The sequence below is a fragment of the Saccostrea echinata genome, unplaced genomic scaffold (genome assembly GCF_033153115.1).
Source record: "Saccostrea echinata isolate AGI-Se365-2 ecotype Australia unplaced genomic scaffold, CSIRO_AGI_Sech_v1 ptg000033l, whole genome shotgun sequence".
Lineage (NCBI taxonomy): Eukaryota > Metazoa > Mollusca > Bivalvia > Ostreida > Ostreidae > Saccostrea > Saccostrea echinata.
Window position 1 is genome coordinate 19,520,076 of NW_026889782.1, and position 288,358 is coordinate 19,808,433.

At 33.9% G+C, this 288,358-nt stretch overlaps 1 protein-coding gene and 4 long non-coding RNA genes across 6 annotated transcripts; 3 read left to right on the plus strand and 2 right to left on the minus strand.

The window, feature by feature from the left end:
* Positions 1-33,443: 33,443 nt before the first annotated feature.
* On the plus strand, positions 33,444-229,713 carry LOC133199037 (uncharacterized). The gene is made up of 3 exons (XR_009722726.1): positions 33,444-33,458; positions 229,024-229,286; positions 229,532-229,713. It is a non-coding gene; the product is annotated as an uncharacterized LOC133199037 (long non-coding RNA).
* LOC133198726 (uncharacterized) lies at positions 154,164-155,027 on the minus strand. The gene is made up of 2 exons (XR_009722565.1): positions 154,924-155,027; positions 154,164-154,232 (listed from the first exon to the last, which is right to left on the minus strand). It is a non-coding gene; the product is annotated as an uncharacterized LOC133198726 (long non-coding RNA).
* Positions 157,388-159,145, minus strand: LOC133198725 (uncharacterized). Of its 2 annotated transcripts, none has more exons than XR_009722563.1 (3): positions 159,054-159,145; positions 157,808-157,929; positions 157,388-157,437 (listed from the first exon to the last, which is right to left on the minus strand). It is a non-coding gene; the product is annotated as an uncharacterized LOC133198725 (long non-coding RNA). The 2 variants fall into 2 exon arrangements; XR_009722564.1 differs by lacking the exon at positions 159,054-159,145 and adding an exon at positions 158,597-158,615.
* Positions 201,418-202,269, plus strand: LOC133198727 (uncharacterized). Its single transcript, XR_009722567.1, has 3 exons — positions 201,418-201,461; positions 201,631-201,858; positions 202,224-202,269. It is a non-coding gene; the product is annotated as an uncharacterized LOC133198727 (long non-coding RNA).
* Positions 229,714-282,458: 52,745 nt separating the features above from the next.
* On the plus strand, positions 282,459-284,964 carry LOC133198238 (fibroleukin-like). Its single transcript, XM_061334362.1, has 4 exons — positions 282,459-282,781; positions 284,011-284,147; positions 284,326-284,422; positions 284,783-284,964. The coding sequence occupies exons 1-4, from the start codon at positions 282,493-282,495 to the stop codon at positions 284,962-284,964; spliced, it is 705 nt and encodes a 234-aa protein (XP_061190346.1). The 5' UTR covers positions 282,459-282,492.
* Positions 284,965-288,358: the final 3,394 nt, after the last annotated feature.

The following is a 288,358-nucleotide window of genomic DNA, read 5'->3' on the forward strand; positions in this document are numbered from 1 at the left end:
TTCTCAGGAAAGAGAGCACGGAAAGAGTGCCATGATTGTGCTCTTGAAGTGATACACTTCGAACGACACCTTCAAGTTACCCATAACTACTACATAGAAGGGACCAAAATAATTGTCAAGGCTTCAAAAAAGAAGTAAGCAATTTATGATCATTAATGTATCAATATCTAGATTTTTTATTGGTTTCAAAATAAAATGTCCAAACCACTTGAATATAATAATTTATATATCAGGCTGAAGTAGTGTCCAATGCCTAACCGCAAAGCATTGGTGACAAGATTGGATTCCTATGGGATAGTAAAAAGTTGTTTGTTTGGAATTGCCGCCTGGGAGGTTTCAGACCCAGGAGGGAGGGAGGGAAATTATTTTTTTTTTCAAAATTAAGGACCCTCTATACACTAAAGGAAAAGTTTTTCTGGACATTGAAAAAATTATAGTGTGTAAAGGTGTAAATATTGAGCTTATCTATTACATTTTCATCATAGGGTACCTCGCATTTACTCCCAGGAAAAATGTTCAAAGACATGAAATACTGATGAATAGAAATCACTGTTGTTTACTTAAGTGGGCAAAATACCTGCAAATGAAGTGTTCAATCTATTCACTCTTGGCCTTTTAAAATGTTATGAATGCTTGATTTGATCACAAATCAAGAAATAAACTGTAAATTTCAATTTATTTTATTCTAGATCAAAGGGTAGATTACTCTATCTGCATAAAATATACCACAAAATCAGAACTCTTTAGTGTGCAGTGTTTAGAGGGCTCTTAAATTAAAAATTGATGATCAAAATCTCAATAAGGAATGAACACATTATTTCTGCCTTTTTGTAAAAGGGTATCTCCCATCAACCAGGAACCCAGTTTTGCTTGGATCCTACACTTATTAAGTGATTGGGTGGCACATGTGGTAACACACCAAGAATTGATTGAATGAAAAAAAAAATCTTATTTTTGGTCAGTAAAATTTTTCCAGGAGGGGCCATTTCAATGAGGCGGGAGGCTATTCCAAACAAACAATAATTTTATTTTGGCTTTCCAGTTCACAAGAAGCAGATTTTTAAGGACATTTCCTATATATTCCTATGTTAAACTCCCCGCCTCCCCTTCTTGTGGCCCCGCCCTGCACCCGGGGGTTATGATATGAACATACTTTAATCAATAGTGTGTAATGAAGCTTTCACATAACTTTCATCTTTTATTGCCCAGTTAATCTTGGGAAGAAGAATTTTAAAAGATGTCACCTAATTTTTCTCGAATTCTTAATTCTCTCCCATTGAAAGAGGGCGTGGCACTTCCTGTAAACAAACTTAAATCTCCTTCTCCAGGATGCTTTGTGCAAGTCTGGGTGAAATTGGCCCAGTGGTTCTTGAGAAGTCGAAAATATGAAAAGTTTACAGACGACAGACATACTCTTATCAGAAAAGCTCACTTGAGCCTTCGACTCAGGTGAGCTTTAAAAAACTGATTCTTCTAAAAAATATGCCACACAGCAACATCAAAGCAAAATCTAAGTTTACTGCCAGTCCTATGGTATGCCTACCAATTACCCATGGTCTTGGTAAGCTATACTAAATATTTTAACCCTTTCGAAGACGACACGTTAAAATCAAGTAGATTTTGTGACCTTTTTCATAAGGAGATGCCAAAAAATAGAACAGCAAAAGGTCATAAAGAGATTTTTTTTTTTTACATAAAACAAAAGGTACTCTTGTATCTTTATATATAGCTAATGTCATTAATGTTTTAAATTGTTACTGAAGTCATTGTGTCACACAGAGCTTTGCATAAGCAAATGACAGTCTCGTCAGTTAAAATGTCGAAGTGTTATAACAAACGATCATTTTACACTTTGAGTTGGCGACTCATAGGTAATTAAGACATCTCGTGTTCATTAAGTCTCTTTAGCAAAATATAAATGAGTTATTCTGAAGCTTCGGTGATTATTTAAAGTTTGTTTTATAAGAAAGTACATCTTCACATCTATAAATATATATAATGGAATGATTTTCTTTTAAATGCTTGCTTATTTCTAATTTAGTTTGTTTAATGTCCCTAAATATAATGGTATTATTTTTTTAAGTGCTTGCTTGTTTAACGTCCCTTCAAGAATTTTTTACTCATTCAGAGGCCACCACTTGACAGTGGGGGTTCTGCAAATTTACTTGCGCAATGAGGGATATTTTTCGTGTCAGCAGCTTCTGCGATAATTTAATTTTCCATTTTAAAGTGTTGAATATGTTAATTCTTCTTTCAAAAGTACCTGCAAATTAATAATTTTATAAGCAACTTCAAGCAACTAGGGTTCGCCGACGACCGTCTTCGGTTCTAAATTTTACTATAAAGCTATAAAATACGTCCGAGACTCCTATCGCGAAGACGTCTTCTGAAAAAGCCCTTTCACTGACGAAAAACGCGAATGGTTCGATATTGCTGTAATCCAGGCTATGACAGGTTTGAAGGGGACATGTTTCCAAAGAACAAAGATCTTCTTAAATGGAGAATTGCCATCCGTTGTGTTGACCAAAGAACTAAAATCTTGTGGAGTCCAGACAAAGAGGACGTTGTCTGCCCTTTTCACTTTAAATAATCAGATTGCAGGATGTCACAATTAACGTCCAAACATGGTTCCATATATTTTACCATACAATTTTTCGCTATGTAAATAACTAATATAAATGTCATAACTGTGTTCCATAACATTTTATTCGTTCAGTAGAATTTACTTGGCGGGTTTAAATCCCGTGCGATTTTGTAGTCAGTTTGGGTGTAGCAATTGAGTAGAGCAGACGCACTTGACTTGCTCGAGTATTGACAATAGTATTCTTCATAAAGGTTTGACCAGATTTCACATCTCTTTTGAGGTAAGTTTGTTTTATTAATTTAAAGGTTTTATCTTATACAGTTTCCTGAAATGGCCAAGGACCTTAGTTCTTAATTTTGATGTAAATTATGTGATTGAGTAATTTGTGCATTGATACCATTTCAAGTATTATTCTAATAGTATACAAGTATATTAAAGTTTGTAGTAGCTACAATGTATGGTGTAAAGTACGTGTGTATAGTACGCAAATATTTCGTATATTGTGTGAAGTATGCAGTAAAATGCTAGAGTATATGCAGTAAAATGCAGTATGCAGTAAAATGTAAAGTATACAGTAAATGTTATGATATACACGAGCACGAATCCAGTTAGTATATTTTAGATACAAATGTTATAATGTATGTAAATTACAATAATTTTGTAGATCCCATATGGTCCAGGAAGCCATTCAGCCCAAACAACGAACCATCTTGAAATTTTTAAATTTTGTACAAAGCCAATAAATGTAATATAGTCAAAGAACATTCCTTGTATTCCTTTTATGAGGCGACCATTCGGCCTGCCTGCGAAACAGGAAAACCGAGTCAGGTACCTTTTACGATTCATTTACTTAGTTTTAAGTAAACTTTTTTGTCATATTTATTGTTGAGAATAATTTTTAAGAGTTGTTTTATTTGTGTTTTTGTAATAGGAGTAAACTTTAGAACACCATTTTCATTAGTGGTTCTAGAATATTTTTTGTACACTCTCCTATAATTTCATGTTTATTATTTCCCAGGTTCTTATTTTGATTTGAGATTCTGCTTGGTCTTATTTCCGAGCTTATTTGTACCTTAATTCAACACCTCATGTCAGTCGTAATGAAAACGCCAGTTCCAACAAACAACAAAATTTATTAACCTTTGTATAGACAAACAAAAAAATATAGTATATAAAAAAAAATAACAACTGTACATTCCTGCCTTGTCAAAAAAAAAAAATCCCAACAACCGTATAAAAATCACCCCCCAACCTAGCGTACGGAAACGCTAGCCCAACCTAGCCGGGGGAAAAGGCCTAGGGTAATTTAGAAAACCCCCTTATTTATTTAAGAATACCTTAAAACCTATCTCCTAGCTTTTAGAATTATGGCCTAATAAATTTAACAGGGGCAATAGACGACGACAATTTAGTCAAAATGCCTAATATCTTAACATAATTTCTAAGGGTGCAACCTGTTAAATACCTAATATACCTTTATTAAAGTGAGAGAACTTACAGCAAGTTAATGCTTTCCAAGATTCCCCACGTGTCTAACAGTTACACGGGTTTATATACTCTTTGGAAACAATAGAATCTTTAACTTGAAATCTAGTGAATACACCCCAAGGGTATGAACTTTGACTGAAATTAGTAACACCCAAAAGGTTAACTTCCGTATTGATAGCCAATAAGAATTTAGATCATCAAACATAAACATTTACCCGTAAGATTTGATGGAAGCAACACGTGCTATTATCTGAGAAGGTTTGTAAATATAAACAAAATGATATGGGGGCATTCGGCAAACCTCGGCTGATTCCGTCATCTTCATCAAACCTCGGCTGTACGAGGAAACTTGATATGCGTCTCCGCTTAACATTTGTGATAAGGCTGCCTGTTTACTGCTTAGGGAAAACGTAACGCTTTGAAAACGAAAATAAACATGCATCTGATATACGACAAAAATTTTCAAAAGCATTTAGGTAACACTAAGAAAAACACTTACCAAGAAAATGCACTTAGTATCTTTACATAATCACGTTTGTTAACGGTTCGAATTCAGCACACTGTGCACGTGTATATGTAGGGCGCAGCCATATTGCGTATAAAGTGGCTCCGGTTCAATGGAGGTTTACGTGATACAGCCGAGGTTTGATGAGGTACGAATCGGCCGAGGTGTGCCGAGTGGATATGGGGGATAAGGCAGTATACCAATATATGCATGAAAACATAAATAACGACATTACATTTAAAATACAAGGCATAAATGCATATAACAAAATTCATTCCTGCTACCCCCCCCCCCCTTCTTAAGATATAAATGATTTTATTATATACCCAACTGTTTGTCACTCAGTTTTACTGTTGAATTTACGCAATCACGAGACGAAGTGATCCGACGTTCCGGATCACCACACTGTGGTTTTCTGAATCCATATCACCCCTCTCTGAAACTGATGACGTAGTACACAGATAAATGACGTTTTTATTCTCGCGCATCAAAAAGTTCCTTGACAAAATGATTTGTTTAATGGATAAAAGTTATGTAATTGATCCAAAAAGTTTTCTTTTATCATATTTTGCTAGTTGTTAAGGGGTATATAATAAATTTATCATTGGCTCTTCGGATCAAGTTACTGTTATAATAATATATATATATCATTTATTCAAAACAAATAAAAAAAATATAGCAGGAATAAAAAAAAATAAGGTAGAAGCTAAATATCTTTTAACTTCTCAATAAAATAAAATTATAAGGACAATTAAACTAGTAATCATAAATTCTAAGAGTTCTTTAGTCTCTATTCTAAACTGTATGGCTCAACTTGGGGTAGAGAGGACTTCTCCCAAAGTCTGCTGGTAGTTAGGATGTTGCCTTCTTCAGAGGGTCTAACCTCTTGATCACATGACACAGTCTGTTCTCTTACAAGCGGACCACACTGGTTTTTTATTCCCTTCCTCCTTCGTTCAGCTTCTTTTACTCGGAACAACTCCCTAGCTCGACTCACTGGGGCCAGAGGCATCATCCCCCTACCCGGATCAATGTATCTGATGTTCCTGACCCATTTTTCCTATGGCACTGATTGGTTTTGGTTGGGATCTTTTAGTCGGATATGTCTAGTTGTCTGGTTTTTCTTGGAGCTTCCGAACCTGCAGATGGGGCAGTTGAAAAGGCACACATCTGGACTGTGAACTAAGTTCCAATGCGACCTTGTATCCTTCATAGTCCTCAGGAAGCGGTTGCATCCCTCTGCGGTACAGATCATCCCACCCTCCTGCCACAAGTGGCGAATGTCTCTATCTAACTTCTCCATTTCTTCCTCAGTGACGAAAACGTCCAATATGTCCATAAAGGCTATCTATCAAAATAATTGTATAACAAATATTAGATTTTATTTTTAAAACAAATCAATTATGCCAAGGTAATACCAGAGTATAGGAATAGGGCGCCAACAGTCCAGCTGTTTTATAAATATTCCAACTCTTTTATATTACAATGAAATAATAGATAAAACAAATTTCCAAATGTAAATTACACAAATTTTGAAATTACAATTATGACAGATAATATTTTGAAAAATATGTAACTTTCAAATAACAGATAATTTTGAAAAATTCACTTATCTGAAATAACTTTGAATAATGTTATGGTGCGTAGATCTCTCTGGGTTTAATGTTCTCCCAGCTCTTGTTTTTACAGGAGATCTTTGATCAGGTTGCACCAAAGGACTATTTGGAAGTGGTTCTGCTATTTCGCTCAAAGTTCCATCAGAAGTTTGGTTTTCATGATCTTCCAACCAATTGACTGGAGGTTGTCTCCCTTGGAATGGTTTCAAATGATCCACATGGACAGTTATTGGGGTACTTTCAGAGTTTAACTGGATTTCATACGTAACATCCGAAATTTTCTGAATAATGAGATATGGACCCGTCCAACCCTGACCTAATTTATTTGACATTGCTGGTAAATACCATCTCCAAACCCATTCACCTGGTTCAAATTCTCTAGGTTTTAACCCTTTATCATTATAATGTGTCCGTCTCTGAGCAGCTATACCTAAATTCTGAAATGCAAACTCAAACGCATTGTTCATTGACACTTCTAACCATTTTACATACATTGAAGGACACAATTTCCCTGGATTTGCAGGTGGTATCCCGACCATGATATCTAAAGGGCATGAAATTTCCCGACCCAACATAAGCAAGTTTGGAGTACACTTTGTACTTATATTAGGGGTTGCACGATATGCCATCATGAGGTAAGGTAAATGGTCATCCCAGTCATCTTTATTTTCATTGACAAAAGCAGACAACATGGCAATCAGAGTTCTATTAAAACGCTCAACAAGGCCATCAGATTGTGGTCTATATGGAGTGGTTCTAGTTTTCTCTATACCTAGAAGTTTACAAAGTTCAGAAAATAATTCACTCTCAAATTCTCTCCCCTGATCAATATGAATTTGATTTGGAACGGCAAAACGTGAAATAAATTCAGTAGCAAGTTTGTCAGCAACTGTAAGGGCAGTATGATCAGATCAAGCGTATGCTTCTTTCCATTTTGAAAAATAGTCACCTACAACAATGATATACTCATTTCCATTACTGGTTATAGGTAAACCACCTAAAATATCTATTGTAATTCTGTCTAATGGTTTTGTAGATTGAAGGAGAGAAGATTGAATTGGGGATCTTCCAAACCCTGGACCTGGTTTTCTACGTGCACAAAGATCACATGATTGACACCATAATTTAACATCATTTGACAAGCCAGGCCAATAGAACCTTCTCTTGACAGATTCGTATGTTTTATCTCTCCCTAAATGACCTGAAACTAGTTGGTATTGTTTTTTTTTATTAAAAAACACGTCCCCCCGTCTTTACCAACATTAATGAGTGCAAATATATGATGAGGGTCAAAAATAATAATGCAGTGCATCTCAACTCAAATTCTGTGTACAAAATTTCAAGTCTTCATGTCAAACGGATCTCAAGTAATGGTCTGGTCATGTTTTTCTTAATTTGACCTTGAAGAAAGTGGTCAAGGTCAAATATTTTGATGCAGTGCATTTAGTCTCAATGTTGTCTTTTCTTGTTCCAAGTTTGAAATCCTAATGTCAAAAAGTTCTCAAGTTATGACCTAAACTATATTTTCATGTAAGCGATTGACCTTGACTTTATTAATAGGTCAAGGTGAAAAAAATGTTGCCATTCACCCTTCCTCTATACCACCTCTCCATGTTCCAAGTTTGAAGTCTTAATGTCAGGGTTCTCAAGTAATGGCCTATTCATGTTTTCTCTATTTGACCTTTAACAAAGGGGTCAAGGTCAAAATTTTGAAGCGTTGCATCTTGTAACAATGTCTTCTTTCTATGTTACAAGTTTGAAGTCCTAATATCAAAGGGTACTCAAGCTATGGCTTGGACTCTATTTTGATGTAAAAGATTGACCTTGACCTTATAATAATTGAATCAAGGTCAAAAATTATGGTGGCATGCATCCCTCCTTCATACCACTTCTGCATGTTCCATGCCTGAAATCTTTATAACAAAGGATTCTTCAGTAATGGTCTAATCAAATTTTTTCCCTATTTGACCTTGAGGAAGAAAAGAGGTCAAGGTCAAAAAATTTGGTGTGTTGCATCTTGTATCAATGTCTTCTTTCTCTGTTACAAGTTTGAAGTCCTAATATCAAAGGGTACTCAAGCTATGGCTTGGACTCTATTTTGATGTAAAAGATTGACCTTGACCTTATAATAATTGAATCAAGGTCAAAAATTTTGGTGGCATGGATCCCTCCTTTATATCACTTCTGTATGTTCCATGCCTGAAGTCTTTATAACAAAGGATTCTTCAGTAATGGTCTAATCAAGTTTTTTCCCTATTTGACCTTGAGGAAGAAAAGAGGTCAAGGTCAAAAAAGAGCAAAATCCACGAACCATCAAAAATGGCCTCATTCCAAAAATTAACGTGGTTTTTATATTAGATAGTGTAGACTTTTAGCTTTTCAAAACCGTTTTTCTTTTTTCGGTATCTTTTATACTTTTTTAAAAGGAGATCTTGCAGTATGGCAGTGTTTTGATGGAAAAATGCAATAGGAACGTCATTTTTTGTAATGTAACGTCACGTCAAAAGGCGATAGAAATGACTATCGGATTATAATGTACCGATATATGAATACAGGACTTGAAATTAAATAATTGGGAATAGACATAAACAAATCAGTTAATTTATGATTATATTAAAAAGCAGATAAAGATTGTTCACTTTATATACATATCTACATGTACCAGTCAATTCCCCACCTAAGAATAAACAGAGTATATCAGAAGTATTGCCTGATATGTTGTTTAAAATATGTCTTTACTGCAAGAAATTAATAAAGACAGAAATTTGTGCTTATACTCATTTTGAATGTCTTTATACACAGAGAGTACATGTGACATTTAGATAAATTCTTATCTATATTGCTAACGCGTGCGGGAGATTCGGCCGCAACTCAACCTCACGGATAGTGTATTTATTTATTAAAAAAAAATTGGTGATTCGTGCCGGGTTGTAGAGATAAGTGATGTTTCCTTTTTTTCAAAACATATCATTATCGATAGATCTATAAATATAATTAATTTAATATGCTTTCTTATATGTTACTATAACATTCACTACTTTCTATTTCATTTTCACGTCATGATTTTTATGTGTACAAATAGAGCAGTGCTGCGTACGTAAACCAAAGCTTATAAATATACATGTCAAGATAGTAATTGAAATACATGTACAGGCAAGAACATTTTACTTACTCGGCGCAAGATTGAAAATTTTACATGAACAAGGCCCTACCACAGGCAGAATAAGAGAAGAGGATAAAACAATCTCTATTGTTCCTGTAATAGGGAATATTTCTGTGGTGAACAGTGGCAGATTTAAGGTGTGATGGGGAGGTGTAATATAAAACACAAACACACACACTATAACTTCTATCTCGTTGCAGCAAAAATAGCTGTAAATAACTTGCAGAGATGTATTCAGGAACATATTTCAGGGGTTGCGTTGTACATATTCTACATTGCACTGACTATACATTTGAGTTGACAAACACAGACTCTCTCCCGGTGCCTAGTTCATCATATAGTCATGAATTGTAGCTTTAAATAAATCCCATACTTCAAATCAATGCTGATAAAATTGCATGCATATGTAATGCACTTATGATTTAATGTCAAGCAAAGTAAACCCCCACCACACCCCTTCTCATTGTGTGGTGAGAAACAACCAATCTCGGTAGCGGATCCAGTGAGAGTTAAGATTTCAGAGTAATTAAATGTAAAGTAAGAAAAAAAATTAACTTGCCACCCCTCCCCCATCCCCCCCCCCCACCCCAAAGGATCTGCATTTGGTCAGAAGAAATGTGTACATAAAGACTGCTTGCCAATGAAAAGTGTCCAACCCCAACCCCCCCCCCCCCAACCCCCGATTAGGTTTTTCGCGTTGAAACTGTTTTTCCCTTGTCAAAAAAAGTTGTCGGATTTTTTTGGAGTGAGTATAGTTCCTCCACACCTTCCAACCCCCTTTGAAAAAATCCATGGACCCATCGTTGACTCTAACATTTTTTTTATTTTACTGAAATGCCTCAATCATAAACGAAACAAATAAATAGATAAGAAATAGGATTTCGAATGAAAGACTCTTCTCAGAAAAACGCCCCCTTTCGAATACTACGTGCCTGGAAATTAAGCCATCCTATGTATATCAGGCACGTAGGAAGCAATTTCAGTTGGGGGGGGGGGCACTATCAACTACCAAAATTTCCTTGAAGAGCCAAAAAAAAAAATATATAAATAAAAAAAAATTCATCAGATGTTTTTATTAAGGGGGCACAAACATATAGTAGCTAGGTTTTTCTATAGTAATCTATGTATGGGGGGGGGGGGGAGCATGTTCCCCCGGTTCCTAACTTCCTACGGGCTACGGCCATGTATATTGTGTTTAAATGTTAATCAGTGTACAGTCATTTATAACGAGGGTTGTACTGGTCAATAAAACTTGACAAGAACAATTAATACACAAGACTGTGGTCATTACCACAGATCTACAGATTTTACTCGTTATTGACAATTGAATAATTATGAATTTTTTAAAACATACATGTATCAATTCCCTTTTCCTATGACATTTTTTTTTTGCTCGTCATCTCATTTTTCTTGATGACACCCACCCTCACCTCTTTAAAAAAAACCGATGCCCCGTATACCTGAATATTTTTAGAAATTTCCATAGGGACACATATTTAAAATATGCATTTTGCTTCTGGAAACACATTTAAAGTATGTCGCATGAACGAAAATACATGTATCAAAACAAATACTGTCGACGTAAAGATATACGAGCAAATATACTTTGAATATTTTATTTAGTCAGAAACCAGCAGACAAGTATCCTTCCTTTAAAAAAGGATGAAAATTACTTTTCACGCTTTTATATGCATGTGCATAAGAATTATTTGATTAGCTTGTAGGTACAAAAATAAAGATTGATTGCGACTTCATGTTTATACAAATTTTGTATGTTTGTATCCACATGGGGATTCGTCAAAGACATGTGCGTTTTACGCACCCGCATATGAGTTCTATTTTGGATCCAGTTTACAGAAAATCTAAATGTTAAAATTTGTAATGATTTTTTTTTAAGATATTTTTTTTCCTCTTTCTAATTAATACATTTAACAAAACAACAGCTAGCTAGGTCCAAAAAAGAATTAGAAAACTTTTTTAATTTAGCAAAACCACAATGACTACATCCTTTATGACGTCACAAATGACGTATATAATGAGTAACGTCACGTACAACATACATGATAATAATATAAGTTTTTTTCCAATTTCGATTTCAGAAAATGTAATTTATAGATTCTGTTTTCACTTTATCGTCTGCACATGAAACAAACAATCGAGTGCTTCTCTATCACCTTGTGTGTTATCTGTAGATCTTAAGTGTAATATGAAGCACCCATAAAGGATTGATTATCAACAATTATTGATTCTTGAAGGCATCAAAATAAACTGATATAAGTCAAATTTCGTATTTGCCACAAGCAGGACCAACGATAATAATGGGCATGTACATTTGTATTTGTGGTATTTATACAGATTGTATTTATGACAATTGTTCTTGCTTGTGGCCTCGTCTTTGAAAAAAAATCTGTCGAAAAATCGACATTTTTTATCGCATTTTAGAAACCATCACATGTTCTAATCGTCAGATGTGCCTATCGGCGTATCATAGAACATTTTTTTTTACATGTGGGATAGAAGTGTGTTGTCCACTTACCCAATAAGTATAATACCCCTCTGGAATCGATGCTTTAAACTTGTGTAAAACACGAGGAAATACATGTTTATGATAGTTTGTGGCCATGATAGTTCTTTCAAATGAAATGATTTTTTTTCTTTTTTCAACAAGAGCACACTCGTTACGGGTAAATATTTTCATTGGAAAACATTTCTCGAATAGTGATTGTTACTTTTCTGTTTTAATATTTTGCCGTAACGAATGCGCCCTATGTGTAAATCACGATTAACTATGCAATTTTCGGCATTTTCCCGGAAAACCTCGAACCATGGTGAGGTTTAGAATTTAGTTTGACATCATTAACATCCGGTTTCGACGAAATTGTTACACGTGTGAGATTTGTCAATGTTCTAGGGTGCGAATTACCAAAAACATTTATTCTAAAGCCCTCTTTAATTTTTTCATATTTGCTAGGCCATATAAGGCATATTGTGGGTCGAGTTCTTTGGTGTGTTGCATCTTGTATCAATGTCTTCTTTCTTTGTTACAAGTTTGAAGTCCTAATATCAAAGGGTACTCAAGCTATGGCTTGGACTCTATTTTGATGTAAAAGATTGACCTTGACCTTATAATAATTGAATCAAGGTCAAAAATTTTGGTGGCATGCATCCCTCCTTTATACCACCTCTGCATGTTCCAAGTTTGAAGTCTTAATGTCAAAAGGTTCTCAAGTTATGGGCAGATTGTGTTTTTCCCTATTTGACCTTGAAAGCAGAAAGGGGTCCAGGTCAAAATTCTAATGCAGTGTAAGTCCTTATATCAAAGGGATCTCAAGTTATGGGCTGAACTCTATTTTGATGTAAAAGATTGACCTTGACCTTATAAATAGGTCAAGGTCAAAAGTGTTGGTGGCATGCACTCCTTCTCAATGTCATCTATCTATCTTCCAAGTTTGAAGTCTTAATGTCAAAGGGTATTAAAGTTACGGCCTGGACAAAATTTGGATGAAGAAGAAGAAGAATAAGAAAATCGACAAAAACGATATGTCTCCCCTAGAAGGGGAGACATAATTCTGGAATTATGTAGGGATTCCAAAATCTGTTCTCTCATAATTTGAGGGGCAACAATCTGAAAAATAGTATGACCTTGTGGATTTTTTTCACTCACTCTGTATAAAATTTCATCAGAACCAATTTCAAACTCTTCCAACATTTGACATAAAGTTCGAATTTCATGGGAAAATGAACCAATAGTTTGTCTGTTTGGTTTACTGACTTGTTCAGTTTTGAGTTGTTTGAATTTACCAATGTTTGTGTCTTCATTTTGCCATTCTTTTATTTGAGCAGGACCCCAACTTTCAACCCAATTTGATACTTCAGGAGTATTGTCATCGGCTTGGACAGGATATATTCCCTGATCAGAATACTTAGATTCTTCTTTAAGGAATTCTCCTTTTTCCGCCTCAACCTCCGAAGTCAAATTTTCACTACCTAACATAGATTTTTGAAATTTTGAATCACAATCAGGGCAATTTTCTCTTGTACATTTACGCTTGACTGGAATTCTGGACAACCCATTAGCATTTCTATGCTGAGTGCCTTGACGATGCTCTATGTCAAAATCAAACATATCAATAATGCTTATCCATCGAGCAATCATTCCCTCAGGATTTTTGAAATTTTTAAGCCATTTGAGTGAAGCATGGTCGGTTCGAATCAAAAATTTCTGACCAAACAAGTAATTTCTGAAATGTTTCAAAAACACTACAATAGCCAAAAGTTCTTTGTGGGTAGTACAGTATTTTCTTTGAGATTTTTGTAATGACACACTGGCATATGCTATAAATCTTTCTTCTCCATCTTGTATTTGAGATAACACACCACCCAACCCAGTATCACTGGCATCTGTGTCAAGTACGAATTTACCATTTGCAGTAGGGTAGGCCAAAATTGGGGCAGAGGTCAATAATGTCTTTAGCTCATTAAAAGCTTTTTGACAATTATCATCCCATTTAAACCTTTTGTTTTTCCTAGTGAGTTGACTCAATGGAGATGCTATGGTTGAAAAATTTGGAATAAATTTCCGATAATAACCAGCTGTACCTAAAAATGATCTGATTTCAGTGACATTGGTTGGAATAGGCCAATTTTGAACTGCATTTATTTTCTTTGGATCACAGCTGATTCCAGCTTTTGAACCTCTGTGGCCTAAATATGAAACTTCAGTTTGAAACAGAGAACACTTTTTGGGTTTGAGTTTCAAGTTTGCTTTTCGAAAACACTCAAAAACTTCTCTAAGATTTCTCAATGCAATTTCAAATGTATTGCCAAAAACTATGACATCATCTAAATAACATAAGCATCTTGTCCAATTGAGTCCCCCTAACACCAAATTCATAAGGCGTGAAAAAGTCGCAGGGGCATTGCATAACCCAAAAGGCATAACATTGAAATGATACAATCCCCTGTGAGTAGTAAAAGCAGTTTTGTTCTTATCTGACTCTTTCAATGGACATTGCCAATACCCACTAGCCAAATCTAATGTAGAAAACCATTGTGCACCTGATAATGCATCAAGCGCATCATCTATTCTGTTCAAGGGATAGGCATCCTTCTTCGTAATGGAATTTAATTTGCGAAAATCTATGCAAAATCTGGTAGACCCATCTGATTTTGTAACCAAAACAACAGGAGCAGACCATGGACTATGACTTGGCTCTATTATTTCTTGTTCAAGCATTTTGTCAAGTTCTTGTTCTAAAATTTCTTTCTGTTTTGGGGATAATCTCCGAGGAGGTATTTTAATGGGACCTTCACACCCGGTATCTATGCTATGTTCTACCAAATCAGTCTGACCCAGTTTTCCATCAGGTTTCATAAAAATGTCTTCAAACTCAAGCAACAAACTCTCAATTTTCTTTTTCTCTTTCCCATTTAATTGATTGGAGCTTTTGTCTAATAAAATAGCCAAATGTTCGGGAAGTTTTGAACTTTTTGTTTGAGTTTTAGAATGAAGCTCTACTTGATGCACACTCTCAACTGGTTCTAGATCAGCTATGCAAGTATTCCTGTTGATTTTTACTGACCTGTTTGTTAGATTGAGAAGGGAGATAACTATTTTCTCCTTCTTAGGATCAACTAATGTTTTTGCCATTAACAGACCATTGACATTGACAATTTGTTTAGGTTCAACCAACCCATAATTGGTACCAAGTTTCCCTTGAATATACCCTGTACAACAAAATTCTGTGTCAGGAGGTATTTTAATGGTATCACTTAGTCTTATTCTGGCACATCTAAACAAAGTTTAAGGGTTTTCAGAAAGAGGGAAATTTTGTTTACCTATTTTCAAGGTCTCATTTTGGAAGTTGACAACTCCTTTATATTTCTTTAGGAAATCCACTCCCAATATACTAATATCACCCTCCAACTTCCCTACAAGCATTTGTTGTTCAAAAACAGTATCTGAGTCACACAAACTAAATGAAAAATTTGACATTCCTAGTATTGGGATAGATTCACCTTTCGCACACAACAGTGTTTTATTTACACTTTTCAGCTGCTTAGGTTTTATCTTCCCAGATAACATGTCAAATATGTCTTCATCCAGGATAGTAACTGCAGAACAAGTATCAACCAGAAAACTCATTTGAACATCACCTATCTTAGCTTCAATAAACAAGCAACTTGGTTTAATGGTGTTCAATGTCATCATTGGCCTATTGGTAAATTTGTCAATTTCACCAGTATTAAGGGCTGAATTGTCGGCCTCGAATCCAACCCGACCTAGTTTCCCGAATTTTTATTTGCATTGACTGAGTTAGAAGGAGCATTTTGATTCCGTTGATAGGGTTTTGATGGACATTTCCAATGAGGATGATCCACTTTCTGACAATATTTGCATTTGAATTTTCTTTCATTTTTCAGGGATCTAATTTCAGATGCGATTTGATTTATCATTTTTCCCATTTCTTCAGATATAATTGTAGCCAAATCTTTTTCAGAAATTTCAGGAGATTTCTTATTTTCAGAAACTACATGAACATTTTCCAGAAGTCTCTCATCACTTGCATCAGGCTTCCTGAGAATTGTCTTAGGCCCATCAAAAGCCTCATACTCAACAGCCAAAGTGATTGCATCATCGACACTTCTTGGATGTCTAAACTGAACATGTTTCTTGATTTCTGTGTTATTCAAACCTGAAATAAACTGATCAATTACATAAGTTTCCCTAGCAACTCGATCCAACTGAGGGTAGGCTTTTGCAATAAGGTGTTTTAATGCATAACCAAATTCTGGTATTGTTTCAGTGTCTACGCGTTTGCGATTTTTAAATTAACATCTATATGCAGCTTCGCGTCCCGGAGGATTAAACCTTTGCATGAGGACACGCTTAATGTCATCAAATTCTCTGATATTTCCAGGGTCTAAATCTCTAAACACTTGTTGAGCATCCCCCTTTAAACTAATAGCTAGCTGCTGTGCTTTTTCAGCACTGGTCCAGCCATTGTACATAGAAACCCATTCAAAATGTTGTAAATAAATTTCTAGATCTGATGTACCATCATAAGTTTGTGGTTCTTTTTCTTTTCTTGCAAGTCTGGATGATCTAGAAAAATTACAATGATCAGATAACTCTTGGGGCATTGTTTGCATATGTAAGCGCGTAGGAGTTACTCCCCTTGATTGCGTTTCATACGTGTTGAACTGGCGCGCACGCTGCGGCAATACGTTTTCCTGATTTATTTCACCCCTTACTTGGGAACCCCCATGTAAATGTGATGAATGTAGGGACCTCTGTGTAGGCAGATATGTAACAGAGTGTCCTTGATCACTAGGTTGTAAAAACCTTTCGTTACCCAAGGTATCTCTTAAACTCTGCGGGGTATGTGTGCGTGGTATGTCTCTGGAGTGATCTGAGTCAAAGTGCACCCGTGCAGGGATTTTTGGCAAAGTATTTTGACTGTCCGAAATGAGTGGAGTGCTGGTAAAAATATTTGGTTTTTGTTTCTGAATTCCACTTGTAACTGGATTTTCATTTGCATTTCCAACACCAAAGTTCCGAAATTCTGTTTCTGAAATTGATTGATCTTGTTGTTGTAAATTTTCATTGTCATGTTCCGAACATTCCGAAAGTTAGGAAACATTTCTCTAAGTTCTTTTCTAACATCTTCTCTAAACTTTTCTGTATCGGGAACACTCAAACCACTCTTTGTTTTAATTGTAGCGCAAGTTGGTTTTGGTTCAGGGGAATCTAAGTCATATTGTAACAAACAACTTTCATTGACAAGGTCACCTGTGAATGGACTATGGCTATCTTTAAATGACATTGACCGAGTTTCGTCTATTGTTTGATGCATTGTGTGAACAGTTGCGATGTGACTCTCGCCAGCTTGAGAAGCGCATGCTGCACGACCTTGATACGACTCAGCACTTTTACCTGTACGACTAGAAACACGTGGACTTTTCCATAACATGTCTAAATCAGCAAAATACTGTTTAGATTGACCCTCGGGTTCTCTACAAAAATCTTCGGGTTTTGCTAAACCGTTTGAATACGGAAAATGAGACATTTTAACTCCGAAAACGAGTAGTTTGTTGAAACAGATTATAACAAAACAGCTGACACGGAATGTGCGTGGGCGTGAAATACACAAATGGTTTTACTAATAACCCAAAAATGAAAATTTTCTGTAATAGCTCTTTATGTACATGTAAGAGTTCGAAAAGCCAATACAGTGGGCTCAAATCCTAGGTAGACGGCACCATTTTTCTGTAATAGGAGTAAACTTTAGAACACCATTTTCATTAGTGGTTCTAGAATATTTTTTGTACACTCTCCTATAATTTCATGTTTATTATTTCCCAGGTTCTTATTTTGATTTGAGATTCTGCTTGGTCTTATTTCCGAGTTTATTTGTACCTTAATTCAACACCTCATGTCAGTCGTAATGGAAACACCAGTTCCAACAAACAACAAAATTTATTAACCTTTGTATAGACAAACAAAAAAATATAGTATAAAAAAAAAATAACAACTGTACATTCCTGCCTTGTCAAAAAAAAAAAAATCCCAACAACCGTATAAAAATCACCCCCCAACCTAGCGTACGGAAACGCTAGCCCAACCTAGCCGGGGGAAAAGGCCTAGGGTAATTTAGAAAACCCCCTTATTTATTTAAGAATACCTTAAAACCTATCTCCTAGCTTTTAGAATTATGGCCTAATAAATTTAACAGGAGCAATAGACGACGACAATTTAGTCAAAATGCCTAATATCTTAACATAATTTCAAAGGGTGCAACCTGTTAAATACCTAATAAGCCTTTATTAAAGTGAGAGAACTTACAGCAAGTTAATACTTTCCAAGATTCCCCACGTGTCTAACAGTTACACGGGTTTATATACTCTTCGGAAACAATAGAATCTTTAACTTGAAATCTAGTGAATACACCCCAAGGGTATGAACTTTGACTGAAATTAGTAACACCCAAAAGGTTAACTTCCGTATTGATAGCCAATGAGAATTTAGATCATCAAACATAAACATTTACCCGTAAGATTTGATGGAAGCAACACGTGCTATTATCTGAGAAGGTTTGTAAATATAAACAAAATGATAAGGGGGATAAGGCAGTATACCAATATATGCATGAAAACATAAATAACGACATTACATTTAAAATACAAGGCATAAATGCATATAACAAAATTCATTCCTGCTACATTTTTATGTCCATTAAGATGAAAGTTGTTTTGTTGTTTGTTCAATTTCGTTTGCGTTGCTTTGTGTTTTTTTTTTATCTCCTTTTAGAATTTCAGTAGAAAAGTGAGTATTTTATGTATTATTGAAATTGTAATAATTCAATCAAATAAAGAAATGGTTTTCTTTATTATATAAAAAGAAAGAATATATTCTGTGGTGTTGTTTTAATAAAGTGTTTACAAATATTTCTGATAGGACAACGGTGTCTGTTGATCCCAACAGCTGCACCATCCATTTTTGAGTTTTGATAAAGTAAGTCACGAAAAATGAGGATAATTTGAATTACCATCTTATATTAAAAAAAAATGAAAGTTTTAACATTCTTGTATACATTAACAAATTATAAAAAAAAAAAAAAAAAAGAAAAAGATTGATCCACTCCTGTTTCCCTTAACTGCGCGTCCAACAAGTTCATGACGTAATCCACGATCTGTTAGTACAGCAAGATTATAATCAATGAAAACAGGGGCGGTAAAAAAAAAGGCCATAATCAGTACATGATGAAATATTTTGAGAAAAAAGGAACACAAAAATTGTTTTGCATGTCTGATAACGGAAATCTCATGTAGATATATCTTTTTTCGCTTGTGTGTGATGTCATAGTTGGTTTTTCCCGTACTCGAGAAATGTAAACAGGACACGTTTTTGTCATACTTATGTCTTCTTTAACGTTGCCCTGTGCAACATTGAGGCTAGCTTCACCATTCGAAATTTGTCCAGTTAATCAATAATATGAAGGACTTGCATTTCAACGTAAATTTAAAAAATAATGAATGATTGAATTATTTGCTATTTGAGTATTTTGTTGTTTAAGTTGTCTTTAAAAGTATGTAATTTTCCCTATTTGCTTTTTCAAATTTTAAACCCTTTTCATACTCTGAAATGACAGTAAACTTGAATTATTGAAATTGCAGCATTATATTTTTTTTATAGCACATCATTCATTATTTATTTTGTATTCAAAGATTAATTTATAAGTTGATTAAACATTTTTGTTGCTATTTATGTATATACGCTCCAGCCATCTTTAAAAAAAAAAATTGTCATAATTATACCCCACGCAACAAGTTGCGTGAGGTATAATGTTTTTGACCCCTCGGTCAGTCGGTGTGTCAGTCAGTCAGTCCGTCAGTCCTGTTTTTTTGTCAGCGCAACTCCTCATAAACTGCTACACAGAATTTGGTCAAACTTCGCAGATATTTAGTACACAGTGTATAGATGTGCATATTACCAGGAAATTCCGATTCCATTATTTTTGCCTTAAGAGTTTTGCCTATTATTAAAGAAACTTTCTAGCTAGGTAATAAGAAACTCCACTGGAATCAGCTTTTTATAATGAAATTCTATGTGAAATATTTGATGACCTTAAAAGACCCCTATTGATTTTGAGATCAAAATATTAAAGATTTAACGCACACACACACACATACAAAATCTTCGATAGTTCCCCCCCTTCAAATTGGTGCTTTGCCTTAAATAATTTCATAAGTACTGTATATAAACAAATTCATATGACTACATCATAATTTTGTTTCCATCAATTATTTAAATGTGTAAATTGTCATGTGTTGGACATGGACTTACACTCATCAACAAATCGAAATCACTGAGGAATTTAAATAACAGTTTGTCAGCATAACTCCGGCACTGAATTTCCTGAAACTTTGTAGGTATTTCAGACATAATGTATAGATATGTATATTACCAAGAAATTTTGATTCCATTATTTATCTAGAAACTTCGGCCTAATTAAATTTGTAACATACAAATATTTGAATGTCCTTATATGCAAGAAGTTTTGATGTGATGATTTTTTGCAAGTAATGCCCCTTTTTGAATTATACTGTGTTTTTAAAATGCACTGTACCATTCATTACGTGTTGCATTGTCGAGTTTTGGGGGAGCGTGGGGTATGTGAGCTTGATCACCTTTTCTTTCATTTCATTTAAGAAATAATTAATATACATGTTTTATGTCAAAGACATTACCTCATATTTTCGGTGAAATAAATGTTATATCTTTTAGTTGAGAAGATAAGCAGAAATAAATGGTGGTCCATGTCGTATGATTTAAAACATTCCCCCAAGTGACATAGAAGTGACATAGATGGTGTTCATGCATCTTTGGGAAAGTGGTTGGCGAAAGTCCGGAGAAATATCCTGTCCGGAATTAAATGTTGCACTGTTATACATCTATTTACTAGGGCCAGAGGTGGATTCGTCATTCTTGATACTTATCTAATTATTTTGTTAATAATTTAAATCTTCTTAAATACTTCTTATCAAATTTTTGTTTAAATCATGCCAGGCGGGCAGATATATTTTTACCTTCACCTTTTTCATCAAAATGTAAAAGCCCCAATTTTAGTATTTCAGTATACAGCTGTATTGAACGCCTACGCGCAGACATCGGGATTTACTTCAGCCTTTCATACCAATACTCTGTTGAATACTTTGGATTCAGGGGTGCAACCACTTCATCTCGTTTAAGATTAAAGTGAATGTGTGCGAAGAACGCAAATCAAAGTATTTGTCCATGTTGGCGGCAAGGACACCCCACCGACCTTGTCATCTGTGGATGTAATTCAGGGGATTCGGGAAGTTCTCAACATAACCTTGGCGTTTGATATCCTTGGAAGCGTTTTCCATTGGACCAAATCTAGAGGAATGACAGCTGACTACAACGTACAAGTTGACAAAGTGAAAAAAAAATTATCCATAAGTTTTCCGACCAAGATTCAAGAGATGTTTTGGAAATATTAATGAACTAAAAAAGATACACATATGTACATTTGAACAGATGATGCACATCATGATGCAACAAAGAAGTACGCTCTGTAAATTAGAATGACACTTAAGTTTGAATTTTACAGGTGACAGGTGAGACATCGACTGCGTGTTATCTTTAATCTATCCTTATTAATCAGGTGCCAGTCGAATATATACACGATTTATAAATTCTAACTCTGTCCACGGACGTGTAAGGGGGAGCGTTTCATAGGAAATTTTTTGTTATTGTTTGAATATATGTATATCGGACAAGTTAAAGGAATAACGATATCAAATTGCAAATGTTCAACATCCTAACAGCACGCTTAAGCTTAAAGAACAATCAAAACACTTGAATTAAACAACGCTAAAAAATCTTTACGTGTCATGTGAAAGGAATGTAAAGTTATGTCACTTTCCCCGTCATGTCAGCTCAAGTATGCAGTGACTTGACGTCATATGCTTTTATGACGTCATATCTAGGTAGTTCAGAGAAGTTACTACAGTTTGAACAGTTTGATATTTTACGGACAGCCTTATCCTAGCCGCGTTGCTCCCGAAAACAAATTTACAATTGACTAGAGAGTGATTGTGTAAAGGTGACATGGAGTGTAAAAAAATAATTTTCGCTTTATAAAAATAATTATTAAAAAGCCCAAATAAAATATTTATATACATTTACATGTATGTCACACTGTGAATCTACTAAAGCAGTATGTCCTCTAACTGAATTTTGCTGGGGGGGTCGTATGTAATTTATCCTATTTTGTATAAATTGCGACAAATAATGGAAAATGCCCCCTTGTATATGGGTAAGTTGAATTTCTCGTGGAATATTTTCTCAAGAAATAAAATTCAGACTTGCCCCCAGCACTTTATATGTACCAAAGATCACTATGAATTAACTTGTGTTACAAATTTTTCTCAATAATGTTGTTTTGCATTTTGTGCAACATTTAGGAATTTATAAGCTTATTACACTCTCATCATAAATTGACTGCAAATTCATACATAGAATACATATTGAAATTAAAATCTAGCACAAATTAAAATGTACATTTTAATGCATATTAAGCATTCGGACAGTCTTAACATAGCCGAAAGGACACTACTTCCCTCATTTTAACCCCTTCGAAACAAAAGTGTGTCTTTAAAAACAAGTTTTTACCAAATTAAAAAAAAATGAAGCTGAAATTAAATATTAAGTAATTTAGTTTCTATTCAAATACCATTGCTAAATCCCTATGACGAAAAATTAAAGTTTTTAAATTGTATATGATATTTTTGCCTGAATTAAATTAATACTTAATAAATGAAACATTTGCAGGAATCATTTGAAAAAAAAAATATTTCGAAAATGAAAAAAACTAAGTTTAAACAAATATATATTTCAGAAGTATTGGACTATCCTTGGACATCATCTCCCCTCAGAAATAAGCTTTTTTTTCCAAAAAAAAATAAGTTGTTTAAATGATCAAAAGATACTCAGTATTTTCATCTTCCAATGAACTTAAAAAAATCATCATCCATAAAGGCTTGACCCGGTTGTGCGAATTTAACAGCATTAAGTGCAAGGGGGAAGTCAGAACTTAACCTTTAATTAAAAAAAATTGTTGCTACGAAAGCAGAGATGCCTGTTCATTGCCTTCGAATAATCACCCGCATATACGAGAACCAAAATGAAAGGCTGAGACACTTGCGAATTAACAGAACCCTTGCCTGTTTGATTCGAATTATGTTTGAATTCAATGCGAACATACCTAAAGATATAACTTTGATTTTCATTTAGTTACACAATCGCTCTATTGTCAATTACAAATTGAATTTGTTCAGCAAGATATTCAAAATGATGTGAGAAATTGGCTTTCCGAAAACTAGATGCATGAACATACGACCCTTTTTTTTCAAACTTCGTACCTAATGAAGAATTTCACCAGCAAGAACGCATTCATTATCCCAATAGGTTCCGTGTCGAACCCCAGTCAGTATACAGATGCAGATGGCCGGTGCCCCACATGTTTCCCCAGAAATGTTGTAGGTTATCCCCATGGGTTTCTGGCCAAATATTTTCTTCTTTGGCACATGGCCAAAGATGAAGATATCGAACAGAGATCGATCGCAAAAAAAAAAAAAATCTAAAAACAATACAAATCTGTAAACAGGGCATAAAACAGAGACCCTTGGAAATTCCCGACGTGAAATCTGTACCTAGGATGAGTAAGCATCCCTTGGCGAGCTATCACTCCCGCCGGGAGCCCTTGTAACTCAGGTAGACAGAATATACCCTAGTCAAAATAAGTTTTAAAACAAAGGCCTAACAATTGGTATGAAACGCTTCAGCAAAAATACGATGCAATGATAATTTATACTTGCGAGCAAGATCATTATTTACATAATGCTGACTTTAATATAGGTTGTTGAAATCTCTGTAATATTAACTTATCTGTCAGTAGCCTGACTCGCTTCATTAATTTATCGTACCCAAATCATCCTCTCGAGTACAGAATACGTTGTGAAAAGTAAAAACACTCTAGGTAGGAAATGATACATGAAAATAACTATATAAATAAGGAAATTTGACAATGAAAAAGTTGAAATCATCTTGTTTGTCATACTCTTTAGTTGTTAGTTGGCCCCTATCGTGTATAGTCAGTAAAATTTACTAATGTGAAACAGATGTCGCTTTTCCCCGCTTTAAACATAGTATCCCTTAGTTGACTATATATTTTACTCCTATTCCTAATACTTTATTCCCAATATATTTCTGTCATACCTGTTTAAAACTCGTTTCTCAAAGAGATTGACGTCCAGTGTGGCATCAAAGGGAGGTAACTCAAAGGGAGAATACGACATTTGAAATTTATTTTAATGGCTGTTCAATCAGTTTGATCAAAAGATCAAAATAGGGCTGCTTGCAATATGACGACGTCGGATTATATCACTGTGAGAAAAGTGCATACATGTACCGGTAAACACATTTTCCATGGCGCTATAGTACACCCGATAGTATGTTTACACTTTATTGACTTAATCGTTTCACTGTTCATTTTGTATAGTTGATGAAGTAATCAAAGCAACAAAGAAGAAGCACCCAACTTTTTTTTATTTCAACTTATTACCAAACAAAGTCTAAGATAAACAGAAGAACACGTGGTCGTGGAAATAATTTTCATACATATCTGCAATTTGTCATTTGTACACATAAAAAGTTTTTTTTTTATCAATTTAAAGAAAAAAACATTACATGATATATTTTGAAGGATGAAAGTTCAAAATAAAATAGCATGAGATGGTTTTAAGCTGCTTTGGGTGCCAGGTATTACGATTAATCCGTATTTGTAATCTGTAATGGAGTGATTTTCTTTGGAACTATCCAATGCGAGGAGGACCCTAAAAAGAAGAAAAAGAGCCCATTTATTTCTATCTCATTTTCTTTAAGAAAGTCATATATAAAAATTTCCCTAAGGGAAAATCTGGAATTGAAAGAAAAAGGGGGAGGGGAAGTCTTTGGTCCTTTAAAACATCAAAAAGAAAAGATTAATCCCCCCAAAATAAATAAATAAAAGATAAAGGATTGATAATACATTAAAATTTAATTAAATTTCCCACACCAAAATTCATTATCATTTTAGAAATGCCACATATAATATTTTCTTAGATCTAAATATGAAAAAAAATACTGTACTAAAGAGAAGAAATCTTTTCATTATAAAGTGGGAAGTAATTCCAAGGCAAGGCATTAAATAAATTATTAGAATGTTTGAACAATTCCATTCTTTTGAAATGTAAAAACTAACCTATTTCGCTTTATGGTATGACGTGAATACTACTATAACAGTATTTTCAATGGTTATTGAAATGTAAAAAATGTAATTTGTAATTTTCTTCTCTTTTTGTTCATGTGTTGGCTAGGTCAAAGCAATCAGGCGATATTTAAATGATTGTTTTAAATACCGTTCAGAGTTGTCGTCCTTTACATTAAGTTAATACAAAATCATATTATATTTGTTTCGTATTAAAGACCTACCACAAAAATAACATTGCACTTCACGCGACTTGTAAGTCATTCCATTTTGTTTAGTGGACTTGTCAACTCGCATTTTCTAGGTTCAATTTTTGTGATAAGTGTAGTGTGGCTTGGCCTTTTAACCATTTTTATGACGTTTGTGATGCCCTTCGATGCCGACTTCGTAATTTATGCAATGTGTTAAGGTAGGAATATCAATTTTGATATATACGTGCTGGTAGTTGAGTGCAATATAGCTTTATATCTTAAATCTTGTGGGCAACTCGGCCACTCGAATAAAAAGAAAATATCAGCATGTTTCTCGAATGATCTCCCTTTGATTATGTAGTGACCATGGCGACGAAGAGCCACAAGTTAAGGGAGAAGAGTACACCTTCGTTTTAGAACTTTTTGAACATTTCTTGTTACAATGATTTGAAAATAGATAGATACTTCAATGGAAAGTCCTGAGTCTTCACTGAGGCATGTAGTATACAAGTACATTAATGCATGCGCTAAAGTTTTATCGAGATTTTTTTCTTTTTGTAACACCACAACGCTTTTTCATGTTTTGATTAGGATACTTGAACTTCAAAAGGTTTGTCTTTGTTTAATGGACTTTAGAATCGTATGTTCCATTTTATTAATGCAGGATTTGCGTAATTTTCCCTGTGCGGAGGCGGTCCCAAACGACACGTCTTGGAAGGAGACATAAATATTTAAATATTGCCACACCCCTCGTAAAACATTAAAAAAACGCTTTAAATTAAAAAAAAATCTCTTTGTATTTATTTTTTATTAGCTCACCTCAACGAAGTTGGGGGAGCTTATGTAATACCCTCGGCGTCGGCGTCCCAGGTTAAGGTTTTTGGAGCAGTTTTCTTTTCAAGTACTTCTATGGTCTATATTAGTCAGAGATGCATGGAGGATGCTTCTAGTGTGTTTCATTGTACCAATCAAGGTTTCAGATGCTGCAATTTCAGCTAAAGAATGACCAGGTTAATGTTTTTGGAGCAGGTTAAAGTTTTTGGAGCAGGTCTCATTTCCAAGTAACTATACGGCCTATCTGAACCAAACTTGCATGGATGATGCATCAAGGGACGAACAATCTCAAAACTTGCTTCGGATGCTGGATTTGACTTACATTTTCTGAATGAATGACTAGTTTTAAGTTTTCAGATAAGTCTATTCCCAAGTAACTGCAAGCCCTATCAGACCAAAATTGCATAAATGTTGCATCTAGGGATGCACACTCCTAGATTATTAGTTTAGTGTGGGACTTTGCCTTACTTAAAGACAACATTCGTTGAGGCGAGCTCTGTAATCTCTGATTACCTATGTTTCCTTTTTTTTATTGGTTGAAAGTTAATTTTGTTTGTAGGATGTAGCAACGGCAAAAATTTGAAAAAGTAAAAAAAAGTTATTTTAAAGTTGAATATAAAGAAAACACATACCATCCCGTACCACCGACAATCGGACGGGATGGTTGAACGATTCAACAAAACACACTTACAATGTTATCAGCGTATGCCAATTAGCGCCATACGGACTGGAAGGAACATCTCCCATACGTAATGATGGCATACAGAGCTGCGGTCCAGGAATCAAATGGTGCAACCCCAAACAAAATGATGTTAGGTAGAGAGGTCGCTACACCTCTGGATATTGTTTATGAGGTCCATTCTGACATTAAAAGAATACCACAGAATAGATGGGTTTGGGATTTACAAGAAAAATTAGAAGAAGCCTATGCACTTGTCAGGGAAATGACAAAGGCTAGTATAGAACGACAAAAGTGGTACCATGATAGAAAATTAAACTGGCAGTCATTTAAGCCAGGTGATAAAGTTTACGTTTACTTCCCAAAACGTAAGACTGGTACACCTCCCAAATTCTCATCATATTGGCAAGGACAATTTGAAATTATTCAGAAATGTTCAAATGTTATAATAATTACTAACAATTATAATATCATCAGTAGTCTGGACACTGCATACTTGATCCGACACTAATATAATTTTTACATTCCTTTCATGTTTTATGTTCAATTCATGTGTCTTGATTGTTGTGGTATGGCTTTAATGTGCTGTTGTTAGAGGGACTGTTGCAATTTTATCATGTCTGATACGAAGTGTATCAAAAAAAGTATAAAAAAGTAGAATGTGAAGCGCTTCCGTCACGCCTCCTTGGATAGTAAATGATTCTGTGAATCGACTGGAACAAGATGCTAATAGGATAATGAGGAAATTCTGTCAGAATCTATAAGAGAAAAATGTTTTTTTTACCAAATCTTGCTGGAGGAGCGTACGTTTGAGATTCCATTAGAAAAACATGATAAATTCTTTTCTGTCCGTTAAGAATCTATCTGTTTTTAGTCTATAACTATATATGTCTACCTTTAATTCAGAACATCCTCGGATATTCATTTCAATGTTAAGCTTTATACATGTATCAGATTTCATCATCATCCTAGGTATCTACAGCTTTTCTTCACACCAAAAAATCATAAATATTGCAGCATTAGCAAAGTACCACTTGTTCAATAATGTAAAAAAATTAACCATTCACCTGTCCCTTTGTGTATAACGACTAACCAATAATCTGTTCTGTAGTGTATAAAGGTTATAACGACTAACCAATAAATTGTTCTGTGGTGCATAAAGTTACTAACATTTATACTTGGTAACTGATATATCAATTCTAGATTCTTATGGAAACACAGTAGTTGATGTATAACAAAATGTACAATATGAACCGTCTTTGTGTTATCTGTTTTATCATCTTTCCGCTGTGTCAAGCTAAGGATATATCTCTGCAATATAATGCAAAACTGGAATTTGATCATAAAAAATCAAGTAACGAACTTTTGGGAGAATACGACGCACAATCATTGTGTTTGTGTTCTACTATGTGTAAAAATGACTGTGGCTTTTATGGATACAATCCTTCATTAAAGAAATGCCGTGTTCACAAGAAGACCTTCAACTCTGGAATTTCTGATGAAGTTGGATGGAGATACTATTCTCAATACTATTCTGATAATGGTATTCATTGCCGTAATTTTTTTTCTCGTTCTCTTCACACACATATTCAATAAATTGCATGAAAATTTGTAAATATTTTTGTCAATTTCGGCGTAACAAGAGGATGTCATTATTCATAAGTTCTTTGTATCGACCACAGAAAATGAGAAATCTTCATGTTCAATTATACTTATTAATTCAGTTATATTTTGAAAATACAGCGGTATGCTTATTGCTTGTATACATCAATTTATTTAATGAATATTATGTAAGTAACTATCGTATTTATTATCGTGCCAATGAAATCTCTTATTATTACTAGTATTGATGTTGTTATTATTATTATTATGTGACATCCATTTTTACAGTTATAAAACTAAATAGGGATTGTAAGGACCACTATCTACAAGGACAAACACAATCTGGAGTTTATACAATTAGTCCCTTCGGTAACGAGAACCAGGTCAACGTGTACTGTGACATGGTGACAGAAGGCGGAGGGTGGACAGTAAGATCTCTTTCTCCCTTTCTCTCTCTCTCAACACTATAAAATAAGCAACTTTTTTTCAGTGAAACCGAATAGAAAGAAAACAAAACGATCTTCAACCTTCAAAATATTTCCTTTTTCTGTTGATAACCCCTAGGCAATCCAGAAACGCGTAAGCGGTGCAGCGACATTTAATAAAACATGGAGTGAGTACAAGAATGGATTTGGGGATCCTAATGTTTCTCACTGGATCGGTAATTACTTATTTACATTTCTTAAATATCTACGGCTGTGTCAACATTTGTTGAAATTTTAAGGGATTGCAATTTAAGGTAGATCGCGGATGTGCTTTTTTCATCAATTTCGGTACACAATTCCGACGGTTCAAGCGGTTCTTTTGTGCACATTTGATTATGATGTTAGTTACTTCACAAAGGCGACGTTGCATTGTTTCCCGTTTAATTATCTGTAAATGACTTTATTTTATACTCTGTGCGAACCAAGTAGATATATACAAAGTACATGTTATTGTACGCAAACCTCGAAGACGTATGAACTAAGATTGAGTATCATTTAATAAGTCTGAATTCTATTTTGATTATGTGTAATGTCTTTGAACAAAATAATAAAACATACATGTAATAAATACGATACCCAAATGAAAGGAAAAATTTATATCCTAAGTGATACTAAACTGCTAAAGTTCAATCAAAATGAGTCAGTGTTAAAGTAATGATATTCAAAAAGAAAGTTACCATGAACTGCTTAGCCGAAAACTTGAACATAGGTTGGATGTGCGCACGTTAATTTGCATTACAAAGGGAACGTACGCTTTACACCTTGTTTGCCAATTAAAGCCTCGAAAAAAATACCCCAAAATATTTGTAATTCTCGACACTAAAACGAGGGATATTTAATTACTTGTATTTTCCTGTTATTTTTTTCTTTTTTTTCTTTTGTACGTGAATCTTGCGGAGTCGCTAGGTTTATGCAAGCTAGCAAGTAATCGGTTTATTATAGTGAAATGCATGGTACCAAATGCATTATAATAAATTTATACAAACACCCGGCCTATCGGACCTTCATGTATATGACAGTGTAAACAAAATCATATACTATTACGTAGTGCAAGTATTAAGTACAATCTGTTTTCTATATAACAAAAGCTGTACGTGTATAAGCTGAATGCAAGTATTTAACATTTTGGCAATGAAAATTTGATAAGGAAAAATTAGCAATTGTTTAAGAGTTAGGGCGATATACTGGCTTGCGATTGATATTAAAAGAACATTCCCGGTAACCCCCCCCTCCCCTTTCATCAGTAGTGGGTGTGTGTGTGTTTTTTTTTTCTTCACCGTTTTCGAATGAAGTGATAAAATGTGTAATCGTTGAAATCGTAATGTAATGAACATGACCATCCAAAAAATACACGAATTAATATATATATTATCACTCGCGGTGTTGTCCCTGCGTATTAATTCTAATGCACGAGGAATGTTTATTGTCATCTCCCTCGGGAGATGACACATTAAGTTCGTTTTCCGGAAGTGAAGTCCTAGTGTAAGCTGCCATCGATAAGCTGGTGGTCTGGCAAATGACCTGACGATGACACGATTTCTAAATATAGAGATGTAAACAAAATTGAGCGTTCTGCCTTATTATTACAAAATGGTCCATCTTAAAGTAAAACTACACAGGGTTCATTAGGATAATAGAGGTTGGATTGCTGGGGTGGTGGTCTTCAAAATACACATAAACATTGTATCTAGGTTATTGCGTAAAAAGTTTTCCTATTTCCCTTGGACCATCAAAGAGTGGAATGATAGTCTCGGCGAATACACCTGACACCTTTAGGTCTCAGGTGATCATCTTCTAACCATAAGTAAGAAATATTATTAATATTAACCTTTTAAAGTTTTAATTTTTGGTCATATCATGCGCACCAAATTTGCCATAATAATCAGCTTGTTGATTGTGGACAATACTTGGCAGAAGCAGAAACGATGGTCAGCGCGCGGGGATCAAAATACACAAAACATGGCATATTGAATGTATCAGCTAAGGCGTGGATCCAAGATTTACTGACGAAAGAAAACAGTGAAAACATTCACGTTAAATGCATATATATAATGGCAAAAACTTAACTTTATATGTACTTACTGCCGTATATGAAAAATAAAACAGAACTTATTCAAAAAAATAAATTTCGAAGAAAAGAAATATTACCTAAAAGCACAATTTAAGCAGAAACATAAATTAATGTCTCTGATTTAAGTAGCTCAGTGCTGCAGGCATTGGAATAAAAATAGTAAAGAATCATTATGAGTATTTTCTCGGATGTCTTCACTATTCTTTTTTTTCTTTAAAATTACTCCTGCGGAAAAGTTTTAGGAAAAACACAATTTTCTTGACCTGGCTCAGGTTTTTTAAGGATTAATAAATAAAGCAACTTATCAATTTAATTCTTTATGCAATTCTAATTTGCATTTTTTTTGTCAATGGAAAAAAGTAAAAAAAAAAAAAAAATCACTCCTCGTATTCTTGAAATAAAGCCAAAATTGTAAAATGTGTGTCTCGTGAAACAGCGTATAAAATCGATGTTGGTAGATTGAGGTTCTTTTCAGTGTGCCAATACTTAATTTTAAATGGTAACTTTTCAATTTTATAACCTTTCTATGCATGCTATTTTCCCACAAGCGTATACGTGTACATGTACTTATATTATATAAACATAATATAGCGTTAACACATGAATCTGCATATTGGCAGCAGAAGGATATGATGCAGGAGTGTCTCAATGTTTTCCTTGATATTCCCAGTGGCTCGATAGCCAAGTCACTTCGGAGGATACGTTTAAAATAAGGAAAATCTTTGGAAATTATAATTGAGGTTCGGATTAATTTAAGTTAGCGCTTTAAAACTGCTTTGCTGTTGTAGTAGGCGACTACAAACTAAAGTCAAAAGAAACGCTAAGGTTTTATCCATCTTCATACGGAACAATTGTTTTATATCTAATTTTTACGAATATTTCTCAGTGGTTAGATTTTTTTTACAGACATTGTACAAAAAATATTCAAAATGAATAAAGCATATTTACAACAAGTAAAATAATATAGGCATGTAGCAACAGGAGGGTCGTCCCCCTTCCATGTTTTTCCCAAACATTAAAAATATTCATTCAAAGGCGCGTCCTTGCCCCATCTTCCATCTTTTGTTGCAGTATGGTACGTCAAATCATCCCATGGGAATGTACTATAATATAAAATATGTTTGTTGGAAAAGTTTTAATCCTCCTTTCAAGAAATGAAAATGTGGAGTTTGGACAACCCCTTTTCCCCCTTGTCAAAGATTGTTCAGATAAGTTGTCGATTCCCCCCCCCCCTTTTTTTTTCAAAAGTGATACTACTGCATGTAATAGCTGAAAAAAATAATGTAACATTCCACTGTTTATTCTGTGACATTCATGAAGCCAAAGAGATGACATTTATGGCTTTCTGGAAAGCCAAACTTGTATCAATATACCGTTCATTCTGACTTCTTGGGCAGTTTTATGAGTGTAGACAAGTTTCCGCAATAAGCTAATGATGAATACAATAACAGTGTGGATCTATGTCACCTTTTTGATCCTGCATATTCCAAATAAAAAGATATCCATGTAAACGCGAGTACGTTCAGCATGACGTTGTAGTAATAAATAATGCTATAAACGCAGCATTTTGGCAATATAACAGCAAACTTTGAAATTTTATAGCAAAAATACTAACGAGAAGACATGTTGATTTTTTCATCTCAACAGTTTGTATTTTACCTCATCTTGATATTTTGAAATTCCTGATTAATTCGTCTACGTCTTTAAAAAAATATGCGACCTTTTCTAAAGAAACTCTCCGTAAAATTGGTTTAAAAACGCTATTTTTCTAAATATTTCATTAGGAAAGCGTAAAAATAGTACCAAAAACTTTGCTGCGTTTACAGTAATATAGCATTAAAACCACGTAGGCAAATTTGATAAAAATTACAGATAATATGCTGTAAATTCTAAGGAACATAATATCAAAATTCAGGATATATTTTACGCAGTAAACCCGCGACCTACCATAATCTATTAATTAAACCTCTTTCAATTGATATCTTGATAATTTAGAAAGTATTTACAATATCACAGTTTTTGTTATATATCAAAGTATCTATCCCCTATGAATCAATAATCTAACATATTAATTTAAACTCTGTTATAACTTATCTGTGTAAATGTTTGGGTTCTATAACACTACAAGTTCAACACTCTTCAAAGACATATATTTACCTAATGAATGCCTAATATACACCTACAGTCTCATATGTTTACGTTATTAATACTTGATACGCCCTTACAATAACCTTTTGAAGGAAATGACTTGATTCATCAGCTTACAAAAGAAATAACACATCCCTCTACGTCTCTGTTACATTACAAAATGGCGATACTTTGTATGAACATTATCATCAATTCTCTATAACTGATGAGGCAGACAACTACAAACTCTTTCTTGGAGGACCCGCTACCGGAACCTTGGGTAAGTAACAGCTAAAATGTGTGAACTATCAATGCAATTAAGGAGAAAAGAGAAACTAGAAGGAGAGAAAGGGGGAGAGAAATAGTAAAAAATAAGACAACAGAGAACGTAAGAGAAAGTTTTCCATTTCTGACGAGACAGACAGCTACCTAAGGTAGGTATTGGGTAGTTTGTATGACAATAAATGCAAAGAATGAAAGTGTTTGTTTGTTTGTATGTTGTTTAACGTCCCTCTCGAGAATTTTTCACTCATATGGAGACGCCACCACTTGCTGGTGGAGAGCTGCAAATTTTGTCCTATACCACCAGGCTTTTTGATATTTTATGTGCCAGGAAAACGTCAGAACCAGCGCCATTACGAAAACTGGAAATTTCGCCGTCTCCAGTCAGAGTTGATTTTCCATACCTGGGAACCGAATTAAATGCCGTTGTCACAATTTATCAATGGCATAATGCTTCTAGTACTCGACAATATCGATGAAAAGAAAACATCACTTATCATTTCGATACAGGACTTGAATTTTTTTTTTTTTAAATGTGTATATGCACGAAATGAAAACAAATCTCGACAGTCAGATAAAATGTTTCCGTCGGATTATATATTCTATAAACAACCAATAAAAACGATGTTGATGAGTACTAGAAGCATTGTACTATTGATAAATTGTGTGACTGACATTTCATTCGCTTTGCAAGTATCGAAAATCAACCCGAGAATGCCGCCTCTGGTTGGAGGCGGCGAATTCCCAGTTTTCGTAAAGGCGCCGGTTCGGATGTTTTCCTTGCACGTAAAATATAACAAGAGGCCCAAGGGCCTTAACGGTCACCTGAGTATAATACAGCAATTTAGAAGTTAAATACACTGATAGATGAAGCTTTGTTGCCCTAAAGCAAGAGAAGTAGGAAGATCAGGATCAACAAAATAATTAGTCTAGTATTCAGTATCAACCTATAAATTAAGTTCAATCTGTCCCCCACTTAACACTATCACCATGCAGACTATTAACAAACTATTAGTGCTTCTGTACTATTTTCAAACCCATATTAAAACCTCTAGCATTGACCTCTCTTATGGTTTTTGAAGAACTTTTAATAAGATAAGTTATTTTTGTCTCATTTTTATTTATCTATTACTTACAGGTCTACCTGATTATTAAAACTAAGAAAGTACTTTTTGAATTATACAATAAACATTCTTGCATAATTATCTTATTCTATTAACCTTTCAAATACATTATTTACAGTGATTAATTATCAAAGGTGAATGGAAAAGGGGAATAACTTCTCTCAGTAGAATACAAATTAATAGAGCCCTGCCCAGGACCAGAATGCTTAGACAAATGGTCCAGATGTTCAAAAATCTGGTAGGAATACGCTTACATATATCATTTAAACTTTTACTCAGTTTGCTTCCGATATGCCCAGAAGCAGAGAAGAATTTCACAGGTACAATGCATTTTCACTACAGATTCAACAAAGCCTTACCCTAACACCAGAACCCAAGACCAAGGGTCAAGAAATTTACAAATTTTGAAGAGTTACCCTCATCATCATAACTATGGATTTTAAAGAATTAAAACTTTTCTACTATATAATCAAAAGCACCCCCCCCCCTCGTTATGCCAGAACCCCTGACCCTAGGATCACAAGATTTAAAAATTCTGTTCGAAGCTCCCATTTTCATCATAGCTAAGCAATTTATTTATCAGCTCAACACTAAGGAGCAGACAGGATTAATCAATGATTAATTTATAGAATTAATGATTTTTCAGTATATAATCAATAGAGCCCCCCCCCCTCCTCATGAACCCCCAAAACTGAAGCCAAATATTTAAAAATTTTAAGAGGCATCTTTGCCTATCATAATCATGCACTTACATGTAGTTTGTTTAAATAATCTCCAGTAGCAGAGAAGATTTTCAAAGAATCAATGCATTTTCACTATATAATCAAAAGAGCCCCGCCCTAACACCAGAACCCCTGACCCTGGGGCCATGAATTTCACAATTTTGGAAAAGGCACTCTTGCTCATCATAACTATGTACTTAGTTACTTTATTTAATATCCAGGAGCAGAGAAGAAGATTTTCAAAGAATCAATGCATTTTCACTATATAATCAAAAGAGCCCCGCCCTAACACCAGAACCCCTGACCCTGGGGCCATGAAATTCACAATTTTGGAAGAGGCACTCTTGCTCATCATAACTATGTACTTGGTTACTTTATTTAATATCCAGGAGCAGAGAAGAAGATTTTCAAAGAATTAATGCATTTTCACTATATAATCAATAGAGCCCCGTCCTTACACCAGAACCCCTGACCCTGGGGCCATGAATTTCACAATTTTGGAAGAGGCACTCTTGCTCTTCATAACTATGTACTTAGTTACTTTATTTAATACCCAGGAGTAGAGAAGAAGATTTTCAAAGAATTAATGCATTTTCACTATATAATCTATAGAGCCCGCCCTAAAACCAGAACCCCTGACCCAGTGACTCAGGTGACCTAAAAATAGTAAAAAAACCAGGAAAACGACAGATATTTCGGACTAACGGCCATTGAGCAGTGAGGAATGTTTTTCGTGCCAGCACCTACTGCGACACGGGACCTCGGTTTACACGGTCTCATCCGAAGGACCGGTCTCCACGTCCCACAGTTGGATTCGAACCCGCGACGTAAGGATCAACTCCTTACTTCGCGACTCTAGAGCAAACGCTCTAACCACTGCGCCACGCGGGCGACCAAAAAAAATGAAAGAAAGAGAGAGAAGGATAGAGCCAGAGTGAGGTAATAAGTCATGTTAAATGTTTAATACACCTTAAACAATTTTAACTCAATGTCAGCTCTTCGAAAAGCAAAATATTTGTTACCTCTGTGTCTTCTTCTTAAAAGGTTTTTTTGGTTCCCCTCAGTTAATAACAAAATAAAAATTATTACATTTTCAACAGTGAAATACGTAATTTACTTATTGAATAAAAGTGCAAAAGGATATCAAAATGGTATTTTCACAACGTGAGAATATTTATTGATTGGTTGTATGCTGTTGTACGTCCCATTCGAGAATTTTCCGCTCATATAGAGACGTCACCATATACCAGTGGAAGGCTTCAAATTTTGACCTTTGCTCGGCACACAGGGCCATTGAGCAGTGAGGGATCTTTATCGTGCCAACGCCTGCCGTGACACCGTGGGCCTCAGTTTTAAAGATCTCATCCGGGGGACCCGCAACTTTCACTTCAAAGTGCCGAGCGCATGGCGAAGGGACAGTTGCTACCTATTTTTTATCGACTTAGGTCAGTTGCGGCCGAGATTCCAACTCACGACCTTCCGATCACGGGTGTTACGTATGTGTAATTCATTTAAATTATTTTAAGTATTAATAATTAAAAGGCCTGAACAGAATTAAATTTTCTGTTTTTTTTTTAAATATATAGATGACAGTATGCTGAACACAGGAGCTACTTCCAAAGACCTGTCTGGGATGTACTTCACTACCCCGGACAGGGATCACGACATGTGGAGTCAAGGTAACTGTGCTGCTCTCAGTAGGACTCGTGGAGGCTGGTGGTTTAACTCCTGTCACCGGGCCTTCCTGAACGGTCCCTGGTCCCCGGCAGTCTGGCTCAAACCTTGGCATCCGAAAGTCAGCGATGGAAAAACTGTAACAGAAACAAGAATGTTGATCAAGCGTCACTAGGTAAACAATTGTCATTCTTTACATACGTTGTTTATTTTTTGATAATTTAATGTTTAGTTTGTTTTTATAAAATTATAATCTAAAATCGCGGGTATGAGAATGATACAGTTTTGTGGTTGACATTTTTTTGGATTTATTCTCTACAGATGCAGATTAGCAAGGAGAAGAAATGGATGATTCATTTGAATGTTAGTGAAACACACAACACAGATGAAGCAATGTTAATTAAAGAGACATGCCATTTTTATTAATTTTCGTATTCCATTAATTCTGTTTTTAAATAAATGTTTCTGAATACAGTTAGCACATTTGACAATGAAATTTTTAAAGGGGGGGGGGGTGAGAGTTAAAATGTTTAAATGTTGACTTCTTCTAAACAGTCGTTTATTTGTGAATAGTTATCTCTTTGAGGGTTCCTATTAAACATTATTTCCATTTTCTATTCTGGACGTAGTCTCCAAAAGTAAAAATTAAATAAACATAGAAATAGAAAAACTGTGTTCTTATTTACATATTCTGAGCGGATGGGTAAAATGAAACTGATGAATTGTAAGCTTAAAAAACTTTTTCAGGTTTTATTTTATTTTTTTTTAATCTGATGTCTTTCACTCGACGCAATTAGTGATACTGGTAAAACTGGCAGTGCCATTAGGTGTGTTAGTGACTTCAGAGCCGAGCGCCTGAGAAGCAGTTTTATTTATACTGTTAATGCTTGATTCTTTATTCTGCCTCTGATGAAAATCCTATTTTTCACTGATCTAGAAGAAAACTTATAAAATCCTACATGCTGTTGAACACTGACATGGTATTGTCCAAATTCCACATGCTTGTGACCTACTGACCAGATATAGATTATACATACCGTTACACTTCGCCTCGGAGGGAGTCTAATTTACGCCAAATGTGCATCAGAGGACGTCAGAATATAAATTTCCGCCTCGGAAAAGTCTGGTCATTCAGGAAAAATGAGTTCTTGAAAAAAAAAAAATCTTCGTCCAGATAAATTCATTATACAGACACTTAGAGGGATAGTGTGAAAATACATTGTGTCCTTACGCCTGATCCAGTCTGCAATTTTAAAAGGACAACATATATTTCCGAATTACTCCTGTAAATACATACCTCGAACATTTTACAATTGCCTTAGTCGCGGGGAATAGTGTATAAAAACTACTGAAATAATAAAGTAAACAATCTCAAAAGTACATTGGATAAATAAACTTTAAGAGTAGATCAAATAAGGACCTTTTAAAAGATCAGAGGTGGGATCAGGTACCATGGAGGAAAAAGTAACTCTTGTCAACTGTCTAAACGGGACTGCTGATATCCATGTATCATGAAATATGACGAAAACGAACAGTAATCAATCTTGAGGTCAATTTGTTTGTAAATAGTTTGCTTCGTTTTAGAAAGTTAGCAGTAAAAAGGTCATCCGTTTAGGAGTTCCCAGTCCCCAGTCATCAAAACAGGATATCTCAGTCCCCACACCTCACAACAGGATATCCCAGTCTCCACATATCACATCAGAATATCTCAGTCTCCAAATATCACAACAGGATATCTCAGTCCCCACACGTCACAACAGGAAGTCACAGTCCTCACACATCAAAACAAGATATCTCAGTCCCCCACACCTCACAACAGGATATCTCAGTCTCCACAATTCACATCAGGATATCTCAGTCTCCACATATCACAACAGGATATCTCAGTCCCCACACATCACAACTGGATACCTCTGTCCCCACTCATCAACACAAGATATCTCAGTCCCCCACACCTCACAACAGGATATCTCAGTCTCCACATATCACATCAGGATACCTCAGTCTACACATATCACATCAGGATACCTCAGTCTCCACATATCACATCAGGATATCTCAGTCTCCACATATCACAACTGGATATCTCTGTCCCCACACATCAAAACAAGATATCTCAGTCCCCCACACCTCACAACAGGATATCTCAATCCCCACACGTCACAACAGGATATCTCAGACCCCACACATCACAACAGGATATCTCTGTCCCCACACAATCACACAAGGATATCTCTGTCCCCACACAATCACAGCTGGATATCTCAGTTTCCACACATCACAGCTGGATATCTCAGTCCCCACAATTCACAACTGGATATCTCAGTCCCCACAAATCACAACTGGATATCTCAGTCCCCCCACACCGCAAATGGATATCTCAGTCCCCATATATCACAACAAAAGTAATCAGTCCCCACACATCGCAACTGGAGTTCTAAGTGTCTTACTTAGTAGGGGTTCTTTATCAGAATTTTAGTGTCAAATGTGTAAGACGTTTACCAGAATTGTTACTAGTAGCCTAAACAGCTTATTTGGTCCAAAATACTGTGTGGCCGAACTTTGGGCTTAACTCATTATATACTGTAAAAAAAGCAAGGTCTGTCATGACAAGGTAAAGATAAACGGTGATCGTCCTCATAAAAATCCACAAATACAAATTTGTGAGTAAGGCATAAAATACAGACCCTTGGAAATTCCAGAGGTGGGATCAGGTGCCTAGGAGAAGTAAACTTCCCCTATTGACTAGTCACACCCACCGTCAGCCCCATGTATTGATCAGCTAGATGGAACATTTTGTAGTCAAATTTATTATAACAAAGGCCTTACACTAGGTATGGAACGCGTCAACTAAAATACGACCAATAATATGCTATAATTCCTAACAAGGTTATTAAACGACAATAGAATTTACGAAATGGTGACTTAAGACGAGGATGGTCGGTTGGTTGGTTGATTGTTGTTTAACGTCCCTCTCAAGAATTTTTTCACTCATATGGAGACACAACCACTTGCCGGTGGAGGGCTACAAATTCTGACATATACTCGGCACTTACGGCCATTGAGCAGTGAGGGCTCTTTTTCGTGCCAGCACCTATTGCGACACGGGACCTCGGTTTATACGGTCTCATCCGAAGGACCGGTCTCCACGTCCCGCAGTTGGATTCGAACCCGCGACGTTAGGATCAACTCCTTACTTCGCGACTCTAGAGCAGACACTCTAACCACTGCGCCACTCCGGCGTAGACGAGGATGGTGAAATCCCTGTAACATCAACTCATCTGTCAGAAGCCTGCCTCGGGTTACAAATTAATAGAACTCAGAGCATGCTCTGGGAGACGTATACACCATAAGTAGTATAAGCAGCCTAGCTAGGCGGGTCAACTGAGTGCACTTTTGGGCCCTGGGGGATGGGGGGGTCAACTCAGTGCACCCCCGGGGTCAAGGTCAGAGATCTGGAAAAACCTGCACGTGCTCAGCACTCACCTGGAAAAACCTAGCCATTATGACGTCATACACTGTATAAGTATTGCATGTGTCTGACTTGAAGCTCATTCTGTTGTCAGTTCCATCAGCTGTCGACATGGATTCTGCTATGAAAAAACTGTTACATGCCCAGCAACTGATGAGATGGAGAAGACGGGCCAAAGAGTTAGAAAGAATTATTTACAACAATAAACACAGAGAATTAGCGCTCAGAAAAAGAAATGCGAGAATATTAGAGAGAATGCAGAGAGCCCAAGTCCAACAAGAACAACAACAAAGGACTCTGTCGGATGAAGAACCACACTCACCAGCCCATTCACCACCCCAGAAGCCAAAGGCCATTTCCCAATATTATCAAGTGAGACTGAATCAAGCCAAGCATTCCAGAAAATTTAAAGCTAAAGAAGACGTCTACACTGTGAATTTTAAGGAATTTCCAGAGGAGGAAAACAGAGGCTTTGTTCGGCGATTATTTAGAGACATGCTACAAAATGTCAAATATCAACTGCAGTGTAATCCTAACGATTACGTACGCCTGAACATACGCCATCCTTCTCTGGATTCCGACATTTGGTACGAGTTTACGCAATGTAAACATTTAAACGAGGACGTCATTTTAGACAAAATAGAAGCCGTGCAACAATCCAAGAAAGATTTTAAACTGGGAGACGGGGCCATGGAATTCGACATGTTTCGGGTCAAATATCCGGAAGGGAGTGGTGGAGACAAAACCAAACATCTGATGGTGAACAAGGAGAGTTTTAAGAAGAGGAAACAATCCGTCGTTCAGATCGACAATCCTTGGGATAAATTTTGTTTAGCTCGAGCCATCGTAGTCACCCGGTTACACAGTCAAAAACCGGAACATTCAGAGAGTTTAGTTGAATGGGAAAAAAGATGGATACGTATGCGGAAAGGAGATGTAAGAGCTAATGACCAGAAAAACGAAGCTATAGCTCTCATGGAACAAGCCGGGTGTAATATCCATCAGCCTTGTGGACCCGAAGAATGGGGAAAATTACAACAAGTGTTAGCCCCATGCTATCGACTGAAAATATATCAGTTCAAGTCCACCTCCTCTAAAAAACTCAGTTTAGAGCCCCTTTACAAAGGCTACGGAGAGGGAACTTGTTTAAATGTCCTGTTAGACGATCATCATTACGATGCCATCATATCTATGCCTGGTGTGACGGGCAATCAATACTATTGTGATCATTGCGACGTGGGGTACAGGAACATCACAGAGCATCGTACCCAGTGTCCTCACCGATGTTCCTTTTGTTTAACCGACTCGCCCTGCCCTCCAGACGGGAGCCGCATTCAATGTAGCCAGTGCCAGGGATTTTTTCAGAGTAGGACTTGCTACGAAAATCATCTGCAACCTCACAGTAACAATACGGCCACCACCGTATGCAGTTTAATGGGGCGATGCCACCACTGTCAGAAATGGATGCCTAAAAAATTACTCCCTCATCATCATTGCGGAGGACAGAAACAATGTAAGATCTGTAAGAAAACCGTAGACACGGATCATCAGTGCTACGTTCAACTCAAGCCCGAGAAAAAGAAAAACAAGGGCAAAGAGACCTTACAGTTCTTCATCTATTTCGATTTCGAATGTACGCAGGAAACCGGCATCCACGTCCCTAACCTGTGTGTGGCACACCGCGTATGTCAACATTGCGGTCACTTACCCATAGAAGATCCCTGTCCTCACTGTCGACACATGGGACCCCGTCAACACGTGTTCCGAGGGCCAGAGACCTTAAGGCAGTTCATGGACTGGTTATTACAACCCACTACAGGAAATAAGAATTCCGCCTTATTACACGACGAGGCCATCATCATCGCCCACAATTTCAAAGGATACGACGGACAGTTCATTTTAAATTACCTGGTTCATTCCGCCTGCCTGAAACCTACCGTCATCATGAACGGCAGTAAAATCTTATCCATGCAAATCTGCGGACTGAAATTCATCGATTCCTATAATTTTTTACCTTTTGCCCTGTCCAAGATGCCCTCTGCTTTCGGATTCACCGAACTGAAGAAAGGATATTTTCCACACTTTTTTAATACGGAACACAACCAGAATTACGTGGGGCCTTATCCACCGGCAGCTTACTACAATCCCGACGACATGTCTATAAGTGGACGACAGGCTTTTTACCGATGGTACGAACAACAGGCCGGAAAAGTGTTTGACTTCCAGAAGGAATTTTTAGAGTACTGTGTCTCGGACGTCGATATTTTACGACGATGCTGTGCTCAGTTTAGAGCCACCCTCAAGAGCTTGGTCCATGTAGACCCCTTCCAGGAATCCATTACTTTTGCCAGTGCGGCCAATTTAGCCTACCGTCGAGGATTCATGCCCAAAGAGACCATTGCTATCATTCCCAACCTGGGGTATCAGCCTGCGCGTCGATATTCCGCCAAAGCCTGTCGGTGGTTAAGCTGGATGAGTCACCAGACCGGATCTCACATCCAACATGCTAGAAACGGGGGAGAAGTCAAGATCGGAAGTTATACCGTCGACGGATACCAGGAAGCCACTCGCACCGTCTACGAATTTTACGGATGCTATTGGCACGGATGCCCCACCTGCTACCCGAATTTACAGACCGAAAGTCGTCCTCACCGGACCCAATTTACCTATGAACAATTACACGAGGAAACTTTAAGACGGAGTTCTGTTTTAGAGGAAATGGGGTACTCCCTCCGTAGCATCTGGGAGCACGAATTCGATCAACAGGTACAAAGAGAGGTAACTCTACAGAATTATGTACGAGACCTGGACATTCCAGATCCTTTGAACCCCCGAGACGCCCTGTACGGAGGTCGGACCAATGCCACTAAATTATATTGTGAGGAGGGGGACATGAGATACGTGGACGTCTGTTCCTTATACCCTTACGTATTAAAACACAGACCTTTCCCCCTAGGCCATCCTCAGATCATAACAGACCAATTCCAGGACGTGAGAACTTATTTCGGCCTCATTCACTGTCGGGTCCTACCCCCCCCGAGGCCTCTATCACCCCGTTTTACCTTATCGCACGGGAGGCAAGTTATTGTTTCCCTTATGTCGAACGTGTGCGGAACGACAGGACTCTACCTCTAAACATCGATGTCAACACGCAGACCAGGAACGCAGTCTTACGGGTACCTGGGTGACTACAGAATTACATAAAGCCCTGGACATGGGATATACCTTAGAGCGGATTTACGAAGTTTGGCATTTTTCACAAAGCAGTCGAGATTTATTCAGATCTTACATCGATACCTTCTTAAAGATCAAACAGGAAGCTTCTGGATTCCCACCTGATTGTCAGACGGAGGAACAGAAACTAGATTACATTCGTAAAGTCTTAGACAGAGAAGGGATCAGGATGGACCTGTTAAGTATAGAAAAAAATCCGGTGCTAAGAACGATAGCCAAACTCTTTTTAAATTGCTTGTGGGGAAAATTCGCTCAACGCCTGTTATTACCTAAAACTCGATACTTGACCGAAGAAGAGGAACTACAGCAACTCTTACAAGATTCGACCATTGACATCAAAGGGATAGAACTCTTAGAAAATAAAGAGCAGGCCGAATCCGACATGATGCTGGTCAATTATCAAGAGAAACAGGAATTCGTGGAAGAGTGTCCCTTCGGAAACGTGGTACTGGCCTGTTTCACTACCGCCCATGCCCGATTACACCTCTACGAGACTTTACAACCTTTGGGAGATCGGGTCCTTTATTTCGACACGGACAGTATCATATACCAACATGAGGAGGGACAATTTAATCCTACCCTTGGCAACAGTTTAGGAGAATGGACAGACGAATTAGACGGGGACCACATTATCAAATTCATGTCAGGAGGCCCCAAAAATTATGCTTACCTCACCGCCAAGGGAAAATCCATGTGTAAAGTCAAAGGATTGACTCTCAATTATCGGGCCTCTCAGATCGTGTCACCAGAGACTTTAGAAAAAATGCTCCAGAAAGAAATTGACGAAATCCAAGTCTCGTATCCCTACAAAATACAGAGGACTCGTCAACATGAAGTCAAGACAATACCTTTAGAAAAACAATATAGAATTGTCTATGATAAGAGACAATTGATGGAAGATTATAACACTTTACCTTATGGTTATTAAAAACAAAACTGTATTTTAAATGTTGTTGTTATTTTATGGGGAAAACCCCCTAAAAATGAGGGGTTATAAAAAGGGGGGAAAATAATATTACACTTCAGTCATGGCTGGTGTTGATAAGGAGCCAGACTACCTTCCTGTTTACCCTAAATATGCTCTGCTCTTAAAGAGAGAAGCTACCTTTGATGATCGATGGCCCGATTCTTTAAAAGGATTAATACCCGACCTAGCCAAAGCCGGATTTTATTACAGAGGAGTGAGTGATAAGACCATCTGTTTTCATTGTGGTATGACTTTAAACCTCTGGGAACCTACAGACGATCCTTATGTAGAACATGCTTATTGGAACCCTAATTGTCCCTACATCAATACCTATAAAGGACGTGAGTGGGTGATGATCGTATTCATTAACCATTTACTCCGGGTGGGATACAAACCTTCACCTGAAATCAAACCTCTACTAGACCAAACTTCTACAGAGATCCAGGCCACAGGAAAATGTCACATTTGTTTAGAGAGAGAATTACAAATGGCTTTACTCCCTTGCGGACACGTATGTTGCTGTTATTTATGTGCTCCCACCTTCCGGTATTGCCCCATCTGTCGAGCCGATGTGAAGAGAACCCAGCGTATATTTCTGTGTTGAATAAAAAGGATTGAAACCCTATTTTTCTCTTCATTTGTCATCATGCAACCTGAGGAGACACTCCCGTCTTTTCAATTGAAACACGAATTTACCATGGTGGTAGCAGGACCTTCTAAATCTGGAAAAACGGAATTTGTCAAGAAATTGGTGGAAAATTTACATTGGATTACCCCCATGCCACAAAAAATTGTCTGGTGTTATCGGGAATGGCAACCTGCTTACACTTCTTTAACAGATCGGGTCTCCTTCATTCGAAATATTCCAGAAGACGATGAGAAATTAGTGGGCAATATAACTATTCCTCACTTACTCATTTTTGACGACATGATGGGAGGAAAAGCCATCGAATCGATCGTGGATTGGTTTACCCGTAAAGCGCATCATCGGAATACCAGTGTGATTTACATCACTCAGAACTTATTTGATCGAGCACCACAGCATCGCACCATTAGTTTGAATGCTCATTATTTAGTGTTGTTTAAAAATCCCAGAGACAAATCTCAAATCAGTGTCTTGAGTCGACAGTTAGCCTTACCTCATTTGATGTCGGCCTATCAAGAAGCCACCAGTGTTCCTCACGGGTATCTCCTGGTGGACTTGAATCCACAGACCCCAGACGAATACAGATTGAGAAGTCGATTGTTTGAATGGTTAACTATACACATGCCACAAGAGTATAAATAAAAATGTATCAACATTACACTTGTCATTCATCATTATACAGTCGTCATGGGTCGACCTCTCTCGGCCAAGAGTAAATTAGTGAAAACCTTACGACGTTTACAGCGGGAACGAGATCCTGCCAAGCGAGCCCATTTAATCGAATTAGGGCGTAAAGCCTTATTGAATTGGTTTGCTATGGGAGCTCGAAATTTGATACGTGGGGTCTTACCCATCAATAAACAGACTCAAAAGTTTATTGATAATCATCGTCAAGATTTAAGCATCATAGCCGATAAGTCGGCGAGTGATCAAGACAGAAAAAATGCCATTTTAAAACGCGGAGGAGCCGGATTTCTAGGCGGAGTCATCATTCGTCATTTATTTAAATGGAATGCACCTAAGAAACGACGTGTCCGTCGTTTGAAAAGTGTGGTAGTGCGAGTCGATAATAAGAAACAAAGAGTGTTTCCCGACTGGATGGTGCGAGTAGGAGGAGCAGCTCAAAAGACTAGAAAGAAGAGAAAACCTCCTAAGAGAAAACCTACTCAAAGAAAAGCCCCTGGTGGTAGAAAGAAAAGAAAAAAAAAACGACTCCCAAGACTCCAGCTCAACGAAAAGCCATGCCCGAAAGTCTAAAAAACGAAATCAATCAGTATTATAAGGAACAAAGACAAAAAACTATTGGATAGTTATTAAAGAAACAAGCTGAAATGAGAATGGATCGTCCTATTGGGCCCATAGGCAGTCAAAGAGCTACCGATTTAGAAGTGTTTCCTCGAGTCAATGTGGGAATTCCCTCTCCTAGAATTAAAGTCCCCATTCACACTCCTAAAATAGCACGCTTTCAACCTCTGACCGCTTCTACACCTACACTTCCTAAAGGAATGAGATATAAATGTCGATATTGTTCCAAAATCTACGTCACCCAGAAAAATAGAGACAAACACGAGAAGGACAAACACGACATGTATGCTCCTCCTCCTTGAGAGTATAAAAAGGAGAGAAACCTGGGACATGTCCTCATTTTAACCCCAGGATGACTAAGAAGAAGAAGAAGAAAAGAAGGACTTGCTGTTCTACACGATTAAAACCTCACTGGCCTCTTTTAAGAGTGTTATCTGACCCTCACTATTCCTCTCCATTAAAGACGGGTATTTTAAAACATTGTTCTGGAGATTGTATTCTCAAAATCTGCGAGATCGTGTATAATCTATTAAAAGGAGTGTTACCTCTCAGTTCGGCTCATAAAAGAAAACTAGCTCCTAAGAAACACATCTTCAGGAGACTGGTCAAACCTCAATCTATCCGTAGACGACGAGCTTTGTTAGTCCAGCAAAAAGGAGGCTTCTTCCCTCTCTTAGCAGCAGCCGCTCCTTTACTTTTGGGAGCAGCTTCTTCCCTCCTAGGAAAATGAGTCGTAAAATGGTGTTAGTTCCCGAGGTCTTATTGAACGATCTCAAGGCAAAATTACCCAAACCTCCGGAATTTCAATCCACCATCAGTTTAGGTCAGGAATTGGACGAGATTACAAGACGTGAAGATTTAACCCCAGAAGAAAAAGTCGCTTTATATGGCCAGGAACTTCATCGATATAGGAATTATTTACAACAAGCTAGACAGGAACCTATTTCTAAACCCCCAGCAGCAGCAGCTCCAGCAGCAGGAGCAGCTCCAGCCCCAGCAGCAGCAGCAGCAGCAGCAGCACCAGCAGCCCCAGGTGAAATTGAAGATGAAATCCTTGAAACAGTGAATAAAAACATGAAAAGAAAAGCTGGATTATTATTAAATCATTTAAAGAAAACCAAGGTGTTGAGTTGGAATAAGGAAGGTGAAATTAGTTATCGAGGTCAAAAAGTTCCCGATTCTAACATTGTGGATTTAATGGCTGATAGTATGAGATCTCGTTCTCGTAAAAACCATCCCCTTCCTAAAGGATTAGATGAATTTGCTCAAGCTTTAAAAGAGACGCGTACTCCTCTGGAATACCTGAGCAATGGAAACCTTATAAAAGCCATGCAGAGACCTGGAAAAATCAGTACTCCTAAAAGTATCTTCAGTGATAGTGAGGACGAGGGCGATAGTGGATTTAAAGATGCTTCTTCATTTTTGACCCCTGTTAGTAGACCTGTAGGAGATAGAGGAATAAAAAAATCCACTCCTAGACCTCTGTTAAATTTAGCGAAGGCCATCAAAAAATCTAAATTCAGTCCAAGTTTACCGAAAAAGAGATTAGAACAGATCGACGAAAATTGGCTTTCATTACCTAAGATATGAAAAAGAAACCAGTGGAAGACATTTTAAAAGAGATTTATTATGATCCTAAAAGAGGGTACGGAGGAATACAAGCTTTGTATCGTCAGGTCAGAAGTCTGGGACATAAGATTTCCTTGAAAAAGATACGAGAATGGTTAAAAGAGCAAGATGCGTATACCTTACATAAACCCATTCACAGAAAATTCCGGAGACAACAGACTAGAGTGACGGATATAGACGAACAATGGCAATTAGATTTAGCAGATGTGTCCAGTTTAAAGAAACACAATGACGGTTATACTTTTTTATTGTGTGCCATTGACGTCTTATCTAAATATGCCTGGGTGGTGCCTTTAAAACAGAAAACGGGAAAAGAAATGATTCGAGGATTACGAGAGATTTTTCAACAAGACGGTCGACGTCCCGTCCGCATTCAATCGGATCAAGGAAAAGAATTTACCAATCGAGAATTCTTACAGGCTTTTAAATCCATTCATTTTTTTACCACTCGTAATACGGACACCAAAGCCAGTATCGTGGAACGATTTCAGAGAACTCTCAAAGCACGCATGTGGCGCTATTTCACCCGTCATAAAACCAGACGGTATTTAGAGATCTTACCGGATTTAGTGTATGCTTACAATCACACTTATCATCGCAGTATCCAAAGAGCACCAGCTCAAGTGAATGCTTCTAATGTGTTAAAAGTCTGGAAAACTTTATATGGGAAATCCAATCGGAAACAGTTTCCTAAACCTCAGTTTAAGGAAGGAGATCGGATACGCATCAGTAAAGCCAAACGCACATTTGAAAAAGGATATTTACCTAACTGGACCACAGAACTGTTTACCATTTCTAAAAGAGTTCCTGGAAGGTATCCTTACGTGTATAGAGTGCAAGATTATAACGGAGAGGAATTAGAAGGGACTTTTTACGAGAAAGAATTACAAAAGATCATTAAAAAAGACGACGTGTACGAAGTGGAGGAAATCTTGGGGTATAAAAAGCGACGCGTAGGGAAAAAAATCATTCAAGAAGTCAAAGTTCGGTGGAAAGGATATCCCCCTAGTTTCGATTCATGGATTCCCCAAACGGATCTCATCCAATAACTCCTCATTGGAAATTTTGTGGAGAGAATGTTCCTCGAGAAGAAATCGTTTATTTCGCACAATTATTGATCTGTGTATCTCTCATCGTCACCAGTGTGGTCATGTTAGCTTTACACGATCCTAATCGAGAATATTGGATGGTATGTGTCAGTTCCTCAGTGGGTTATATCATGCCTAGTCCTACGATGATGCATCATACACCTACCCCTAAGAAGACCACGAATGCACAGAGTTAATGTCTTTTTTAAAAAAAAATAGATACACCACAGAGTGTATATAAAATGGGGAAACAACAAAGATTTTTTTCATTTCTGATCTGACTGAGGACAGAGCACAACATGGAATTTTTAAGCTCCGAGTATCGTTGGAAAATGCAAGAGCATACAGGTTCCACTAAAAAAGGAGAATGGATGAAAAACAAAGAGGAATGCATCCAAGATTTCATGGATAAGAATCCGGGAGAAACAGGACTCAATGATGTGTACCTGTATAAGAGATTCAAATTACCTGACCATGAATGTGCACCACTCATAGTATTATTATTAGGGTCATGGCGACCCCAGTATCAGGAATTCAAATGGAAAGTCAAATACGTCTTGGCTCACAAAACAGAGGCACCAGCAAGGACCTGGATTCAAGGAAAATGGATGGAAGAAGTCCGAGATTGTATCAAAGATTATGTAAACAAAGTGCTCAGAGAAGGATACGACATCATGGACTGTGCTTGTGAAACAGAATATTTGTACATGAGGAGAACTTTTCCTATTCAAAAAGAACTATGCAAAAGTATTCCATGTCTGTTAATTTAATGTTGTTGTTGTGAATTAAAAACCTAAGAAAAAAAAAAAAATTCTGGTGTTGTTGGTTTTTCCGCTTCGACTAAAAATAGATATCCCAAGGTATATATATATATAAATCTTAGCTTTGAGTTCACTGTGCTCATTTTTTTTTTCAATCATGCCTTCTGTGTGGAGAATGTCGTATTTTCTTCACCAAGAAAATAGTGCCTGTCCTCATTGCCATAGCCAGTTGAGAGAGATCAGTAAATTACCTGAGTATGACAGTGAAGACGACGACGTTATTGGTTGGTATTGGGGATGTAATGAATGTGGAGAACGTATACCTCACTGGGAAGTAGACGATCCCCCTAGTTTGCGGTATTGTCGCTGTGATTGGTGCCTGAAATATTACCTGTGGAAATATGGGGTTGATTTTATGATGCCACGTTGGGCTAAGCGCATGAGAAGAAATACCAAGATCGAGAGATGCCCCTCCTGCTGGGAAGAAAACACCCAAGGAAAATGGAAATGTCAACAGTGTATGAAATATCCCTGCTGTGAAAAGTGTTACAAGTCCATTATACGGCTTTCTTACAGAAATTGTCCCTTGTGTCGATTTGAACAATAATAATAAAAAAAAAAAAAACTATAAAACCAAACCAGGTCTTATTTTTCTCAGCTGAATACATGTGATGACGTCACAATAGGCAGCTTGATGACTTGAATCGGTGCCAAGTTTATGCCCTAGGTAAAAAACCTGAGGTTTTTTTTTTTTTTTTAAATCTATTTTTAGACTTTGGAAAAACCAATAGACTTAAAAAAAATTATTTTTTGACTTTGGAAAAACCAATAGACTTTTAAAAAATCTATTTTTTGACTTTGGAAAAACCAATAGACTTAAAAAAATTTATTTTTTGACTTTGGAAAAACCAATAGACTTAAAAAAAATTATTTTTTGACTTTGGAAAAACCAATAGACTTAAATAGAGTAAGAACGTGTGAAGCACGTGTGGGTTTTTTCAAAGCGACTATAAATAGTCAGATCCAAAGGTATTTAAAGCTGAGCTTTTTTAAAAAAAATTTCACAAAGCGACTGTAAATAGTCAGATCCAGAGGTATTTTTTAAAGCTGAGCTTTTTTTGTGAAAAAAAAAAAAATTCACCACCACCACCACCACATTTCATCATGATTTTTATGTGGAGACTGAAGTATTTCTTTGAGGTAGAAAAGTATTACTGTCATTACTGTGATAGGGAGATGATCCATGAGCGTACATTTACGGTGTATGGTCATCCAGGATGGCATCACAGAACTTATCAATTTTGCGAGCATTGTGAAATGGCTTTTCCTCACTGGTTTGTGGATGATCCCCCTTCCATGGAGACCTGTGGATGTAGATGGTGTGTGAAATATTTCACATGGAAGTACGGGGCAGAGAATATGGTGCCCCTATGGGTCAAAGTGACCAGGAAGAGAGCCTTAAAGAAATGCCTGACCTGCTGGGAGGAAAATACGGAGGGGAGATGGAAGTGCCAACAATGCCGACAGTATCCATGCTGTGTGAAATGTGTCGAGAACTTCGTCAAGATTTGCTACAGACTTTGTCCATTATGTAGATATGAAGGAAATAAATCATAAAATCAAAAAAAAAACTGTTGTTGGGTTTTTCCTGAGATGCTAAAAATAGATTGGATAAGGTTATATAAAGAGGTATGACCCCCAAAAAAAATCATTCATTCTGAAAAAGTTCAGTGTCCAAGTCAGACGTGTTTTTAAAAAAGATGCAGTATCGTTGGTATTGTGAGAGCCCCATCACTCGGTTTATTTACATGGAAGGAGGGTGGATGAAAACTAAACTAGGAGCGATCCTGGATTTCTTTGAAAATCATCCAGGACATTCCCTGGAAAACGTGTGGCTGGAAAAAAAGAGTCAAAATCCCGCATCCTAAAGGAACTAGAGTGAGGGTGAAATTCAACCAGCATTACGAGCAATATAAATGGGTCAGCTGCACTCATCCTATGAATCGTTCGACACCGATGACCCTGGTTCTGAACGAAAGTCTCTGGTACTCCGACATAGCAGAGTGTGTGAGACATTTTTTCAAGATGAAGAAAAAAGAACTGACCTTTTCAGATTATCACGACGTTAAACAGTACCTGTATTGTCGCATCCCCTTTTCCCAGATGAAAGACAATATGGAAAAGGAAGGACCTGGTGTTTTAGACAGAGTGATTGATTACAGATCAGAAGAAGAAGAAGAAGAAGAAGTGTAAAAAAAAAAAAAAAAAAAAATAGACTCAATAAAATTTTTTAAAAAACAAAAAACAAAAAGTGTTGTTATAAATAGAAGGGTCCTAAGTTATTTTGTTTCAGTATCTCACTGAACATGGCCGAGAGCAGTGGTTTTTACATGACTTTACCCAGTGATGGGTCCATGCAATCTTTTCCGAGTAATACGACGGCTCAATTTAAAACCTTATTACCACAAACAGTAGATTTAACAGATGGACAATGGGAAGTGGCTTTAACAGAATTGATGTATCCCATTTCATTGAAAAACATCACAGAAGAGGAAGCTTATTTTGACATCCTGCTTCCTCAGTTTTATGCTAGAAAAGTCGAAGAACCTAATGCGTTTAGATGGGACAGATTTAAAATGAAAACCATAGAGGCGATGCCATTAAGCCAATGTCCTGTACTGTTAGATTGGGCCCATACCGAATTTGGTGATCAAATAACGAAAGACCAGAAGATGGAAATTAAGCGAATTCACTTTAGACCGGGGCCTTACATTCATCCCATGGCTTTAACAAGTGAAATCAGTCTTGGACTGGAAAGAACTTTGAAAAAATTATGGAAGTTTTTGGGTGATTCTGTTGATTCTAAAAAAAAGAGTGAAATGAAATTAGCCTATCATGACAAATATGATAAAGTGATGTATCACTTTAACGGGAGAGAACTTAGAAAATATCTCTTTTGCATTCGTTTTCCCACAGCCTTAGCTTATAAGTTAGGAATAGAAAGTAAGAAGGTGATGCTTCAGAACGATACAGAAACCAAATGGATCAACGTGAGTTACATGGGTAACAATACCGTAGATTTATATGAAAATCTGAAATCCATGTACGTGTATTGTGACTTGATTGAACCCCAGACGGTAGGATCCAATGCCTTGAAATTGTTAAGAGTGGTTCCTTGTACACTCAATCTGGAAGATAAAAAACAAGCTAAATGGGAACCCGTTAGAGCGGAATATTTGAAACTGAGTAAAAAACATTTCGATAGCATTGAGATTCATATCATGACTCCCTTAGGGACTCCCATGCCTTTTTTAGTGGAAAATCGGTCGTGAAACTTCATTTCAGAAAAGTGTACTGAGATGAGTGTACATCTTTTTTGTTACATCCTATTGGGAGTGATGACTTGTCTGATATGCTGTCTGTATTGTATTCAACCCTAAGACAGGGAGGGGTATAAAAAGGAGTCCCCGGAGTGCATTTAGGTCAGTCTGACACGAGTCATGAAAACATGCAGTATCATCCCGGATTATTGAGACAAAGAGGACACGGACAGTTTGTCTATCATAGAGGTCTATTACGTCAAAAAGGACACGGTATTTTAGGATCCTTGTTTAAAGTAGCAGCTCCCTTAATAGGAGGATTATTTGGAGGAGGCCAACAGCAACCACCCCCACCCTATTATTATCCACCCCAAAACTATCAAAGAGGGGAAGGATTTTTTACTGATTTACTGAAATCGGGGGCCAAACACGCCTTGACCGCTGCTGCTAGAACGGGGTTAGACGTGTTAGAAAATAAGAGATCTTTAAAAGACGCTGTCAAAACTCACGGAGTACAAGCCCTGAAAAACACTTCGGGAATGGTGAAACAAAGAATGAATCTAGGAGGTACTAAGAAAAGAAGAAGAAAGAGAATGAAAAAACAGAGGGGATCGGGAATGGTGATTAAAATAATAAGAAGAAAAAGACGACAGAGAGGCAGAGGATTTTTTACGGATTTACTGAAAACGGGAGCCAAACACGCCTTGACCGCTGCTGCTAGAACGGGGTTAGACGTGTTAGAAAATAAGAGATCTTTAAAAGACGCTGTCAAAACTCACGGAGTACAAGCCCTGAAAAATACTTCGGGAATGGTGAAACAAAGAATGAATCTAGGAGGTACTAAGAAAAGAAGAAAAAAGACACCTGTGTTAGCCCGAGGAGGTCCTAAGAGAAAAAGAAAAAAACAAGGAGGAATTCAGACTAAGAAAACACGTCCTTTAGATATCTTTGATTGAGAGACACTATAAATAGGGAAGTCGAGTGAGATTGACCTTCATTTCTGAAAAATCCATCCTAGTAGACAGACATTATGTTGCAACCAGATTCCTGTGCGTGTGGGATGAACAATTTACAATTGTTCCAAGTCCCCCCGACTAATATTGCTTTAGAAGACTCCAAATGGGAAGAATATTACCCCATTTCTAGTACTTTAGATTCGGATACGGCTCCCATTGAATTTGAAATTAAAGGACAAGGAGATCAATATCTGGATTTATCTCAAACTTATGTTCAAATGGTGTGTAAATTTACCAAAGACGATGGTACTGATCTGACTGGAGCTGGCACCACTTGCGCCCCGGTGAATAATATCTTTCATTCCTTGTTTACGGAAATCGATCTCAGTGTCAATGGAAAAATAGTGTCTCCGGGAACCGATACTTATCCTTACAAAGCTTATCTGGAGAAATTACTTTCTTACAAACCCAGAACTTTAATGACCCAGATGAGAGCCTGTAGTCTGTGGGAAAAAGATACGGCAGGACACATGGACGAAGTGGGGGTAGCAGACCTTGGAGTGGCTCAAAATAAGACATTTGATGTAACCAAAGGTGGAAGTGGTGCTGCCGATACTGTGGTCATTGACGAACCCATCGTCCCAGAGTTACCGGCCAATTCTAGAAACGAAGGATTTAGAAAACGTCACCAGGCCATCAAAGATAGTAAGAAAATAGCCTTGTTTGATCGTTTACATCTGGATCTATTTCAACAAGACCGATTTCTACCCAATGGAGTAGACGTCCGTTTGAGATTTAATAGAGCTAGACCTCAGTTCTATATGATGATCAAAGCACTAAGTACGGGAAAAGTGAAAATATTGAACATGGTCTTGTGGGTGAGAAAAGTCAAACCCACGGCCGTCATGATGAATGGCATTAATCAAAGTTTGAACACTCATAGCGCCAAATATCCTTTGAGAAGAGTCGAAGTGAAAACCTTTACCATACTGACAGGAACTCAATCTAAGATCACGGATCATCTGTTTCAAGGCCAGATGCCTAAACGTCTCATTTTAGGCTTTGTGGAAAATGCGGCTTTTAACGGAGATAAAACTAAAAATCCGTTTCATTTTCAAAACTTTGGAATTAAGAAATTAGATGTCAGTATCAACGGAGAGACCATGAGTACTCGTTGTTTCGAGCCCAATTTCAATGAAGATTTATATCTGAGATCTTATCTGAGTCTATATCAAGCCTTGGGAAAATTAGGAGAAGATTGGGCTCCGGACATCACCCTAGAAGAGTATAAAAACGGATACACTCTGTGGGGCTGGGATTTCACCAAAGATCAAGAAGCGCAATCGGACAAATTCCACATCATAGAAACCGGAAATCTGAGAATAGAAGTCCAATTTACGAACAATACGGTGAACACCTTAAATTGTGTGGTGTATGCAGAATTCGATAACCTGTTAGAAATTAACAAACAGAGAGAAGTCAGTATTGATTACTAATGGATACGGGACAGTTGAGAGAAGTCTTATCCAGAGAATTAAAGAGCTCTTTTGGTGGAGTGTACCCTTTGGATATATTACCGGATCAATTAAGACTTGGAGAAAAAGCCATCGTGGTGAATACGGATCCTCAAGATCAACCTGGAGAACACTGGGTGTGTCTGTACGTGAGCAGTCCAGTGGTGGAATATTTTGACTCTTATGGATTTCCTCCCTTACAGAAAGAAATTCAAGACTTTATCCAGCGTCATGCTCACCAATGGATTTATAATCCGTATCGATATCAAGATTGGAAGACCGATGTGTGTGGACAATATTGCGTGTATTATTTACATCAAAGACACAAGTTGAGAAAGAAAGCAGACGAGTGGTTATTTCCCTTTGACCATAGTACAGCTTTACAAAGAGATCATTATGTAGCTCAATGGTTTAAAGACACTTATCATAAAAGACCTACGGGTCATGGACAAACTTGTCAATGTTTCTATCAAAATGTCATGTAATTAATTGTTATCAATAAAAAGAGAATTTGGAAAAAAAAAAAAAATCTGTGTTCTTGTTTTTTTTTTAAAAAAAAGGGGGGTTTTCCCCATGATACTAAATATAGAAAAAAAGGTATATATATAAAAAAAAGAGAAAAAGAAAATAGCCTCATTTGATCATGAGTCTCCAGGAGATACAGGGTGATTTATTAAACATTCCTGTAGAAGCTATCGTACATCAATGTAACTGTTTAACAGTCAGAGCTCATGGATTGAGTCAAAGTATAGCAGATAAATATCCTCATGCGAATTTGTATGCCACCCGCAGACCTTTAGGGTCTAGAAATTTAGCCTTAGAAGAGGACAGGGATAAGCCAGGAACCATTAGGGTGTTTTCCTCACAAACACCTGTGGTCATTTGTTTATTAGCTCAATGGGATTATGGCAGAGCAAGTCACAGACCTAAAAGAATCTCCACTTATCAGGACACCCCACAAAATAGAGAGCAATGGTTTCAAGCCTGTTTACAAGAATTGGGAAATTTACCTTATAAAACTCTTGCTTTTCCTTACAAGATTGGATGTGGCTTAGCTGGAGGAAATTGGACTCATTATAGACATTATATTGAACAATTTGTACACACTTATGACAAACATGTGTACATTCTTCATAAACATTAACTGTGTGTGTTTGTTTTTTATGTGATATAAAATAAATCTTTTTTTTTTTTTTTTTGAAAAAGTACCTTTTTTTAAGGAATATGAAGTGCCATGCTTACAGCCTCCACCGCAGTCTGATGCACTCATAAGCAGATCCTTGTGGGTGGGTGGGGAGCCCAGTAGAAAACACTAGGAATTTGTTATAATTCCATGAGATCATCCAGTTTTGGCTCACAGTACAGTTTTTTTCCCCCCTGTAATATATTGTCAATATTTAAAAAAAAAAATTCAGAAAAATCATCAGCACTTGGAGATATAAAAAACCATTGCTATCTTTTTTACCCAACTATGGTATTATAATTTACATTATCAATTATCTTTGACTTATCCATTTTATCAATTTTAAAATATATAAACATGTATAGTAAAAACAGAATTAAAAATTTTGTATCTCATTGAAAAAAACTTAAAAAGTTTTGTTTTGTTTTCTATATGTTGGATGATTAACTGTGTTTTTTTGTCAAAGGAAGAGTACAGCCCAGGCTTCACTTCATAGAGACTGGATTATATAGATGGTTAGGAACCCTAAAAAAAAACATATCTTCCAATGTTGAGGACTGTAGAAATAAAACCATGTTGTTATGATGACAAAAAATACTACATGAAACAATGCATGTTTTTAAAATGTAATGCAATAAAAAAAAAAAAGAGTAATATATATATATATATATCAAGACTTAACTTATACTGGAATCAATGAAATTTCATTCATAAAAATATATATTTAAAAGATACAGACTTTTATTTACTATGGACCATGAATGATGACATGAATAGCAGGCCATACTTTAAAGCACATGACAAACCATTATCTCAAAAATCATGCAGAACTGGGTTCATTAGCTGACATTAAAAACATATAGGTGAGGGATAACATAATCACAACAATAAACAATGTGTTAAAAAACTTTAAAAACGACTTACAGTGTGGATTACACGCCTTGAACAGGAGAGAGGAATTAAAAAAACCTTGCCTGGAGAGTATCATGGCGGCATAAACACAGAAAATTAAGTCGTACTTAAACACATTCCCTAATGATTTGAGAAAAATCACTGTCTTTCATGTGTGTATTTTTTTTTTTTTTTTTTTTTTTTTTTTTTTTTAATTGGACATGGGGGGAGAAAGTCTATAGATTTTTTGTTGTTGTTGTTAGGATCGAATAAATAATATGAGTTGACAAGGAAAAAAAAAGTGTTTATGAGTTTAGCAAAAAAAAAACAAAAAAAAAAAACAGTGACCTCTGGTGTTTATTATACGTTTCTTTTTATAACCGTGTATCAAAAAAGGTATCTTTTCGTAAAATTTGGGTTGGCCCTTAAAAGGGCCGTTGTTGATTTTTTTTCTTCAGGGTTTACTCCCTGGGACTTGGTCCTTAAAAGGACCGTTGTTGTTTTTTTTTCTTCAGGGTTTACTCCCTGGGACGTCGCCCTCGTCCACGGCCTGTTGAAATTCCATTGTCTGGTGTTGTTCCTTCGATCGTCACTCCACGGCCTCGGCCCACCCTGGGTGTCGAGGGACGACGGGTAGGAGGGGTGGTGCGAACAACGGGCTCCGGGGTCCCATAGCGACAGAGGGGGCAGCCCTCTCCTCTGTCGATCAGGCGGGCCGCACAGAGAAAGCAAGCCGGCCTCTGGCGGCACCGACCGCACAGGAAGTTTGATAACTCATCCTCGCAAAGGCAGAGACAGCAGTAACCTTGTGCCACGGAAGCCTGGATTCCCCACAGCGGAATGCACCCCTGGAATACGGCTCGATCCTGGGGAGGTGATGCTGGCTGTGTCCCGTCGAGGAGGCGGTGGACTGCTGCTCCGGCCGGAGACGAAGGGGGGGACTCCGGACTGTCAGGCAGGCCGAAGTTCCTGCCCTCCTCCTCCGGCCGCGGATGGTAGACGGGGCGTGGTGGCTCCTCTCCTCTCCTTGCTGGCGAAGGCCTGTCATAGGGGGTGGCTCTGGCGGCTCTTCGGGCGATGTTACTTGCCACGAAAGTCCTGAGGTCTCCGACTCTGATCCTCCCCATGTTGAAGATGGCATACTCCTCCCCGGTGTCTTGGTTGCGCACCACCATCTGAAGGATAACCTCCACTCCCGGCTGAATGGCCACGTTCTCGGTAAAAATAGACATGTCGAGTTGTAGTGTAGCTTGAACAGCTGGCTAACGAATGACAGTTAACAGCTGATCAGCGTCGGTATTTATACACACAGCGCGAGCCGAAAAGAGAGCACCCTAAAAGCCCGGATGACGAAGAGCTCAGAAAATCATGGAAACATCAAAATTGTGTTATTTGTGTTTTGTGAATACCTCTATTGGAGTAAATAACATATTATGGGATCATATATACATTCAAACCTTCTAGTAAAAGAATGAAGGTAAGTTTCGAGAATGATTTCACAGTATTTTTCATACATGACATTGTTCCCTTGTTTAGAACAGGCTCATTAATGCCGAAGGGAAGGGCTAACCTTGACTGACCTGAATACATAAAATAAGTCGTTTTAGACTTTTGAGAGTGTAACACAAAAAAATTTATGGCAGGCAATAAGATTGAACTTAGGGAAGAGTGTCTATATAGTTTTCAGATCAAAAGAATCGTTAGGAGTGTAAAAATAAACTTAGCGTCGGTTTCGGGATAAACACAAGGGAGGTCAAAGGTCAGCCATTTTCAGAAAATCAATGTATGAGACTTTTGTATAGGGAATATAAGAATCTTTTCGATCCCGACCTTTTCAGATGAAAATTTTGAGATGAATAGAATCAGATTGGTCTAAAAACAAATTGTATACACTTTATTTGCAGTGGGAAAGTTTAGATTTTTATAAATAAGAACAAAACATCCCAGCGTCTAAATGTATAGACTTGTATAGGGAATATAAGAATCTTTTCGATCCAGACCTTTTCAGATGAAAATTTTGAGATGAATAGAATCAGATTGGTCTAAAAACAAATTGTATACACTTTATTTGCAGTGGGAAAGTTTAGATTTTTAAATAAACCAGGATTTTATAGACTCAGCGTCTAACGGATACATGATGACGTCATTACTAAACAACAACAATAACAAACTAAAAAACTTAGTGTCTTTTTCATTCTTTTATTTTTCTTTTTGGTTTAACAATTGTTCCAAATGTTGAATTCTGCGTTGAAATCTCATTCGATCGGTTACTAGAGCCATCCATTCACTTTTCCGATCTTCGGGTGGTAAATAATGAATTTCATTCAAGTCTGTATTAAAAGTCACACATTTCTTAGTCTCTCTGAAATTTCCAGATATTTCATCCCGTATTGAATGCATATTTTCTCCATCGATTCTATTTCCTGGTAGAGTAAAATCACTTTCCTTGCTTGGGGATGGCATAAAAAAGTGTAAGGCTTTCCGAGATAGTGGGTCAGGCTTAACCCATACCATTTTTGGGGCAGAGTTTCTTTCATGCGTTGACATAGAAAATGCAGTGTAGCTAGTCTCCCCAGGTTGGGAGGATGTAACAGGGCCAGGCATTGTAACCATAAGTCTTGAATGGTTTCTATGATGGTAGTGGCTCTCTGAAACACTTGTTCTGCCTCGGGAGGAAGAGGTTGTTGGTGTTGTTCTATCCATTGCATTAACAAATCATAGCCTTCTAAAATCAAAGAGTGGTATTGCTTGGACATGACAATTGATTATGAACAGAAGACATGATATTTTGTCTTATTTATACCCCAGTTATTTTAATTTATTTTTAGACTTTGGAAAAACCAATAGACTTAATTTTTTAAAAAATTTTTTTTTTTTAAATCTATTTTTAGACTTTGGAAAAACCAATAGACTTAAATTTTTTTAAAAATCTATTTTTAGACTTTGGAAAAACCAATCTCACATCTCACATCTCAGGAATTTCCAGATCTCAGAACGTGCTGAGCGCGTGTGGGTTTTTCCAGGACCCCTTCCTTTTTAAAAAAAAAGTATAAAAACCAGCGCAGAGAGTGTATAGGTCATCATTTTCAGTCAGAAGTCAGAGGTGTATACCATGGCACAAGCAATGATGAATACCAAAGACAACCCCAATTATGCGACACCTGAAGGCTATGTCATAGCCCCCATGCCAGAGACTCAGGATCCTGTAGGACTGGACTTGGGATTGTATAATTTCCCAGAGCCCATGACCAAAGAGGACTTTGGTATTTTAACCACCACGTTAGAGGGGATCGTCAACATGCTAAACCAGATGCAAGTGAATGCAAATAAGTTTGAAGAGAAAGTCATGAGTGAATTCGTTGACCTGAGAGAAATAATGGCTCAACTGGAGGATAAAGTGTGGAAAATAGAAGAAGAAAAAGGTAGAGAACCCACAGACACAGAAGCTCCAAAGAAAACCAGAGAGACCAACCCCTGTTTCATCTGCAAAGAGTTAGGACACTGGGCCCCTGAATGTCCCAACACAGACACAGAAGCTCCAAAGAAAACCAGAGAGACCAACCCCTGTTTCATCTGCAAAGAGTTAGGACACTGGGCCCCTGAATGTCCCAAGAAAGACCTATGCTACAAATGTGGAAAATTTGGACATTGGGCCGATAAGTGTGACCAAAACAAACTGTCTGAGAAGAAGAAGAAACCATCCAAGCCCAAGGAAAAAAAAAAGACGCAGGAAAACATGAGTCTCGGGGACAAACAGGGTGATTTATTAAACATTCCAGTAGAAGCTATTATACATCAGGAGAACAAAGAAAATCTGATTCCACTGGACCAGCCTAAGAAAAGAAAACACAAGGAAGAGGTCAAGAAGTCCCTGAAACTTCAAAAGAAGAATTGACTTTGTATCATACTTAAATAAAAAGAGCTTTTAAACTTTAACATTGACTTGTTTTTCTTTTTTTAAAGAATAACAGCTGGAGATCAGCTGTGTTTTTAAAGTGTCAAAATTAAAGCAGCCAGAGAGGCGATGAAGGACTAGAATGACGTCATAATCAAGATTTGAATCACTGCCAAGTTTAGGGCTAGGTAGGATCTCACATGGATTTTTTTTTTTTTTTCAGGCACTTTAAGGGCCTAAAAGTGCACTCCGTTGATCCGGCCATCCCCCCAGGGGCCCCAAAAGTGCACTCCGTTGACCCCCCGATCCCCCCAGGGGCCCCAAAAGTGCACTCAGTTGACCCCCCCATCCCCCCAGGGCCCAAAAGTGCACTCAGTTGACCCGCCTAGCTAGGCTGCTTATACTACTACCATATGAAGGTGATAGTGGAATATTTCTGCATAAATAAGGAGAGTTGATTATATAAATGCTAAAGTCATATCGTTTGTCATACACTTTCTTTGTTACTTGGCAATTATCGTCTATCGTCAGTAAAACTTCCGAGTATGAAACAGATGTGGCGGACTCTGTGGTATCTTTTATTTCAAGTTCACTAGCTGGTCTTTGAAGACTACATAAATATTGTCAATGAAGAACTCCAGCATTCTTTTAATGTCAACTTCAGAGTACTTTTCTGAATAATCTAAGTAATTCACATGAGAAAAAGAAAATACTTTTTATGGCCTTCAACTCGACATAAGATATATCGACGACATATTATCAGTTAACAATAGTTACGTCCATTCATATGTCGACTCGAGTGAGGTTGAAATAAAAGATACCACAGAATCCGACACATATGCTGTATTTGGATAATTTACTCGAAAAAGACATTAATGGTAACCTAACAACAAAGCTTAACGAAAACGTGATGACTTCACTTTCCAATCGTCGACACTCCTTACTTATATTGCAATACGCCCTTATCACCTGCATGAGTTTTATGTCTCTCAGTTCATTCAATACGCAAGAATATGCTCTACATATGAAGAATTTCTCAAACGAGGCAAGTTATTGATAAACAAGGTGATGAAACAAGGATATCAACAGCATCGTTTGAAGTCATCTTTCGCAGGTTTTTTTTTTGGCCGATACAATGACCTTGTTAGCAATTAAAAAGTACATGTATCATAAAGTCGAATGCTGACTGACGTGTTAGTCCATTATTTACACACATAATTGTCTACGGTTATGTTCCGTTATTTCCCGATCATGACAAGGAGCACAGGGCGGGTGTGTCCGGTTGGCAGGGGGTGCTCACTCCTCTATGACACCTGATTCCACCTCTGATGTTTCAGAAGTCATTGTTTGCTATGCTCCGCATTTGTATTGTTTGAATGGAGTTTTGAGCTTGAATGCTGTTTGTTGTCTCCATATATTTCATTTTATACTTATGTTTGATTCTACGTATTCCACTGAACATGAAGTAAAACACACCATGGAGTCTGACACATCTGGTTCAATTATCACATTTTTACGAGACTAGAGAGAAATGAATTGCAAGACTAATTTTTATAATAATCTTGCTTTTTAGCTCTTCTGAGCCAAAGGCTCAAATAACTAATGCTAGGGCCACTTGTGCGGTGTACGTAAACTTTTTCAGAATATGGGCCATAACTCAAGAACCCCCTGGCCAATTATTGTCAATTTTGTCACAGGGTATCCTTGGCCAAAGGGCTCCCCTTTATACTAAAACTAGGGTTGTGACCCTTAAACAATCGGAGATAATTAGGGAGGAAATAGAAACAAAAGTACTGGTTGCTAAAAAATCTTCTCAAGAACCACTGGCAGACTATCACCAAAATTTGCGTACAAATATACGGCAGTATCAATTAAATAGGAAATGTACAGAAGATGTATGAATATAATTATAAAGAAGACATTGAATCCAAGTAAATAGTTTCTGCATACAAACTGCGTTAAGTTTTACTAAATAACGTCACATCGACAAGTTCATTGCGATCGGTGACTTGTTTTTACCTTGCTGTGTGGGATTTAACTAACGACATAAAAGCATGTTATAGTAAGTGTTGACGTAGTTTAATGCTCTGGAACAGTTTAAAATCACAGATCATTTCATTTTGTGGTATATTAAAGAATCGGTAGTTTTGTGTGATGTCATAGTTAATATTTCCCGTACAAATTAATTTCCCGTACAAATTAGGCTCCGCCTCCTTTTTGTAGCCTTAACTGTGCTGCGGAGTGATTCAAGGCCCTTTGACCTCTTGTTTACCGTATATATCGTCACCTTCCCTAATCTGTTTTCTGGTCGATACACTGACCTTGTCAGCAAATACTACCTCTCTTTAAGTTGAATGCTGACTGGTGTTTTTCATACTTATTGTTACGCCATTATTTACACACTGAATTGTCAACGGATTTTCCCGATCATGACAAGGGCACACGACGGGTATGACCGGTCGGTTGGGGATGCTTACTCTTCCATGGCATCTGATCCAACCTCTGATGTTTTAAAAGTTCATGTTTGCTCTGCTCCTGATTTGTATTGTTTGAATGGACTTTTGAGCTAAGTACTGTTCCTTGTCTCTATAGATTTCACGAATTATTTAATCAATGCGGAAAAGAATTTAAGAATGGCAAGGTCATTAAGAGGTCTTGGAGCACAAAACTGTTCCAAAATTATGCATGCAGGCAGGAAAATGTTCAAAAAGACAACTTTTTTTTACATGCTACTGAGGATTGCCCACTCATATTTAGGACCAAAGTGTTAAATTTTTAGCAACTTTCAAAGGATATACATTTTGACATTTTTGATAATCTACTCCTACGATACCCCACCTTTTGCCAACGGATGTTGCTCCTAAGGATTTGGCATTGTTTTCATACATGGACGCTAAACTTGGTAGACAGCAATTAAGAACCACGCTGACATCAGATACACCACAAAAGACATACTTAACTACTTTGAATTATGTCTCTTTCTTTGGCAGGGATAAACAATAATGTTTTTGACTTATATGTACTTGTTGGATAAAAATTTTATAAAAGCTTTTAAATTCTACATAATCAGAAAAAAACACTGCTTGACACAATTATAAGCACTGTAATCTTTATTTCATTATCCATTTTGTTTATTTGCTTATTTCGCCAATAATTGTCTATGCCATTAGGATTTCAGTCTATTGCCTTTTTGAATTTAATATTTATGAAAACTACTTTCTCATGGGGACGTTTATTACAACAATACAGAAATGGATGCTTACATCGGATGTTTTCATTCCTTTACACTGCGTTTTGAAGAGAACATCATAATTGAACTTAAGTTAAAAAGTATGAAAGATAATTTTTTTAAACACACTTTGTTTTACATTTTATTTTAACTATAAACATTTGTATTATTTTTGCCATAAGAATATCGTTATATTGCCTTTCTAATTCCAATATTAATGATAACTTTTTTCTCACAATTACATTTGTTACACTTGTAGAGGAATAAGATCTAACATCAGAAGAACTCATTTTCTTTGAGAATTGCAAATAAGACACAAAGATTAAAGACAGAGATTTTTTTTTCATAATTTAAACGAATGAAATCTGTGTGTCTTTTGTTTCTGGGTTCTTTTTGAATATATTTTCTTAAGTTGATCCCTAGTATCCCTGAAGTAAAAATATGTAATTCAATATAGATTTTGTGTATCATTTGAAAACAGAATGTCTTCAACTTGCAGAACCCAGCTGTTTAAAAGTCATACGTGTTTGCAGAAAAATGCACAAAACTAGAAAGCATCCGTAAAGCTAATGGGCATTGCCTATGGGACTAAAGTGTTCAATTTTTAGCAACTTTCCAAGGATATACGGATTGACATTTTTGATAATCAGCTCCTGCGATACCCCGCCTATTAATCGCGGACGTTGCTCCTTTGGATTTTGCATTGCCATTGGTTCCGTACATGAACGCTAAACTGGGTAGACGGTGATTTTAGGGCCTCACTGACATCAGATACGACAGAAAAGACATACTGAACTACTAAAAATTGTGTCTCTTTCTTGGGCAATGATAAATAATAATGTTATTGACTAAAAAGATCATAATTTATAATTACTCTTAAATTCTATACCATCAGAAAAAATGGCACTGTTGTGCAGTATTATGAGCACTGAAGCTTTTTCATTATCTATTCTGTTTAATTCCTTATTTTGTTAATAATCGATTCTTGTATATGCCATTAGGATTTCATTATATTGCCTTTTTAATACAATATTTATGAAAACTATTATCTAAGGATGACGTTTATTGCATTTGTAGATGCTCACATCGGATGAACTGCTGTGTGAAGAGGAGACACAATGATTTAATTAGGTTGGATGTTAAAGGGAATTCTTCAAACTACACACTTAGTTTTACATTAAATTTTTACCATATACATTTGTATTGTACTTTCCATTTGATTATCATTATACGGCTTTTCCAAATCCAATATTAATGATAACATTACTTACAATTACATTTGTTACACTTCTGGGGAAATAAATGTTTACTTCAGACAAAAACATTCTCTTTTAGGATTGCAAATAAGACATTAAGATTAAAAACAGAGAATTTTCTTTTTATGTTCTAAAATAATTAATTCTGAGTGTCTTAAGTTTCTGGCTTGTCTTTTAATACATTTCTTTAAGTTGTATCCTGGTCACTACAATGTACATATCGCGACATGCGAGTTGTATTAGTGGAAAAATACTCTTAATTATATTTAATTTTTTTTTATTGTTAACATTAAATTACAAAATATTATTGGAGAGATATGAATGATCTCAAGATTCTACATGTACCTTGTATCCAGTCATTGTTTTAATTAAAGTGGTGAGGGAAATTATATACATTGAAAAAAAAAAAGAAATTGTGTAATATGAGACATCGAACTAATGTTGGGCTATCTTTGTTAATCCAACTTTTATACTTATGCAGTCAATATTAAATGGACGATTATACGCAATATGGTTCCATGGACTAACGTTGGGCCAGTCTAAAATGCACTTTACGCATTGTACTGAACTAATATATTCGCCGTTTTCCCAATGTAATTATTGTAATAATCAACCCTGTAAAATAAGATTGACTTTTCAAAGAACTTAATTAATCACACTTTACTTTAAACACAACAAAAAATTAATTACATAAGATTGCATGGTACATTGCATCCCAGAGGGCCAACATCGACCCAACATTATTAAACCAAAGACCTAAATTAATGAAATCAAGGACAATATAATTCACGAACTTTGTCCCAGTAATATTGGTACCATTGACACATATGCTGAACCAACACGTAACAAACATTGTTGCATTATCATTTACTGGGCAATAGGCCAACGTTGGCTCAATCATGTTGTAATACTAGTATCATCCACTGAGCAATGGACCAACGTAGGCTCAACCATACAAAACCAATAACTATTTTGGTAAAACTGAACGATGGGCTAACTTTGGTCCAACTACTGTAAATAAGGAACTGTTTGTTCATCTCTTAAACTATTCAACATATGGTCAACGTAAATGCAATATGCACAAGTACATTGATTTTCTAATTACACCATATATGTAAAAATACTGTGTTATCGACTAACATTTGCCCAACCATATAGGACCAATTAACCTTCATTACTATACTTATGTGACAATAAAACACACTGGGCCAACTTTAGGCCAACCACATGAGGCCAGTGTATCCCGATATTACCAATAATTGTACGTTATCAAACATTGGTCCAACGTTGGCCTATTTATGTTTTGCCAATATCAACGTACAACCAACATGCCAATTAATAACCAACGTTGGGCCAATATATGTATGCTGACTGGGTACACAAATGGAAGAGTATTCGTTTACGTGAGATTGTTTCTTTCTTGAGCAATTATCAACAAATAATGTTGTTATATGAATTTCTTCAAAAGATAAAAAATAAATATTCTATAAAATGCTTTAATGCCCGAAAAATATAATAATGTGTTGCAAAATTGTAAACATTCTGATTGGATTTTTTTCTTCTTTTCTTTCTTATACAGAATGGAATGCTTAGAACAAAAAAATGTGCAAAATTTCTAGTTGATAGAATGGTTATAAAAGTCCCAGAAAATTTTTTAATTTTCATATGTCCATTGAAAGGTATTTTTTTTCTCATGTTGAAACGATCGGGAAGAGTTAACTCTCCTTTAACTGTCATCACAAATTGAACATTCTAGAAATCAAACGCTCCCTTTTCTTAAACGATTTTTATCAAAAAATAAAATCTGTATTGCTGCTACTCCAGTGTAAAATTGAAGCAGTGCGTGATATACAGGTAGACTACCAACACGCAGTTTTTCCACTGACTTTTGCACCGCAGGTCCACGTTATTAGTTCGTAATAACATGATCGTCCGGCGCCTTTGTTTTTACCCCAGCGGAATGATTTATTAGGAAAACAAAATGTGTTTGTGAAACACTGATGCCTCCGTATGGCAAATTATAGCAAAGGTTAAACTTTCTCAAATGCAAGTCAAATATGTTGGTACCCAAAGTAAGGTCTTGTCTCGAGGAATATATCTGCGAAATATGAAAGCTCTAGCAGCAACCATTGAGTAGATGTGGAAAAGGTTAAAGTTTTCCAAAAGTAAGTCAATTTTACAAAACCTGGTCAAACTCCAAGGTCAAGATCAATATGGCGGTACCCAAAGAAAGGTCTTGTCACAAGGAATACATATGTGAAATATGAAAGCCAAAGCTCCAACCAATCAAAGGTTATGGGCAATGTTAAAGTTTTTGCGGACAAACAGACAGACAGACAGACGGAAGGACAGGGCAAAAACTATATACCCCCGAATCTTCGATACGGGGGCATAATAATTCCAATGAAAAAACAACCCCCTGGACTTATATTTTTCGCATTGTATTTTTTTTTATTTTCAGGTTCCAGCGCAACACAAAAGTTTAGATATGATCGCTGCCCTTTACGTCACGAAATTCATTTACTGTGTTATCAGATTTCTATGCCGTGATGAACATTATTTATGATCTCCGTATTTCTGGTCTAAATTCTATCAAACCTGCAGAAAATGAAGTCGAAATAAAATTTAAAAATCACACATATAAGTTGAATAATTTTCCATTTTACAATGGGTCCACCTGAACTTAGTTTGTAGAAGTTGCTGATTTTCATAATCTGCATAATTCTTAACTGTGCCTGGTAATACTATTAATATACCACAGAAAAGAAAAAAAAAAGAATTTTCTTTAGAATTATTCCCTTCTTTTAATCTTAGTATTTGTAAAACGTATATTCCAATTTTCATCAAAAGACATTCATTAGAATGGAGAATAAACACAATGTCACAATAATTTCTGAACAGCCCTCATACTCATTCTCTGTGCGGATTGCAAATTAAACACTACTATTTAAGATAAGAAGAATGTGTTCATACACAACACTTCATAATTCTAATAATTATGATTAAGCTTTTATGGATTCTATTCATTTCAGATATCATTTTTTTTCTACCGTTGTATACTTCATTATTTTATTTTTTTACAATCACGGTAGCTCTGTCAGTAGAGCGCTCGCTCCGTGATCGGAAGGTCGTGGGTTCGAACCTCGGTCGCGACTGACCTGAGTCGATAAACAATAGGTAGCAACTGTTCCTTCGCCAAGCGCTCGGCACTTTGAGGTGAAAGTTGCGGGTCCTTAGGATGAGACCTTAAAAACCTAGGCCCCGTGTCATTGCAGGCGTTGGCACGATGAAGATCCGTATATAAATATTTCATGAAGTGTGAAGATAACGAACAGTTGTTTGGATGTTAAAAGTCCCTTCAAGATTAATTAAATCTTACCGATGCGCCAGCAATTTCCGGTGGAGGGCTGTACTCGGCACTTATAAATTTAAAGCCTTTTTTGAGCAGAGATGAATCTTTTACTGCGACACTGGACCTTGGTGCACTAGTGTAATGTCTTTTTCAAAAGACCGTAATCATTAAAGTTAGTTTACTTACAAGTTCTAAGAGTAAAACTATAGGGAAAACTGTCTGTACTATAGTCATTACATGATATATTACTAAAAAAAAAATGAAGGCTGAACTTCATATTAATCGATTTCAAGAAAAAGACAATTTTCATTGTATGAACAAAGCAGACCAATTTTCAAAATGTTTCAAACTAATATCTTGTAAATTTATTACATTAATTTATCCTTACATTAATTAATTACACTCTTTCCTCCAATACATTCGCTGTCGCTGCAACACAAAATATTTTCTGGATTACATTCACATGTTGTAATTTCATTTGACTCTGGAAAATTTTACCGGCTTCGATTCACCTGAAGGTTGTTGAATGTACAGCGCAAAAGCCTGTAAAAGGGTCAACAATTACAAAAAATGATAATAAAAACTACCTAGAAGCTCATTAAAAACAAAAACTGTATCTTATAACTTTAATGATGTTTATTTTCATTTTCTTTTTTTTTTTTTAGGAAATAGCTTTGTTTAAAAAATGACATGCATTTAATTGTCATTGACTTGATGAATAAAGTTAACACTCATGATAAAATTAATAGATACTAAATTAAGTGTGGTTAAATTTTGGCAATATTCATTCTTACTAGTTATTTTTTTCTATGTTACTTAAACAGGCTAATGAAAGGAGTATAATAGCTGTTCACTGCATTCTGTATATAACGGCAGACTACAAATGCGTGCACTTTTATATTCAGATTGGACAAATTAATAATATTTATTTTCTACGTCATTCAATCTTATCAGTAGACATTTTTCGAAAAGAGAAATATTGTTTTGTTTTTAATATATAACAATAAATCTACCAATAATCCTGTTTACTGCCACAGGCTTGACTTGATTAATTATTACTCATTATATTGGTCGTGTTCACCAGCTGTGTTGGAATGCATTAAACAAAACAACAAACTTGGGCTCTATAAGCCTTCTAAAGCCCTTTATCGTACAATTTTATATGAAAACAATTTATTGTTATACGAGACTGATTATTTTTTATTCTACATGTAGTTTAAAGAAAACTACTATTATGGTTGTGCTAATCTATAACCTGATCTTAAAATTAGGAGGAAAAACCTTTAGGCCGTTATTACTAGTAAATGTTTTTTTTTTCAACTCCATGTTTTGTCCACGACGAACCATACGACATGCATGTATATGAAGAGCAATATTACCGTTCTCACCATTCAAATAATAAATCCAAAAATATTGCCACTAGAAACGTAATCTCTGCACCTGCTACTGTTTTATTTGACATTTTAATTAAAAATACTTTTCATGTTAATCACAGATGTACGGAATATAGCCTTGTAGAATGAAAAGAATTCAACAACAATCGCTTCTCATTTTTTAAAAAATCACGCAAATGCCTGGAAGCATAGCTTACAGAATTTAGGAAAAATGGGGGAAAAAATTCTGAGAGTCAAAGGACCTTGACTCTGATGAAAGTGAGCTAAGTTAATAAGGTTAATAAAACTTGAGTTTGGTGTGTATGTCATATGACTGTGCAGCTACAAATTCCATAGACCTATTTACTTTCACAATGCTATGTTTAAATTATTATATTTAAATTTTTTTTTTTGATTTTTAAAACCCTTTTAAAATTGATCTTTCATTAGATGAATTGATTAGAAGCTTTTTTTTCACAAAATACCCTGATCTAATTTAAAATGTTTAATACATCATGTATTCATATAATTTTCTAAACAACAAGATGTGTTTGTGAAACACTATGCACCCGGCGGCAACAAAGTTCGAAAAAGCTATTTTTAGCGTATAGGTCACAGTCAAGGTCACAATGTCATTGACCTTGGTGTCATTTGAAAGAACTTAATTAGTGGAGTATGCATACCAAATATGAAGTCTCTATCTCCTTTGGTTCAAAAGTTATGGCGAAGGTTAAAGTTGACAACAGACAGACAAACAGACAGACAGGACAAAAACAATATGCGCCCCCGATCTATCGATCCGGGCGCATAAAAATAAACTTATTATTCTCAGATATTTTTTAAAATTAGTTTTATCATTTTTGGAAATGTTCGCATTTAAAAATACTGTTCAGTGAAAACAGAGTAGAGAAAAAAAAATTAAACTTTAAAATAAAATGTATGTTTTTTTTCTGTTTATTATCCTAATGCTAAATGCAATGGAAAAAAATGACCTATTTTTGCTTTTTAGCTGGATTAAAAAATCCGTAAGAAAAAAATGCAACATATTGTCTAATTCGGCTAAGGTTTTCTATATTAATTATTATTTGCTGTGAAAAATGTTAAATATACTTCCTATAACTCCATTACTGAAAGTCAACTGAAGCAAAATTTACATTAATTGATAAGATTAAAGCCCCCTTTGTTATGGTTTTCATTTTCTAAAGACTTTTTACATACATGTGAAAATTTACAAAACAATTTCCATTTCAACTTACCGGTACTTTCATTTCATTTTTTATTTATTTGATTTAACAAGGAATTACAGGAATTAGATATAATATACATGTTGATTGGAGATAGGCTTCGTCTTAGAAAACATTTGAACATTATATACATTTTTTTTTCCTCCAGATTTCGTTCGCATCATCAGTAAGTTTTGGTAACTGAAAAGCTTGATTTTGTTTTCAAGTGTGCGCCATCTCCATCGATTTACAACGCCGGGTAAGTGCACTTCTCTTAATTTGTGTTGCTAAAAGACCAAAGTCAAAATGATGAATAATTTAACAGTTTTTAATTTGTCTAGAGAGCATCGTTAAATCAATTTCGGGATCAAACTAATATTTTATCAGTTTGAATCATGAATGCCTTTGTTTTAAGGGGGTTGCTAAAGGAGTTGATCTATTAGTGATGCTTTTAAGTCTTATTCTTTGTCATGCATGTAAAGCTACGATTACAGAGTAAAATATGAAGATGTTCAATATGTATGCTTTGAATGTTGCATTTATCTAAGTTTATTAATTATTCACTGGTTTAAAACTTCTGTTTCTGTTTATTAACAAATGCTTAACAAAAACAATTCTATCATAAAGTGAATTAGTTAGGAAGTCCCATTAAATTCCCTCGAATCACGCATTTTCGAGGCATTAATGTTTATATACACATTTTATATAATGTTTCAATATCGTTATTGTTTAGAACATATTTTATTAGCAATTTTCTACAAAAATGCTGAATTTCTTGGATTTGTTTCTTTGGAAGGTGATTTTCTGAAGCATATTTTTTAATTTAACACATTTTAAAGCATAAAACGTACACTGCATAACTCCATATATTCTTAAACAAATTAATGAAATATGTAGGTAGGGAACACTAATCAAACTCAAATGTCCATTAAAAGAGCACAAATTTTTAGCAGAGCAAACATGGAACCTCTAAACGCAGAGGTAGATCAGGTACATTGGAGGAGTTAGCATCTCCTGTCGACCGATCATGACATCGTATGATTCTCGTCATGATCGGGAAAACGGAAAAATCCTTAGACATTTCAGTTTGAAAATAATGGTCGTACACTTTAAATGAAAAAAAAATTGTCAGTCAGCATTTGACTAAATGATAGATTTATTGTCCTTAGAATTTGCGAAATGTTGACCTTAAGGATATCCGATCCTCAGCCAGGAAGGTTAACTCTTAAAATCATTATTTAAATCAAAAATCTCAAGAGGAAGCTTGAAATTGAAATCTTTTCGTGCAACAATTTTCATCTTATCCATCTCAATATGATTAAAGGTTCTTTGAAGTCTTAGAAACAGTATTGTAAAAAGTTAACATTTTTACCCCATAAAAGAACAAAAATACATACATTTTTAGAGAGATCGAATTTCCTGTAATCATGCCTTAGATACAACATGTATTATGTAACAATCAAAGCAAATAGAACTAAAATACGGCATTAAAAACATGTAATTTTCTCTGAATGTCTGGATACCTTTTCTAATTTATCCTAAAATATATGTGTTGATCAATTTTAAATTAGAAAATGCATAGCTGGTGATTTTCATTGCGTATCCTGAAAATTTATATGAGATTTGATAATTTTCTCTTTATAATATGATTAACTTCAATGATGAACTTTGAAGAGACACCGTGGATAAATACCCATTATTTTGTCAATTTAGAGATATTTTTTGAACATTTTAATTGCTCAACTGCTGATTTTCAGAACCTGAGGATCGGACTACCTTAAACGAGATTGTTGATATTCTTTTTTCATCAACTTATTTGGCTTGCCCTGTTTTAGAAATTGTTTGCACGTAATGCATCCCTTGCATATCGAATCAACTTGGATACATAAACTCCAAATGCAGGTGACAATCGTATACTGCTGCATAAATAAAAAAATATCCAAATAGGAAACCAATGTATCAGACTGTGGTATCTTTTTTAAAGGGATATAGTACATGTATAAACAAACTTAGGGATAAAACTGAATAATGTTAATTGGTTAAACGTCGTCGATTTATCTAAATGTTGAATTAACTGACGGTCACGACGAGTGACCTTTTTATGTAAAGTTTCTAAATAATTTCTGTCTCATATAAATACAAAAATAGTTCTGCTTCTGTAATCTGTAATAACGGGTCGAAATTGGTAGTCATGGAAATTCCGACGGATTGTTTGAAGACAATCTCAAAAACTAAAAATTTATTGTCAATCAGAACCAGAAGTCTCTGGTGAGACTGTAGCTCTACTGGTTTGGAAGAGAAGAGAGATAAGTAGCACTAGCTCAAGCCTCATGTAACTTTGCAAAGCAATATATAGAATTATGTATCTCAGTGTAGTCTACTTGTGTGCCAAGTTATGTTGAAATCAGATCAAATCTGTAGGAGGAGTAGCAATTTGACCATTTCACCAGTATTTCACCAAATTTTCTATTTTTAATACATGTTACCCTGACAATACGGTTCATCGAAATCAAAAATTGATATATACAATTATGACATGTACCTCAGTGTAGTTTTCTTGTGTGCCAAGTCATACTGAAATCAGACAAAAACTGTAGGAAGAGGAGTATTTCACAGAAATTGTATGGTAACACCGTTAATCAAAAATCCATAAACAGAATTATGTATCTCAGTGGAGTCTACTTGTGTGCCAAGTTATATTGTAATCAGACCAAAACTGTCTGAGAAATAGCACTTTGAGTGTATTTCAAAAGAAATTTCTATTTTTAGTAACCATGGCAACACCCGTTCATCGAAATCAAAAATTGATTCACAAAGTTATGTAACTCCGTGTAGTCTACTTTGGTGCCAAGTTATAGTACTGTAGGAGGAGTAGCGTCTTGAAAGTAATAGTATTTCACATTTTTTTTAAATTTTTAGTTGCCATGGCAACACCATTCATCGAAATAACGGAATTATGTATCATAGTGTTCTCTACTTGTGTGCCAAGTTATACGAAAATCAGACCAAAACTGTATGAGGAGTAGCGTTATGAAAAATTGTTTTCAGACACACAGACAGACGGACGGACGACGGACACCTAACTATCGCATAAGCTCTTCTGGTCTCAGACCAGTAGAGCTAAAGACAAACATCTTTTTAAAATTAACTGCAGAATACTTGTTTGCACAATCAGAATGCTTTTAACAAAATAATTTTGCTAATGATTTGTAAATTCTGTAGAACTATTAACTAAAATAGGAATAAAATTTTAAGAAGAGTCACATTTAGTACTGAAGGATTTTTTGAACAGACGAAGGAAGAGACAGACACAAGGGGTGGACTGTGATCGGCGTAGAATAGCACATACTTTACTGTTTCATTTTTCAAGTAGAAATTGAACTTATGAATTCTTTAGTGTTAAGCTTTTGAGTAATACATTAAAAGTAATGCGCTAATTAAGTTTCTTTTTAATGCTTAATTGTTTTAGTGCGCGGTAAAACAAACGAAATTGCTGAGATGGAAAGAATAATATATGAAGAGGCAGCCTCCGCAATGCTCTCAATGTTCAATCCTTATCTTCATGTTAGATTTCATCATTTGGCTAAAGGTCTAGGGATATTTAAGCAAAAGTATAATACCTATATTATTTAACTAATCGCTTTTACGAAAAGACAAAGTCTTTAATATTTAATTATACTTGGCAGCCTAAAGATTAATTTTCAGATTTTTATAACGTAGGCAATCGCTTGAAATAAAAACAAAGTACGATATTGCCAATCAATGGGTTCTTTTTTTTATACCCCCGCTCCGAAGGAGAGGGGGGTATACTGTTTTACCCTTGTGTGTCTGTCTGTCTGTGTTTCCGTGTGTCTGTCCGTAACAATTTTCGTCGCAGTTTTTCAGCAACTACTCATCACAGATGCCTGAAATTTTAGCACATTGTTTGTCTAGGCATGTTATATGGTGGGATCCATTTTCATACAAATCCGATGTCAACCTCCTGTTGATCCGTGATCCATAACAAATTTTCGTCACAGTTTTCCCAGCAACTAATCATTGCTGATGCTTGAAATTTTAGCACACGCTAGGCATGTCATATGGTAAGATTTATTATTTTTTTTTTTACAAATCTGATGTCAACTTCCTGTTTTTTCTTGCGTCTGTCTGTACTAAATGTTCGTCGCAGTTTTCTCAGCATCTACTCATTGCAGGTGCTTGACATTTTGGCACAAATCTTTGTTTAGGGATGCCATATTGTAGAATTCATGAGAGCATATATTCACATCAGAGCGGGGGTATTACAAATGAGCACTGGCTCACAGAGTTCTTGTTATTTTTGTCTTGGTAAGAGTGTACCAGGCTACATGTATTTCTGTGAGATACATGGCGAAAATTGGATATGATAATCAAAAGACGGATAGAGAACTAGAAAAATATGAAGCTCACTCCTTGACCGAGTGTGCCGCTATGTGTCAAGAGAACGATGCTTTGAATAAGTGTCGAGTCCACAAGAGGATCTTCACGATTGAAACATATGAGGAGACCGGCTGGAGATATTTTTCAGTTTGTATATAGGGCAAGCTTCATTTAGCTTAACTTGGTGTACACCAGTGTAAAAAGTTGTGTTGAATAATCAAGTGCATTTTACGAGGTGTAGTGTATATGATGTAGTATGTGTTTTGCATCTCGCCAGTGTGGCTTAATTTTTTGTTGTTGTTTAAAGTGGGAAAAAATTAAAATTCATGAAGAATTGACTAAGTTATTTAAAATTGTTAAAAAAATAATTTCAGAATCATCACTTACACACAGAAGAGAACTTGAATGTGATTTCCTATCTCTTATATTACATAAAACCAATCCTTAAATTTTCAATCGTTCTATTCTCCGCCATATTGGATTCAGTGCTACACCTTTCAACACATGCCTTAAATTTGGTGTAAGAAAGTGTACACCAAATGTCTACACCCCTGTACTTGATTAATAAAGATGTACACGGCGTGAAAGGTGTTAGTAAATCAACTTCGCCCATATTGTTGTTACTTTTACTTTTTCTATCAAACAAATATCACACATAACATGTATTATTACCGTCTCCCATGGAAAACGTATAAAAAGTTGAAGTATTTTTAAATCTCTCTGCACTTCCTCTCTTCATGATTGGTAGAAATTGCATGATGTGTAAATTTTCAATTATTTCAATGGTTGACATGCTGTTCAAGGCAAGGGAGATAATTTTCGTACGACTTAACAATTTTTCAAAGGGTTTCAGTCGTAAAAAAATATTGGACAAAACAAACCGAGGAAAATGGCAATAAATAAATATTAAACACACTTTATTAGGGCCCCGCAAGGATTTGCGGGTGCCCTATAGTAATCACTCTGTCTGTCTGTCTGTCCGTCTGTCTGTCTGTCATTCTTATTGCATATTCTTCTTCATATATTTTAAATTTTTCTAATCATTTAAAATTCTCATTCTTTTAGCTGCACCCTTATATTTCTACCCCTCGCGGGGCCCTTGCTGACTGGTCAGTTTTCTAGTTTTCTATAGCAAATAGTAAAAAGCGTTTCTATATTTTCATTGTAAACAGAAATGATCTTTATTGCATGCAAGCTTTACAGCTTCTACTTATTCCTTTTTATGCCCCCGTAATCGAAGATTCGGGGGTAAAACTATATAGTTTTTGCCCTGTTCGGCCGTCTATCTCTGTTTCTCCACAAAAACTTTAACCTTGCTCATAACCTTTGATTGGTTAGAGCTATGGCTTTCATATTTCACATGTGTATTCCTTGTGACAAGACTTTCCTTTTGGTACCAACATATTTGACCTCTTGACCTTGGAGTTTGACCCACTTTTGCAAAAATTTAATCACCTTTAACCTTAGCCATAACTTTTGAACACTTTGTGCTAAGGCTTCCATATTTTAAATGTGTATTCACCGTGACGAGACCTTTCAATGGGTATAAATATTTTAGACCTTCTTACCTTGACCTTAGAGTTCGACCACTTTCAAAAAATTAACCTTGGCCATAACTTCTAAACAATTAGTACTAGGGCTTTCAAATTTAACAGGTATATTCCTTGTAAGACCTTCCTTTGAATAAGAACAATTTTGACCTCTTAACCTTGACCTTGGAGTTTGACCTACTTTTGAAAATCTTAACCTTTGGCATAACTTTTGAACAGTTGGTGCTAGGGCTTTAGTATCTTGCATGTTTATTTCTTATGACAATGTCTTGCCCTGCGTATCATTAATTTTGACCTTGACCTTGGAGTTTGACCAACTTTTAGAAACATTAATCTTGACCATAACTTTTGAATGGTTAGTGGTCGGGCTTTTATATTTACAAGGTATATCCATTGACATAAGTCCTTTCTTTGAGTAACACCATTTTTGATCTCTTGACCTTGGAGTTTGACTTGCATTGGAGAATCATTAGCCTTCACCATGAGCTGCCATATGGGGGCATCAGTGTTTCACAAACACATCTTGTTTTGCACTTTCTCTCTCGTTCAACCAGACGCTCGGCTTTCTCCGTAATCTCCGACCAGCAGAGTCGGAGTTTACGGAGACAACCGAGCATCTGGTTGAAGTTCCACATGGTAGGGTTAATGTCAGTAAAAATACGGCCTGATAGGTGTAAGTTAGTTTTCTGTTTAAAATTGTTGCTAAATTTAAGACGGCAAAGCTTTTTGAAAAATAAAGTTTTATTTGTTATTTTCAGTTTTTCTTTCAAACAAATATCACAAATAACATGACTGTGGTCACTTTTACTTTCTCTTTCAACAAATATCATACATAATATGTATTGTTGTTACTTTTACTTTTTCTTCAAACAAACATGTATTTTTTTAAAGTTTCTCTTTGAAACAAATATCACACATATCATGCATTGTTGTTACTTTTACTGTTTCTTTCAAACAAATATCACATATAACATGTATTGCTGTTATTTTTAGTTTCTCTTTCAAATAAATATTACACACATCACGTGCATACATACAAACACAACTCTCTTTTTTGTCTCTCTGTCGCTCTATCTTTGGAATAGTGTTTATGATTGTACTTGTAGGAAGTTGAAAATATTTTTAATATTAATTGTGCATGATTTTTAAGAGAAACTTCTCGAGCACCGTGTTGTCTTGATTTCTGATTTTTTGTATCATATGCACAATTCAAACTGCTATTTGGTTAGGCTATAGTATATTTTTGTGTTTCTAACATTTTCCTTCTTCTCTGAATGTAGTGTTGGTATAACATTTCTTTCAAATTAATATAGCGTTTCCTCTCTATATTTTTACTTTAATACCTAATTTCGGTGATTGCGGAACAGAGAAAACACTATGGTAAAATTAATCCGCAGTTTATTAGTGCCCGCTATAAACTATATATATGTACAAATATAATAATGACGGAGCTCACAGAGACACGTCTGTTCTCTGCAGCAGATAACAGAAAAAGAGAGCGAGGATAGGTACACGTCACAGCAGGTGCGTGTCGTATACCACGTGGTCGGAGGTAGCAGGACAATCCGTGCCCAGCACCTCCGAGACCACTACTCTCCTCCCCATTTTGAGAAAGGGTGCCCCAGCCCGTTACAATGGGACAAACTATAATGTACAAAAAATTAAATCCTAGCAGGGCCTAACACATTAAAAACAATTACACGTAATCAATTACGTATTGATGTCCATAATAAAACTATAACATTAATAAAAATCAACAGTTTATAATATCACAGTTCACAGGATACATCACGTCAGTCTGGTCCTGGGCATCCCTCTTCCGAGTCCGCTCGGGTCTACCACTGGGTCCATCGCTGTCTCCCTCATCAGGTGGTCCTCCGGTGACATCTTCGGTCGGCACTTCCGGATCCGGACATCCGAGCCCAGGACAGACATGATATCTAGCGTGACATCATGTCCGCGACTCCGTCGCGAACGACCTATCCTGGAACTGGCTCCAATATATCGTCCCTGGAACATCGGGGTAAATAAATCGTCAGGAACATCACGATAAGTGGGTCTATCATAAGATCAGGGTAATACCCCTGTATAATTAAAAAGATCTGCTTCCCTAACAGTAAGAACAAACATATATACAATCACGCTATCAAACAGCTACACATGCTTCCGCATCCTTGCGGGATCCTAACCTAGGGACTGCTAACACTGACGGGACTACATTCGGGGCAAGTATATTGAGGTACTGATTTAGCATAATTCTCACTTATATCCACACACTCGGGTTGAAACCAGTCCAGGCAGCTGTCGCACTGGACCATCGATCATTTAGGGTTAGACTGAAGGCACACACAATATTGTCTAGATTTAGTCCCCTTAGTATTTTTAGGTCTCTTGGGCGTATTGGGCCTATTTGGTTGATTTGACCTTTCCCGTTTCCGGGTACCCATGTAAGAACCTACTTGTTCCGCTGGCTGCGGATCTACTCTAGTTTTTTCCTGGCTCCCCGGGTCCCCAGGACTTACCCCCTGAACCCGTGGCCCCCACCGGCTGAGCTACATAACTCGTAGGAGAACTCGGTCTCGGACTGCGGATTCTCCAGAAAACGTACTTTTAAATGATACTAGCCATTTCGGGAGTTGTCTAGACTCGCACATTTTCAACTTGTCATGGTGCATGACCTTGACTTCTCTCCGAGACTTGACAACAAATACTGTGTCGGATTTGGCTTCGGTTATGATATCTGGACCCTTCCACATAGATTCGACTTTCTTTCCCGCAGTACGGCGCCAATACACAAAATCTCCGACCTTGAACTTGTGGGTACGGATCTGAATGTCTGCGACCTTTTCATTGCCTTTAGCGCGACCTTCAGTTTCTTGCGGGCAACGTCATGCGCGCTCTGCACGTTCTGTTACGGACCACGTACATACCCGTCAACCTCACACTCCTCCCCATTTTGAAAAGACTCCGAAGGGGGTTGGGAAAACATGAAGGTTGCTGGTATGTTAACTTCCCTACCCAACATTAGACGATTTGGAGTATATCCGGTGTGGCGATTCACCACCGACCGCAATGCCCCAGCCAGTGGACCCAAAAACCTATCCCATGTCTTGGGGCTGACCATCAATGTAGCAACGGGCCGCGTCCATTAAGGTGCGGTTGTATCGTTCTACTTATTTTATCCTATTCCCTGAAGGTCTGTATGGCGTGGTCCGGGCCTTATCAATACCTGATATTGTACAGATTTTACAGAAAAGCCCACTTTCAAAATTACGGTCCTGATCTGTAAAAATTTCATGGGATAGCCAAATCGCGAAATGAAATCATTCATGGCTGACCTGGCCGTGACCTCCGCTGTTTGAGACGGGAGCGGAATGCACTTGGAAAAGTTATCTACCATCATGAGTATATACTCATTTCCGCTATCTGTTCGGGGTAGCGGCCCAAGAAAGTCCAAGTGCACTCTCTCCATCGGGCTTCCGGCCTGGTAGCTTTTTATTTCCGATTTATTCGGCAAAGAACCCCTCTTATTCCGGGCACAAATGTCGCATGTCCTAACATATAACTTATGTTCTTGACCATCCGCCACAGTTGAACTGCTGTTTAAGTCTCTCTTTATTTCTTTGTATCCCTTGGTAACCGGATGACGGAATGTCATGACATAAGTGCATGACCTCGGACCTAAGACTCCTCGGAAATAACAGTCTACGAGGCATGTCCGAGTCTTCCGGTTCTCGCCAAATAAATGTCTCGTCCAATTTAAAACAGTTTCTCTCCAGAAGGTAACATTTCTCTTCCGGACTACAGATTACCATTTCACTTTCGGTAGGTAAACTCCCAGACTCTAAGTATTGTCTCAGGTAAACTATGGCCTCATCTAATTTCTGCTTAAGAACCATATCTGCAGGACTGTAAGATGATAGGGAAATTCCCGCAGTGTCACCCTGAGATACCAGACAATCTTGAGGCTTCACTTCCTCTATCTCGGGACTTAAACTCGACACCTCATTGACAGCGATTTCAAAATTTGGAAGTCAGGGGTACCTGCTGTCAACGGAACATCTTCTCATGTGCTTGTCGCAATACCCTGACGGAGAGTAGGATCTAACACCTCCCAATTACCCCCCTCAGCGGACTGACTATTCGCTGTCACAGGCGATTCTTCAAAGAGCTGGGATAGTGGGGTTACATCGCCAATTTCGGTATTAAAGTCATGCCAGCGCTCATGTGCTAGGCGGCAATACCTGCATCTGGCAAATCTTCGACTCTGATTTTAGTCGAGTTACTCTTGGCATATGTTTGGTATGTCCCTAGACAGCGCATCGACATTCACACGTTTCTGTCCTGGGCGATGGACTAACCGCATATTGTACTGGCTCAGCTCTTCCAGCCAGCAAGCAATCTGATTCTGCGGATGCTTAAAGTTCATCAGCCAGACCAGGCTATGGTGGTCTGTCCGCACTGTGAACTCCCTGCCTAGCAGGTAATGGCGGAATTGTCTGGTAAACTTGATTACCGCCAATAACTCCTTTCTAGTAGTACAATACCTGAGCTGTTCAGATGACAGCATTGCGCTACCATACCCAATGGTTCTCTCTCTTTCATACCGGACTTGGATAAGTTCCCCGCCTACGGCATGATCCGAGGCGTCAGTATCCAGAATGACGTGTCCTGTACTGTTCGGAATAGCAAGTACTGGGGGTTTAGTCATTAATTGGATGAGTTCTTTGAAGGCACTTTGTTGTTCTGCCCCCCACGGGAAACCTCATTTTCCGGTAACCGAATACAGTGGAGCCGCAATTCTCGAGAAATGAGGGATGAAACTGCGGTGATAGTTGGCGAAGCCTAAGAAACGCTCAACGCCCTTCACGTCGCAAGGAACGTCCTGCCTCAATGTACTGGTCCCCCATCTCGACAGGGGTACATGTCCTTGATTGTCACCTTATTAAGGGCTCTGTAGTCCACGCACCAGCGGACACTACCATCCTTCCTGACTAGGACCGGGGCATACGCCCAGTCTGAAGAAGATGGCTGGATAACTCCGGCCTCTAATATTTTGTCTAGATGACCGTCTTCCTCCCCCTGGAACACAGCAGGATTGCGGCGCATCCGCTGTTTAACGGGAAGTGCATCGCCAGTATCTATCCGACGCTCTATCTCGGAAAAATTTCCGAGGTCAAGGTCATCTACAGCAAAGACATCAGCAAATTCTTCAACTAGCTCTACAGCCTGAGTCTTCACTTCCACAGGCGCACTCTTCCCCAATTGATCTCGGAGTGGGGCTATATGTTTATAACTAGACTCCCCCTCCGCTGACATGCGGCGCACTGTGGGATCGGTACTCTTAACTGACATAGCACGGGCAGCCTCCCCTATTTAAGTCTTGATTATATGACTTCTGTCAGTCAGGTTTAGTAAACACAGTTTGGCCTCATTTCCTGCGGCATTATTTGTCCGCGAAGCGACTATACCAGGCGGAAAAATACTGGCAGGTTCCAGCATAAACTCTGGTATGTCCGCACTTGATAACTTGGGCAGTGTGCGGAGGAACCTGCACTCTGCGGACTGAAACCGCATTGAGCACTCCCTAACAAAATTTTTCCCTAACAAAAATTTACTATAGTGAAAACTTTAATACTTTGATTTACTATGAAACTTTACTCTGGAACTTTTTTGAGATTTCAAAGCTAAAAATCTCTAAAATTCGAAAACAGTTATGTAAAATTTGGAAATAATGTGTGAATATATAATTAATATTTCAATTTAATATAAAAAAAAAATGTGCTTGTATGAATTGAAAAACAAAAAAATGTAACGATCTGAAATCCATAGTAAAATACTTTGATTTACTCTAGTGAAAAAAACTTTGATACTATAGTAAACTATAGTTAACTATAGTTAACTAAAGTAAACTATAGTACTTTTTTGTTGGGGCTGGCACTGTTTCTTCAGCACTCAGGGCAAAAGTCGTGTCTATGCCCTTGACCCTTAGCGTTCTTGCTTCGCTTGAACCTTCTGCACCATGTGCGCGCAGGAAATCGATTACCAGAAGCATTTCATCTTGTAAATGGGCCAACATAAATCGGGTGAACAAAATCATTATCCACGATACGAAATTTCAAACGTCCGAGGTACTGGGCGGTCATCCCAGCCCCCTCGCCGAAAATTAGTGTCCCTAACAATCTCGGGCCGGGGCCTCAGTGACTTGTATACCTACCTCAAGATTATCGTGATGTCAGCTACAGTATCAATAGTCGCCTTAATTTGCTTGTCTCCTATCTGTACAGAGATGCACCACGCACCAGAGCCTATACTTTGACTACCTGTCCTTACAGAGGGAATAACATAAGTGGCCTTGACATTTGGAGTATCAGAAAAGGTCACCCTATTTGCACTAGACGAACGCTCCCTCGACCTTGTCTCGGCAGATTTTTTCAGACACGAGCACAGGGACTCTGGGTTGCTCCGGACAATTCCGTCGTAGGTGTCCCGGTTCTTTGCATTCGTAACAAACTACTGTCCCTGAGCTCTTTGAGCGCCCTTGACTCGCTGATTTCCCCCTCATAGGTTTACGAGTTGGGCTACAGCCCCTACTTCTTTCCCTAGAGTCGCGAGTGGAACCAGTTTTCCGTTTCTCTGACTTATCTCGGCACTCGGAGTCCGAGAGCTTACGTCGGTGAGCAGGAGGCGAGCGAGAATCTTTCCGCCCTTCACGGTCCCGCTTTGAGGAAACGGACCTAACCACACGTGGACGACGAACCACAGATCGGCGGCATAACTGGTAAGTTTCTACGCTTTTATTGCTTCCGCCAGAGTACATGGGGGATTGTTGATCAACTGTTGACCCGCCTCACCATCACTACAGCCAAGAACAAATCTAACAATGAGCTGCTCCTGGAATATTTCTGGCGAAGTTCCGCCACCAAAGGCCTTCTGGGCAGTGTCCATGACTCTATCTGCTCACTGTTCCATTGTTTCTTCTGGCTTTTGGGCTACCGAGCTGAATTCCAGCTGTGAGGCTGCCCTTAAGGAACTTTCCCCAAACCTCTCCTCCATCCGGAGGACAACTTCTCGGAAACTTAACAGGGCCCCCTGCGTCGCAGGATATCGAGGTACTTGAGCGCTGCCCCCTCTAATGTCAAACTTAGGACAAACAGACGATCGGGGTCACCCCACTGATGGTATTCAGCGATTGTAGAGAACTTTGAATAGAATGATCCTCACTCTACATCCCCATTTAACTTCATCCACTTTATTTCAGCTGGAACATTTCTGCTTACGCTACTCCGAGTACCAGCAGGCATTAAGCTCGGAAATATGATGTAACTGAAGTAGTCATTAAAGTGTGACCTTGAGGTACCCAAGACCAACCCCCTATTCCAGGTACAAATGACTGTCCTCCCCCTAGTACCGCCGACTGCCCAACCAACCCACCATAAAAGCCAGAGCCCTGACTACCCAAGTTAGCTGCACTAGAATACACAGATGTAATGGGTGCTGTAACTGGCATGCCCATACCCCCAGCAACATGACCGGGACGGGTGGGTCCCCTGCTGGGATACCCCGCCACTCATTGTGTCCCCTGATAAGAACGAGCCAAATGTAATAATACTCGGTAAGGTCGAGCCATGACTACTGTAGCCTCTTGAAGAAAGTGGCTGAACTTGAGATGCGGAAGGCAGACGTGACCTCCGAATTATGGATAGAAACGGGTCCGGTACTCGACAAACTAGCTACGGGCTGCTCAATGGGAAGGCACTGCTCTGGCAATGAGCAAGGAACCAAGGGACTCCCCTGGCTACTAGTCACTACAGACGGACTGGCAGTGACCTTGAGCTTCTGCGGTTTAGTTACTGACTGCGATTTGTCAGACTTCATCATTCCCGCAAGTATTTGAGTTATTTCACTTAACTGAATCCCCATGTTTGATTCCATAAAACCCATTTGAGACGTCACGTCGGTTTTCGGGGTCCCATCTGAGATGTCACATCGGTTGTAAGAGTCCCCATCTGAGAAGTAACATTGGCTTCTAATGAGCCTATCTCGCCACACAGAGCTCCTACATCCTGACCAAGGCCATCTACTCTGCTATTAACCGCACCAAGGTCACCCTGAACTTGGGTAATATTTCCTTGATTCTGGCTTATTTCCCTTCGAAATTGACCCATTTCCCCTTGAATTCGGTCAACGACCCCCTCCAGAATAGTCTGTCGTTCCTGGAGCAGGGAATAAAACTGCTGGAAACCAGGCGTCTTTAAAGACCCATCAGAATCAGCCCCCTTTGTAAGCGACAAATCTCCGCCCCCATACCGGGTGACATTATCCGGGGCACCCTCCCCCTGGGGCATCGGTGTGCTACACACCTGGAGTAAACCTCACGCTTCCAGAAGGCGGGACTTCCCGCGGACTGCGCCCTCCCGGGGTACTCCCCAGACCCTCTTGGTCATTTCCCAAAACACGAGCGTCCCAGTCCCCACTAGGCCTCAAAGTCCCCCTCCCCAAACTAAAGGAACTGAAATCACGGTCCATTATCCCCGGCAACCACTAACACTGCAAAATATAAATTTACATTTTCCTCTCTATATTATTACTATAATACCTAATTTCGGTGATGGCGGAACAGAGAAAACACTATGGTAAAATTAATCCGCAGCTTATTAGTGCCCGCTATATACTATATATATGCACAAGTATAATAATGACGGAGCTCACAGAGACACGTCTGTACTCTGCAGCACATAACAGAAAAGGTACGCGTCACAGCAGGTGCATGTCGTATACCACGTGGTCGGAGGTAGCAGGGCAATCCGTGCCCAGCACCTCCGAGATCACTACAATATCGGTTGAGACCTTAAAAATCAAGGTCCTTTGTCACGGTAGGGCCAAAGTTTTTTTTTCGTTTGGTTTACGATTCCGCCGACCCTAATTTTCACCAATCATGAAAATAAAAATAATGTCTTTTTCCGACATATTTTTCCGAATTTTTCTCAGCTGAACTGGTGGGTTTTAAATTTTAGAATGCATCTTAGTCGAATAAGCGCTTATAAATATATGAGACCTTTACAAACATTTATGTGACCGTAAATAAACACATGTGCAGACCAAAAATGGCGGTTCTGTCATGTAACAGCTGTGTAACAAGGTAATTCTTCGCTGAAAGCAATGACATACACTTAAAGAACTTTTTCTGCATGGAAAAGTGAATAAAATCTTGGATGCATGATCCCTTTCTCCAATTGCAATGTCTCAATTGGCTTAATCCATACCGTAATATTGGAGAGTGTATGCCCAACCCTGATCGACCTAGCAGACACGGTTACACCTATAGATAATAGGGATTTATCAGTGCCTACTCATGTACAATTGCCCAATTGAAAATGAGTTCAGTTTTTCCCAATTTGGCAGTATTTTTTGCCAGTTGGTGAACAATGCTTTTATTTTTAATTATCTTGAAAAAACACAAAGTAAAATTGTCAGACTGTCTGTAATTTTCATCTATTTAACTCATTTAGCAAAGCTACAGTCATAACACATGTTTAAAAACACTGTAAAAACAACGCCAACTTTTAATCCGAATTTCCTCCGTTTTTCTAAAAATGATGATATTGTGTAATTATATAGATTTATTAAGTTATTTCCACATATTCAATTGATCTTTGAGTGAATGGTAAGGACTTTGGGCATTATTTCAAATAGAAAAATATATTTTCAATGCATTTATACATATTAAAAGAGGACTTTTAGAAAATGTGTACTTAGTATTTATGCAGGAGGTTTATAATCTCCAGAAACAGATACTATATGATCTAAATTGAAATCTCATACACACATGTACAACCCTACGTTGTATAACTGCTTTACACTCATTGAAGTCCAATTTACTTTCATTAGTCTATTATTCATAATTGATCTTGTATGATGAAGATGGATCATATTTAATTGTCGTTTGGTTGCCCAAATTAGAGTTCATGCTGAAATGTTAAATGAATTACCCCTGAATACAGGATTTAAGTAACATTTTAAAATTTTTTCCAATTTCATCAAATAGCCGATAATTTATTCCCAATTCCCCAAAAATGGTGTTTCCCAAAATAGGCTGATAAATCCATGGATAATAGTTAGACCAGTTTAGTGTTGAGAGATACATCTTAGTTGAAGTAACGCTGACCGGTATTTCACTGGATAAGTTCAAATGTGTATAAAACATTTGTTAATTTATAGAAGTAAATTCAATATACAAATCTTTGCAAATTTCATACTCAATTGAGATCAAAGCCCTTTGAATTACTAAGAAAATAATGAGCATTGCCTACTGTGCAGGTACATAACAAAAATATAAAGAAGGACTTGATTGAGAAATTATTAGGCTTTTGTGCCGCAGGTTGAACATTAAATTTGATAGCTGCATGATCAAATTATTATAACCTTTATTTCAATGTCAATTACTTTTGATATTGTTAAACAATTAAATTGTATTTTTCTTCAATCTAAATTAATTTAATTTAGATTCCTTAATAATTTTTAGTTTGTGGGCATACCGAGGTTTATAACACATCACTTATCACTGAAGAGCACAAAAAGAAGTTGAGCATCATGAACCATGCACTGATTGACAAACAAAAATCAGAACTATATGTAAATGAAAATGACATTCAGTCTAAAGTTAGAAATGAATCAAAATTAAATAAAAAGAGTTATGTGATCTAGACAATAAAACTTAAAAGTACTATTGACGTGTATTATGTTTATTAAAATAAACATTGCTGTTATTTTAAAATGAATTTGTTGAATCCTAAATTATTTTTATTTTTATTTTTCGACCACCCAATGCATTTTTTTGAGACAGAAAATCGTAAAGCAAAAAAAATAAAAACTTTGGCCTAGGGACGATAAATAACCCTCAATGCTCAAGGGCCCTGGGTGCATTCCGTCCTCAAAATAAGATTTTGCATATGGAGAAATGGTGTTCATTCTATTCATTTACATATCGGCCATATTGGAGGTATAATGGCGACAGATTCCATAAAGATTTATACAGAAAACGTACAATAAACCGCAGATTTGTATGTACTAACTTTTTCGGATAAAGTTCTTCCGCCGATGTTTAGATTTTTCTTAATATCTTCTACCGGAAAAGACAATATTGTTGATGCCAAAGTGAAAGTTGCGACCGCCTTTTTGATTTGAAATTTCGAAGCGAGAGTATAATGTTTTAATGAAGTAAAGAGCACAGATTTGTGTCTTTATCATTTTTGGTGATTATATGTAAGTGTTTATTCCAAGTTGACAGAGTTCTTCCGCCGATTAATAGGTGCAGACGAATGCCTATTTTTATAAAATACAGATGATTTATCATTTCATGAAGAGTTACGACCGCCTTTTTAATTTGAAAACGGCAATTTCTTTCATCAGTATGACCTACTTATTACCAGAAAAGATGGTATCATGAGTTGTCGATTGTTAATAACTCAAAATTCTGCCCAAATAACTATGACGGAGGCTTAAAGAAAAAACAAAACAAACTGTGTTTGCAGGTTTTAATATAAAGATTTTAAGAAATGGAATATTTCGAGTTTATGCAGGATCTTATGAATATTAATGAGAAGTAAATCACGTGGGAGCAATCTCATTAATAAATTGTACATCATTTCTCCATATGGTTCACTCAATTGTTCAGCATCAGTAAACGACTAAAGTCTAAAGCTTTCAGGACTGATACTCAGTCATCAGATTCTTTGCATCATGTGAAAGTCATATGTGCTCTCACTTCCGGTCGGATTTTTAATAAAGTGATTTTTTCATTGTTTTTTTTTCTTTTTACAGAAATATTTAGCTTGTACGAATGTTAAATAGACCATGCCCACGCAAATTTTGTTCACCAGATTTGCTGGCTGACAAAATAGAAGGTGTCTCAAAGATGAGTAGTTTTTTAATGGAAACTTTAAGTAATGATTATGATGTAAACTTTTTATTCGTTTGGAGCACTTCTGGTCATGGCAAGAAGTAAATAAAGAAAACAGACAATTTGAAAATGAAGACATTTTATTTGTTTTTAACTGTATCTACATATCTTTGGAAGCTTTGATATAACCTTTTTTAATCATTGAGTTAGCTTATTGATAATTTTTTGTTCTCAATGGAATCCAGAAAAAAGAATAGTTAATCGGACTGAAGGCCTTTCGTTGCTCGCAACGAGTATCTAGTTTATTTCTGCAGTTGTGGGTGTTGGTCGTCGGGACATTAAAAACAATATAGAAAACATGTTAAATTTCAGTAACTAGTACCGTATTATTTTGTATCTTTTAAAGGTTATCACAAAGAGAGTTGACGGATCCGAAATTTTACAGGAATTGGACAGAATATAAGAATGGCATTAATTCTTTAGAAAATATAATGCCGAGATCGGTAAATATAATATGGATTAAAAATGGATCTATGCTTACCTCTTCCAATTTGAAAAAAAATATCTTTGTACAACAAATCAATTTTGGAAGCAAATCAAAATTAAGTAACACAGGTCCTGCAATTTTTTGTTACTGCGTTCATAAATACGCAAAAACGTAAATTTAAAAGAAAGGAAAAACTGAGAGGGATAAAACAATTTTCAAATAGTCTTCCATGATGACAATGACAATGAAATAAATATATGTTTGATGATCGTTTACAGAATAAAAAGATTGATTGTAATTTAAGTAATCGATCAATTATCACTGTAAATAAAACTTTCGGTCATTTAATTTAAGGTCAAAACAACACTAGTCTGTGAATGTTTGGGATATGTACTGTTTGTTTGTTTGTTTTTAATTGTTTGACGTCCCTCTCGAGAATTTCATATGGAGACGCCACTACTTGCCGTTGGAGAGCTGCAAATTTTGACCTTTACTCGGCATTTAGGGCCATTGAGCAGTGAGGGATCTTTTTCGTGCCAGCACCTACTGTGACACGGGATCTCGGTTTATACGGTCTCATCCGAATGACCGGTCTCCACGTCCCACAGTGGGATTCGAGAACCCACGACGTAAGGATTAACTCCTTTCTCCGCAACTCTACACTGCGCCACGCGGGATATGTACTGTAACAATAATAATACAATATAATATGCATTTTGATCAAGGTCTATTACATTTGAATTACCGATAAATTCATCAGCTGATATTTTTTAATACAGGAAATGACTTAAATAATCAACTAACAAAGGGAAATAACTCATTCCTCTATGTTTCCATCACGCTAGTGGATGGTAGAAGGCTATAGTTTCTGTGCTGCCAGTGAAGCAGAAAAATACAAACTTTTTCTGGCGGGACCTGCTACAGGGACCTTAGGTACATGACGAGTTAACATCACTGAACAAATGAATATTTGCAATGTGGAGATTCACAGTAGTTGATATGCATGAAGTATAAACTTGTCAACGACTTGATATATGGACTAGTTCTAACTGAATGCCCTCCCCCTACTCCTTTTGAAGCCCCATTTTCTTTACTAAAGTAAGGAAAATCTTGGAACTATGGACCTGACAACTTACTTTCCAACGTATACGGGGGGAATAGCAATGCACATATAACGTATTCAGATCAGATTTATGTACACGTGCATGCACATGATTTCGAAAATTACCATATACATGTGCATCATCACATAAAATGTCAATGCGAGGTCGAAACCGGTCCTGCGGATACACTTATAAACCGAGGTCTCGTGTCGCAGTAGGTGCTAGGACAAAAAGATCCCTCACAACCAAATGGCCCTGGATGTCGAATACAAGTCCAAACTTATACTCAGCACACTGAGCCATTGAGCAAAAGGGGCTAGGTAGAGTATTTGCTGGTCCCGGTAATGTATATTTGTAAGAATAATATAAATAAACAAGAGGCCCAAGGGCCTTAACGGTCACCTGAGTACAATACAACAATTAAGAGGATCCATAAACTTATAAATGAAGCTTTTTTGCCCAAAAGCAAGAAAAATAGTATGATTAGCATAAACAAAATAATTGATCTAGTATCTATCTGTCCCCCATTTATCACTATTACCATGCAGACTATTAACAAAATGTCTATTTTTAACCCCATATTATTACTTCTCATATTTGCCTCTCTTGGCCTTTGAAGAACATTTAAAAAGATAAGTTATTTTTTTCTTTTTGTTTTTATTCATCTATTATTTCCAAGTCTACCTGATCATTAAAACTATGAAAGTACTTTTTGTATAAATTTTCTTGCATAATTCTTTTATTCTATTAACCTTTCAAATACATTGTTAACAGTGATTAATTATGAAAGGTGAATGGCAAAGGGGAATAACTTTGCTCAGCAGAATACAAGTTAATAGAGCCCTGGCCAGGACCAGAACACCTGACTAAATGGTCCAGGTGTTCAAAATTCTGGTAAATATACCTTTGCATATTAAAACTTTTACTATGTTTGCCTCGAATATGCCCAGAAGCATAGAAGATTTTCAAAGAAATACCTTTTCATTATATTATTAAATAAATAAAGCCCCACCCATATACCAGAACATCTGACCCAGGGGCCATAAACTCACAATTCTGGAAGAACCCTTGCTCATCATAACTATATACTTTTTTCTTTGCTTTATAAGCAGTAGTAGAAAAAATATTTTGAAAGAAATTATGCATTTTCACTATATAATCAATTAGAGCCCCCCACCCCACCCCTCTTCACCAGAACCCCTGACCCAGTGGCCATGAATTTCACAATTTCGGAAGAGGTATTCTTCCTTATCATAACCATGCACTTCCTTTGTTTGAATAATACCCAGGAGCAGAGAAAAAGATTTGGAAAGAAATTATGCATTTTCCCTATATAATCAATACAGCCCCGGCCTAACACCAGAACCCCTGACCCTGGGGCCAGGAAATTCACAATTTTGGGAGCGGCAATCATGCCCATCATAACTATGAACTTAGTTTATTTAATATCCAGGAGCAGAAAAGAAGATTTTCAAAGAATTAATGCAATTTTACTATATAATCAATAGAGCCCAACCCTAACACCTGAACCCATGACCCAGGGGCCATAAAATTCACAATTTCTGAAAAAGCAGTCATGCTCATCATAACTATGTTCTTAGTTTATTCAATACCCAGGAGCAGAGAAGAAGATTTTCAATGAATTAATGCATTTTCACTATATAGTCAATAGAGCCCTACCCTAACATCAGAACCCCTGACCTAGGGGCCATGAATTTTCCATTTTGGAAGAGGCACTCTTGCTCATCATAACTATGTACTTAGTTACTTTATTTAATACCCAGGAGCAGAGAAGAAGATTTTCAAAGAATTAATGCATTTTCACTATATAATCAATAGAGCCCCACCCTAACACCAGAACCCCTGACCCTGTGGCCATGAAATTCACAATTCTGGAAGAGGCATTCTTGCTCAGCATAACTATGTTCTTAGTTACTTTATTTAATACCCAGGAGCAGAGAAGAAGATTTTCAAAGAATTAATGCATTTTCACTACATAATCAATAGAGCCCCGCCCTAACACCAGAACCCCTGACCCTAGTGCCAGGAAAGTCACAATTCTGGAAGAGGCACTCTTGCTCATCATAACTGTGTACTTAGCTACTTTATTTAATACCCAGGAGCAAAGAAGAAGATTTTCAATGAATTAATCCAGTTTCACTGTATGATCAATAGAGCCCCACCCTAACACCAGAACCCCTGACCCTCGGGTCATGAAATTCACAATTTTCGAAGAGGCACTCTTGCTCATCATAACTATGTACTTAGTTACTTTATTTAATACCCAGGAGCAGAGAAGAAGATTTTCAAAAGAATAATGCACTTTCACTATATGATCTATATAGCCCCACCCTAGCACCAGAACCCCTGACCCTGGGGCCATGAATTTCACAATTTTGGTGGAGGGCTCAATGCTTACTACAATCTTGCCAACAGTTTGACTGCTTGATGTCCAGGAGTAAAGAAGAAGATTTTTAAAGACTGCATTAATTTTGGTGGTTTTAGCCCCAGCCCTCAGGCTTCGGGGGGGGGGGGGGGGGGCAGGGACCATGAAATTCACAATTTTTGTTCCCTTTCACCCATAGATGCTATATGCCAAATTTGGTTGAAATTGGTTCAGTGGTTCAAGAGAAGAAGCTGAAAATGTTCAAAAGTTTACTACCGACGGACGACGGACGCCGACAGACGAAAACAGATAGCAATAGGTCACCTGAGTGACTCAGGTGACCTAAAACAAAAAACAACAGAAGATGGCGGAATGGTCAGTCGGCACAACGATCGTTCTGGTCATCATCATATTATTCTGCAGACTGAAATCAACAGATGACACGTATACACTTGTAAAGCGATCAACCTGTCCTGCTGATGACGACTGTGAGTTTATTAGCTTAAACTTTACGACACATCTAGATGATTATGTGTTGAGTATTATCCACCCAGCGAGAATTCCTTTGTTTACTACCCGCCATGATAGTCGAGTGGTCAAAGAAGAATGTCTATACAAATATATTTTCATACTCAGACTTTTGCTAGCAGGGGATGTACCACTCAATCCCGGCCCGATCAAGTTTCCATGCTCAATTTGCAATAAGCAAACAAGGCGAAATCAGCAACTTTTCACATGTGTAGATTGTAAACAAAGATGCCATATGAAGTATATTGAAATCGAAGATATGATAAAGATAAAACGAAAATCATCTCACATGGTCATGTAATAAATGCATTTCAGAGATCAATTCAAACACTTCTTCTGCACCAGATGACCTAGAAAGTGATAACGGCGAAGCATATAATATATTTGATCGACTATTAGAAACTACGTCACGAAATCCAAACAAGTTTGCCTACCTGAACATAAACAGTCTCCGATTTAAGTTACATACATAAAAGAACTGCTTACAAACAAAACCGTCGACTTATTATTCCTTAGTGAAACGAAATTAGATTCCTCTTTTCCCGATGCACTTTTCTCCGTGGACAATTATCACATGTGGCGTGCAGACCGAACGTCCTCTGGAGGAGGTGTCATAGCTTATCTCAGATCCGATGTCGCCGGAACCCGCAGACACGAATTGGGGGCGGATGAAATAGAATCCATTGGAGTTGAAATTTCAATAAACTCTACTAAAGCATTTTTTCTAGGTTGTTACAAACCGCCACGCATGAAAGATAACAAATTTGTAAATGATTTTTTATCAACATTGGACAAAATTTCTGTCAAATATGATACTTTTTAATGCTAGGAGATTTGAATTTTGATTTAGCAGATAGTAACAAATGTAAACCTTTACTAGATTTCTGTGATATATTTGATTTAGAAAATGTTATAAAAGGTAAAACATTTTACAAAACAAGGCAATGCGTCCCAGATTGATGTTGTTTTAACGAATAATACCAACATTATAGCAAATCATTGTAATTTCAATTGTGGAATAAGTGATGTTCACAACATTATTGCAATACAGTTAAAAATGGAAACCATGTTAACAACTCCTGAATACAGAAATTACAGAGGCTTCGAGAGCTTAAATTTAGATTCATATATGCAAGATTTAGGATCTAGTGAAGAATCTTACTCTGGTGTTACAAGGTGACCCAAACATTGTTTTTAATAATTTTCATAATGATTTAACTCGAGTAATCGACAAGCACATTCCAACGAAAAAGAGAAAAATACTGGGAAAACCAGCTCCCTTCATGAATAAAAGGTTGAAAGGCGCAATTTTTGAGAAACGACAACTGCATAATTTATATATTTTTAACAAATCTCAGCAAAATTGGGAAAAATTTTAGAAACCAAAGAAATTATGTCAACAAAATTAAACGTCAATCTGTCAACCAATACTTTATTGAACGATGTGCAGGTGGACCAAAAAGTAAAGATTTTTGACCAACAAAGGTGCAGATGTCAGAAAAAATATTATACTGTCTGAAAATGAAAGTCTTGTGTCTGATCAAGTTGAAGTATGCAATATCTTCAACAACTTTTTTGTTAATGTTGCAAGGAATATTGGAATAGACTGTGTTGATGTAAATGGTGAACATCCTAACATTGTTAAAATCTGTGAGAGTATCAGAGATAAGGATGATGTTAAATCATTTTCCTCTCATCCTGTAGACAACGATTTTGTAAGTAAGTGCATCAATAAATTGGGCCTGAAAAAGGCTACTGAAATTGATGGTATTTCGGCTAAGATTGTTAAACTAAGCCATGAACATATTTTGAACCCTGTAACTAATATTGTAAATTTTTGTTTATCTCATATTATTTTTTATAGATCATATGAAAATAGCACAAGTGGTTCCTCTTCATAACAAAAACAGTATTTTGGAGAAGGGAAACTACACACCCTTTAGTATCTTACCTACATTGTAAGAAAATTTTGAAATGGTCATTCACAGTCAATTTTCTGATTTTTTTAATTGCCATTTAAATGATATGTTATCAGCTTTTAGACGAGGTTATGGCTGTCAGAGTGTATTGCTAAAAATTGTTGAAGATTGGAAGTTTGCTCTTGGTCATAAAAAATATACTGCAGCAATTATGATGGATTTATCTAAAGCCTTAGATTGAATTTCACATGATCTAGTTTTAGCAAAATTAAATGCATATGGTTTTACAAATGCGGCTACAAGTCTAATTTCAAGCTATTTAAGCAATCATGAAACAATGTGTGAAACTGGGAAATGTTCAATACTTAGTCCTGTTATTTTAAATATTTTTTTCAATGATATTTTTTATTTTGTATCTGATTGCGACCTCTACAACTATGCCGATGACAACACTCTCAAACTCAAGCGACAGTATTATCTCACTAAAAAATACATTAGAAGCTAATTGTTCAACCCTAGTTAAGTGGTTTGAAGATAGGCAAATGCAAGCCAATCCTGATAAATTCCAAGCTATATGTCTCGGAAAGAAAACAAAACAGGAAAACATTTGTTTTGAAATTGATGGTAATATGATTAATCCGGAAAACGAAGTAAAATTACTTGGCGTGACTATAGATTTTGAACTTAAGTTTAGCTCTCATATTTCAGACATTAGTAAGAAAGCTTCACAACAACTGAATGTACTTAAAAGAATAGGGTTCACCTGACTAAATTAAGAAACTAACAATCTATCATACATTTATGATGTCAAAATTCAATTATTGCCTATTAGTTTGGGATTTTTGTGGTGAACGAGAGACAAGAAAAATGGAAAAAAATACAGGAAAGAGCATTGCGTTTCGTCTATGACGAGTACAAAAACTCCTATAGTTACCTTCTGGATAAATCAAAATTGCCATGCCTCAAACTCCAGCGTATTAGAAGAATGGCCATAGAATGTTTTAAGATTTTTAATTAAACAAAGCCCATCTTTTCTGCACGATTTTATCCATATTAAAGAAACGCCATATTCTTTTAGATATACGAAAACTGCTGTTTTACCAAAAACAAAATCAACAACATACGGTTTGAAGTCTTTTAGATATGAATCCGCAAAACTCTGGAACTCTTTACCAAAATCGTTCAGAAATATTACTTCTTTTAACCAATTCAAACAAACATAAATAGTTGGTACGGAAATAGTTGTAATTGCTGTGCTTGTCGCTAAATTTTATTTTTAGATAATAGTAAACAGGGTTTATTTCAGTTTGTTGGTCTTACTGTGATGAATACTATGTCATATGTTATTGTAATGCATCACGGGGTATATTGATATTTTAGTAGTGTGATTTTACTGTTTCTTGTTTATTCGTATTGTTGTATTATGTGTAATATTATTTTGTAGTCGGAAAATAGCTCTTCAGAGCTAAGTTTTCTGTTTGAATTACCCGATTTTAAATAAATATTATTTTATCTTATCTTATCTTAAATATCTAACCTCATCCATTTTTCTGAAGAAAGTGAAAATCAAATTAATATTTAGATAGATCGGGCTTGGTGTTCTATAAATATATTATTTTGTTTAACAGTCCACGTGTGGTTAACACAAATGGTAGACAAGGTTAGCTTTTTTAAAAAAAGCTGAGAGTCAGCCACTGGAATACAGAATGTTTCTTTCTTGTTTTGTGATGGTATATGATTTGTTTTATCCATCATGTGTTCATTAAAAGTCATTGTCGTCTAAGTTAAAATTCGCCCAGTCGTTTTCTTATTTGTAACATAATGCTGTACATAATAAATAATAAAGCATAGAATAAATTTTAGTTAGACTACATCGTGATCTTTATGATGACCTCCAATTAATTCCTCTTGGGCGCGGACATCAGATACAGGCTTGTGTGAAGCAATAAAATCAGTTTGGGGGGGGGGGGGGCACAGCCATATATTTTCAGTTGGAGGAACACTATTAACTACCAAAAATTCCTTGACAAGCAAAAAAAAATTAATTAATTAATAAAAAAAAAAAGGTCATCAGACGTTTTTATTGAGGGGGCACAAGCATGTAGTAGCTATGTTTTCTATAGTAGTCTATATATCGGGAAAATTATTGGGGGGGGGGGGCACGCCCCCCCGTGCCCCCCCCCCCCGGTTCCTACAGCCATGAGATAAAGTTCGTCTCAGAAATGAACAAAGGCACTATGATCCCAATCATTGAATGTTGAAGAATGTATACATTTTCAATTTTACTGTTAAATTTTATAAATGATATAGATTATGATGCTTAAAAGGAAGGTAGACCTTGGGTTAGATTGTGTTAATTATTATTAGATAAAAGTTTTTAATCGTACATGTTCGAGGCAATGCATGATATGGGAAGGGGGAGGGGTGCATACTGTATGTATATTTAATTCAATTTCTAAATTTAAGCATTCATTTTAATGTTATTAGGAAAGAAAAGAATTGCTTCCAAAATAAAGTAATAAACTGGAAAATTCAAAATATTTTATACCTACAGTACGTATACCCTAAAATGATACTGGATTCCATCTCGCTCACTCTCTCTAATTGGGGGGGGGGGGGGGGGCTGTCTATAAATATGCGCAGTTTCTCTCAACTATCGCAGTTTTACTGTGGTCAGTTTCTCACCTGTGGGCGCGGTTCACGTGCACAAGCGGTACTTACATGTCTATCATCGTGTAAATTATAAGACTTTACACATCCTAAGTGATCTTCTGAAGTTTTCATAACTTTCATCATTGAAGTGAAAAGAGATTCTTTTTTTCACTGTTTTGGAACCTTTGTGCAAGTGGATTATTGTGTGAATCTGACGCGTACATGTCTTATGCAAGGTACTGATCGAGGGAGTCTTGCATCAGGCATTCAGAGGAATACACACAAATTCGTGAACTTGCAACGGCGATTGACTTTTTCTGGGTATATATATCAAGTGTTAAATGTGCTCTGCATATAAACTTCTCATCTTCTATAAGAAGCACTGAAATATTTTCATAGTATCATATTTCCCACTTAGAACAATCTCTTCTTTAATTTTTCGTCGAGAACGACGAAGAACAATGCAGTGTATAAATAGATCGAGGTCGCGTCTTTGTTTAGAGGGTGTTTGTGAAGAATCACGCCCTTTGGTTGGAGCAAATAGCACGAGATTCTTTAGAACAAGTCGTGTACATCTTTTTCCCAGAATTCCAAATTACGCAAGCGCATTTGCAGTTTCATCCCACCGTAACTAGTCAGCCCGCGGGCTGACTAATAATTTGATTTACTCAAATTTAAGTCATTATCTCACTGATATCCATGGACGGTCTTGTTCGATTTATCTTGATATGCCCTACATCAGTTGTCACTATTTGCCAATTTTTGATTACAATAAATAAATATGAAAGGCCGTGCATTCTTATTTTTGTGGGTCATAAGTTGGGTTTTTTGTATTATTGAATTCACAACCATTATCATTGATTTATTATTTTTGTGACATCAAAAATAACTATAATCAGGGCCTTGGTAATACTGTTCAGTTCAGTGCTGTTTCAAACCTTGATCCAGGAAAGGGTGACCGGGCGGGGGGGGGGGGGGGGGAGAGAGAGGTCCGGAGAATTTTCATGCATACTCCTTCCATATTATTAATAGATTCTTTTTCTTTTGATGAGATAGTATGTTAGATACAAGTAGAAGAATCGCTGGAATGCCCTTAACTACTCTGGACAAAGACAACGACAATAATGGGGCTTTAAACTGTGCTTCTAAAATAGAAGGCTGGTGGTTTAATGGCTGTCACCGGGCCTTCCTGAACGGACCCTGGGCCCCAGCGAATTTGGTGGAACCCTGGGCTCCTCTTCTTATGAGAGGAAAGTATATAACTAAAACACGAATGATGATAAGATCTTGTTAAGTACGTGTACATCGATCCGATCTTAAATCTTCTGAATGCTTTAATGATTGTTTTTATTATTAAAATCATAATACTTTTTTTTATAATATGTTGACGGTGCGACCATTTGGGCGAGCGCATTGTTCACTTCATTCATTAAGATCCGCCTCTTCAAACCGCACGAGACATTTGCAACGTCTAGACTGTGACGTCACATGATGTCGTATGTTAGTTGCATTTCCATAAACAAAGTTTAAAAAGTGCAATGATTTTAACAAAGAACGTTTAATCTACTATCTGTATGCAATTAAATTAAGGTGAGTTTATTTTGTGTGAATTTTTAGTTGTTGTTACCGCGCGAACGAAGTTAGCAGCGAGAACAAGAAGCGATGCATTGTGGGTTCAGAATTACTGCGGAAAAAAATTCTATTGAATGAATGTGCAATAGTCCGAATTTTCTCTTCGCCCAGGCGTTGTCGTTAGAGCTCGCAGTGATTCGCGCCGCTCGCCAACATAGTCTCCTATGTAAAGCTATAAACTACATAAATGCCTATATTAAATATACATAAAGGTTGTATTGGCTTGTAAAGTTATAAATTCTTTTCTCACATGGACAAAACCGATATGCTCTTATGCTGCACACCGGCTTCTGTGTACAAGGTAAAAACTTACTCACCAGGTCTAGTTAAGGCTTAAATGAATACGGTTAATTTATACATGAATACAGATATATGCAAGATTTATGTATTCACATATATTTAAATAGAAAATAAAACACTTCTTTATATGTTTATCATAATATTCTTGCCATTCAAGAAAAAAGTGCTAAGTAAAAAAAATTGTTTTTTCTTAAATTAATCTTGTGTTATTATGTTATTCTAACCAGAAAACTTCATTTAAAATATGTTTCGTTTAACGTACTTTCGAGAATTTTTCAATCATATTGAGATGCGACTATTGGACATTTGCGGAATAGCGGACAATGGACTATAGACTTCAGACTTCGGACTTTAAATAAGGGGAACAGTTCAAAGTGTAGAAATTATTAATCACCATTTTATTTCATCAATGGCAATTTCAAATCACGATTATCGAATAAACTGTAAATTTCTGTGACATCTATAAATAGGAATAAAAGCGGAATATTAAGTTTACTTTTATAATTCAGTCACAGAAGTCACACTGAAAGCCTAAAATAGTACGGAACTTTCTTGCTTAGAAAAGCATTGTATGCCCCACTAATTTACACGCACAGTGTAAGAATCTGAGTTGCTAGTAGTTAAACTTCTTGTTTATTTATTTATCTAATTTACTTTATTATTCTTTACTTTATTTTTTAAAATGTAATTAGTATATATTATTTGGTATTATTTATTTTGCCTGTAGGCCTATATTTTACATGCCCCGGAAAAAGTGCTATGTGCCCTAATCAGGCCCGTAGGAAGCAATTTCACTTTGAGGGGGCACAACCATACATTTTCAGTTGGGGGGGGCTATCAACTATCAAAATTCCTTGACAAGCAAAAAAAAAAAAAAAAGGTCATCAGACATTATTACTGAGGGGGCACAAGCATTTAGCAGCTATGCTTTCTATAGTATTCTATATATCGGCAAAATTATTGGGGGGGGGGGCACGCCCCCCCCCCCCCCCCCGTTTCTACCGGTTCCTAGCTACGACCATGCTAATGTATATAGAATTTGAACTGAATAGAGATATACATTTGCCTTTGTAGGAAACATGGGTGCAGATAGTGAATTGTTTGTTAATAGATGTGAGACGCCCTTTGTATACAGAATATCCGAACATAACTTTACTATTTATTTAATATTAAAATGATCATTTTAAAGCCAGTACATATAAAATGAAATCCTCCTGAGCAGATGTATTGAAATTTTTTAGTACCATTGGAACCTACAACCCCCCCCCCCTCCCGATGGGATTTTCGGGTTTAGACATTTCTCTGTTTGTTGCAAAAGATTTAAGTTACACACACCTCCACCCACCACTCAAACACACAGACGCACACTTTCATAATCGATGCTACGGTGCTGAAACCATTACATGCACGGATTTTATTAAATATCGTGAGAAGATTTTGGTATTTACAACATTCTTTTTCATTAATAATTGAGAAAAATGAGCCAAAATCGTAACAAGGCATATTTTGTCTCCGAGAAAAAGCTTTTATTTATTTTCATTAAATTTGTTTTCGAAATGTTCCATCGTGTTTATATGAAATAAGACATTTTTCTTATCAGTGCTTCTACAGAGAGTTTTAAATTGACAAATGCATTCCACACAGTTCACAATATTATAAGTAAATAAATAAAACTAGCCAATTGTAAAGAAAAATGGAGAGGCATGATGCAACTAGGGCCCAAAACGTGCAGTACCCGCAATTGATGGAACGTCCTAGTTTGTAACAGATATTCCTCATTGAACCTCAACGGTTATTTTATTAGGGACTTCGAATCTAACATGCCATACACGTTGAAATAATAACTGATAATTAAGGGAGAATACATCATATAGACTGTGTTTTTCCTGGCTAAATGATGCGCAAGGGTACATTCGATGGCAAATAAATAAATAAATAAATAAAATAAACTGGCCAAGATCTGGATGATTTGTAATTTTCACCTTTAGATTAAAACCCATATTTTTACCATTGACTTTTTTTTCAAATTATCAACAAACCATGCGGGAAATGCATGAACTTTGATAAAGTTTTGTCATCATCGGAAGTTGTACGTTCAATTTGTAAATTAAAAAAAACGTACAGAATGTGTTTCAATCATTGCTGAGATTGTAGCAGGACTTGTTTGTACCTGTTAATTGATGCTTTTCAGATTAACTGCCAAATATTGTTGTTATTCTGAGAATTTAATTTAGACTTGACTTAAAGGCACAATTATAGTTATTTCGAAACATTTCAAAATGTTTGAAGTTATATACATCTACATATAAATAAATTTTCTGCAAAATGCTTAATCATACCAATCAAATTAATAATTTCAACACTACACTTCGATTAAAATTTATTAATAGTTTACATTTTTAGATGATTTGTTATAACTTGATCTTTCTCAATTTTTTATACCGGTCCCCATGAAAAGTCTGCTTTTAAAGTCTGAAGTCCGATGTACGCTATTTCGCAAATGTCCATTTGCCGGTGATGGGCAGTAAAATTTAGACCTGAACTCGACACACAGGTCCTTTGAACAGTGAGGAATCTTTTTGATGCCAGCACCTACTGTGACAGAGGACCTCGGTTTATACGGTCTCATCTGAACGACCTTTCTCCATGTTCCGCAGTGGAATTCGAACCTGCGACGTCAGCATCAACTCCTTACTCTGGAACTCTTGAGCAAGATCTCTAACCACTGTACCATGCGGGCTGTTAAATTCAAGAAAAGATTACGGGATAAATATTCCCTCCTAGTGAAAGGATTGATTGAATGGGAATTGCGTTGATTTGAAATCAAAAAATAATTAACAACTTAATAGTGGAGAGTTCAATTAAGAGTTGTCCAGACAATGGTATGTGTGGATGTAATAATTTTTTATTTACACAAAGAAACTGTTTACATAAAAAAGTATATTTTGTGCGGGAAAGATGTCCATATCCATTTCATTCTGGTACAATTATCATGTCAGAAGTGCATGCAATTTTGTTCTATTATTTGTTAGCTTAGTTTAGTATTGAGGCAGACTCCATAACCCATAATTTACCTTCCCATTGATATGTTTTGTCTTTTAAAAATATATTTTGGTCCCGGAGATATAATCTTATGATATGCTAAGGCATTTGTTTAATTAATTGCTACAGTTAAGAAGATATGATACAAGAGCTTCCTCTTATATTTCTTCTTGTACTGAATAAAAATGATAATAATAACTAGATGAGATCTCGTTGCGAGCAACGAGTAGGTCTTCTGTCCGATTTTTGATGAGATGTAGATGTGATTTTGACTAAGATGTTCGTTTAAAGATAATGATATTAAGACTTCCCTCATTAGATTTCATTCTTTTGATTTATATAACATTGTCTTGAACATCTTTTGTTCAATATTGCTTATAAAAATATTTACCCTTTTTCGAGATATAAAGCGTGAAGGGTTCAGCATTCTGTACCTCTATGGCTCCCAATTACGTAACAGAGGATCAAAATTGTACAATATTCTGTTGCATATTGTAACTAAAGCATTTTTGCTTCAGTTATTTATAACAAAATACTGATCTTTCAAGAGTTACAGATTAGAATCTTTTGGCCCCTCTGAGCCCCTAATTTAAAAATTTAGTCCTTTTAAACATGTAAATAGTTTATATCTTTAATTTTCACATATTGTAGTAACATAGCAAGGGTAAACAGCCTTGGACAATAGAAGGTTCCTCCGTTTTCGTAATCTTCAATGGAATGATCTTCTATGCATTTGGATTACGGCGGGGACGGCGAGGAAGGTCTGGAATTAAAAGAAGCTTATATACCCAGCGTTCTATTTTTTTGCGTTTTTTTATTAAGTATACCTATTAAAAAGTTTAAGAACTTGCTTTAAGTCAACTGCATTATCAAAACAAAATAATCAGATTTATAATATGATTCAATTAATCCTATCTCTCAGATTGGCTGAGATCTAACATTGTAAAAGAAATAAATCCTTGTAATCACCTGCACGTGACCTTCCAGTTGAACATTAGGATTTATTTTTTCTACATTGGGCTAAGAAAAGAATTGGAAATTCCATATTGATACAGAAAGTACTGGAAAGTTATTTCAATTGCATCCAACTCTTACTCAGCTGACTATAACATTCAGGGACATAGAATCTGGGGTGATCGAGAAGAAGTGAGGGGTGCCGGGGGGCCTGCCTCCTCCCCCACTTTTTATTGAACGTAAATTTTACTTTAAATTTAGTACACAAGGTAAATTGAAAGGACGTGGTCCTCCCTGTTTATTAACGGACCTTATCAATCTTTCAAACGTGCCTGATATTTAGTTTTTCCTACATCGCACCTAAAATAAATTTAAAAAATAAATTAATACATTTGGTTAATATGTATATTTTAACCCAGTATATTTACAGTTGCTGTGTTTTTCTACTTAACCAACAATGAAATTGATTTGAATGCCAATTTTGTATATACGCAGTACAGTTAAGGTGCGCAATGGAAATATTGGCGATTTTTCATGTTACAAAATATATTCTTTTTCAGGATGGCGATTCTTCTTTGTACTTTACTAATATCGGACAAATGTAATTATGGTTATTAACTACATATTGAGGACGATTAGATTCTCTATTTAGACTTGTCACGTGATGTGGCAGTCACGTGATTTTTGCACATATACTTGGAGTATTGAGGTCACCTATAAATTTCAATAGTGCAAGGGCATAACCAAGTTAAAATTCGAAGTTTAATTTTTAAATAGTTTCAACACCCATTGTAGTTTGTGAAAAGTGCTGCGATCCTATATAGATTGTACTATTTCATTGTTAAAATCATATTTGTATGAACGCATACTGAATTTTTTGCTGGTCAGCTTCATTAAATATAGAAATAATTCAGTTTCAAGATTTCAACAGGATCGCAGCACTTTTCAAATAGCTGAATACTTCTAGAGTTTATCATTAAAATCTTGTCATGATCCATTGAGGGTATGCCCTTGCACTAGATCGATTTAATAAGACCCTTAGGTTATCATCCAATGTACCTGCAAACAAATATACGGCAGTATCCGTTAAATAGGAAATGTACGGAAAATATATGAACAAAATCATAAAAAGGACATTGTATCTAAATTTATGGCCTATTAAAAATATGCAAATAATATTTTATTAGTCCCCTACCGGTGAAACCGGAGGGGACTATAGGTTTCCTCTGAGTCTGTCCGTCTGTCCCTCTGTCAGTCTGTCCCACTTGGTTTTCCGCACTTTATTCCTAAATGCTTGCAGATATTGAGCAGATTTTTGGTACGTGAGTGTATCTTGATGAGATACAGATCAAGTTTGCATTTCGTTCCGCTTCATTGATTTTTGACGGAATTACGGCCTTTTCAATTTTTATGGGGTTTCCGCAATTTTCTTCTAAACGCTTTCAGATATTGAGCTGATTTTTGGTATGTGACTTTACCTTGATAAGTTATGGATCAAGTTTGCATTTCGTCCCGCTTTGTTGATTTTTTGTGGAATTATGGCATTTTCAATTCTTAACGGGAACCAGATAACACTTGCCGGTAGGGGACTAGTATTGCTAATGCAATACTCTCAGAATGCTTGTTTAATTATAAAATACATTTCTTCGTTGTGAAAATATTACTTGATCCGCCTCTCACTGCATACAAACTGCGTCAATTTTTACAGAATGACGTCATATCTACAAGTGCAGTGCGATCAGTGACTTGTTTAAATCTTGCTATGTGGGAAGTACCTAACGACAAAAACGCATGTTATAGTAAGTTTTGATGTAGTTTAATTATCTCATACAGTTTAAAATCGCAAATCACTTCATTTTTCCGGTATTTTTAAGGATTGATAGTTTCGTGTGATGTCATAGTTAATATTTCCCGTAAAATGTAGGCCCCGCTTTTTGTAGCCTTAACTGTGCTGCGTACTCGCGCGTAGAAATATACACGGAGAAATTCGTTCTAAAATGACGTCACAATGAGGCTACAGAGACGTTAATAAAAATATAACGATATATGCAACGAGAAATTCAGAATTTGAGTTTGTTTTGGTGATTTTAAACATGTAAAATGTAAATATTTAATTTTACTTTAAATATTTTTATACAGATATAAATATCAACAATAAATTGTCTTCCTTTCTTTGTTGGTACGTCGCAGCTATTGCAGAAAAAAAATTACATAACCCGCTTACGCGGATTTTGTATTTTTTATGCAACAGCTGCGATATTAATTCGCGTACTAACAACCAAAGAAAGCATTTTTTGTTTAAGTAAATCACACAGACTTGCACGTAGGCATATTTTTTCATGAAGCGCGCTGAATACGCCTACGTGACAAGTCTGTGTGGTTTACACACCAATAACTCACAAGAAACTTAAAAACATTCCTTAAGTCTCTCAAAATGTTTGGCTAGGACTTCAGCTAGTGTAAACAAGCTAATAAGCATTAATTGTTTAATGAGTTTATATTATTTTATCATTGAATGATATAATAAACATTTTTGCTGTTCTTTCGGTCAATACGATGATTTAGCCACAGGGCTCGGTGAATATTGTAGCCCTTAGGTGGCTAAATCATCGTATTGACCTCAAAAACAGCAAAAAATTGTTCACTATGGCCCATGGATAGTGAAAAATCTATCTCTGAAGTCAAAAAGTGTATTCTGAATTTAAATTAAGATAATTTCAGTTTAATTCAGAAAACGGATAATAATTAATGTTGGAAAGCGATGTTAAAATATTCAACATTTTGACCTTAAGTCCATTTATGATCCTGACGCCAGAGTTCTACAAAAGAGAATATTTCCTTTTCACACACAATTCTTAAAAGAAACTTGGATATATTTCTTAATCTTTATAACACAATATGCTCCCGTTTCCTTGACTATAACTTGCATGCTCCATTTCTACATCGACTCTCACATTCCCTCCTTGACTCAAAATTATTTTCGTTTCCTTGACTATAACTTACATACTCCATTTCTACATCGACTCTCACATTCCCTCTTTGATTCAAAATTATTTTCGTTTCCTTGACATCCTCCATAGATAAATCTTTCACAATTATTCGTTCTTCTATTGTACCACCATCGTCTGAACGCTGCTCGGCAAGGACCAACAACTCGTGGTTGGGAACAGACGCCCTCTACAACTACAAAGCTTTTACATTACTCGTGTGATTTCTTTTGGACATAAAGGGTAAATTTTACTGTTTTGAAAAACACTACTTATTTAAATTTACCTACCAACTGGAATACTTAATACTAAGATGCTGAAAATATTCAAAGATAATTTTTAAAGCCTTTCCCACATCGAGGTATAAAGGTTTTCAAAGAGCAGTCTAAATTCAACAACTGTTCAATGCATATGTGGATATTTTGTGAAATTATGAAAATTTTGAACAAAGATAAAGAATAAAAATAGAATTCTTTCTACACAGAAGTATAAAAATCAAAATAGTATAAAGGAAACTTTGTACTTTTAACTTAAAGAATTATTCTTCTTTGCTGAGAAAAATACGTTCAAGATTAAATGCTCACTACATCCTATGATTTACTTTCAAAAGAAGCTACAAATGCTATTACTTATAATCATCCAAGCTACTTTACTTCCTGAATTTATTTTACACATTCATAACAGATACCTAGTGTTTTACTTAATAAGTTTAGTATGTAATCATTAAAATAAGTACGATCAAATCAAGGTAACCACCTTATGTTCATAACAGGCTACTTATGGCCAACACAAGCTCTTAAAGTGCACGAGACTTGTCCGTTTGAATTACAAGAGCACGTGTTACACCCATCATCAGCAGTAAAACTTTCTCCTACTCTGTACTTTCTACCATTGTATACCATAGGCGTCGGAAGCAAATTGAAAGTGGGGTGGCTAATTGGAAGTGGGAGGGGGGGGGGCTAAACCAACGAAAAAAGGTAAGCCCCAATTTTCGATGCCTATATTATGCCTATCTTTGCAAAAAAAGTGGCGGGCTAAGGCCCCCCTCCCCCCGGTTCCGACGTCTATGTATACACATATTATAAATAGAGAGATAAACAAAATACGACAGGGGTAAGTAATACACTACAAATAGAAGGAGATATCATACTACAAATAGAGATAAGTACATGTAGTATAAAATCACAATTTTTGTTGGTTTAAATTGTTCATGGTTTGTGGAAAAACTATGTCGCGGAGTCTTAATTTTTATGGATAAAGAATTTTTGAAGTAGTTAGGTATACATTTTTATTTCGGGATGGACATGAATCTGTGGGTCTCTTAATACCTCGAAAACAGCGAAATTAAAATTAAGCACGTGGTTTCGAAATTTCGTAATAAAAAAAGATATATAACATTACTAAGGGATAAATCAGAATATGTCAAAAGTCACTTGTTTGTCAGTTACTTTGCCAATGCTTTATGTTTGAGTGAAGTTAAAAGCATCATTTGAGGAAGTTCTGTTTTACTCTGCACAGAAGTTATGATCATGTTTTGGGTTCCTTAATAGGTACATACCTTTTCCTACAGGATTTACACAACGTGCTCTACAGCCACAGCCAAAGGAACAGCACTTCTGTACTAAAAACAAACAAAAGAAGTAACAAGTTAAATTGATGCAAAGCATCAAATCGGCAGCAAAAATATATCTAGAATTTGAAAGTAGGCCAATTGCCGCAAGAAAGAAAGCAAATTTTTTTTCAGTAATCAATTGTTAAATATTAATCAAGACAAATAAATTCGGACTGAGGATAAGAATATTATCATCAAATTATTTGATTCAAAGACAATTGCAACACTCTAAAATTAATGATTACGAATGTTTGTATGCTGACCCCCCGAAAAAGACGTACAATATTCACGTGCTGTTCATGCTGATACCCTGGATCTTTGTCAAGTAACGCCGATGATATGTAGCACAATAAATGTGAAGTTCAGAAAAAAAAAATAATGGTGTAATTTGCAACTGTAGAGTATTCAAAACAAAATTCACTTCTTAAAACTTTACAATTTATTATTTATTTAAGGCACTGGTATGCATATCCGGAAACTTATCACGTTTTCTTTTATATCTTACGCACGCCCATGTTGGGGAGTAGTTAATGTAACAACTTTTAACAAAATCTTCAATTAATAAATACTGATGAGAAATGAAAAACAAATTGAAACATTATTGCAAACATTAAGACTTAGTATTAAGCATTTTTAATACCTTTTACTGATCTTTTATGTAGGTTATCAATAAGGAATTATTCCATCGAAGCAATGAAAAAATAACGTCTCATTTCCCCATGTGCACATTCTAACACAACCACAAATAGATCGGCCGCTCCTGCGGCCGATAATTACTCAAACTGTGGCCGTCACGGTAGCACATTCCTTAAGAGCGCTCGCTCTGTGATCAGAAGGTCGTGGGATCAAACTACGCCTGCGACCGACCTAAGTCGATTAAGAAAGGTAACAACTTTCCTTACAAAGCGCTCTCGGCACTTTGATGAATTGATTGTATGTTGTTTTACTTCCCGTTCGAGAATTTTTCACTCATATAGAAACGTCACCATATACCGGTGAAGGGCTTCAAATTTCGACCTTTACTCGGCACTCAGGGCCATTGAGCAGTGAGGGTTCTTTATCATGCTAACGCCTACCGTGCCATGGGGCCTCGGTTTTTAAAGTCTCATCCGAAACTCAAATCTTAAAAACCGCAACTTTCACTTCAAAGTGCGGAGCGCTTTGCGAAGGAACAGTTGCTACCTATTTTTTATCGGCTTAGGTCAGTCGCGGCCGAAATTCGAACTCACGACCTTCCGAATACGGAGCGAGCGCACTACCGACTTAACTACCTTGACGGTTCGGCACTCTAATGGGAAAGTTGCGGGTCTTTTGATTAAACGTTCTTCGAGATATACTTAACTCATAATGAGACGTGACCACTTGCAAGAAAAAGGCTGTGCGGCTAGGATAAGGCTGTCCGTAAAATATCGGACTGTTCCAACTGTAGTAACTTCTCTGAACTACCTAGATATGACGTCATAATAGCATATGACGTCAAGTCACTGCATACTTGAGGTGACATGACGGAAAAGTGTCATAACTTTTACATTCCTTTCACATAACATGTAGAAATTTTTAGCTCTACTGGTCAGAGACCAGAAGAGCTTATGCGATAGTAAGGTGTCCGTCCGTCTGTCTTGCTGTCCGTTCGTCTGTTACAATTTTTCAAAACGCTACTTCTCCTACAGTTTTAGTCTGATTCGGATTCCAATGTAACTTGGCACATAAGTAGACTACATTAAGATACATAATTCTGTATATCGGTTTTTGTTTTCATTGAAAGGTGTTGCCATGGTTACTAAAAATAGAGATTTCTGTGAAATACTTTCAAAATTCTACTCCTCCTACAGTTTTTGTCTGATATCAATATAACTTAGCACACAAGTAGACTATTCTAAGATACATAATTCTGTATATCGGTTTTTGATTTCAATGAACGGTGTTGCAATGGTTACTAAAAATAGAGATTTCTGTGAAATACTTTCAAAACGCTAGTCCTCCTACAGTTTTGATCTGATTTCAATGTAACTTAGCACACAAGTAGACTATACTAAGATACATAATTCTGTGTATCGGGTTTTGATTTCAAAGAACGGTGTTGCCATGAGTACTAAAAATAGAATATTTCTGTGGAATACATTGAAAACGCTACTCCTCCTACAGTTTTGGTTCGATTTCAGTATATCTTGGCAAACAAGTAGACTACACTAAGATACATAATTCTTTATATCGATTTTTGATTTCGATGGACATTGTTGCCATGGTTTCTAAAAATAGAAATTTCCTTGAAATACCTTCAAAATCTACTCCTCCTACAGTTTTGGTGATTTTAGTATAACTTAGCACACAGGTAGAGTACACTAAGATACATAATTCCGTATACCAGTTTTTAATTTCGATGAACATTGTTGCCATGGTTACTAAAAATAGAAATTTTCTTGAAATACTTTCAAAACGCTACTCCTCCTACAGTTTTAGTCTGATTGCAATAAATCTTGCCACAAAAAGAGACTAAACCAAGGATCATTATTCTATTTATTGCTATTGCAAAGTTTCAAGTCCAAGTGCTACTTTATCTTCCTTTATAAGTACAACCAGTAAAGTTACAGTCTCGTTAGAGACTTCTGGTTTGCGTTGTTGTTTAATCCAAGTGCCGGGATTGTTTTTAAGCTCCAATGTGCTGTTATGATTTGAACATTTGCAATTTAATTTCGTGTTTCTTTTCGCTTGTCCGATATGCACATATAAAAAAAATTACAAAAAATTGAATGTGAAACGCTCCCTCTTACACGTCCGTTGACTGAGTTAGAATTTATGAATCGTGTATATATTTGACTGGCACAAGTGATTAATAAGGATTAACTGAAGTTATTCTGTGTGAATCTACTAGAAAAGAATGTCCTCTAAATGAGTTTTGTAAGGGGATTGTATGTAATTTTATTTTCTTAATAAATAAAAATCAGACTTGCCCCCAGCAATATGTATATGTACCAAAGATCACGATGAATTGACTTGTGTAACAAAAATTTCACAATAATTTTGTTTTGCACTTGTGCCGATGCGATTTTTGTGCAACATTTAGGAATTCATAAGTGTCCGTCACATGATCGACAAAGTCATGTGACAACACACTAATGCTAAAAATAAAATGTATATTTTTAATGCATATTAAGCCGCCGGACAACCTTAACATAGCTGCGTGCATTCTTTATCTTTTTTAAAGGATTTTTTTTTGTACATTGGAACATTTTTAGAGAAAATGTATAAAAATTTCAAGATTATATAGGAAATATCTTTAAAAATCTTCTTCTCAACAACAACAAAGCCATGATCAGTAATATATATTTGGAATCATCCTCAGGTAATGTAGATTCAAATTTGTTTAAATCATGACCTCAGGGTATAGAGTAGGATAAAAATGTTGTCCCCTCTACACAGTATATTAGCTTTATTACATTACCCTACCTCGTTTAAATTCGTTGTCCTCTTTACACAATGTATTAGCTTCATTACATTTCCCTACTTCCTTAATATTTGTTGTTCCCTGTACACAGTTTATTAGCTGCATTACATTACACAACCTCTTTTACATCCGTTGTCCCCTCTACACAGTATGTTAGTTTCATTTCATTACCCTACCTCCAGGACATTCGTTGTCCCCTCTACATCGTTCAATAGCTTCATTGCATTCACATGTGGTTATAATATCAGACACAGGGCACGTTCCTGGCCTTTCTCGAGAAGGCAGATCTATCGGGCGCTGTGGTAGGTACTGCGCAAAAGCCTGTTAAAAGATTAAACAAAAAAGAAAATAACTATAGGTTAGAGGTGTTCAGCTTATTTACTGTGTTGAGTATGTTAAATTTGGCAATGACTAGGATAAATTGTTCTATGTACAATTTTTAACATCTATACATAAATGATTTATATGACATTTTGTTTTCTCGTCAAAGGGGTATAACTCTATATACAGAATGTTTCTGAGAGAAGAACAAAGGACACTCTATCGAAGGAAATAAGCAGTGATTTCCCTGAAATTGTCTGAATCCTACCTCTTCATTGTTTAAACATTTTTACGACCCCCTCTTCCTTTCTTACTCTTCATATTATCTATATATACATGCGATCTTCCATGGTCTGTGGTTTGATATTTATTTGTATCCAACGAGTTGTGTGTTTTTATTCCCAAGCCTTGGTGAAGGGATTGAAATACACAGCGAGTTGGACTAAAAATCATATTAATCAAACCACGGGTATTTTTATACCCATGCTCCAAAGGAGTGGGGGTATTCTGTTTTACCCTTGTGTTTCTGTCTGTCTGTCCGTATCAAATTTTTCGCAGTTTTCTCAGCAACTACTTATCGCATATGCTTGAAATATAAGCATACTCTTTGCTTAGGCTTGCCATAAGGTGGGATTCATTTTTAGCTCTACTGGTCAGAGACCAGAAGAGCTTATGCGATAGTAAGGTGTCCGGCGTGCGTCCGTCTGCCTGTCTGTCTGTACGTCTGTCTGTAAACAATTTTTCAAAATGCTACTCCTCCTACAGTTTTGGTCTGATTTCAATATAACTTGGCACACAGGTAGACTACACTAAGATACATAATTTAGTGCATAGGTTTTTGATTTGGATGAGAGGTGTTGTCATGGTTACTAAAAATAGAAATTTCTGTGAAATTCCTTTAAAACCCTACTCCTCATACAGTTTTAGTCTGATTTCAATATAACTTGGCACACAAGTAGACTACACTAAGATACATAATCTAGTGCATCGGTTTTTGATTTGGATGAGTGGTGTTGCCATGGTTACTAAAAATAGAAATTGCTGTGAAATTCCTTTAAAACACTACTCCTCCTACAGTTTTGGTCTGATTTCAATATGATTTGGCATACAAGTAGACTTTATTAAGATTCATAATTTAGTGCATCGGTTTTTGATTTCGATGAACGGTGTTGCCATGGTTACTAAAAATAGAAATTTCTGTGAAATTCTTTTAAAATGCTACTCCTCCTACAGTTTTCGTCTGGTTTCAATATAACTTGGCACACGAGTAGACTACACTAAGATACATAATTTAGTGCATTGGTTTTTGACTTCTATGAACGATGTTGCCATGGTTACTAAAAGTAGAAATTGCTGTGAAATTCCTTCAAAATGAAATTCCTCCTACAGTTTTGGTCTGGTTTCAGTATAGCTTGGCACACAAGTAGACTACACTTTGGTACATAATTCAGAGCATCAGTTTTTTGATTTCGATGAACGATGTTGCCATGGTTACTAAAAATAGAAATTTCTGTGAATTTCTTTTAAAACGCTACTCCACCTACAGTTTTTATTTGATTTCAATTTAACTTGGCACACAAGTAGACTATATTAAGATACATAATTCTATTTATTGCTGCATGTTGCAAAGTTTCAAATCCAAGTGCTACTTTTTCTTTGTTACATGTATATGTACAGACCAGTAGAGCTACAGTCTCATCAGAGACTTCTGGTTGTTCAAATGCGATCCAAATTTTCTGTTTATCCGTGCGTCCGTCTGTATCAAATTTTCATCAGTTTTCTCAGCAACTGCTGATCGCAGATGCTTGAAATTTTAGCACACTCTTTGTTTAGGCATGCCAAATGGTGAGATTTATTTTTGTACAAATTCCATGTAAACTTCCCCTTATCCGTGCGTCTGTCTAAACCAAACTTCTGTCTCAGTTTTTTCAGCAAATACTCCGCGTAGATGCTTTATAATTTAGCTCACTATTTGTTTTGGATTGCTATACGGTAGGATTCATTCTTGTACAAATCTAATGTCAACTTCCTGTTTATCCGTGCGTCTGTCTGTACCAAATCTCTGTCGCAGTTACTTGTGACAAGACCTTTCGGATTTTATTATGATATTTGCCCTCATCATCTTGATCTTGAAGTTTGATATAGTTTTGAGAAGCTCTAATCTTTGCCATAACTATTATTAATTCAATAATTTATATCTTTTTTGTATAATGCACAGATACGACAGGACACACAAATAAGACAGTTACAATATGCCATAAATAATGACATCCCAGCCACTAAACCACCGAAAGCGGGGGACCACAATTCTTTGAAGTTGCTTGTTAATCACATGTTTTACAAAAAGCAATTTCATGTTATACAGTTTTTATAAATCCACATTATTTGACTGATCACATCCACACAAAAAAAAAATCAATATCCATTGTATATATAAGGCTTTATGAAAAAAAATATACGATACGAGGGAAATGTAATGGCAATGTAAATTAAAAAAATAAGGTATCATTTGAAAACTTCATTGGGATATAAATACGGGTTGGACATGTGATCAAATTTCTTAAAACCGCAAAACTTATTACTTATATTTACATTGTGACTAATCTATTACAGATATTTTCATACAGTTTTAAACCTATGAATGAAATTTTTAAACCTCAGTGGTTTAAACTGAATGTGTTTAACACCTCGACCACGTAGGACTTCATTGTTAAAATAAGTCCATCATTTTTTACTTTAATCATGTGACGAACCTGTTTATACACAAGCAGAAATACGCAATGTACGAAATGGGAAAACATTTCTGTTTACGGCCAGAAAAATATTTTTATTTCCGTCTTATTTTTCAGTAAAGCTGTTCAATTCAGTGAAGACAAATGATTATCTTTTAAAAATACTTAACAAATTGTAAAGTAGGAATAATCTGTTTTTAAAAATAGTAACTGATGAGTTAAGTCACTTGGTCTAATTTTTATGGTAATTTTGTTTTATTTTTAGTGGAGTAATAATTCTCTATTAAAGTTTCAACCTTTGTCAAATTGTATCCTCAAATTGTTTCTCTGTTAAGATATTAAAAAAAATATTCTAAAAATGTTTAAATTCAAATAAAAATTAAACAGAATGCTAAGATTGCGCATGCTCAGCAGAAAAGTTAAAAAATAGCATAATACTCATATACATACTCATAGCACATAATCTCACCTGCGCAATCCTATATACATGTAAGCCAATGTTCTTGTCCTAAGTAACATTAAAGTGTCATGTATCATATCTGGTTTTTCAACATAGATTTTGACCAAGGTTTACCTCATAAATATCGTTGTATTGACCAAAAATAAATAAACAAACAAATAAACAAAAATTCAATACATTCGCGTATTAATTTTTCGCATATTCTATGTTGTAAGCGACAAATATGGATCTAAAACGAACCAAGCGACTTTAAAAGAAATTAAACATATCTTACTTACACAGACTGATGAAAGTAGTATTATAACTGTTCCCTGCATTCTGTAGGATAGTTTTTACAATGGTGTCAGATTTGTACAAATAGGTCTACTTATATACCTTTTCTGTCCATTATTAACGTCATTCAGTCTGCAAAATAAATTATTTCCCCCCAAAACAAAAACATATTGCTTTTTTTTTTAAATTTTATTAACTGCGTCCTAGAAACAACCCAGTGGCCGATTACTAGCTTAATTCGCCCCGTGTTCCTGCTGTCTCGTGATTTCATTATTCACACCAACAAGCGTAGACAGCATTTACAATTTAAAAGTCATACATATAAACGAAAACTTAAGATGTACATAAAGACTTTTTATCCACGTTAATCATCTGAATTTACTCTTAAGGAGGTTGGATCCTGCTATAGAAAGATTCCAGAATATTTTAATGTCTTCACAAATAGCTTAATTAAAAATCAAAACACAAAATTGGGGGTTAATACGCTTCTTTTTGGCGCTATGGTACATTTAATATGACCTTAATATGACATTTTTTGCACTGAAATTGTGTATCATACAAATCACCTCTCTTCAAGGTATTTTCTCCAATATTTTACCCAAATAAATCATGAGACCAAAGATACTCGTATTCTATCTTCAAAAGACACATTAAAAATTGTAACAAAGAAGTTGTTAATTTCCTCGCATAATCAATTATTTAACTTTTTTAAACTCACAAAATGTCATTTTCCTGGCATTAAAAAATGAAAACTTTGCTAACTTTTAGCAGTATGATCAAAGTTATATACTCAAAAAAGAAATCAGATAAGGGGGTCTTTGTTGTAAATTATATTGCTAAAAAGTATTAATTTTAGTAAAATTTGGCCCTATTTCTTCTTGGACTTTCAGAAAATATTTGCTATATTTGTCACAATCTGAGAATATAGTTCAAAAAAGTTAATTTCATAAATATATCAGAACCAGCATAAAACATATCGCTGCACAAGATAACCTCATGTGCACTTTGCATGGGAAAAAAGATTCCAAATTTATCAGTATTTTTTTATAAGTACGGTATATGCTTCGAGAGAGAAAAATTGATCATTTTCTTCTTCAAATCCTTCCTCCATAAAATATATTTCCTCACAAAGCTTTTTGTGAGGTTTTAATTGAATATTGTTAAATTTGCATTGTAGAATTAAAATTTAATGTAGAACTAAAATACGATGCAGAATTTTAGAAATAAAAGTCCTGACAAAAATATGCCTAAAAGATTAGAATCGAACCTCTTTAAACAATTTGTTTTGAGCTAACCCCTTTATAATTGAGACCTACATATTTTCCTTTATAAAACCGAGGATTATATTTAACTTTACTTTTAGTAAAAACTACAGGTTTACACTTCAAAGTCTTGAATAAGTCATGCAGCCAGTTTTTTTTTTTTATTTATCTGTACGAGTATACGGAATGCAATTATCGTGCCTTACAGATACTAACAAAAATTGCGATTAGTTTATTCTTTTAAAAGAAAAATTATCAAGTGCTCGATTTAATTTACTCTTTCCGGGGTAAATGAAAAAATCACTATATAAGAATATTAGAAAATACTCGTACTAGAAAAATATAATCATAAAAACATTGTTAAAACTAATTATAATTCCAATCTTAATTTTATTTATTGATGTCCTGTGTTTTGACTGGGCAAGAAAATTAAAGAAAAAGTTTACACATCGATAAATCTCTCAATCAGAACTACTTTCTTGACCTAGCTTTCATTGTAAAAAATTGAAACAAATCATTTCTTCTATTCTGTTTTTGCTAAACGTTTACAGGAAACTTGAAATTAAATAAAACAGAAAAAAAGACATACAGGACTGACAGACGGAAATACATGTGTTTTATGTTTATATGTCGCTGTCAGATCTCGAGTGTGAATTTTTATTTAAATCTCTGATGTCATACATGTATTATCGTCATTCCTAATGCTAAACAAATCAGTTCAGTTCTCGGTAGCGCCGATAGGAAAGAGAAATGTACCTCTTGCCTCAGTTGCATGAAATTCTTTTTCTACATCCTATATACTGTCCCGTCTTTGAACAAACCAGAGCAAATCAAGGGGTCGTCGGTACGCTACTTTCGTTTTAAAGCTTTTGTCGTTCATGACAAGGAAGAAGTCTTCTTGTATTTACGATGTTTGTTGACTTAAACAGTATTCGAGGATTTTTTTTTAAAAGAAGTTTATTTAATTAAATGTTTTGACAATTAAAGTTGAACTTTATGTACATTCATCTCGATTACGTTTCATTTCCACATCGCGGCATAAAGTATTCCTACGCTGTATAGAAATAACGGATCGTATGGAGGCTTCAATGAGAAATCATTTTAAAATTCATAATATTATAAGAACTAAAAATACCTTTTTTCAGAATTTATCGATGTGTAAACTCATGCCTTTGTACTCATAAAATTAACATAAAAGTGTTTCTTTTGTCGGACCCAAGAACCAAACTCTTTGCCTGAGGCCGTTAGGCCGAAGGCAAACAGTTTGTTTCGAGAGGTCGACAAAAGACGTACAAAGAAGAACTTTTATTCAGTTTGTGAGTACAAAGGCATGTATTTCCACATCGTTAAAATCTGAAAAAGAAGTTTAATCTTATAATAATAATCATGAAAATGATAGAGAGAATGCACAGTCGTAAATGTGAAGAAAAAATAACGAACAGTAATCGATGTCGGAAGAAGACAAACACTACAGCTATGCCAAACAGGGCATAAATCATGGAGCCCCAAGGTATTCCAGAGGTGGGATTAAGTGTTTAGGAGTAGTGAATAAGACCGACCAAAATTGCCAAGTAAATTAAAAATAATCTAAGCCTTAATTTGAAGAGCTTTTTAAGTGTTGTTTAAATACTGTATAAAACAGTCTAGGTATTGATTGATTGAATGTATGTTGTTTTTCGTCCCATTCGAGAATTTTTCACGCATACAGAGACCTCACCATATACCGGTGAAGGGCTTCAAATTTAGACCTTCACTTGGCACTCAGGGCCATTGTGCAATGAGGGTTCTTTATCGTGCCGTGAAAAGGGGCCTCAGTTTTTAAGGTCTCAACCGAAGGACCCGCAATTTTCACTTCATACATGTAGTGCCGAGCGCTTGGCGAAGGAACAGTTGCTACCTATTATTTTTTATCGACTTGGATCAGTCGCGGCCGAGCTTCGAACCCAGGACATTCCGATCACGGAGCGAGCGCTCTACCGACTGAGCTACCGTGACGGCAAGTCAAGGTAAAGCATTATCAAAGGGTTCTTTTATTGCAATTTTATAAAAAGAGTAAAACTGCACTGTTTTCAGAATGATTGTCCATACGAGTTGCTGACAGGTATATCATCTGTGTCACATGTTACAGCTTAATTTGTCAATTTAAAACATAAGCAATGTTACATAGTTGTCAATTTCTAGAGGATCCCCTGAAGGAATGAAAACTTTTGCAACATTTGTCAGTCTCAAAATGTTAAACGTCAAAGTGATTTACCAGTCTCTCGAAATAGTCAACGATTTAACCTGGTCACAGTGTCAATTATATGTATAAACATCACATAATTATACCTTAATACACATCAAATACTTTTACTCTTTCCTCGATCTTTGTATTAATTTTATTATATTGAGAAATATAGAACTTAGACTTTTCTGTTTTATATCATCAGGTCAAAATGACCCTCTGATATATTTTATAATAATTTTCATTTTAACTTTTAAATTAAGTCATACATTTTCTTTTATAAAATAATTCATTTTTGGTCTGACAATTTAAAGAACATGTGTCATTTTGGCATTCTTTTATCTTAGAAAAACAAGTAACACTTAGCTTAGCTTAAAGCCATAAAGTTAAGAAGTTTTGTACATATTCACACATTTCCGGGCGATGTGAAATTCTATTTTATTTACTAGCAAATAACATTTACGCAAAGCCACGCAACTTGATTAAGAATATCTTTTGAAGTCTACTTCACTCAATTAGTGTCAGACCATCGGATTAAGGTCCTTTGTTAAGATTGGTATTTTTCTATCTTTCGGGTATGAGGCCCCCGACAGGTAAATAATTGTGTTCGCCTTTGATATGTTTACATATTACCCTGTTTGAGCCTTACCTTGACCAAGTGATTTTTTGTGTCGAAGCTCAGCGCGTCACTTTTGCTGGACACTTCGAAAATAAAAGACGTATATTTTATTTCAACGACTTGGTCATATTTTACAGGTAGGCAATATTTTATAAACTTTTTAATTATGATTTTATTGTACATTTGTTTTATACTTTATGATCTCAGGGTTAATGTGTTCAAATTTAATATGTATATTTTTGTAGCAAATTGATGTAGGCTAGTACTTTGTTATTTGAATTTCTTTGTTCTTGTAAGATTTAGTCATTTACATAGATTTACATGAATGTTGTCGACATGTTTAGTTAAATGAAGCGAGATCTACTAAAGTTAACATGTAACGATAGAAATTTATCTTAATATTTTAATATCTAAAATTATTTTTCTAAATTTCTCGGTAAAGCTTATTTATCAATTTTACAAAGTTATGTATACAGCACTTTTCCGGAAGTTTCCATGTCACATGATCAGTTCTAAATTTACTCTCAGCTTTGTTTACATGAGTTCGCTTCCGCCCAAAGTGAAAATGTCTCGACATAAGAAAAACATTGTTAAACTCACTCAGTAACTTTGATAACTTTAATGGAATGAAGATGTAAGTTTATAACTTTGCATATTTTGATTATAACTAATACAGGAATTATTATTATTGCACACTTTCTTATTTTTGATATACCTTTTTATGTCAATACATGTGCAGTGATGTTGTGTATGTTTTTATTAGGCATTTGTATACCCTTTTGTTTGTTTCAATTTCATAAGTAAAAGTCCAGATTAAATTCCAATTATATCTTTATTAAAGCTAGTATCTTTTGAATGAAATTATGAAAATAAATTAACTATATATAATTTGAGATTATGCAAATAAGACCCTATGTTTATGTCTGCTCCTTCATAACTTGTGTACCTCATCATGGCTAAGTAAAGTTCTCTACCATGCAAGTTAATTTTCCCCATCTTATTTGTAATTATTCAAACAAATTTCCCTTTTTATTTGTTCATTAATTGTGTAATATTTGTGCACATGTAAATCATAAGGTTGTTTTTATAATGTGGTCATTGAATAATTTTTATTATCTGTTGCATTATTTCCAATTGTGCAAAGACTCATTGTTTATAATCTTTTGTTTTATTATGTCATGTTATATTATGCAATGCTACACTTTTGCTGGACACTTCGAAAATAAAAGACGTATATTTTATTTCAACGACTTGGTCATATTTTACAGGTTTTAACATCACCCCAAATTCCATTATGATAAGTTGGTGGATGAAACCCCAAAGATCCCAATGAAGAGCAGACCAGTCAACTATATGTACTACTTAAGAGATAGACAAAACAAAAACGAAACAACGTCAGAAAACAGTGTAAGTGATCCTGAACAAACCAGCACAAGTCAAGAAATCTACAATCAAATGAGCAGCTCTGAACAAATCGTTACAGAAGAAGCACATCAAGAAACAACTGAAGAAACAAACAACAGTGTTAATTCTGTCAACACAACAGAAACCCACACGGAAGATAGTGAAAACGTCACACAAAACACCGTCCAGAACAACACTGAAAGTGCCACCGAAAACACCCTGAAAATAGTGAGGAAATCAGTGAAATTACTGTGAGTAATACACATATTGAGTGCAGGAAAGAAGACAACAACTTCAATCTCATAGCCCTTGCCGCTCAACTGAAAGAGTCCCTGAAGGAAGAAATCAGTGCTTTGGCGCCTAGGAATCCACAGACACCGAAAAACATTGGGTGGAAAAACAAAAAACAAACATTCGGACAATTCCAGCACGTTCAAGCCAACCCGCAGTGGCAGCCTTCTGTGAACTTTGTGCCCCCTGTGCCAAACAATCCATGGACCAATCCAACATATGCTGTGCCGCCACAAACCTACCAACAGCAAGCGCCAATGCAGCAGATGCAGACAGCACCGGCGAGACAGAATGGTCAGGCAATGCACAGAGGATGCAAAGGATGTGGTAAGTCTTGCTATCCCAGAACTAATTGTCCTGCTTATAATGTACAATGTTATAATTGTGGTAAATGGCGTCACTTTGCGTCTGTCTGTCAGTCTTCAAGAACACAACCACACTTCACTGGCACCACTCACCCACAAAATCCAACAAACAATCAAACATGCTAGGGAAGCGCGCCTATCCTTGTCAAGGATAGGCACCAAACTAACAGTAACAATGCATCCTCACTAACAACTCATCCTAGGCATAAATCAACTAATACTTGCTGTCAAACTAACAAACCCAAAACCCCAATCTCCCCATCAACATCTGTCCACAAAAGCAAATCAAATAGGGGAAAGAAACCACACAGTTCTGTTAACTTGATTATGCCTATCATGAAAAATACTGTTAGTGTAGATATTTATGGAACCCCCATACGTGCATTGGTTGATACAGGTGCATCTATTTCTTGTATATCCGCATCCCTTGTTTCTAGGTTACAGATAGACAAGAGCACATTTCGGTCAGCAAATGCAACTGATGCTGTCGCCGTTGGTAGCGAAGTTCACTGTAGTCTTGGTGTAGTGTCCTTACCAGTTTCTTTTGATGGTCTTGTGTTCACACATGATTTCCAAATATTTGAAAAGTTCCATCAACCTCTTATTTTGGGTTTAGATTTTCTCAGAGAAAATGAGGCTGTTCTTAGTGTTGCACAAAACATTCTCTCTCTTAGGGACCCTGTTTCCAATCAAGTCTATGCAATTGACAATAATTCAGGTGTTGCTAGAGTTTCTAAATCAGTCACTGTCAATCCTGGTTGTTTCATGGCAATTGAGGTGTTCATTTCAACTACATTAAAGGGCACTCATGTTTTATTGGAACCATCACAAAATCTCCCTGAGTTAGGTCTGGCAGGAGCTAAATGCTTAGTTGATACCCTAAACAATGATGTTCACTTTATGCAAGTTATCAATCCTTCAAACAACCCGATAACTCTGTCTGCAAGTACATGCATTGCTTCCGCATCATTAGTAAGCCCTGATCCTGTGCTATCTCTAGACAGCTCAACACCATCTAGTGCACACTCTGACAAACCATCCCCAGTGAACACCATCAATTTTGACCTATCTGACTCTGATCTAACTCTCAAACAAAAACAGATCCTTCTTGTTTTTCTACACAAACACAGATCTGTTTTTGCAACAGAATTATCAGAATTAGGCAGTTGTGGTCTACAATCTCATCGTATAGAAACTGGTGAAGCTTTCCCTGTTCGTCAAAGATTCTATCGACAGTCCCCGGAAGTAAATGCTGAGATGAACAAACAACTAGAAGAAATGTTACAGGCCAATATCATCGAAGAGTCAACATCTATGTGGCAAAGTCCAGTAGTCATGGTTAAGAAGAAAAATGGCCAACTCCGTTTTGCTGTTGACTATAGAAAGCTGAACTCTGTCACTAAACAATAAACATTTCCTTTACCTCGGTTAGAAGATGTTTTTGACACAATTGGCATTTCTAAGGCACAAATCTTCTCCACTTTAGACTTAGCTTCTGGTTTTTGGCAAATACCCATGGACCCTGAAACAGCCCACAAATCTGCATTCGTTACTCCGACTGGAGTGTATCAGTGGAAACGTATGCCCTTTAGCCTTGTCAATGCCCCGGCTAGCTTTCAGGCACTTATGACCCAAGTTCTAAGAGGTCTCAATTGGAAAACTTGTCTTGTCTATGTGGACGATATTCTTGTTTTTTCTAGCTCCTTTGAGCAACACATCCAACATTTGGACCAAATCTTTTCTCGCCTCAGTTCTGCAGATCTTACATTAAAACCATAAATGTTCTTTTGCCCAACGACAAGTTCAGTACCTTGGTTATGTCATTACCAAAGATGGAGTCCAAGTTGATGTCTCTAAAACAGATGCTGTAAGATCTTTTCCAACACCAAAATGTACAAAAGATGTCAGGTCTTTTCTTGGCCTATGTAATTACTATCGAAAATTCATTCATGACTACAGTACCATCATAGGACCATTAACAGCTCTCCTTAGAAAAGACAACAAATTCAAATGGTGTGATGAATGTCAAATAGCTTTTGATCAACTGAAGACAGCCCTCACATCGCCACCAGTCCTAGCATATCCAGACAACTCCAGACCCTTCATTCTAACTACCGACGCATCTGGTACAGCACTAGGATTTATCCTAGGACAGTTAGATGACAATGGAAAGGAACGTGTTTTAGCATTTGGTGGACGATCTCTCAACAAACATGAGCGTAACTACACTATATCTGAACGAGAGTGCCTAGCTATTATTGAAGGTATTAAGAAGTACCATGTTTACCTTGCTGGAAAACCATTTACTGTGTACACAGACCATTCAGCTCTAAAATGGCTACAAACTGTCAAGCACGATACAGGTCGACTTGCCCGTTGGTCCATCCTACTTCAAGGTTACAACTTCAACGTCATTCACAAGAAAGGCAAGAAAAATGGTGTAGCAGATGCTCTGTCTAGGAGAACATATCCTCAGCAATCTCAAACTGCCTTAGAACCAGAAGATGCTATACCCAGCACCAACACAGTCTCCTCAATATCCACTTCAGAGGAACACAATCAGGTTACCTTCTTCTACACCGTCAATTTCACAGCGAACTCAACCCACAGTATGTCTTGTCGACAAACCTGATGAAATTGGTCATCTTCAAAGTCAATGCCCAGATTTTGGTGCCCTACATGCATACTTCACATATGGAACCGTGCCGTCATTAAAGCAAGAACGAGACAAACTTATTTCAGAAAGCAACCAATATATCTTCTTAGACGGTACCCTCTACCATTTTTACCAACCTCGGTCAAAGAAAATTGCCCAGTGCCAACCAATTCTTAAACAGCTAGCAGTACCACGTTGTCTACGAGAAGACGTGTTACGTTCCTACCATGACAGTCTCGCTGGTGGTGCACATCTTGGACTGGACAGAACATACAGGGTAATTCAACTGAAGTACTACTGGCCAAAGATGTACCAGAACGTTGCTGACTATATCCGCTCCTGTGATGCATGTCAACATGCCAAGAAACAAACTAACCATCCACGTGCTCCCCTCGTAAATATGCCAGTGGAAGACACTTTCTCACGCCTGCATATGGACATCTTGGGACCACTACCTACCACCAAAGAAGGATTCAAGTATATACTGCTGATTGTAGATTCCTTCAGCAAATATCCAGAAGCATTTCCTCTGAAAACTCAAGAGTCTAAAGAAATAGCCGAAGTACTTTTTGCTGAAATATTCTCTAGATATGGAGCACCCCGTGTCATTGTCAGTGATATAGGCCAAAACTTCCTAAGCAAACTCGTAACAGCTGTATGTGAAATTTTCCAAGTCACGAGACATTTCACCAGTGCCTACCATCCACAAACAAATGCAACATGTGAGAGGATGAATAGTACTATTGCACAGTGCTTGCGTACCTATATCAACCCAGAGCAAACAAACTGGAACAAACTCCTCCCAGGTGTTATGATGGCTTTGCGGATGAGCCCATCAACTCAAGCGTCAGACTTATCACCATACCATCTTGTATTTGGAAAAGAAATGAACTTACCATTCGACACTTCATTGATACCAAAACAAGGCCTATGTAAAGATGCAAAAACTCATGTGAATGATCTGATGTCACATCTTAAAATTGTGCAAACCATTGCCAAAAAGAACATTAAGAAAGCTCAAGACAAGCAAAAACAGCAATATGACAAAAAGTCCAAAGTACAAGAATTCCGTGTTTGACAATTTGTGTTACTTCACTCCACAAAAGTTCCGCAAGGATTGTCACCAAAATTACACAACCCATGGGAAGGACCCTTCTACGTGTCTAGAATTGGACCAAACAATACTTACAAGATACGCAGATTTTCAAACAATAAGGAACTCAAGTCCTTCATCCATGTAAACAGATTGAAATCATACAACATTCCAGATCACCGTCCTAGCTTAGATCCACCAAATCCTGATGAACCAATCAGCGACACCCATCTACCCCCAGACAATGATCCCGATGTACAAGATCCCAATCAACTGGAGCCAACTTTGCCTCCGTCTCAATCAAATGACAATCCAACTTTGGATTTGCCTTCAACGCCATCTCAAAACTTGTCAGATTCCTCTCAGCAAGCCACAGAGGACGTCTCCAATAACACTTACTTTGTTGAAAAACTACTACGCTACAAGTTTGTCAACGGCAAGAAACATTTCCGAGTCAAATGGCTAGGATACAGCGAACGCACATGGGAACCCGAGGAAACTCTTCCTCATTCTATGGTTCGCGAGTTTCACATTACCAAAACACAAACTGGTTCAGCCCGCAAGAAGAAAACAAAACTGACTTGCTTCAAGTAGATGAATGATTTGGTCTAAGTCTTATTCTGTACCTGCCCTTTCCTACATTCCTATTTCTATCATTGCTCCCTGAGCCACTCGTTATGTTCATTGTTAATATTTTCACATATTGCTCAAAGATTGTTTATTGTTATTTTGGCTTTATTTGTTATTAACAGTGTTTTCATGACCATTACCCTGATCTTTCTCACTTCCTTCCTTAGGTAACCCAGGACTTCCAACCACTCTCCTCATCGTTTGTATTGTTTCCCTTCTTGGCATTGTGTCTACGGGTAATGCTACCACTATTCAGAGGTTAAATTATGGCGTTCTGTTTCAACAACACCAGCAGCTTTATCTTGGACAAGAATATTGGTCCCACACCTTCGAAATCCCTCTGCTCAAGAAAGTGTATTTACACAGAGAGCTCTATTGCAACAACGCCCCACAGTGCAAGTATGGCAAGTACATCATCAAAACACTAAACACGTTGAGGACACAAACCATGGCAAGTGTTAATTCAACTGTACATGAAATTCACTCACTACTTCCACAGACTCATATTCAACGTCCACAACCTTTTGTTGGCTCATCTCGATCCAAGCGTGGTCTTTTTGATTTTGTTGGACAAATCTCCGAGTCTCTTTTTGGCACTGCTACATCTGATGACATTGCAACTTTACAACGTCATATGCAAGTTCTTAATCGGAACAATGTCAAAATTGCTAAAGCAATGACTGTTCAGGAAAAACACTTGTCTTCTTTTATCTCGACTGTTGATGCTCGATTCAATAATGTTATGAATGCAATTGAAAGAAATCATAATGATTCTTTAGCTTTAACTGACCTACTACATCGAACAGTTGATTCAGTTGAACGTGAGTTCGTGTTACTACAGCAGTTGATCTTGAAACAAACCAATGCCTCAGCCACCTTAAACCTGGCCCTAGAACATATCAAAATTAGCATCCATGAGTTGATCAAAGGAAAATTGTCCCCATTTTTGATAACACCTCATGTTATTAAATCATCACTTAATCAAATCCAGAATATTATTGACCAGAAATACCCCCAGTTTCATATTATCCACAAAAATCCTTTGTATTATTTTTCATTTGGTGACTTCCTGTATACAAGAACACACTCAACATTATTTTTGACCTTGAAAATTCCTATTTCACCCTTCAAACAACCACTTTTGTTGTATAGAATCTACTCATTTCCTGTACCCATCAACTCATCAACATCACATGCCACACAACTTTCAGATGTTCCAACATACTTTGCACACACACATGACAACCAGCACTTCACAACTGTAACATCTGACCAAATTTCTAACTGCATAGGTACATCAATAAAATTTTGTCCTTTTCACATTGCACTTACTTCATCTGCATCACCATCCTGTATGTCAGCATTATTCTACAATCAAAAATCTTTTGTACATGAATTATGTGACTTTCGTTTCTTTCAAAACAAAATTAAGCCTTCCATTATTGAGTTATCTCCCTCTAACACCCCTTTCTACCAAACCTCAATGATCGCACTTGATTGCAAATCTGGTCAAAGGATAATCAAAGGTTGCCCTTTTTGTGTTATGCAGTTACCATGCTTGTGTTCTGTAACTTCAGGAGATTTATTCTTGCCCCCAAGAATTGGTCAGTGTAAAAACAACTCTGATTCGATAACAGTTCTGCATCCTGTTAACCTTGCACTTATTCAAGAATTTTTTGATCCTGAATTTCATTCCACCATATTTGGCGACACAACTTTTCAACAGTATTTAGACCTTAAAGTTCCAAAATTCAAAATTTTTAACCATTCATTTTCTCAATTTTTGGCTGCAGATCGTAAACATCATTTAAGTCTCAAGAAAATGGCTAAGAAAGATGAAACTGTATTCCAATCTTTGGCAGAATCTATGATAGATGGTCAAATTGACTTTGCGGTGGACTCTTTTCCCGACACTAGTGGTACCATTGCTATTGTTGCCTATGCATTAACAGCACTTTGCATGCTCTACTGTATATGGTTATTTTTCAAAATTAGAAAACTAACAACTATTCTTGCTGTAACTCACATCTCGAACCCTACTAAAGCCTTCCCAACCCCACACCCTAACCTCCTATCATACTATACTAATGAACCAAGCACTGAACCAACACCTATACTTCAACATATTTACACCTCATTCACAACACCCTGGCCATACATAATACTCTCGGTTTTCACTACATTACTTGTCTGCTTCTACGCTCATAAGCTATGGAGCAAATTTAAAAGAACCCACAAAACCACCATTCACTTGGAACTAACAACTGGTACTGACTGCATGCTAATCCCACTCCTAACACTTCCACTTTGTCCAGACAGCTGGAATATTCAGCCTCCACAAGATATTCACAACATCATCATTCACAGAACACACCTCATTTGGGCAAACCTTTCCACTGAAGCACCAGACTTTATTATTGAAAATATACATACAAAGAAACGTATCAACATACCAACCAACATTTGCATTACACCACTCAAGGCTTACAGACTTGGCAATTTGTTGAAACAACCCTATACAGCTTATTTCTTGGTATCCCATCATCAGTATTTTCGGCTTCTCCAGTAAATTTTACTCCATCAATCTGGGATAGCAAACTTGCCTTGTGTGAAAGGTGTGTGAAAGGATTATTGACATTGTTTCCTAATGTACTTTTTATATGGTATTTTCTCTCTTTTTGTAACATTTTCATTTATTGTATGTCAATTTTGAATTCCATACCATGCATTTTACTGTTTTGTCATAATGTGTACATAATTTGTTTGCCTTGATGTACTACCTACAGTACAATGCATTGAATTTTGTTCTGATCTTTTTGTGAATTTTTTTCTTGCATCATATTTTTGTCATGTATATACTCAGTAGATTTTTTTTAGTGCATAGTCCAAATAGTTATATTCATTGAATTTTTTATTTTTCATATACAAATTTTTTTTAACATTTCTATCTTTGGGGACAAAGATTTTTGAACCAGGAGGGATTTATCATCAGGTCAAAATGACCCTCTGATATATTTCATAATAATTTTCATTTTAACTTTTAAATTAAGTCATACATTTTCTTTTATAAAATAATTCATTTTTGGTCTGACAATTTGAAGAACATGTGTCATTTTGGCATTCTTTTATCTTAGAAAAACAAGTAACACTTAGCTTAGCTTAAAGCCATAAAGTTAAGAAGTTTTGTACATATTCACACATTTCCGGGCGATGTGAAATTCTATTTTATTTACTAGCAAATAACATTTACGCAAAGCCACGCAACTTGATTAAGAATATCTTTTGAAGTCTACTTCACTCAATTAGTGTCAGACCATCGGATTAAGGTCCTTTGTTAAGATTGGTATTTTTCTATCTTTCGGGTATGAGGCCCCCGACAGGTAAATAATTGTGTTCGCCTTTGATATGTTTACATATTACCCTGTTTGAGCCTTACCTTGACCAAGTGATTTTTTGTGTCGAAGCTCAGCGCGTCACTTTTGCTGGACACTTCGAAAATAAAAGACGTATATTTTATTTCAACGACTTGGTCATATTTTACAGGTAGGCAATATTTTATAAACTTTTTAATTATGATTTTATTGTACATTTGTTTTATACTTTATGATCTCAGGGTTAATGTGTTCAAATTTAATATGTATATTTTTGTAGCAAATTGATGTAGGCTAGTACTTTGTTATTTGAATTTCTTTGTTCTTGTAAGATTTAGTCATTTACATAGATTTACATGAATGTTGTCGACATGTTTAGTTAAATGAAGCGAGATCTACTAAAGTTAACATGTAACGATAGAAATTTATCTTAATATTTTTATATCTAAAATTATTTTTCTAAATTTCTCGGTAAAGCTTATTTATCAATTTTACAAAGTTATGTATACAGCACTTTTCCGGAAGTTTCCATGTCACATGATCAGTTCTAAATTTACTCTCAGCTTTGTTTACATGAGTTCGCTTCCGCCCAAAGTGAAAATGTCTCGACATAAGAAAAACATTGTTAAACTCACTCAGTAACTTTGATAACTTTAATGGAATGAAGATGTAAGTTTATAACTTTGCATATTTTGATTATAATTAATACAGGAATTATTATTATTGCACACTTTCTTATTTTTAATATACCTTTTTATGTCAATACATGTGCAGTGATGTTGTGTATGTTTTTATTAGGCATTTGTATACCCTTTTGTTTGTTTCAATTTCATAAGTAAAAGTCCAGATTAAATTCCAATTATATCTTTATTAAAGCTAGTATCTTTTGAATGAAATTATGAAAATAAATTAACTATATATAATTTGAGATTATGCAAATAAGACCCTATGTTTATGTCTGCTCCTTCATAACTTGTGTACCTCATCATGGCTAAGTAAAGTTCTCTACCATGCAAGTTAATTTTCCCCATCTTATTTGTAATTATTCAAACAAATTTCCCTTTTTATTTGTTCATTAATTGTGTAATATTTGTGCACATGTAAATCATAAGGTTGTTTTTATAATGTGGTCATTGAATAATTTTTATTATCTGTTGCATTATTTCCAATTGTGCAAAGACTCATTGTTTATAATCTTTTGTTTTATTATGTCATGTTATATTATGCAATGCTACACTTTTGCTGGACACTTCGAAAATAAAAGACGTATATTTTATTTCAACGACTTGGTCATATTTTACAGGTTTTAACATCACCCCAAATTCCATTATGATATTTATCTGAAGTAAAAATTGATAATCCAAAAATGAAATTTTAAATAAAAAACAAACTTCTATCTGAAGGATGTTAATGTGAAATCGATATTTTCTCTCATTCAAAGATACTTGCCCAAGTTTGGTAGACAGAAAAGTAGTTTTTATAAAAAAAAATAATAATGCTTTAAGTGTGTCTTTTATGCATAGATTTATTTTCCAGCATCAAGAATAAAAAACAAATACATTTAAGGCATTTATTATAAAATAATAAGCATGATATAAAAAATATATATCGATATTAACAGAACTGATCGAAAATACAGTGCTATCATCTACACAAAGGATCTACGGGATAACAGGACAATAGGATGATAGGTACAGAGGTATATAAGTCACGGATATGTATTAGGATGATAGTTTCAAAGGGATACAAGTCACTGTTGGACAATAAGATAATATTAACAGAGGTTTATAAGTCACTGATAGATATTAGGATGATAGTAATAGAGGTATACAAGCCATCGGTATACAAAAGAATGATAATTACAGAGGTATACAAGTCACGGGTCGACTAGTATGACATAGTAAGACGCCATCTTTTGTCGGTGGAGGGTGCAAATTTAAACTTGAACTCGGCATTAACGGCCTTTGAGCACTTGGGGGTATTTTTGTGAAAGCACCCACTCCGACACAGGACCTCGGCCTCTATGGTCTCATCCGAATGACCAGTCTCCGCGTCTCGATGTGGGATTATAACCCGCGACGTAAAATTTCAATTCTTACTCAGTGAATCCAGAGCAAATGCTCTAACCACTGTACCACGTGGGCGACCACTTGCTGAATATGAAATTGAATATTCTTTATCAGAAAGGTTTTGTAAAGTTTTCATAGATCGCTTCATATATTCAAATTTTGAAGAAAAAAAATGTACGGTGTAACGACGAAAAGTGACCCCCGTAGAATATTGACCGGGGGTGATTTTTCTACGCAGAAATTTGACCCCCTGGTCAATATTCTACGTAGAAAAATGACCCCCTTTTTCGTAGAAATTATGGCCGGGGGGGGGGGGTCACTTTTCTCCGTGTGGGTTGTAGAAAAATGACCCCGTAGAATAATGACCCTGTGTCTTTTTTTTTTTAATACAAAAAACTGGTTTTGGTAGGAATATTCTTGTTAGGCAAATACGTAGAGGTAAAATCACGCAGCCTAAAAGCTTTAAAGTTTAAGTAACAAAAGATTACACTATACTTTACATGTACATCAATAATACAAGATGTTTTATTCCATTAAAGGAAAACAAATAATTATAGGTTATTATGCTGTTCGATGACTATAAGAGCAAAAATACACGTGTTCTTAAATTTGTTTTATCAAATTTTATTTAAAAAAAAAGTTTCCACAGTCGTCATTTAAAAAAACCCCCAAGATTATTTACTTAGCTGGTGTCATAGAGAGAAACTTTTATATTAATGAAAATACATGGTTTGTGTGTATAATCGTAACGATCCTCTTTAAATTTTACTCTGGGTAAATAATGTAAAAAGAAAAGAATGAAAATAAAGTCTCAGGCGTTTTTTTCTTCAGAAGTTACAAAAAAAGATTAATGTTTCCGAACCCTACCCAAATCAATCTGCGTGAAAAAAATGGACAATTCTTAAGAAAATTAGATCTCGTATATATTTTTGATTTTCTGTAAAAAAAACCCCCAAAACTTCTCATCAAAATATAAGGAAGACTAAGTTTGTGTAAAAATAACAGACAGGACTAAATCAAAATTCCTCTGATATTCGATCTCAGAGACACAAAAAATGGTTAGCTCAAGATCTTTACCAATGTCTTTTGTCGTTTGCTAGTGTCAACAAAGCCTAAACAGAATGAGGCTTTTACATTAAAAAAAAATTGATTAATTAATAAAAGTGGTGTATGGTATACTAAGAATTGACACAAGTTTATACAAAGTAGTACGTATTTCGCCTTTCTAGTTAGTACATGTAATAATTTTTACCAATAGAAAAAACCGAATGTTGTATTATGAAAAAGCTTCTCTGCCTAATTTACATATTATTTTTTCCTTAAGTATGATTGACAATAGTAGCACAATTGAAGTTGCGTTTGCAAGACTACATAGAACTGTGCCAAAAAATATTGTAACACATATTGTGTTCGAATCAAGTACGTGATTCGTGTCAGCGTATCTATAGTGGTAAGTTTTGAGGGAGTGGTTAACAAGGATGTAACCCACTCTTTAAATTGCTAGCCTATGGAAAAAAATCTGGCCATGTCTTTCCTATACACAAATTAAGCGATCTTGCTGTGTGATACGAGGTTTTAAAAATATAAAAGTTTTAGGATAAAAGTAAACAAAAATCTTTTTTTCTTACATCAAAAATCCTATTTATAAGGAGTTACATAATGCATATGTGCATGATGATGTACATTATACATGCATCTATATAATGATCAAGGAAGGGGAGTATACTGCCAGTATTTCTATCACAATCGAAGGGCACTCCTAACAAAAATTTACTGTAGTAAACTATAGTTAACTATATAGTTTACTAATAATAACTATAGTAAATACTTTGATAATTTGATTAACAATGAAACTTTGTTTGGAACTTTTTTGAGATTTCAATGCTGAAACTTTCTTAAATTGATATCAGTAATGTAAAATTTTGAGATGATATGTTAATGAACAAGAAATACAAGGGGTAATAAAAAAATTCGCGAACTAATTGAATAACTTCCATAAAAGAAATAAAATCAGATTTCGATGTTTATTATTTTTTAAAGTGGTCCTCTCCGATTTGAATGCACGTCTGCCATCGTTCTTCCCATGCGCAAATCACGTGATCCAGGCGGTCACGTGACAGGTTCCGTAGCTTTCTGTTCACAGAAATTAAAAGATATTTCCGAGTCTTATATTTCTTACCATGCAAGTTATTTTTTAAAACAAGAATAGCCCATTTGTCACAAAAAGGATTGGTGGATTAGGATATCTTTTCCCAGAATGAGCATAGAGACCATCACAACTTGAGTCTTTTGTATTGGAGTGCGTCGTTTATCCATTGTGGATAAAGTATGGGCGCCTTCTTTTTATCATATATGATATGTTTAAAATCTAAGGTAAACGATATTTTAGGGATTTAATAATTATATTATTGTTAAGATATTCAACTATTTTTCTAACTGTAATTTGGTGATCTTTTGTTACAGATTGCTCAACAAAGGACACATCTCGTGCCAAGCTTGCTTTCACTGGGCACCATAACAAACATCATTTTAACCACCTCCCTTCCTTCACTAAATAATCAATCCAATTGATGATTGAACTTCTGCCATGTCTTTTTGTCTTCATTAATCGTGTGCAAATTATTATATGCTACTGAAAAGGAATTTCTAAGATAAACGTTAAACTTTAAAGCCGTTCGTTGCTCAAGTACAACTGAGTCAACCATTTTTTGTCACGTCATCTACATATTGAGTCATTTTTATATTGTGACGTCCAAACGTGGAGCAAATATCTGCTATTTATAGAACATGTTTATGACTAAATGTGTGCCAAATTTCATTTTGATCTGAACTGTGGTTTTGTAAATAACAAGATAGTTCACGAACTTTTTGATCACCCCTCGTAGTTCCCTAAAATATAAAAAATGTGCAGATATAAATTTAAGAACATAAAATATCACAATCATATATCCAAAACAATACTTTGATTTACCATGGTAAAAACTTTGATACTTCATTAAACTATGGTTAACTGGTAAACTATAGGGTTTTTTTTGTTAGAGACTATCAGTGTTTTTCATATAGCGATCCTGATACAAACAATATATATAGTGTTTCATAGTTAACGTTATTTAGATACATTCGTTTTTTCCCTACAATAGAGATAATATAATTATACAGACAATAATTGTACGTACACAAATTACAGGGGAAACAAGAAATCTATGGTCCAGTGCTCTCTTGTTATACCCACCCGCACAGACAGACGGGCAAGATTAGTACATCACTGTATAGCATGCCGAACCAAAGAGTGTGTTTCAAGCATATGCGATGAGTTGTTGCAGAGAAACCTGCAACGAAAATAATTGTTTCGGACAGACAGACACAAACACTCACCCCGCACACATAACAGAGAGATTCGCAGGGTACAAGGTATATACCTCCATTTCCTTCGAAGCGGGGATATTAATATTCATGTAATAAATAAGGATAAATGAACCTAAAAGAGGGAAAAAGATATTACATGATATTAAAAATGAAGCAGTAACTACAGTTAATGATAGCGACTCCATATTGGACGCTTCATATGCCGTGCTTTCTCTAAGTTTTTCCTTGTCTAAAAATAATAATACAATACGTTTTTTGTTTCAATGCAATGGTGTATCCAGAAACTGATACATGTAAAAGCTGGGGTGGAGGCAGGTTGAAAGCGGGCACAAATTTTAAGCTAGAAATATGGGGCCACAAACTTGTCCTTTAAGTAGTTTCCGATAACATCCATTCCAAATAGGTATATCGTTGTCAGAAACATTTCATGTCATTTTTGGAACAAAACCTGTGAGAACAAGCAATTCAGAGAATTTGTGTCCCCCGCTTGGGGAAAAAAGAAGATCATGCGCAGTTCGGGGGGGGGGGGTCACACTGCCCCCCTGTATTTGTAGAATTATTTAATGTATACATGTTTATTGAAGCAAATTTAAAAAATGCTTATATGGATAGAAAGATTTGATTGCTTATTCTTTAATATGTGTATAGAAAATTCTTTTTTAATATACAGAATATTTATCACACTGTAATAATGATTTTATGAGTTTGTACACGCCAGACATCATAACTTTTTCATTTCACATATTGAATAGTATCATTTAATAAATCAAAAAAAAAAAAAAAAATAAAAAAATAAAAAAAATAAAAATAAAAAAAAAAAAAAAGAATCCTCCGGGGATTGAACCCAGGCCTCTCGATTGCGAAGCGAGCAACATACCACTAGACCACGGAGGCATTTGATTATACAAACATTAGGTCACACACAAATGTCAGTAATGATAATGTCGTAAGAGTTATGCTTCTTTGACTATGTAACAAGAAGTTGATCTACTCATTTCCATAATATGACTCATATTGAGTTAAGACTGATTGAATGCAAACATTAGGTCACATATAATGTTTATATTCACGTTCGATATTGTCAAAATTTTACACATTACATATTGTCTAATTTAGCCTTTACTAAACAGTTCTAATAGATGTAAATTAGAATATAAAGTCAGCCGACAACCTGTATTATATGTAATAACTCCCCACATGCCCCTGTGCTAAAAATAGATACAATCGCCTTTTAAATATACAATAAATTTAAAAAAAAACGGTGCGGGACACTTTGAGAGGGGCGAGAGATGATGCCATAGGGAGTTATGGTATAAAATTTCTTTGCAAAAGCTCAAAAGCTTTTTGAGATATCGCCCGGAAATGAAATTGTTACAGACGGAATTTGTGAATTTACGACCTTGAACTTTGACCTTTTGACCTCAAAATCAATAGAGGTCTTCCTAAGGCCACAGGGAGTTGTTTTGTAAAATTTCATTGCAAAAGCTTAAAGAATTCGCAAGATATCGCTCGGAAACGAAAGTGTTAAAACAGACAGAATTTATGACCTTGACCTTTGACCTCAAAATTAATAGGGTTCTTCTTTAGTCCATAGGAAGTTGCTATGCAAAATTTCATTGCGAAAGCTCTAAGGGTTCTCGAGAAATCGCGTGGAAACGAAAGCGTTACAGACAGACAGAAATACAGACGGACGAACGGACAGACAGACCCAAATTAATATCCCCCACTTTCAGTGAAAGCGGGGGACAAAAAAACTCAACAAAAACCAAGAAAAAACAAAACGGATTATATATATATATATATATATATATATATATATATATATATATATATATATATATGTAAAATATATATATATATATATATATATATATATATATATATATATATATATATATATATATATATATATATATGAATTATGAATTCATGCTCCTCAATAATGTATACTCAATGGGATGCAAGCAAAAAAAAAAACCATACAACGTACATTGTATATCATGCTAGTATTGAGAAGTGGCGTTAAGGAGGGGAAGGTACTTTGTTCCTCCCCCAATATACATTTGAAAGAAAAAAATCAGGAGACTCTAGGCCTTCACCGACCCTCCCCAACATCGGATTAACGCATAACACATCTCATTTCTAAAGGTTTAATTAAAAATATAATGAAAAAGTAGGGGGTCAGATTTCTATGGGGGTCATTTTTCAACGTGTGTGGAGTCGTAGATTTATCGGCCTGGAAGGGTTTTCTACGGTCGAAAAATGACCCTACTTGCCGTAGAAAATTGACCGGGGGTCATTTTTCTACGGAGAAATTTGACCCTCCGGTCAATATTCTACGGGGGTCACTTTTCGTCGTTACGCCGGAACCTGAAAATTTCTACTTTGAATTCCCAATTTTCCGTTTACTCACCGTTCGTGCAGCGTGTGCTCATAGCTCACAGTTTTGCGTTCAGCGTTTACCAACCGCTCCCGTTCATTGTTCACAAAGCGGCCAGTTCGCTCATTGTTCGTTCTCTTTGTGTTCACTTTGCTTTTAGCGTTCACTCTTCATTGTTTTTTGGGAACACCGAAGTAAAGAACAGATCTACTTAAAGGGAAAAATAACGTCTTTGCCAGAGTTTGCAGGTTTAAAAATTTAATAGTAAACACATCGTGTTTAAAAAATCATTACCATTAAAACATTATCTTCAATATTTATAATTATTTTTTTAAGAACTTAATTGTTATGTCATTTATTAACTTAATCTTCAAAATAAATGTTATTTTAAGCATTTTCATATGTTTAGAACGATGCTGAAAGATAACATTTCAATAACGAAATATACAGATACTTCAAGCGCTGCATTATTTTGTTGTTTTATTAAGGACGAAAAATCATTGATCGAGAGATGATAATTCAAGTCGATTCATTCGCCACCTGCAGCATAATTACGAATATGTTTTTTCTAACTCGTTTTTAGTTACTGTAGAAATGCATTTAATATATACAATGCGATGTACGTTGTATGGGGTCCCGATGGGTAGAATACATACGGTTGCCATGAAAGTATGGTACCGTACTAAGATTATTTCTTTTAGGTTAATCACATTTATTTCCTTGGATACAAAAACTTTCAGGAAAATGTGGCATATCTTTTTGTGGCACTTTATAGATCAGTAAACCACTTGAAAAATTCCACCTTGTACTTAGGTTCAGTCTAAATTGAAGAATAAATAAATTTTCCTAGTTTAACTTCTTAGTAACCATGGAAACCAAGATGTTTTTAATGGTTTTAACCAGATATTATATCAGAATCTGAAAAAGGCATAATTTTTGTACATTTTAAATCAAAATTATAGAGGAAATGTAGTTTCTATGAGTAAACTTTATGATTGTTTATATTAATGAATCATTATCTCCGCAGTAACACACAGAGAAACATTTCCCCTATGTAGCCTTTTGATATATTGTTAAACAACTCATTATATGCCTAATTATATCCAAAAAATTGATTCAGGTAATATTAGCATTTGTTATAAATTGGGAGACACTTCCTTTTCTTCCGATAATTCATAATTTGCGATTCTTTTGCAAGAACTTGGAGCCGTTACCATGGCAACAAGAACGTGATGAGTTAAATTATTAGGCATGGGTTTAAAAGACTCACAATAATGTTTTTATTAATTTTACCAAAACGCTGCATATAATGATAGGATTTTTAAGAAATTTTGATTATTGTTAACTGTGGGAGGATTGTCATATTTGAAATGGTTCTATAAGATTGAAATATTGCATAATATCATTGGCACAAAAAAAAGAAAGAAAGAAAAAAACAAAAAAACCTTGTGCTAAAAGCAAAACGAATTGTTGATTCTGTGAAACCATTATGGTAACGATATTTATTTAAGTTTATATGTTAAGGAACAAAATGCAATGCTATTTGCATTTCTTTAAGGGCGATGTCAATTGTATAGAAAAAAAAGACCAAGGAATTTACAGTATAATGAATCTTGAAAATCTTTGGAAAATTGGAAATAATTTAAAATTGCAATGAGGTTTAACAAAGAGGTACTTGAATAATTAGATAGCAACAACAATTGATTCAGACAATGCTAAGAAATCGTTTCAGCAATGTTTTGTTTAGAATATGCGATTCTCGGCTAACGCCATGTAGGCAATCGACTTCTATAATATGTATCAATATTCGACTCCATCGAAACACCTCTTTTAAGAGGCCAGATTCGAAAGATGGCGATTTTGACACCATTTCATGCCTGATGGGTGTAAGGAAATTCTTTTATGGGTTTTGCATGTTAGCTATTTGACTAAAGTCGATTCTGCACTGTTATGTTTGGAAAGCAACGATGTGGATATGACACCCTTTTTGTACCTGAATAATTGCAAAACGTTTCTTTCTGAATATATGTTTCCCTTTAAAAGGTGTTCATAGTGATCTTGGTGTGTTCAACTATATACCAGCTTTTGTCAAAAATATAGGTTTACATGTATATGCACAACTCTACTAATCATTGTATGATGATCAACTAAATGGGCATTTTTTCTCAATACTAACTTACCTCATTCCACTTATGTCATCAAATTACATTGGCGATTTCGTAGAGCACACACGTAATTTCAGTTTGCAAAAAAGTAAATCCTTGTACGCATATGGTATAGTTAAAATTATATATCAAATTCTGTTTGAATTTCGAATTGTAGTTGCAAGGGTGATTCTCGGCGGACAGAGTCGACCTAGACGACAGGTGAATACAGACGTATTGTAAAGAAAGGAACATATTAATTGCCATTATTAATTCGTAATAATTTCCCTGTTTTTCAAGAATCTTCCAAAGAAATAACTTTGAGCAGAAAAATGTCAGTGAGCATTTCACTTTATGATAGATTGTATTTGCTGACAAGGACATTGTGTAGACCACAGAACTTGCAAAATGATGAATTTAAGCGAAACTGTTGAAATCCTTGTCTCATCAACTTGTTTGTCAGTAAAATGCCTCGTTTTAGAAATTGTTCATACGTGGAGCATGCTCTTGCCTATCGAATCAGCTGGTAGATGTAAGCCCCATATGCAAGTGATAAGGGTATATTGGAACATATGTAAGGGAAGTTGACGATAGAAAAGTTGAATCACGTTTATCATAATAATTTGTTCTTAGGTTACAATTAACGTCTTTTTCTAGTAAAGTATACAAATATGAAACGATTGTGTCAGACTCTGTGGTATCATTTATTTCACGTTCACTTGGATATATCGAGTCGACATATGAATCGAAGTAATTATTGTTCATGGATAAAACGACGCCAATATATCTAAATCTCTTGTTGAAAGACTACATAGATATTGTCAATCAGAAACACAAGCATCTTTTTAACATTTGTTTTAATAATATATGAACAGACCTAGATTTGTAAAAGCTTAATATTATGTCCTAACTTTATAATTGATGTCCCACATTCTACCCATTTAAAATTAAGTATTGCAAAATAATATGAATGACAGGAACTCTAAATTATTTATAACCTCAATTTCCTTATATTGCCTAATTTCTGCCGCTATTGAAATTATCTGGGTCAATGTTGAGATTCTTTTGATAAACTAGATGGAAGGCTTTTGTTTATAGTTTTGATTTTCTATGTTGTATGCCATTTAATAATTCGAAATATTAATGAATTTTTAATATAATATATGCAAAATGATATTTAGAAAACCACAGAATCTTAACTTTCAGAACATTATCTTAATGGGAAAAAGAAATGAAAACATTAAAATCCGTATTTCCTCTCCATCATCATAGATTTACCTTTCTTATTAAACACTTTCTTAAAATAGTAATCATTTATTTTGATAATGTTATTCTTTTAAATACATAATAAATAATCCATCTTCGTCAACTAAAAACTTTAGTAAACGTCATCCTTAAGCTTGTTTCCAAACAAAACAATTAAAAATGACCATTGAAAATCGACATTTCTTTTTTTTTTAAACGACGAAAAGAATTTGTTTATTTCACTGCATGATCTTTGAAAACCTACTGACATGTATCAAAACTGAAACAGTGGCATACATCTGGAATAACTCTTCTGCTTGTAGGATTCATGTAGTCTTGATAGTGCCAGTATTAGCACAGAACAAATTTTCATACAAATGGGACTTGACTTAAATTCGACATTTTATTAGAACAAGGACGTAAATACTTAATAATATATGCCAGGATAAGAAAGACGTAGTGGCGAAAAAACAAACAAAAACAAATATCAGTAGATAAAAAAAGACAAAACATTTGAAAAAAGATTCAATTCTCCATGACTACAGAAAATTGGTTCGGGTGCTTGTTTCCTGGGAGACATTGTTAATGAAGAGTTAAATTTTATTTTTTGTAAATTCACCATTACTTAGGAAACACGTTAGAATTCCCGAAAAATATATATAATGTACAGGAAAAAAACTCCTGTGCAGAGGTATCAAATTATACTGTTCATGTGATGTAATCTCCGACTGAGTTTATTTAGCACGATAAATGCGATTAAAAAAACCAAAAAATGAGTTCAACACATGGTAAACTGTGTAAGTTTTGCAAGCACTTGAAACAAAACAAAACAAAATGAAACAAGTTCAACATGTCAGTAAATGATTCAGAAATGTTCGCTTCTCTTTCTCTTTAATTTTTTTTAGTGTAGTGATTTCGAACATTCAGTCCCCAGAGGTCGGTGCATATTACAGCTTTGCGTAACTTTGCACCATAATAATCTTAAACTATGGAGAACTCTGTTGTTCCAGTCCCCCTTGCACACCTTTTAACTTAGAATATGGGTATATATATATTTCTAGAAAGGTTTTAAACCACTAATTTTAAGGGGTCCAATATTTAGAAAAAACCAATGTTCAAATGTGAAAAAAACTTCTATAGACATAAACTCGTCATAACAAGAAGAAGAAAAATGGTAGCTCACTAACCCGTCCGGTTCTTTTTTTGAGATTTTATAGAATTCGGTAGGCGGTCATGTCATGTTGATAGAATTTAAACAACCTTTCAATGCACATAACTTTATCTGTTTATTGGAAATAATTACCCAAAAACGTCAGATTCAAAAGAAATTTTAAAATTTATGAAAGTGTCTTGTATTTGAATTAAATTTGAATTAAATATAACTGTTATTCTCTTGTCATCTGCTGTCATTTTCAATGAAAGTATATAAGAATTATACCTTTTCATTAAATTAACACTTATGTACATGGAAAAGAGCATTTGATAATTACTCATATTATACTTGATATTATTGTTTTAAAAATAAACATAAGGTTGTAAATTGGAGCACACGGAAAAAATTACTTCAATTTAAAGTTTCCAATGAAGGCAAAATAGTAAAGAAAACAATTGATCTCTTTGCTTTCGATATTTATCTTGGGTGGAATATTTGAGCTGATGACAAACTTGATGGCTAACCTTTTAAAAAAACAAGCTTCAGGATCGACATGTTAAACAAATGTGCTTTAGATTTAATAATTGTGAAAACTATAAAAGAATGTAAATATATTAAAATTAAATGATTGTTCATATTTTAAAATGTGCCCTTTATTGTATCAAAAGCATACAAGATACATTCATACTCGGATAATATCTTAAAAAATGTGCCGTTTATTTTCATTGCTATGCTTTTTGACTTTTGTCTTCTTATACAAGACAGCAAGGCCAGAGGCCACACTCGGCAGCTTTGGGATTAGAATTAATGCCAACCCATCATCCTCTTGCGTAGCGTTCCAAAGTGTCAGAAATACTTTGCATTGTTTTTCAACTTGCTTGATAAATCTGCAGTCTCTCAACATGTTCAGTTATAACGACTTTGATCTGCGGTGTATGTGCTGTAACGATGGTCACGGGAATGGAAGTTCTATAAATAATAATACAGAGTGGAACACATATGTCCCCGGTAGGTGTTATCTGTCTAAAATCTAATTAATTCCTCGCAGTTGTTATGTGAAATAATTTGATGTTTAAGATGAATTAAGGTTTAATTTAGAAATACGATTCTATATATGTAAGAAAAATATTCATATTTAACTAAATGTATCATATAACACCCTGTGTGTCTTTGTTATACATGTGGCACCGTTTGAAAACGACTAGAAGCGTTGTCAAGACTGAGCTCACAAAATGACACTTCAACTCACATATGAGTATAATGACAAACTCAATGTTTTGCTAGCATAAAAACCAAATAAAAAAAGGATGCGCAGAATGACATCACATAGGGTGAGTTAACCATGGATCGGACACATACCTTGCTTCGGACAACTTTAAGCAATAAACTTTCATTGAACCCGAGTCTCCCCGTGTTTTTACTTGTTTCTGTCTTAAAGGTGAAGAATTAAACTTTTTAATGATGCCGATTTTTATTTCATGTTGTGATAAAAAAACCACAAGAATGGCCTTGAAATTAGGTCATATTTTGCATCATCAAACGGGAGTAACCAGAATTTTACGATTTTGCAATTTTTAGAGTTGTCGTTCTTTTGAATAGACTTCAACGGAACGGGTCGGACCTAAGTAAAATTTATCAATGATTGATAATTTAACAGAAATTTTTCAAAATTTTACTTCAATGTTTGTATAATATTTTTTAGAGTTGTTTTTGACTAGTATGTTCATTCACCGTACATCGGACACAAATTAACCTGCATCGAACACTTTCCGATGCATGGGTAATCACTTCCATTATCATATAAAACCCAAATGACAGCTGTTTTTTTTACGGAAATAGAAAATAGAAACTCTAAATTTTCAGTGAAGATACAAATAATCGATATATGACGACTAGAAGTGGACTAAATTTATTTCTTGAAACTAGATGATGATTACCCGCGAGACAAAGGCGCGAGTTGCCATATTTCTAGTACTGTAAAGCCTTTCTAAGGCGATGTGATGCAGCTAAAATCTCTTCACATTTGTGGATCGAAATAGTCATTCAAATTTAATTAGAAGGCTAATTTTTAAATAGAAGATGCAAATGATTCGATATCACTACTTTTAAAGCACCGAGATCAAGGTATGATATTTTTCTGGTTTCAATATCGTATGCCCGAAGCATGGTGAATATTGTCCGATCCATGGTGAATTCTGACTTATTTCGAAAAAATCGGTTTTTAATGAAATTTTCTCAATAAATAGGACACGGTTGTGTCAAAAATTTATATTTCAACCACATACTACATGTTAAGTTCCATTTTGATAATATTCGGTCGGTAGCGATATCGCTAGAACTTGTTGAAGTACGAGGGTGTCCGACGCATGGGGAATTCACCCTATACATGTATAGTAACGATTCTGTAAAAAGGTCTCATTGGTATGGGAGGAGTTGAGGATAAGAGATGGCTACATATAAATGAAACGGACATACTGACGTACATGTACAAACACATGGACATAGGGACTACTATTGTTGCATGTACTACTCATGCTACTTCTACTACTATTGCTACTATTACTGCTTCTTCTTCGAACACTGTCATTGCTACTACTATACGTACTACTAACTTATGCTTTTATTACTACTATAACTTTAACTACTTCTACTACTACTACTACTGTCGTCTGCATGGCGCAGTGGCTAGATCGTTTGCTCTAGAGTCGCAAAGTAAGGAATTGATCAATACGCCGCGGGTTTGCATCCCGCTGCGGGACGTGGATACCGGTCCTTCGGATGAGACTTTATAAACCGAAGTCCCATGTCGCAGTAGGTGCTGGCACAAAAAATCTCTCACTGTTGAATGTCATAGAGTGGCGAGTATACGTCTAAAATTTGCAGTCCTCCATTGGAAATTGATAGCGCCTCAATGTGAGTGAAAAATTCTCGAAAGGGGTGTTAAACAAAAAGAAACAAACAAACAAACAAACAAACAATCAATCAATCAATCAATCAATCAAACAAACAAGCAAAGAAACATATAAACAAATAAATATTTAAACTTCTGCTACTATTACTACTACTAAATCTCTACATTGTTTTATAAACAGCATTCTGCCCATCTGGATATGTTCAGTTTCAATATCATCACTTAAAACTCTGCCTGAAATATGTATCAATTTCTACGTCGTATCCGGATGCTGTTGCCGACTGCAGAAAAGACGGAGGAGATCTCATCAAAATTGACACAACGATTAAGTACAACATATTCAAAAATTATGCAGGTATAAAGAAATATGTAAATTATTAATTATTTTGATAATTACCTATGAAAGGATGCAGTACTGCTGGTTATTTTTAAATTTTATGTGACATTGATATCTCCCAAATTTTACATCCAGAATTGTGCCTTCGGAATGTAGTAACATATAGATTTGATAGTAAAATTCAATTAAAAAATTGTTTTTAAAAAAGAATTATTTCAAATGAAAAAATTATCATTATTTAAATCGTTTACTTTTATTCATTGTCTCGTTTCATTTAAGGAAATTATGCAATCAATGACACAATTCAGGTCTGGGTACAAGGAGTAAAAGAAAATGGTCAGTGGAGATTCCATGATGGTACATTGATACCAGATATCTGTCCCCTCTCTGAATCCAACACGGCACCAGAAATTCACCTGAGAAGCAAAAGCGAATTAGATTTCGGCTGTGTAGATGACGCTCCTGTTACAAAATATTTTTACATGTGTGAAAAAATCCATTTCTAAAGATGTTTGTATAATTAAGATTTCAGTCAGATCACGTTAACTTTTTTATTTTGGTAGAATGTCTTTTTTACCCTTGTTGAGATTTCAGCGACCATCAACACAGAGATACGTGTGCTTCAAAAAGTATTGTAAGAATATTGTCCGATCTATGGTGAATTAATGTAAGGTATTTTCTATGGTCAACATTTTTGAGGTTTGATAGAATAATAATGGTTTGCGGGCTACTTCGATGTTGCAGAATTGTACGACTATATTAAAATTTTTCTATTAAGTTTAGGACATGAAATTATGAAGCTTTTCATTGCACGAAAACAACAAAAAACTACAACAGTAGTTACTGAAATCCAAGTTTTCATGAAGTATATTGGCAGTAGCTTAGATGTCTTTCATTGAAGCTTTAGGGAAAATAAAACTAAGACTTGCCTTGCATCATCTTTAAGGAATAGAAGTCCTTGTTCAGTTTTCTAAAAACCACTTTTTTTCCTGAAAAGTTTTTCTGAATCATATTTTTAATGTTAATAAATCACTCCAAGTTTGAAGTGAAGACTTGACGTTTAATGCAAATGAATGAGTGAAATTTGAATGTTGGGATGAAAAAGAAATAATGAATTTATAAAGTTTAGTACAGGATTTATACATACAGCTTCATTTATTAACATTAAAATTACATAGTTCTCTCTTTCGAAGTTTTCAAACATTTGCATGGTTAGGACATGTATGTAAAATTAAATCAGTAGCTTTCATTTGATATACGATTTCTTATTCTGTTACGGTTCTGTACTTTTTTTTGCACAATAAAAGAAAAAAATTGCATGTAAAAAACCCTGAGTTTTATCACAAGACCTCGTTCAGTGCTCCCCATACTACAGCTGTAAATATCTAAAAAGTCAATACAATTTTATAATCTTGAGGAATCCGAATTTAATTGAAAAGAGTATATAAAATTGAGTGCAACCTCCTCCTACCCACTGCTCTGATACCATAGTCTGAAATGTGATGTCAACGTCAGATTTTTTTTTATTTTCTAGTCATGCATATTATATTTGGTTAAGTATTTTATTTGTCAGAGTGATGTTGCTCGCCAAATGTTCTCATACATGTCCAAGAACGAATTCGATGTCGATATCGACAAAATTATGTCGATATCGACAATATTATGTCGATATCGTATCGATCCTGATCAGCACTATTATTTGAAAGTACTTGATGCCAAAAATGAGACTTGCTGCTATGTCGATGTCTTCGATATCGACAACATCATGCCTATATCGTATCGTTGCGATTCATTTTCAAAATGAAGTATAACATAATTTTACAAGGCCACAGGTTATATAGTCTTTGAATGTGAAAATAAATTAGGATTAGGATGACATACAAGGGTTATGGTTGTTATTGTCTTGGGTTAGGTTAAGAGTAAGGTTTTGGGTTAGGGTGAAAGTTGGTAAAACTGTTTTTAGCAAACATGATTCGATATCGATACGATATTGTCGACATCGACGATATCGACAGTAGGGTCAACTTATTAATCAGAAAGTAATTATGCTCAAGTATTGCATTAAGAAATACAGAAGTTACTGTCTTTGGTTAGGTTAAAAGTAATGTTGTGTGTTAGGGTGAAAGTTGGTAAAACCTAATGTTTTTAACAATCAGGATTCGATATCGATACGATATCGTTAATATCGACGATATCGATGCCAAGTACAATCTTCGTAAAGGTCAAGTATTTAAACATAGACACACATACACAGTGACGGGGACGGTACTTACCAAGGGTTGAGCAAACATGATTCGATATCGAAGCGATATCGGCGATATCGACACTAGAGGGAAAGCTTTATAAGTGATAGTTTTCAAGTAACTCACATGTTAAAAAACACAATATTAAGGGTGGAAACCATAATCTTTTGAACAATCATGATTCGATATCGGTATGATATCGTGGATATTTTCAGTAAGGAAAACTTCTTAAAACAGAAAGTATTTTGATACAAAATTAGAGAAATATAATAGCAAACTATAGAAAAGTAATCTGTCGATATCGTAACTACATCGTATCTTGGACGATGTTCTCGCCATTACGCATGTGAGTTAAGGCTGGGGATATGCGTTTCTAGGCAAATGAGCTAATAAAAACGCATAAGAGGTACATGTGTATATTTATTATACAGAGAAGGTATTGATTTGTTTTTTATACATACTTACTACCCACAATATGTTACAGCCAGTACACATTATGAAGTCATATTATTACGTCATTGTTCTTACCTACTGGAGGTAATAAAACACATCAAGAAAACAGCTTCGGCACAAGGGATTACCCTATTTAAATTACATAAAATGTGTATAATGCTAAGAAGAATATTCTATAGATTTATAAAACTACTGCACAAATCATAGGCATTTTCTCATTTGATCGGAATTTGAGAAAACTTATGCCGGACTGTATATTTTTACCATGATTCAACTTAAAACTTCACAAATAGTAATTAAACAACTGAGCTGTTGATATTTGTGCAGCAATACCAGTAATCTTTAGAATAATTTGCTTTTAAATATACCTTGTTTCAGTTAAATAAAATAGGGTAAGTTCTTGCGCCGAAGCAGTTTTGTGGATGTCCATTATAATCATGTTAAGTAGAGAACAATGACGTTATAATATGACGTCATAATGTGTACTGACTTCTCATGGCGTGGGTACCAAGTATATATTAGACAATAAGTTTTAACATTCTCTGTATAATAGATATAGTCCTTAGGCATTTTAATTAGTTTATTTGCATAGAAATTCCTAAACCTAGCCTTAACTCACCTAGGTAAAGAGAAACAGCTGTTATATTATATTATTGTCATACATGTGTATTGACATCTGAAAGGGGACAGCACAGTTTCACCTTATACGTGGAGGAGCGATGGCAAATTGTTTTCAGGCACGTGATTTACAGTTACTATACTTTTAAGGCACTAAAATTAAGATTAAGATTGCAAAAAATAAAAAGAAATACTTCGAAAAATAACCACACCATTTCGCTTACTTTGTCTGGATATTTGATAATTTTGCTCATATATTAACAGAGCATACGACTTTTAGGATAAGGAGGAAAATGCTGTTGCAATTTACACTACTTCTAGTTTTGCTTACTCCTCCTAGGCACCTGATCCCACCTCTTCTGGGAAGTCTGTGTTTTATGCCTCACAATTTTCACTACCGAAATACTTATTTCAATAGTGGTTGATAGTGCATGTGGAAATTAAACAAATGTAACCATTATTAAAATAACGTTTACTTTAGAAACAATGATTTCAATAGAGGTTTTAAATGCATTTCAAAAACTAAAGCAGATTGCAATCACTATTGAAAGAACGTTTAAATACAGCGCTATGACAAAAGTATTCGCGATTTTTACGCAATGGCGTTGTTCTCGCTGTGCGCTGCGCTCGGGGAATTGGCAATAACTCTAATTAAATGCCGTGTTGACATCCCAAATTTTTAAAGAGTTGTCGTCACATCGGAAGTGACGTTATATCTTTTTTTTAATCTTTGTCATAAATTGGGGAAGGTAAAAGATTATAAACACAGATAATCGTAGAAATTAGATTTAAAAAGAAGTAGAAAGAAGACAGATATGTATCTTTACAAAATTTTTGATAAAAATATTATTATTTATAATTAAAAGTAAATAAAATAAAAATAGATTTTTGTTACTATTCATTGGCTTGCCTACACTACAAATATAGAAAGTAAATCCAACGTTTCTACTCGCATAGTTATTAAAAACAACCATTCGCGGAAACTTAGTATTAGCGTTAATAACAATAGAGGTTGTTATTTCAATAGTGGTTTTCCGTATAAAACCGCTATTGAAATAATATCCACTATTGAAATAATTATTTCAGTAGTGATGATCATTTCAATGGTTGGTGCATAATTACAACCTCTTTTGAAATAATGACCACTATTGAACTAATTATTTCAATAGTGTTTGAGAGTGCGTATAAAAACCAAATACGGGCTGCAACTACTATTGAATAAAACATGAAGATAACGAATAGTATTCAAGCTCAAAGTCCATTTAAACAATACAAATAAGGAGCAGAGTCAACACGGACCTCTAAAAATATAAGAAGTGGGATCAGGTGCCATGGAGGAGTAAGCATGCCCTGCCAACCGGTCACACCCGCCGTTTGCTTCTTGTAATGTTCGGGAAAATTTGAAAAATCTGTCGACAATTCAGTGTGTAAATAATGGCCTAACAATTAGTATGAAAAACGTCAGTCAGCATATGACTTAATGATAGGTTGTATTTCCTTGCAAGGTCTTTGTATCGACCATAGCATGCCAAATGATGACTTGGTCTCCTTGTTTTATCAGCTTGTTTGTAAATAGCTTGGTTCTTGTAAGAAATTGTTCGTACGTAGAACATGATCTTGCGTATCGGATCAAGTTGGAGACAAAAACACCATATGCAGGTGATAAGCGTGTATTGCTACATACCGGTAAGTGAGGGAAGTTGACGATTGAAAAATTGAAGTCATCACGTTTGTCATAGATCTTTGTTGTTAGATTAACATTAAAGTCTTTTTTCCAGTAAAATAGTCAAATATAAACCATATGTGTCAGACTCTGTGGTATCTTTTATTCAAGCTCAATGGGATATATCGAGTCGACATATGAATGAAAATAACTATTGTTAATTGATATTACGTCATCGATATATAATATAATAAATAAAATAAATAAATTTCGAGTTGAAGTCCACAACAAGTGTTTTCTTCCTGTCATGTATACGATTTTGAATAAATTCTGCTTCTTATGAATAAAAAAATAGGTCTGCTAACAAGGGGGTGCAACTGGTACCCCTGGGAATTCCAATTGATTGCTGAAAGACCTGATCTCCAAAAATTACATAGATATTTTCATTCAGAAACTCAGGCATCTCTATAAGATCAACTTCAGAGTACCTGTGTGTACAATTAGAATACTATTTAACAAAATAATTTTGCAAACGACCAATGACTAGGTAAGTATATTTATGAGTTCCATATTTATTGAAAAAGCAGCTGTTTCTGATGTCAAAAAGTCTGGACTTAAATTTTTCGTGGTAAATGGTTGTATAAAGTGTTGAAAGGTCATCGTTTTGATGTCATTGATTTTGTTAAAATTTTGTGATTTCAAATTTTCTAAAAGATCCCTGGAGTTTTAAAGTATGTAATTTGCACCACTTCTCGAATATACTGTTGTACAATACTCCTGAAGTTTTTCTTTCACTGGTGTAGATATTTTAGTGAGATTTCCTCCTTAGAAAGGGAGCTATAGGTGTAAGTTGGATTACTACTTGTAGAATTAAATCCTAATTCCTCTAAAATCCAATTCAAATAATGAGCCTTAACAAAGACAGTGTTGTTACCTGCTTTGTCAGCGGGGACCAGTACTTACTTATCGTGTAATCTATCTAATTTTTGTTTCACTTTTGCACTTTCGATTGATTGATTGATTGTATGTTGTTTTACGTCCCATTCGAGAATGTTTCACTCATATAGAGACGTCACCATATACCGGTAAAGGGCTACAAATTTTGACCTTTACTCGGCACTCAGGGCCATTGAGCAGTGAGGGATCTTAATCGTGCCAACGCCTGCCGTGACACGGGGCTTCGGTTTTTAAGGTCTCATACGAAGGACCCGCAACTTTCACTTTCACTTCAAAGTGCCGAGCGCATGGCGAAGGAACAGTTGCTACCCATTCTTTGTCGACTTAGTCTGTCGCGGCCGAGATTCGAACCTGCCGATCACGAAGCGAACGCTCCACCGACTGAGCTACCGTGAACGGTTTGCACTTTCGAAGACAAAAAGATGGTTTTCATATTGTCCCTCAATCGCTTAATGCGTGATTTCAACATTCATCTGATACATTTATTTATTCTGAAAAAGTGTCAAGGTCCTCTTATATTTAGCCCATCGTCTAACGAAATAACGTTCACTATTGAAATAATTATTTCAATAGTGGTTGAAAGTGCATTTCAAAACCGGACACAGCTTGCAACCACTACTGAAATAACTTTCACTATTGAGATCATTATTTTAATAGTGGACATTATCTGAATACCGGTTTTATAAGTGTGACCACTATTGAAACAACGCCCAGATTTGTAATAATGCTTATACTTTCTTCCTTTGAATTTTTGTTTTTTTAATATCTTTGCATACTTTGTTTGAATTGAATTAAATCGAAGATCTCCTTGCATAGAAAAGTAATTTGTAGAAAAGAGTGGAAATTATTAAATTACTTATCATATCTTAAACTCAACAATTTAATTTATTGTGTCGGAAAACATAATGAAAATTAATCCTTTAATATTTTTTTAGAACTTCAAAAGTTGGGTTATTTCAGTAAGTCTTGCAATGAGGTTTTGATATTGAAAACATTGTCAGCAACTATAAAAATAAGTATTTCAATCACTGTTGAAATCATTATTTCAATCACTATTGACATCTTTATTTCATTATTGAAGGTTATTTCAATAGTGTTGGTAACCTGATTTAGGTTTTGCAATGCATTTAAAACCTCTTCTGAAAATATTGATTCAAAAGTAGACTTTTTTCAATAGAGGTTGCATCCTGAGATAATTGTTTCAATAGTGATCGTTATTACAATAGTGATCGTTATCACAATAGTGATCGTTATTACAATAGCGGTGCAATGTGGTGTTGTTTTTGAAAGGCATTCTCAACCACAATAAAAATGATAATTTCCAGACTGATTGTTATTTCAATAATGGTTGGAACAATGCTACCCTTTGAAACTGCAAGCCTGGTGCATATACAATCAACATATCAACTCGTTGGATGAGGAAAATATAAAATTATTGTGTCTCCTATTTGTAAAATGTGATTGAGAGAAGAATTATCAAAATTCAAATTAACAGGTGAATAAGCGATTTACGATAAAAATTTCATATAACTAGTATATGCTTTAAACACAGCCTCAAAATATTTGGCAAAATGCAATTTGTTTAAAATCAGGATCCATTTTAAAATTTAAATAAAAAAAATATTTTATACACTCGATAAAATAATAATGAAAAGAAAATCAGAAAGAGGTTGTATGTGTACAAAGATTTTTTTTTCAAGCCCAAGGTTTCTTATTTTTGTGAGAGGGGTGAGGAAATCAAACAACAATTCATTAAAAGTTTCGATCTTTAATTTGAAGCAATTTTACAAAATATTGAACTCTTCATCGTCTTTTTCTCACCTGAAATGATAAACAAAAAAAGTCTTTTACAACTATTATATGGCATAAAATATATTTATATTAACTATATGAAATACAAATTGTTAGGTCCTTATTTCATACTTAAATGGCTAAACATTTTTTTTTCTTCTGATTAACAGATCAAACCAATGGCTCACAAGGGAATGAATAGTTAATAGGGGACGTTTTCTCCTCCATGATCTCATCTCACCTATGATGATTCAAGATATCATGTTTTTTGACTGTTCTCAGTTCGAGTGTTTCATTAGACATTTTCCTGTTCGTTATATCTACATATAGATTACACAGCGATACACATTTTGTCAAAGACAGAGAAGAAAAGAGCGAGAGAAAAAACAATAGAAATAAAATATAAAACACGATCAAAACATATTCTTTTATCTATTAAAAAGGATTAGCTTCAGAAGGTTAAGAAATGGATCAATAAGAAGAATTAGGAAACTAAAAATTTGGTAATCAAAGTATGATATTCCCTCGCTAGTTACAATAAGAAAAGAAACTTTCAATTAATAATGTATCCACGTTAAATGTGCTTAGCATGCACATTTTCGTTTTTAAAAAGATTTTGGACGAATTAAAAATTTGATGTGTTTTAAACTTATTTTTAATGAAAACAACAAAAAAAAAAAGATAAAGTTTGCATCCATTTGGAGTGTGGGAAGTAACTTACCGCAATGCAGCCCCTCAGTAATATTTTTGTGTGTAGTATTTAGTGTGGTAATATGGACGCTTGTAGTACGATGAATAATGGTATCGCTTTGGGTAATATCGCCGATAGTACAGTCCCTGAAACGTTCTACTTTCCCACTTGAACGGTGAGCGAACGCTGAACGAACGGTGAACGAACGCTGAACGAACGCAGAGCGAACGGTGAGTGAACGATGTGTGAACGCTGAACGCAACTTGGTGAACGATGTGTGAACGGTGAACGGTGAGCGAACGCAGAACGCGAACGGAGCGCAAACGCGAACGCAAAGTGAACGGTGAACGAACGGTGAACGCAAGATGAACGATATATTCGGAATGCCTCTGATCTTTTCCTTGCATTGAAACTATTTTATTGTATTATAATGTCAGGTGCCAAAAAAAAAAAATAAATAAATAAGTAAACCAATAAATGAATGAAAAAATAAGTAAATAAAATAAATTCTCCAAAATTGTCCTAAGAAAGACGATTCATGCACATTAAGTTTTTAATAATACGATTTTTAACGCATTAAAACATTGCAATTGTTGCCGAACGCTGAAGTATAAAAGATATTTTTTTAGTTGGAAAATAAAAATGTTTATTCTTATTTGATAACAAATCAGAGAAAACTTCTGACTTATAGAATGAATTAAAGCGATTGTAACACCCATTCATATATCTCCGTGTCAAGGCGATTTCATGTAAAGTAATGAAAAAAAAATAATTACAATGGTCAGTGGACGTTTTGCATTTATACGCTCGTATTTTAAATTTTTAATACAATAATATATTATGTGTCATTTCTATTTTTCATGATGATTTATTGAGCAGACTTCTGCATGTATCTGTAGATGGCCGTGATTATACTCGGACAAGATAATACAAAGATACATATTCATATTATTTGTTATAAATTCAATTTTCAGAACTTGATATTTAAGTAATATGCTGTTATAATTTTTATTAAACAGACAAATGAGAGAGAGAGAGAGAGATTCCGTTTCAGCCCCCCCCCCTTCCTTTCAGGCTTCACTAAATGTTTGTACCTATATCAAACAATAACACTGAAATTTTTTTCTAAATATATTAGACAGTGAAAGTAACTTCTTTTTTTTTATCAACAAATCATATCTATCTGTTTGACAGTATTACTCGTTTTTATTTTCCTGCTTCAAGTTCACACGAAGTCCACGTGCTTGTCCTGTCAATCAAAATCATTCGACACTGTGCAGGTGTGAAAGTTTCGTCACATCGAAGACGAAGTGCGAGTATTTCCAACAAGTTATAACATTTATTTTTATCATTTCTAGATTTGATACCAACATTTGAATAATAAATGAATAAAATATATTGGGCATTAACACTTGAATTTGAAACATACTCTCTGCCAATTTCAAATACCACCGCCGACACGTGTACATTGTGAACTACTATTGTTTTGTGACTTTTTTAGGTGCATGTTTGTTTTGAGACTGAAATTTTTGTTCTAAAAAAGACCTTAACTTTTTTTAACAGGTTAATTAAAATTTTCTGGAAATACAGTACTGACTAAGTAACCGATTTAGGGGAAAAGGGGGGGGGGTATTAATCATATCGAATGGCAAACATATAAAGTTACGGTGAAGAAAGAATTTTTTTTCTCTATAACTATAGACTTTACATACATGTATTATAGTAGCGAAAATTCTGTAGTGCATTTCATTTTAAATAAATATTTCCTTTAAACACACTATCAATTTAATTCGCTCCAAAGATAATAAATTAACGGGATATCCGCAGTACTATGTATAACTCTCAGAACTAGTTCTATCATATTTTCTGTAGTAACTGAATAAAAAAACGCGTTAGAAATAAATATTTTCGTAATTTTGCTGCGTAATTATTTGACTTGGATAATTATATCTCCATTAACGATTTGTCGTCTTTAACAAAACAAAATGTTGCAATCCTTGAAGTATTTGCACATTGCCCTTAGTTAAATTTAATATTTCAGCATCGTTCTACATAGGTACAGAACAACATTTATTTTCCAGAGTAATTTAATAAATAACCTAATAGCTAAGTTAGAATAATAAAAATATATATCTTAGATATTTTCCCCCATGAAATAATGATTCTTCAAACACGATATGTTAGTTATTAAATTAAAAAATCTGTAACTCCTTACCTACAAAAAGATAAGTCCTATCACTTGGGAGTTCCGAATGGCAATGAAAACTGAACGATAGGTGAACGCTGAACGCAAGGTGAACGCAAAGTGAACGGAACGAAGAGCGAACGCTGAACGCTATGTGAACGGTGAACGCGAGCGCACGGTGAACGGTGAACGCAAAACTGTGAACGGAGAGCGAACGGTGAACGCACGGTGAACGAACGGTGAACGCACGCTGAACGAACGGTGAACGAACGGTGAGCGAACGGAAAAATGGGAAAGTAGAACGTTTCAGGGACTGTAGTAATGGCGTCGAGGGCGGTAGTAATGGCTATAATATTTTTCTGAAAGAAAGAACATTTTATTGTTTGTTTCTATCTAATCATGGGTTCAAGGGTTCAAACATACTAGTCCTTGCAAAAATGTGTTTTATTCCTTAAACAGATGAATACAAATATAAAGTTTATGAAATATTCTTTAATATGTATTTTTTTCATCAATTATTTTTACATTTAATGTCACAATCATCTGAAATAAGAATTTGCAATTGTAAATAACGTAACCCTTTTTGCCCCCCCCCCTTTCACATTTTATGCATTTATTATTTTGTTTTTTATATACAAAATAACGAATTTTGTAATGACAAAGAAAAATGTGAATTGCCTGTGTAGTTAATTTCAGTATTCCTGTCACAGATACAAAGAGTCCACTTACTTGGGTAGTAGTATTTTCTGTACACGCTGGGATAATAGTAATGCTTGTTGTAATAATAAGCTTGAGTGAGAGCAAGGCATAGAACGATGAACAGGAAGACCAACTTCATTGTGACAGCAAATCTGTATAAAGAAATAAAACTCCATCAGAGAATTAATGGAAAATTATCATTAACTTGATTGAATGGGCAATTTTCATTATTATCATTCTATTTTATATATTGGTAGACATAAGATTTATGTTGAAAAGGTATTCACGACAGGACAAGCTTTAAGAAAAATCACTACTTACAAAAAAATATTCTGAAGAAAAGTTAATGATCTATCAATTGTATGCTTTGAGTCTTTTTGTAAATTGAAGAGTTAATTCTCTTTGAAAATATTTTTTTTTACCAACTAAGTCAACTTTCACTTGTTTGATAACGTGAATTGAACAGTAAGCTTTTTATTTAGTCTTTTATTCATATGAAAGAATAATATAACTCTTATTCAATTTTATACAAATGCCAGACACTGATAAAAATAGTGCAAATCACTGTGGATGAATAGTTATTGTAAAATTAAACATACGGTATATGAGTCATTGAAAATGATGTTCACAAATTCGGAAATTATAAGCAACGGTCGTGGGGTATTGGAATATTTCTTGTTGAGAGTAATGTGAAAAGAACTTACGGCTAGTAACATTTTGAAATAATAGCTCAATAAACTGATATATAACTCGAGAACCATGCACTCTTTTGTGGGAAATTAAATTAATGTTAACATTTTTCGAGGGGTGGATCTGTACCTTTCTGATCGCCAATCCCCATTTCGTCAGACCAGTGAGCTACACATTTGCTAAAAGGTGCCATACCTTCTCGTTTATGATGAACAAAGATCATTAACTATTTTAGAATTTACGACATTGAGAATCTAGACAAATGAACGCATACAGTGGTTAACTGAAAATAAAATAATAAAGACTGGATGCAAACATTATAAATTCCCATAATTTAAAAAATCCTTGAAGGAATGAAAAAAAAAATTCAAAGTTTTAAATCTAATTATTCAATTAGACAACAAAGAAAAAAATCTATTTCATCCATTAATTTTAAGACTCCTTTTTAATTATTTATCAGAGAATAATTACAATTTGATTATTTTATTTGTCATTAAAAAGCAAATCCATTTATAAAACATGAAATGCATATCATTTTTTAAAAAAACAAAAAAAACAAAACCGTTTTTTCACAAGTATAACATACCTCAGTGTTCCAACCAAGCTATGCAAACACGATGGGATAGCAGGAACGATGAAATCTCATCTTTTTATAGTAATGCACATGAGCAGTGGTTTTTACGTCAGGTAAATTCGTAATCTTAACTAAGATTAATATATGATCAATCTTTTTCTTATAACCCAAAAACGAAACCATTCATCTTTGCATTTTTATGTAAATGGCGGTTAGTGTATAGAATTGATTGCATAAAAAGCAATTTAATGTATTTCACACAGACACAAGTCTGTTTCGTATATTTATTTTTAAATATTTTGGATTTCCAACATTTCAGAATGGACATCACTTAAGAGATATAATTTGTCGAAATACGCATCTGGTGCATTGAAATTGGTACTGTATAAGATTTATATATAAGACCCTTGGTCGAGGCCTCTGTTCGTTGACTATTAGTCGAGCGTCTCTACCGCCTAGTAGCTAAGTAGTCGGTACTTGCTTGAAAATAGAGATACAAATTTAATTGCTGTGGTAAAATTTAGAAATTTTATTAAAATTAAGGATTTTCTCCCTCATACATAGCTCTGATCCTTCGGCGAATTTATCTCCAGTCTTTGGGACAACTCTTCTCAGCTCTTCAATATTTTTTTTTATCGAAAACATTTCGGATTTCCAACTTTTAATCATGAGTATCACTGAAAAAAAAATTGTCAAAATGCACATCTGGTGCATCAAAATTGGTACCGTATAAAATTTACACACAATTTTTTAAAATAAATTCTTTGATGCATAATTATCGGCCGCAGTAGCGACCGATCTATTTGTAGTTGTGTTAGAATGTGCACATGGGGGAATTGGGGCGTTATTTTTTCATTGCCTCAATGAAAATAATTCTCTATTGATTACAAACCTAAAAGTCATGAAAAAAAATTCGCTCTATACTTTGTCTAAATGGTAAATAATAGGTTTCAATTTGTTTTCATTTCTCATCATATATTCATTAATTTATGATTTAAAAAAAAAAGTTGTTGCATGAACTGCTCCTCAAGATGGGCGTGCATACGATATAGAAACATATTAAACTTATTGAGTTTCCGGATATGAATTACAGTGCCTAAAATTATTAATGTATTCAAAACAAAATTCACTTCTTCTTAAAAACTTTTACAATTTATTAGTTATATTACCTTGTCTTTGCAGTTCTGGTTGAACCTTAAGCTTATCACCTTCGTGTAACCTGTTTTTGATATCTACGTTAAATTTTGTATCACTTTTTAATGATTTCCTCCGGTGTAAAAATGGCCGATAATAACTAGTAAATTGTAAAAGTTTTTCAGAAGAAGTGAATTTTGTGATGAATACATTAATTACAGTTGCAAATGATACGATTTTTTTTTGCAATTCACATATCATAAATATTTGATAGAACATCAGCATTATCACAGGAAAAAGATCCATGCCATCAGCACGTGAAGTTTATACGTTCTTTTTTTGTCAGTATTCAGACATTCATAGTTAGAAATTTTAAATATTTGTTGCATTTGTATTTGAGTCCAATAATTTTATGATGATACTAATCTTTTTATATCCATAAATTTATCTTACTTTTTTTTATCACAAAGAAAATAAAGTATAAAAATTGCACCAGAAGAGTAGGCAATGGAACAGTATTCAAATATTGGTGCCAACCGGCTTCCGTATTAACCATCTTTATATAAAGAAATAAAATTTTATTGCTTTCATGATAAGCATGAAATTATAATAAAGAAAAAAATTCTAACATAAGTACGACATGATATATGTTAGGACTGAAAAAAGCATTAGATATGATCATTGGTAAATTTGATGAAAAGAGGAATGAATATTAATTGTATGGAAAGGGATGCGGCCCTGTGATACGCAACTCTCCCTTTGCGTTTAATTTTAGCAGATTTATGGTTTATTTTGTTAATGGGTCTTGAATGCACTTGGTGGAATAGAAGAATAAGGAATTATTATTCAGAGATAACTTAGATTAAACTTTTCAATTTTGGTACTTTAATTCGATGTATTGGAATATTTCGGATTTTCAACGTTTCGGCATGAGCATCACTTAAGAGGCATAACTTGACCAAATGCACATCTGGTGCATCAAAATTAGTACCGTATATGATTTCACATTCATTATTTGATACAAAAAACGGCCGAAAAAATGTGAGTTAGCTTAGTAAGGGAGCATATTATTTTAGATACATTGCACTGAAAACAAACTAATTGGTTTTCTTCATTATTGGCGTGGCGCAGTGGTTCGAACGTCTGCTCTAGAGTCGCGGAGTAAGGAGTTGATCCTTACGTCGCAGGTTCGAATCCCATTGCGGGACGTGGAGATCGCTCCTTCGGATGAGACTGTATAAACCAAGGTCCCGTGTTGCAGTAGGTGCTGGCACGTAAAAGATCCCTTACTGCTCAAGTGCCGTCCATAGGTCAAAATTTGTAGCCCTCCACCGGCAAGTGGTGGCGTCTCAATATGAGTGAAAAAATCTCGAGAGAGACGTTAATCAACAATCAATCAATCAATCAATCAATCAATCTTCATTATTGACACTGAATGGGAATTTTTCTTCTGGGAAAACTTGAGATCTGGAATAAATTTTTTTCTTCATATTTTGTGCGAAAACTATCAAAACTACAAAAAAATGAAAATGCGAATAGAAAAAAGGGCGTTAATGTGCAAGACATTTTTGCTTACTTTGATGGATAAAACCGGGAGATTTCCGTACGAATGGCTGATCCCTTTAGTCTGGTTCCATGTCCCTGTTATGCTTCGTATACTCCGCGACACTTGGGACAGGTGGACTACAATGGATTCAGCGCGAATCTGCCCTGAATCTGAACCCATTGTGACGTCGTATTTAGCTGTGCTTCCAGTAGAAGTTCATTGTGACGTCGTATTTAGCTGTGCTTCCAGTAGAAGTTCATTGTGACGTCGTATTTAGCTGCGCTGCCGGAGTAGAAGTTCATTGTAGCATTGTATTTTTCTACGCTATCGATGCAGTGTATGGCAAGAGGAGCCAGGGAACCAGGCTACTGGTCCCTCAGCATTATCATCAGAATACATCCTTATGGAATATCAGCTGTAATATAGCAAAAAATGGGGAAAAGACAAGACAGAATGGGAGAGATATAAAGGGAGAGAATAAGGGGGAATAAGAAATAGAGAAAAAGTGTAAGGAAAAGGAGAGAAAAATTGTAGTGATGTTGATAGAGGAAATTTGGAGGTATGATAGAGGGTTTCCCAATCAATGTTTAAATATCAACGAAATGAAAAGGTATTAAATATTTTTGTGTATAGATACACCATATTCGACAAATGAATTTGGATATGAACTGTTGAAGTATATCTTGCTATTATTAATCCATGCACTATATTGGGGACATATTTTTTCTTTTCGCCAAAAATTATATTCTTTAAAAGATGAACTGAATTCCATTTTTTCGATAAAACAACAATGGATACATATTTTCATCAAACATTTCCTTAGAGGATCTGAGTTTTCAGACTTCATTATTTGTTATTACATATATTGAATAAGTATTTACAGTCAAGAAAAATTGTTAGGAAATTCCAGTTTTAATAAATTTATACAACATAAACACTTAAGAACACACTTTGTATGCTATTTTTTTTTAACAGAGATCAAACAGGGAAACAGAAATTTGTAAACATTTTTCTACTTTTAAATTCAGTGGAGGTTTTTACAGCCAATGATATTTTGTTTTTTACGTAACTGATGAATTATCGACCCCAGAGTGGAATGAATAAAAGTACAGGAAATGGTACTTAATTTCAGAATATTTATTTAGAAAATTACACAATTTGAACCACATGTCAAGAATAAATAATTACCGAACCAATGAGTATCAATTACCATAATTTATTTTGGTCATACTATAAACAATTTATTAAAGTGTGAATGAGTAACCTTGACATATTTAGGCATACAATCTGAACTCCGCCAGTTTTGTTTATTAAATAAGATTCAAGTATATTATTTATTCATTTATGTAAAAAAAACATTTTAACAAGCACCTTGTTTTTTGTATATAAAACGGAGAAAACTGCATTCATCATTGGTATCTAGACCTTAACTGAAATTTTGTTTATAGAATTGAGAAATGAAAAACAACCAACTGCAGCTCCAGAATTTTTATACCCTAAATCATTTCTTCTGATTTAAGACATTCTATCATTGTCTGCTTTTTATACTTTAAATATCTTTACTGTCATTGATAAAATTTGACAAAAAATTGACGATTCAATAAAAAAAAAACGAATGAATGAATATTATTTAGTCTTGATTGTGAGCACACAATCAACAAAATGAAACCAAAATTAAAACAAAATGAAATTTTGAAAAATATATAAATAAAACATAAATAAAATTAACGCTTTCTCTACCGGTGTATTTTAAGTGACTTTGGAGACCTTTTGACATATCATTATAAATTAATTTTTAACTTTTTTATCCAAAGGGAAAGCTAGGCATAATGCATACCATTTTGTAGGGAATTTTCCAGAGATGATATTCCTTAGCTATTCAGATACCTCACGACTGACCTAACTACTGGAAATAGAGTTCAAAGGTCAAATAAGTGCAGAATTTTATTGAATGTTTGGACACTTTTTAATCTTTAAGCTAAAAATTTACAATGATGTATGTTGAAATAGGAAATTTAGAATATACTCACAAAAGGGCATTATACTGAACTACATTAATCACATAAACTTTTTTTTTCAATTCTGCAAAATAAATATTATATTTTTGTTTTTGTTTTGTTTGTATGTTGTTTAACGTCCCTCTCGAGAATTTTTCACTCATATGGAGACGCCACCACTTGCCGGTGGAGAGCTGCAAATTTTGTCCTATACTCGGCACTTAAGGCCATTGAGCAGTGAGGGATCTTTTTCGTGCCAGCACCTACTGCGACACGGGATCTCGGTTTATACGGTCTCATCCGAAGGACCCGTCTCCACGTCCCTCAGAGGGATTCGAACCCGCGACGTAAGGATCAACTCCTTACTTCGCGACTCTAGAGCAGACGCTCTAATCACTGCGCCACGCGGGCGACAATAAATATTTTAAAAAGGTTGATAAGCAACGGGTATTTTGTATTTTTCGGACAGTATTTCTTGTTTTTTGCTCATCTAAATCACATTTATGCATTCCATTACCTTTTAAAGTCAGATATGGGGTCATTATATTAAGAGGGATGTACAGTAAATATTTGTCTTAAAGTTTGACCTCAGTATAGGCTTATTTATAGGAGGTCAAAGGTCAAATAAGTGCAGAATTTTATCAGTTTTTTTCAACACTTTTCAATATTCTAGCTAAAATTTTACAACAATGAATGCTGAAATAGACAGTTCTGAATGAACTCTTTAGAAGGCATCATGCTGAACTATAACATCCATATACCACTTATGTTCAAATATGTGTTCAATGACCTCTAAGTGGTTGCTAAGCAACAACAAAAATTTAAATTTTTTGGTTGTATAAGTTTGTTATCGCTCATTCATGGAAAGCTACTTTTGTGCTTTTCATGATGTTGTAAGTAAGATATGGGGCAAATATAATGTATAGAACATACATGTACATCAGATAATTGTCTTAAGTATTGACCTTGACATTTCTTCTCCTAGGGGGTCAAGGTCATATCAATACAGAATTCTGCCTTAAATTGCAAGAACATATCCATTTTGAAATGCTGCAATTATTATGGACATTTTGTCTAATTATTGACATATTACATTGTGAACGACAAAATCCACAGAGATATTACACGAATGAATTGTTCTTTTTTTATTTTGCATATCTTGGTTCCCATTCAAAAATTATATATATAATTTAAGTGAACTGACATAAAATTTGTAAGATGTAATTACATGTATATCAACCTTAGTGACACAAACTGTTAAAATATTACGGTAAAAAAGTAATGCAATCAGTTATCAACAAATTTTTCATAAATTATAAAGTTAAGTACTTATTTCATCATTTTAAAAAAACTACCACAATTTTTTTGTCTATTGGAATATAAGAAAATACTTACAATTTTCTGTTCTTACAAGAATTACATTAAATTTTCTAGTTTTTAACAGATTTCGTGGCTTTATTGTGTCACTTGTTAAAACAATTTTTGTCATTTGATAAGTATGAAGAAACCTCACAAGATGGACAATGCATGGAACTTAGAATCTCTTTTTTCAAATAAGTGGCTTTTTTATTACAATCCTTTCATTCATCTAATTTATGTGGCATGCATTTGCTCATCTTTGGTAGCCAAGGATTTCTGATCTGCTACTCTTCTCACAAACCCTTGGCCTATTATGCTATCAAAAGTCAGGATTGTTTAGGTCACATTATCTCGAATCACAGCTTGTATTATTGATAGAAATAAAGAGCATTTTTAAAAATGAAGTATCTGAAGAATAATAAACAAGCTGATAGGTGTATTTGTTAGTATATTTGCAAGATTTCAGATTACATGATGTACACAGCATCTTCAAGTTGGATGATGCCATAGCTATTTAAAGAATGGAATTCTTGTATCTTATGAATCACTGTTTACATGTGTTTTTCATTACCGAGAGTCAAGATATATCCTGAATGAAGATAATATCATTTAGAACTTGCTGTCTGGTCAAATGATGTCTATAAACTCTAATCATGCCTTGAGAAAAAAAATCCCGACTATTGATAGCAAGATAGGCTAAGGATTTGTGAGAAGAATAGCGATATTCAATAGTCAAGTTTGATGAGAAACATTTGCAATAATTGACAATGCAAGGAAATCAAAAAAATTCAAGCTCTCTAAAATTTGAAGTTCAATTTGCGAATTGGTTTTCTTTTGTTCCAATTTCTTTAAAAAAGAGTTCACAATCATAATATCAAGTAAATTAAAAAAAAAAACATTACTTTCCACCAGTGCAACTATGTTCCAATGTATGATGGATATTTACAAGCAAATTGAACTGACAAAAGCACAACTCCCGTACATTTACTGTAAGATTGGCTAATAAAGGTTTTTAAATTTCTTTCCTCACTCAATTTAACCTGAACTTTAATTAAAAATCAAACAGGTCTGGCTGAACCGTGATGTAAAAATTACATAACAGTAACTACTATACAATCTTTCTGTTAAACAAAAATAAATCCATTTTCTTGATACCATAAAAAAATCATCTTTATTATCAAGAATTTTCACCCAACTTCTAATTCAGCAAGACAATATCAACTAACTGAATTCATCACAAGATTTTTAAATTCTCGGCCAAGTGCTTTAGGTGTACAATAAAGACCTGAACTGTCATCTTGAATATAAAAAAAAATATTTTATCGCAATATTTAATGCAAAACATTTAGTCAATCAGTTAAAAATGTATTTTTTTACCCAAATATACTAATCCAGAAATATTGCTAACTGAATTCCAAATCAGACATCAATCACAAAATGCTGAATACTAGAGCACTTTTGCTTTGTGGCCACCATTCTTTCATCAACTGCCATCTCTCTCTGAAAGACTGGAGGAACTCCTTTGACTTGTCCAAGACATAATCAGTTCTGGTTGTATTTGCGCAATTAGCTTCTATCCTATAAAAGATTAAGTTTTTATAATTAAATAAGTATTACGAAATTTAGGTAAATTTACATATATAAAAGTAAGAAAGCTAGAATTAACACACTGATTATGTTGAAATAACTTTTCTTTTCAAATTAAACGTATTTATTTATAAAGTTTATTTATTATGTGATACATGTAGTTACATGTATATGGTATGGGAACGTCAATGTATTATGACTAAAAAATTACCAGCCTAGTAGTAAACCATCATTTCAGTCAATTATTGAGCTAAAAGAAATAACATACCCATTAATTCTATCAAATTTTTAAAAAATACCTTTTTTCAGTTTCGGCTGTCAGGGTTTTTAAGAGAAAGGACACAATGGACTGAAAACTGTTTCTTCAGGGCAAAATTCTTGGAACAAGGTTGTTCGTGTACATGGGAGTGTTGACAAATAGCCATCCAGAAAGTTCTGAAGCCAGCACCCTAAACATGCTAAAATAATTCGATATGTTTGTGTTAGACGACAACTCTCAAGAATTATGCCAAACTTGATTTTACTTTGAATGGTACTTGGGGTGGTCATCAAAAGTTATACACTTCAAAAACAACACAAAATTAGCTGAACAAGTATCAATCTAATAATGCGAGTTCATACCGGCTAACGCCTATGCATGTACATGTATCAGTGTCAGTGTGCATAGTGTACCACTTATTTTCATTTGAACGTGAATAAATGCACTTTCAAAACAGTTTTAAACTCTTCAACCAATACTTACTCACCTCTAATACCAAAGGAATGATCGTCTTATCTGATGAATTGATGTTGTAATGCCGTAACATGTTGTCGTAATGGTGTAACACGTGGTAATCTCCATTCGTATCAACTCTTACAATGATGAGTCGTGTAAAATTTATCCGAGATTTTGTGCTTGTTTCAAAATGGTTTAAATTTAAATTTCATGTCAGTATAGGTCTAATTATATTTTATGTAAAGAATATATGACACATACAGCAATACAAATTCTGACTTTTTCGACGTAAAGACTCTTAAGGAATATACATGCATGTACATTTTTTTACTCATCATTATTGTATGTGTAAAAATAGATAAATAAATTCATTATATGAAAAAAATATCACATTTCACTAAAGGTTTAAAGATATTATTTGTTTTTTAATCAATTTTTTTGTAAAAAGCATTTATTCAATAAAAATATATAATAAAATAGTACGAAACAATATGTTGTTCCGTCAGTGAGGCGCAACGAAATCGACCTTGACGTTAAACATTGATCAGTCCCGATTTTTCGACAAAAAATTAAGCGGAGGTCCAAATTTCAAACTATCGTAATTCAGAAAATACCGAGAGTTAGAAGACCAGTAAAGGCTTGATGAAATGGAAATTTTCTTCCCTTTTACCAGCTGTATTTTGTTTTCCCTATTTCAATATAGAAATACAAGTAAAAATGAGCTTTGTTTAAATATTATGAATAAAAACGAGAAAAAACACAAACGTGGAAGAAAATGCTTGTTTTTACAAAATATTTTAAAGTAAAAACAACACTTTTTACATATTTTAAAAGCAGAGAAAATATGCTTTTAAAATATATAAAACTTTTTTATGCAATTAATCAGGAAAAAATATGCCAATCATTGGGAAAATCGTCCTTGCTTTGGAAATTTGCGCCATTTTCAAAAAGTCATGAATGTCTTCAAAACATAAAATCTATTCATTACCGGCGTATAAGCTATAAAATTTTTACAGGATTTAAAAGTAGAGAAAATTTCCTAAAAGATGATATATAGATTGTATACCTTAATGCTATCATAAAAAAGATACGGAGATCCTGTTTTCGCGAAGTCTTGTTTTAAAGCGCTATCGGTCATATTGACCGATGCGGTAGAGAAGGGGTTAAAGCAGATGAAAAAATATTTAAAAAAATTAAAAAAAAAAAAAAAAAAAGGAACATCCAAAGTTAAAAAAAAAACGCATATAAATCGAGCACTACAAACTAAAGAAGAAAGGGAATAATATTTTTATCCTCAATAATATCTCATAAGCTGCTGCCAACCTGAGTGTATTTAAAAAAAACTAATATTACCTGTGTGTTTCCTTATAACATCAGCCATAAAAATACTGACCTATTTTTAACTTCAATCAGTCTTGAACGGACAGGAGCACTACCAAATTAATATTATGTAAATTAAAACGTTAATCTATCTTTTACGGGTCAATCTTTATAGGACATGAATGCAAAATGCGACCTGTTGTACAAATGTATTTAATATAATAGTATAATATAATTTCATATAACAAACTTTTCTTTACTTTGGTGTTCAATTCCTCTATATGCTATTAAAAGATATTTTGCATCGTCGTATGATTTGAGGCCATTTAGTTGATTTGTTGACTTGCATTGTCTACTTACATATTATTGTTTGCAAAAGTTGGATAAAACAGTCCATGTTATTGTCAATCTATTTGAAATCAAATACGTTTTTGTCTATAGTGTTTCAATATTTTTGTTATAATCAGAAATTATTATTAAAATAAAATAAATAAATATCATTACAGAAGTTCAAAAATTCTGATTCGTTACATTGAAATTTGACATTTTGCCCTCGTTATAAAATGGAATCTTCCTCAGGGCATTAAGAATTATAATTTTAAATTTCATTTCAAATATTAAAGTCTTTCAGAGATTTAATCCAGAAACAAAAATGTTACAGAATCACAGATACATCGAAGCAAATTAACGAACCCCACTTTTATTGAATGGGAAGAGCACAAATTAAAAACAAATATATAGTCCTTCACTGACAGGATAAAAAAAAAATCAAATATTATAAGGAACTTTAGTAGTCTTAAAGGGTTTGCTGCAAAATAATCTATAATGCTTTATTCGTCCAATTTGTTTTATTTTCATTCAGTTTTTATTTAAATCCTTCCTAGAGACTCAAAGTCATTTTGTAACTAAAGGAGATATATAGGATATTCAGTCGAATCATACCCATTTTATTTATATGTAATACAAATCTCAATAAATAATACATACATTTGCTCTGTTCTTCAATTATAAGTCTCTTAAGGCCCATTGCCTAAGAATCCCATTCATCAAGTAGATTACGGAAACTTGACAATAAACACATGCTTTGAGGTAAATACATCTGTTCTTTCATGAACTTTATTTTCTTAAACGCCCATTTATGCATCAGTATGCACCTTTGAACATCCACTAATAATATGCATAAGTTCAACATGCACATTTCGTTATGTTATCCTGTTTTCTTTTGAGTATTTTCTAACGTTTTTATATTTTTCAGTCTGTGACAACCAAGCCTATAATTTCAGATAAATCTTAATTTATCAACTTGGCATAAAAAATAAAAATAAAATAAAACAAATAAATATGTAAAAAAGTAAATAGATAAAGTAAATAAATAAATGAAATAAATAAACAGTGTAAAGGGGAATTAAAACAGTAGAGGATATTACTAAAGGTGATCCTTGATGGGGAATTAAAACAGTAGAGGACATTACTAAAGGTGATCCTTGATGGGTGTAAAGGGGAATTAAAACAGTAGCGGACATTACTGAAGGTGATCCTTGATGGGTGCATTATCATCAGACAATGACTAAAAGAACTCATATTCATATTCACTTTATTAATTATGACTAGCATCTTATTGTATACAATACAAATTAGTAATATATAAATAGTTAGGCATAACGCAGGTGTTAAGGTACAGTAAGCACAATAATAATACAATCAGTAATTCATTGCGCAGAATGCATAGAGCATTTAAGAAAAAGTATTTATAATACAGTATGACATTCATTACGCTTTTTTAAATCGTCGTACAGGAAATGTCCAAAATTACAAAGTTCTTCGTCATTGTTTGCACATAATAATTGTATAAATTTAAACATAGATGGTTTTTCCCAGTGAAATGTTTTAATATATTTTACACGTAAGTCCCTATATCATGGAGATTTTAAAACAAAATGGAATTCGTCTTCAATTTCAGATTTACACAGTTCACATATTCGGTTTTCTTGTGGGATATTTTTATGGCGTCCACTTTCAATAGCAAAATTATGTGACGACACTCCTATCTTACTGATTTGCTTTTTATGGATACAAGGAATAGGTTTTACCAAATAATATTGAAGTGTAAAGTTGTCAATAATGTTCTTTTCGAAACCAACATTAAGTTAAAAGAATAACGTCATAAATCAAAAAGAAATTATGAAAACTTAATTCTTGAATTTTTTTCATTGATATTCCAAAATATGAATTTCAATACGTCAGTGTTAATAGTTTTTGTAGGTTTGACATTCTGCTCAGTTCCCTATCCCTCTATTACATTGTCATCCCTAGCGCCTGCATCCAGGGCAGCCAAAGTTTCAGGTCCTCTGTACTCCTCGCCTGCGATATAGAGTCTGTTAACAACCATTGTTGCCCTTTTACCCCTCCTTCTGGCCTCTTTTAGAATTGGGTTAAGTTGTTTTCTTTGCCCCTGTATTGATGTTGGAAATTGTTTCTGAATTGCGTATCTCGTCTCCGATAGTCTACTGGCATTCGCACGGATTTTTCTCTAACCCGGATCCTTCCTATCCTTTGTGCCCTTTCGATGACCCGCTCTATATTACGGGGTCCAAGAAGGTCATTACAAAAAACACGAGACTCACACAATTCTCTTCTCTGTTACCTTGGTGTTCTGTCAGGCCACAAAACAAGGTTATCGCGCATGCTCCGGCACTATAAATCAGTCAATGTCCTTCTGCGCTTTTTCGAGGTTTTGTATCTGAGACAACACGTCCTCGTTGATGTAAATAGACTGAAATTGATCCATATTCTGAACTTGCTCTCTGTTTTCCATCCTTTCAAGACGTATTACAATAAAGTCCATTGTGTGCGTATGCTTATCAATGTCGGCCTTGTTAAGTGCAAGTTCAAGATCGATGACCCCACCCTTCCCCTTGGGATCACGATTTAAACACATCTGAATCTACACTACCTGAGTGGTTGTTGAGAAGATTTTTGAATGACGCCATTTATTTTTCACAAATTCGTAATATCCTCCCCTTTGAAGGAGGCGCGGCCCTTCATTTAAACAAATTTGAATCCCCTTAACCCAAGGATACTTTGTGACAAGATCTCACCTGTAGTGATCAGAAAAGCTCACTACAGATGAGACTTCGCAACAAGTGACTACTCTTCTATTTCCGGTTACAAAAACATGAATGAATTGCTCCCATCGACGTATCAAGCGCTCTTTAGATCACCCATGAGGATTTGCCCAAGACCAATGTCACCTTACACTTTTTTTTTGTAAAATAAGACATAAAACACTTGTTTTTATGCAATTAATCGCATATCACCACAGCGTGTAATTACGTATCTATCTAAATTCATTTGCAGAATGACAATTATTTAAAAGAACTTTGAACGTCACTCGCATTCGTGGTTTTTCTTTTTTTTATATTGGTATAATGGTCTAATGAACAAGGAACTTATAATGTACGTGTATCTATATGTAATACTCTTAAGTGAAATTCGTTTCGGCTTCGATGGGTTTTTTTTTTTTTTAGTTTTTAAAGGATTAAATATCTTATAAATACTATTAATATTTTAACAATTCCTACTAATGATTCTTCGGAAGTGAATGCAATCTTGTGCAGTATAGCTTTTTAGGTTATACATGTCCGTTATATCAGTATCAATGTCAATTTGGACAATACTACGGAGGAAATATATACAAATTTAAAATATTGTGAATTTCAGCAATCTTTATTCATAAGGTAAAATTAATCATGAGAATTTTAAAAACCTAAATGTTTATATAAATAATAAATTGGGGATGCCCTGGTTGTTTTTTCAATATTTCTTGCATACATCAAAGGAGATAATAAATGTTTTATAAAGGGCACACAGAATTTGTCAGGACATTTAACATCAATCAAAATTTGCATAAAATATACTAAAATACGGTAAAAACCCCTTAAAATGTTCTGCTCTAAATACAAAATATCTGTAACGATAAACATCATATAAACGTATAAAAGTGATCGCATTCCATTACAAAATGCTGTCAGATGAAAAGAGACATTACCATGGATATAATTTTGTTAATTTAAATGCGTAAAGAAAAAGAAAAAAAAAGGTGGAATTGCCATAATTTTTTTCTAAATCTTTTTTATTCTTTCGCAATGTCCTCAATGCATTTCTGGGCTAAATCTCCGAAATAACGTTGTATAATGTTTAAAATATAATCAATATTTATTATGTAAAGAGTCTGAACATAATTGGAATGAACATCAGACACAATGCAAACGTAACTTCTCTCAAGGAGGGCATGGTTGCACTGTATAGAGTTTAGAATTGATAATGATGAGTAGTATATTATCAGTTATTTGAAAGCAATTAATCCCCCCCCCCCTGAAAAAAAAATGATGACACAAAGGAACATACATGTAACTAAATTAATCAACATGCAATGTAGTACAATCGAAGGAGATATCTGAAAAAGTGCAAACAAACAACCAGATTATCAAATAAGTTTAATGGAATAAAGCATGTTTTGAAATATCTATGTAGACCTAATAAAAAGCGGGACTGTTTCAAAAATTTTATTGATTAGTTTTGTATGGAAAATGTCTATCAGTAAAGAACACTGCACATGGGCCATTTTACTATGCCCCCTGCTTGGAAAGATATGCAATTCCCTATTCCAAATTATAATTAAATTTAAAAGTCTCTTTTTTTTTAAATTTGAGAATGAAAATGAGAAAATCTGTTGTAAAATTCATTTATTTTTTAATAATTATGTATTTTAGTCTGTCTAACGACTCTTATGATTTTTGTTAACATAACCTTTAATCAGTTTGGATTAAAATTAATCCTACAAAACGTCCTCTGGAGTGTTTATTTATCCAAAATATCTGTAACAAACATAAAATAGATGAATAAAAATACATATAAAATCTACCTACCTATAATCATTAGTCATAAATATTAGGACTTGAGATATGTTATTTAGATTGCCCAGTGAACAGCATGTCAGAAAATCCCAATTAAATGCATTATATATAAACCTTGTTCACTTCTTTGATAGACATATACTGGAGACTGAGGACTAGGGAATGAAGTTTCCACAGCTGCACACTTTTTTTTTATTTTACCCAACAAACCAGTCTGAAATTGTGTAGTGGTTAGATTACAGAATAATATAAGACTTGGGGTCACACAGAGTGTTCAAATATCTGTCCAAGTTACAAATTGTTATAGATTGATTGATTGTATGTTGTTTAACGTCCCTCTCGAGAATTTTTCACTCATGTGGAGACGCCACCATTTGCCGGTGGAGAGCTGCAAATTTTGTCCTATACTCGGCACTTAAGGCCATTGAGCAGTGAGGGATCTTTTTCGTGCCAGCACCTACTGCGACACGGGACCTCGGTTTATACGGTCTCATCCGAAGGACCGGTCTCCACGTCCCACAGTGGGATTCGAACCCGCGACGTAAGGGTCATCTCCTTACTTCGCGACTCTAGAGCAGACGCTCTAACCACTGCGCCACGCGGGCGACAATTGTTATAGATATACAATAAATGAATTTATTTTGAAAGTTGAAAGCTTGAGGGAAAAATTGAATTAATTTTTTTTTCTGGTACCGGTATATCCTTTCATAATTTTCTAACACAATGCTATTAATAAAGCAATATTGAAAAAAAATTGTTTTTATATATTATTATTTTTAGGTTGGTTTGAACATATTTTATTGTAATTAATAAATACAATGGGATTGGGCACAAGTTCTGAAAACTTATTACGCCCTCTCCCTACATGTAAATTACATATTTAAATCGTCACAGTTAAACATGAAGTTTTAAAATATACAATAATTGCAAAAGTTTACAAAACGATGCATTTTGCTGATATATAGATACACTTAATTTTGTACCAATGCATATACTGATACATTAGTTAATGCTAACAAGGAAATCTACCAGAATGTTTAATAAATAATTGAACAAAAGAAAAGAGACGTTCATTTTCTGCAGCATTCAATGAATCTACCCCCCATAATAAGACATGAGTATCTAGAATGTGGATCTTGTCAAATTGTAAAAATTTATTTAAGAATTCTTTTCTGGCTTTCTCATACTTTGGACATACAAAAAAATAATGATATGTATCCTCAACTTTACTACAGGAGCATAAAGGACTTGATATTAAATTGCATCTATAAAGGTCGCTATTCAATACGCAATTATGCCGTAGTCTGGTTTGCAGAACATTTAGTCGTCTGTTACCGTAATCAAAGTATGATGGTGGAGCAGATTTTTTAGTACTAATTTTAGATTTGAATTTTGACATTGACTGTAAATTTCGAATTTCGAGTGGAATTGAGTTCCATTCATTAACTACTGTCGGAATAAATGTAGACTTATAAGTTTGTAATCGACATTTTGGAATATCATAATTTTGAGAATTTCTTGTAGAGTATATAGATGTGTTACAGCGCATATCTGGAAGTATGTCCATTAAGTATTCAGGCACTAAATTATTATGAAGCTTGAACATAGTTTTTATTCTAGCTTCTTGTCTTCTACAACTAAGAGGTTCCCATCCCGTTTCAAAGTATAGTGAATCTTTAGAAGCTATAGTTGTTAACCCTGTTACAATTCTAGCAGCATAAAGTTGCAGTTTTTCTAACTTATCGTTATCACTATATTGACAGCATCCCCATACCACTGAAGCATATTCAAGTTGCGGTCTTATAAATGACGTATACATGAGTGAGAGAGTTTTTCGATTTACTTTAAATTTTAATTTTTTCAAAAGAGATAATTTTTTGTAGGCATTAGACAGTAGATTTTCAATATGCAGTGACCAACTAGCGTCGTGTGAAAAAAATACTACGAGGTGTTTGTGTTCAGAGATGAAGTCCAATTGACATTGTTGAAAAAGAAGCTTGGGATATTCTATGTTTTTCTTTGTACTAAACATTATTGCTTTAGTTTTAGAGGGATTAAATTTCAATAACCATTTTTTAGACCAAAGTTCCAGAGCATTTAGATCTTTGTTTAAGTCTCTTTCAATAATTTTCATATTATGAGAAGAATGCTGCAAAGAATTGTCATCAGCAAATAATCTACAAAAAGTAACCATATTATCAGCAACATCATTCACATAAATTAAAAACAAAAGTGGTCCTAAAACGGAGCCCTGAGGAACACCAGCAAATAAGGGTTTGGGTGTTGATAACAAGTTACGATACATCACCCGTTGATATCTACATTCAAGATAATTCTCAAGCCATTTGTACAGACTACCAGAAATTCCATATGTTTTAAGTTTAAATAAAATACCTTTATGCCAAACACGATCAAACGCTTTTGAAAGATCACAAAATACCATACAACAAAATTTTCCATCATCAATAGCTTTTACAATGTTGTCATATGTTTCTATTAACTGGTACACTGTTGAGTGACCAGGTAAAAAACCAGCCTGATATTTATAAAAAAGATTATTGTCATGAAAATAATTATAAATATATTTAAACACAACTCTTTCCATAATTTTTTCAACACAGCTCAACAATGAAACTGGTCTATAATTAGACATTACAGAAGGATCTTCTTTTTTAAAAAGAGGAAGTACATTTGCTAATTTCCAACCGGAGGGAAAAATACATTCATTCAGAGATCTATTGAACAATAAACAAAGCGGTTTAGCAATAGTAAACTTTGCTGATTTTAACATCTTGTGGCTTATATTATCAGGACCAATAGCTTTGTTTGTAGGAAGTATTGATACAATATCAATTATTTCTTGCTCAGTAATACATATACTACTAATTTCACTGTTACATACATGATATACCTCAGGTAATTCTGAACCACTATCATCAACACATGATACAGATGTAAAATAATTATTGAGTACATCTATTTTCTCTTCATTTGAATAAGCAATATTTGTACAACCAGTATCTGTTATATATTGTAATGGTGGAATATCAGAGGTAACTTTAGTTTTAAAAACATCCTTCAATAATTTCCAGTATAGTTTCGAGTTGTTTTTGCTAGCGTCAGTAAGATGTAATTCTAGATTATTCTTGTAATTTTCAATTGCATGTTTTTTCATATTATTAAACTTATTTCTCACTTGTTTAAAATTTGTCCAATCAGAGTCTTTTTTGCTTTTTTGGGCTTTTCGTTTAAGTCTATTTTTTATACGAAGAGTTTTGCGCAATGCGGAATCAAACCATGGTTTATCTTTCGGCCGTATAATAACAGATCTTTCAGGTATACATTGTCTAACTATATTCATGAATGCCAAAGAAAAGTTTTCAGTTGCCTGATTAACATTTTGTGCATTACAAATGAGGTTTGCCCAGTCGGTATTTTCGATAAGTAAATTTAGTTTGTCTATGTCTGCATTTTTATATACCCACACCTTACGTTCATAAGATTGGTCTAGATTAACGCTTGATTTAAGAAAAATATATGTCCCTTTGTGATCGCTTATTGCACTGTCTGTGTGTAACACGCCTGAGTGAAGAACTGAAATATCTGGATTGACTAGAATTGGGTCAATAAGTGTGTTCGATGAGCTCGTGATACGAGTGGCTTCATTGATAGTGTTTGTGAGATTGTATTTTAACAGAATTTCATTCATGATGTGTGTTCGAGGAATGTTAAAGAAATCTACATTAAGGTCTCCAACTAAAATTATTTTACTGGAAATATCAGAAGCTTTTTCTATAGACCACATAAGATTATTCCAAAAGGATTTGTTGCTATTTGGTGGACGGTAGACACAGCAGAGAAAAAAATTACAGGTAGGTACACACACTTCTAACCAGATACATTCTAATAAGGTGGGTTCAAGGTCATCGCGTCTTATGGCTCGAAGAGATTCAGATATATAAACAAGAACTCCTCCTCCGTGCGAATTCCTATCTTTTCGAAATATTGTATTAAATCCCTCAATTGAAATTTCGCAATTACTTATACTTGCGTCCAAGTGTGTTTCTGTAAAGCATAGGATATCGAAGTCAGTTACATAAGAGGTTAAGCTTTCTATTTTGTTTCTAATACTCCTAATGTTAAGGTGAAAAATATCTAAACTATGAATAGGAACACCATTCGGACCAGGGTTGGTTTCAATGTCGCCAGACAATAATAATAGTAGATGAATAATTTGCAAGCAAAAATATACATGCATTGAGCTTTTCATACTCTGGTTGGCTATACATTTGAACATCTGAAAGTAATAGTTATACACCTGTAATAGATACGAAAGTACGTTTCTAAAATCAAAGATACAGAGTAGCATTGATTTTACTGTGCATCTGGTTTTTGAGTAATAAATTCCTATCGCGGCTCGATATTGTGACACTGTGTTACCTGCCATTGGCTAAAAATTTTGAACAAATGAAGAAATTTGATTGTAAGAGCCGCAAGCAATAACAATTATCCAAATCATTTGAATTCATGTTGGATAAACTGTGACAACAAAATAAGGAGTAAAAATAAAAATAAAGAAAAAACAAAAAACAAAAGCGTATATACAAAGATAAAGGAAACAAAGTGAAAATAAAAAGTGTAAACAAGGGTAGCAAAAGTGACAAATGTGTGTCACTAAACAAAACAAGATGCGTAGGGGCAGAATTGTTGAATATAAACAATGTGAAAACTATATACATGGCTTTCCAAAAAACAGTGGTCATACTGTAATAATGAAAGGAGAGAGAAGGTTTTTATTTTTTTTTATTTTTTTTATAATTTCAAACTGTTACCGTGTAGTGAATTCATACTTTATTTTAGGTATTCTTATTTAGTATTCATTAATGAGAGCTGAAGTCAGTAATCATGGTAAATTATTTTAGACACATTTTGATAAGTCGATAGTGAAGTTTATTATTTTTAGTGATTTATATACGTATGTTTATTTGTATCATCCCGTTAACAGTAAATTGGTGAATGACATCCATTTCTTGAGCTAGATCACATCATCGCTGTTCTTAAGACGGAGAGATATTAAAATATTTTCATATATGACATTAGAAAAAAAAATCCTGATTATTTTAAAGATTTTTTTATTGTTTACTATCTTCAATTTCCCTTACTTATGCAGCAATATACCTTCTTCATCTGCATACTGGGTTTAAATCTCTCAGTTGATTCGATACGCAAGAGCATGCTCTACATATATACAATTTCTAAAACGAGGTAAATTATTGACAAACAAGTTGATGAAACAAGAATATCAGCAGTCTCGTTTAAAGTCATCATTTCCTAAGTTCTATGGTCGATACAATGACCTTGTCAGCAAATACAATTTATCATTGAGTCAAATGCTGACTGACGTTTTTCATACTAATTGTTCGGCCATTATTTACACAATTGTCGACGGATTTTTCCGTTATTTCCCGATCATGACAAGGAGCACACGGCAGGTGTGACCGGTCGGCAGGGGATGCTCACTCCTCCATGGCACCTGATCCCACCTCTGACGTTTTAGAGGTCCGTGTTTGCTTTGCTCCTATTTTGTATTGTTTAATGGACTTTTGAGCTTGAGTACTGTTCGTTATCTCCATATATTTCATTGAAATAATGTTTAATAACGTAATGTTTTGTTTGTTTTTTCTAAAATATATATAGATAATGTTATGTTTTTTTTTTCTTCTAAAATATGAAAGAAATTCAGATTTTATGTGCAATTGTAACACATCATGCCCCAATAATATAATGTATTATATTAATTGAATTATGAAACAAAATTTTGGAACAAAATACATTTTATAAAGTTAGAAAAAGAAAACAAAACTACTAAGTACGTAAATTATCTAATGAGAACAGATGAGAATTCTTGCTGTTGGTGCTTTATTCTGTAATGATAAATGCATTTCAAATAGTTTAATATGTGCTTTTTATAGTGATGATTTTAATAAGCATTTATATGTAATGTTTATATACCAAACAAAGTGATTTCTGTCTTCGTATATATTATGTTAACCTCATAGAATGCTTCGCTTGCATTGTTAATTCATATTGGAATGGCATTGCTTTCAGCAAATGCGGTATGTCAATGACATTAAAATTACATCGATCAATTTTGCAAAGAACCAGTAGTCTCTGACGATACTGTAGCTCTACTGGTTATTTACTTCACAAAAGTAGAATAGGTTAGCACTTGGGCTTGAAACTATGGCAACAGCAAAAATGAAAGAAAGGTCTTTTCTTAAGTCCCTCTTTGAGTAAAGTTAAATTGCAATTGGACAAAACTGACAGATATATATATATATATATATATATATATATATATATATATATATATATATATATATATATATATATAGTAACCATGGTAACACCTCAACAAAATCCAAAAATGTATTCTACTCCTGTACCTAGTTATTTTGAAATCTGCCTAAAACTGTAAGAGGAGTTGCGTTTTGAAAGAGCTTCAAGGAAATTTCTATTTGTTGTAATCATGGCAAAACTGTTCATCAAATTCCAAAAACGATATTTAGAATTATGTATCTTAGTGTAGTCTATTTATGTACTATATGATTTATCTGATGAGAAATTTAACATAATTTGATTTTTGATATTTGTGTTTATAGATGGGCTGTAACTATTTATATAAACCTATGAAAGCTGATGATAATATTAAAAGTGACACTCAAAATAAATATTTAATTTTTATTTTACTCTGATCAATTATTTCCACCCAAAACTTTAAGTCTTCATCAGTTCATAATTGTCAATATTGTATTTAACCGTATTTCTGGGCCCCCAAAATTTATCAAAATCCTCAACTTTACAAGTTACATTTGTATATGATAAAAGCACACATGAAATGTCAGACAAGGTTATCCGTACATATACAATTAAAATAAATTTCTATATGGTCAACAATTCATTAGTCTAGCAGAAATACACGAAGTGATGTATGAACATAATCTACCGAATATCCCTAAAAAATACAAACAACGGTTCACTTTGTGAATGTTTTTATCATAACGATGTAATTCTGTTTTCGATACATAGAAAGTCCGCAATGTGATATGCTATTCAATAATCTTGAAAAATGTTGTTCATAAATAATCAACTTTGAAAGAAGCTGAACATATTTTTTCATGAAACAAATAGCACTTCCTCTAATATTGTACATAAAAGATACTATTTTTCAGTATGGAAGACCAAGAAAAATTGTTCACATTTACGAATAGATTTTTAATTAATTTGAGTTTTGATAAATTGGCATATCAAGCTTTTCGTAAAATTTTAAAGTCGATTCCCCGTTACTATAGCCGTGATTGTCTTGTGTAATAGAGGATTGAACATAGTTCTTGTTTTCAAAATTTGAAGACAAGTCGCTGGTGTGTTGTTCCTTTCCCTTACGTATGCAGCATCTATGTAATCTCTTGCAAATCACTCTGATAAAAATTCCCACAAGTGCCAAAGGCAGTATTGCTGAAACAATTAGGGAGATAATTGAAGGGGTCTGCAAAATCCAGTCACCTGTATAAAAACAGAAATATCGTAGATTTTCTTAAAAAATAACATGGATTCAAACATATTATAGGTATTCAGAATTAAACTCTGTAACTAAATAGGCCACCCGCTTACTCCCCTACCCCCCCCCCCCCAAAAAAAAAAAAAAATTATTCGAGGCAAAACAGAATTAACTGGTTCAGTACAATAAAATTAACGGGGATTGTAGTTGTGTTAATATTCATACCACAGTTGTATTTTGGAAGAGTACGTACTCCCTGGTTGAATCACGATTATATTGAAGGTAATGAAATTTAACTCAGTCGTTACAAAGTCGTTACAGGTTGACTAGAGCCAAATATCTAAAGATTACATTTTCTTTTTATTATGATTTTTGAATCGTAGTTTTATATATATATATATATATATATATATATATATATATATATATATATATATATATATATATATATATATATATATATATATATATATATATATATATATATATATATATATATTAATATAAAAAAACAAATATAAAAAGAAAACACAAGAATCCTCCGTAAAGCTTTAGCGCTTTCATTAAAAAGCTTCAGAAGCTTTACATTACAAAAATGTATACAACGGTAACATAGTAACAATGATTATGACGTTAAACTAAGCGGAACGTTTAATGTCTATATTGTGACGTCATAGATAAAATACTGCAATGATGATGAAAAAGTTCGGGAAAATCATAGGTAGTTTATAAGAAACTATTAAATTTTGGCTTTAGAATACAAATAAAATGTTTTTCTTTTTCCCGTCTCTGGATATCACTGGCACATCTGAGTTTATAAAAAGGGAAAATGTTAAATCGTTTTTTTCCACAAGTTTCCAGGTGTGCACTTAACTGGATTTGTCTATATTCAGGTGTACTGATGTGTTGCTTATGTACACGTACACAGGCACGGAGACTGTTGCCAGTTTCACCAATATAATATTCTTTGCATCCAGGACATATGATGGCGTATATGACATCTTTCGTATCACATGACATGTTGGCATTAACTTTAAATTCACGCCCGTTAAAACTATAACTCGTCCCTTCTGTAATGTAGTCACATGTGCCGCAGCGAGGGTCCGTACACTTTGACACTGTATAATTATGGTCAGCGAATTGGGAGGAACAAAGTATTCTCTTAAGGTTTTTGGGCTGACGTTTACTGCTGATAAAGCGACAGTTTCTGTATGTAGTTTTCGTTTGTTCATCCTCTCTAAGTAAGCTATTTAATTCATAAACAATTGAATTGATGTTTTTATTTCTCGGATTGTACGTGTGAACAAAGGGTATAGTTTCTCCGTTCTTCGCACGTCGTGTGTTTGAAAGTAATTGTGTTCTATCACACTCCTTGGCTTTCATAATACTATTATCTACCAGTTGCTCTGGGTATTTTTGGCTCAATAAATACAATTTTAATTCCTCCAAACGGATATCCCTCGTATTAATATTGCTCACAATGGTACAGATCCTTCTTGCGAGATTATATGGTATAGCCGTTTTAGTATGGTGGGGATGGCACGATCCGAAATGCAGATATTGGTGTGTATCTGTCGGCTTATAGTATATATCCGTATTTAACCTGGTATTATCTTTTGATATAAGAACATCGAGAAATGGCATTTGCGTATCATCTGTTTCCATCGTGAATTTGATATCCGAGTTCATTTGGTTTAGTAGATCGTAAAACTCCGATAATTTGTCGACATCATCATCCCATAAGATAAAACAGTCGTCTAAAAATCTTTTCCATTTAGACTGTATATTATTTGCAGATTCTATTCCCCACAACGAACATAATTGTTCATGTAACTTATGTTCTAAATAACTTAAGGTTAATGTTGCATAGGTAGGTGCGACTTTCGTCCCCATTGCAGTTCCCTTAGTTTGAAGGTAATGATGGTCAGAAAAAGCAAATGAATTGTTTTCTAGAACTAATTTAAGTGCTTCTAAAATAAAATTAGAAGCACTTAAATTAGTTCTAGAAAACAATTCATTTGCTTTTTCTGACCATCATTACCTTCAAACTAAGGGAACTGCAATGGGGACGAAAGTCGCACCTACCTATGCAACATTAACCTTAGGTTATTTAGAACATAAGTTACATGAACAATTATGTTCGTTGTGGGGAATAGAATCTGCAAATAATATACAGTCTAAATGGAAAAGATTTTTAGACGACTGTTTTATCTTATGGGATGATGATGTCGACAAATTATCGGAGTTTTACGATCTACTAAACCAAATGAACTCGGATATCAAATTCACGATGGAAACAGATGATACGCAAATGCCATTTCTCGATGTTCTTATATCAAAAGATAATACCAGGTTAAATACGGATATATACTATAAGCCGACAGATACACACCAATATCTGCATTTCGGATCGTGCCATCCCCACCATACTAAAACGGCTATACCATATAATCTCGCAAGAAGGATCTGTACCATTGTGAGCAATATTAATACGAGGGATATCCGTTTGGAGGAATTAAAATTGTATTTATTGAGCCAAAAATACCCAGAGCAACTGGTAGATAATAGTATTATGAAAGCCAAGGAGTGTGATAGAACACAATTACTTTCAAACACACGACGTGCGAAGAACGGAGAAACTATACCCTTTGTTCACACGTACAATCCGAGAAATAAAAACATCAATTCAATTGTTTATGAATTAAATAGCTTACTTAGAGAGGATGAACAAACGAAAACTACATACAGAAACTGTCGCTTTATCAGCAGTAAACGTCAGCCCAAAAACCTTAAGAGAATACTTTGTTCCTCCCAATTCGCTGACCATAATTATACAGTGTCAAAGTGTACGGACCCTCGCTGCGGCACATGTGACTACATTACAGAAGGGACGAGTTATAGTTTTAACGGGCGTGAATTTAAAGTTAATGCCAACATGTCATGTGATACGAAAGATGTCATATACGCCATCATATGTCCTGGATGCAAAGAATATTATATTGGTGAAACTGGCAACAGTCTCCGTGCCCGTGTACGTGTACATAAGCAACACATCAGTACACCTGAATATAGACAAATCCAGTTAAGTGCACACCTGGAAACTTGTGGAAAAAAACGATTTAACATTTTCCCTTTTTATAAACTCAGATGTGCCAGTGATATCCAGAGACGGGAAAAAGAAAAACATTTTATTTGTATTCTAAAGCCAAAACTTAATAGTCTCTTATAAACTACCTATGATTTTCCCGAACTTTTTCATCATCATTGCAGTATTTTATCTATGACGTCACAATATAGACATTAAACGTTCCGCTTAGTTTAACGTCATAATCATTGTTACTATGTCACCGTTGTATACATTTTTGTAATGTAAAGCTTCTGAAGCTTTTTAATGAAAGCGCTAAAGCTTTACGGAGGATTCTTGTGTTTTCTTTTTATATTTGTTCAATATTGTAATCCGATTACTGAGACTTTATTTCAATTTTGGATATATATATATATATATATATATATATATATATATATATATATATATATATATATATATTATATATATATATATATATATATTGATTAAAAGTTTTTGAAATAATAATATTCTTTTTTTCAAAACAGTTAACCATTAAACTAACTTAGGTATACATCTTTCATAATTCATTCATTTGTCAATACCACATTAATACTGCATGGTATCAAGGTCTTATAATTGCATAAAATCTTTTAACAAATAAATAAGGGAAATCAGACCTTTTATACATGAATATCCGCTCCATCCCGCCTCACAACCGTTAGGACAAGCTCCATTTATTTTTAAGCATGGCTCTCTATTCTTACAATGGCCACAGTGAAATGTGCAGTTTGGTCCAAATTTGTGTTCTTGGCACTCTGAAATACATTAGAAATCCAAGATCAACTCTCTTTGATAACTTTGAACTTGAGCAGTTAATGCGGATTAAAGCACTATTAGTAAAATACGTGTCATAATAAACATTCTTAGATTTTACAGCTAAAGCAGGTAATAAATCGGAATCAGTAACAAATCCCTTTCTTTTGTTCCAGGAAAATGGATTTACGGCAATGATGTTCATTACTTGCATTAATATGTATTAATGCGTCAAATAATTGAAAGAGGTTACATATTAAGAAGAAAAAAAAACATCTATGCTAATTTCAAATTCTGGTGGAATAACAAATGTGTTTAGAATATGAATTTTTTTGTAAAGATACAAATAGAAACACATAACATACTCCTGCATTTCTGAAATAAAATAAATAAAACTAGAGAAAATTAATTATGATAAATTTTGAATACTGAAGTATTTTAAAGACCGAATTCCCTTTTTTTAAACGCAAAAATATTAATGATATGAAAAAATAAAGGAATCATGTTAACACCCAGGAAATTGAACCTTCTAGGAATTTCATTTTAATCGAGGTTTAATCATGCATTTTGAAGAATGTAAAATTTACAATTTATGGCTTTTAACGAGTTTTCATAATACTTCAGTTATATTTATATAGTATTTTCAAATTTTTAAGTAGATTTGCTGTAGACGTAATTTTTTCCACGATAAAAAAATTCCGCAAAATGTCTATTTCTGTCTAATCCGCGGTTAGAAAACTATGCGGATTTCTTAGACTCTCACTATAAGCCATACATGTACATTAAGTACGATGGTACAAATTTCAGCAGAAAATTTGTTACCCTGTACATTGCATAAATTAATTCCACGCGGAAAAAGAACTTCTTCAGTATTAAAATCATCGACATATTTTATTGAATGGATGTCATTAACTTCAGTGAACTTCGGTAAATAATCAAAATGAAGTTAATAAATTAATAAATAAACAAATAAATGAATAAATAAATGAATATATATATATATATATATATATATATATATATATATATATATATATATATATATATATATATATATATATATATATATATATATATATATATATATATAAAGCTTCATTTACCATCACATTTTGGACCCGTCCAGTTTGCCTTACACCCCCGAGGACATACCCCTGTTATACGATCACAGTATGTCCCCTGTAAACATTGTCCACACTTTTTCTTACAATCTTTCCCGTTGTATCCATTTATGCATGCTGGTAATTATAACAATGATAATTATAATCAGACATAAAGAAACAAACTGTTTTCACATAACCTTTAGCTTTTGAAGGGAAATAATCCTAGAAAAATCTTTTTTGAAGTAGAGGGTTCTTCATAAACAGTAATTTATGTACAATTGCCAATGCGAATTTCTTTTAATAAAATAACCCATTTATGGAACTTCTCATTCTCTAACATTTCTGTGTACTGCTACGGACCCAACTCCAGTTATTGTTATACGCAGCATTTCAAGAAACCGCCTTCACTCTCCATTTTAATAAACGACAAAACACTAAGGTATGTAACACTTTGCCACTAATGTGACTTTAATTATTGAAAATAATTGTAATTAATTACGTAATAATTGGTAAAGAAATCCATAAAATTATTAATTTGCTACTATTAACTATCTCAAAAAATCACAACAAAATGAAGCCGAATTATGAATATGATTGATAAGTAAACATTGATTACATATTATGTGGCGTGAATGATTACATAATATATAAAACATTCTTGTGGTCTGAAACCGCAAACTACCTAAAACATTCAAACAAAGAAAAGAAAATACAGACAAAATTGGACTACAACAAAAAAGGCAAAGGTGAAGGGGTGGAGGCGACTTAAAATAATTTGAAGCTATCCAACACACATGTACTTTTCATGGCGTTCTGAAAGAAACTGAAAAGCGACGCTATCTGAACGAGCGTGTCCAGATTTTTCCCGCGCACGATTTCCATTGGGCATTTACCGAATGTTTTCATTTCCAAGAATCACTTGCGTTTGCCTCTCCTGATTTGGCAACGCCAAAAACTTCCAAGGAGAATGCAAGCGCGATAACTCTTTCTATACACAGTGCATTCCAATGTACATAAAATATCTAAAGTAAAACTTAAAATTCATATAAAATGAAAGATTCAAAATCAAAAAGACTTCTTTTGTTTATTTTTTTTTAACGATAGCAAAAACCGTGAAAGCAATTAACCCGTTTATTTCAGATCGAATGGAAGCTATGTTTTGTGAATAACTTTCAATATTTCAGGAAAAAGAATATGTTGTGTGTAGTATAAATGTACGCAAATAGACTAAAGTATTGATTTCTTCATTAAAAAAAAAACAATAACAGGTTTGTCAATGAAGTTTACTGTTTTCTAAAATAGAATCCTTATTTGATGCAAATTTTAAGTTTAAATTTAAATTTTAACCCCTTGCGATACTTAGTTTGAATACATTTCATGTGAATTCTAATTGATATGTTTATATATCTTTCGAAATTTTGAATTTCTGTGTGTGCTTTTTGTTTCCCTTTTCTATTGATTGCATGGAAGGGGAAAATGATACACCTTGTTGTTTTCTTAAAAGGAATTTTATTTCCTTCAGAAAGTATCGGTTTTCCTTTATTGATAATGATTAAGATTTCTGCGTTTCATCTCTATGTAGGTTTGACATGGTTAAAAATAAAACAAAAAAATATAAACGTACATAAAATTGTATATTTGTTCACCGTAATGAAAAGTGTGCTTTTTGCAAACATATACTTTCCATTCAGGAAAGTTCGATTAAAAAAAAATGTTCTCTCAAACCTAAGGATCTGTAAATACTGAAGAAGGAAAATATTGAGTAAGTTTCGAATTCTAAAATTACAGTTTTATCTTTTTATTTGTCGAATAATTCTGGTTTCAATTGCGGAAAAAAGGCGAAAAATTTCCACCTTATTTCGATAACCTTATGAACAAGGAATAAATCTATTTTCTCTAACAGGACAATTTTGTTATAAATATCATCTATCTATTATTTTAAGTGGAAATTAATATCTTGATAAAACTGAACAACCCCGAATATATGAATATATTTGGAAAAAACGGCATTTCCTATTTCATTTATAGGACTACCTTATCTTAATCATAAATCTTTCGTGTTATTTCTCATCAGACAGAGAATTTCTCTACTAGCAGTGTTTCATATTGATTATTTTTATGTTTCTGATATGCGTTTCTTTCTACAAAATGTTAATTGTTTCTGTCTTACGAGTAAAAACATTAGGTGAATAAATTTGACTTGAATGTTGAAGAATTCGAAATTAAAAAAAGAAGGGAAAAAACGGAGAAGATTATTGTAAATGAAATGCTATTTGACTACTTTTAATATTAAGCAGGAAGCCAAAATTGTGAAATAAATTGATGAATATGTAATTTTAAACTAGAATGGAAAGAATGGGATTCAAATGATATCGATGATTTCCGGTAAAATGTAAAACATTAGAAATTTGTATCTATATGCAAATATTATTTCTTTTGAGTCCAAAAATTCTCCTTGCATTCTTTATGGTTTTATCAATATACTAATGAATATGTATTTTGTTTAGGAAGATACCAATAGTTTTTGTAGAACTATTTTATCGCTCCTTTGGTAAGCGTCCCCCTTGGGAGGTTGTCTTTTATTCTGTATTATCATTTTATGCGCGTGCGGGCAAGATAAATGTCAGTCTCCATCTCTATTTTCGCTTTTAGCATTGTGTAAAATTTTCTGTCGACATCACCAACCCCACCTCCTAATGTTAATTAACGTTTTCAGAGTTACTTGATCCATGGAGGATGTTGCCCCTTCTTTGACACTGTTTAAATCTGAGATACGCATTTTGTTCGCTGTACATTTTTTGTTCCACGTGTAACATCATTGCCTGATATTGTAAACGTAAGATTTTATGATGGTTTTTATCACAGGTTTTGTTTATATTACATAATGTGTTTAATTGCGTTTGGTATTTTCAATTATACTATGAGTTGACATATTTTGGTTGCTTTGTCATTCATTTATTAATAAATGACCATTCAAAATTCAAACGTTGCATTTTCATTCCTGTCAAACAGAGCACTATCCATAAAAATTATTAATTTTTATTTGATTCTTCTTTAAATTAGAAAACAGATAGCTCTTACAGCAACCCTGTCCCTCCATTAATTCGTTGCTGCATCCATAGATACAGGAACCGTTATATACATCACACTGCCTGTTGTGGCATTTCAAATCACATGGTGCACAGGTGTCTCCGTAATGCTGCGTTGTGCATCCTACAGAACATTGCCAAAAATCATGAAGTCAATGAGAAGGGTACAGATAACGAACAGTTATCATTCTCTAAAATCAATAAACAGTACAAATATGTAAAGCGGGAATAAAACATGGACCCTTGGAAATTCCAGAGGTGTGATCATTTGAATTAATTCATCCAGCATTATAGCTCTTTAACAATATGATATACAAAAGAAACGACGCAGGTTCTAAGACTACAATTTTATGAACATATACTGATTAATATCTATGCTTAAGATTACTCTCAGTATGTTTTCTTTTGCATTCAATGTATAGCAAAGTGTAATATGTTGTAAAAAATTTTGTTCCTAAAAAGAATTTCCATGATATTCTAGTTCTTGCAAAATAAAAAAAAAAAAAAAAAAAAAAAAAAAAAATGGATTCTAGAACGCTAATCAAACTATATTCGACAAAAACCCAATGATTAAATTCCATACCGAAAACATTAAGCGAGGAACTATATTTTGTGGCGGAAGTTTATTTTAAATGAAATGATCAATTTTTCTCTTTCGAAGTATTTACAGTATTGTTAAGTTTGGATTCCTATTTTTACATGCAGCCTGCACAAAGAGCTATTTTGTGCAGTGAAGTGTTTTTATACAGGACCTAAATTATATATTTAATTAACTGTCATGAATTCTTTCATCATATTTAACAAATATAGCAAATAAATTGTGAGAGTTCTGAAAAAGAAAACCAATTTAAGCTTAAAACTAACACAATTAACACTATTTCCATAATTATATCTAAAAATTAACATCATAGATCCCCATATTCATTATTTATTTTCTTTTATGAATATATAATATAATTTTAACAATTCTGCTAAAATTCAGTAAAATGTCATTACTTTAAACGATTTTATTGCTTATTAAATTCTTTATGTCAGAAAAATGACACTTTTTGAGTGCAGAAAGGTTAAATAATTGACTTTACAAAGTATTTTGAAACTTTTTTTGTTGTCACAAATTTTAATGAGACTATTCAAGATGAAAAAAGACTGTGCTTGTTCCCATAGATTATTTGGATAAAAAATACCAGAGGAAAAACTTTGGGGAAAAAAGAGTTATCTCTAAGACATAATTACAGTGCAAAAATGCTCCGCCGTAGAGCCAAAAGAAGTGCACTGTACTTAATTTTTGTTTTTATTTTTAATTTAGCTATATGTGTAGATTCTAAAAGTATGCTTACTAAAAAATTCTCAATACGTTTAATAACAGGATCCAACCTCCTTAACACCAAAAAATATCTGATAACAATTAGTGTAGGTTTCTTTTTGCGATATGACAACAATCAATCAGACAAAATAAGTAAAGAGGTATATGAGGTAGTCATGAAATTGATACTGTTTTGGTTTAATTTAAATAATGATTCATTATATAAGGAATTTGCACTAGAAAGTTGCTAACATTTACCCGAACTTTAGAAAAAAAAATCATAGAAATACATACCCATCACTTTTACTTCACATATTTCAATTGTTGCAAAATTGGGCTCATAAAACTCACAATCTGTGTTTAAAGGTGGATTCTTTGAGTTATACAAAGCTATTCCCTGAGTCACGTAATTCACAGTTATATTCATAACCTGTTCAGGACAGGTAGAGGGATTGTGGGAATATACTTGGATCCCAGAAGGAGAAGGCGGCACGTAAGATGAATCATTGAATACAAACACAGAAAACCCTGTATGTCGATTTACAGCTGAAATGTGCAAAACAACACAAATTCCCGTTTTTAAGTTTTTCATCGTAGGCGTAAAGTATTTTGAATTTTAATATGCTCGATTTCTAGTTTTCTTACTGCTTATTCTAAAACATTATGAAAATAAATTACAATTTTAGACTTATTGAAAATTGGAGGAATCATTTTACATCTGAAATTATATTGAAATATGGAATTCATAAAATATCTATGTTTGTTTTAAATTTTAATTAACCTCACAGAAAAATTACAATTTACGCATACAGGGGTATTGATTATTCTTTGGAATTTTAATTATCTTTCGTTTACGTAAGAAAAAAAATACTTGAATTCCGAAAAAATATTTCCAAATATGCAACGTTGGACATTTGTCTCAAAGTAAGTTTCCACCAAGCTTCTTTTATTCCGTTCGAACCCAATGTAAAACTACAGGTGCCCTCTCCCTCCTCTTGCAGGTGCCCGTCCACTGCTTTATCTGGCTGATACAGATTCCCGTATGACGTACTCTGTGATGCTTGACATTTTAATCCTGGTGAAAGACTAAGGTTTTCTACAAATTTAGCGAAAATCCACTAGAATGCAAGTCTTCTATACGTAAATACCTATCTTCACAAATCAGTGTATGTATGGTTTTTTATCAGCATTTATTTGTCGCGAAAGCGATGCATGTGTTAAATAACATTTCAAGATATAAGAAAATTAGAACATTCTACAGTACATTTGTTTATTTTCACGATGACAAAATTATAGAGGTAAGTACCATAAAACTGATTGCAGTAAAAAAAAATTTGTAAACCGAATTGAAAAAAATAATTAAATATTACCTAAACATTCTGTCATAGCAATGGCTATGGCTGCTGCATACATAAACTGTGCGTATGACTTCATCTGCATTATTCTCTATTAGTAAAATTCTGTCCTAGAAGGGTGTGCGTAAAACTTAAAAGAAAATTCAACCGGAAGAAATTAAAATGATTTAATTTCTATTACGTAAAGCTTTAGTAACCACGCAATGGTCAGATGGCGGCTCTTCTTACTTTTTAAATGGAAATCACCATGGGGCTACATATAGGGACATAGGCAGTAATTGGTGCAATAAAGTTTATTCTCAGAGATGTGCTACGAAAACAGATAGCTTTATCATGGTAATCAAATCGAGATAGAGGAAAGTATCGTTTACTAATACAACTTCCGTGTATTCTCAATTTAATAGTGCTTTTCATCAATGTAAATTTTACTGGGTGTTTGATAGAGTAAAAAAAAGCAGGAGAATTTTAATAACAAAACTTCAAGCACGGTATTAATATTTTTTAACCAATAATGCACTTTTAAATAAAAACATTCACTGATTTCTTAGATTTAAGGTTTTATGCCCAAATATATCTTTCTGTTAATTTAGAGGAGTAGTGATTTTTTTTTTTGCAATTATTTCATGCGATTTATCTTTCTTGGACTGCATTAATATTAAAACATACTATTCAATGCATATTTAAAATTCATATTTTAACTAGACTTAATTAATGCTTAGCACTCCCAGAACAAGTCCAATGTAGTCTCAGAGCAGGTCCACAGCAGTCCCAGCAGTCTCAGAGACCAGTCCAAGTGGTCTCAGAAATTAGACCCAGCATTCCCAGTAAGCGGGGTCAATGAATTGTTAAGATATGGGACAGTAATCATGCTCAAAGTCCAATCAAATGATACAAATCGTGAGTAGAGCAAACACAGGCCACTAAAAACGGAGGTGGGATTAGATGCCATCGCGTATTGAGTATAACCTGTCGACTGGTAATACCCGCCTGTGCTCTTTGTCATCAACAGGTACATATATAAACTGAAAAATCCGTATATAATTCAATGTGAAAATAATGGCTTAACAATTTGTACGAGAAGACGTCAGTCAACATTCGATGTTACAATACATAGCAGTTGTAAACAAGGTCTTGTGCATGTATCGATCATAGAATTTGCAAAATGTTGACTTTAAATGAGATTCTTGATATCCTTGTGTCATTGACTTTTTGTCAAAAGCCTGCCTCATTTTAAAACACTTATCGTGCATGAAAATTGCTGTTGCGTATCGATCAACTTGATAAAATAAACTTCATCTGCAGGTGCTAATAGTATGTTACTTCATGAATAAGGAAAGTTGACGATAGAAATGTTAAGTTCTTCCCGTTTATCAAAGCATTTAGTTGTTTGCTCGTCAGGAATAAACATCCAAATATGAAAATATGTGTACAACTCTGTGGTGTGCTTTTATTTTGAAATCGACGGGATATATGATAAAATATATTATTAATTGATAAAACCTCCATAAATCTCAATGTCGAATTGAGGGCCACAGCGAGAGACTTCTTTTAAAGTAGATATTTTTAAATATATTAATTATGCTTCATAAATATATTTAAAGGTTAGAGCCTAATCCTAATTTACATTATACATTGTATCAATAAACAATGTCATTATTATAAAGGCAGTTGAATACATGTATTGATGTACTTTTTTCTTGAGGAGGAAAGGTGAATAATCATACTTGTACATGTGACACGGCAAATTAACAATGCTTACGTGACATAAGGGAAATAATTACACTAGATTATTACATTTAGAATTTTAATTTCAAACCAAATTAAACCGATTCGTTTATCAGCTGCGAAATATTAATATTGATTAACTAATATTTGTGTGAAAAATTAATTTTGTGCTTATTTTGGCTTAGTTTTATGCCAGAATTTAATGACTAAAAAAATAGACTCTACGTTTTTAGAGCAAGGCTGATTTCCATAATACTCAGTTTACGTCTTTTCGTTGATGTAAAAGCTTGGGTGAATAGATGAAGAGTCTGATCATATTTAATTCTTTATCAAACTTTGCTTACTAGTGTATTCTGCTGATTATTTTCACTGACTTGCTGATTTAATTATCGTTAGAATCTTCATGTCACGTAAAACAATCGTACTTAAATATTTCATGAGAGTTCTTGCTTGTAAATCACGCGAGTGGCTACCATAGATATGTGGAAAATAATACTCCTGCCATAAATTTATTCCATATTTATTGAAACAAGGATACTTGCAGTCTGAAGACCGATACGGGTATCGTTGTAGTCAGCGTGGTCAATGATTTGTAATGTGATTTTTTACTCAGTAACACGCAGTTGAGTTTCTACAAATCATGCCCAAAGGTGATTGAAACCTCAGATGTTGACACCTTTCATACACCCTGCTTGGTTTGTTATCGGTCAGGCAACTTGTTGGTTTTTTTTTGCTTTTCCTTAAAAGTACACAAAAGCAAATAATGAATAGAACTCAGTTTCCGTATTTTCAACCAACTTTGTTTCCGAGGCAATATTAAGGCTTCCCGACAGAAGCTTAAAAACAATATTGCATCGAGTTAAGTTTTGATTTCAATTTGCAATTTGTGTACTTAAGTAAAGCCGATTTAAACAAAATGTTCTCTCGGTTATATGTTAGTTGCTAAGTCACATCCTCCAAAAAAGAATGCATGACAGGCTTTTCTGTTATTATTTCCTTTTAAAACTATATAGGACAGAAAAACAGGCTCCATATACAACTTCACCACCCCCCCCCCCCAAAAAAAAAATTAAATTAAATAAAGATGATCAAATGTCTTTTTTATTCTCATGCTCATATACCTTATATTCTTTTTTCTATCATTTTCATCAAAAGACGCGTTTACAATGACCTTTTCAGCAAATTCAATCTATCATTACGTCGAATGCTGACTGACGTTTTCATTCTAATCGTTAGGCAATTGTTTAAGCTCTGAATAGTCTACAATTTTTTCTCTTTTGCCCACTCATAACAATGAGCACACGGTGGGTGTGACCGGTCGACAGGAAATGTTTATATCCTTCATAGCACCTGCCCCCACCTCTAATGTTTAAAAGGTCCCCCTTTGTATTGGTTCAATGGACTTTTTAGATTGATTTCTGTTCGTTATTTCCATATATAATTTCATTTCTTTGTAAGTTCAGTGGTCATTCCACTGATTGAAAGGAGAAATTCATCCTATACAGATTTGTGCATTGTGAATGCATTTTAAAGTATCAAAGTTGTGTTTCTCTTTCAATGAAGATATTGATGAAACAATATCAGGCCGGCCATATATATAACTCATAGAATTAAGACTTTTTCCCCTTTCACGTTTTTTTTTTGCGTTCCATATTCTTCCAAAATTGCTGTGCAAGCATTGTAAAAGTCGGATAGAGTATACTATCTCCCAATCAGAACAAACATAACAAAAATGAATGAATGAAAGCACTCATATAATCTGAGATCAAATTAATTCATACAAAGTAAAAATTGCCAATGATATAACGTGTTGATACTGAGTTCAAATGGCCTGAATTTCATGTGTATGCTGCTTATTTAACCATTATTCAATTATTTATATATTGACCTACATGTAAATGCTTGTTGTTAACAAGCGAAAAGTTAAATAAAAAGAATTTTATCTATATTTCCAATTAACTCTTTGAAAGATTAATGTGTTTCGTTCCTGATTTTTCAACTGAAAATAAATTTCGCCATGTGAAAAATCATGCACCTTAAATGCATATCGATTTCGGGTTGTAATTGAGTCTTTTGTTAGTGGTAGGGTGCTGTAAAAATTTACATGGATTGTAGTTTAGTTATATTTGTTACATATTTCAGATACAATTATTACCGTCTTCCTTGGAAGACGGTATACAGAGTTGAAGTATTCTACAGTCTTCGGACTATGCACTTCCTCTCTTTTGTGATTGGTAGAAATTGCATGATGAGAAAATGTTCAATTATTTCATTGGTTGAAATGCTGTTCAAGGCAAGAGAGATACGCAGCTATGTTAAGGCTTCCCGAAGCTTTAAAATGCGCTCAAAAAATAACATGTCATTGCGAGGTCGGTTTTGGTTTTAATTTTTAAGTATTGAACTTCAGTACTTCCAATTTATATAAAGGGTTTCCTCGCCTATATATTTGCATATTTGTTATGATATCACATGACTTTGTTGATCACGTGACGGTCATTTATAATTTTTTGAAGTGTTTCATATAAATCGCTTCGGCGCAGCTGATTAACACAATAATTATTAAAATTTTGTTATATAAATAAACTCATAGTATCCTTGTGTATCCGAAATGTGCTTGGGAAAAGTCATACTATTACTTGGGTACAAACTATTTCCTGAGAAATTCAACTTACCTACAAATTTGAGGGTATTTTCCACACAATATCGTAATCTGTATTAAAACAAAGCCAACACACATTTTTCCCAAGCAAGATTCAGTTAGAGAACAACCTCTCCTTACAGATTTCCACAAACATTCTCAGATTAATCCTCATTAATCACCTGCGCCAGACTCTTTTATACAAACAAAATAAATTATACCTTCAACCACGGGTATAAAACAGAGTACATTTCAAAAGTATATTTTTCATAACTGAACATGATGAATGATGAATTTCAATCAAGGGTAGGTAAGCGGTGTAGTTTTAAAATATTCGGACATATAAGACTTAAAAAACCTTTAACGACCCGTGAATTTTGCAATAGCTATCTAGCATTTTACATGCAATTTGAAATAAAGTATAAAGTTCATGTTGCAGTGACCTGACGTCATTTTTCCATTATGACGTCATATTTTGGTAGTTCAGAGATGTGAAGGCACAGAGTGCACTGTCATATTCTACGGGAAGCCTGCGTAATTGTCTATTGATCTAGTTTTCGCACGACTTAACAATTTTTCAAGATTTTAAATCGTAAAAAAATATGACAAAACGAACAGTGGAAATCTGCAGTAACTAATTCGAAATAACATGCTGGTTTTTTTTATAACAATTACCAAAAAACGTTTCTATATTTTCATTGTTAACAGAATCGATCTTTATTGCATGCAAGCTTGTATGTATTCTTTTTCCCTTTGTTTTGCCGATTACATATCACATATGTGACGGAATCAGCCTAGGTTTGCCGAATGATCTCGGCAGCAGAGTCGAAGTTTACGGAGACAGCCGAGCATCTGTTTTTCACTTGGTAGGGCTTATCTTTATGTCAGAAAAAAACTAATGAAGAAATACAAAGCCAAGAAATTTTCAAGAATTATACGGCTTGATAGGTTTTGGTCAGTTTACTGTTAAGGTTGTTGCTAAAGACGGTAAGCTTTTTAATAAAAGCTTTACTTGTAAATATAGGAAATCACTCCTGGTTTGATGGGTATGTCAGGCTATTAACGACAGATTGAAACGTGGAAAAATGTGTACATAATGGGCTTCGTAATTTATACTACGTTTGAAAGTAAACGGAGAAATAATGCACAATGATCAATCTCTAAAATCAAGTGAACAAGACAAATCAGGAAAAGGGTATAATCCAAAGGTATGAGAAGTAAGCATCCTCTGTGGACCGGTGTCACCCGGCAGATGAGTGATTATGTACATCAATTCATTGTAAAATCCACCTGTGACGTCACTCCTTTGTTTGAGCGCTCCAGTATTTTTCAGGAATGGAGGGTTGCAAATTACATTGAAAACGGAATTTGCTATGTTCTTTTTCTCCTTCCTGTGCCTCTTCCGAGGAAAGAACTTAGAAAATTTTATCAAGTTTATTTTCACATAAAGAAAATAAATGTACCACTGTCGAGAATCGAACCCGGTACCCCCACCTTCGTAGTCTGCTACCCATTTCACTGTGCTATCGGAGCAGTTGACCGACATTGGATTAGAATAACTTCAGTACACTTTTTTCGCCTTACTTTCCCTCTCTATATAAATTAAATACTACTAATAATGTATATTTACAGTGTATCATATAAATATTCTTTATATATATTAACAAAAATAAATACAAGCATTTTAGCTAGGTCGATTTTACGCGGGTTAATATACTCGTAGCGCTCCATTCCTTAAAAGCAGTGGGCCTCAGCCTCTTCGGGGCCTCTACTCCATTACATTTTTAAGAATGGAGCGCTACTCGTACATTAACCGCTACATAAAATTCAGATTGAAAGCAATATTCTTACAAATGTCAAGAAACATCTCACACAAAATACAAACCAAATCATCAACACGACTGTATTTTTTTTTAAAAATACTTCACATGAAGTTTTTAAAGCTTTGTAACATCGACTTATTTGACAGTAGCTTGCCGGTTATAAGTTTGATCAAACTCAAAGCATGTTTTTGCTAATCAAATCAGTCTGGAGACATAAACAGCATAAATTATGCGTGTGATGTTGGAAAATACAACTTAAATAAGGGAAGATGGAAAAGCTGCTCATTTCGTTCGTCGAGGCCTCTGCTGGTGGGTCTCTACAGCCCAGTAGCCTAGTACTTCGGTACTAGTTTAAAAATACGGATATAAATTCAATTGCTGTGTTAAAATTTAGAAATTTATTTCAAAATTAAGGATTATCTCCTTCATGCATAGCTCTGATCCTTCGACTATTTGGCTCCAGTTTTTGGCATTTTTTTCAGCTCTTCAAAGTCTTCTTTATTTAAATATTTTTGATTCCCAACCTTTAGGCAGGAGCATCACTGAAGAGACATAATTTGTCGAAATGCGCATCTGGTGCATCAAAATTGGTACCGTATGTGATTTACCTCATACAGTTTAGTTATTAGTTGGACATCATCGTCTATAATCATTAAAATCCAAATATGAAATTTAGATATCACAGACTCTGTTTTTTTCTTCCCGAATTTACTGGTGTGAATAGAGTCGATTTTTCAGTAAAAGTAACTGCTGTTAATTGATGAGACGTCGTTGTTACAATGTATATACAGAATGTTTAAAATAACTTTTGAATGAATGAATTACATAAAAAAGTCAGCTAATAAAAGGAAAGTGCAGTGAGTGCAAATCGGAATTCCGACAAATTTGTAGAAAGGCCTAGTCTCCAAAGACAACATAAATATTATCAATGAGGAATTCCAGTATCATATTCATATCAATTTGATAGTTCTTGTTTGTAGAATCGGTATCATTTTAACAAAGTAGTCTTGTTGATGACCAGTTACAAGATATAATTCCATTTTTGTTGAAGAAACAGTTTTATATATTGTATAAAAAACCCTCTTTTTTTTAGCGTGGGGGATGGCTGTATATAAAGTAGAAAGGTAATATGCTTTGAAGTTACTGTATACAGGGAAGTTTTTACCCCTTTCGCTCTACCCAACGTTGGACGAATTAAAAACGAGGCCAATTCAAAGAATACAGTATAATTTATTAAGCAGAGTCGTGACGGGCGAATTTTAAGCGAGGCAAAATTGTTCGCAAGTGTGAAAGGGCGAACAATACACGGGGCAAAGATAACCCTTTATACAGTATTAATTTTTGAAAAGTTTTGAGAATTTTTTGGAATATTTTAATGGAATTTTTACATTTGATTTACAGAACTTGTAGAATATGTTATATTTTAACTGTCGTTAATGACCTGATATACTTAACTAATTAGACAATGATTCCTTAAGTTCATTAGTGCAAAGTGTCTTTCTTTTTAAAAGGTAAATAGCATGTTAAAGGTTATAATTATTATCGGGACGATATTTTCATCAGTATATCAGAAATTTTATATAAAAAAATCCGTCATAATTAAATACATCACAAAGGAATGTAAAAAACACTTTTTGCTTCTTTTGTCGTGTCTTGATATTTAAACCAAAGAAGGAAAGTACTAGGTGATAAATACTATTTTGCGTGAAGAAAATTGAACATCGGGAGTAACATGACTTCTCTGATTAAAGATAGACCATTCTTTGTAAAAAAAAAAAAATCCCAGTTACAGTACATGTAATATATAGAAATCAAGTCTAGAGATTTTTTTTATATATATCTTTTTAACCTTTTCTTCTATAAAATACTATACAGTGTTACATAAATTTTATATGCAGGGCATCACATTAATTATTAAATTTCAGAAAAAAATCGTTCGATGCCTCAATGATTTTTGCACTGTGTCTTGAAATTCAATATACCCGTTCATTTTATATAACAGAGCGAATCTAGGTTAAAATGGGATCTATGAAGCGCTTGCCCAAATACATGTAACTCATACCTGCATTTCAAAGGATAATGTATAAAGAATGTGTATTAAATTTGTTTTAAAACGTTCTAAACAGGGGGATTTTGAAGGAAATACATAATTTTGTCTCCTTGAAATGTAAGTAAATTACAGACTATCAATCTTTTGTCAAAAAATTCTCTTTAGGACGAATTTTTAAATATGTAAAATCAGTCAAACTTCACCAACATGGCTTAACCCACACATCACCAAATGTTTGCAACATTGATCTTTTGAAAATATTTTACCTTTCTGGAGATGTTGTAAAAACTGGAACAAAAGCAAAATTACCCTTTTCCTGTATATTGCAAAAGCAACAATACTCGAAATTAACAAAAGCATTCCACTCTCATGTAATGAAAAGCTTTACTCAAGCATATTTCTAGGGCAGTATACAATTAAATCTTAAATTTCCCTAGAATAGGTATATAAAATGATTGCCAAACTGGAAAACATAATTTTATAGGCGACAAAAGTTTTGATAATTTTTCTTTACGGATATACATTACAAATGTTTTAGATGAACATTAATTTTGATTTATCATCTGTATAACCTTTACAAACCCATCAAGTGAATGGGGACATATTGCACAAAATTATCAATGGATAATGTATGCTCATGAAAGTTTTCTAATGTCTATTTTCATCAGGTATCTTTCTGATATATTATCATCATTACGGTCCCTTTGGTATCCAACTGCTTAGGGGCGTACACCCTTAAGTAAGGGAAGTAACAGAATTCTGGATCTTTGAGATCAGATAAAGAATATGAGGGAACACAGAATGTTGCTTACACATGTCATAATTTTATTTCAACCGTTTTATTATATTATTACAAAAGTCAATTTAAATGAGGCTCAAAGTATAAGGTGATCACTTCTTGAATTTTGACTGCAAGTGTTTCTAATTACCATCTGTTAGGTAAACTGACTTGCCGGGTTCTACTTAAGACATTTCAGCTCACTTCATCGCCGACTGACCGACTTTAATAATGTGTCTTAGACCATTTGTATAACATATACGTTTTGGGGGACAACAGTTGTTTCAAGCACATTTTGGAAAATATTTGAACACGTATTCATTAATATACCCGATAAAGGTGAAAATTATAAGTGGTATAACTTTATCAGAAGGCCAGCCAAAATATTAAACATATGTTTTGTGGTGTCATTTGATATGCTAGGAAATATATTAATATTAATATGTTTCAGCCTAAAGAAGTGTTTTTGTCTTTCTGTTGGATACCATGTGTGAACGAACTACTATTTTTACCTTCTTGGTACTCCTTAGCGTCATCTCAGGTAGGAGAATATTTTACTTAGTTATTTAGAAATCAGTTTCAATCTATGAAATTTTGGGATTAATACTGTTTAACTAAGACGACAATTGTAACATTCCTTAAATTGTGGTCGGAAGCTGTTTACATAGCAACATTAAAAGGTAAGAATCTTCATTTCAAATTATCTTCAGCAATCCAAATAGAGTTTGAGGATGGAAACCTGATTTTTGATTGGACACAAACATCAACTTCAAACCACACCTATGACGTCATTATTACCTGTGGCGGAGAAGCTAGCAAAAGAATTGTTAACAGTAAAATATTCGTCGTCCATGATTTACTTAATTTTTCTTCCGTTTCAATCAGCATTAGAGAAGACAATAACGGGGTATCGAAATTCTACAACAGAACCTTCAAAGGTATCATTTCTTTGTATATATAAATTAGAATAAAATGATTCCTTATTCTTATATGGTTTCTGGCTGCAATTTAAGCTATGCAAATGTTGGCCTAAGGTCTATTCGGAATTGGAGATATACATACATGTAGCATAATGGAATTTCACATTGTTAAAGTCAATTTCAAGTGAAACTAAATAAATATATAATACTGTCAGTTTTAGCTTATTAATTATATAAATTTACATAAAAATCCCCCGTCATCTTTTTATTCATTTTTTAAAGCAAAGTTATTATCAGTGAAATAAATATATTTTGTATAAGTGCCTGTTTATATGATTTTTCATACTAATCTAAATTAAGAATAATAACCGTCATTTTTTCAGTCTATTTATTCTCCACAACAACCAGTAAAGACAAATCTGTTTCCTGGGAGATGCCATACTTTCCAGCGAGTGAATATCTTCCCTTTTTTCATAAATATTTGAGCACCGAACTTATATTTCAGATCATTGACCCAAATGTTTTATATTACATGAATCAATATAAGTACAAATACTTGTCCAATCCAGTGAATTCTGTGTTTGTTAATTTTACAATTTTCAACACAACACTTTATGATGCTGGATTTTACTATGATCGTATAAGTCTTTGGGATTTTATAGATGCTGGAGCATTTTTACTGGTTTATGGTATGTACTTTTAGATATCTCTTCTTAAATTCTATTTTCCTGATTTATTTTTTAAATCTGCTAACATATTTCAATCCTTTATTTATAAAAGACAAAACATTCTTATAGTGAACCATTATAAAGATTTCTTGGTTAAAGGGACGTTAAATCTCATTAAAGTTCAATTATATTACATGTTTATTGGTTTTATGTGAATATGAAACAAATCAGATATCAGAAATTAAAGTATAAAGTCCCAAAACATCCTCAAAAGCATGTTTTATAGTTCAAGTAATGCACCACAGTCTCCGTTAAATGTTAATAATACTACAAGACTTAGTGTAAAAATTATATAATAGTGATATTGTTAAGAATAGCATAATTATACTAGATTACAATCGGCTGAATTGATTTTTGGAATTTATCGCAGGCAAGCCAACAAAACCTACCATTTTTGGCCAAAGAAAGGTGAAAATGGGAGTTTTCACAAACCTAACCTGTTCGAGTAAATCTACGTCAACACCATTTTATCACAAACAATTTCCACCACTGAGATACAGATGGTTCGTAAATAACACATAAATCAGTGTATTCATAGGAAATGTCTATACATTTAAAGTCACGAACATCCATCGGAATGTGCAATTTACCTGTCAGTCCGCAGAGATAGAATCTTCTGAAATAAGCGAGACATTTTCCGTTGAGGTAGTTGGTAAGATCATTGGCACCTTTCCTAAATGCTAACCAAAAAGGTTTAATGTTTGAAACACTTATTTTCTCAGATCAAAAAAAAAAAAAAAAAAAAAAAAAAAAAAAAAAAAAAATTCTGATCTTATTTAAAGGAAATGAAAAAGTTCAAATGGTGACGGAACCTAGAACTGCAATATTGACAACAAAAACGTTTTTGGTAAGGCGACATTGGTTGGATTATTTAATACTACATTCATGTACTAACATATTTTTTGAACTTATTTTAAGGAAATGAAAAACTTCCGAAGACGACAGAATCTACAACTGCAACATTGACAACAGAGACATTTTTAGGTAAGGCGATAGTCGATTATTTATTTCATAATGCTTCCATACAGTAACATTTTTTTTAACTTATTTTAAGGAAATGAAAAACTTCCAAAGACGACAGGATCAGCAACTGCAATATTGACGACAAAAAATTTTTCTGGTAAGGCAATAGTCCATGGATTATTGTATAGAAATATGGAGATAACGAATATTCAAGCTCAAAGTCCATTTAAACAATACAAATCGGTAGCAGAGCAAACACGGACCCCCAAAACATCAGAGGTGGGATCAGGTGCCATGGAGGAGTGAGCATCCCCTGCCGACCAGTCACACATGTCCTGTGCTCCTTGTCTTGATCGGGAAAACGGAAACATCGGTAGACAATTCAGTGCATAAATAATGGCCTTACAATTAGTATGAAAAAGGTCGGTCAGCATTTGAGTTAATGATGGGTTGTATTTTCTGACAAGGTCATTGTATCGACCATCAGCATTGCTAAATGATGGCTCCAAATGAGACTGTTGATATCCTTGCTTCATCAACATGTTTGTCAATAGCTTACATCGGTTAAGAAATTGTTTAAACGTAGAGCACAAAAAAGTTAGGGATCGTAGTTTTACTTCAGCATTTTTTTCAACTGGTATATGTTACGACAAAGCTACAGTAGCTAAATACATGTGCCATTCACCTAGATTTAGTCTCGATTACCACATGCTCGTGTAGTCTTGCGTTGGGTTGCTTTCAAAAAGAATAGTGTTAGCAAATTGACTGGTACTAGAGAGGGCGAGATTTCCCAATTCTGTTGCCTGTAGTGACATAAATAATTTCCTTTTGGGGGAATAGGATTCATGCTGAAACAAAATGAGGCAGCATATGAACTGGAATGAAATCTCAGGGTATTAAAGATGATGGAAGCTGATAAAACACAAAATTACGTTGCAGAGAGACTCCATGATTCACAGAGCATCATCAGTCTCTATGGAAGCGGATATTTGCTAATCACCGTAAAATTTGCTTCAAATTATTTTTAAGTCTTTGAATAAAATACTTAATACTTAACAAGAATGTAAATAACAAATACATTTTCTATGTTCCCTAACGTTTTTGGTCCAATATAAATTCATACGGTAATTTATACTTTCTGAACTTATTTCAAGGAAAGGAAAATCTTCCAAAGACGACGGAACCAACAACTGTAGTATTGACAACAACAGAAACGTTTTCTGGTAAGAATTAGTCGGTGGATTATATAATACATTCATACGGAAATAACAGTTTCTGCAGAGGAGCATTAGAAATTAAACAAGCAGAGCACATTGAAATAAAAATAATTGATTTGTTAATTTTTTCATCTGTTCTGTAATATTTTTTGTTAAAGATTTAGAATACCTTAATTCAAAATTTCGAAATTAAATAATCTTTACAAAATTCCACTTGTAATGCTTCATTTCTCTGTACTTTAGATGAAAAACACCTCTGTTTTGATTCCCGTGAAAAAATATACACCGAGATGATGATAGCGTTACCATATCATTATCATTATCATCATCATTATCATACTGATATTGTGGATTGTCGTCCCCAAGTTGAATGGAAGTAAGTTTTACGTGATTGCTTAGTGAAACATGTCTCATCTTTCTTGTTGTCAATAGCTTTTTTTAAAGTTTGATGATTTAACGCCTATAGTACCTTTTGATCACTACAGATTTATACTTTGTGATGAAGTAGCTCGGATCGCACGTTAAAATTATGATTGTTGTCAATTTAATGTTTTGAAACGTTCAGATACATGTCCTTACAGTGTTTCATACTTTTGTAATCTGATTAATATATTAATTGGAAGTCTGACTCTTCTCTCCATTTCTGATTCACTTAAATTCTACTGATGTGCTATTTTTTGAAAACATTAAGATGCATGATCATACATATGTTTTCTACTTTTCGAGATAAAAAAGACAAGAATTTGGAAAGGGAGACACTTAAAAAACGTGTATATATCTGTATAAGACTTAACTTTAAAAACATCAACAACGATGTGTTTGCGGCCATAACTTTGTCATTACAATTCCTTTTGGATTGATTTTCATATTTAAAGTTATATCTAAAACAGTATATTATACATAAGTAGTTGGTTGAGCTATTTATGGATGACCATATAAATTAACTTTTTTCAGTTTCTTAAGATACATATAGGGCAATCACTTTATAAAAACTGATCTGTAATACATGACTGGAAATCTTCGATGAACACTTACATAGAAACTCTAGTGTATAAATATATTGTATTTTTCAGGTAAAATTTGTAAGAAGAGCTTTCATGGCCAATCATTGGGGTCCCAGTATCTCACACCAATAGTAGACTATGACACCTTGCCAGTTATATATAACAAAAATAGAGCGGATCAATACCACGAGATAAATGATGTTACCGTTTTAAATAACACCGACGAATATGGTTACATAGAATTTTAGGACAAGCAATTTATTGATGCATTCACCGGTGTTAAAAAATTCTATTTGCAATGTTGAGCAGCATGCTTCAAGAAACATTATTCACCAACATTGATCTTCCTGGATATAGAGTGACTGCGATTGAACACTTTCATCAGTGTAGCTGAAAGAGAATATAATTTGTATAAGTTAAGGAGCAATTTTTTTTTTTTTAGATTTCAATATTTGTTTTCGTTCATGACGTTTTTTTGTTACATATAAATAGGTGAATTGTAAAAGCATGTTACATAAAACTTCTTTTTATGAAGAAAATCAAGCACACAAGTATAACACAATATCGAATGCATAAATATTGTACAAGGTTAATAATGAAGAATGATCAGTCTTATAAAGCCAACAGAGAACACGAACTGTTAAAAGGGGGGACTCTGAAAACACCAGAGTTGGGATCATTTAGGAGGAGTAAGCATGGAATGAATGGAGTAATCCGTAATCATAATTAGTATAAAACAATGACCTAACAATTGGTATAGAACACGCCAATCAGAATACTATTCCACGATAGTTTGTACATTAATTAGCTAACAAGGTCAAAATATCGACCATATAAATACTGGAGTTTAAAAATTGATTGTATATGCATATCATATCAGTTAAGAGGCATAAACGCAAGTATTATTGATATATTACTACATGAATAAGGACATTGACGAAAGAAAAGCTGAAGTCATCTCGTTTGCCATACAATTTATTTGTTAGATGGCCATTGATATCTATAATTCGTAAAACATCCAAATGTGAAACATATGTAGCTCATAGTGTAGTGTTTTTTAAATCGAGTTTACCGCGATATATCGATTCAACTATGAGTAAAATTACCATTGTTACATGTAATTAATAGAACGATTTCAATATATCTAAATATGGAATTAAAGGCAACGGAAATAGTCTCATTTAGAATTTCTTGTATGAACTCTGCCTTATAAGAATCTAAAAACAAGCTATCAAAGGAGCACAGTTAGTGCAAAACGAATTCCAACGGAAGACTACAAAAATATTAATAAAGAACTACAGCATCTTTTTAACATTAACTTCAGAGTACTCGTGTGTAGAATCAGAAGGATTTTTACACAGTTATTTTGTAAATGAAGAGGTGAAAATTCGTTTGTTTTGAAAATGTAGATGTTAAAATATTTTTTTTTAATTTTAAATTTTCTAAAAGTTCCTGGGGGTTTTAAGAATCCACATTTCATTTACACCACTTTGAATAAGTTGTATAATAGTTCGTATGAAGTTTCTCCTTCACAGCAGATTATATATTGTTTAGAAGTAAAGATAGTAGCTTTGTTGAACATTTTCTGGTATAAATATCACAATGTAGGATTTTTAAAAACTGAAAAAGTGACACAAATACGTGTTTTGACAGTTCCATAAACAATAACTTTTAAAACATTGAATATAAACCTTGACATACTTTTCTTCTCATCTAAAAATTATGCAATTCTTTTTCTGCGTAAAGAAGTGAAAGTAGAACGATTTTGGTTTTCCAATGAGTAGACACGAACAACATTTCTTGCACTGAATACAACATTGATTTAAATTGCTTTTCTCGATCTCTTTTTTCTTTGTACTATTTCACAATATTCATATTCATTGATATTCACATTAAAATTTTTAGTTTACGCTAATGTAATTGCGTTTTAATTAACGTAATATATACATGTATGAAATCTAGAAAAAATCCTTTTTTATCAAAATTTATAATTTTTTTTAAAATTTTGACATTATTTCTGTGGCGGCTTTCATTGAATGCTTTCTGGTGGAAACCTCTATTTTGGCGATCGTCGGGTATTTTTACTGCGACTATCTGAGTTTCTTATGGTAATCATAAAATAAACTAGAGCAAAGCTCGTTGCAAAGCAACGAGTAGGTCTTCCGTCCGATTTACGATGTTTACTGTGATAGATTTACTCAAAAAAAGGAAGGAAGAACAAGTATATTTGAATAAAATAGGCGATTGAATTATTCAAAATATGTTGAGCACATGAAACAGTGATATCTTTTTAATTTCAACCCATTTCTGGTTCTTTTAAATTCACTTCCGGTATGACAAGAAGTGCTCAAAACAACTTAAAACTCCACAGTGAGTGTGTACAAATCTTTCCTGAAAGTTTGGATGAAAAATACTCATTTTTGGGACAACTTCCGGTTTAGAAGTACAACTTCCGGTTGAAATGAAATGACTTGAAACACAATATAAGTCAATGTTATCAACATTTAAAAATGAAAAAATTAAAAATGGACAAAGGAAGTGACGCCGGAAAAAAAAGAAACACAGGAGACAAATCTACAGCTCATGATTTATAATCCGGGAAAGTTTCATGACTCTATCTTTAACAATTTTAGAGGAAAGACCTGGACAAAATTTCAATATAAATAAAGAAGATCGGGAATATCTCGCGACCGGAAGTGACATTATCAAAATAAAAAAAAAATGCCTTAAGTTCATGTGACTTGCCATCATTGCTGAAAGTTTCATGAAAATCCATCCATGCATTTACGAGAAATCGGGTGCACAAAATCGGTAAGAATAATAATAATAAAAAAGTTGAAACAACAGAATAATAAGAAGGTCTTCCGTTGAGACGATAGACCTTAAATATTGTTCTATTCTCAACATAGGGCTTCCTTAAAACTACCTTGAGCATTTAAAATAAGCCGGTCATTTTTATTAATTCCTGATGCAATTAAAAAGAAATATGAAAATCATGGCCTCTAAAAATATTTCTAAAAATGAATAAAAACACCTTCGTCTTGAACACTGAGATGATGATAGCTCAAGGTTTGTCAAGTTTTATTTTCATTGATAGTGTCGATTCTAATTCTTAGGCTGAAAGGTCGCAAATATTTGACCATATATAACGCTTGAACATGATTTGTTTTTATTACGGTAAGAGTAGTAATTACAGCGGTATTAGTGTTTCAGGGCTGTACATTGTCTGACCGCGGCCAAGATACATTTTCTCATATAGAGGTTGATTAAGAAACGGAAAAGGAAAAAATCGAATGAATTTCATCATCATTTTAAATTAAATGTGTAGTTATGTATTTATGTGCAGTGTTCATAGATGTATACTCACAGCTAAGGTTTTTTTTATAATTTAAAAAATGGATGTTCGTGTGAATTAAAACCTGTAAATCAGACCATTCATGACAATTTTTTTTTTTTTTTTTTATACTTTTACAAGAATTATCGCAGAACTATTTTAGTGAGAATATTTTTCTAAATAGTCTAATAGTCTATCAAAAAAATTTCCCTCTGGAAAACTGGTAAAAGGCTAACAGTCAAACTAGTCCATGAAAATTCTTTTTGCAATGATGTTTGTCTTAATATGTTCAACCTCGGCAAAATGTACTTAAGTTAAGAAGTCTTATGCTAAATGCATTAAGTTCTGCGTGTTGTGAGGAATGAGTTCAACTGGTACGTTTGAATATCTGTATAAAACTTATCAGTACAAGATTTTTTTCCACAATCAGCTAATACGAGGGTTGATCCAAAATTAAAAAAAGTGCTTGTAATTTCTTTCTGAAATTTTATCGTGAAGTAATTAAAGCAGACAATACACATATTTATAAAATAGAGCCGTAATGCAACAATGCTAGAAAATTTCACCTGGTTCCAATTACCATTAAGGTCACACGAGTTTTCATTACATGGACAGTTGTAAAATTCGGGGGAGACTTCGACGTAACGTCAATTTATGTATGTTACGTCAAGTTGTTGGAGTATCTTACCTAACGTTCAAATCGACTTAAAAGTATTACGCAACATTGCATTCTATTCTCCTTTTCTGCTCTCGAGATACGCCTTGGTACCTATCTTGCATCCACCTTCTTCATAAAACCGTCCTTTTTTCCCAAAATACGATCCGTCTTTCACTATGAAGCACAAGTCAAAAAAGGTAGAAAATATGTCCAATTTTGTTTTGTTTTGTAGATTATATGCTTCGTAATAATGAAAATATATGGAAAAAGTCCTGCCACATTCGGGAAATATATTCCACATCCAACAACATTTTGTATATCTTTTATACATGCTATTATTAAGACATAACAATTCTCTCTTTTTTTATATCTACAAAATGTATATTTTCAATAGAAAATCTTCAAAATATTATCAAATGTTATTAAATATTACAAGCTATTACTATGTGTGAAACAGCATTAATTAACTCTTTTCCTTAAAGAGATTCTTATAAGAATCATCTGAAGTGGATTTTCTTTTATCTCATAGTTTACAAAACCCCAAAATTTTTGATATATAAACCTGAGAGGAACGATGGGGGTATATATACATTTTTCTAGTGAAATTACAAGTGGAATCTTCATCGAACTCCAATGAAAGAGGTCAGAGTACCTTTCTAAACAGTACAGACGACCTTGGTTACATTAACTTGTGGAATGTGGGATTTAATGCCTTTTTTTGCAGTTTTAATGGTTATTTCATCTGAATAAAAAAAAATTAATAAAAATAATATACGACGTACATCAGTAGATATGAAACATTTATCTGTTTTTAAGCAGCAAGCCCATAAAAAAAAATATCATCTTAAATATGTTTCTTTCGCATAGATGCCGCATAATCTGTGAAATCTGTGAGGCTTCGAAAACTTCAGTGTATGCTGAAATGCCAGTACACAGGTACAATGCAAATACACATACTTGACGAATACTGCATTGTGCATATTCTAAACATGAATTCATTATCTAAAAATCCTTGTGACAGATTAAAACTAAAAGGGTCTTTAAAGTTTGGAATTAATCTTCATAAATCTCTTACCGTCAGGTGATAAATTGTTAAATTATGTATGGGTCATTTTCACCGAACAATATACGGGTAGAGCGATGCTGGTTTTTCCAGTGTGTTATCACGAACGGTATTTTCCACATGGAAGAAGACATTGATTCAAAAAACTTTGTAAAGATTTCTAATACATTCAATACCTTACATATATTTTGTCGTTCAAAATTTTGAAATACCTTCATGCATATAATATTGTAAGTGAATTTTTTTTTTTTTTTTAACAACTGATTTTTCTAACATTGGAATATGCTTGAAACATGTTTTAATAAGTTCTACAAATTATACAGATACGTACAAAACAATATATGTAGAAAAGCATTTTGATTACCAAAGTCGGGTCGTGTTTAGGACTACCAACAAATGTTACCAAAACTTAGCTTTGACGAATGTTTTCGATGCTATCAGCTGCAGTGAATCAGAGAAAAATATATGTGGCAGCTGTATTGAATTCAATCTCTCTAGCTGGTGGCGTATTTGGTTTGGCACTCACAATTTATTTTCATGCATGTTATATTTACTTAAGGGCACCTTAAAATGAACTTGGATAGTACTGTCCTGATATAACTTAAAGATGCATGGATTCTATTGCTTTGTCGTCTTGTTCAAATGGTAAATTCTTTTATTTATTGTAAAGAAAGTAACTTCAGTTTTATAATTTAAACTGAATATTCAACCACAATAGTATTTGACCAAGAATGCTTCGTCTACATGATTAATACATAGGGTTCACGAAGTGTTTGATGCATATTTATGATGAAAAAAAGATGTCTTCTCCAAAATGGTGAAATTTATGACCCAGGTGTCAGGGGTTTTGGAGGAAGGGGGTTATTGGTTATATAGTGAAAATGCATATTTCTTTGAAAAGCATTAACTCTGCTCCTAGGTATTACGAAAACAAAGCAATTTCATAGTTATGATGAGCAAGGATGTCTCTTCCAAAATTGTTAATTTCGTGGCCCCTTGTTCAGGATTCTGGTGTTTAGGTGGGGCTTTAATGATTATTTAGTAAAATGCATTAATTAGAGCAGAGTTATAATGAGCAAGGGTACCTCTTTCAAAATTATGAATTTGATGACCCCTTGGTCAGGGATCCTCATGTTAGTACAGGTTTCTGTTGATTATTTAGTTAAATAAATTATTTCTTTGAATAACATCTTCTCTTATCCTTAATATTAAGCAAACAAACCAAGAACATAGGTATTACCAGTACGCAGCACAGTTAAGGCTACAAAAAGGAGGCGGGGCCTAATTTTTACGGGAAATATTAACTATAACATCACACGAAACTATCTAAAAATACCAAAAAATGAGGCGATCTGCGATTTTAAACTGTAGGAGATAATTAAACTACATCAGAACTTACTATAACATGCGTTTTTGTCGTTAGTTAATTCCCACATGCAAGGTTTAAACAAGTCACTGATTGCACTGCACTTGTCGATATGACGTCATTCTGTAAAACTTGACGCAGTTTGTATGCAGTGAGAGGCGGATCAAGTAATATTTTCACAACGAAAAAATGTATTTTATAATTAAATAGAATATTATTTGCAGATTTTTAAGAGGTCATTAATTTAGATACAATGTCTTTTTTGTATGATTTTGTTCATATATTTTCCGTACATTTCCTATTTAACGGATACTGCCGTATATTTGTATGCAGGTACATTGGTGGAAACCAAAGGGTCTTACTAAATCGATCTAGTGCAAGGGCATACCCTCAATGGACCATGACAAGTTTTTAATCATAGACTATAGAAATATCAAGCTATTTGAAAAGTGCTGCGATCCTGTTGAAATCTTGAAACTGAATTAATTATTTCTATATTTAATGAAGCTGACCAGCAAAAAATTCAGTATGCGGTCATACAAATATGATTTTATCAATGAAATAGTAGAATCTATATAGGATCGCAGCACTTTTTACAAACTACAATGGGTGTTGAAACTATTTAAAAATTAAACTTCGAATTTTAACTTGGTTATGCCCTTGCACTATTGAAATTTATAGGTGACCTTGTGACGGTACATATTGTCGTTTTGTACATATTGTCGTCGGCGACAAAATGTACCTACCCTCACTGCACATATTGTCGTCCATCGGTACATATTGTCGCCGGCGACAAAATGTACTGAGACGAGCCTTATTTTCCTCCTGCATAATGGACGACAAAATGTGCAGTCAAGCACCAGCACATATTGTCGTCGGCGACAATATGTACAGTGAAGGTCGGCATATATTGTCGTCGATATATTGTTTTGACGAATATTTACTTGAGAAAAGAAAGAGAGATTGACAAACTCACACAAGCACGGAGGGACACAGACAGGATCACTTGCAATACTGTATTGAGAATACTTTTCGGTCAGCAAATTGTGTCCAGGATTGATGTACATTACTCTGTATTCCGAAATATCTGACGTTTTCCAGGTTTTTTTTAACGATTTTGATATTTTACCAGGAAAACGTAAAAATATCAAATCCAAAAAAAGCCAGGAAAAACGTCAGGTATTTCGGACTAATCACTATGATATGTCAAGATACCGTTATTCTTGAGATATCTGATAAATCAGCCAATTCCTTTTTTTTTCTTGTAATATATACCTTGAGACTAAATACATGTATTAGATTGTTTTGTTTGTTTGTTTGTTTTTTTTTTGTTCAGGAGTAATGATTATTTGGAAATTATTTTTTGCGTTATTTTTATATACAATCATGTGCCGATAAAATTGGTTTTGGGGTTGACATTTTCAGATCAACTTAACTGGAAGTTGAAGTGAGTTTTTCTGATCACATTTTGTCTGTAAACTTTTCACAATTTCAGCTTCTTCTCAAGAAAATCTTCTCAGGAACCACTGTGTCAGAAAAGTTTAAACTTATATGAATGCTTTATTATGAAGTGTAGATTCAGTTTTATTCAGATCATGTCCTTTGGGGGAAGGGTGTGGTTACAATAGGCGATCAAAATTTTCAAAGAATATTTAGAAAAATTCTTTCAATTTTTTTTTTCAAGAACTACTGGGTCAGAAGAGATGATACTTATACAAAAGCTTCATTACATAGCAGCGTTTAATTTTGAGGTGGTGACAAAAAAAAGATCCCTCACTGCTCAATGGCCTTGAGTCTAAATGTGTAGCCCTCCGTCGGGAACTTGTGACATCTACATACGATTGAAAAATTCTCGAGAAGAACATTATAACAACAAACAAACAAACAAAAACGAAATCAATTTTGTTCAAATCATGACCCCAGGGGTAGAGTCGGGCCATGATGGGTAATCAAAGTTTTACATAGGAATATATACAGAAAATCTTTAAAAATCTCAAAAACCAGATAGATGTAGCATCGGCTGAACCCTCCCCCCGGGTGGTTTTTATTATTATTATTTTTCGGTAAATTCTGTTTGTTTAACTTGTATATACTCACAATTTATTCCACAGATAAAATTTCATAATAAAATAATTTACTTAAAATACACCTTTACATACAAATAACTTTTTTTGTTTGTCAAAAAAAAATTCTGAACCGCATCCCTCCCCTCCTCCGTTCTAAAATTTCTAGATCCACCAGTGAGGAAGAGCAGAGCTGTAGGCCCGTCAATAATGATGTTTATATGGAAGCATCCTCAGGTAGCGCAGATTCAAGAAAGTGTTGTTTTTTTTTTTAATCAAACCGGACCTAGAATGGAGCCACAATGGGCGATCAAAGTTTTACATAGAAATATGCCGGAAAATTCTTTAAAAATTATCTTCTCAAAAATAGCAAAGCAATGATTAGTCATATTTATATGGAGCATTGCCGTGCATTACCATACGACATGTTCTGATGGACGACAATATACGCAGTCAGGGTATGTACACATTGTCGCCGGCGACAATACGAACAGGACGACAAAATGTACCATCATAATCACGCTGCATAAAATAGCACATGAGACACGTCAGTGTGATTCACACACCAATTACATTCACAAAAGTACCAAACACAGCGAAAGAAATCTTTAAGCAACAATATCTGCGGGGCGACAATATGTACCGTGAGGGTGAGGCACATAATGTCGCCAGCGACAATATGTACATGTGTAACTTTTCGGCCGGCGACAATATGTACCGATGGACGACAATATGTGCAGTGAGGGTAGGTACATATTGTTGCCGACGACAATATGTACAAAACGACAATATGTACCGTCACAGACCTCAATACTGCATGTATATGTGCAAAAATCACGTGACTGCCACATCACGTGACAAGTCTTAATAGAAAATCTAATCGTCCTCAATATGTAGTTAATAACCATAATTACATTTGTTCGGTATTATTAAAGTACAAAAAAGAATCGCCATCCTGAAAAAGAATATATTTTGTAACATGAAAAATCGCCGATATTTCCACTGCACACCTTAATTGTACTGCTTAAGGGTCCTCTGCCAAATTGTGAATTTCATGGCCCCTGGATCAAGAGATCTGGTGTTAGGGCAGGAGTCCACAGATCAGATGGTTAACATGCTTGTATTCTTTAAATATGTTTTCTTTGCTTCTAGGTATAAATGATTGAATGTTTATGCTACGAAAGAGTTCCACTTGGATCATAGGTTTTGGTGCAAGGATGGGGCTCTGTGTCATATATAGTAAAAATGCATTATATCTTTCAATTTTTTCTTCTCTGCTCCTAAGTATTATGTAAAAAAACTACGTGCATAGTAACGAATAGTACGTATCACTGTTAAGGCTAAATAAGCCTAATTTATACGGTTTTCTGTGAAATCATACAAAAATAACAATTCCTGACAATAGCAGAAAATGAAATAATTTGCTATTTTAAAATATAAGAATAATAATCAGCATCAACACTAACCACTGCATTCAGTTTTGTCGCTAGTTAAATCCCACACAGTACGAATGATCGCAATGCACTTGTCGACATGAAGTCATCATGGTAAAATTTGACGCATTTTATGTGCAGTGAGAGGTGGATCAAGTAATAATTTTTAAGAGGGAAAAATGCATTTTATTATTAAATAGAATTTATTTTACAAATCTTAGGTAGACTATTAATACAAATCTGAAACCTTTGTTTAGTGCCATTATTTAAAATCTATCGAAAGAATGTATTGAATTTATTCTACAATGTTTCTGTGTACAGGGATTGCATACATGCTGAGCACACATTGCTCTTAATCGTGAACTAATGGGTTGAAATTCTGATAGCCATCTATACTTGGCTGCGCGGGGTTGTTTTGTGTAACGTGGAATAGAGAAAGTCATTGTAAAGGATACGTTTTTGAACTAAAATACAATGACCTTGACTATGACAATCGCAATCATCTCGGCATAATCAAATGGCGAAAACGTCTGCTAACTAACAATTCTGTTCTTTGAAAATTTTCATAAATATGTGCAGTGTTTAAATATTCAATTATTAAAACTAATCACAAAAAATGGTATCATAAGAAGTTAGATGAGATTAATACTCGAAGAACACTCGGGGAAAACCGTTTTTCTTCTTTCTACTTATCAAATACACGATTGCCGATATGAGCCTGCTTAAAATAATGGTACACGGCCTCTACCATGTATACCTGTAGTTTTATTTTCTTATACATGTACATTTCTCTTAATCTGTACATATACACATGTATATGTATGCAAAATATAACGTGTTATAATTTCGGGAAAAAAGACATGTAAAGAGAAAAATATAAACAACAGAAATAGATTTCGTCACTGTCAGGCCCGTAGGAAGCAATTTCACTTTGAGGGGGGCACAACCATACATTTTCAGTTGAGGGGGCACTATCAACTACCAAAATTCCCTGACAACCAAAAAAAAAAAAAAAAAAGAAAAAAAAGAAAAAAAAAGTCATTAGACGTTATTATTGAGGGGGCACAAGCATGTAGCAGCTATGTTTTCTATAGTATTCTATATATCGGCAAAATTATTGGGGGGGGGGGCACGGCCCCCCGTGCCCCCCGGTTCCTACGGCCATGACTGTAATTATGGTACATGAAAAATCTTATGTTTAAATTTTTGTCTATCATTCTTTCATTAATTTTTGCACTTGACATCCGATACTCCGCAAAGAATACAGCTAGGAAAGGTAGACACCAGTATATAGAAAGCAATTCGAAGGTGGGTATTTTTTCTTTAATTTTTAAATTGATGTACAATATATTTGCGTTTTAAAGCCACTAATACGTTCTATCAATATTGCTTTTCATTACTATATATTTTTTTCTCTCTTTTTCAACCTATAGTTGTGTCAGAGTAGAAAGATCAACTGAAAAAGAATAACTGTTTATAATTTTTTCACATCTTACATAATTAGTAAAGTAATAATAACTGCCACATGAATAGATGATGCATATGCAACTGCAGTAGAGTATATGTAAAATGTCACCAAGTTTTAAGAAGGGCAACCTGTGCTTTTTATAGATCAAGACATGGATGCTGAGAAAATGTAGAAATTATTTTAGCTTAGGTCAGATTTATGACATGACCGCAATGCTATCCAATAAAAGGGTTGATTAACATCTGGAATTCACGCAGCGGAAAAGTAAACAGTAAAGTGATGAGAAACTGATCACCTAAATTTTTTTTCTCGCAACCACCCATTGATAATTTCACTCATTTTCCTTGAAAGCAATGTGTCCGTTTCCCTGTAATATACACTACATGATGAATAGTGAGTTGGGAATTTAAATATTATTGGCCGTATTGATATGGCGGTCACAAAGAACACTAAGCAAATTAGGGAAAGGAAACCAAGCTAGATGACCTCTTAGTTTTGTGGATGCAAGTACTTTAAGAATGTTTCCAAAGTGTACTTTTATGGACGATTCGATACAAAAGAGACTGCTTTGTACTGAAACTGAACTACAGATTCAAGTCCAAATCTTGAACAAACAAGGTAAATATACAATTTTATATATGTCACGATATATGTATTTTTTAGGCAGTATCTGCATTTGAATTCGTTCCTGATCTACAATTCCATTGCGCAGCATAAGGATTTCGGAAATTGGTTGCTTTCTTTATTACGTGAAATAATTGAAGCTGAAATGTTAAACTTTAACCAACATTTAGGTTGCAGTAAAACTATCTGCATCTGCTATCAGTTACCTCTCTCACTTCCCCTTAAAAAACGTCCATGATGGACCTAGAGGGCATCCGTAAATACATGTACAATACAAATACAATACTATAGTAAATAAATACAATACTATAGTAAGTGCATTTAACTTTTTTTGATAATCTTATGTAGACCCATATCACGAATGAGCATTATTCTCAGAAACATGTATAAATGGTTGTATGTATATGAGTGTGTGTTGGGGGGGGGGTCTTTAGAAGAATGCAATTTCCATGCAATATAAACAGAAAGACTTTTTTATAAAAATTCGGGAGCAGGCACCTTCTGATCTACTCTAGTGCGCAATATTAAACCAGTCATATCTGTCATGAAATCATATATAAATGCCTAAGGCTTTGGAAAATTGAAGTTTATGAGACTTAAAATTTTCATCCATAGGTCGACTATGGATTGGTTCAGAATATGGTTGCCAGATTTCCTTTGGAAAATGCACTCTACAATCTGTCTATTGTATCAGCCAAGAGAAAAGCATAGTATTGGAACTTCGGTCAAAGATATTAAAGGAGGACGCTGTTTAAATAAAGAAAGTGTAACGGGACACAAAGAAATCTTATACCTTTAACAGAGAAAGAAATTTCAGAGGTTTTTTTTAATGTTTTTGTATGTTTTTCTATGTTCAGAAGGTTTAATATTATGTTAACTTTAATATTTAGCTTTTCCAGCTTGCATGATATTAAGATAAAGGTATCGTTTGTAATATAAGAATAATATATTATTGATATTCTTTGATATGAAATTTACCCCGAGTCTTTTTGTCATCAAGATGTAATGTATGCTTTTTCTGTAAACAATATATACAGAATTAGTTTATTTTATGAGAGGAAATTTACCTTGAAAAGTTCTGCTTTTTTCAAAAAGTAATATTTGTTTTATTCTGTGAATCATATAAACTGCAGCAGTGATATTCTTTGTGTGTGTGTGTGTGTGTGTGTGGGGGGGGGGGGGGTTATCCCGTAAAGTCTTGCTATCATCGAGTTGCAGTGTTTGCTCATGCTTTGAATAATATAAACTGTACTATTGATACTCTTTGGGAGGGAGGGAATTACATACTTGCTATTTTCAAAGTTTAATGTTTGTTTTTTTTTTAAAGTATGATGTAAAGTGTATCAGGAATATATTTTTCAGAGGAAATTTACCCCGTAAATTTGCAAAGCATAAATTCTGTATCAGTGATATTCTTGCTGGGAGGGGGGATTTACCCCGTAAAGTCTTGCTATCTTAAAGATGGGTGTTTTTGCTTTGAAATACTGTATATAAATTGTATCAATGTCATTTTTAATAGGAAAATTACCTTATAGATTGTAACCATCTTATAGATGTTTGCGAATCAAAGATACTGTTTCAGTGATTTTCTTTGGGGGAAAATTTACCCCGTAAAGTCTTGCTATCATTAAGATGGTTGCCTTTGCTTTCAACACTGTATATAAACTGAATCAATGTCATTTTTGAGAGGAAATTTACCCTGTAGAGTTCTGCGATTTTCGAAGTGTACTGTTCGCTTTTTATAAGAGTAATGAATACTGTATCAGTGATACCGTCTTTTGGGGGGAAATTTACCCCGTAAAGTCTTACTTTCTAAAAGATTGGTGCTTTTGCTTTGAATTAATATATGGAAACTGTATCAATGTTATTTTTGAGAGTCAGTTTACCCCGAAGATTTTTGCTATCTTTAAGATGTTGTGAATCATAAAAACTATATCAGTTATTTTCTTTGGGGGGAAATTTACCCCGTAAGGTCTTGCTATCTAAACGATGGGTGTTTTTGCTTTTAATACCTTTATATAAACTGTATCAATATCATCTCTGAGAGGAAATTTACCCTGTAGAGTTCAACGATTTTTCAAAGTGTAATGTTCGCTTTTTCTACGTATAAGATAAATTGTATCAATAATTATTTTAAGAGGAAATTTACCCTGTAGATTTTTGTTACCACCAAGATATTGTGAAGCATAAATTCTGTATGAGTGATATTCTTTGGGGAGAAATTTACCCCGTAAAGTTTTGCTATCTAAAATATGGTTGTTTTTGCTTTGAAATACCGTGTATAAACTGCATCAATGTCATTTTTGAGAGAAAAATTACCCCGTAGATTGTTGCCATTTTCACGATGTTTGCGGATCATAAATACTGTATTAGTGACTTTATTTGGGGGGAAATTTACCCCGTAAAGTCTTGTTATCATCAAGATGGTTGCTTTTGCTTTCAAACACTGTATATAAACTAAATCAATGTCATTTTTGAGAGGAAATTTACCCTGTAGAGTTCTGCAATTTTCAAAGTGTAATGTTCGCTTTTATAAGAGTATTGAATACTGTATCAGCTAGAGATATTCTTTGGGGGGAAATTTACCCCGTAAAATCTTGCTTTCTACAAGATTGGTGTTTGCTTAGAAATACTGCACTAGTGTATAAAATGTATCAATATCATTTTTGAGAGAAAAATTACAATGTAGATTGTTGCCATTTTCACGATGTTTGCGAATCATAAATACTGTATTAGTGATTTTCTTTGGGGGGAAATTTACCCCGTTAATCTTGCTATCATCAAGATGGTTGCTTTTGCTTTCAAACACTGTACACAAACTGAATCAATGTCATATTTTTGAGAGGAAATTTACCTGTAGAGTTTTGCGATTTTCAAAGTGTAATGTTCGCTTTTTATAAGAGTAGGGAATACTGTATCAATGATATTCTTTGGGGGAAATTTACCCCGTAAAGTCTTGCTATCTAAAAGATAGAAAAATGTTGAAAATGTCCACTAAAAGTATGATTATTTTTCCTTTTTTCTCTCTCTTTTTTCTTTTCGTTTCTTTTTGACATGTATATATGTTATTTTTACATGTCGTGTACATTTTCTACGATGTTCTTTATGCATTATAATATTTAATTTGTATGTATCATGAAATCTCCGAAAGGGGGAAATAAAGATTGAATGAATGAATACCATCATAAAACAATTTTTTAAATCAATGCTTCGTAAAGACTGTAAAATAATTTAGCACATAGAAAACTGTAATATCCACACTATATTTATAATACCCCCCCCCCCCTTTCTTTTCAGTAGATATCTTTGTTTTGATTAAAAATTTGTTATTTTTATTGCATTCCAATCCTTTAACTTTGAAAATAAAAGCGAGTTGATTAGTGTAAATTCATGATTTATAATATGGTCATTTTATGACATCGGATTTTTCAGTTATAATATATAGCAAATACTGAAGTGCATTTTTTTGATATAATTAACAAACAGTCTACAGTCAGAAAATATCCCTTATAAAACAAATTTAAGTCAAATACAGATTACGCAATGATATAGATTGTATAATAAGCAGCTGAAAAAAGAGCGGGTGTTGTGTAAATGTTAGAATGTTCATAATGGAGAAGCAGGTCGTGAGATCTAGTCCATGGCCATCTTGCAGAATCGTTTTTTTTAATCTTTATGTGACGAGTTAACAAATACGTTAATTAACTTTTTAATTTGTGAGACGAAATTATTATTTAAATAATATTTTACCAATAAAAACACCTTATCAAAGGTGTAAGGTGAATTAAAGTGATTTAAAGATTAAAAAAAAAAATAAAAAAAATTGTTGTATGTACTACGTACACAATGGAAATATAATGTTGCATACATTAAACACACATTACCCCTTCCTCCTCCCTCTCTTTCTCTGTGTGTGTGTATTTTGCTGTACTTATTTGTGATCTATTCATTATTTTAAAAATAATATAAAGCTTTTCTTCAGGATGCAGCCAAACACATGTACATTTCCTGATCAATGTCCCAAAGAATCATGATCATTTTTGTAAAAAAAGATCGTGTCCAGACAAGATTACTTTAGGAGTAAATGAGGGCTAGAGAAGCTTCCAATGTAAAGACTTTATCTAATAATTAGAGTAAATGAGGGCTAGAGAAGCTTCCAATGTAAAGGCTTTATCTAATAAATAAGCTTTGAAATACAAATCGGAAATCATTATGCTCTTTGCAACCCAAAATATCTCCAAAACGGGTGAATGTTTATCGATACATGACTACCACGGCTCTCTTTTAAGGGTGCTGGATTTTCTATTGCTGCTACAATAGCCATTCCAGAGTGAGAGCGTCGGTTTGATGCAGAAATAACAGCATATGGTAGAGAGAGTTAAAAATGGCAGCACTGATGGACACCTCAGTTAAAAGTTAAATGTTTGAATTAACTTTGGAGAAAGAATTGAACATTTATCATTAAGAATTCATTGTTTCAATTCAAGACATAAAAACTACCATAAAGTCTGTGAAAGTTTGAAAAAGTGATTTGTTTGAAAATTTAATGTTATATGTGGAAAATACACCAAAGGGAAAAATGAAATTCTGAACAAGATTCTGAATTTTATAAACAGTTCAACATTTCATTTCATTTATTTATTTATTTTTTTTTATTATTATATTTTTTTTGTATAAGTTTATTTTTATTAAATTTTGTTTTAATTAAGTTTTCATTGTTTCCTTGATTTATTCGGTTCTAAAATGTGTATAACTCAAATCCTAACACCCTTCAAGAAGTTTTGTGACGTCATTCTAGAGCGACTGACAAGTCAAAAAATGCAAAATAGGCATGTTATTAGGATTAGGGGATAAAAGGCACCTAACTTCGTGAACTGGGGGTCCAAATGAAATTCATATAAACTGCATTAAGTCATTAATAAAAGATTTTACTATGACTATGTGTATGTGTTCCAAACAAGAATTATTATCATTATGTAACAAAGTTTTTCCTAGTGAAACCTCATAATTTATCCTGCCACTGAAAAAAAAACCTTAAAGGTAATTGGTAAAAAACCCCTGAAATCAACATATCATATATACTGTTTAGCATTTTTCTGTTTTCTCTAAAGAGGATCTTCATAAATGTTATCATATTAGATTCAAGCAATAGTGAAGGATACTAACGTTTGCGTCGATTATCGAAAATTTAAATAAATGTAAAATCTTTGGCAGGATTAATCCATTATTTAGACAGAGAAGAAAACATGGAAGTATTTTGCCTCACTAAAAATGGACTTTTTAAGAAAAACACACTTAAACTTTAGTATCCGGAACACGGATATCTCGAATACCATGGATATGTTGAAGTGATAAGAAGTCCCAAGCACATATTTTCTAAACATTTCGAACCCTAGAGTATTTCTTATTTAGAATGATGATGCAGTAGTGAACTATTTGGCCCTATACGAATTCCATAGAGAACAACAATTAATTGTTCCAGTTGAGACTGGAAGATTGTATCGAGTACCCAAAATCATGGACCTTGTATCTGTTTTAAGGAAAAAAAGCAGATGAGTATCACTCTAGAACGTCAATCATTCAGAATGCCGGAAAAAGTATCGAATTAAAACATATTGAAATAAATGAAATTTAAATGCAATTTCTCGGAATTAGTGTCAACTGATGATTTAAATATATTTGTCTATTGTGTATTAATATATCTAAAGGATAGGAACGAGTCCCATCGAAATTAAGAAGTTTGATTGCATATAAATTTCAGGTTATCCCCTCTAAATACCTTTAAAACAAATGATGCGTACACTTACCATTTTTAAGGAAGATCTCTTCATATAAAATGTTTTAATGATATTTTTGCGACCATGTCTTTCTTATAATAGAATAAATATCCAATAAAATTAAGCTCCGTAGAATTCACTTTTTAATATATCCAGTACAATTTGTGGAAACCTCTTATTTTAATATTTCTAAAAGCCAAATGCTTTAAAGTTCTGATGAAAGTTCAATATTGTAACAAAAACTTGAAATCCACATCAACTGAGTTACAGAATAATCAAAATATACCTGATTTTATTTCAATCCATAACAGCACCAAGAAATTACTATAATATTATTTTTATGAAAAGAGCTTGATCGATTCTGCCGAAAATCTAAATTTTAAATAATTTTGAAAGCTTCAAATGATACAAATCAACGAGAATGAATATTTAAAAAAAAAAGAAAAGAAACAAGAAATCGTTATCACAAAAAAGGCTGGCCGAAAAAAATTACATTTAATTAAATCATTTGTCATTATAAGGGCCTTGTTAGAAAATACAATTTATCATTTGATCGTCTTCAATATCAATTATACACTTTGTTTTTACACAGAATTTGACAACTGATTCTCCACCGGTCCAACTTATCAATAAAGGAGGCTTTGACTGGACAACGGGGCATGCTTACTCCTGCTAGGCACCTGATCCCACCTCTGAAATTTCCAGGAGTTTTATGCCCTGTTTACAGATCTGTATTGTTGAGTATTCATTTTAGATCGACCACTCCTTGTCATCTTCTCCATTTTTTTTTTATTTGACAATGTTTTCAGATTTTAAATAAGTCAAATAATAAGTGTTTCTGAAGAATTTTTAAGGCTTAAAAGCATAAACAAAAGTCGAAGCACTTGAAGAAAAAATCGATATATTATTGTTAAATGATATATTTGTCCCTATGATCTTTAAATATTTAAATTTTAATATTATTACGAGATGGAAATCTTCATCTAATGAAGAAAATAATTTTTAAAGTTTGATAATTTAAGGATAGCTAATTCAGAAACACATAACACTGAATTAATATTAGACATGCTTTAGACATGAACTTTGCATTAATTAGAAGAAAACTTTCATTTTAATATATGGATTTGCAAAGTAAACATGTATGGTAATCTTTATCAGATTCAACAAATCAATATTTTAATGAATGAAACACACGGAGTACGTAACAGTTAGCCAATCACTTTTAAGTAACTGATATATGTTTTGATATTTATATTTGGCGTTTGGTATACCATACTGCAAATTCTTACAGAAACGCAGCAACGCAGCGAAAATACAAATTACGATATGGGCGCTCTTTGGGCTATCTATTTAATTTTTGTCTTCTTTGCTGTGTCTCAGTCTACCATTATTTCGCGGAAATATACTGCAAAACTGGAAATGGATGATAAGAAATCAAATGACGAACTTTTAGGAGAATACAATTCTACATCGGTTATAGAGTGTGGAGCGAGCTGTCAAATGGCCTGTAGTTTCTATGGATTTAATCCTCAAATGAAGAATTGCCGTACCCACAAGAAGATTTTCACGTCGGGGATTTCTAATGAGGGATGCTGGAGATATTATTCACATGACTGTGTGCATAATTGTTTTTTTTTGGCCACAATTCACATAAACATCATTCGTTTTTATCGCTCAAAATTATTTAATCTAAATAATAGTCCTGTCTGTTTACTTATTTAGTCTAACTAATTTTATTTTGAATGAAAACTGAATTTTTATTGAAGAAATTATTTTTTTATGTATTTTTACTTTTTGTTTGTATTATCTTTGACAAAATTTTTGAACTTCTACCGTGAAGGAAATACTAATGAAAAAAAAAAATCAGAGCTTACACTGTGACAATACAAAATGAACTTCATTTTAAGCATCATAACATTATACCACTCTTAACCATAAGAAAGCTTGTTTTTTTTTTTATAATTTACTAAAAAAATAATAAAAAAAGATGCTCTTCAAGCTTTAGTAACTCTAAATTATTATCCCGCGGAAACTATTCTGAAAGCTGAGATGGGAACCCTGCGCCATCGAATACTAAGCATTCTCTGTCATCCGATATTTTTTAAAAGAAATTTTAGATTAAAGACTTGACAATAATGAAAATAATGTTTAGTAATGAGGAGCAGTTTAACATAATCTACATTGTAGTTTACAACTTAACTTTAGCAATTAACCTTAATCATTATTAAAGGTATTATGTATCCTCTTACTAACCTGTGTATATATTTGATAAATCTTATTAGGATAAATCGTTCATTGGTGATAAGAATTTTTATTTTTCTTATTTGTTCACCTTGTGCCTCCATCACTGTTCCATCTCCTCAACACTTCCCTAGTGAAGTAGAAATGGACAGGCCTCTGCATGACCGTATAAATATATTTAATATATTTATTTATTTTTTTTTAAAAAAATAAATAAATCATATATAAATAAACACACCACCAAGTCACCCAGCTGAGGAGACTGAAGCAATCAATTTTTATGTAGATTTTATAAAAGCATATTAGTATACTGGTGAGACGGCAACAAATAATTCTATTATTGTAGATTGTCAGTTTATTTTTCTGCTTTAGTTATTCCCATAGATTGTAAGGATCTACATAAAGATGGTCACACTAATTCAGGAGTGTATCAAATTTATCCCTATGGAACCATTACCAGTCCTGTCAGAGTTTACTGTGATATGGTAACAATGACGGAGGATGGACGGTATGTATATCATTACTATACTACAATACCAGTCCTGTCAGAGTTTACTATGATATGGAGACAATGGACGGAGGATGGACGTATGTAGATTATTACTATATTACATTACCAGTCCTGTCAGAGTTTACTGTGACAAGGAGACAATGGACGGAGGATGAACGGTATGTAGATTATTACTATATTACATTACCCGTCCTGTCAGAGTTTACTGTGATATGGAGACAATGGACGGAGGATGGACGTATGTAGATTATTACTATATTACATTACCAGTCCTGTCAGAGTTTACTGTGATATGAAGACAATGGACGGAGGATGGACGTATGTAGATTATTACTATATTACATTACCAGTCCTGTCAGAGTTTACTGTGATATGGAGACAATGGACGGAGGATGGACGGTATGTAGATTATTACTATATTACATTACCAGTCCTGTCAGAGTTTACTGTGATATGAAGACAATGGACGGAGGATGGACGTATGTAGATTATTACTATATTACATTACCACTCCTGTCAGAGTTTACTGTGATGTGGAGACAATGGACGGAGGATGGACGGTGTGTAGATTATTACTATATTACAATACCAGTCCTGTCAGAGTGTACTGTGATATGGACATAAAGGACGGAAGATGGACCGTATTTATACATTTCAAAATTAGGGTGCATTATGTAATTCATATTTAGTGATTCCGTTGTTAAAAAGAATAAAGAATAATAAGATATGAATATTTTTAGTTTATATCATAACATATTGATCATACAATTGTTTGAAACAATGAATTGTATTGCTATATATGTTCTTCACTTTGAAAGGCAGTCCAAAAACGCCTAAACGGATCTCTGAGTTTTGACAGGAGTTGGACAAATTATAAAAATGGTTTCGGTTCACCTGAACAGAATGTCTGGGTTAGTAAGTGTAAATCACTATCAAATAAGGACTTTCATCTGCTTCCAAATTTTCCAAAATTGCTTTACTGTGACAAATAAAAAATGGAATCACATCAAACATCTGATTGTAAGTCTGGATTATATGTTCATGACAATACTCACTCATCAGGTTTATTTGCAATCTGATATAAAAAGGAAAACAAATGAGAGCGAGAGGATTACATCAGTAAGCGGTATGGTCTTTGAAAGATACCAAATTTAGCATCAATGTCTAAAACTTAGGAAAATAATTTGATTTTTCATTAATGTATATTCATATCTAAAATAGAATTATTGTATTGCAATAGACTTTACAGTGGATTTCAAATATATCTTAATGCAGGAAATGACGTAATACATCAGTTAACAAAAGAAAAGAACACATTCCTTTATGTGTCCATCACTCTCCAAAATGGTACAACGCTGTATGAAATGTACGATCGATTCTCTGTTTCCAGTGAAACAGAGAAATATCAACTCTTTCTAGCAGGACCTGCCACGGGAACCTTAGGTACGTGTAATTAAGTTAAGTTCTTAAAATTAATTACGAATCAAGTATAGAATTATATACTTCTATGCATAGAAAAATTATTAAGTTGTTGAAAAAATATACAGATATATTTTTTTCTAATATTCCGTAAACGTCTCTAGTTCCAAGATTTTAATATTTCACGATATCATTCGTAGATATAATTTACGAATTCCGCGGAAATTGAATTTCTCACTGCTTAGTAGTTGGAAATTTAAAACACAAGAAAATTATATTAATCTTTTTTGATTAGCATATTCAGTTGCAACCTTTGATCCGCCATTGTTATTAATCTTTGTGTGTGTGTTTTTTGTTTCTTTTTTGAATAATCTATATTTTGAACTACTACGGAATAGGAAGTTTACGGCGCGTAATTGATATATAATATGACATGTTCCCGAAAGCTCGATGTTGAAAGAATATGATTTGAGCCGTAACATAGTCAAATAAATAAACATTAAAATTCCAAAAAATCGCAACGCATTACACCTTTACGATACCTATTCTATATAAAATGAAAATCTAATATTTTAAAATATTTACAGGTACATCATTTCTTACCTTGTTATTATTTTGAATGATTTGCTTCGTATTGCATTTTAACATTTTAAAGGCAAGGTCTCTATTAGTACAATTATTTTGTTTTATTTTTTTTTAATCATACGTTAAAAGTATATCACGCCTGGAGTTTATTGTTCCATTAGAAAGGATGCCTTATAAATTGCACAGCGTTTTTATTGTTTTTTTTAAACAAATATTATCGCTATTTAAAGAAGACAGCACGAGAAGCCGTCTATCTTAGATGTACGTCAGTATTATTGACAAAAAAATTAATGTAATATATTGATATTCGACATGTATTTTGCTTATAAAGTGTGAGAAAATATACGGCATTCAAAACACCATAACATGGACAGGGGGTCAAAAGGTTAAAGTATGCGTTTTATTTTGACGTCACAAACGTTGAACGCCGTGGAAATGCTACGTCATAAATGAAAATCAAAATCAAAATTCTGGCTAACATTGAACAGAATCTGCTGCAATGTTTCTTCCATTAATTGTAACTTACCCTAAGGATAATACAGGGATTTTGAAATCTAAATCAAATTTGCAGTCAAGGCCATGAGTTAAAATGTAAATATAAGCGCTAACGCCCGATACACAACTTGTTTGCACACACCGTTGCAGTTATGAGACTAAATCTTACATAAAATAACGATTCAATGCTTAAATCAATCTATCTATTTTCTCTGTGTTGTATTTTCTTTACAGGTGACATTATGTTAAACACGGGGGATTCTCGCTACGATCTGTCTGGGATGTCATTTACTACACCAGACAGAGATAACGACAGGTATAGTAGTGGTAACTGTGCTGCTCACCGTAACAAAAGAGGAGGCAGGTGGTTTAACCGCTGTCACAACGCCTTCCTTAACGGTCAGTGGTCCCTGACAGACTGGTGGGCACCATGGTATCCTACAGTACAGAATGGAGCAAATGTGATGCAGACCATGATGTTAATCAAACGTCACTAGGTAAACAACACTAAATTTTAATAATATCCTGTATTTACTCTTTGGTATTTCCTTGAACATTTTAAACGGTTATTAGAAAATTTGTACGAGGTATAAAACATGCCCTTTTATTTGTCTTAAACATTATTTAATTATTATTATTATTTTTTTTATAAAACATTATTTAATTCTTTTATTTTTTTTTTATAAAACATACCCTTTTATTTTTCTTAAACATTTTAATACTTTTAATTTTTTCTCAACAGATGAACATTCAAAATTGAGGGACCAGGCCTCAAATTGACGAGGACCGCCAATTAATCAGATGAAAAAATTCTGATAAAAGAGACAGTATTAAATTTATCATGGGATTCTATTCATTCTTTTTTTTTTTTTTTTTTTTAAATAATGTTATATATTAAGAGAGAAAACTTGTAATGGATTGTATTTTGAGGGGGTTTTGTGGTTGAACTATTTGCTGAAGCAATAAAGTTTTATTAATCTTCCTTACTGAATGTATCCAGTTAAATCTGTACATAATATATGTTGTAATAAATTGGAAATTAGAAATATTTCGTTCTTATTTACGACCACTGCCACATGAAGATGCCTGGACGGATAATTAGGAGAAAGATTGGTCTATAATAAACGTTTTACAGTGGAAACTGTTTTCTCCGACACCTGTACAATCTGTGAATTCCGACATTAAATTTCATTCTCATTTCTACTAATTTCCATGATCTTTACACTGTGAAAACCTACATAATGTTTATTTTTCTCCCAGTGTATGTCGGATAAAACAGGTTTCATTGTATTAAAGATATTTTATAACACAATCAGGTCCATTTGATGTTCATATTTTGTAGTACAATATATCCAAGACTAAGTTTCTCTAAAGAGAGATCCCCCATCTTCGCAGGTATGTTAAGGCAGTACCCAGATCATATTTCGGCGAATTTAGACTTTTTTCGTAAAATGTAACATTGATAAATCGGAAAAGCCATAGATAAAACATTTACTATAATTATCCATTGTATAGACGTCATTGAGTAGCACTCCACTACGACGTCATCACGTGACGTCTATAAATAGAAAAATTGTCTTAATGAAAAAGTAAAAAGTTCAACACTACCCCGGGGATAATTCAATTCTTTTTGTGAAAATAATTATGTAAAAACATCACTGGATCATGAAAAGTGCTGCTAGAATCCTACTCTCCCGACACAGAAAAAATTATTCCAAAGTTTCGCATGAAACCTTACCAAAATCATTACATTTTGTACAAACGATCAAGGAATTGTCATCAATTCATGTTAATCACACGATTCTAGCAGCATTTTCCAAGTACTATAGAATACAAGCTTTCGATACAAACAAAAATTATGTTTCAAAGTATGCGGCGTAGTGTTGAACTTTTGCAACTTTGTTGTTATAGAACGACAGAGGAAAGGCTGATCGGGATTTTAAAGCACTGCCTGTGTTCATTATAGGAAAACATGATTAGAATATATCAGCATACCTGATTCTTAATCTTTAATTCCTTATGAATGTCACAGCCGTAACTTATTTGTTACTCCTTTTTAATAATAACAATGAAAACAGCTGTTGGGTTCGATTTATATATTTTTCAATTTCATGGTAAGACTAAAAAGGTGACCTGTAACAATAACAGTAATGAAAATAAATGAATACACTCTCATACCTATACACTCACACATTAAATTACTTTAATATATTTTAACTTTTCCAATGTAATTATCTTTAAGTAGATAATTATTTGATAAGATATTTAATTTATTCAAAGCAACGGTGGTAAAAGTTCTTACCGAATAGGCAGTTAAATTGTCCACATTATAAAATGATAGACTTTGTGGAGTAGGAGAGGAATTCTTCCTTACTCCTGGCTGTCCTAGGGTGGAGTGAAATAGTTAGGGTATTTGGCGCCAAGCATGCGCACCTAATACCAAACTAGTAAAACCACTCACACACTTCTCACTCTAAAATATCAACCAATCATACAACTCCAAGTCTCACCCATTCTGACACAAACACCTTTGACCTTTCACACTCCTAAATCCACCAATGAGCATTCAACCCCATGAATATGAATGAGATATTTTATGAATGAACACATAGAAAATTCCAGAGGACTGTAATTCACTATGCTTTATAGATGAAAATAATGATGAAGATAATGAAACGATGATTAGTAGATAAGGTCATTTATTAATCAATCATACATATAATATTTATCATAATAATAATTTATTCACCCTGTGACATGAATCACACATAACATTCACGGTATATGCTTTAAAACTCCCATTTTACATATTTGTTTACATGACTTCTCGTCACGTTTAATTTTCACTCGGCAAAAATTTGATTAATAGTTATGACGTCATGGGTTTGGTATTTAACCCCTGTGATAAATACTTAGCTGTTTATACCACCCAAAAACGACATGATTTTGTTTATATTATGCTTTTGAATGATTCCGTTCATTTCTTGGACCTGAAATTAAACTTAAAATATAGATATTAAGAAGTCATTATTTCTAAACTTCACGTCATACAGCTTACTATGACGTCATATTGTAGAGGCAAGTAGTATATCTCTGGGTGTAGCCTTAACATACCCGCGTTGTGCCTTCCGTGCAGTATTTTGAAAGGATGGTCAAATATAATTCATTAATACACTTAGCAATATTTGTTTTGATGCAAACTCTTGTTAAATTATAATTTTGCAGAAAAAATGAAGATTAATATTTAACGTCACTGTTACCTGAAACAGCTTATAGCGAAGGTTGTCATTTGCAAGTCAAACACCAAGGCCGAGGTAAAGAGATCATAATTGTTGATACCCCCACCCCCGAACCCCCAACCCCCAAAAGGCCTCGTCACAATGAATACAACTGTGAAATACAAAAGCCATAAAAGTACCAACTATTTAATTATATTGCATAAAGTAAAAAAAAATCAAACTCAAGGGATCAAAGGGTCAAAATAAATAAAATCCAAAGAAGCACAAAAAATACACTGGTGAAATATGAAAGTCATACAATCAACAATTCAAAACTTATTGACGAGATGAAGATTTTTTAAACGTAGGTGAAAGTCTGAGATCAAGATCAAAAGGTCAAAATTGTTGGTTCCCGAGGAAAGCTTTTGCAACAAGAATGAAACTAAGTAATGTTAAAGCCCTAGCACTAACCATTCAAAAAGGTATAGCCAAGGTTAAAAATTTTCAAAAGTAGGTCAAACTCATAAGGTCAAGGTGAAAGGTTCCATATTGTTGGTACCCAAGAGAATGTCTTGTCAAAAGAAATGAACATTTTGAGCATACAATTACGTGATTTAACTGTTCAATATATATGTCCAAGGTTATTTTTTTAAGTAGTCAAACTCCAAGATCAAGGTCAAAATGTCAAACATATCTATATCTATCTATCTATCTATCTATCTATCTATCTATCTATCTATCTATCTATCTATCTATCTATCTATCTATCTATCTATCTATCTATATATATATATATATATATATATATATATATATATATATATATATATATATATATATATATATATATATATATATATATATTTACCCTAGGAAAGGTCTTTTCACACGGAATTCACCTGAAAGAAATAAAAGCCATACCTCAAACTAATCAAAAGTTATGGGTAAGGTTAAAATTTTTACGGACTAACAGACAAACAGATAAACTGACCAACAGACAGACAGACTGACAGACCGACGGTCAGAGCAAAAAATATATGTCCCCGAGTCTTCGATTACGGTTGTATAAAATTGATAATAACACTTCGTGTTAAGTTTTTTTTTCTTTGGAAAGAAGAGATCTGAATATAAGTTTCCATGAAGAAGTGCAAAGATAACGAGACGCCACGTTGTACATTTTGTCTATATGCTATCCATATTTTATCTAAAAACTTGAGGATAAATCTCCTCCCAGAAAAATATACTACATCATATTTAGAAGATTCTATCAATTATTTACATTTTTTACTGACTAGTCTAACACTGCCATTGTTTCAATGATAAAAATATAATGGTGGCAGAATTTTATTTTCATTTTAAAAAATGAAACATTACGTAAAAGAACACCCTTCCGGTTCCAAATAAAATGGAGAATCCTCACAAATAAAGGGAAGTTTTAGTCCGTCTTCTCCTGTATAGTACGTGTAATTCCTCTCAGTAGCCCAGCGCCACCTACCGTCATTATGATAAGTCAAAAGGACGCCAAAGATAGGGTTAACTGCCGACTCAACCTCGTCGTTTGGATTCCAGTTCTGATACGTCACAGGTGTCCAATTATCAAAAATTAGTCTTTCATTGTCGTCAAATGTCAAAACATTGGCACGGAATGCAAAAGAGCCATTGAGATCACTTTCTGCAGAAAAAAGGAAACAAAATACTATCATTATTGAAATACCGATATCTCTTTCATAAAATATAAACGTTCTAAACTCCATTTATATAATTTGTTTGCTGTTCTACACCCATATCCTTTAAAAACTTATAAATCGATAAAATTGAACTTATGTATCGAAAACCAACAGATGTTCAAAGGGAAAGTATCCCATTTGCGACCTAGGTAAAAAGTACAATTTTCTCATACATGTTAGCATAAGCCAGTCTAGGCATAACTAAGATTCAATTTGAAGAACAAAGGAAAATAAGTATCGTTGGATGGTGTTTGAAACCATAACCAAGTCTTTTAAATGGAAAAAACAATTGAAAAATTACAAATTTCATACACTGCAATAATCTCTGTTTCCAGATTTCAATGAAGCTAGTAAACTAAAAGTTCTAAAATTTAAATTTGTGGAATGCAAAAAAAGAGAGAAAAAAAGAAAAAAATATAAGGAGTTTATTCATTAATATAGATAAAAAGCAGTTCCTACTTCTATGCAGTTGCAAATTAGAGAATTTTATTAAAATATCATAATATAAGGTTTATAAAACGTTTGCTAAGGAACTTAAAGATGTGATGAAGGAGTTATTAATTACCCGGATTTAGGCGGTTTATCCCTTAAAAATATGATGTTATAGATAGTATAGTGTTATAGATAGTATAATTACCCGAATGTACACGTTTAACCTAAAAACTTCCCAAGAAATCAAAGTATGTAAAGTGATAAATTGTATAATTACCCGGATCTATACCGTTTACCCCTAAACACCTCCCAATAAATCAAGGTATATGATAAATACATAGCATAATTACCCGGAATTATACAGTTTACCCCTAAAAATCTCCCAGTTAATCAAGGTATCTGAAGTGATAGATTGAATAATTACCCGGATGTATACGGTTTTCCCCTAAAAACCTCCTTAATCCGTCCTCATACCAGACCAGAAGCTCTTCACCCGGTTCTACGTCACGTGACGTCATATAGAAGATGATGCCCTTGCACGTTATAGGGATGACATTTTCTTGCTGATATTTGGCGGGAGAGTTCACAAATCGTAACCAGTTACTACAGGATTGGTCTTCTGCATCTATGTTATAAGTACCATCGTTCCCCTGTTATCTACCTTTAAAAAAATCTTAAATCAGAAGGGACTCCATTGTGTATAAAATATTAACATACGGTGATGAAATACATGAACATTTAAGGTGCCTTTCCGAGCTTACAGGAAATGCTCGAGAAGATGCGATTGAATTTAACACTATTTAAACTTTCAGAACGTTAACATCTAAATTATTTTCATTTCCAAATATTTTTTCCTTAAGATACTTTGCAAATTAGAAAAAAGTTCCTATTCTCATGAACTACCGTGGGATGAGTTAGAATATTTCCATTGTGAAGTAATTGAAATAAAAAATATAGTGCATTTTTTTTCTTCCAAAAATGATTGTTGAATGACAAAAATATGTGGTAAGTCATTAGAAAATAATGTAAATATAAGAAATGAATTTAATTTTTGAGAATTCATGAGGTACATGAACTACAACGCTTCACGCCTGCATATTTATCATGAAGCGCTAACGCGCTTCATAAAATATGCCGGCGTGAAGCGTTCATGTCCTGATAATTTTCTAAAAAAAAAAAACAAACTTTTTTTAACTGATAATTTTAACATAAGTCCAACATTCATATATTGTACTGACTTTTCTTTAACAAATCATCATATGGATCAAAACATTAGAATCTTCGATACAAATGATTTATTATAGATTAAACTTCGATACAAATGATTCTGTTGTAGTCATTTTAACAGCCTTTTTGATCTCAAACTTTAAGATGTTCTCCTTTAAAACATTCTTTTTTCAAACATTGTATATCGGAGTATAATATAGAATGTCCTGTGTGTGGATAAGGTATTGTACTTGATTTTGAATGATTCCTCATATAATTTTACCAGCCATGAGTAAAAATCATCCATCCATCTACAGTGTGAATAAGTCTTTCATAAATCCCGAGGATCGTGAACTTCGGTACGAAGATCTCTGTTAATGCATCCATTCCCGCCCTGGAAGTGACGAAAATTTTATGGAGAATCCAGGTGGCGTGGTAAGGTTAGCTCGCTGATGTGGAAAGGAACCTAGAGGAATCTTTCATGTACAAGATACTGTCAAGGACACGAAACATAGGTCAAGGACAGATAATTAAGTAATTTTATGATGAAATATGTGGAGATAACGAATAGTATTCGAGCTCAAAAGTCCACTAAAAGTCCACTAAACATTACAAAATAAGTGCAAAGCAAACACGGACCTCTAAGACATCAGAGGTGGGATAAGGTGCCATGGAGGAGTGAGCATCCCCTGCTGACCGGTCACAACCGCCGTGTGCTCAGTGTCAAACTTATTAGATTGAACTATGCCATTTAGTTAATTGCCAGGTAAATGAAAGTCTATTGAAAGGTAAACGTATGGTAGAGATCTACAATTCAGCCACCTTTCTGGACCCTTCAATGAACCAACATCAGTTGTCTGAGTGGCGTAGTTTCTTTCTGTGTTATCTTTTGGAGTATGGCTGTATATATAGATCTTTAGAAAATGATTTTTTGGCAGTCGCAAAATATAACGTGAAAATATTCTGAATGATGAATGTTTCATTTAAAAAAAAAAAAACCCAGTCATTTTGCTACATTTACATCCACTGAATATTATCTCATTTATTTCTTAAGAAAACCAATGCCATTTATCACACAGTAAACACAGCTAAGCATATCACCTCTACAGATTTCTTGAGTAGTGGTTGTTCCATCAATGAAACATACAATGAGGTACATACCAATAATACACAATTTCATCTACTTAATTCTACTTTAACTGATTATTTGAACAACATAAATATAAACAATAAAATGTCTTTCTTTGTTTGTTAGTACGGGAATTAACGTTGCAGCCATTGCAGAAAACAAATTGCATTACGCGCTTACGCAGGTTACGCATTTTTTCTGGAAAGCTGCAACATTAATTCCCGTACTACAACCAAAGAAAGCATTTTATTGTTTGAGTACATACCTTTGCATTAGGAATGTGTCTATATTTAGACATTTTTACACCTTGTTTAATGTAATCTACACAAACTTCGAAGAAAAACAAAATTACTCTAAGACTTTCCTAGGCACGCAAAGTATATTATTTTCATTCGAAAAGTATTATCCTGACTAAAAAGAGTTAATAACATTGGTTTTGTTAATACCATAACAAGATCATAACAACTTGCTAATAAAGCATTAACTCTTTTTTTCAACGAATGAGTGCATTGGCTAAACAGAATGGAGTTATTTTAATAAAGTGATACTTTATTAATTCACCATGAAATTGATAAACGTGGATAAAAGTATCGAATTTCAAATTTGCGTACATGTTTTTACAAATTAATTTAAGAGAAAATATGGACAAAACGCATTCCAAGGTCAAAACAGAAAATCTTTTTTTCTATTTTAAGATTTTTCCCCGTAATTAGGTATTGACAAAATCTTACAAAAAATGCAACTTTATAAGATATTTATTGGTAAGATTGTGAAAAATCAGCATTATGTACAATTAAAGGATGGCAAGGTTCTATGGGGTAAATTTCCTTCAAAAGAAAATCACTGATACAGTATCTATTATTCGCAACAAAAGCAAACTTAACCTCTTCCTGATAGCAAGATTTTACGGGGTAAATGTCCCGTCAAAGAATATCACTGATACAGTATTTACTACTCATAGAAAAAATTACACTTAGAAAATCGCAAAACTCTACAGAGTCAATTTCCTATCAAAAATAACAGAGCTACGGTTTATTTATAGTAATTCAAAGCAAAGATAACCATCTTGATGATAGCAAGACTTTATGGGTTAAATCCCCCCCCCCCCCCCCAAAGAAAATCACTGATACACTATTTATGATTCACAACAATTTAAAGATAGTAAAATCTACAGGGTAAATTGCCTCTCAGAAACGACATTGATACAGTTTACCTACAATTATTCAGAAAAAGAGCAACCATCATGACGATAGCAAGATTTTACGGGGTAAATCCCCCTAAAGAATATCACTGATACAGTATTCACTACTCTTATAAAATGCGAACATCACACATAGAAAATCGCAGAACTCTACAAGGTAAATTTCCTCTCAAAGATGACATTGATATTTGTTTTTGAGTTTTTTGAGTTTATATACAGTAATTCAAAGCAAAAGCATCCATCTTGATGAAAGCAAATTTTACGGGGTTAATTTTCCCCAAAATAAAATCACTGATATAGTATTTATCATTCACAACATCTTAAAAAATCTACAGGGTAAATTGCCTCTAAGAAATGGCATCGATGCAGTTTACATACATTAATTCAAAGAAAAAGCATCCATCCTTTAGATAGCAAGACTTTACAGGTTTAATCCCCCCCCCCCCCAAGAATTTTACTGATACAGTTTTCACTCATAGAAAATATTACAATTTGAAAATCGCAGAACTCTACATGGTAACTTTCCTCTAAAATGACATTGATATAGTTTCTATACAGTGATTGAAAGCAAAAGCAACCATCTTGATGATAGCATGACTTAACGGGGTAACCCCCCCCCCCCCCCCCAAGAAAATCACTGATACAGTATTTATGACTCGCAAACATTTTTACAGAATAAATTTCATCTCAAAATAACATTGACACAACTTATATACAGTTTTTCAAAGCAGGAGCAACCATCTTTTTGATAGCAAGACTTCATGGGGTAAATTTCCCCCAAAGAATATCACTTATACAGAATTTATGCTTCGCAATATCTTGGAGGTAGTAAAACTCTACGGGGTAGATTTCCTCTCAAAAATATTACTGATACAGTTTATTTCATACTTAGAAACTTAGAAAAATCAAACATTAACCTTTTAAAATAACAAGTATGTATGGGGTAAATTTCCTCTAAAGGGTATCTCAATGATACAGTATATATTATTCAAAGTATAAACAAACGTTGCAACTTGATGATAGCAATAAAACACGAAAGAACCCCCCCCCCCCCCCGGAAAATCACTGATATAGTTTATATAATTCACAGAAAATAAACGAACATCTCTTTCTGAAAACAGAATAACTTTTCAAGGTAAATTTCCTCTCATAAAACAAACTAATACTGTATATATCTTCTTTTTTCAGAAAAAGTATTCAATACATCTTGATGACAAAAAGACTCTCCGGAGTAAATTTCGTCTCAAAGAATATCAATAATATAATGTTTTTTTTTTTATTACAAACGATACTTTTTATTCAAATACCATCTAAACTGGAAAAGCTACATAATATTACACCTTCTAAACATATAAAAGCATAGAAAAACATTAAAGAAAACTCTCACATCTTTCTTTCCCTGTTAAAGGAATAAGATTTCTTTTTCTCCCGTAACACTTTCTTTTTTTTTAAACAGCGTCCTCCTTTACTATCTTTGACCAAAGTTCCACTTCAATGCTTTCCTCTTGGCTGATGCAAAAGACAGATTGCAGAGTGCATTTTCCAAAGGAAATCTGGCGACCATATTCTGAACCAATCCATACTCGACCTAAGGATGAAATTTTAAGTCTCATAAATCATCTCATATAGTTATTAATTAATTTTCCAAAGCCTTACGCATTTTTAAGCATGATTTCATGACAGATATGACGGTCCAGACAGGACATATAATTACAAGTATTACTGATGCCCTCTAGGTCCATCATGGAAGTTTTATTTAAGGGGTAGTCAGAGAAGTAAGTTATAGCATATGTAGATAGCTTTACTTCAACCTCAATTGTGGTTAAAGTGCTTAACATTTCAGCCTTAGTTATTTCACGTAATAAAGAAAGCAACAAAGTTCCGAAATCCTCATGCTGGCGCAATGGAATTATAGATCAGGAACTAATTCAAATGCAGATCCTGCCTAAAAAATACATATATCGTCACATATATATAATTGTATATTTACCTTGATTGTTCAAGATTTTGTCTTGAATTTGTAATTGTTCAAGCACAAAACAGTCACGTTTGTATCGAATCGTCATTAATCCCATAAAAGTACACTTTTGAAACACTCTTTAAGTACCTGCGTCCACAAAACTGAGAAGTCATCTAGTGTTTCATTTCCATAATAATCGCCCGCGTGGCGCAGTGGTTAGAGCGTCTGCTCTAGAGTCGCTGCGTTAGGAGTTGATCCTTACGTCGCGGGTTCGAATCCCACTGTGGGACGTGGAGATCGGTCCTTCGGATGAGACCGTATAAACCGAGGTCCCGTGTCGCAGTAGGTGCTGGCACGAAAAGGATCCCTCACTGTTCAATGGCTGTAAGTGCCGAGTATAGGACAAAATTTGCAGCTCTCCACCGGCAAGTGGTGGCGTCTCCATATGAGTGAAAAATTCTCGAGAGGGACGTTAAACAACATACAAACAGACAAACATAATTTGCTAAGAGTTCTTTGTGATCTTGGCGTGGATGAACCTGGAACAAGGCAAATGAACGCCACCCATATCAATACGGCCAATAATATTTAAATTTCCATCAAACAATCCATCATGTAGGGTATATTACATGGAAACGGACAAAAACAACTAAACACATTGCTTTTAAGGAAAATGAGTGAATATATCAATAGTTGGTTTCGAGAAAAAATTGGGGTGATGTGTTTCTCATCATGTTACTGTTTACTTTTCCGCTGCGTGTATTTCAGCTGTTAATCAACCCTTGTATTGGATAAGATTGCGGCCATGTCATAAATCTGAACTAATTTAAGATGTAATTTCTACATTTTCTCAGAATCCAGATCTTTATCTATAAAAAGCACAAGTTGCCCTCCTTAAAACTTGGTGTCATTTTACACATACTCTACTGCAATTACATATGCATTATCTTCGCCCGCGTGGCGCAGTGGTTAGAGCGTCTGCTCTAGAGTCGCGAGGTAAGATGTTGATCCTTACGTCGCGGGTTCGAATCCCACTGTGGGACGTGGAGACCGGTCCTTCGGATGAGACCGTATAAACCGAGGTCCCGTGTCGCAGTAGGTGTTGGCACGAAAAAGATCCCTCACTGCTCAATGGCCGTAAGTGCCGAGCATAGGACAAAATTAGCATCTCTCCACCGGCAAGTGGCGGCGTATCCATATGAGTGAAAAATTCTCGAGAGGGACGTTTAACAACATACAAACAAAACAAACAAATATATGCATTATTTATTCATGTGACAGTTATTATTACTTTACTAAATATGCTGTTTCATAGATATGAACAGTTATTTTTTTTTTCAGTTGATCAATCTACACTGACACATCTTTAGGTTGAAAGAGTGGAAAAAAAAAAGAAAAGGATAATGATAAACAATATTAAAGGAACGTATTCCTAACTTGTACATCATTTTAAAAATTAAAGAAAAATCTTCACCTTCTAATTGTTTTCTATATGCCGGTATCTACCTCTCCTAACTGTGATTTATTCTTTGCGGAGTATCAGATGTCAAGTGAAAAAATTGAAAACTGATAGAAAAAAATTTTAAACATAAGATTTTTTTCATGTACCATAATTACAGTGACGAAATCTATCTACGTCTGTTGTTTATTTCTATCTATACATGTCTTTTTCCGAAATTAAAACACCTTATATTTTGTATACATGTACAGAGGAAGAGAAATGTACATGTATGAGAAATAAAATAAAACTACAGATATACATGGTAAAGGCCGTGTACCATTATTTTTCTCAGGCTCATATCGGCAATAGTAATTTTCGTAAGTAGAAAAAGAAAGGGAATTCCCGAGTGGTTTTTCGAGTATTAATCTTATACTATACTTACTTTTTATTACATGGATAACATTTTTTGTGATTAATTTAATAATTCTATATTTAAACACTGCACATGTAGGCAGAATCATTGATGAAAATGTTCAAAGAATAAAATTGCTACTTAGTAGACATTTTCGACAATCGATCATGCAGGAAAGGTCTGATATGATTGTAATAATCAGGGCTATTCTATCTTAGTTAAAAAATGTATCGTCCACAATGACTTTCTCTATTCTGCATTATACAAAACAACGCCGAGCAGTCAAGCATAGATCTTCAACCCATTAGTTCAAGATTAGTAGCAAAGTGTGCTTAGCAAGTATGCTTTAGGTACTCAAAAGCAATGATATCGCATTGCCCATCCTGCAGAAGTCGCCATGCAATTCAGTCAATTAATCAGAAGCAATTTTTATTTTTACTTTTTTTTTTTTTTTTTCCACTTTATTGCTTAGCATGGTATTACAAGATATAATGAAATACACAAAGAATGTATAGTTTTAATAAGGTATAGAATGATGCACACATAAATTCATTTTTTAAAGTCCAGAATAAAGTTCTATCCATTATGCTTTTTTATTAGCATTTTTTTTTTAAATTAAAAACACGGTAGAAGGTTTGTAGTTGCCAAAAGAACCATAAGCACAAAGAAGGTTCCTTGTTGCATATTCTTTTTCTGTGATGGTATAGCCGTAAAAATTCCGGTACTGAACGTCAAAAGTGTTACAAGTCGTTATTACCAAGATTTTATTCTAAAAAAAGCTCAAGAAACATCATCATAAACAACGCCATGTGTCAGGATTTAGGCATGTTTGTCTACTTTATGATAATGCTCCATCTTTTGAATTTGAAGCAGTTTTTGGTGTTGGAGAAGGTTACTGTCTTGCCACACCCACCATACTCTCCAGATCTAGCCCCATGCAAATTTTTCCTTTTTTTCCAAAACTAAAAAAGTTTTATCTGGCCGTGGTTATAAGACCCGATAAGCCCATGGCTTAGCCATCAGCCAGTGCCTCAGATTTCTACCTAAATCAGCGTACGTAACACATTTCAGAAATAGATTCAGACATTGAAATTAGTTATTTCAAACCGCAGATAATACTTCGAATGGATGTAATGTTCATTTTACTATTTGAGTCGAATGTTTTTTTGAGATATCGCACAATACACATTATATATCGAACAACCCTCGTACAGTTTACTCGCTTTGTGATCGAGAGGCCCGGTTTCGATTTTCGTTCGCTGCACCGCGTCAAATCTAAGACGTAAACATAGGTAGTAACTGTTCCTTCGCCAAGCGCCCGGCACTAGAAGTGAAAGTCACAGGTCTTCCGATAGGCGTTGGCGCGATAAAGAACCTTCACTGCTCAATGGCATGAATGCCGAGTATACGCGGGTATGTTAATGCTACACCCAGAGATATACTACTTGCCTCTACAATATGACGTCATAGTAAGCTGTACGACGTGAAGTTTAGAAATAATGATTTCTTAATATCTATATTTAAAGTTTAATTTCAGGTCCAAGAAATGAATGGAATCATTCAAAAACATAATATAAACAAAATCATGTTTTTTTGGGGTGGTATAAACAGCTAAGTATTTTTCACGGGGTTAAATACCAAACCTATGACGTCATAACTACAATGTATTGATCAAATATTTGCCGAGTGAAAATTAAACGCGACGAGAATTCATGTAAACAAATATGTAAAATGGGAGTTTTAAAGTATATACTGTGAATGTTATGTGTGATTCATAAGGAATTAAAGATTAAGAATCAGGTACGCTGATATATTCCAATCATGTTTTCTTATAATAAACACAGGCAATGCTTTAAAATCCCGATCAGCCTTACCTCTTTCGTCCTATAACAACAAAGTTGCAAAAGTTCAACACTACGCCGCATACTTTGAGACATAATTTTTGTTTGTATTGAAAGCTTGGATTCTATAGTACTTGGAAAGTACTGCTAGAATCGTGTGATTAACATGAATTGATGACAATTCCTTGATCGTTTGTACAAAATGTAATAATTTTGGTAAGGTTTCATGCGAAACTTTGGAATAATTTTTTTATGTCGGGAGAGTAGGATTCTAGCAGCACTTTTCATGACCCTGTGATGTTTTTACATAATTATTTTCACAAAAAGAATTGAATTATCCCCGGGGTAGTGTTGAACTTTTTACTTTTTCATTAAGGCAATTTTTCTATTTATAGACGTCACGTGATGGCGTCGTAGTGAGGTGCTTCTTTTAGCCTAAAACTCAATATTCAATGGATAATTAAAGTAAATGTTTTATCTATGGCTTTTCCGATTTATCAATGTTACATTTTACGAAAAAAGTCTAAATTCGCCGAAATATGATCTGGGTACTGCCTTAACATACCTGCGTAGGTCTAAATTTGAAGCCATTCACCGGCATACGGTGACGTCTCTATATGAGTTAAACATTTTCGAATGGGACGTTAGACAACATACAATCAATCAATCAATTGCACAGTTTATGATTTTCAGGAAAGACATTTTTCATGTGTAAAATATCAAAAAGAATAGTTTTTAATTCATCCTGATGAATGTTTTACAATGTTTTACAAAGTCTCATGTTTTGATGCTATTGCCTTTACACAAAAATGCCAATATTTAGTTTGTAAAGTTGTATTGCTCGATGATAAAAATCAGAGGATTGACCGACTGATTGATTGTCATTGTTTTAGGTCGAATTGACCATCTTTCAGTCAGATTCCGGCGATAAAAATACATGAAAAGAAAACTAAAAAGCGGTAGTCAATGAACATTAAGGGATTACTGATAGTTATCTTTCTTTCTCCACTCAATTATTTATTTCACTTCAGAACCTTGTATTGCTATTATGTTTCTTTTCTAACGCATTTTTTTTAAATAAAAAAGAGACCATTCAGTTTAAATAGAAAGGCGGTAATTAGTGACCATTAAGAAACAATTAAGCTACTGAATGCCTTGTACATTGCAGTGTCTTTCCATGAAGTTATCTTTCACTCTTCAGTCATCATTCAATCACATTCAGGTGACCATTCAGCAGGTGAATTAGAATTAGCTTTCTGGATCCCTTCCCTGTCCTTTCTGGATCCCTTCCCTGTCCTTTAACTTGCTTTCAGTGATAATCTATTAATGTTTCCTGATCATTCAAGAATCTTCACTGACCGTTCCGTGGTATACTTACCTTTTTTTAACCGTTTTGTAAAATTATTCAATTTCTTATTTCTTATGATCTTTTTTGTGACACTTATTCTTGAAAAGATATTGAACAGTTACAATTGTATACATTAATATTAATTCCTGCTTTTTTTTTTTTTTTTTTTTTTTTTTTTTTTACAATTTTGACTGTGATTTTAGACTTAGAATTGAATTTTCTAGATGAAAAAAATTATTACAGACATGTTAAAAAACAACAATTCAATACATAAAATGAAAAGAAAAAAAATCTCTGCGTCTTTGCAAGAAAAACAAGATCTTTAAAAAAATATTTAGAGTTTTTTTTATGTATTAAATTGTCTGTAATTTAATTTATTCTGTAATCATCTGTAAACCAAGATGATTAACACAAATTTAAAAAGGCAAAATAATGAATAAACAAACAATATGTTAGTAAAGTGTGATGTTGAATTGAAGGCAGCTGCAAAAATTTTCTTCCAATGTGGAATATTTGACTAAATTCTGCATCAAAGATTAGAAATACAGACATCTTGTACAATAAGGAAGATCCAACACACATGAGAAAACCAACATATTATTGGAAGACTTGGTCTCCAAAAACTACATAAATAATATCAATCAGAAATTAAAGCATGTTTTTATTTCAAGTTCCAAATGCATGTGTAGAGAATCAAGATGTTGTTTTTAACATTTTTTTTCTAAATGTATCCTTTCATTAAATATGAATAAAGGATTTTTTTCTGCAAATTATTGTAACAAATTGAGAAATGGAAATGACTGCATTGCTAATTATACAATTAAAGCCAACACCAATTACTTACTTGTAGGCAGTAGTTTTCCCCTTTTCTATAAAGTTTAAATTTCTTAATGCAAAACTTCAAACTCGAGCTGAATAATGTAGAATTATCTCTCTTGTCGTAGAAATGTTTTAAGCATTTTGTGGTACGAAGCAAAGACATAAATTATTGTACTGAAAGTACAAGAGGCTAAAAGCAATACTTTATTTTTATTATTTGAAACAATGAACTTTATTAATTGCATGGAAGAAAGTGATTTAAGAATTTGAAAAATAATAAGTTATGCTTGAAGCATTAGGAAAACAGGGAACCGTAAAAACTACTAAACTAGATGTTTAATATAAGTAATCATAAAGGGGAAGGGGGGCGTAGAAATATCTTATTGATATACTAAGTACCCATAAAAGAACATTATCTAAGTTTACATAGTGAAACTAAGACAACAGATTTTTTTAAAAATTATTTTTACTATAAAATCTTGCTATTATGCTATTGCATAAGGAGACAAACCATTATTAAATCGTTAAAATGAGAGAGAGAGAGAGAGAGAGAGAGAGAGAGAGAGAGAGAGAGAGAATTATATGATTCCTTGTCTTTAAGTGTTCTCCACACCCAGTGACCTGTGACCTATGTCGAGGAAAAAATACCATAACTTCCGGTTTGGCATAGTTTGTGTACTGACTTTAGGGAGTCTTACAAGCGTTTAAGAAATGAAAGTTTGTCAAGGGGAAAATAAGCATGAAACTGAAAGCGACATCCTCATCATCAACACTGAACAAATGGTATGGTGATGGTGTGACCGAAAGAAAAAGGTGTCCGTTAAAAAAAGCACACCTTTGCGTTTTTGTAGCATAAAAGTTTGTAAGGCCATCTTTCAAAAAAAAAAGTATGGTTGCCCTCTCCAGACCGACTGGCTAAAAATGCCTGACTGAAATTTTTTTTAACCTCCAGGAAACATTTATTTTTTATGCATTCCAGAAAATAAATTAGATAATCATGTTGAAATTTTCTAGGGAAAAAAATTCCCCATCTACCTACCGACCATGTTTTTTTCATCTTTCATCCTTAGTCAGGAAAGGACAAACAGACATTATTTTAAAATTTGCCTAAATAACAGGTACATCTATGAGAAAACGCTCTTGTTTATTTATACTTTCAGGCTAATCAATCCACCGCGATATCGTCAACAAAGTATATTTTGTTATTTTTGCACACTGATTTGTCTGTTTCAATAAAACATATCTCACTGTTCGTTAATAATTATTGGTAAAAAGTTTAAAGTATGCATTTCTAGTTTTGTTCATTTATAGCTGTCCGGTTTAGTTGTCAATAATGCGTAACTTGAGTAGAATGACGTATGCGGAGACTTGCAAAAGTTTTTGAGGTCTGGGTAACAGGAAAGAAAACTCTACAAAAAGACGTTGATACCAAGGATTCTGAGCATTTTTTTCTACGTCAATAAATTTTATTTGAATTCAATTTCTTGTTGCAATTTTATTAATTAATGATTCTTCTATAATTTCAGGCGTATAAACTGATTTTTCGTCCACGTATTTTTAGAGAAAACGCGCTTTAAATATTTTTATAACTTGTATCAATTTCTAAAAATTATATGTTGACTGATAGAATTTAATTTTTGATGTCATTTTATGAGCTGAGAAATATATGCCAGGAAAAAAAATCGTGGAATCTTGCAAAATTCGATGGGAAAAAATAAAAGATTTATAAATCATGTCATGATAACTCAGATGTGTATCACTCCTGTAAATTATTTAGATATGATCAATATATTATTCAAAATCGGAGAACTGTGGATTATTAACCGTAACATCTTAATAATTATAAGAATTATTTGGAAAAATAAACATCAGAACTGTCGGATTCAGACGAATATGATAAACACTTGCTGCTTATTTATGCAAATTGTTATTTCTGAAGATGAATAAATATATAATTATTTATAGTTTATAGGTTATATATATTTCCCTTGATGATTGAGTCGCGGGCAATGGGATGTAAATATCAAATAGTATTTGTTGGAAATAGAATGCTCAATATAGCGTGAAGAATCAATTTAAAGAAAAAAAGTAATCATAGAATTAAACATAATAGGGATGAACAAAGTAAATTGCACTTAATAAATTTGCTAGAATATTCAAGTATGTCTTATCAAATACTTATCAAAGGAACATTTGAATCAACATATTAGAAGACTAAAAAATACTGATATTTTACATACTGAGCATCAATCTCCTTTGCAGAGTTGTCGTTCGTTTCTCGCTCAGACACCTCTGCGATGGGCTCACGTCAAGATTTTTGACATAACGTAAAAAACATGATATTTCAAGGATAATTTCAAATTAAACTAATAGTTCTAGATATATTTAGTAAATATCTACCTTAAAAGAGAAACATTAGGGCAGGCATTTAATTATAATGAATTTAAACAAACGCACTATTTCTCGTGTTTATCACTGTGATATACGCGAGCCAAGGACAGAGGTGAATGTATGCGCAGATGGTAGAGAGTGACTGAGCATACTGAAATCAAAACCGTCGATCTGTACATGAAAAACATTGTTTAAGGACCTTATTTTTGGAATATTATGTTTGTAATTTGAACAAATAAACTGAGGGCGTCGTATTTGTATTAATGAAAGTTAACATGGTTCAACAATTTGAATTATTCTGAAAGCGAGAAAAATGTTATTTATTAAAGTTTTTAAATTTTTTTTTATCCATTATCTTCATTATCTCAATTAACGATTGTTTAATTTGATAAAGTAGAAAATAAATCGTTGAAATGTTAGAGGGAGGAAAGAAGAGAAAGAGATGGGGGAGTTACTTGTTTATGTCATATGATGTTAAATCCTTAAATTGTGTTGTGACAAATGTAAATAACTTGATATCAAGAAGATTCTATTTTTTATGCAAATATTTCTCTTCACTAGATAAAAATGTTTTTATAAGTACATATTGTAGGAATTAGATATCGAATGTTTCCTGAATGTTAAACTGAAGTAGAGTGTGTGATGCCAGGGATTAGCGACTGTTTCCTGAGTGTTAGCTGCAGTAGATTGTGTGATACCAGGGACAAGCGACTTTCTCCTTCATTGTAACTGAAGCAGAGTGTGTGATATTAGGGATTAGCCACTGTTTCCTGGATGTTAACTGAAGTAGGGTGTGTGATGCCACGGATATTGTTCTCTTTCGGCTTTTTTCACAAATGTCCAAATCATAAAAGAATTTACGGTTCTATGTAATGATGAATCAATCAATATCAATTATATACCAGAAGCCAATCACCACATACGCAAGTTTAAGCATTTAATTTCAACATAATTTTGCCTATATAGAGCCCATTTATATTGCCTCAGCTATGAATGAAGGGGATACCATTTTACGGAAGCAACTAAAAATAAGGATAAAAAACAAAGATATTAATCAAACAAAACATTGTTCTTTAAAAATTTAATTTAATTTCGGTTCATATGGTGAAATATTGCCTCATTTACGTTCATTTTTAGCATATAAAGGATTTTTCATGCTAAGAACATTATTTAAAGACTAGTTTAAAACACAAAAACTGAATTCACACGCAGTTAGGTTAAGGACGCCCATGAAATATACGCCTTATATATTCAAAGAAAATGAATACAATTTTATGATGAATGTGCATTGTGGTGTTTGCACTTGTATATATCGGGTCTCCGCTAAGTTCGGCCAAAGGCGACATCGCTTACATCAGCTGTTTGTCATGTGACAGGTTTAAAATTAGAACAAATATGTACTGCTACAAAATCGTAAAAGTTCGACGATATACGGATATCTTTCCGCTATAAAATTTATTCTGCTTTGTTTAAGACAAATTTCTTAACATGAAAAGTGCTGGGAGCAACTTCCTCATGCTCGGGAATAATGTAAAAGGATTTAGCCGTCTTTCTATAAACTCCAGAGATAGATGTAATACGAGCTGGAATAATGTTACATTACAAAATAAACAAACAATGCACAAACAGCTCCCAGTACTTTTCAGAATTGTAGGAATAATAGCTACACGTTTTTAAAAATTCAAAATTTATAGTGAAGCGGATATCTTTGAACTTTTGATATTTTCGAGGAGCTGTACCCCTCATTCTAGCACATTACTGTACAAATGCGCTCTCTATGGCTATATATATTAGGTCTACACCAAAACAATTTCGTTGACAATTAAATGTGGATTAATATGTCTTAGAATATGTATTTATTTTGGTCCAGTTAAGCTTGTTTCGTGTTTATTTTTATTCTTACGAGCTACGATAATAGCTTGATCCACGCCTCAAGTACAGAGAAACTGCGTGTCAAACTAAGAAAAGACGTCATCTCAGTAAGTACAGCGAGATCAAGCTGGCTTTCATTCTATATACTCAAAGTGCAATTGTAGCAAGATAAGTTGCATATCCATTTATCTTTATCATACTTATGAGAAACGAAAGTATTTTAGTGTGTTTTAAAAAGAACATATAGTATTTATTCATCGAGATCCATTTGCCTTTTTAAATGAGCTATAAAAGTGAGTAAATCTTGACCCTATCAAATTTACGGTATTTGCAACATAAAAAAAAAAACAAGAATGGGAGTCAAAAAAAATGTTTCCTTTTTCCAACAGTGCGTTCAGAATATGTATGGATTGTTTATCTAATAATTATGCTACGGGCATCTCTCTTTCTAATAAATTATCGATTTCGCTGCCTTTTTTTATTTTATTTTTTTAATCGAACACGGATTGCAACAAATAGCAAAAAAAGTTTAAGAACCGATACCATCCCAAACCAATTTACAAGAAACACGTGTAATTTTAAGTGCATATACAGATGCTATCTGCAATTGGGAATGATAAATGGCTACTTATCGAAAAGAGGTTTTGGAATCACGACCATTTCTGAGTGATATTGGAAATTGTTCATAACCTAATTTCCCACTAGAATTAAAAAAAATACTTTAAAGTGATTTATTTAAAAACGTGTAAAAATACTTAAGTAGAAACAATGCTGTATATTGTGTGTAGTCAACGGTGGAAAAATATTAATTTTGTGATTGCATATTTCACAGTAGTTCCTGAAAATTTGAAAATGATTAAAGAAAATTGAAATTGACAGAACATTTTTTTTTTAATTATAGATCTGTATCATATAAACAGATTGGTAATATATCTTATAATATGCATAATTGTATTTTTGATAGATGGAGGACACGTTCTTTGTACATTCCTTTTACCGAGTAAAATGACAGAGTTTGCATGTATGTACATATCATTCTTTGTTGCATTTATTTGTTGTCAAATATCAAAAGATGACAAAGCAGGATGATTGTATTCTGTTTTCCCTTTAATGAAGAAAAAGTATTCAGTTTAGTGAAAAGGCACATTACTAAGTAAGAAGAAGAGAAAGTATCTAGAAAACTGAATACCTTCAATCCTTTTGATTGAACAATTCATCAATAAAACTTACAACTTTGAATAATATGCAGTTATAGATATAGTTGGAGTCTCGTAAATGAAGTTGAAAATTGCAAAGACAAACATAGGACATATTTACGTATACCTTTCTCTTGCAGCAAGCTGTACAACCATAGTCATTCCTTTTTCAGGTTTTCATGTTTCTGGACTGTAAAAATTGTTCAAATTAAATATTTCTAGTACTGTGTGAGAACTTGGCCTACATATTTCAAAGACATTTCACGATGAAAAAAGGAACTTAATAGGAATTTTTCAAAATGTCTGAATGTCTAAAATAGTAATAAAATGTGTTGTTGTTTTTTTTAAGTAAGTAAATCACATCTTAATCTAAGAGATAATTTTGAAACCTTGAAGTATCAAACTTCGCATTTTTTCCCTAACTTTCAGAGAAGGAAGGTTACATTGCTTCTGTAATAGTATTCCTCGACTTCTTTCCAGATTTTCATAAATAAATCGTAATGGACTGGATTCCAAAACTCCATAAAAATCCTTACAAACAAAGATACATAGCGGGTTTCAATAATTGTTCTACCAAGCCTCGGGACCTTTGGACGAGACCTTAAGAACCGAGGCCCCGTGTCACGGCAGGTGTTGGCACGATAAAGATCCCTCACTGCTCAGTGGCCCTGTGGGCCGAGTAAAGGTCAAAATTTGAAGCTCTTCACCGGTATATGGTGACGTCTCTATATGAGTGAAAAATTCTCGAATGGGACGTAAAACAACATTCAATCTATCAATCAATCAATGTACCAAGCCTCCTTCTTTAATCCTCACTAAAATATTTACTGCAGTGAAGGAAAACTTCAGGAGTACTGTACAACAGTACATTCGAGAAGATGTGTTAATCAGATGTGGATACTTAAAAACTCCAAGGAACTTTTTAAAAAATTGTAACCACAAAATTTTACCAAAATGTATAACATCAAAATATTCAACTTTTCAACACTATACACAAACATTCCCCACGACAAATTAAAGTCCAGGCTTTTGACATCATTTTGACAGCTGCTTTTTCAATAAAAATGGAACTCGTAAATTTACTTCCATGTCATTGTTCATTTGCAAAATTATTTTGTTAAAACATTCTGATTGTAGTCACAAGTACTTTGAAGTAAATATAACTTATTGTTATCTTTCATCTGACTGTTTAACTAAAAGTTCTTTTGCGAATTTAATTTAATTTAATATTGCTACGTGGCAGATATTGAAAGTTTATTTCATTAATATTTTATACCTTATCTAAAAAAATTCTATGCGTAAAAGTTATTTAAAAGTCTTTTGACCCATCCTGCTTTTACACTTTTATGCTTGCATTCGATATTGATAAGACCAAGATCACTCGTTTATTGTCCTTATAAGTAATTTGCGCTTAATCTCTCTCCCTCTTACTCCATAGAAAACTGTATTTAATTCAACCTATACTTTATAGTTCGGCAGGGCCCTAGACCATTAATCGCTAAATTCCGCGACACGGAGACAAAATTCAGGGTAATCAAGAACCGGTCAAAGGAAGAACTGAAGAAACGATTTATTATGTACGACCATGTAACAGCGATGAACTCCAAGTTAATACGCGATCTGAATGAAGATCAAAGGATACACTCGGCATGGTATTTTAACGGCAAAGTGTTCGCCCTTGATTATGACGGCAATAGACATGAATTTGATATTTTGGACAATGTGAGTGCAAAACTTAGACATCGGTAATAAAGTTGAAATGCGGAGCAGACAGTCCTTTATTGTGCTCATGCTTTTGGCATCGGGATTGGGACTCACAGTTCGGGATCAATGTTATGTGTGACTTTGTTTACATGTGGTGTGGAAGGTGCGTGGGATGGAGTGAGAGTCTTTTCAGTTGTCAATAAATTTATTAATGGGTCCAGGATGTATTTCCTGTTTGTACGTGGTGGCTTGCAATGTAATTTATTGTCTAAACAGCTTCTTCTGACAGATATACTTATTTTTACTTTTGAAAATGGCTGATTCTACAAAAATTGTATCTGTAAATTGTCAGGGTTTAGCGACGCTATCAAAACGCCAAGACGTTTTAAACTTTTATCGGTAAAAAGGATATTCTATTATATGTTTTCAGGATACCCATTTTATTCCTGATTCAGAACCATTTGTTGAAGCCATGTGGGGGTATACTTTTTTTTAACTCCTTTAAATCAAATGCAAGAGGAGTATCTATATTTTTTTTAATAATAACTATGAATTCAAAGTGCACCAAGAAAGGAGAGACAATGAGGGAAATTTAATTGCTTTATGCACCAAGAAAGGAGAGACAATGAGGGATATTTAATTGCTTTAGATTAAGATATAGAAGATTTTGGGGTTAATCTCATAAACATATGTGGTCCAAACACTGATAGCCCTGGGTTTTATGAATATGTTCGTGATGTTTTTGGAACTTGATAATGAATATTATATACTCTTAGGAGACTTCAGTCCTGCTTTGAATCCTGAGCTAGACACAAAAAATTATAACTCAGTTAATAATCCTAAAGCTAGGGAAAAATTGTTGGAAGTCATGGATAATCTTCATTTATTAGACTGCTTTAGAATTATGAATCCAGATAGAAGGGTTTATAGACATAAAAAGACCCCCCTAAAACAAGGTTGTTTAGATTATATTTTGATTTCTGATAGTTTGTCCAATTCCGTGGAAACTTACTGGATTAAACCTGGTTACAGATCAAACCACTCAATTGTTAATTTAGAATTAAAATTTATTTCTTTTAAAAGGGGACGCAGACTTTGGAAATTCAGTAATAGTCTACTTTCAGACAGTGAATATGTACAAACCGAGAAAGAAGCTATTAATAAAACTTGTAAACAGTATGCAAAAGGGGACATCGATAACACTAGAATTAAAGATAATGTTGATGATAGCTTATTTCTGGAAGTTTTACTCATGGAGATTAGAGGTGTCACTATTTTTATATTCTTCTTATAAGAAAAAAGAAAGAGAAAAGCAAGAAAAGTTACTTTTAGAAGAGATAGGTAAATTAGAGTCTGAAGAAAACATTGATTTGCACCTAATAGAACAAAAAAGATTGATATTAGAAAACATTAGAAAAGAAAAAATGGAAGGGCATGTTTTAAGATCAAGAGCTAGATGGGTCGAGGAAGGGGAGAAACCCACAAGGTATTTTTGCAACTTGGAAAACCGTAATTATTTAAATAAAACTATTAAAAAACTGGAACTTGAGGAAAATTGTAATATATATGACCAAACAAGAATACTTGATGAAGTAAAAATTTTCTACCAAAACCTTTATCAAAAATAAGGACTCTGAACTCTTAGACTTAGACCTTGAAAATATTATTAAAAATCATGACATTCCAAAATTAGATAAACACACTTCAGAATCAATTAAAAAAAAATATCTGAAGATGAAATCTTTGAAGTTATAAAAAATATGAAAGACAATAAATCCCCAGGAAGAGATGGTTATACATTTGATTTTTTAAAATTTTTTTGGAGAGATCTGAAACACATTACATTGTATATGTCAGTCAATGAATTGTATCTCCGTCAAAAAGGAGCTCCCTATTTCTCAGTGATTGGGAATTATTTCATGTTTGCCAAAGGAAGACAAACCTAGACAATTCTTAAAAAACTGGCGACCCTTTACACTATTAAATGTTTTTTACAAATTAATCTCAGGTTGTCTAAGTTTTAGAATCAAATCCACATTAGACTGTCTTATTTCAAACACTCAGTCATGATTTTTAAAAGGAAGATACGGTGGAGAAAATACAAGTCTCATTTATGATTTAATGGAATATACTGACCGTAAAATATACATGGATTACTAGTGTTAATTGATTTTGAAAAAGCATTTGACTCAATTTCTTGGACCTTTATTTATAAAGTATTATTATCTTTTGCTTTGGTGAATATATAATTGAATGGATTAAGATTCTGACCACAAAATTAAGGCTTCAATGTTACAAAGGGTTTTTTTTTATCTGATCAGATTGACATTGAGAGAGGATGTAGACAAGGTGACCCTGTCGCTCCACATTTGTTTCTCCTTTTTGCTGAAATTCTTGCAGTCTTAATTAAGCAAAATAAAAATATGAAAGGTATCACGATATAAAGTGACCAGGAACATAAAATGCTCTTGATGGTTCACCTAAATCTTAGTTTGCTGCCTTGGATACCTTAGATTTTTTCTCAAAAATATCTGGTTTAAAAGTAAACAGCTCTAAAACAAAAATAATATGGATAGGCTCAAAATAGTTTTCAAGTCAGATCTTTTATCATTCTAGATGGAACACGACTGGGGCTCCACAACTTTTAACTTATTAGGTATTAACTTTTCAGTTAACCTACAAAAAATTACAAATTTAAATTATGGCATACAGATTCCAAAAATAAAAAGCATGCTACAACATTGGAAAAGAAGAATTTTAACACCAATTGGTCGAATTACTGTTGTAAAATCTTTAATTATTCCAAAAATTAATCATTTATTTATATCACTCACTACTCCAGAAGGGGAGATAATCTCATTTTTATGCAAAGATATTTTTGAAATTATTTGGAATAAAAAATGTGATAAAATTAAACGTACAGTTTTAATTCAAGATTATCAGCATGGGGGATTAAAAATGGTGGAAATTCGCAATTTTATTATGTCTTTGTTTCTGACTGAAAAGGCTAATAGCAGGTAATAAACCTTGGGTAGATATTTTTGAAGCTATAAATGGTACATATTCGCAGCTAGATTAAGGACGCCCGTGAAATATACGCCTTAATATATTCAGGGAAAATGAATGCAATATTAATATATTTTTTTTAAACAGCATTAGTTTTGATGAATGTGAATTGTGGTGTTTGCACTGGTATATATCGGGTCTCTACTGAGTTCGGCCAAAGCGACATCGCTTACATCAAGCTGTTTGTCACGTGACAGGTTTAAATTTAGAACAGATATGTACTATTACAAAAATCGTAGAAGTCCAGTGATAATCGGGTATTTTTCGGCTATAAAATTTATTGTTTTCTTTCAGACAAATTCCTTAACAAGAAAAGTGCTGGGAGAAACTTCCTCATGCTCGGGAAATTTGTAAAATTTCTATTAACTCCAGACATAGATGTTATTCGCCTTGGAATAATGTTACATTACGGAATAAATAAACAATGCACATCCAGCTCCCAGCACTTTTCCGAATAGAAGGAATAATAGCTACACGTGTTTAAAAGTTCAGAATTTATAGTGAAGCGGATATCCTTGAACTTTTGATATTTTTGAGGGGTTGGACCTGTCATTCTAGCACGTTACTGTACAAATGTGATCCGTACGGCTATATATAAAGTCTACACATTACCAATTCATTTTGACAATAAAATATGGATTAATATATTTCAGAATATATCTCTATTTTGAACCGACTACGCGTGTTTTGTATTTATTTTTATTTTTACAAGCTACGATAATAGCTTGATCCACGCCTCAAGTATAGAGAAACTGCGTGTCAAACTAAGAAATGACGTCATCTCAGTAAGTACAGCGAGATCAAGCTGACTCTCATTCTACATACACTAAGTGCTATTATGGCAAGATAAGTTTCATATCCATTAATCTTTATAATATTTATGAGAAACGAAAGTATTCAGTGTGTTTTAAAAAGAACATAGTGTATTTATTCATCGAGATTAATTTGTATTGTTTTAACGTGACGTCATAATAGCTTTCCCGAACCTCTGCATAGGCTGACGTATATATGGGAGTCTTTAACCTAGCTGCGTTTTATTCATAAATTACTTGATTTTGGTGATGCATTTATCTCTGAATGTGTAGTCCCCCAATACAAGTGTTTTTGGAAAGATGTTTTTAAGTTTATGCTTTATGTTATTAAATCTTTTGATAGTAAATTATACATGGAAAATTTTCCTAGCATCCCAGTGTGGTACAATACAAATATTAGGGTTGGTACAAAAACACTGTTTATAAAAAGTTGGTATGAAAAGGGTGGTGAAACGCACTGATGGTTTTTTAGATGATGAAGGAAATTTTCTACCGCATGCCATTTTTCAGCAAAAATTTGGTATTCAAGTATCCATCATGCAATATAACAGTGTAATGAGTGCAATATCAAAATATATGAAATTGTTGTAAACAAAGGTTTATTTAAAAGATTTTCTACCCCATATATTCCATTGTATTATAAATCTTTTTTTTTAAATAGATATACTAAAACTAAACACAAACAGTTAAATGCAAATACTTTTATTCCTACTTCTGTACGGAAATGGAATTTAGGGCTCAGATATTATGGTGTAGAGGTTTGTGTTCAGGATGTTCTAATGTTTGTTTTAAAACTACCAAAGACTCTTCAATCCAATGCTTACAATATAGAATTCTCCATAGAATTTTACCTGTTAATTATTACTTGAAAAAAAATCAATTCTGTGTCATCTGATAGCTGTTCTTTTTGTAAACATCAAGTTGATGTTCTCTTATACAATAAGTATAGGTTTGAAAAATGTATTGGAAGCCAGAATTTGGAAATGCAAAAGTTTAATAATACCTGACAAAATTTGAAATGTTTATTTGCCAATGTTAATAAGTTATAATCAGTTACAATATAAAAGACTTTTAATTTTTTTGTATCCTTATATTGATCTGTTGATATATTTTTTTTCTATCATTCTATTAAATATGAGAACAAGTATGCTTCCACATACCAAAATGAATATGTGTGAATGAGAAAGTGAGAGCGAATGATGAGTAAAAAAGAAAAGAATTTAGTAATGCAATATGTTTGTATTAAGATGAAATTTTTTTTTTAAAAAAGTCGAATGTTGACTGATGTTTTTCATACAAATTGTTAGGCTATTATTTTCAAGTTGAATTGTCTACGTATTTTTCATTTCTAGATCATAACAAGGAGTACACGGCGGGTGTGACTGTCGACAGGGAATTCTTTCTCCTCGATGACACCTGATCCCACCTCTGATGTTTTAGAGGTCCTTTTGCTCTGCTCCCAATTGGTATAGTTTCTATTTACTTGAGAGCTTGATTACTGATCGTTATTTTCATATTTCATTGTTAATTGTTAATCGATTTATCTGAATGTTAAATTGAACGCCACGGCAAAAGGATTCTTCTGTTCATGTGGTTTTTTAATAAAACCTGCTTCATATAAATACAAAAGTAATTATGGGGAGCAATCTGAACCCACTGAAATTCAGACAGATTGTTGAAAGACTTTATTTTTAGAAAAAACTGCATTGATATTATCAATAAGAATCTCAAACATCTTTCTTAATATCAACTTTGGAGTACTTTCGTGTGCAATCAAAATGTTTTTAACAAAATAATTTTGCAGATGACCAATGACAAGGTACGTAAATTAACGAATCACTGGGCAAATATAGCATGACTCATCATCATCTGAAATTGTGGAAATTGATATTAATTTCTTTAACAAATTCTTTCAATCTCCATCCTATACTGACGTGTTGATGAGTGGTGGACACAATGTTCTGTCATATCTTCCCTTGGGAATATTTACATCTTTCCAGCGGTTATACTTTTGAAAACTGAAGAATCTCTCTTTTATTGTTTTATTGTACCAATAAAGCTTTTAGTAAACACCAAGTTCAGGAATTAACATAGTACGCATGACACTACGCCAAAAACTTCTTTTTGTTGTGACGTATAATTAATTTATGCCATGTCTGTTTCTTATTCTTTGACAATCTTTTATGCTCTTATTGATTTAAAAGAATCAAAAAACGTATATATGTTCATTCAAAAATATATAAAATAAATGGAAGTATACTTAACCCTACTCATAGGAACCGTATAAAGGGTAATGTTGTGTTGATAACAAATAACGACTGGCAAAAACTGTTGATTGTATGAAAAATGGACATAGAAATGTAAGATCTTATCGTCATACTTCCGGACCTCACTAAAGTTATCCAGATATTTGTCGTGACAAACATATTCAAACGGAAAACTTGTGCATATATGGCGATCAATATCCAAGTTTATTCATATTTGCAGCCCGGGGGGGGGGGGGTATCTCTCATAAGTCAATATCATTATCTTTACCTTTGACGCTACGTGGCAAACCGTGTAGGGACGTCATCATCAATTTTATTTCTATTCTGATTTGTGGATAGATGCCCTTTGATTTTCTGATGCATTTTTTTTAAATAGATCTAAGACGCTTTATCTATTATGATAGATCTTAACAAAGATTTACTATAGTTTACTATACTTGACTATAGTAAATACTATGAAACTTTGATTAGCTGTGGAACTTTACTCTATAATCAAAGATTATCATCTTCTAAATTTGATATCAGTAATGTCAGATTTGGAAGTAATATACGAATTACAAGTAATAGTTCCATCTCACATAAAAATTAGGAATGTTTGAACTGGAAAACATAAGTTATAACAATCTGAAATCCATAAGAAATAAGCCTTGATATACTGTAGTATTTTTTTTTTTGATTTACTATAGTAACAATTGTGATGTCATAGGTAACTATAGTTAACTGTGACAAACTATAGTTAACAACAGTATGTTTAGGACGTCATTTTACATCATCAATAAGAGGGGGAACAGGAACACTTATGAGGATTTTGTTTCAGATGGTCAATATCAACGTACTGTTGAGTTTCTTCATAATTGAACAATTTTGCTTGCATTAGTTTGGAATGTCAGTATGAAATACAAGGTGTAGACTTCAGCTTAAAATATCGTGGTAAAGGAGATTGAACTTTTTTATGATTAAGAATGTTGCTTATGTTTACAGCCTCTTTATCTTTGTTAGCATATTTAGCTTTAGAAATCTTTCCGTAACACATGGTGGTTTATAGATTCTTTGTTTTGGCAACATCCATTATCACAAACACGAGTTTGTATGCTGGTGTTGAAAAATGAACTTGCTTTTGCTTCCTCGAAAAATCTATATAAAAAGTATCAAGAGCAGAGAGTAATGTGATATGGACCTAATAGTTCAATGACGAAAGATGATAGCAAATCAAATTAAAAAAAAATATCATGTATATATATTGAAGTAATTATCAAAACTGAAGAGAATAAAAACAAACAAGAAAGAATGTTTTCCATGTGTACCAGAAACTGGTAGCCTTTCTTTGAAATTTTATCAACTGAAAATCGTCGCCCGCGTGGCGCAGTGGTTAGAGCGTCTGCTCTAGAGTCGCGAAGTAAGGAGTTGATCCTTACGTCGCGGGTTCGAATCCCACTGTGGGAGGTGGAGACAGATCCTTCGGATGAGACCATATAAACCGAGGTCCCGTGTCGCAGTAGGTGCTGGCACGAAAAAGATCCCTCACTGCTCAATGGCCGTAAGTGCCGAGTATAGGACAAAAATTTGCAGCTCTCCACGGGCAAATGTTGGCGTCTCCATATGAGTGAAAAATTCTCTAGAGGGACGTTAAACAACATACAAACAAACAAACAAATTAACTGAAAATGTAGACCTTCAAATACTCTATTTTCGTAATGTGATAAGATCACACGGACTTCAAATTTTAAAACGTCTATCTGTAATGACTCAAAGTATGTGAACAATAAAATTAAACATCCTCTAACTATTCTTAAGCTGAATGAAAAGGGTCGCCGAAAATCAAACAAATCATGCCAACTCCTTATTTGAAATAAAGTGGGTGGGTGAATTCTGGCCTTGTAATTCCATTACGTCAATTTTAAATGTTTAAACCATTGCTTCTAACATTTGGTAATGATGAATGCATATTAATTATACAAAGTTTTAGAAACTGGATCATCCCTGAGTGAAGTATTGGAGATTGTTCAAATAACTTACCCACAATATATATGTCTTGAATTATGGCTCTGTGACATTAAAAGAAGTGCTAACATAGCTTGCAATTTACATAATTGTATTTTTAATGGATGGAGTGCACGTTCTATGTCTATTCCTTTTACAGAGGTAAATGACAGAGTTTACATGTATGTCCATATTTTTCTTTGTTGTGTTTATTTGATGAAAAATATCGAAAGATGACAAAGCAGGATGATTGTATTCTGTTTTTCCTTTAATGAATGAAATAATCAGTTTAGTGAAAAAGGCACAGTACTATGTAAGAAGCAAAGAGAGTATTCATAGAACTGAATGTCTTCAATACTTTTGATTGAACAATACATCACTAAAACTTATAACAGTTATAATTTGATATAAAAAAATAAATTCTTTTAATCAAATTCCAAAATTTGGAATAAGGAATTAAATTCGTTCAAATGAATTCCTAAAGAATTCAATTCTTTTAATAGAATTCGCCATTTATGGCCTATAGAAAAATATTTATGGATTCGTCATAACGAATTGTCGAATTGGTTTAAACGAATTTAATTCGTTATAACAAATTTAAAAATACATTTAAAAATCCTTAATCTCTAATAACAAATTAATTTTTGAATTCGATTAGGCAAATTTAGTCTGTAATAACAATTTTTGATTGCTTTAGAACAAACTCAACAAAACTGTTATATCAAATTTAATTCGTTATAATGAATTTAAAAAAATGTTAGAACGAATTAAATTCGTTTTAACAAATTCGATAATCCGTTATATAGAATTCTCAAAAAATAAATAATTGAATAGATAAAATAAAATAAATGCAAGATAAAAACTGATAGGTCCTAAATGGGCTTTCGTAGGTTTTCTTATTGCAGGGCTAGAAAAAAAAATGTTTCACATTAAACATTTTTTGAGTGAATACTGTGAAACGTGAGTTGCACATTCAAACGACATTTCACAAAAAAGAAATGTTCTGACTAAAATTTTTAAGCATATTTTAACTGTTCATTATGAAGTAATGTTCCGACTAGAAATGTTTAATATATTTTAACTGTTCATTATAAAGCAATGTTCTGACTAGAAATTTTAGAATATTTTAACTGTTCACTATAAAAAATGCTCTAAATAGAATTTCTTTTAAAGAATATTTTAACTGTTTATTATAAAGAAATGGTCTGACTAGAATTTTTAAGAATATTTTAACTGTTCATTATAAAGCAATATTCTGACTAGATTTAAAAAAAAAATATTTTAACTGTTCATTATAAAGCAATGTTCTGACTAGACATTTTTAGAATATTTTAACTGTTCATTATGAAGCAGTGTTCAGAATAGAAATTTTAGAATATTTTAACTGTTCACTATAAAAAATGCTCTGAATGGAATTTTTTGTTTAGAATATCTTAACTGTTCACTATAAAGAAATGTTTTGCTGACTGACGTTTTCCATACTAATTGTTAGGCCATTATTTACACACTGAATTGTCGACGGATTTTTCCGTTATTTCCCGATCATGACAAGGAGCACACGGCGGGTGTGACCGGTCGGCAGGGGATGCTCACTCCTCCATGGCACCTGATCCAACCTCTGATGATTGGAGGTCCGTGTTTGCTCTGCTCCTATTTTGTATTGTATAATGTACTTTTTAACTTGAATACTGTTCGTTATCTCCATATATTTCATTTGACTAGAATTTTTTTTGAATATTTTAACTGTTCATTATAAAGATATGGTCTGACTAGAATTTTTTAAAGAATATTTTAACTTTTCACTATAAAGAAATGTTCTGACTAGAAGCTTTTAGAATATTTTAACTGTTCATAATAAAGAAATGTTCTAACTAGATTTTTTAAAAATATTTTAACTGTTCACAATAAAGAAATTTTCTGACTGGAATTTTTTTTTTTAGAATATTTTAAATGTTCATTATCTTCACCTTTTTTCATACATCGAATAGCGGTAGAACAGAAAATAGACCTTAATTAGGTACCCCTAGTCTCTGATCAACTAAGAAGAAATTATATGCACATCATACAGTTACAGGTTTCGATGATCAGTTATTTTTTACAATATTAAATGGTAAGAACATAACAATAATAATAATAACTAGAAACTCATTGCGAGCAATGAGAGGTCTTCCGTCCGATTTTGAAAACAAAACCGTAAATTCAAGCTGAAAAAAGATTTTAAAAAATCAGACACTCTGGAGATTTGACCCTCGTTTTCAGCGTGAAAATCCAACGCGCTAACAATTACGCCATTTGGACTCCTGCTTCAAAGTGAAAATAACGAATATCTACAGTTCGGATTTATGAATTCAAAAACAAATTATGTATTTAGTATTTTGAAAAGAGGCTCTCTTAATCCTACAAATATTAAAGAAAAATATTGAAGTTGAAAACATTTTTAAATTCGCTACCGGTAGCGACCGGAAGTAACGACGACACACAAAAAGGCCACTTCGCCAATCTAGAATCTAGAAATCATGTTCTATTAACTCTTTCAAGACTCCAGCTCATATCTTAAGCCATTCTTGAGAACACTTACGGAAAAAGCTACATTTTAAAATCTCCGTTATTGGAGAAATTGATTCCTCACTCATAACACTATATGTATTACGTTGTGTATTCCTTTCAACTCCTTCATACATTAAATACTATAAAATTTTTTTATTAATTTTGTAAATTGTTTGTAAAAATACGAGGGTTGTCCAAAAAGTTCGCGGACAATGGCGTTTTTGTCAAAATGAATGGTTCAAGATATACTTGTTGTATACCAAAATATGAGTTATGAAAATCCAAGTCAGAATAGTTTGGATTTTTATTTTATTTTTTTTTTTTTGGAACTTAATATTTTTGTAAAAATTGCGGTCATTAAAGGTCGCCGATAGTGTGCACGAACCAGAGTTAGAATGCCATAAACTTTTTAAAAAAAGTGCTATAATTAAAATGATTATTTTCTTTATAAAACGAGTCAAAGCTTAATAAAAAAATTCAATGTGTCGCAAATAAAGCGACTATCGTCATTTTCTGATATCTTTAGTATCGCTTACTAAATAGACAGTGAGAATATTAAGCAGAAACATCAAGAAGTAAGTTTCTAAAATTGACAGAAAAAGCGACGTTGGCCATCCGAACGGAACAGCGTCCAGTCATACAATTATGGCTTAATATGGTTGAAACGACATCAGACACAAAATATTTATTCAAACTTGAAATTATTGGAATATATTTAGTTCATTGATTTGTAATTGGTGTATACAATTTTTCAACGGTGTGTAAAATTTCGGAGGCACCACAAGAAGTGGAAAACCACTGTTATTTGATGAAAATAGGATATCCCTATTCATGACGTTGTTATAAATCTAGCATCATCGGAATGGGCTGTGCAGCCTTTGTATATATTGATGACGCTCGTAAATTATCGTGTATTGTTTTGAATTTTAAAAATCAAATCAATTATGGTCTACGCATAAATATTGTTGCACACACTTGGCAGTGTGGAATCATAAAGAAAATTAGCGTGTGTCCATGAACATGTGATAAAAATTCAAAATCCATATTTTTGACGTTATCATGAAATTAGCGTTACGTCAGACTGGGCCGTGCGGTTTGCATATATATAGTATTTACACCTATAATGTTCATAAAATAGTGTGCATTGTTAAAATTTTTTCATATATTTACTAAATCATGGTCTATATTAATATATTATCGGACTCATTCCCTGAAGTAACGAGTGTCAGGTAGGTTAATTTTTTTTTCTTATAGTGCGGAATTATGGGATGAAAAATAGCAAGCTAAATTTTGTGTAAGTACTAGTAGATTTACATCGGATTTGTTACTAGAGTTTTAACAATAACTGATAGCAGAGAAAATAATCTGTTACTGATAAAAACTAAAAAGAACTATTGTGTTTACTTCCTTTATTCTTTATGCATTCAACTTTCTATTCTATGCAATTCCAAATACAGACATGTCCGTGTAATCTTTTTTTCTGTACTTCTACACTACTGCATCAGACCATTTGTGAAAGGCAGGTGAAGATAATTATTTCGCGCCAAACGTCACGAGTAAATCTTCGTGCCTTTTCTTTGGAATGTGTCTTCAATTGAATAAGTGTACGTGATAGCTTCAATGAAATTTTATGTTGCTATAGCCTGATTTTCGAGCCTAAGAATGTATATTTATCACACTGTACATATAACATATCGTATACGGGCAAGTAACATAAAGGCAGCGCTAAGTTCTCTTACACATTTTATATTCTTCTTTACCCCCAAAGTGGATTATTCCAGTTAGTAACATTAATGAAAAGACTGGAATGTTTCGCAACAAAACACGTCTCGCCATATGACGCTCAAGGAATCTGATACCTATTATGGTCAGTAACTTGAATCTATAAAGGAATATTACCCTACTAAAATCAAAGAAAAAAATTGAAAAACGAAAAAGTTGAAAAAATTGACTTTTTTAATTCGCTTCCGGTAGCGACCGGAAGTACTCACGACGCACGAAAAGGCAAACCCGCATATCTAGAAGTCATGTTCTATGCTCTCCAATAATTCTCCAGTTTATATCTTTAGCCGTTCTTTAGATCTCGCGCAGATGAAATTTCATTTCAAAATCAGAAAAATATCCATAACTTGGAACCGGAAGCGAATTTCTCCAGAATTCTTTCAAATGTAACAATGGCATTTTATAGCGCATTATCCCTGAAAATTTGATGAAAACCCATTGAGAAGTTCTCGAGATATTGCGTGAACAAGATATGTCTAAAAAATCTATTTTTAAAATGTCTTCTGGTTGACAATTTTAAAAACAAATTATATATTAAGCATTACAATAAGAATCTCTATTACCCCTACTAAAATAAAAAAAAAATATTGGAAAACGTAAAAGTTGAAAAAATTGACTTTTTAAATTCGCTTCCGGTAGCGACCGGAAGTATTCACGACGCACGAAAAGGCAAACCCGCATATCTAAAAGTCATATTCTATGCTCTCCAACAAGTCTCAAATTCATATCCTTAACCGTTCTTTAGATCTCGCGCGGATAATATTTCACTTTAAAATCAGAAAAATGTCCATAACTTGGAACCGGAAGCAAATTTCTCCAAAATTGTTTCAAATGTAACAAAGGCATTTCATAGCGCATTATCCCTGAAAGTTTGACGAAAAACCACTGAATAGTTCTCGAGAAATTTTGTCTAAAAAATAAGAATAATAATAATAACTAGATGCGATCTCGTTGCGAGCAACGAGTGGGTCTTCCGTCCGAATTTCGATAAGAAGAGATACATGTAAGAATTTGACTGAGATTTTCGTTAAAAAATAGTTATATAAATAAATTGTTAAGACAAACAATTTCCCTTCAGTAATGTGTAACAAAATATTGATCATTAAAAAGTTATAGATTAAACACTTCCGGCCCGTCTTGGCCCCTTATATGAGTGGTCAGCCCCTTTTTCTTGATATCATCTTAAAGCTCTCATGATTTTTAACTCTTTTTGTTCAACAACTATTCAGAAACTCTTTTTCGTTTCCGAGATATATGCAAGAGAAATATTAAGGGCCGGCCCTAAATGGGGACGTCTAGCATAAATTGAATGATTGCATATTATTTAGAATATTATTTTGAACATCTTTTGTTAAAATATTGGTTATCAAAATATTCTTCCTTTTCAAGATTTATTGCGCCGAAGATGATACAAATCTGACCCCTAATTACCCCTTTTTGCATAAGATATGACGTAAACACCATGTTATATAGTTAAAGAGTGTGAAAATAAACTATTTCGCTTCAGTAATATATTACAAAATATTGATCATTAAATAGTTATTGATGAAAGACTTTCGGCACCTCTCAGACCCTTTTTTGAGGGACCAACCCCTCTTTCTTCATACCACTTTAAAGCTCTTATGATTTTGAACACTTTTTGTTCAACAACTATTCAGAAATTCTTTTTCGTTTCCGAGATATATGCAAAAGATATATTTAGGGGTCAGCCCTTCAACTCCTTAATGGGGACGTTTAGCAAAAATCAAAAGGTTACTTACTTTTTAGAACATTTTTTTTAACATCTTTTATTCAATATTGCTTAACAAAACATTTCCCACTTTCGAGATATAGAGGGCCAAGATTTGGCCTTCTGGCCCCTTATGGCCCCTAATTATTTAACATATGACATAAATATTATAATATATAGTTGTTAATTATTAAGATAAACATTTTTGCTTCAATAATGTATACCAAAATATTGATCGTTAAAGAGCTATTCATTTAATACTTTTGGCCCCCCTCGACCCCTAATATGATAAGTCAGCCCCTTTTTCTTGATATCATATTAAAGATCTTGTCATTCTGCACAAATATTGTTCAGTATGTTTTAACAAAATAATTATACTTTAAAAGATATGATACAAAATGTCTCAAAAATTCACTCATGATTCGTGTCCTAAATTTCAACCCCTACCGAGCTTCCGTACTAGGCACTTACGGAAAATATCCAAACCCAGGTGCAAAATGGCAACATGTCCTCTATCATCACTGAAAATTTCAGCGCTCTAGCTTAAGCCGTTTTTGAGTTCCATCGCAGACAAGGAGGTCGTCTGATTTTTGATAAAAGGGCGATAACTTCCGATCGGAAGTAAATATCCCTTAACGGAATTGCCTGAATTAATTTCAGATGTCAACGCATCTTCCTTGAAAATTTGAATAAAATCGAACGAGCCATCTCCGAGAAATCCTCTGCACAAATTTTGTAAAGAGAAAAAAGAATAATAATAATAAAGGTAAAAAAGAAACCGAAGAATAATAGAAGGGTCTTCCGCTGAAGACGGAAGACCCTAATAAGAAACAGTAGAATCACTATAAGGTCTTCCGTGAAGACGGAAGACCTTAATTATAACAAAATAAATATCAAGATTATAAGCAATAAGACATTTATTTTAATACCCATCATGAAATATTTTTAAAAAAAAAATCATAAATGCTTCGTAAAGATTGTAAAATTATTTAGCACACAGATACCTATAATATCCACGGCATATATATGAAACTTTACGTATACGTATTAAATTCCAATCTTTTAAGATTGATTGATTGATTGTATGTTGTTTTACATCCCATTCGAGAATTTTTCACTCATATACAGACGTCACCATATACCGGTGAAGGGCTTCAAATTTAGACCTCTACTTGGCACTTAGGGCCATTTAGCAGTGGTGGTTCTTTATCGTGCCAACGCCTGCCATGACACGGGACCTCGGTTTTTAAGGTCTCATCCGAAAGACCCGTGACTTTCACTTCTAGTGCTTGTTGCAGGAACAGTCATTACCTAAGTTTACCTCTTAGGTTTGACGCGGCACGGCGAACGAGAATCGAACCCGGGCCTCCCGATCACGAAGCGAACGTCCTACCACTAGGCTACCGTGACCGGTTTTTAAGATTGAAAATAAAAGCTAGTTGATTAGTGTAAATTCATGATTTATAATGTAGTCATTTCATCACATCAAATTCCTGTTATATAATATTAAGCAAATATTGAAGTGCATTTTCAATATAATTAACAAACAATCTACAATCAGAAAATATCAGTTATAGCACAAACTTAAGTCTCATACGAATTAGTCAATGATATAGATTGTATAATAAGCAGCTAAGAAAAAGAGCGGGGGTGGTGTAAGGGTTAGGATGTTCATATTGAATCAGATTCATGGACGTAATGCAAATAAATAAACATGTATATTAATGTTTACCTAGCTTAATCTTCAATATTTACACGTATATTTTGTACGAAGCAAAAGATGTATTTAGCTGTATGCACGACGTATACAATTGAAATATAAAGTTGCATACATTGAACAGACATTCTCTCTCTCTCTCTCTCTCTCTCTCTCTGTGTGTGTGTGTGTGTGTGCAAAACTATTTAGCTGTTCTTACTGGTTATCTGTTCATCATTTGTAAAATAATATAAACCTTTCATTGGGGATGCAGCCAAACACGAGCACATTTCCTGCTCAATGTTCCAAAGAATCTTGATCATTTTTGTAAAAAAAATCGTGTCCAGACAAGATTACTTTAGGAGTAAATGTGGGTAAGAGAAGCTTGGAATGTAAAGGCTTAACTGATAAAAAAGCAAGTGTTCTTTAAAATACAAATCAGAAAATATAATACTCTTTGAACCCCAAAATATCTCCAAAAGGGGTGAATGATTATCGATCGATACATGATGACCACGGCTTCTCTTTCAAACTATAAATATGCGTTTTATTAATTGAGTAAGGCATTAAAAAAAAGTAAGGCAAAGAAAGTTCAATACAGATTTCAATTCATTTTAACAAATGTTCTCGTAATAATGTATTTTTGTAGACCATAACCAAATTGAATATCCCAGTGATTACTTAAGGAATCACTGTCTAGTTAGTAGAGTATGCCAGGGCATCAACGATAGTTGGAAACGTGGGATAATTTGCATACAGGGCGAAGCACCTGTTAATTTAGAGTGCTGTTTGACAGGAGTGAAATTTTCTAAACGTCCTCTCGAGAATTTTTCACTCATATGGAGACGCTGTGGAAAGCTGCAATTTTTGTCCTATACTCGGCACTTACGGCCATTGAGCAGTGAGGGATCTTTTTCGTGCCAGCACCTACTGCGACACAGGACCTCGGTTTATACGGTCTCATCCGAAGGACCGGTCTCCACATCCCACAGTGGGATTCGAACCCGCGACGTAAGGATCAACTCCTTACTTCGCGACTCTAGAGCTGACACTCTAACCTCTGCGCCACACGGGCGACTTGTGATTTTGTAATTAAATCAAAAGTTGAGGTAAAATCTCGCATTTGGTTTGCTATGTGCATTTCAATTACTTTGAAAAAGAAATGCCTGGGGTGAAAATCACAAAGAACACTTAGCAAATTATGGAAAGGAAACTAGGCTAGATGACCTCTCAGTTTTGTGGACGCAGGTACTTAAAGAGTGCTTCAAAAGTGTACTTTTATATGATTAATGACGATTCGATACAAAAGTAACTGTTTTGTGCTTGAACAATTACAAATTCAAGAAAAAATCTTGAACAATCGAGGAAAATATACAATTATATATATGTCACCATATATTTATTTTTTAGACAGGATCTGCAGTTGAATTCGTTCCTGATCTACAATTCCATTGCGCCAGCATGAGGATTTCGGAACTTGGTTGCTTTCTTTATCACGTGAAATAACTGAGGCTGAAACGTTAAACACTTTAATCACCATCTAGGTTGCAGTAAAACTATCTGCATATGCTATCAGTTACTTCTCTGATTTTCCCTTAAATAAAACTTCCATGATGGACCTAGAGGGCATCAGTAATACTCGTAATTATATGTCCTGTCTGAACTTTTCTTATTTCAAATACAATACTATAGTATATGCATTTAACTTTTTTGATCATTTTACGATGTAGACCCATATCACGAATGAGCATCATTCTTAAAAGAAGCATTTATTAATGTATGTATATGCGTGTGTGTTGTCGGGGGGGGGGGGGTCTTTAGGTAAATGCAATTTCCATACAATACAAACAGAAAGACTGTTTACAAAAATTTGGAGCAGGGACCTGCTGCTCTACTCTACTGCGCAATATTAAACCAGTCAATTCTGTCATGAAATCATATAAAAATGCTTAAGACTTTGAAAAATTAATTAATAACTATATTAGATGATTTATGAGACTTAAAATTTCATCCTTAGGTCGACTATGGATTGGTTCAGAATATGATTGCCAGATTTCCTTTGGAAAATGCACTCTGCAATCTGTCTATTGCATCAGCCAAGAGAAAAGCATAGAAGTGGAACTTCGGTCAAAGATATTAAATGAGGACGCTGTTTAAATAAAGAAAGTGTGACGGGAGACAAAGAAATCATTCCTTTAACAGGGAAAGAAAAATGTGAAAGGTTTTTATAAATGTTTTTCTATGCTTTTATATGTTTAGAAGGTGTAATATTAATTAGCTTTTCCAGTTTGCTTGTATTTAAATAAAAAGTCTCGTTTGTAATATAAAAATATTATATTATATTATTGATAATCTTTGAGATGAAATTCTGTTTTCAGAAAGAAATGTTCGTTTATTTTTTGTGAATTATATAAATTGTATCAGTGATTTTATTTTGGGGGAAATTTACCCCATAAATTATTGTTATCATCAAGTTGCAATGTTTGTTTACACTTTGAATAATATATAGTGTATCATTAATACCCTTTAGAGGGAAATTTACCCCCTACAGACTTGCTATTTTAAACGTGTAGTGTTTGATTTCTTTCAGGATAACATAAACTCTATCAGTAATATTTTTGTGAGGAAATTTTATCCGTAGAGTTTTACTACCTCCAAGATATTTCAAAGCATAAATTCTGTAGAGGTGATATTCTTTGGAGGAAATTTACCCCGTAACGTCTTGCTATCAAAAAGATGGCTGCTCCTGCTTTGAAAAACTGTATATAAGCTGTGTCAATGTCATTTTGAGATGAAATTTATCCTGTAGATTGTTGCTATCTTAAAAATGTTTGCGAATAATAAATACTGAATCAGTGATTTTCTTTGGAGGGGGGTACCCTGTTAAGTCCATTATCATTAGAGATGGTTGCTTTTGCTTTCAATCACTGTATATAAACTATATCAATGTCATTTTTAGAGGAAATTTACCCTTTAGAGGTCTGCGATTTTCAAAGTGTAATGCATTCTATGAGGAGTGAATACTGTATCAGTGATATTCTTTGGGAGAAAATTAACCCCGTAAAGTCTTGCTATCTAAAAGATAGATGCTTTTGCTTTGAATAAATGTATGCTGACGCTTCGCCGGTAAAACTCAGTTTGCGACCGTTTAATCAGCATTAACGGTCGCAGATAACAACAAGAGATAGTTATTCCCTAATTTTAATGTTTTTTTTTGTTATATATAATTGTGAGGCATTTTTGTTATATATAATTTTAAGGTTTTTTTGATATTTTTAATTCTAAGTTTTTTTTTGTTATATATATATTCTATCAAATGAAGTTTTAGCGTAATAAGCCATAGAATATTGTTTTTAATTGACTGGAATTTAAGTTTTTAGAGTGTTGAAACAATAAGAGCATGCTGAAAATAGTAAAAGTGCAGAGTTTATTTGAGGAAAAAAAACTGTAATGATATGGATTTTTTTTAGAATTAAGAATGTATTTATTAATTGTGAAAAAAGTATACCCACTATTGAGTGATCTCAGCATGCATATTTATCAAACAACTTAAAAAGAATTTGTTTTAATGTAATTAATATTTTGTTAGTTGAACTTCCTTTATCAAAATGTTATAGAGTTGTAAATTTTCTGTCTCCTATACAAATCAATATATTTTTCATGTTTTAAAAAGGCAAACTGCGAAAAGCTCTGGAACTTTTATTTCACTCCATATGCGATATTTCAGAGACTTTGCCCGTGGGTGATAACGTAAAAGACAAGATCATCCGTGGGTATCCGATGATGGATTACCTTTTCTCCCTCTGAATGAAGTCAAGAAAGCACAAAATCTGAAATCATTTTCTGGCATATTGTCTTGCTTAAACACTAGTGACAATCACATGATTCAAACAATGAGTACCGGTGTGTTGGACGTACAATGTATTGCCAATGCTTGCACTTTCGAAAGTAGGTCATCCTATTTAGAATATTAATAGCGATTCTCTGTAACCACTTAAATTTCTTTGCCACGCATGGTCACCGATTTTGATGAAACTTTGCCCATATTTACAACTTAACACCAGAAACATATATCAAATAAAATTTTGTTGCTACGTGTCTTGGTTGCCATGGTGACAGCTAGAAAAGTTGAAAAAAATGAGAATCTCAGCTACTTTGAATCTTTATTAAGCCTTAATAAAGACTAAGAAAAAACAAACAAACCATTCTCACAAAAACAAATAACCCTGTCGCCACTTATGCTATAAAGAAACTATTTAGAATTTATCTCTAAGTAAGTGGTAACCATGGGTACATTTGGAATTCATTTTAGATGCTGAAAAATGCTGAAAAACGCTCAATATTCACTAATGATAGGTGTTACATGATCAAACTCAATCAAAAACCTAAGAAAAACAATAAAAATATTTGACCTTATGTAGTTAGAAATGGGCAATATTATTCTTTAAATAACTTTCATGGTTGCCATGGTAACACAGTGAAACCATGCAAAATCTGTTGCTAAGATTGGGTTAATGCTACTTTCTTGAGGAAAAACAATGAAATCCATGACTGGCACATATAAATCCTGAGGACCTTGCAACACCGACAACATGAGAAAAATTGGGATTAATTGTTACTTTGCAGTGTAACCATAGAAACAACGTACCAGTTGTTTAAAGTGATATTTTTTGCTGCTTTAGGAATTTACTAACCTTTTAATCAAGAAACATATTATTTGAATCACCTTGAATAGTACAAAAGTTGAATATCATATATTGATAAAGGTTGTTGAAAAATACAACACTGTTGCTATGGTTACCAAGAAGAGAAAATGTTCGATTTTGTTAATTTTATATCAATATTAAACCCTATGTGCCAGCTTTTTGCATCCAGTTAGAGATTGGATGGTAGTCAGAATTGAAAGTCAGGTTAGTTGTTCATAAATATCAATCATAAAAGTTTTGGGAATCTACATTCAAGGGTTACGTATCCAAGGAAACAGAAGTGTTTTCAGATTTTTATGCATATTTTTTCGGCTAATTTCCATAGCAACGCTCTATTTTAAGAATTGAATTTGAATTTTTTTGAAATGTGAAAATTAGGGTCACATCAACGCCTTTAAAAAAAATATCAGTTATATAGAAATATGTTTTTAAAAAGATAGGATAAGATTTAAACACTAAGAGAGTAAATTTAAAATCCCTTCGTGGTATTAAAACCATGGCAACCATTGCCAACCTATAAGAAATATCATATTTCGTCCTTAGTATATGTTACAAGGATCACTTGTCTATTATTTGCTTGCATTTCAACGTATAATTGATTTTATTCTTAAGTGTATGACTTCATAAAATTAAATGAACAAAATTATTACTTTTAAATACTTTGTTTCCATAGTAACATATGTAATAGTTGATTTACCATACCTTTTTATCTCTTTATTTTTGCCTGATTTGAGTTTACGGCATCAAAGACTTTTATCATAGAGAGTTTGGAGAAATTCTGAGACTATGCGTGCCACAACCCCTATATAAAAGTTCAAGTCATTACAGAGAATGGCTCTTAAATGTTTAAGAGTAACGTTCATCAGTATAAAATGACTGAATTTATTTTAGAAGAGTCTGCTTAGCTTAAAATGTCTACAAAAATGTTACACAAAAAAATACCATATCCTAAATTTTATCAGCTGGTGCATCGAGCATTTAGCATGTTTAGCAAGATATTTATTTCACCAGGACTTCTTTCTGTCATTGAACATGTTTAAAATTTTTAACAGTGAAGAATTTCATAGTGTAATCAACAGCACATTGGTCAGCTTACTGGCTTTCCCTACCTCCAACGCAAAATAGTTCTGTTTCATAATAGTAAAGTTATTGCAATATCAATTTATATTGTTCGGATTATAGTATAATTTGGTGGATAACTGCAAAGTATAGATAAGGTAAGATATACTGGGTAGTATGTATGTATTACAAATGTGTACAAAACATTCAGAAATGTGTACAAAGCGTGTGAGAAATGTGTATATGTACAGAGTACAAAGCGTATGAGAAATGTGTACAAAGCGTATGAGATATATGTACAAAACATGTGAGAAATGTGTACAAAGCGTGTGAGAAATGTGTATATGCACAGTGTACAAAGCGGGTGGTGTGAGAAATGTGTGTATGTCCAAAGTGTGTAGGAAAGATGTACAAAGTTTGTTTTTTTTATGTCCCCCGCTATCACATAAAGGGGGATATTAATTTCGGTTTGTCTCTTCATCAGTCCGTCTGTATTTCTGCAACACTTTGGTTTCCGTGCGATATCTCGAGAAGCCTTTGATATTTGTAATGAAGTTTTACACCATAACTTCCTATGGGGTCAAATGTCAAGGTTGCAAATTCATACCTTCTTTATGTTTGTATGTAAAACTTTCTTTTCAATATCTCAAGAAGATTTTGAGCTTTTCCAATGAAATTTTATACTATTACTCCCTATTGCCCTGCCTGTCCTTCTTAAAGCCCCACCCACCTTTCTACACTACCAGATGATGCTTCCATATCAATATGACTGATCATGGCTTTTCTGTTCGTTTTCTGAGAAAAAAAATGTTCTACATATTCTTGTGTAAAACTGATGCCCCATTTTGGCCCCACCATAACCATATCTGATCATGGTTTTTCTTGAGAAGATTTTTAAAGCCTTTTCCTATATATTCCTATAAAAAAACTTCATCCATTGTGGCCCCACCCTACCCCTGGGGGTCATCACTTAAACAAATTTAAATCTACACTACCTGGAGATGCATCCATAAAAATATGACCAATCATGGCTTTATTGTTCTTAAGAAGAAGACTTTTAAAGAATTTTTCTATGTTTTCCTTTGTATAACTTTGATCACCTGTTGTGGCCCCATCCTACCCCAAAGGGTCATCATATGAACAAATTTCAATCTACCTTACCTGAGGATGCTTCCATAAAAATATGACCAATCATGGCTTTGCTGTTTTCGAGAAGAAGATTTTTAACGATATTTTCCTATATATTCCTATGAAAAACTGATTCCCCATTGTGGCCCCACCCTACCCTCGGGGGTCCTGACTTGAATTAATTTGAATCTACACTATCTGTGGATTCTTCTATTGAAATATGACCAATCATGGCTTTGCTGTTCTTAAGAAGACGATTTTAACGATATTTTCCTATATATTTCTATGTAAAAATTTGACCCCCCATTGTGGCCCCACCCTACCCTCGGGGGTCATCATTTGAAAAAATTTGAATCTACACTACCTGAGGATGTTTCTACATAAGTTTCATCTTTCCTGGCCCAGTGGTTCTTGAAGAGAAGATTTTTAAATGATACCGCCAAATTTTCACTAATTCTTAATTATCTCCCCTTGAAAGAGGGCATGGTCATTCATTTGAACAAACTTGAATTCCCTTTACCCAAGGATGTTTCAGGGCAAGTTTGGTTGAAAATGGCCAAGTGGTTCTGGAGAAGAAGTCGAAAATGTAAAAAAAGTTTACAGACGGACTGGCGGACGGACGACAGACAAAATGTGATCAGAAAAGCTCACTTGAGCTTTCAGCTCAGGTGAGCTAATAAGGATAACTGAAATCTAATTTTATTTCTTTTGTTGAAGTTATTCAACTAGTTTGCGAACTTTTTGATCACCCCTTGTATTATCAAGCAATACTGAATAAACACATTAAATTTTTTTAGCAGAATTTTCATGTTAATTGCTATACAGAGTCCTTGCAATTTTTAACATCATAAAAATTAGCCTATTTTGTATAGATTTGTTAAATCCATCACTTCCATACTGAGGCTTGGAAAATCCGCACGGAAGCAGACCCCGACTTCGGAATGTTTAGAATCCTTCATAATAGCGTTAAACCTATCAAAATTTGGAAATTTACCTTTTCCTTTGATGATGTTCCATGTATCAACTTTCTCGCCAAACTCTGGACTATACCACCTTCGTCTACGATACAAATCTGTAGATTATGGCAAAATGTGTATGATAATCTATTTCAGCATGCTGTGTTGGGGTGCCCACTCACTGGTCATATCAGAAAAGCTTTCTTTGATAACATAGTAGATAACTTTGATGTACACTTGTACGTAGAGCTCTCATAGTCAAGCAATGGTGTGTTGTATTTTACGTTATTAGGAGGGCTCAAACCAACGTCTTTAACAGATATAAATGACATTAAAGAATTTATTTGTACAAGCTCAAAATTTGTTTGTGGTGCCACTGCCTATTCTGGCAAGGCTAGTCAACATGTTGAAAATGTCCATTAAAAGTATGATTATTTTTCCTTTTTTCTCTCTTTTTTTTCTTTTCGTTTCTCTTTGACATGTATATATGTTATTTTTGCATGTCGTATACATTTTATATGATGTTCTGTATGCATTACAATATTTAATTTGTATGTATCATGAAATCTCCGAAAGGGGGAAATAAAGATTGAATGAATGGATACCATCATAAAACATTTTTTTTTTAAATCAATGCTTCGTTAAAACTGTAAAATAATTTAGTACACAGAAACCTGTAATATCCACGCCGTATTTATTATACTTTTCCCCCTTTCTTTTCAGTAGATATATTTGTTTTGATTAAAAATGTATTATTCTTATTGCATTCTAATCCTTTAACTTTGAATGTAAAAGCGAGTTGATTAGTGTAAATACATGATTTATAATATGGTCATTTCATGACATCGGATTCTTCAGTTATAACATATAGCAAATATTGAAGTGCATTTTTTAAATATAATTAACAAACAGTCTACAGTCAGAAAATATCCCTTATAATACAAATTTAAGTCAAATACAAATTGCGCAATGATATAGATTGTATAATTAGCAGCTGAAAAAAGAGCGGGGGTTGTGTGAATGTTAGAATGTTCATAATGGAGGAGCAGGTCGTGAGATCTAGTCCATGGCCATCTTGCAGAATCTTTTTTTTAAAATCTTTATGCCACGAGTTAACAAATACGTTAATTGACTTTTTAATTTGTGAGACGAAATTATTTTTTGAATAATATTTTACCAATAAAAACACCTTATCAAAGGTGTAAGGTGAATTAAAGTGGTTCAAAGATTTAAAAAAAAAAAAAAAAAAAAAAAAAAAAAAACAAAACAAACAAAGAAACAAAACTACAAATCAAACAAATCTGTAAGCAACGCATAAAACACGAACACTAAAATAAATCCAGAGATGGGATCAGGTTTCTAGGAAGAGAAAGCATCCCCTCTCAACCGGTCACACACTATTTTGATCAAGCAGATGGTATACCCCCTAGTCAAAATAAGTATCAAATCAAACGCCGTGCAATTGGTATAAAATGTGTTATTCAAAATACCACTTAATGATAGGTTATATTTAATAACAAGGTCATTTAAATGACCATAGAATTTATGGTACGGTAAATTTAAACAAGTTTGTTGAAATCTTGTGACAGTAATTAATTTGTCAGTATCCTGCTTCAGCTTAAAAATAAATCCTACTAAGAGCAGCAAGCTCTTCAGTATCGAATAGGTTGAGAGACCAAAAAAAATGCAGGTGATAGCAGAATATTTCTTCATTAATAAGAAAAATTGATTATGGAAAAGTGAAAAAAAAAACATGAGGGTAACGACCATCGATAAAAAAAAGTGATCGATATAAAAACAAATCATAGAACAATACAAATTTGTGAACACGGCATTAGTCACGGACTCTGGAAATTCCAGAGATGGGATCAGATGCTTAAGATGAATAAGCATCCTCTGAATTAATCTCGTTTGTCATACAGATTATATCTAGATGTTAGTTGACCCTATCGTATATAGCCAGTAAACCATTCAAATATGAAACAGAAGTGGCAGACTCTGTTGTGTCTTTTATTTTATGTGCACTGAACTGAATGAAGGTAGCTATTGTTAATTGATGAAACGTCGTCGATAAATCTGAATGTCGAGTTGAAGTCTACAGCAAGTTTCCTTTTCTTCTCATGTTGAGGTTTCTAAATAAATTCTGCCTCGTAGGAATTAAAAAAAGGTTTGCTCATAAAGGAACACAGTAAGAACCTATGGGAATTCCCATAATTTGTTGGAAGATCTGGTCTCCAAAGACTACTTAGCTGTTGTCAATAAGGAACATCAGCATCCTTTAAATATCGACTTCAGAATATTTGTATGTAAAATCAGTTATTTTAGTGAGTTATCTTTTAACAAAGTAATTTTGTTCATGACCAATCATAAGATGTGAAGATTTCTGAGTTCCATTTTTAATGACGAAGCAGTTGTCTATGGTATTAAAAAAAAATCTAGTTCCTAATTTAACCTGGGGACTTGTTGAATAAAGTGCAGAAAAGTTATATGCTTTTAAGTTAAATTTGAAGGCATACGGTGACTCCCATATATGAATAGAAAAAAAAAATTGAATGGGACGATAAACAGCATACTACCAATCAAACGATGATGAGTCAAATAATATGCCAATCTCAAGTCAGGTACATTGACATGTACATACAGATCTACGTGTGAAAAGAATTTTGAAAGAGGTTTTTCTTCAAATGTCTACATATAGGCCTCACCAAATAATGGGTAATGAAAATTTATTATTGGACCATATTCATAGACATTATGCAAATAAATAAATGTCTTATATTAATGTACACCTAGCTTAATCTGCTATATTTACAGGTATACTTTATATGAAGCCAAAAAAAAAATAGTTGCATGTACGACGTACACAATTGAGATATAATGTTGTATACATTAAACAGACATAAACACCCCCCCTTCTTTCTCTGTGTGTGTGCAATTTGCTGTACTTATTGGTGATCTATTCAATATTTTTAAAATAATATAAAGCTATTCTTAAGGATGCAGCCAATCACGTGTACATTTCCTGATCAATGTCCCAAAGAATCTTGATCATTTTTGTAAAAAAACGTCCGGGCAAGATTACTTTAGGAGTAAATGAGGGCTAGAGAAGCTTCCAATGTAAAGGCTTTATCTAATAAATAAGCTTTGAAATACAAATATGAAATCATTATGCTCTTTGCAACCCAAAATATCTCCAAAACGGGTGAATGATTATCGATACATGATGACCACGGCTCTCTTTCAAGGATGCTGGATTTTCTATGCTGCTACAATAGCCATTCCAGTGTGAGAGCGCCGGTTTGATGCAGAAATAACAGCATATGGTAGAGAGAGTTAAAAATGACAGCACTGACGGACACCTCGAAAGCAGCGTACAGTTAAAAGTTAAATGCTTGAATTAACTTTGGAGAAAGAATTGAATATTTATCATTAAAAATTCATCCTTTAAATCCAAGACATAAAAACCACCATAAGGTCTGTGAAAGTTTGAAAAAGTGATTTGTTTGAAAATTTAATGTTATATGTGGAAAAAAAAAACACCAAAGGGAAAAATGAAATTCTGAAAAAGATTCTGAATTTTATAAACAGTTCAACATTTCATATCATTTATTTAATTTAATTTAATTTTATTATTATTATTTTTATTTTTTTTTTGTATAAGTTTACTTTTATTAAATTTTGTTTTAATTAAGTTTTCATCGTTTCCTTGATTTATTCGGTTTATTAATGTGTATAACTCAAATCCCAACACCTTTCAAGAAGTTTTTCTGACGTCATTCTAGGGCGACTGACAAGTCAAAAAATGCAAAATATTAGGATCAGGGGATAAAAGTCACCTAACTTCGTGAACTGAGGGTCCATATGAAATTCATATAAACTGCATTAAGTCATTAATAAAAAAAAGTTTACTATGACTTTGTGTATGTGTTTCACACAAGAATTATTATTATAATGTAACAAAGTTTTTCCTAGTTAAACGTCATAATTTATCCTGCCACTGTAAAAAAAAAAAAAAAAAAAAAAAAAAAAAAAAAAAAAAAAACTGAAATCAACATATCATATATACTGTTTAACATTTTTCTGTTTTCTCTAAAGAGGATCTTCATAAAAAATATCATATTAGATTCAAGCAATAGTGAAAGATACTAACGTTTGCGTCGATTATCGAAAATTAAAATAAATGTAAAATCTTTTGACAGGATAAACCCATTATTTAGACAGAGAAGAAAACATGGAAGTATTTTGCCTCACTAAAAATGGACTTTTTAAGAAAACTGCACTAAAACTTTAGTATCCAGAATACGGATATCTCGAATACCATGGATATGTTGAAGTGATAAGAAGTCCCAAGCACATATTTTCTAAACATTTCGAACCCTAGAATATTTCTTATTTAGAACGATGATGCATTAGTGAACTATTTGATCCTATCCGAATTCCATATAGAACAACAATTAATTGTCCCAGTTGAGACTGAAAGATTGTGTGGAGTAGCCAAAATCATGGACCTTGTATCTGTTTTCAGGGGATAAAACCCAGATGAGTATCACTCTAGAACGTCAATCATTCAGAATGCCGGAAAAAGTATCGATTTAAAACATATTGAAATATATAAAATTTTTCACAATTTCTCGGAATTAGTGTCAACTGATGATTTAAATATATTGATCTATTGTGTATTAATATATTTAAAGGATAGGAACGAGTCCCATCGAAATTAAGAAGTTTGATTGCATATAAATTTCAGGTTATCCCCTTTAAATAGCTTTAAAACAAATGATGCGTACACTTACTATTTTTAAGGAGAATCTCTTCATATAAAATGTTTTAATGATATTTTTGCGAGCATGTCTTTCTTATAATAGAATAAATATCCAATAAAATTAAGCTCCGCAAAATTTACTTTTTAATATATCCAGTACAATTTGTGCAAACCCCTTATTTTCAAATTTTTTAAAGCCATATGCTTTAAAGTTCTGATGGAAGTTCAATATTATAATAAAAACATTGAAATGCACATCAACATATTTACAGAATAATCAAAATATACATGATTTTTATTTCAATCCACAATAGCACAAAGAAATTACTAAAATATTATTTTTTATGAAAAGAGCTTGATAGATTCTGCCGAAAATCTAAAATTATAAATAATTTTGAAGGCTTCAAATGATAAAAATCAAGGACAATGAATAATTTTATAAAAATAAGAAACAAGAAATCGTAACATTACAAAAAAGACTGACCGAAAAGATTTACATTTAGTTAATTCATTTGTCATTATAAGGACCTAGTTAGAAAATACAATTTATTATTGGCTCGTCTTCCATATCAATTATACACTTTGTTTTTATACAATATTTATCAATAAAGGAGGCTTTGACTGGACAACAGAGCATGCTTACTCCTGCTAGACACCTGATCCTTCCTCATAAGTTTCCAGGATCCTTGTTTTATGCTCTGTCTACAGATTTGAATTGTTAAGTATTCATTTTAGATCGACTTTTTGTTTGTTATCTTCGCCATTTTTTTTTTAATTTGACAATGATTTCAGATTTTAAATAAGTCAAATAATAAGGTGTTGCTGACTAATTTTTAAGGCTTAAAAGCATAATCAAAGGTCGAAGCACTTGAAAAAAATCTATATATTATTGTCAAAGAAGATAGTTGTCAATATGGCCTTTAAATATTTAATTTTTAATTTTATTAAGAGATGAAAATCTTCATCTAATGAAGAAAATAATTATAAAGGTTCGATAATTTAAGGATAGCTAATTCAGAAACACATAACACTGAATTAATATTAGACATGCTATAGACATGAACTTTGCATTAATTAGAAGCAAACTTTCATTTTAATATTTGGATTTGCAAAGTAAACATGCATGGTAATCTATATCAGATTCAACAAAGCAATATTCTAATGAATGAAACATACGGAGTACGTAACAGTTAGCCAATCACTTTTAAGTAACTGATATATGATTTGATATTTATATTTGACGTTTGGTATACCATATTGCAAATTCTTACAGGAACGCAGCAACGCAGCAAGTAGCTTTAAATACAAATTACGATATGGGCGCTCTTTGGGCTATCTATTTAATTTTTGTCTTCTTTGCGTTGTCTCAGTCTACCATTATTTCGCGGAAATATACTGCAAAACTGGAAATGGATGATAAGAAATCAAATGACGAACTTTTAGGAGAATACAATTCTACATCGGTTATAGAGTGTGGAGCGCGCTGTCGAAGGGAGTGTAGTTTCTATGGATTTAATCCTCGGATGAAGAATTGCCGAACCCACAAGAAGATTTTCACGCCGTCGCTGTCTCATGAGGAGGGCTGGAGATATTATTCCCATGACTGTATGTATAATTGTTAATTTTTTTCGCTTGCCACAATTCACATAAACATTATTTAATCTAAATAATAGTCCTGTCTGTTTACTTATTTATTCTAATTAATCTTATTTTGAATGAAAACTGAATTTGAAATTGAAGAATTTATTATTATTTTTTTTTTAATGTATTTTTACTTTTTGTTAGTATTATCTTTGATAAAAAATTTGAACTTCTACTGTGAAGGAAATACTAATCAAAAAAGAGATCAGAGCTTACACTGTGACAATAAAGAAATGAACTTCATTTTAAGCATCATAACATTATATCACTCTTAACCATAAGAAAGTTGTTTTTTTTTTTATATAATTTACTAAAAAATAAAAAAAAAAGATGTTCTTCAAGCTTTAGTAACTCTAAATTATTATCTCGCAATAACTGTTATGAAAGCTGAGATGGGAACCCTGCGCCATTGACTACTTAGCATTCTCTGCCATCCGGTATTTTTTAAAGGAAATTATAGATAAAAGACTTGACAAATTTATGAAACTTAAATAATGTTTAGTAATGAGGAGCAGTTTAACATAATCTACATTGTAGTTTACAACTTAACTTCAGCAATTAACCTTAATCATTCTTATAGATATTATGTACCCTCTTACTACCTGTGTATATATTTGATAAATCTTATTAGGATAAGTCGTTCATTGGTGATAGGAATTTTTATTTTTCTTATTTGTTCACCTTATGCTTCCAGCCTCAAATCACTGTTCCATCTTCTCAACACTTCCCTATTGAGGTAGAAATGGACAGGCCTCTGCATGACCGTATAAATATATTCAATATATTTATTTTTTTTTTATTTTTATAAATAAACGTACCACCAAGTCACCCAGCCGAGGAGACTGAAGCAATTATTTTTTGGTGGCCGGCCATACATGTAGTATAATGTCAAGGCAAAAAAAAAAAAAAAAAAAAAAAAAATTGGGAAAATAAAGATGAGAGTTGATACAATTTCAAATAGTGAGGGAAAAAATGGGAGGTTGTTTTTCAATACATGCTTAATTTAAGTTATAGACTAAACTGAAAATTAAAGGAAAAAGGGGTGGGATAAAAAACTTTTTAATATATACTGCGATTCTGGTAACTCAACGTTAAACAATAATGTAGATTTTATAAAAGCATACTAGTATTCTGGTGAGACGGCAACAAATAATTCTATTATTGTAGATTGTAAGTTTATTTTTCTGCTTTAGTTATTCCCATAGATTGTAAGGATCTTCATAAAGATGGTCACACTAATTCAGGAGTGTATGAAATTTATCCCTATGGAACCATTACTAGTCCTGTCAGAGTTTACTGTGATATGGTAACAATGGGTGGAGGATGGACGGTATGTAGTTTATTTCAAAATTAGGGTGCATTATATAATTAATATTTAGTGATTCCGTTGTTCAAAATAATAAAGAATAATAAAATATGAATATTTTTAGTTTATATCATAACATATTGATGATACAATTGTTTGAAACAATGAATTGTATTGCTATACATGTTCTTCACGTTGAAAGGCAATCCAAAAACGCGTAAACGGATCTCTGAGTTTTGACAGGAGTTGGGCAGATTATAAAAATGGTTTCGGTTCACCTGAACAGAATGTCTGGGTTGGTAAGTGTAAATTATTATCAAATAAGGACTTTCATCTGCTTCTAAATTTTCCAAAATTGCTTTACTGTGAAAAATAAAAAATGGAATCACATCAAACATCTGATTGTAAGTCTTGATTATATGTTCATGACAATACTCACTCATCAGGTTCAGTTGCAATCTGACATAAAAAAGAAAACAAATGAGAGCGAGAGGATTACATCACTCAGCGGTATAGTCTTTGAAAGATACTAAATTTAGCATCAATGTCTACAGCTTAGGAAAATAATTTGATTTTTCATTAATGTATATTCATATTTAAAATAGAATTATTGTATTCCAATAGACTTTACAGTTGATTTCAAATATATTTTAATGCAGGGAATGACGTAATACATCAGTTAACAAAAGAAAAGAACCCATTCCTTTATGTGTCCATCACTCTCCAAAATGGTACAACGCTGTATGAAATGTACGATCGATTTTCTGTTTCCAATGAAGCAGAGAAATATCAACTCTTTCTAGCAGGACCTGCCACGGGAACCTTAGGTACGTGTAAATAAGTTAAGTTCTTAAAAATAGTTACCAATCAAGTATAAAATTATATACTTCTATGCATAGAAAGATTATTAAGTTGTTGAAAAAAAAAATACAGATATATTTTTTCTAATATTCCGTAAACGTCTTTAATTCCAAGATTTTAATATTTCCCGATATCATTCGTAGATATAATTTACGAATTCCGCGGTAATCGAATTTCTCATTGCTTAGTTGTTGGAAATTTTAAATTATATGTTTTAAAACAAAAGAAAATTATATTAATTTTTTAACTAGCAGATTCAGTAGCAACCTTTGATCCGCCGTTGTTATATTTTTTTTTTCCTTTTTTTTTGTTTGTTTGTTTGTTTGTTTTTTGTTTGTTTATTTGTTTTTTTTTTTTGCTTGTTTGTTTGTTTGTTTTTTTTTTTGTTTTTTTTTTGATTTTCAATAATCTACATTTTGAACTAGTACGGAATAGGAAGTTTACAGCGCGTAATTGATATATAATATGACATGTTCACGAAAGCTCAATGTTCAAAGAAAATGATTTGAGCCGTAACATAGTCAAATAAATAAAACAGTCAAATTTAAAAAATCGCAACGCATTACACTTTTACAATACCTATTCTATATTAAATGAAAATCTAATATTTTAAAACATTTACAGGTACATCATTTCTTACCTTGTTATTATTTTGAATGATTTGCTTCGTATTGCATTGTATACATTTTAAAGGCAAGGTCTCTATTATTACAATTATTTTATTTATTTTTTTTAATCATACTTTAAAAGTGTAACACGCCTGGAGTTTATTGTTCCATTAGAAAGAATGCTTTATAAATTGCACAGCGTTTTGTATTGTATTTTTTACTAAATATTATCGCTATTTACAGAAGACAGCACGAGAATCCGTTTATCTTAGATGTACTTCAGTATTATTGACAATAAGATTAATGTGATATATATTGACATTCCACATGTATTTTGCTTAAAAAGTGTGAGAAAAGATACGGCATTCAAAACACCATAACATGAAAAGGGGATCAAAAGGTTAAAGTATGCGTTTTATTTTGACGTCACAAATGTTGAACGCCGTGGAAATGCTACGTCATAAGTGAAAATCAAAATCAAAATTCTGGCTAACATTGAACAGAATCTGTTGCAATATCTCTTCCATTAATTGTAACTTACCCTAAGGATAATACAGGGATTTTGAAATCTTAATCAAATTTGCAGTCAAAGCAAAGAGTTAAAAATATACAATTTGTTTGCACATACCGTTACAGTTATGACTGCCCGTGTGTAGAAGTTCCAGGTTGCATTTGGAATTTCCAAGTTAATCACTTGGAATTCATCATTTGGAATTTCCAAATCACCATTCGGAGTATTGGAACAAATTTCCAAATGGTTCCAAATGACTTCCAAGTTACTTCCAAGTTGTTTCCGAATGACTAAAACTCAGATTTTTCTAGAAATTTCCAAATGACTTCCAAGTTACTTCCAAATGACTTCCGAATGACTATTACAAATGTGATTCAACAAATAAAAACAAGATTTCATTGGCTTATATTTAAACATGTTGTTCAGATAACAAACAACCAGCGATTTGATAACACATATCATACAAAACACTATTCTTTTGGCATCATTTAATGTTTAATATTCATTGCATTTGAAAAAGACAAACCTTCCTGGTTAAAGATTATCCTGTAAAACTGTTTTAATTAAAATATTCACCGATATTTTTGCAAAATTCAAATCCAAGTCACAAATGAAGAATAGTGGTAATTTAAGTATTCATGGTATTTCCTGGCTTCATGTATTTACGGAAGTAATAAAAGTCGAACACGTTGTATTATCATCAGAACATGCACTGACATGACGAGTAATTCCAAAAAAGACACTTTTCACAGTTTCAGCAATGATCAATCCGATAGGGTCTAACTGTTTTTTCAAAGAGAAGTCCGACATAAAATGAAGATTGAGATACCACCGAGTCATGAACTTAAAAGATGGTAATTATCTCCATTGCACTACATATACTTCAAAGAAGATCAATCCTCTTTTAATGCGATCATGATGCAACACTGTTTAGATTTGAACCGCCTGATTTCAAAATTCACGAGGTTAAGCCCGAGACAAGACCTCGAACCCGATCACCTGATAACATAACATCTGCTCATTAAACATATAGACTAAGTTTCATCTCTGCACTTCCAAATGGTTCCAAGTAGATTCCAAATTAAATTCAGATTCTTCCAAATAAAATTCTTCCGAATGACTTGGAAGTACTTGGAATTCCAAATGCTTCCAAATACTTCCAAGTAATTCCAAGTGACTTCCGAATGAGAATCGACGGGGAGTTGGAACTTCTACACAGGGGTAAATAAATACATAAAATAATGATTCAATTCTTAAATCTATCAATCAATCAATTATCTCTGTGATGTATTTTCTCTACAGGTGACAACATGAGAAGTCGTGATCTGTCTGTGTTGTACCTCAGTATTATTGACAATAAGATTAATGTGATATAAATCAATTATCTTATTATTTTCTCTACAGGAGACAGTATGTTAAACACTCCTTATTATGGGGCCAATCTGTCTGGGATGTCATTCTCCACCCCAGACAGAGATAACGACAGGTATAGTAGTGGTAACTGTGCTGCTTTCAGTGACAAAAGAGGAGGCTGGTGGTTTAACGAATGTCACTACGCCTTCCTTAACGGTCAATGGTACCCGGGAGACTGGTGGAAAGTTTGGTATCCTACAGTAAAGAGTGAGGCAAATGTGAGGCAGACCATGATGTTAATAAGACGTCACTAGGTAAACAACACTAAATCTTAATATCCATTTACTCTTGGTATTTCCTTGAACATTTTAAACGGTTATTAAAATACTCGTAAGAGGTATAAAACATGCCCTTCTTTTTTTTCTGAAACATAATTTAATTCTTTTACTTTTTTCATAAAACATTATTTAATTCTTTTATTATTTGTTTACTTACAACAGAGGGACATTCAAAATTGAGAGACCAGGCCTCAAATTGACGACGACCACCAATCAGATAAAACATTTCTGATAAAAGAGACAATTTTAAATTTATCATGGGATCTATTCATTTTTTTTTTTACATAAAGTTATATATTAAGAGAGAAAACTTGTAAAGGATTGTGTTTTGAGGTGGTTTTGTGGTTGAACTATTTGCTGAAGCAATAATGTTTTTTCAATTTTCCTTACTAAATGTACCAAGTAAAAGCTGTACATAATATGTGTTGTAATAAATTGGAAATTAGAAATATTTCCTTCTTATTTACGAACACTGTCAAATGAGGATGCCTTGAAGGATAATCGGGATAAAGATTTCTCTATTTATTAAACGTTTTACAGTGGCAACTGTTTTAACCGACACCT

Excerpts from the sequence above, each read along its gene's own strand:
- LOC133198238 (XM_061334362.1), top strand. The coding sequence starts at position 282,493 with ATGGGCGCTCTTTGGGCTATCTATTTAATTTTTGTCTTCTTTGCGTTG. Across the intron at positions 282,782-284,010 it reads GAGATATTATTCCCATGACT|TTATTCCCATAGATTGTAAG; the intron begins GTATGTATAATT and ends TTTCTGCTTTAG. Across the intron at positions 284,423-284,782 it reads TGAACAGAATGTCTGGGTTG|GGAATGACGTAATACATCAG; the intron begins GTAAGTGTAAAT and ends ATTTTAATGCAG.